This window comes from Atractosteus spatula, chromosome 13 (assembly GCF_055471065.1).
Source record: "Atractosteus spatula isolate fAtrSpa1 chromosome 13, fAtrSpa1.hap1, whole genome shotgun sequence".
Classification (NCBI taxonomy): domain Eukaryota; kingdom Metazoa; phylum Chordata; class Actinopteri; order Semionotiformes; family Lepisosteidae; genus Atractosteus; species Atractosteus spatula.
The window spans coordinates 43,549,837-43,838,194 of NC_142718.1; the positions used below are offsets into that span (position 1 = coordinate 43,549,837).

The following is a 288,358-nucleotide window of genomic DNA, read 5'->3' on the forward strand; positions in this document are numbered from 1 at the left end:
GTACAGTTATTTTCTGGATGAATGACAAATTACAGGAAGTACACTCACAGAGTGATTAAGTAAAGGTGCTGTGCTGAATTTTGTGCGATGAAGCAGTGTTTTTATTGAGTTGAGCTGCTCATGTTAGAGAATAGCGTACATTAACAGTTCTGTAGTGTATTCCACAAGCTGCTCCAGGCTTTATTATCTCAATGACAAATGCTCTGTCAGTGCTTAATAGGATATTCCCCAGCAAGGACCTTTTGTTATGCAGCTGAGGTTCTGTAAGCCGTGTGACATGATAGGAAAAAAAAAGTCGACAAGAATTTCTAATGAACTTCAATTACTGATAGATTATGTCTAATGGGAAATATGTGCGACTCTGATATCAGTTGTTCTGCTTTCCTTGGAAATCTCACAAGGCATTGATTTATATCACACTGAGTACAATGGGCTTCTCAAGCAGAAAGTTAGCAGTGGAACAAAGTACTATGTATGTATATACATCAACCGATGCACAAAAGAGACAATGCTCAGGTCAAATTGATTTAATCAAGTATTTTAAACATTGAAATTAAACAATCACAAAAAATGTGAACACAAATAATAATATTTCAATATGAAATGCAGCAGTATAGAAGTATATTTCTAACACAGGCCTAGCAGTGTTGATACACAGTCCTGATCAGCCTCTGCACAGACTGCTGTGGTATGTTTCACCATTCTGTCTGTGCAGCTACAGCCAGTTTGCAAAGCATGGCGGTTCACAGTTGTCTCCTGTGATGGCACTGGTGAGTTGGTCTCATTTTAGACTCGTATCAGGAAAAAGATCTGGTCAGGGCAAATCATGACACACAACATCAAGAAATATGTCTGTAGTGTGTGGTCCTGCATTGACCTGCTGGAAAATTCACACTATCAAGATGGGCTGGAATAGGAAAACTGTTGGATCAATGTCTTGACAGTGTATTGCTGAGTAATAAGGTTGCGTTCCGTCTGCTAAAATCTGCATTTTTGAGTAAAATCACATCACCTTTTTGTGTCAATTCCACATCACCCTTCCACTTCCCAAGTGGAAGATGTTTAAATAACCAGTACTCAGCATGATGCTCACCACTATGTCGCCACACTTTTAGTTTGCAGGTGTCATACTGTAGAATGGTCTCCGAGCATGTAAATATCTGTAAAATTTACTGTGTGGGTATTTCTTCCTTCAATTTCTCATGCTGTAGCCGTTACAGTCTTCAATGATTACACAGATGAATGAGATGTGTTTGTCCTGGAGTAGCATGATGATCATCTGCCTTCTGTGACATCTTGTACTTTAGAGAGTGGGTTTCCTGGTACAAGTCTTTTTCTATCATACCGATAATAATCAAAAGAGCTTACATTTCTCAGGAAAGACATAGTCATTTGATTTACAGTTCTTTTTAAAACTGTGTAAATACAAATTCTTATTTAAGACAAATCAAAACAAATCAAATGCCAAGCAATATGATCCTTAAGTTTTTATGAAACCACTTTTTTTAATTCAGACTTTTGTCACCCCAGGGATCAGGTCTTCTCAAATACTCAAGGAAATCCATCTTCTTTAAAATGTAAATGTCATTATGTGCCTGATGAGCTATTAAAACTTGCTTTTTCATTGTGAATCAGTATGTGTGCACTGCAATTATAGGCAAGACAAGATATATCAAATATTTTTGCTGTAGCAGATGATATACAATGTATGTTGTGATATTGTACCATTTAGATCAAGATTTGTTTTTATTTGGGTTTGTAATATTCTATCTAGGCGTGTGATACAGGAGATGACATCATTATAAATATATTTACTTTTTTTGATCATTATCAGCATTACAGCTTTCATTCTAGCAATGTCAGGGGAACTTCATGATCAAACATACAATAATAGTGGACAGGTTAAAAATCCTCATAAGTGAAGAATGCAATCAAGACATTTTTAAAGATGTTGCCAAAGGTCTGCTTCAGCGCTATGAACCACTTGTTTAAAAACACCTGCATGTGTGTGAGAGAGGTGGGGCTTCACAAACCAGTACAATGGAATAATTAAGCTCCTTTAGTGTGGTTGCTGATGCTGCAGGCTGCTTGCCTGGGACAGTAAGCGATTTATTTTGTTTTCCTCTCAGCGTTTTCTTATTGTCACATCATGCTTCCCCATGTGAGGTCACCATATTGAGTGTTGTGGGAGAAACTGGCACCTTACACACTCCTTCACACCTGGCACCTGTTGTCCTGCTTCCTCTGTCTTTATAAGTAGCACCACTTGTCAGAAAGGCATTTCCTTGTTTGTCACATCATTTGTTTGCTTGTGTTCTTTGTTTCCCGTTTAACTTTCAGAGGCATAATCAGGTTTAATTAACAACAACCTTGAAGAGACTTGGAGTTACAGGACAAATTCCACAAGACTTTTAAATTACCTGACATGACGTGATTTCCTCAGATCTGGTTCTGGGTCTTTGCTGTTTTCTAGTGCTCCTTGCACTAGCCTCTCTGCAGCGTTGGATAATGGATGCTGCCTTGCAAATATGAGGTTTGTATTTCACACTGTAATGCAGCAGGGGTGAATTGCAGCCTGTTATCTAAAACTACGTTCTCTTTTAGCCCATGATCAGCAAATCCGTGTTCTTCTACAGTTTTAACAGTGGCTTTGCTGGGCAGCAGCACCATTGCAGGGCAATAAGAGCAAACATCGGAGTACCATAAGCTGGCATTTTCAACAGACAGCCACAGGGTCTAGCAGGCCTCTCCCAGTGGCGCAATGGCTAGGCTTGTTGTTGTAACTCAGAAGGTGTTTTAACTTCCTATCAGATATGTTTAAGGTCTCCAGTGAATGTGAGCAGTGTTTACCAGCAATGCATCACTCTGAGGCCCCCTTGTGGAACTAAATTAAAGGATTCCCAGCACTTCCTGGTGCTTTGAGACCTAGAAAACTGGCCTACAAGCCAACCCTCAAGGACCAGGATTGGACAGTCCTGTTTCAACAATCTCAAGAAACAAATAATCATCTTCTCGTTTACCAATGTGGCTTATTTAGAAAAAAAACAAACAAATGGATATTCTAGAGCAGGGATTTATTTATCCTGGTCCTGGGGTGATGGTGTGTCTATAGGTTTTCAGACCAGCGGAGCATGTAATCAGATGAATTAAGACATTATCAACTGAATTGGATGAGTTTAACAGCATCTCTCCCAGTTCCTCATGTGCTGATGCTTTAAAGAGAAGTGGAAAAACCTGCCCTTTAGGATTAGGATTGGGGGTTCCTGCTTTAGGAAGAATACAAACAAGAAATGTCTATTTGGAACATCTAGCCCTTTAGTAGTTAATTGATCCAATGATCTCATCCAGCTGTTTCCTGAAAGAAGCCAGTGGATCAGCTTCAATCACATGGCAGGGTATCTTGTTCAATACTCCCACCCCTTGGCATAAAGACGTTTCTCCTATCCATATGATTTGTTTTTCACTGTTCATGCTGAAGAAATTGGCAAGGTTGACTTTCTCAATGTGTGTGAGGTACAGTATTTTGAATAGTTGTATCAGCTCTCCCCGTAGTCTTTCCTGTTCAACATTAAAAAGGTTCAGGGACTGAATACAGACCATAATATATTTTCTATATAACATAGTGACCAAAATTGTACACAAAATTCTACCATTCAACTTTACACCCTAGCATTTTGTGTCTTTTTAATTCCTCTCAAACATTGTGCAGATGACAGTATAAAAGCCTGCAGTTTGTTGATAAGTAACCTTCTGTTTTGTATTTATAGCTTGTTTTCCTTACCTGCATACAAATCCTTGTACTTGCCTACACTAAATGTCATCTGCCTGCTGTTTGCCCAGTCGTAAATTTTAGCTCAATCTTTTTGAATGTCATTTTCTGCTTTTACAATATTTGCTAATCCTCTTAATTTGGTATCATCTGCAAACCCGACTACTTTATTAACTATATCAGAGTCTAGGTCATTTATACAGTATAAATTAAGAGCAGCTGTGGTCCTAGTACAGATCCTTGTAGCACTCCACTATTTACATTATCCCAATCTGAGTACTTACCCCCTTACTGTATTGTTTTCTATCTCATAACTGATTCTCAGTCAAAAGTCATATTTCTCAGAGTACAGTACTTACCATCTGCAATTTGAGAATTAATCATTTATGAGGAATTTAATCAAAAGCTTTCTGAAAATATGTTAATTATCCTGTTATGTGCCTATATAGGTGAGCCAGTATTTTAGTTCTAATTTTTTTTCCTTACATGTAATTTGAGTCAGACACGTTGGTTTTCCACACCCTAAGAAGGCTCCACAGCTGAAACGTTGTGCTTGTTTTCATCTCTTTTCAGCATGGAATTCACGTTTACTTGTTCCTTTGCAGCCTACGCATGCTAACGCAGCTCCCTACTTGAACATATTGGTCTATACTGTATCTACCCGATTAATTGCTCACCCTTTCTGTAGAAGGGTGCTGCATCAGTAATTCTCCAGTCCCTGGGTACTATCCTTGTCTTGAGGGATTGGTGCTAGGGTTGTTAATGGGTTTTAAATAACATCTCTCGTTTTCTTAAGTACATTTCATAAAATGGGCTGTGGGAATTTATTGCTCCCGAGTTGTTCTAGTACCTCTTCTACACTAGCACTGTCCAGTACAGAACTTTGTCCTTCTGCTGCCCGAGGAGTTTGGCTGACTTCTTCGGTGAACACTGGAGTGAACTTGTGTAGTACATCAGCCATTTCCCTTTTGTTGTCTAGGCATCTACCATATTTGTCCCAGATATATTTCACTTCAAACTTGATATTCTTTAGTGTTGTAGTACAGAAGGAAGTTTTATTTATTTACGCCTACATTGCAATATTGTGCTTGCGATTCATTGAATTAGAAAACTGCATTATTTTCCCTAATTTGTTGAACCATTTGGTATACAATTGTTTTAACTTTTAATTTTTTCGCTTTTATGATAATCTTTAGTGAAATTAAAGTCCATCTGAGTTTTGTAGTGGCTATGTTAGCAATCTTGGGACCTAAGATCTTTGATTCATTGTGTTACATATTCTGTCTACAAGATACCACATAAATGGAATTACTCAATATTATACACAAATCTTTTTTTTTTGTTTTGTTTCTGCAGTTTTAGCATAACTGTGTTGTCAAAGTTAAAGCCCTGGCTTCTTTCATGAGACTGCTGGATGAGATGCTGAGGTCATTTAGCTACTACAGTACTAACCATGTGAGTTAGACTAGGATGAATAGTCTCTTCTGTTTGTAACCTTTATGGTTAGAAATCAAGAATAAACAGTGGAAATGCAAGGATCACCAGGGATTACAGAACACACCCCAGTGTTATTTTGAACTCATCTTTGTAGTACATTGATATTATCATACAGTAGCTCTTTGTAGTAGCATCAATAATAGTAATATACTGTATAAGTAGTTTTAAGATAAAACCCTTGGTTTTTGATTAAAAAGTGCACAAGCCTTTTCTGAGCATGCAAGATGAAGGCACTTAACTAGGAATTGACTCTCAGATTATTCAGTGTATAACCTGAATGGATTCATGGTGTCTGCCTATGCCTGTAGAAAACAACAATAGAGCAACTGGCAAAACTAAAAAATTAGTGATGTGGAGTTTTTAGTAATTACTTTGCTCTCAATCATACTGGCTACACTACATTAAAATACAATTTATACCGAGTGAACCAATTTGGTTGAGGCAACCCTGATAGGCTTCACTGATTACTATATTTGCTAATATTACAACTGAGAATAGAGTTTTATTCCAAAATGTAAACTGCATTATTATCATCACACATTTTGATGTACAGTACCATTTATTTTATTTAGTTTATCTGCCTAGAGAAATTGCCTGCAGAGTCATCAGAGAAGCTCAGTGAGATTTTATCTCTACCCATTAACTGTACTATAGTACAGCCTAGTGGATTTATTTTGAAATTTCAGTTTCAGTTTTTCTTTTATATGCTTAAAGGTAGTAATACTGCAATTAGGTTTTACTGTGAGAATTTGTCTCCAATGTGGAGACCCATAAATGCATTAACAAATGTGTATCTACAGTATATATCATAAAGATGATCCAGCCTTTTCTGAGTGAACAAATCTCGTGAAGAACCTCCAATTTAAAAATGACAAAATAATGTTAATATTAATTATGAGAAAAATTTAAAGCCCAACTAGATCCTCCGTGAGAACTGTCAGATCAGACACACAGCCCAGCCTCTATAATAAAAACTAAATGTTCAAAGTACATATACACACACTATAAAATATGATTAGGGGATTAAATCTTGATATTATACAGGACATTCGCATACTAAAAATGATTATCCTGTAGAAACCCCTTTTGCTCCAGATGTCAAAAATCAGCATTAAAGATAATTATAATTAGCACTTCCAATTCAAAGTTATACTGAAGAATTAAGAAGACATTTAATTTTATATGGATTATTTTTCCTAATCTGGAAATGTAGGGCTGGTTTCACTTTACAGCTGAATAAGCAGGGCACTCAGATTGCTGTTGAAAATAATTCTTCCATCCTTCTCCTTGCTGCACTTATTGCGGAGTAACTCCAGAATCCCCTCTCTGAGGTCCGGAGGTGTTGTTTTATAGAAATGTTTTTTCTCTGTCATGAAGTCCAGGAGCAGTTCTCCTGTTTCATTCCCTTTCATGAAGCACTCCGTTATATCCAGGGTGTTGGGAATCTCATGCTCTTCATACTTCAGACCCAGGTTCTCCAGGTGTATTTTAATGTCGCCTGCTGAAAGGTACTGGGAGATTTTGTTTGTACAAAGTGCTTCCTTGTAGGTTTTCCAAAGGAGTTCCCAGCCGCTGCCCGCTACAAAGAGAATCGTAACAAAAGAAATGCCCTATTAGTTTCAGGTTTGGCTTTGGTCCTGATTGGTACATAGAAGCCTCAGTAACAGAGACACCTTCCCTCCCTTAAGCACATTTAATAATTTTGTTTGATGCAAAAGATCTTCATGTGAGTTAACTTGTCATTACATTTATCATAAATACTGTGAACCCAACATTGGATGAAAAGGCTAACATATCTACAGTATGTAGTTTATTATATATACTTCTAATACATCATTACAACATTTCTTGCTTCATCTCCTCTCTGAACCTCACAATGCCCTGCTTGGGGGGTGAAACACCAGACCTCAAGACCTGCAGATGTGCCAAACTGATGTGTAATTTGGTTAAGTGTTAAGGCTCCAGAAGATGATTCTTTTCTGAACTTAGGTATCCTATGAATTGTTACGGATCTAGGCAGCTGGCTGCCTGGGTCTCGGTCAAGGTATAAAATCAGCACTGAAGAAGGCAGAAGATGAGCCACACCTTCAGGCTGTCAGCAGAAGGTTGCATCACATAGCATATGTGTGCTATCAACATGACCGATAAAACATGAGCAATAAAACTATTAACAAATACACTGTTAAGCACTGATTGCTTCTTAATTCCTCAGACCCTGAAGTTGAAAGAAGCATTGTAAAGCAGCCTGGAAACATTCAACGACATGCCCTGTATACAATTAATGGCAAGCAGCCCTGTTGGGATTCAAAACAGCTATTATTTCAACTGAAGGCTGGAGGAGTACTATGCCTGGAGGAGAATATATATTTATTAATATACTGTGCAGAGAGTGCGATCTGGCCTTCTGAACATGAAATTCCATGAGAGAATACGAAGTCATAAGAGACAACTAAGGCTCTTTTAGAAACAGTTTGAAAGCACACACACACACAAGCATTCATTCTTACGAAATACAGTACGCATATTGTTTTAACATGTTATCAAAGCATCATGGTATACTACCACAAGCACTGACAATAAAATACGGTATAATACCTGCTTCGTGGATGATAAGAAGCTTTCCTTTCTCTCTAAGAAGGCTGTGAAAAAACTTGATTGTTGCAGCATAGTCAGACACATAATACAGCATCTAGGGAAACAACAGTAAAAACTAAACATGGAAATAAAAAAAACATGGAAGAGTTCTGCAAAATAATATATTGTGCCATTTTCTTCAGTAAATCAAATGTAACCTTTTTAAGCTGAAAAATTTTCAACTTAATGAAAAACATTGTACGTTCTCTGAAATGTTAGATAAGTTCTAAACTTTTCAGCTCTGCACATGGTAAAGATGTACTGTACTTGATGCTGAACACTGGAAATTAAGAGCTTATCTCATTGATAATAGAACATTTTCACTAGAAGGATGATCATCAAAAGTCAGCTTTTCAAAGCATTGTTTTGATTTGTTATGTATTGACATCAAGAGATCTTAAAAAAAAAATCGGGGAGCGGGGATGTCAGGGCTATGAAAGTAAAGCCTTCACAGTAACCCCTTCACCCGCTGAGGCACCCAGGAAAGAGCACCAGTTCCTCCCGGGCCTCTCAGGAAAAACACTTACAAAACTAGGAGGGACAAATTGGAGACACCAGAACAAATTGTGTTTTTTCATGTTAAACATTTGACAAATTAATTGTTACAAATAAGAATTTAATAGGGTTAATATTTTTGAAGTTCTAGTATATTATGTATACATTAAGGGTTTAGCGATAAAAATAAAAACAACACCAAGTTGTGGATATCAATTAACAAGCCAATTGGTGACATTCTACATAGAAACTAGCATATTCTGAATTTATTCTCCTAGCTTCTTCACACATCAATAATGTTCTTTTACAATTGTAATCAGACTAGTACCTCTGTCAACTAAATGTCCCTTGGCAAAAATCAGGTTAAACAATAAATCTAAAAAATATTAAATGTCATTTTATGTGATTGAATTTTTTCCCTCTTCAGTTATTTGCCATGTGCAACGCTGTGAAATGGCAGTAATCATTCTTTAATGCCAATCCTCCAATCCTACCTGACATCATGGAACATAAGATTATATATTTTGTTTTTATGTTATTATGATTGTAGCAGCCACATTACAGTACCAAACACGGAGAAATGGATACCAATCAGATTGCTTTAACACTCATTGCTGGAAAGGAGATAAGAATTAGCAATTAATGAGATACCGTTAAAGACAAATTAACTAAACTGTGCTGAGAAATACATCCAACAATGTCCTTGATTTGTTCGCAACTACATGAGACATACAATATTTGAAAGCATTCCATGAAAGGAAACATTGTGAAAATTATCAGTTGATAATTTTACAGTATAACTAATGTTGAATTTAGCTAAGTTTGTCAATTTAAAGAATCTACTTCTTTTACAATTTGTGAAAGGTGTAGAAAAACAGGAATTGTTGGGGAAAACATTTTAAATAAAAGTTACTAATATAATTAATGTACAGTATGTATATTAAATATATACCTTAATTGAGCATCCCATTTGCAAGATCATAAGAAATATTTTCACAATCAGAGGCACTTTTTTGAGATTTTGTTTGTAGTATAAAACTTAAAATGTTTATTCTCAACACCATTCAGCTAAGTAATATTTTCTGCCATACTGCACATCACCGACTAGTCTAGAATTACAAAATACATTAAACCATGAGGACAATTTGTTAAATATATTTGAACAAAATTATTAAAAAAACAATTCTGTTTGATTTCATTACCTGAATCATGTGAATGAAGTCAAATCGTTTGTCATCTTTTGTCTCTTTTACTCGTTGTTCATACTCAGCACAAGTCATAGTATCCCAGGTGAATCTGATGTTCTTAAGGTTTGGAGTCTTTGCCACCAGCGCTAGAAGGTTAATCAGTAATTAATAAGTCAGAGCTGAAGAGCACCTGTAATAGACCAAAGCGAATTGAATAAATTTGCATAGCACTGGACCTGCAGCGTGGTGCCCACAGTGGCCCAATGGTTAGCATTGCTGGGGTGCTGTCTGCATGGAGTGTGTACAGTACATTCTCCCCATGTTCACATCGGTTTCCCCTCGGTGCTTCGGGTTCCACAGTCCAAAGACATACTGGTAGGTTAACTGTGTTCTGGAAAAACTGGCCCTGGTTGGAGCGTGTGGTTCTTTGTCTGTGTGTGCCTGTTTTTGTCTGTGTGTGGCTGTTTGTGTCTGTGTGTGCTTGTTTGTGTCTATGTGTGCTGTGCAATGGAATGGTATCTTGTTCAGGTTGTAACCTACTTTTCACCTGCTTGTTGCTGGTATAGGTTCCTGCTGCCCTGCGACCCTGAACTGGATAACATGGTTAGAAGATGGATGGATCTGCAGGTTGTGATCAGTGGGAAAGAAGATTTTTTTGCAGAAATATATCCAATGAAACAGAGATATGTCCAAGTTAACACACAACTGATACAGTATATCAAACTTTCCATTTGCTGTGATAAGTAAATATGTACAGTATCACTTTTAGATACCAGCAGGGCTTTAGAAGGAGTTGTGTCTATCACAGGTCACTCCTTTAAAAGGCCATTTCCTGAAGAGATACATGCCAGAGGAGGGATGAGCACACTGTTCTGATTTTCAGTGTGGCAGATGGAGTAGAATGCATGTGGGCTCTTTTCATGGCTCACATGCTGTTTAAACTACCAGTCTGTTGGTGTCATTGCAATACTTTTAATTAGCATGCAAACGGATGTGTTTGCACATTCAAGAACACAAAGTCTGCAAACGTGGGGATGCCGTTTCTAGCTTGTGTAGCTGCTAGTAGCTAACCGATCCAAAATTCTCATCCAGCCATTCCTCAAAACATTCCAGTGCTGTGGCTTAAACACCATGGGAAGCTTGTTTGAAAATGTGCCTGCTATTTCCAAACTTTGAATATGCTCCCCTTTAGTTTTAGTTTTAATTATGTCATAAATATTCCCATTATAGAAGAACCGTGTCCACAACACAGAGGAGTGATGGGGAAGAGGCTCCTGATGGGGGAGTACCCCCATCAGTGATTTAAACTTTTAAGGGAAGGGGGAAGTCACCTTCACTACAAGACAACTCTGGCAGCAGGGTGAACTTTAAACACTCACATATAAAAAGACTGACAATCGGAGGGAAGCTAACAAGTTGTGGAGGTTACAAGAACAAGTATAAATCATTGAACATGTTGCCAGCTGTGGTCAATCTTGTCCCTCCCTCAACCATGCAAGCCCAGGAAATGGGGTGGGAAGAAAAAACACAGAAAAGCTGTTACTGTCACTGACCTGGTTGCTTTGTAATGTGTTGAGCACAGATAACCACTTCTTCTCTGCACATGCATGCAGACAAAGATTCTTAAGGTACTCATTACATAAAGGTTTAGTGATTTTTTTTGTATACTGAGAGGTATTAAAATGCATCAAATGTGTACTCCTTTTGACATTTTCTTTCATATTAATTTTGTCTTTAACCCATTGCTTTAATTTTGAAGTACCATCCTAAAGTGTAACCAAATTTAGTTAGGCCAAACTTTCCAGTAGCTTCTACAGAATCACCAAATCACGGATGAGCCGTGGCGCAGAGTAAATCTTTCATTGAGGTTTCTGTACCTTTGAAGGTCTGAGTCAGTTCCTTACTGGGTTCCACAATATCGGCTGTGATGGTCTTTTCTGGGTGGACAGACTGCAGTTTAGTGAGTAGATGGACATCCACTTCCCCTGAGAAGACAAATCTGCCATCAATATCAGCTCTACAACTGTACTAACAAGTAGTCATATTTTGAAATTAGACATTTTTTTAAAAAGTTTAAAAAAGTTATTATATGTGATTTTAACCAAATTTCTCTATACCACGAAAGTAATTCAAGTGTACACGTTCCTTGCTCACAAATTTGCATGCTAGAAATGAATAATAGATCATACCCAGAATTCACTCATCACCGTATGTGCTTGTATATTTTTTTCTCAAGAGGGGAAAAAAGTTTCTATTAAATACAAAGGAAAAAAGTTCCAAAATGTGGGAACACAAAAATGCAGTGTATAACAAAAAATATTTTTTTGCTGTATGGGTCAAATTTTCTGAAATGCAGTTTATTTCCTTGTATCTTTTTCAAGAATTGACACTGTTGTAACTTTAATAAGAATATGAGTTTACTGTACCTCCCCCACTTCCAAGACCTAAAACATTAAGTGTAGATTTTCCATCTCCAATGCTGTAGAGAAGAAAAAACATATTTTAATAAGTATATGCTACAAAAGAGACTGCAGTTAATATTTAGAAAGAATTGTCTTTGGGACAGAGAAAATATGTTGTCCTGTTATTCTTCTCTTAAAGCATTACAGCCCGCTCACTCTTAATTCCCAAAGATACAAGGTAAAGCATGTCTGCACACTTTTTACCCACATTACTGTATGAACTTCTCAGAGGCCGAGTAGAAAACACACACAAACCGAAGTGTGTTAAATACAGCAGTTGATTGAAAGCAACATAGCATGTTTAATTTGCTGCTTTTGTTTGAAACTGTTGAACAGAGACAAGCCATACCTCTGGAAACAAGGTTTTCATAGCTTGAAGAGGGGACATAGTCCCGAAGATCAGACCTTTGTAATTGAGTGCCTTAGCACACACATCTCATCATCAAACCTCTAATTGACAATTAACTCTGAGTTACAGTAAAACACAAACCTCCAAAAGTATTGCCGCAAGAAAGTCAGAACTTAAAGTATGTTTGCTTTACAAACAATCTGTATTTACAAAAAAAATACTCTTGAAGGGTACTGTAATTCTCAATAAAAACAGGCGACACTGTTTTGTGTTAAGCCCACATTACAGGTACATCCAGTACACCATACTGTCTGTCCCCCTGTGTGATGGAACAGCATTGCACAATCTGTCTTTCTGGTGCAGCTCACTGGCTGCTGTGTGTTGACACTGCACAGAACAAAATGGGCCAGAACCAGGACTTGAGAAGAACTTGGTTGAGTTTGACTGAAACAAACTCTGACAGGGACAGACTTCTTTTGGAGCTCACACATTACTCAGGATAAATTAACAGCACTAAATTAAAAACCCATCTCAAACGAGCTGAGTGTTAACACACCATGAGTGTGAATGTCAGGCATGCCTAGCTCTAACGCCTGACTTTCCCACAACTGAAGCACAGCTGTCAGAAGAATGTACTTCTGTTATATACTGTAGTCCACAGGACAGACCCAAAGAATAATTTGTGAAAAGAAAAGTGATGCACGTACCAGGAAATTGACCTTATTTTCACATTTCAAAATTGTGGAAGAAAATATTTGTATTACAATATGTTACATATGCTAACTAATTTACCAGATTAAACCAGAGAGTGTGGATGCTGATGGGACTGTTACTCAGAGGTGTGAAACACTCTACAGAACTCCCACACACCTGAAGAAGGCACCTCAGCAGAAACTTGTTTTTTATACTATGTTTTTCATACTTTTCTTTGTGACTTTAAGCTCTGATTCTTCCGTTTTCAAGTTCACATTCCACTTACCACTTTTACAGAATTGTTCAATTATTTCAAGAACCTCCTCGGGCAAAGTAAATTTCCAAAACTAACACTTGGGTATCTCGTGATATTACAAATTATTGTATTGCTATTTAATATATCTGTATTGCTATTTACCTTAGATCTGACATTACAGAGTATTTTATATTTTACTAAACTATCTTATCAACTGTATAACCATTTTCAGCTTGTTTTTAGTTTGAAGTTAGAGATACTTTTTCTATCATGCACACGAATCTATGAACTGACTGGAGACTGTTGTACATAGAAAGGGCTCACTTTATTTCTCTGAAACACGTGATATTGTTAATAATATGATTAATAAATCAGACCCTCAAGCAGCATTTCCTCAACAATGGCTTTAAGGCGAATGAGGAAAACCGATAGCGTATGGGCAGACGAAACTAATCAATTGCAAACTGCTTTATCAGTAGGGATTCGAGAAGTAGATTGCAGATCTACTTCTGAAAGAAAAATCATCCTTAATGGCCAGTGTCCAGAACTTTTAAACCATTTTATGCTTTTAACCTTTTTAAACTTTTCAACTCTTCTTACACAACACTCGAGTTTCAACTGAAATATTGCATCAATTTTTCCTTTTAAACTCAAAACAATGCATTAATTGTTTTTAACTCTTAATGAGCAAATGTATGTTTAATGCTTTAGACTATTTCAATCTGTCACAGTGTTACCTTGTGAACTCCCCCAGGAGAGTTCTGTCGATGAAATCAAATATGCTGCTGTGCTCAGTGGAGCGCTGCAAGAACAGCTTAAAAGCTTGTGCATATCGACCCTCATATCCTGAAGAATCTGTCGCTGCAGAAGTCATTTCTGAAAACTGAAAGCAAATTAAAGAAAGGCAAGCCAAAAAAATAATATTTGCAATAATTAATAAATCTGCATATCATATATTAACATAGTTAATATAATCTATTTAGTGCTGTACATTCAAATGAAGATGATATTATTTTTGAAAAAAACACCATCGGTTTACCTTGCTGTTCTGCCGTGTGCTCCTCTCCCTGCTCACAGTGAGGGGCTGTGCGCTCTCACGCTGTGTTTGAAGAGCTGTTTACAGCACGTCGCGGTCTTGCCTCACACGGACTTGGCTGTGTGTCAGGTTTTACAGCAGTCTTGTCTTTGACTGCCAACATCATCAACACCCCATTTCCAGGGTGAGCTGGAAGTCTGTTTCCATTTGCAGATTCTAAAAAGAATGGAATGATCAAATCTCTATAGCACTGTAAATGTCTAAAAAAGAGAAACTTGAAGATTAGTGGGGCTTGTTCAGGACAGAAGTGACGTTTGCTCCAGTGAATTCCTATAGTTAGTTTTTGGCCTGTACTGTGACAGACAGATATAAAGTAACAACTACAGTAGCAAAAAATATAAGGTCTCATGATAAAAAAGGATGAATTAGCTACAATGACTGGAACAATGTTTTTCTGAATTTAAAGTCACCAAAGGGGAAATGAAAAAAACAGGTGGTAAAAATCCAGGGGTGTCCCAGTAAAGACCATAACAGACCCTGAAGGAATAATGTGCACAGGACCAGATAAGTAAAAAAGTAAAACCATTGATCTGTTTGTCACCTAAAAAAAAGGCTGAAAAGATTTTCACTTCTCTTCCCAGTTTATTGCTCATCCATCCAGTCCAAGTTAAGGAAGAACAGGAAGCCATTACAGTGCAGTATGTGTGAACAGTGCAGTGAGCTGGAGAGACCCCAGAAACGATCAATGGACAGTTTTATCAGTGTCCTTTCTTCTAGCCAATGAAGGGCTCACAGTGTCCTTGATTCTGCGGGGTACAAGGTAACCAGCTTCCAGGAGGTAAACAATAATCTCAGGCTCCTTGCATCTCCCATTTCCCAGTGGCTCAGGAATGATCCCCTGGGGCAGCACCTAAGCTGTGCTCCTGGTGCTCAACCACCCCTTATTTGTCTGTGTCATACTGTTTTACAAAAAAATAAAATAGCTCTACATGCTACCTTGAAAAAGGAAGAACTGGAGAAAACAAAACAGCATCAAGAAAAAAAACCAACTATAATCCAAGCACAGCAGTTAAGGTTTATTCAAGAACAGCAAGATTAACACAAAATGGTTTCAAAGGGATACAGATGTTTCATCGTGTTTGATCTCTTGTCTTGCAGTGGTGCACTCACTCAAACAGCTGTGCAGGTCCACACCCATTGCAACTATTACGTGCTAATGTGCAGCTCGCCTTTCTCATCTCTCCAGATTGAAAACCTGTACAAGCAAGAAGGTTCTTCACAAGATTACTATTAGACTGTTGCCTCTCATACAGAGAATTGAAATTAATTTTTAATATTTTTAGCCTTTTCTATACTGCTTCTATTGTCAATAATACCAGTTTCAGAGTCTTATACACAGCACTGGGTGAAGCCTGAAATTGGGCTATGGTGCCAACAAGAGCAGCCTTCATTACCTTCATTGAGATACTGTTAGTAAGCTTTTGTCATATGAGATTACCTTCCTAGAAGCCACACTGATTTCCACATATTTCAAACACTACAGTCACATTCACATTTTCTATTAAAATTGACAACCACTGATATTGCAGCATATTAGAAGATTACTTTATTGGGTATCATTTCATCTTTACATGACACCTATGAACCAAAAACAGAATTTGCATAATATGTCCACTTTGTCCTACCTTTTCACCATTTTTTACAACACTGTCTGTGTGAAAAATAAACATTAATCATGTTAAAATCACTTTTTATGACTATTTCAACCCTGCCTGTTTAAGTGCCTCAAAAAGTGCCTTCTGGTTAGTTACTGATGAAACATTGATAACATAGTTCAAGGAAAGGATATTTTGAAGTTAAGCATAAACACAATTGCCCCATTTGTGGTCATGGTTCAACCACTATTGCACCCAGGTTATTGTTGAAAATAATCCTTCCGTCTATCTCCATGCTGCACACAGGGTCACGGAGTAATGCCATCACTCCAGCTTTAAGATCCGGTGGGGCTGTTTTACTGAAGTTGCGCACTTCTGTGAGAAAATCAAGCAAGAGCTCTCCTTTCTCATCTCCCTCAGTAAAGCACTCTGTTATGTCCATGCTGGAGGCAAGTTCATAACTTTGGTATTTTATACCCTCTGCATCCAGATAGTCCTCGATGTCCCCAGTGGAGATGTACTGGCTTATTTCAGACTTGCACAGCTCCTTCCTGTATCTCTTCCAGAGCTCACTCCATCCACTTGCACCTTCAGTGGATAAAAGCATATTCTCTATAAAAAATCTGTGGGCAGACCAGGGTAAGCAGGGCAATGCACTGTGCGCCCACTCTGAGGCCCTGCGTCCCTACACTCAGCACTGCAAAGAACAGGGGACATTCACACCACCATCAAGTAAGTGGCAAAAATAAAGACACCAGCAGTATTAGAGAAACGGAGAATGAGTGACGCTAGATTTCAGAAAACAGAGACAGTGTTCTGAAGAGAACACGTTATAAAGCTTTAGCTGTTCTATATTACCACACAGAAAATTGAAGACAAATGAAATATGAATATTTTTTAACCAATTATTTATCAGCTTTAAATATAAATGTTTTTGAGGGTGTTTTGGGGGCAGTTCGGTGGCTCTGTGGCTAAGTATCTGTGCCTGTGGCTGGAAGGTTGCTGGTTCAAATCCTGTGGCTGGCAGAGGAATCCTATTCCATTGGGCCCCTGAGCAAGGCCCTTAACCCCAGCTGCTCCAGGGGTGCCGTATAAATGGCTGACCCTGCACTCTGATCTCAAGCTTCTCTCTCCCTGTCTGTGTGTCTCATGGAGAGCAAGCTGGGGTATGCGAAAAGATAAATTCCTAATGCAAGAAATTGTATATGGCCAATAAAGTGATCTCTTTTGTTAAAGTACTGAAACACAAAGAAGTACAAAGCTTTTCAACAAGATGATAAATAGGTAGCAATGGCTCCTTGTCCATTGTGCAATAAATTGTCCCTGGCAGAGAGCTGGCTGCCAACACCCCCATCAAGCTCTTTAAATCTCCCACTGCAAGGTGAGGAGGAGGAGAGCCGCATCTTCACGCTGACAACAGAAGGACATCTTCGATAACATATGTATCCCTTCCGCACAGCACAGTGAAAACTAGGTATAAATTAACATCTGGGGAACAGCATCTCTGTAACTCTTTACATGACATGTTACCACCCTCTTCCTTTTGAAATGTGATGCAAAAAAATTGTAAAAAATGTAATGAAAAAGTCATTAAAGAACAGTTTTAAAAAGCAGCAATTATAGCCAATTTCAATTATATCCAACCAGCCATTTGCTGCAGTAATGGCTAGGGGAATGTTCCTACACTGGGTTATGTCAATAATAAAACATATGTCTGAGGATACTGTACCAGACACTAGGATGATAAGGAGTTTTCCATTCGGCTTCAGGAGACTTCGGAAAAACTTGACCGTTGCGCCAGGATCAGACACATAATACAGCATCTACACACAAAAAACAACAAAAATGCAGATTCCTTTAATTTTTTTTTCAATTTATTATAAGTAACGTACTGGCCAAGTCTAAGAAAGAGAAATAAAAGATTGAAGTAGATTTGGTACTGAACCAGACAACACATATGTGCTCAATATATGAATTGCGCGAACATACAGTACTTAATATAAATGTTATTAAAAAATTGAAAAGATTTTACAATATATCTTAGCTAGTACAAAGCATTGTTCAACACTATAATTAAAAAAAATTAAAAACGAATATAGCCTTTTCCCCATTTATATAAACCTAAGTGTACTGTTAATACTGGTATTTAAAGACACAGTAGCTGTAGATACAGTGTCTGTTCCTACTCAGGCAGAATGCAGTTGCTACCCCTAGAGGAAGTGCCACATCAGTGCCCCTCCAATCAATATGTGCGCCACAGTAAAATTACAAAATGCTGCACACACATTTTTATACTTAATATTTTATTCAAAACCTGAATGCTCAAACGTCCAAGGGTAACATAAGTCAGATCAACAAATACTAAAGAAAAAAAGTGAAATAGGTTGATGTTTGGTGCAAGCAACTTTAGCAGTAATTACAGTCACAAGCCTTTTTTTGGCAACTACTGTACCAACACAGGCTTGGTGCAATTGTTGCCAATCCTTACGGGCGAGTTTGCTCAAGCTTTCTCTGGTGGGTAGGGGATCACTTATGGTCAGCAGTTTTCAGGTCTTCCAAGAGATTCTAAACAGGATTCAAGCCATGTTATCCATGGACATGCACTTTCTTATTCCTAAGCCACTTCAGTGCAGCTTTGGCCTTGTGCTTCGGATCATTTTCCCGTTGAAAAGTGATTTTTTGTCTAGACCATCTATCAAGACCGCAGGGTTCCCATTTTGTCATCTGCCACCTTTGTGCAAGATCACCGAGGCACTCTGTTGTGAAAGGGCAGGCCGAGTGCGGCTGCAGTGTCGGCCTGGGTGACTGGAGCACACACTCAGGGTAGGAGCAGCAGTGAACTTCCCATGAAACAGCACCTGCACTCCTTTCCAGAAAACCAGGGCTGTGACAACCACCAGACCTGTGTTCTAGATCTGAAACAAGCGTGTTGTGCGTCTCCCGCAAGCACAGACTGCAGTCAATGAAAAATATCTTGCAGGGTTAGGTGGAGGGCGAGATACTGCTGAATACTGTAGGTTCCATTAGTTTGCAGAAGCAAAAAATATTTTGCTAGTGCCAAACTGTGACTATAGTTTTCAATCAAAGTTCTTAAATTTATTATACTTATAAAACAGAGTAAAACTTCCTACATGTTTAGGAATGGAACACAATTAAGAGTTCAAATTAAACCATTAAGTGAATTACGGGCCAACAGGTGTTTGCGCCTCCAGAACCGGGACTGGGAGCCTGGAACGAGAGCTGAACCTCTTCCAGATGCCAGCCCAGGGGGGAGACACAAGGACCGACCCGCAGACACCGTGAAGTTCTTTTGCCCCACATTTAGAGTGGTTTAATTTTGATACTGGTCCACATCTTAGCTGCCCTGCTGTATTACTGCCAGGGATGTTACTAAGAGAAGAGGTTAGCTGAGAAGAGCTAAGGTGTTGTTTTGGTTGGGTCAGTTCCTTGAGACCCACTTACTGAACAGCTCGGGGTGTCCAAGCAGTATAGGACACCCCCCACAAAAACACACTGAGCAGTGCAAGGGTGGCCGCCGGAACCTGAATCATGTGAATGAAGTCCATCTTTGTGTCGACATTGTTCTCTTCCCGGTGATCTTCATATTCAGATGACGTCATCTTCCTCCAGGTAAAGCTGATGTTCTCGAGGTTAGGAGTCTTGGACACTAACACTAGGATAAGATAATGCAAAGAAATGGTAATAAGTACAGTATGTAACATATGTAGCTAAATCCCATAATAAGTTTATATGCATTTAAGTCATTTGTAAGAAGTAATTAAAAAAAAACAATGTATTTGGCTGGATAACCAGTTAATCAAAAGTTAATCAAACCAATTATGTAAAAAGGAGTACTTCATTTTTTCACACAAGTAAACAGAGAAGTTTATGGAACAATATAGAGGAACTGAAACTCTTGGATGACATTGTCTGCGACAGAGGGATTAACATGCTTTTTGCAGTTTTCTTGGCCCTTTTTCATTCCTAGAACTTATTTTAAGGATTGGAAATTACTACTATAAACCCCCAACCACTTCCGGCTTGCAATGTGAAATCAGTGTTAAAGACAGTACAGCAAAGCTGAATGTAAGGTCATGCAGGTGCAAGGTAAAGTTCATTGCAAAAGCAATGCTCCACTGTCACACATAGGCTATATCACACATCCTAATTTCTCACATCCCTTTTGTGGTGTCAGGATTTCTGTTTTTCAATGAGTGGAAAATTCATATATGCATGATCATGTTACAGGTTACAAAGACCTGGATATGAACTAGCCTAAAGGAGGTACCTTTGTAGTTGTGGATCATGCCGCCACTGGGTTCCACTACCTCGTTATTAATCAAAACTCCAGGGTGTTTCAGACGCATCTGGGAGAGTATCTGCAGATCAATTTCACCTGGACAGGAGCAGAATAAATAATACTTAAACTGTGCTGGTCACAGTAGCAAGGACAGTAGAGGAATTAAGAATCAAGGCAATGCAAATATATTCTTAAAGGAGCACTGCAGAAGAGTCTCAGAGTTCTCAGGACATTTCTCTCACAGTCATCACTCTGGGGAACAACTGCAAACTGCAAAGGCCAGAAATCAGATTTTTTCTTTTAAACTATTTTTGTGCCGCACAATAGAATGGCTTCTATTTTCAGGAAGTGAGTACTTCCAGTTTTTATTCCAGCAGGTGCTCATAGTTTCTAAGGTGATCTAAAGATTTAATTAGAATTAGGGGAAAAAAGTTTAACACTTCTATTCAGGGCTTCAAAATATCTTCAAGATACTGCACTTTGAGTCAAGCACATTTTACACCATCACATGTGAAATATATTTCTAAATCTTCAATATCATTAGGGAATTAACCAATTAACCACGAATCTTAGTCGTGAATGAAAATTTTAAGAATGTATTGATTGCCAAGCATGTGAGTACAAAATTGCATTAATAGGTATTGCTTTTCCAGCAGCCAGCCCACCTAAAAATGAATAATCCTCAGTAGCTTATGGGCCATAGGCTCCAAGAATTATAAGGAAGTGTTATTTTACAGCTACAGTAGGTACTAGGGTTATATTGAAAATGTAGAATACATTTGAAACTAAAACAGAACACTTGATTGATTTTAACTTCCACCAAACCACTTCCAAAAGGGGTAAATATTTTAGCACATAGAAGCAATCCAGTCCAGCTTACCAGCTACAGCCTAGTCCCAAACAAGATCAGACCATGAACTCCACAGCACAATCACAGAACTTTTCCTAACTAATTCTGGTTGTTCATGGAAGCCAGAGAAAGCATTCTTGGCTTTAATTAAAGAAAATATCAAGTGGACAAAAATTGTTGTGGATCTGGAAAGCAGAGCTTGGTTTTATTGACTCCAGACTAATAAATAGAAAGTCCAGTGTCCAAGGACAGTAACATTTCAAGATAGGTTTTTATCAGCCCAAGCAAAGGTCACCAAATACAGTACAACAGTTGGTACAACAGGCTGATTAAAAAACTTTTACTGATACTTAAACATTATTTGTACAGTTCCCAGTGTTATCAAGAGAAGTGTTTACTATACGTATGAAAGACACAGAATTTGTGCAATAAATATTCTGTCATTTACTACACACAAATATCCAGACTTACCTCCTCCACTGCCAATGCCCATGACATCCAGGCTGGACTTTCCATCTCCAACTCTGCACACAAAATGTGTTACTGGCGTTACATGTGTACCTTACTAAACAATACACAACACATGTCAATTTCAACAGGAGTCAGACAGAAGAAAATGTATTTAATGACTACTGTACATACAAAACTCCTCATTAGTTAAAAATACAGAAATGTCTACAATGCCAGTAGGATCGCCAGGACAGGGCACACCTTTTACAGTGCTGACATTTAATATTGTTAACCACAGGAAAAACAACCACACTCATTTTGTAAAAGTTAAGCTCCTTTCATAATTCTCAGAGCTCAGCTTAATCTTTCCATCAAAGGCTAGTTGAAAATGGCCTTAGCAATTTTGCAATCATTTTATTTTGAAACGGATATCTGTAACATTTAGCCTCTGTGTAACAAGCACAAGTTTAGGAAAAAACAGAATGACCAACTAGGTGCTGAAAGCATTCTTCCTTGTCTTTACTACCTTGTGGCTATAGTGTGCTGCAGGGCAATGTTCAGAATGAATGCTGCTGCTAATTCAGTGCTTCATAACTGAGTACTAACATCAGGCCACCAATTAGTTTGCATTACACAACGTTTTGTACTTTACACCGGTGAACTTCAGTTCATGTCAAGACCTTCTGTAAATGAATGAAATGCTGATAAAAGTGGCTTTTGTACTGCATTCCAACATTTTTTTAATGTTTAATTTTACTTTACCTTTTAATAAGGTCGGTCCTTGCTATGGTATAAAGGGATTGCTAAATTCTTTAAAGTGTTGCACAGTATGAGATTACAAGTACTGTATATTACTTTTTTGTTTTTACTAATCACTAATTTACATTAAAGTTTTGTAATTAAAAAGTCAAGTAGAAATCTGCAGCATCATTTACAGGTAACATGAAATCTGTACCATCTTAGGAGCTGAAGACCAATTCATTGGGTAGACTGTGTTTAAGAGTGCAATGCTGAGGACCAGACCCAGCAGGCACTTTTGAAAATTTTCTCAGACAGGTTTGAGATCCTCTGATCGACTACTGACAGCTCCTGATCAATCCTGTTAAACTGGACAGGCAGTGCTCCGCTGCTTTTACATTCCTAGATGACTGGCCAGCTCTCCAGTCACACAGGCCTTATTACAGCAGTGCTGGATCAAAAGAACACAACAGTTACAATCGAGAGAAGGCCATTCAAACAATCTAAGCCATTTAGTCATCAGTAGCTAATTAATCTGTGACTCTCAGCCATTTTTGGAAAGGCTTCAACAATATGGCTGATTAGCTTGTTCTTCCAGAAGCTCTTCCAGAAGACTTGTCTCCACTTGATGACTCAAACCATGACCAATGAGCCAATGCTCACACCTAGGAACTACTCAGCAGCACCTGCAGCTTGGTGAGAGAATCTACAGTGACTGTTCAGCTATTATGAAGCAGAGAATGAACTAACTCAACATCCTAGTAAACCAGTGGAGCAACGAGAACTGGGAGCAGGTTAGACATTTGTTACTTTAGCAGGTACACACAGTAAACAGCTAGATAGAGACAATGACCCAAATATTACACAGTAACAGGTGGGCAGCTGTGACTTGATGTACAGGAGAGGGCTGAAATGACATTTTGCTGTGGAAATACATCATCCCCTAAGCAGAGGAGTGCAGAGTGAGCTCTGGGATTTGCATTAATAATCCCTTTAAGCATTTTAAGAAAGGGGGAAGGTAAAGAAGGAGCACAACACTTCCACATCCATGAAACATCACTGCTGCAACAGTCCTTATACAAGCTGAAGGTCTTTTTAAAAAAGAAATGGGGGCTGGTTTTAATGTTCAGCGAATATCTGGTTTAAACTAGAACATTTCTTGTTTTGGAAAAAGCTGGGCTATATGTTTATGAAAGCTTCAATAAATGAGACTTCATACCCACATGGTATGCCAGATTAAAAATATTTTGCTCACTCACTGCTCAGTGACGTTAAAACACTAGTCTGCTTTATATTTATTAACTGTATAAACATCCATAACAATTAGTACTTAATTAAATAATGGTATTATTGTATCAATGGGTACTGGTACCATCCAATTAGAAAATGGGAACTGCTAACAATGCACCCTCCCTAGTGTAGTGTGTATTACCTTGCGAGTATATTGGGGAGAGTCCCATCAATGAAGTTCTGCATGCACTGGTGTTCAGACGAGCGATCCAAGAACAGCTGGAATGATTTGAGGTATTGGGTTTCATCGCTCACCAGACTCTCCATAGATGATGCCATTGCAGTGTTTCTGTGGGATTAAACAAAAAGAGTCCTTGAGACTTCTGCATCTTGGGAGTCTAAATCCTTCTATTTATAGTTTTCAGGTACCTCCCTGAAGCAGGATCCCATTATCTGTGAAAAACAGATCGGCTTAAGTAGCGCTTGTTTCATTTGGAGCGGCACTGGATCTTAAAGCTCTGAAAATAAATAAATATTAAGATCAAATAAGAAGAGAGCCCCCAGATGACGGAGACCTTGTTTTTCACTGCACGTTCTGCTTCAGTGTAAAGCTCTTTGGGAACTATTAATCCCTGTGCAAGCTGTTACTTACAATGAAGCCCCTTGAAATGTCATTGGATATTAAAAACAAGAGTAAGGTATCTGCTTTTGGGAGGGGGGGGGGGGGATTTTTGTTTAATTAATAACCATTTGCAGGCACTATACTGTAGTTCTAGGTAAATTCCAGCTAGGGATTATGATCAAAAGGAAACAGAATTCTCCATCTAGTTTATCGGAATAAAAGAGGAAGTGAAAAGCAAGGAGAGCCAGATGCAAAACGATCGGTCAAGCAACGTCACAGCTGGACAGGCTGGTGTCAGAATTTGGGAACAAACACGCTGCTCAATCCCCTGAGGAGAGGCCTCTTGCAAATGAGCCGGCTCGGTCTCCACAACTGAGTCCTTTTGTGAAGAAATAAAAGTGAATACTGTATTATGGCCAGAAAAGAAGCAATTATGACAGAGCAGAGGTATTTTGAGTTGTAATATCTAATAGTGCCTCTCTAGGAATTTATATGTTTTTGACAAGGACTTTAATTCAATTTATATAAGATAAACGGAAGATAACCTTCTCATTTTGTCACAAAATAACGGAAGGCATTACGTTAAACAAGTTTCACCTATAGAAACTTACTTTTGTTTGGACTATTTTTACATAATTGTGTACTAAAACGCGAACACTGATGTGGTTAAGTAGGCTCCAAAAGGACTTTGAACGTTTTCCTATTAAGGCATGTTAATCATATACAGTAATAAGGTCTGGATGGGTCAGAACAACAAGAAGAGCAAATAACAGCAAATGTTTTCAGATCTATTTTATTATCCGATCACAAAGCAAAACTAAAAAGTAAGATTAACCCATAACGTGTGAGCACGTTTGACGGTTTTACAGTACGGTGTAATTCTACGAGACGCCTTTGAACTCCCTCTGCTATTGCGATTTCTGCACAGCGACTCACCACTGTTCTTGAAGCAGAGAGAAGCAGTCTCGTAGCGGCCGCGACATGCACGAACAGCCACAGCGCACAGTTTCTCAGCTCCCCTGACGGTCCTGACCAGCTGCGCGCCGCGCACACCTTCATCCACACCTCGAGTTCATCCTGTCGCTTTTGAATGCAACTTTAAACGCACGAGCTTGGAAAACGCTGAGGTGTCGGGTGTCAAAATAGTAGATAAAAAGTTAAGAGGCTGTTCATATCTGGAGACGTAAGAAACTTATAACCCCTCCCATGCTCTGAGCAAATCGAAGTCTTGTTAAAGACGCAGGGTCACTTTTTTATCTAGGAGATCTTTTCGGCGGCATTACCTTTTTACCGATTCACATGAAATGTGTTTTTCATACGGCTATTATTTTGAAATAGTCCATATATTTTGGGAAAATAGATTATTTTATATCCTCAACACTGAACCTTAGGAAACTGACAAACTAAATGTGTTATAACTATATCACCTACAGTATAATAATAATAATAATAATAATAATAATAATAATAATAATTGCTTACACTTATATGTAAGTATAGAAAGTCAGAAAGTCACCCCGTGTATCTACTAATCTAGATTGAAAAAAAAACACTCGATGAACAGTTTCACATTTGTCTACGCATGAATACATACTGTAGTTCTTTAAATAAACAATCCGGTCTTTCTAGAGTAATTTTCAGATCTGCAGTGCGGAATGGCTGCCGTGCGTCATCCAGGTGAGGCTACATTCAGTGACGGGTGGAGTGGACTCTTACATATAAAGTGCTTTGCGTGCCTTTGGTGTGATCGGCGATATTACAGTACATACTGTACGCCCATCCATTTCTAAACACTTCTTCCAACTCAGGGTCGCGGGGAACCGGAGTCTATCCCTGCAAGCAGCAGGCGCAAGGCAGGATACACCATGGCCGGGACACCAGTCCACTGCAGGAGGAATCCCACGTAAAAAGCGGGAGAAGACGTACGCAGATAACACCCCAAGAACTAAACCCAGGGACACAGTTCCACAGAGCACCAATGCTAACCACCACCCCCCATTTACATTAATCACATTTGCAATATATTATTTGGATACCTTTATCTCTCGTCTATTGTATTTTTACATTAAATACAAACAATATCTACATGTAAGTGAAAGACTGCAAAGTATCAAATGATGCTTCTGTGATAAATTTATGGAAATCTGTGCCAAAACTGTTTTCCTTCACTGGATAATCCCACTATAAGGAATTTAATTTATATGCTAATTACAAATCCCATTGATCTCAAAGGTAATTAATTAGACTTCAAAGGATAAAAATACTGGAGTGAATGGCACTTAGCAACCATAACAACAAAACTGAGAAGTACCCTTTAAGCTCACCTGTTGGTCACTGACTCACCTTTGTCTGTCTGCTCAAATTAGAGCTTGTCTTACTCCTTTTCTTTAGAAATAAGTGCTCTCAAACTCTCATTAATATCCACCAATATTGTAAAATGAACTTTCTACCTTCTAAAATATTTCTTCTATGATGGCAGCATAACTACCTTGAAACCTGATCACCTCAGCTCACAAGAGCTACTGGTGAAATCTGGGATGGAAAACCATCAAAGAAAACCAAGATGGTGCTGCAAGTGCTGTTGGTAGAACAGTAGGTGGCGTTCTTCCCTCTGGGACAGAATTCCTGAGCCAATATCCCAGAATGGTTATTGGAGACACCGCTGTCAGAGGTACCATCTACTTGGTCATCATCCTGGGACCATGAAAGTTCCCATAGCACTGTTTGAAAGAGCAGGGAGCTTGCACAGTCTGGCCTCCACAGACTTCTAACTCAATTCCAGTAGTGGAAACATTTCTCACTTCTCCACCTGGCCTGAGCTGTGCAGTGGGGCTGCTGGTGCTACACGTCAGTGCTTCCCCTCCTTTGCTGTGTGTAAAGAGCTTTGGAACCTGGGGCTAAGGTGCTCTATAAATGCTAGGAATTTGTTATTATAATGTTCAACACACAGACATGGTAAATCGCAATTTGAAATGATACCCTTGTGTTTTTAATCAACTCTGATATTTATTTATTTGCTCTTAACAAAAGCGGCATCCAGAGTGTTTTTTATTTAGTATTACATTATGCATTATAAAAAATCATAAAAACCTTTATGGTAATTTTACATGTGCTGCTCACTGTTGCAGAGGCTCTGTTTTGTCTCTACTCAGCCCTGACACAGCACACAGGCCCAGTCTAGCCTTGCGGCTCCCTTCTTACCCTCCGCTCTCAGACTGCGGGTCCACATACTGCACCTCTTCAGGCAGCGCTGCACTCATTGCAAACTCATGTCAACAAGAAGAGCGCTGTGGCAAGGCTTTAACAAGACATTTACTTAGAAACCTCTTCTTAGTTTACATTGTTTTAAAGTAAGCCCATGATGCCACCTTATGGTCACATAACTATATTTTATACATCTTTATGGAAAGAGAGACTTACTCATGGAGTGGCTAGGATCTTGCAGAATCCTGATGAATAGGAAACTAAGATAGTGTCAACAATGTTTCTAAAATCAAAACAACAGCCTGGACCAAATAGCCTGAACCACACAGTTTCATCTACTGTATGTGTGTTTTGCCTTTTTAATTCCCACAACTATGTTAATTAAAATAAATCTCCTTCTTAAATTAACAAGTAATAAGTTTATTCCATGCTGAAAAGAGAAGAAAGAAAACACAATGTACAGTAAGCACCTTACACCCGAAGGAGGCCCCACAGCCGAAACGTTTCATTTTCTTTTTTCTCTTTTCAGCTTGGAATAAACCTATTACTTGTTCCTTTGCAGCCTATGCATACTGACGCAGCTACCTACCTGAACTTCTTAAATTAACTTCCACTATATAATATGAGAGATAAAGAGGCAATCCAAAACAATGGCTAATTGGAATTCTCAGAGGAATTATGTAAGACAAGGTCTTTGTGGTGCCAAAAGATTTAGTAAAGCAAAACATTGTTTGATTATTTTCAAATTCCCCAGTAAAAAAAATCTTTGTAACTATTGAGTACAACATTCCTCTATTAGCAGTTGATTCTCTAGAAATGTGCCCTTAAATCCCATTGCAGTGTTGAAACATGATTGAACACAATACACCTTTAGGTAGAAATTAACAGGACACTGTCTGCTCAGTCTATTTTTCCACATCATTCCCTACCAAAATAAGTGAACCTGTCAGGTCCAGGACTTTCATTTTCTCTTTACTTATAAGCATGCTTAATATTCATCAGCTTATTGTCTCTTGCCTCTTCCAAGTCAGTCAAGCCACATTTAACTTTAATAGAATCGCTCAGTGCTAATAAATGATAAAGTCTGATTAAAATGAAGATAAGTGTTTTTCAAGCTGTAGAAAGTTATGAAGCCATGTGCAGGACACAGGATTTCTCTCTGCGGGGCTCATGTGGATGAATTAATGGTGACAGGGTGGCAATATGAGCTAGCCCTTTGCTGAGGTGGCAGTGACATTCCTATTTTAATTCAGTCCTGGTTTAAATGAAATTGACATGGTTAACCACATAAATTAAATAAGAATAATGGAATCAAATGTATCTGTATCCCAAAGACCAGGTTTTATAAGAGATTGTCTCTGTAGCTCCTTGCCTGTCTTGGTAAAGCATGTCAGAATATATTTCAGCACACCAGGGGAAAATGCTTAAATCTGTGCTTAAAATTTTGCCCATGAAGCACAGAAAAGAAGTGCCAAACCTGAGCACGCCAGGTTGATATCAGACAAACAGGAGAGGTCATCTCTGTACCCTTACAACCTGCAGCAGGACAAGTTGAAGATAACAATCTGTCAAAACATTTGTATCTGCTTAGACTTTTTTTAAAATACAACTTGTTCACATGAATGCTTAACAATCATGGGGAGAGAGAAAAGTCTAATTTGTATATACAGTATGTGCAATATATGATTTCCTCATAACATATTTTGGGAGCAGTGATGATAATTTTGTTACATACAGTATATATTGCCTTTACAGTAAGGTATTACTTCTGTTATGCTTGTACTATACAATTTCTAGTTGGTGAATCACATAAATTGAAACAAAATGTTTATTTATCTTTTCAAAACATTTTAAGAAACACTATAATAGCTCTTAACCATTTTATGGTGTTGATTTTTGCAATAAGATTGAGCTGCAATTACACTATTTTGCAATAATTTGATAATACCAAAGTTCTGAACCTCAGTCAGTTTCAGTTAAACTCTGTCAGGTTTGAAAGAGAAAAGTCTGAGTGAGAGCTAACTACAGTCAAAAAGGGCCCGGGCTAGCTGTTCAAGAGAGGGTGGAGGACTGGTTAGGGTTCTGACCTGGATGGCTGTGGGACAAATCTTGGGAAACAGGCTTCTGTACTGCATTTGGACAGGTACTTCATCTCTTCTTTAGATCATTATCGTCAATAAGAACTCATCCTCAACTGACCAGCCTGGTAGAACACCCAGGCATATGAAAAATATCAAGGCCTTAACTACAAGGGTAGGCTTGCAGAGCCATCTAGTGAAAGAAATATGAATTGCATTAAGTGTTACAACCTGCAGATGTGTTTTGGTCTGATATAAATTCTATGTCTTGTAGACTTGTGAACAACTTGGGTCAGAGTTAGTGGCTCATCTGTGTAATCCTACTGACATGTAGTTAATAATGGGGGTATCAGTATAATTGTTTTAATACATGAAGATGTAAGGATCTTCTTAAAGAAAACAGATGAACACAGTTTGTAAGATTATCTGAACCCATTGTACAATTGTCTGAATACTGCCTAATGGGTTAATAGCAGAAGATCCATCCCCTCCATCCTACCACCCTCCTCCTGCTGAAGATAATTATTAAAGATCTTTCCTCAATGTGGACTAGCATTCCTATCCACCAAAATAGTGCTTTTAATTTCATTTAAATTATTCCGTTATTTGTGTTGAATAATGTTATAGGGGACTTTGTTCTGATACTCTACATTGAACAGTGCAAGAATATTAACAAAAAGCATGAAAGTTAAAATAGAGCACATTTAAGGTGAAGCAGGCTATCATGTACAGTATATATATGCTACTGTATGTCATAGCAGCAATACTATTCTGGGTGAAATGGAGAGTTACTTAATGTACATAGTAAGTATTGCAACGATTTAGCCCTGCCCTTGTTCTTCTGTCAGTATAACTGGACTAAGCCCAGATTTGTCAGTGTGTCATTGGCCTTCCTCCTGTTGTCATCAAACCTATTTCAGGCAGACCCTGAAGTCCAGAGTCTCAAGGTGATATTGTAACATTTTTTGAAATTGACCAACAGGGTAAGAAGGTTTCACTGGGTCCTTCAATATATCACCTTGCAGAAGATGTACCCCCTTACTGCAGTTCCAAACAGCCAGTTCTCCAACTAGCATCTACAAAATGTCCCTGAATTCACACAGTTTGGATATGAAGACAGATGTGTGATCTTCTTCTCCATCTGCATGTTGACTCCCTAGGAGGCCCCATCTTCCAGCATACTGACACCGTTGGTGATGTCATCTCGAAGTCACTGGCATATGATGGGTCTCTTGCGCTGTTATCCATCAGGCTATGACAGATTTTAACCCAGCAATATCACACATAAACAAGTTTTGTGGGTATGTCAAGACATTCAAAAGGCCAAATGCAGGATGACGCTATTTGTACCCCATACATGTACAAATAGTGAATGGGTCTAAATGGGTCAGGCACAGCTGCAGCAGGTGCAAAGAATCGCTTGGCATTGTTATGAGGCACAAACAGGAATCCAGATGGAACTGCATGGGTATGGAACCCAAAATGCAGCTTCTTAGCACAATATGAGTAGGAAATGAGCAGTTAACTGACTGTACTCTGAACACATTAGAGAGATAGATGGAAAAAATGCACAGGCAAAAATGATAGTGTATGTCAGTTGTCATTCCCCAGTAACATGGTTTGCAACTTTACTGTATATTCCATTAAAACAGGGAGAAATTCTCCCAGCTGCCAAACAAGAAAGGGGATCAGATCGCTTTTATTTCACAGAGTATCACAATTTATTTGCATTTTTTTTCTATAATGCATTCATTTAAGTACACACAGTTGTAACATAAATTTTACAGTAACAAAAGAAATCACCCATAAAATTTCCAGGCTACTCAGTGTCCAGAGAGACTTAACAAACCTTTTTGGAAGATGCACTGTAAACCTAATGAACTCAGGTTGTGAGGACAAAATTACAATGAAGTTCAAAAGCTTCAGAATTGCTTTCACAATTTCCCTAAGAGTGTATACACTGAAACATTCAGTAAAACAAATGTTTAAAAACAGAAGAAAATGTTCTAAAGAAAACATACAGTACAACTGCAAGGCCACATTTGGATATAGTTGGAATTAATGATGATCTTTAGAATTATTACACACAGGGAACTGATAACTGATTACCTTGGGTTACTAGTAAAGCAAAATTGTTTATTGTAGCTTAACAGAGAATAACAATAATAAACCTATAAATGATGAATATACTGTAAATGCATTCTAATTTAAAGATGTACTTATGCATGTGATACAGTATGTATCACAAAATGACTTGAAAAAGCAAATTGACTGTCATAGAAAAAAAGAAAAAAATATTACTGTAACAATCCTTATAACATGGGGACTTCTGAAACATTCATTGATTTTTTTAGTTTTTCATATTTCAACAGACCAATCAAAATTAGCCTATATATTGGAAATGGATTGGTATAAACTGGATGTCAAAACATAGCTAAAAGAGGAATAGTCAACAAAAGCTATTAATATATACAAATCATTCTCAACTTTCTCAAGAAAATATGACTCTACTCCTCCCTGGTCTCCGAACTCTTCTCAGTACCATCCAGCCCATTAGCCCACATCTGTATGTACTCTGGACTTTCTCAAGAGCAAAGGTTTGAGTGGAAATGATCCCCATAATACCAGCTTCTCAGAAAAATCACTTTACTGAATAAGTGTTTTCTTTTGAAATGGAGAATGATGTTTTGTATATTTTGTATATTTTATCTGTGGCTGGCAGGTTTTCAGTAACTTTGGTAGGTGACTTCATATAGTATAACAGCATCTGTAGAATTATATAATGTAAAAGCTGTAAGTTAATCAAATGTACAAACTCTTTTCACTGATTATAACCACAGAAGCATAAGGTTCAATTGTAGATGGACTGACTTTTGTGTTGGTAAATATCGTAAAGCCTAAAGGACAGCAGTTCATATGTATTTAAATGTTATGTTACTGTATATGATGTATGTTTATTGATTGCAAAAATATATCTCCCACACTACAATAGTACATGCTCTGTTGCTAAACCAAAGGAGTCAGTAAACTCAGCAGTATTATGCATGTGTACACATTTAGTAGGTGCCATGGTCGGAAATCAATAACATTCTGTATTTTGGGAATCAAGTAACCACTTGCAAAGCCTTGAATGTCTTCTTGTGCATTTTTGAAGAACATGCAAATAGTCTGTTTGGTAAATCTACAGGTTTGTGCAAGCAAAGATTCTTACAGAAAATAGGAGCTGACTGAACAGTAAATTACCTCATGGCGGACACTGTGGTTTCAGGAACAATTTTCTACTCCACTAGACAGAAAATATTCCAGGTAATAGCCTTCTCTAGAAAGCAGAAAACTTCAGCCTGGAAGATTGAAGTTACAGGCCCTGTTACACAAACTGATGAAAATCTTTCAACGACGATGATCTCCTCATATTCAGGTTGGGAAAAAAGGAATTGCACTGATATCTCATCTGTATTCAGGATTCAGGATTCAGAATTTGTATTTGTCACTTTGGAGAGCAAGATCTTTAAAACAGATTATTTTAAAGCAAAGGTATTTTGATAGGCAGCAGTTACTTGTGGTATCAAACATTTTTTAAGATTTTCTCATTTTGTCTCTCTCCTATGCATAATTATAATTGAATTCAATACTGTAAAGATGAAACTGACATTTATCATGTAAAATTAACAATCCATCTCTACTTCAGACACAAAAGTGGCTGAAACATTCTATGAAGGGAATCTAACATACAGTATGTTGAATACAGTATGTTTTACAATCCTAGGTCTATTGCTAGTTTTTGTTTACCAAAAACAGCTTATCTGCAAATGCAGCATCTGCTTTTCATTTACAGTGGCCTAGATACTAGATACATTATTATACATTTGCACTCAGGACTGAATTATGTGTGTGCAGATTTTTTGTGTGTTGTGGCTTATTGTAAAAACTCACTGCCTTTATTGGTCCTCAAAACATATCTCAATTCAGTTAAATTTAAGGCAAAACTGAAAAAGAAAAAAATAAAATCTAAAATATCAGTTAATTCTAGTTGGGACTTTGCCTAAAAATCAGCTTAGGATTTCGAAATCAAAAGTACTCTTTAATGGCAAAATGAACCTTTTCTATCACAGTAATGCATTTTAGGTAGTTGACTCATTACATATAAGAAAAGGGATGATAATGAGAGATATGGATATATTTGTGCTTCAGAGATTTACACACAGAAGCTGGTATATTGTGGATTTTACTTCAGAAGAAAGTAGTTGTACTTAGATCTGACAAACGGCAAGCTATCTTTACTTCCTGTTCTGCTCCTGGATCTACTGTAAGAGGAGACTTAGGCTACAAAACATCCTAGGATCATTCTTATTTGTGATAGATGGGATTGCCCACTGTCCTTCCTTTCACCTGTACAGTATTTAGCACATTAGTAACACATTTCATGAGAAGACACCAGCAGGCCTGGTTTTGGCATTTTGGGATTAGGAACCAGAAGTACAGACACAACCTAAAAAGTTATCATTGAAAACACAGTTTCACAGCAAATTTCCTTGCATTACAATGTAAACACTAGAAAACCGGTAGTTTGATCTGAAAAGAAAAAATGAACAAGCACTAATATAGTGCATAATGACACACTTCAGCTCGGCTTGTTGTTTAAACTTTCCTAGCTTGTGTATATTTTTGTTTGTTTCTTGTTATACACATTAATGCCACAGTGACACAGTGCCTTTGACAGCCTTATTTTCCCTCTTCTAAATTCATCTAAGGCAAATGTTAGACGACTCCGCCTGTATAGGAACAAGGACTGACAAGTCCTGTTAACACCTGTGAATGCCAGTATAATGTCTGTGGTTGCTGATTCAAAAACTTGTCCTCATGATTTGGTATACAAAGTTTTACTTACCATAAAATGAAACTTTAAAAAACAACTGTTTTGTACACTGGTTGAAAATATAATAATGTCTTTTAATGGACACAGCTCAACTGCAAAGAAAGAGTATCCCTTCAATTTTAGTAAAAATCCTTTGTACATTGAAAAATGTTGCATAATTTTTTTAAAATGTCTGCTTGTTTTCTTGGGATTTTGTGCATTTACTCAACTAGTTAGAACTGTTCTTGAGGTCGTGATGTTCAGGCTTCTGTGTGGAACCAATCAATTACATATCCAGGTCTCCATCATAGGCTAGGGTCAGAGGCTTCTGCTGTGGGGTTGCACTTGTGTTCTGTTTAGGCTTTTTGCTGTAAAAATAAGATAGTAGGTCATTATACATGTCATGTATATATGATATCTTTGAACATTAAGTTTCCATTGACTCTTAACTCATTTAGTTATTCATTCATTAAGTGATCCATTATACTGAAATTATCTTAAAATATTTTATGAGTTCTCTGGGACTGGCTCGTTCATTCATTTATTGATGAAGTAACCAATGGTGGCAGCAGCAGTACGAATTCTGAATTTTGCAGAAACATTTTGTCTGCTTACGTAGAAGAAAATGTTTCCATATTTATTAGGCAGGCTTCACCATGCAAACATGAAAATGACACGAAATGTATGGTAGAGTAAATGCAACCAAAGCTTATCAGGAAAATCTTATACTGGCCAAGTCAATCTACAGATTTAAATACAACTGATAACCCATTCCACATGCTCAAGAAAAATACTGAAGTTGGAACACACAAAGAATTGGCAAACTACCTCAGGTGATTGCACAGAGTTTGGTAAGCTCAGTACCTCAGGCAGTATTGTCTCAAAGAAAATTAAATGTGTAAATGGCATTACACAAAAAGAAAACAAACATCATCTGATACTTATCTAATAATCTCATGATCACAAATACAAATTGCTTGCTTGACTGTAAAGCAAATGTAACAAGAAAGCTGTCCCAATACCTTTGAAGTGTTCTGAACCAGAGAAGCAATTGCACTATACAGTGTAATTTCATTTTTTAAAACCAATAAAAAATACAATTTGTGAATTTAATAAAATTTCCAGTACCAATCTGTGAAATGAAGAGCTACACAAATGCCACACTTTACATCATCAGTCTTCATCATAACACACTGGCCACTGAGAGTATGTCTCACAGGGAAAATACTCACCACACCAGAAAAGACATGGCAATAATGAACATAATAAGCACAAATCCAACTGCCGTCACTCCATAGACCCAGATCTTTATTCGTCCATCTGTGCAGCAGAAAAAACACATCAGGCCTTAGTGCAGTATGACAGGTCTATTTCCTCTCTTCTTTATAAGTTGCAGCTGCTGTTTAAAACACCACTGAGAACCTGCTAATAATGATCACTCTAGGCCCTGTTGTTTGCACTGGGAATGAGCTGCGTTTTAAAGTGACTGTATTTTCTCGAGGTTGTAAACCCCAGGATGACCATGGATAGATCATCCATCTTGGTAAATCCATAACCCTGGAGAACACAGTGATGCCTGGAGCAAGGTGTATTACACAGTAGCTGCTGTATCTGCATTACCCAATCTGTGGACTCTGAGACAGAAGTCAGGATTCTCAGGAAATGCAGCTCACTTGTGCCTTATGTTTTATTTGTGGCTGTGTGTAAATAGTGAATTCACAAAACAGGAGGAAAGCATTAGCACATTACTGCATATACTGTATATACAGCACATGGGCAAGAAAAAAAAACATTACATAACAGTTCATGAAAAAAACATCTTGAAAGAAAGTTAAAAATGAACAGCCGAAAGCCCAGCCCCTTATGAGTGGTTAATGGGTTTGAGTCTTATTGTTATTAATTATTTGTTATTATCTATTATTTTAAATGTGCTTGGAATACTGGGGTGAAAGTATGCTTAATACAGTGCAATAGATGTGTTCATATGGAAGGTCTTCGAAAACCAAAGGAATAAAAATAACTTTCCGCTGTCCCCAGGTATGACATTACCATACATCTGTCTTAGCTTCATTACAAAAGCTGAAAAGGATGCTGCTGGGAATTGATTTCTCACAGTGCTGGTGCATTGCTGTAAGGCTTCATGCTAGATAACTGTCAACAGTGGGATACAGTGATGTATAAACACCATGAACCCTTTGTTTTCTTTGTTCTCTTGCAATACTACCACAAAAATAAAAGAACAATGAACAATGAAGGTTGTGTACTAATATTAATTCTCTTCATTTGGTTCTGTTTTGCAAGAAAAACAAAGTTAATCTAAAATTATTGTGTATTTTCTCTCTGTCCACACAATTTGATACAATGTTGACACAGTTAACGAAACCTGAATAAACTATAGATGCAGATCATATGCAGAATATGATCAACTTTTTCCTCTGTTCTCATAGTCTCAGGTGGTGCACTAAAGCAACAGACACCAACAGACAACTTACTGTATCTTGCTCAGAGCTCACCATTTTAAAAACATCATAGTGAGAATGATTAAACAGTCCTACAAACAATGCAAATCATTAATTTACATTTTATGGGGTTTATACTGTACATCAACAAGATCTTGCCTAAGTTTATAAGAGCATTTCATTACATAGTAACTAGGTTGGTAGAGATTAAATATAACATACATACAGTATATATATATAACATATGGCCAGCAGCCATATCATTCTACAACTCAAAACTGGCAACCCACTGAAGCTCAGCAGGTGTGAGCCTGGCCAGTACCTGGATGGGAGACTTCCTGGGAAAGCTAAGGTTGCTGCTAGAAGAGGTGTTAGTGGGGCTAGTAGGGGGTGCTCACCCTGTGGTCTGTGTGGGTCCTAATGCCCCAGTATAGTGACGGGGACACTAAACTGTAAAAAGGCGTCGTCCTTTGGATGAGACATAAAACCGAGGGTCAGAAATCCCAGGGCATTTCTTGAAAAGAGTAGGGGTATTGTCCTGGCCAAATTTCCCATTGGCCTTTACCAATCATGGTCCCTAATAATCCCCATCTCTGAATTGGCTCCATCACTCTGTTCTCCTCCTCACTGAGAGCTGGTGTGTGGGGAGTGTGTTGGTGCACTATGGCTGCCGTCACATCATCCAGGATGATGCTGCCCATTGGTGGTGGTGGAAGGGAGTCCCCATTACCTGTAAAGCACTTTGAGTGGAGTGCTATATAAGTGTTAGCAATTATTATTAACATATTACATTCAAATGTACCTGGTCCAAAAGGCTGAATAGACCATTCCTTGAAGAAGTCCTGAATGTTTGAAGTCCCAGGTTTGAACTTCCCAGCACTTGTTTTGACATCTGCTTTTTTGTTATCTGCTCCTGGAGTTTTGGTGCAATAATCAAGGAAGCCATATGCTGTCATGACTTCTGTGTAGCCCTTCTCACACCCACAGACACCACTCTGAAAGGAAAAGGAAAAACTGCTTTACGGTGAAAACTCCAGAATTCACTGCGCCATAATAAGACTGTAGATGCTGCCTGTTCCAGTCAGGACATTGAGACACAAATCTTCCCAAACTGATCTTCTGCATGACACCCAGCTTGGTAATAAAGTTTGTCAAAGCAAGAAAGAAAAATCCAGCAACACGTGAAGTAAGATGGAATCAATTTGCTGTTTTGTTTCCTTGTACTGTAGTAACGCAGACTTTACTCTGAGTGGCAGTAAACACACTGTTATATGAAATACTGTATCTTTCACCAGTCAAGGACATTTGCAAACAAAAATACTTGTCATAAAGTGCATTTCATTTCTGTTGTCTCTCTTTGAAATAACATGCATTCAGTGCAGATTTATTCAATCTGTAGAACAACAAAATTCATTTTCTATTTGAAATTGATTAAAATTGCACTGGCACATTTTTTTATAATTTGAATACTATGGCATCTGCTAAATCTCTTTGATCGCCAATATATGAATTTAAGTTTAATTTATTTGCAGTTTTTACAGTACTGTTTAATTTGGTGTAAAATGGGTATGAATTAGGCAGTAGAATGTATGTGATAATTTCTTTATGTGCTTGGTGGTCTGCAGTAAACAGATGTCTGCTGGTAGTTTAAAATCCACACAGCCCAAGTAATGAAGATCAATGAGAGCAGAGACAGGCATCTAACACACACACACAAAAATGAATGCACACAATCACAAGCTTACGGTCTCAAATATTGTGTATGTATTTTTTTAACAGAGAACTGACTGCATTTACAGTAGGTTAACGTGCAATATGTTTAGGAGAAAAAACATTAATCTCACTGAACTGGCTTTTATTCTCATTTGACAAAAGCCTTTCAAAGAGAGGAATGCAAGATGAAGTGGGAAATTGCATGCAACACAGGCAAAAGACAGCAGCCTGATGAGATCACCACAGTAAAGGTACTCATGCATGGCATAAGGCCACATATTTCAATTAATATTCAAATGACAATACTCCGCACAGTTTTAGTGGACTATATTTTCAAGGCAAGGAAATTTAATTTCTGTTCCATTCGGGCAGAAGGCAGTATTTACCTGAGTGCAGTGGGAGAAGGGCTTGGTGCAGGGAGGGTGGCAGTGCCTGATAGTCGCTGGACGGGTCTGAAGGAAACACCCTCCTAGGTAGGAAATACGGGTGATACTACTGTGCCTTATTGATAACTAAATTCATGTAGTGTCATACAGAATAATAGCTCATGAAGCTTATCTGAACTTCTGATCAATCCCTGAACACTGTAATTTTCAAATGGAAAATTACATGTCAAAACATCCCAAAAAAATGCCCTGAGTTCAAGCCTTGTAGGCAATGAGAGATTACACTTGCTATGCTTATGTTTAGGAGAGACAATTTTTTAAAAGATAGCATCACTTTTAACTGTTACGTGAAGCATATCTACTTCCTCATAGCCTTTATTATATTTCAGCCATTCTGCTTTCCCCTGCAGCAGCCACTTATTGTCTAGATTAGTCAGAAAAATTGGTGTTTTGATAGATAAAGTTATCTTTAAATGGATATTACTTCCTGTACATTAGTCTTTTCTATGGGGAGAAATAAAGACTTACTATAAATGTAAAGGTAAACATCCGACCAGTTTTGTTTTAAACATCCGCCCTACAGAGTAAGCAAGACGCACCTGTCACGTTAACACCATCCGAGCGTTGACACCAGACTGAGCGAACGTTGTCTCTCCAGGGACTGGTCCTCCACTCATAGCTGTGGCATTTTCCTCCTCCAATAAAACACACTCTGAGGTCATTACAATTCAGGCATGACAACGGGCTTGCTTGAACAGTAAGCGTGGAAGCTGTCTTGTCTGAAGACATTCATCAATGGGATGTTCTTCGCAGGATAGGACAATGTGGATTTTCCAATTTATGTGATACATGAAATACACACTGAACTACCTTTAAAAGCACAGTTAAATCTATACATTAGCATATCTAACACACTACAGAGTGGTAAGTAGATTTTTTAGTAGTAATAAAACTCATAAATGTAGCATATTTTCAATGATTATGATAACCTAGGGTCTGCATTGCATGAAATGTGTTTGCACTTTGTAGGAATACAATCCTTTTTTAAACCAAAGGATCATTCAAGAGGTGTTAAAGCAGACAACAGTCCCCCCCTCCACCCCAAAAAAAACCGAAAGTTGCACACTCAGTGTTTTGTTATTAGGCACAAACCTTTACAAGGTCTTGTTTCAAAGACCTGGTGTGGGCAACTGTCCTGGTTCTCCACAGCCTGAATGATCACGGCTCTTGAGCGAGCCTGGCGGCCAGTCGTCTCAAAACTCCTCCCATCCAGGCAGGTCAGCTGGCAGGAGCTCCACAGCGACCACTCTGTCAAGTGGCAATCACCTTCAAAGACAAGATAAAGAGCTCTGATCAAGACTATTCATTTTTAGGGGGGTGCAGTAATGAATAGCAGGCATTGCAGCTCAAGAAATTTTATTTTGTACAGTACAAAATAGTACACATCTCTGAAGATGTCCAAAACACCTTGGGTCCATCAATAGCAGACACCTGTTCTGCAGGAATCTTCTTCAGCAAGTGTAACTGTTCCTTCCAGTTCATTAGCTAATGTTCATGCTGTCCTTTACCCCCTATTTCCATTTACTTCAGCACCAAAACTCTTAGCCCATATTGGGCATTAATGCAAGTTCTGTGCATTGTAATGGCTTAGTAACTGTCTTCTTCATCTAGGCTTTTGTTTCTAGTCTGGATAGAAAACTGCCAGGGAAAATACATTTACTGTTGCCTGAAGTGTATATACAGTATATCTAAATTGTTTTATGAATGAGATTATGATGGTGTAAGGACTAATGAGTGTAGGTGATGCCAAACACAAGTTACAGGTTCTGATGATGCAAAGCAGTGAGATATTTAATTTAAATGAGGACTTATCCAAAAGTGACAGATTAACTGAAAACGTGGATACCCCAAAATGGATGCGACTTCACATTGAAAAGGAATCGTAAAAAAAGAGATCTGTTTCTACAAGATATTTCCCACTGCTGCAGTAGGTGTCTTTTCTAACTAATGAAGGTATAGGTAGGTAAAAAGTCAGAATGCTTTAATCACAGATCAGATTTCCAAGACAACCAAAACCCATCTACAGTATATCTCTATATCTGACTATATCTGTCAGCTACAGCCAACTTTAGTTATGGGTTTGATTTCAAAGAATAAAAAAGCATCAATCTATTGCTCAGTGCCAGTGAACAAGAAGAGCTTTGAATGTTCTCCTGTCAGTGACAGGAGTGACTAAATTCTGACATATGGTATGTTATGTAGAAAGAAAAGTCCTGGTTTGTGTGAAACCTTGCTGTTTAAATGTGCTATCTGTCTAATAAACCAGAACATAGAGCCCTCAAAGAAACTGAGGGATGAAAGGATCTGCTTAATAAATGGTACAATTGGCATTTTATGTGAGATTATGTGTAGGCTGCTCTGAAATGTTTATATTATTCATTCCTTCAAAAGAACACATTCTATTTTCTGTTGATAGCAAGCCTGACCTCAGGCAAACCACAACCAGTCATGACACAGTATCAAGTCTGGATATTCTCAAGTTGAGCAAATAGAACAGATGAGGAAAAAGCCAGGAATGTGGGATGAAACTGAAATTTGAAAAGAATGTCAATGGCAATTGAAACAGTTACCACTGGATTCCTTTGGTTAATTCTATCAGTTTACAAACTGAATAAAGACCTACCTGGACAGGGGACAGAGCAAGGCACTTGAAGTCCCTGTCCGCTCACCGTCACAGGCCTGCCCTCACACTTCTCCTCTTCCACATGTTCAGCAGAAGACAAGTCAGACAGGGAGCCTCTATGAACCACACAGGTCAGGTTCCTTCCACGAACTCCTTCGCCGCAGTCTGCACCCTATTCACAGAGCACAGACACAGTGAAGACTATTGAAGTGAATGGGGAAGGAGAACAGTATTGCATTACACTCTGAGAAACACACAGACATTTACACGTTGAGTGATTATTTATTTATACAATGCAAACGCTTCATTTTAGGTACATTTTTGAAAGCCAGGTGTAGCATTAATTGAAGTGTAGAAGAAGTAAAGATTGGAGTTCATCATGCATAAAATACTTTTAGATCAGTAGTACATTATTCAGAAACATTTCCTATGCAAAATATTATATTGCGCAGAATATTTTGAAAGAAATCAAGTTTGGATATTTTTCAAGTTGAATTAAGAACTGTAGATTTACACAATTGCAAATGTGATTGGAAAAAATGGTAATAATGAAATGATCAGATTTAATCTGATCTTCATGACTTTATATTATTGCTACAGCAACTATTGTATATTTATCAAACAATCCATGTACTGTAGTTTATGGTCAAGCATAGTGTCATAGTTTTAAACAAATATTTCATATTCTGAAATGAGTAACTAAGACAATGGAAAAAAAACACCAGGGAGAAACAAAAGACCCAGAATCATTTAATTAAAATCCAGTTCACACAGAAAAGGTCTGAAATTAGATGAAAATCTGAGCACTGTCATTTCTTTTTTTTAATGATCACACAAAATCCAAAATGATGTTTCATTAACAGTTGTATCACGTTTCAAAGACACTGAGCTCCTGCGACAGATAGCGAATGCTTATGTGCATTTATTTTAGAAATTTAATTAAAGTCTTCCTTTTTCTTTTATAAAGCATAATTCATGCAGACTGCTTGACATTTTTCCTCTCTTCTTGAAGTCATCTTAACTCAATTAACTGAAATTTGCATTACATGCTATAGTTTGTTAATAGATTTAATATTTTGAGAGCGAGTTTCTATGAAATTCTCAGGTATCTAAAATATCTTACTTATTAAGGGTAGCAACTAGAGTGCAGTAGACTTCTGTCACCACTCATGAACTTGTCTGAACTTCTGTACAGCTCCTCACTCTCTAGAACACTGCTCATTGCTGGAGAGGAAGGCTGTCAAAAACATTGCTTTTCATTGCTGAAGCAGTCAAAAAGTGACATGGAAAAACCCATAAGGGACTGACTAGATTTGTATTTACTTTCTCTAACAGAGATGTAAAATCAAGTTTTAGTCTACATTAATTTTAAGCAATATCACACTTGAAAAGGTATACTGCTGTATATGATGGCAGTGTACAGTAACAGCTCTGAACTAGTAATTCTAGTCTCTACTCTCTCCCAAGATGGATCTCCAAGATGATAGATACCCCATTACCATTAACTAGGGCTGTTCTGCTTAAGAAGTTAATCAAAATTAATCTTTCATTTTGTAAATTATCTCCAGATATTACCGGGTAAGGTTAAAAGTCAGGCTTTTGAATGGAAATCTCATCTGCAGCTTTTGATACAGATTAGACAGTCAGCAGAACAATACGCTATAGAATTACAGGATTTCATCTCAGAGTGCTATCTTGCAGGCAAAATCAGAGCGGTATTCACTGACAAAGCACAACATATTGCTTTGGGCATCAGTAAAACCACTTCGGAAGTGTTATCCCTGCAGCACATACTGAACAGCACCTTGCAGCTTAGCAGCAGGTCAACGGCTTTGATTGACAACCTTCTCACAAGGGTCACTGCACAGCTGGCACCACAGAAGTATGCATGGCTGGTTATTTTCTCTAGAATTACTGTACAACACACACTTAATAATGCTTAATAAAATATTTTTACATTTATTGGATTTATAAGCTGAATATCAATTTGAGATTGTCTTGTCTTCTCATAACAATAACAATAAGTTGTACTCCTGTAAGGCACTACCAGTGACAAGACTGGTTGTGTGCTGAAGGCAGACTGTACCTCCACTCGGCACTTGGACCATTCTCCCTTCAGCCAGGAGAAGCACGGCCTAATGGGACAGGGTTTGACCTGAGTTAGCTGAGCAGGACAGGGCCTCCCCTCGTCGTGAGCCTGCTGTATTACACTGCGAGTCCGCGCCATCAGGCCTGCAAACAGCAACACCATGCAACAGATACACCGTCAAGATGTTTTCACATTTCTGGGCACAACCCCTTCATGATTTTATATACTGTAAAATAAGTTGTGATACCTTTGTTTTCTCATCTGGTCTTGCCTGGCCTTTGCCTTAAAAATAATGTATTTAGATCTGGTGCTATTTAACAGACAGAAAATAGTGTTCTTGTCATAATCCATTCATTTTTTGGCATATATACTGTTTCTAAAAGCATAACTATTTACAAATTAAATATTTACCTACAGGAAGTTTAAAAAACACAAAATGGCCTAAATTAACTAAAGAGTTACTTATAAATGACTAAGAAATGTATGTTTGAACAGAGCTCTTGAATAATGAGATGAATCAATCCAATTTATTTTATTGATAAATTTGCTTCTTTACTGTAAGCATCACTACAGTACCATACACCCCAGAAAATAAGCAGAAACAAGAATTTATAATCATCTGGGACATACATGTATTTATTTGAGGAAAAATCTAACAAGAGCAAAATGAAACAGCAATTCCCATCAGGCAGGAAGACTCTGAAACAGTATAAACTCAAACAGACAGGATATTCTACAGCTGTAAAGTACTTCCAGGCTGCAGTCTATAGCTGCCAGAAAATGTGTTTGTACTGATAGATGTTTGAGGACATATCACATGCTTGCATATGACAACGGCTTGCAAATAAAATAATCTAGAATAATCTAACAGCCTTTCACATATCTGTCTTGTGTTTCAAGTAGTTCCCAAAGTTAGAACAACCCAATGGTAAAAATAGCATTTTATGCTAAATTCTAGCTCTTCATTAGCTGACTCAATTATTTGAAATATTATTTCACGGATTCAGCTCGGTGTAACTTCAGTTTTGATGGGTATTGCTAAAAAAAAAATAGCAGGGCTTAATTAAGACAGATGAAGACTGATGAATGTTTTAATTAGTTGACTAACATGCAGATTTCCTTTAGAGAAAAACCTCTGGACTGTAAAAGCAGCACAAGCTCTAAAGAGTGTGGTTTAGTCATTTATTATTTGTTATAATGAAGGAAAAGTAACTTTGGGGAAAAGAAGATTTTATATCATTGCAATTATGTTCACAATAAGAGGCAGATTTGATTTACCCTTGATATACAGTACCATTAATAATTATGTGAACAATAACCAGAAAGAAGAAACTGTAAACATTGCAACTTCCTGCTACAGAATACTGTATGAATTAAGCAATATATAACTTAGTGCACACAGTCCCATGAATATACTGTAACATAGTGCACACAGTGCTGTAACTGACATCTTTTAATACCTTGGTCACCACAAGTGTGAGAGCACTCTGCCCAAGATGACCAGTCTGACAGAAGGCAGTTAAGTGGACAGTCCACCAGGCAGTGAGTGGTCAGTCTCCATTTATTCACCAATCCTAGCTACAAAGAGCAGGAGACAAGACAATGAGAACACAGTTACAAGGTCACTGATTGTGTGCAGATTGTGATTTTTATCACTCAGTCCTTGTCATAAATGGACTCCACCTGAGAACATGATAATTGGAAAGAAAGCAACTGAAGTATTTTTTGCAGGGATGCTAAATAAGTCTTACTATTTTTGCACTAGAACACATGACAACTGTTTTTTTCACACCATAACATAGTTTAACTAAATAAAAATCTATTTTAACAAAATTAGAACAGCTTCAAAGATATGCAAAAAGTTAGAAGTGGCATAAAACAGGATACATGTACAAGAAGGCTCCACAGCCGAAAAGTTGTATCTTCTTTTCAGCATGAAATAAACTTTTGTCTTTTCCTTTGCGCCTACGCATGCTGATGCAGCTACTGTACCTGCTCGAACTTAATAAATCAAATATCAGGATATTTATTTAAGTTACTAAACAAGATTTAAGTACTTCATACTTTTATTTTGTATCATTTTGTATTTTCTATTTAAAAAAATAGTCAAATCTATGTTCTGAGTATTTCTAGTTGGTTTTGCTTTCTAAGCCAAAATGTGCAGCATTATCCATAAACGATACAAATCAATACCCACTACATTATTTGTTAATTAGACATAACCATAAAATGAAGTATTTGTAACCTCAATAAGGGCCAGAGTAATAGCAAGCGTTAAGTTAATAGGTAATGGTTAAGTGCTCTATATCAAACACTCATTAAGGAATGTGGGGAGTGAGTAGAAAATGTGCTCCTTTAATTAACTGCTACAGATCAGCAGGAAACATTGGCATTGAGCAAACCTTTCTGATTCAGAGCCTTGCAGATTCATGTTTCCCTTGTCTCCACTAACACAAAACACACACATTACGCAATTGTTGCCTTTGCTGGTATGACTCTTTACGTTGGCAGAACTAAACATAAAGCATAGCTTGCGTTCTCTACTTTCTTATTCACGTCATGCCTTACATATTTACCGATTTTTTAAAATAGCAATTTCATCTTTCATCTTCCATTCAAATGGCACATTCTAGGACATGCAGAGGGGTGAAACACTTCTCGGAGCCCTGTGTGTAGCAGGGTGCCTAAAGGCCACTATGCAAACCGCTGTGCCGCTCTCTCCCTCTCTACAGCCCTGCGCTGTCACACTCTGTGTCTGAAGGACATTTTGCAGTTTTTGCTAGAGCATTCAGTAGGCATCAAGCACAGAAGCCCTTGCTATGACATGAAAAAATGAATTAATTCTGTAAGAGCTCATGGGCAATCAGATAAAGACACCTTTACAAGGTTTCTCTGGTTTGCATGGGAATGGAGAAGGACACTACCTGCTCACAATTTCTTAATTCCACCACCTTCCCATCACTCCGTACACAATCCAGCAGGCGGAATTGGACTCCTTCCCCACAGACGGCATTCTCACTCAGCTGACAAGTGCTCCATTCTTTCGAGAGAGAGAGTATGGAGAGAGAGTAAAGGGGAATATGAATGACTTTCCAACCCTGAAATGTGCAGCATTTTAAAATAATTTTTTCTCTGACCAATAATGAAAGAGAAAATGGTGTTTTGTAGATTTCTTGTAGCTGAATATTAAAAAAAAAAATGGATGTCCATATTGAAATTGATCAGGATTTGATTTTCCCTTTGTAATTCAATGAAGAGAATCTGCAGAGAGCTGGCACTGTACTGTACCTGAGACATTGTACTGGTAGGTGAAGCAGTTTGTGTTGAGAAGGCAGGGCTCTGTCTCTGTGTCCTTAGGGCAGGATCTTCCAGCCTGTGGAGGTCTCAACACTCTCCTGGTCTTTCGTCTGATCATTTTCTGGTCACAGGGCTGCATCAGACAATGTTGTCAAGAGACAGCATTATTCTCAGGTGAATAATTAGTGAAGGAAAAAATGTACCATTTTCCAAGATTTTAACAAAATTTTGTATTTGAAGTAAGCAATAAATGGCATCTTCGTCAACTAAATTTGTTTTGTGTTTGTTCAGAAGAGTTTAAACACACCTGCGTTCTTTTAGTTTAATGTTTTAAAGTAGCTGTTATTGATTCTTCTCAATAGAAAACACAGAAGAACCCAAGGAAACAGTAGCTTATTATTAGGAGAAATGTAAAATTATATTTAAGTTCTAATAATATTAAATGATTAAAGAACATTTTTGAGACAGAGGGAAAAATAATCTAGCTACTATGAAGATGAATATTTATTTTTATAGTTATTTATTGAGTTAACAATAAAATACAGCAAGACAAACCTATTCAATATACTGTATGTACATTTGACCTTCAATATCAACCTCTTAAGATATAATAAGTGCATAATATTCTAAATAATCTTTTAAACCTATTTTCTAAATATTCACAAAAGATTTAAAATAACATTACATTTTAAACTTGATATTGAAGTCTTTTCAATTCTTCTTTAAAATAAATGTGTCTTTTGAGCAAAATTCAGAAATGTTTAATCTGAGGAATTTCCTAACATCTTTCAATGCTATTTCTAATTTCAGAATATGTGAAAAATACAACATTCTGTCTGAGAAGTGCTAAAAGGCTAAAAGATAAATTACCTGGAGAATCAAGACAGGTTTATATGTGCCATGTGGTGAGCTGTTATTAATTTTGAGGCCCATAAATTCACAGAAATCATTATGGTAAAATGATGTTTATCTCCATCACTGTCACTCCTTAATGGGAAACTGTTAAATGCACAACTGGCCTGATACATGGCTTAAACAACCGACAGTAATAATTATTAGTGAGAGAAGGTTTTAATCGGGTGGTACATTAAAAGCTATGCAGCACATTTGAAAGCAATTTTTCCTTTCACTGCACGCAGTAGTGAAAACGTTGTTTTTTATTTTAACTTAATCATAATTCCTGATACAAGTAATTGTGATATTGTTAAAAATATGTGCATGAAGGTAGCAGCTATACCTGATATGGCTGTAAAAAAATATAATGAACAAGGTCTAATGACAACTTGCAAGGTAGTGATGTATTAATTGACTCTGTTGGTGAGTTTGTCTGAGGCTTTTCTGTGTGCATTGTAGCAGGTCTGCATAGAAACACTGATGCACAGGATAACTGGTACTATATATTTCATCTCTACCTCCTGACATTGGGCTTTTTCTGAGCCAGATAAGTACACTCTATCGGTAGAGAGGAGAGGTCTCTGGGCTCTTACGGATGGACATGTGCTCCACTGTCCCCAAGTAGACATCACACAGTCTTCCGGACATGGCAGAAAGCAGGTCTGAGCCCTGACAGGCATTTCCTCCTGGTCACATAGAACATCGTCCACAGCCTCTCCTGGGCCTTCACCCACTGTCTTCACACACCTGAAGGAGGTAAGACAGACAGAACAACAGCATAACCGGCCTGAGGCACCACACTTTCTGCTCTCAGTTACTAACTGTTCTACTATCAAGAAGCTCAGAGCGGTTCAATAAAATGATTGCTTTTTGTATCGTCAGCTTAACAACAACACTCTTTTGTATTTCCAGTTGTTACTCTTGAACAGATGTGTATAACGTCAACATCACTTATTGTACCATTATAGAATGGGAACATACTGCATCTCGGCTAATATCTTTTTGCTTATAAGAATACAATTTTGTAAATAACATCTTTTCATCAACACAGGAATGTGAGATGTGTCATTATGCAATCATATCGTTAAGCAAATATAATGTTTTTCCAAATGATCTAAAAACATAAGAACTGTTTCTTATTTGCCGTCACATACTGTAAATTGCATCTGTGAATAACAAAAAACTCTCTTCAATATACTGTACATCATAGAACTGAACCTTAAAGGCAACTTGTCTACATAGTTTGCTTATTTATTGACTGTCATGCTGTCGTTGACATGCTACAACTCTGCAGGTGTTCTACAACATGTTCCAAGAATGTTCCAAGGAAAATGTAACACTTAGCGAAAGCTGCCCATGAAAGATCCTACAGATGGACTGCTGTAACAATTGGTTATGAGGAGATTTCAAGATTACACAGTTCATTTTAAAAATCAAGAGCATAATGTTTTTAAATAACAGTAACAATAAAAACAATAATACTCACCTGATTTTTCTGCTTTGTACACCTTCTCCACAATCTGGAGCCTTGTCCACAGTGTTAATTGTACATACTGACCAAGCCTCAGCTTTCCAGACATACTGACTGCAGTGGTTATAACACGGGACTGCCTCATACACCTGAAACATGAAGTCATAAAACAGGCCTGTTACTAGACTATCGTTTCCTAAGACATCTAGAAGAATGTAAGAACATAACAAAGGTTTCAAATTAAAGGAGGCCATTCAGGCTAGTTAAATGGTGTATAAAATGTAAAGTGTTTCTTTATCGCAAGAGTATGGAGGTCTGCTTTTTGTGTTGTGGTGATGAGAAGAAAATTCATGTTCATTTCGCTATCACCTGTCACAGAATTTTCACAATTCCTGAGCTCTGTGCAGCTCACCATGTTCTGCTCATGATTCCTGAACTGCAACTCCAAAAATATATCTGGTATATCCATCTCTACCATTTCTTTTTCTGTCTGCCTGTAGTGGGATTCTGCAAATATGCATCTCAAATCTAATGAGACGTTTTGGAACAGTATTGGCACCCCTCCTACACTGCCGAAACACTGACACATGACACAGCTGAGCTGCTGGAGTCCTGGTCTGGCACTAGATTCACAGTCAGGTCACTTTGATATTTCCTTTGAAAGCAGAACTCTAAAGACAATACAAAAACAACATTGGCCATTTTATTCTGACAGTATGTTGTCCAACTCAGAGAATTAAAAATCTGAATTTCGTACTGACAACTGGGCAGTAATTGGTCAACATGTTTCCACACAGCAGCACCATGTGATCCTTAACAACAGCTTGAGTTATTACATTCCTCATTACCGATCGTGATCAGTGATCAGTGATCTCCACGACTCTTGAACCAGTAACCATAGGTTTTAAAAAATAATCCATTAAAAAAAGGTCATACACAGATTTTGTGTTGTTACAGTTGACTTTAAGAAAGTATGGCTTTTGCTTTTAACTATTTCATAGTAAGAAGCAGTAGACAATACAGGATCTTTATGAGAGAGAAAACTACATTGTCTGAAGGTTCCAAAGACTTTCGGAGACAATACCAAGATTACATTTATGTCTGCTTCCAACTTTTAATTTAAAATAATTTCATAAGTTCAACTAATCCTGCTTGACACCAGGACAATTTATTTTCTAGGCAAACATCAAAGCATTATCTGCCACTACACCAGTGTTCTAAAATATGAAACATTAGGTTTTACAGTATCTGATATATGCTTGGCATTGAATACCCAGTGACATATTTATGTTATGGTTCATTGTCAACTGCCATTTTAAATATATATTCCCTCCTAGGCAATAGTTATCTGAAACAACAGCCAGCATATGCAACACAAATTCATGGCGGGAGCAACACGAGAGCATAACAACAATTTTTCTTGGAAAAAAAAGGACACATACATACACACACACACACCTCAATTCTATCCTCCTTCTTCCATTAAAAGTAAAAAAAAGATTTAAAAAGCAAAATAAAAAATATGGCCGCCTCCTGAGAGATTTATCTTCTAAAGTTTACTTTTTGTTCACAATATAATGACGTCCCATGAATCTTAAGAAATGCCAGAATAATTCCAGGGATGGGATGACGATGGAATTTAAGTGAGTGCTCTCTGTCATTTTTCTTACAGTTTGTGCTGCACACAGTTTGATAAAATAAACTATTGTGCTCATATAAAGGCAAGTCTAGTAGGAGATATTCATCTCCTCACACCTGACTTTGCATGCATTGACTTCATTAAATATGGTACAGTATAAATACAGAATAAGTGTCACTAACCTGAGCCTTTGTAGACATCCATATTAGCAGTGCGTGACAGGCAGAAGGGGAGAAAAAGTTATATATCCATTAGTTTGTGTATTTTGCTTTCATTTTGTTGTTCTAAAATTTGATTCTGTTGTGTTGATCTACATTATGTGTAGGATGTGTAGGAAATCTGAATAAATGCTTAAAGTCTGTACAATGTAATCTTTGATTAAATGATTAATGGTGATGGGACAAAATACTGTGGATGAATTGATTTGTTCAGTATAGTTCAATTTTGCTTAGTTAAAGCTTTATTATTTATGTGATATTAAAGAGAAATATTGTTTTTGTCACTGAATACAAAGAAAAGCTTCCCTTAAGGGTTCCCCAGGCTTGAGAAAAAACTTGTCTACAAAAACACAAAGTTGCATAATTTAGAAAAATTCCTTATCTGTTATCTCTTGACATACTGAATTATTGCAGATATTCCTCACAAAACTCTTTGCATACCCAAAGAATGTGCTTGGAAATTCTTGTTTTAGTGTTTAAGTTCCTGGCAGGCACAGCTAGGAATGGATTAGTAACAACAGTGAAAGAGGTTAATTAATCTGTCTAATCAGACACTGACCATCTCCTGAGCACACCACCAATGGTGGCACAATTTGAGTTAGATTTATGTTGCTAAAGAAAAGCCACGATAGTACTGTTCAGTTTCTCACAAGGCCATTTCACTAGCTGCACTGCATGCAAGTAATTAAAATGATAAAATGTGTAAGTCTCACATCCCAATACACTTAATCAAATGCATTGTGTTGTTTTAGTAATTAAAATAATTATAACATTTTCCTCATCTTTTATGCATCACTTTAATAAGTACATTGAGGGTTGTTACAACTACAACAAAACAGAAAGAATAAGCACTATGCATATACAGTATATATATATATTTACATATACTTAACTAGACACAATGCTTTTGAAGTCCTTAAAATAAGATGCAAAAAATTGTGTAATGCTTTAAAAATATTTCATGGATATGCAGTACTACAGAAGCCATACATTGCTGAGCTCTATTCATATCTGGACATTAATAGCCTACAACCACATTTGTCTATAGGGATTGTTTACTTCTGCTGCCTGAGGTGGTGAATGAAAGATTTACAGCCACAGCAAGGGACATCCAGTGAGCTCAGGATGTGTTCCATAAATCTCTCTAACTGTCACCGTCTGACTCAAACCTCAAACAGATTGTGCCATTACTGTCGCCATGGCCATCAACGTGATAGAAAACAATTGTCCAGTGGAACAACTTACAGAGATAAATGTCTGTTTCATGATGTACTCTAATACACTTACAACTGCTAGAAGGATGTCTAAGAGCCCTACAACAAAAACCGCTTAACAAAATAAAACATGAGCATGAGATGTCAGTGACCTGTGCAAGTATCACTGAATACGTCCTGTTTTTACTTTTGCTAAGACTGATATTTGTTTTTCTGGAAGTCCTAATGTATGCATTTGAACCACAACGTCACATCAATATTAGTATTAATTAAACACACACTCCACACACTCCTCTGAGGACAGGACTTAAACTGCACGCTAATGGATAATATAGACCTCACTGAGTTTTATAAAAGAAGAACAGTTTCATGAAATCAATCTTTTACCCCAGCATTATTCTGTATACCTACAAAATGTGAGCTGCCAAATATGGTTTGATGCTTTAGAGAGGATTATATATGTTTTTGAACTGAAAAAGTAGATCTTTTTGAAGGTAATTGTAACAGTTTTATTTTTAATTATGTGCAAGCTTAAAGTGATACAAACACTCATGTCCATGCAACCTTTAATTTACATAGAGTTTCTGTATTGATTATACAGAATCTGGATAAAAGAGCACAGTCATCTAGGAACAGAACAGATAAGAAACTATATACAGTACTATATCTTATATGTAATACAGTACTCAGAAAACTTAGAAGACTTCATTTTCCTAACTATTTCAGATATTATTCCACCACATGTGTAAAAAGAAATAGATTATATATTATGATTTGTGATGTAAATACCAGCCCTGGTGCTGCTCTGCTACAAATATTCCAGCTCTGGGATAATACAGAATCTGGATAAAAGAGCACAGTCATCTAGGAACAGAACAGATAAGAAACTATATACAGTACTATATCTTATATGTAATACAGTACTCAGAAAACTTAGAAGACTTCATTTTCCTAACTATTTCAGATATTATTCCACCACATGTGTAAAAAGAAATAGATTATATATTATGATTTGTGATGTAAATACCAGCCCTGGTGCTGCTCTGCTACAAATATTCCAGCTCTGGGACAACAGCTACCCAGCTGTATAAATAGGTACAAATTAATGTTATTTCAGAAAAAAACATCAGCCCAATGAAATTAATATTATCCATCCATTTTCTTACCACTCTCTTCGATAGAGTCATGTGGGAGCCAGAGCCTGTCCTGGCAAGCAATGGGCATGAGGAGAGATACACCCTGGACAGGATGCCAGTCCATCACAGGGCACACACTCACACCAGCTCCAGTTTCCCAGAAGCCAGTTAACCTCCCAGTATGTCTCTGGACTGTGGGAGGAAACCAGAGCACCCAGAGGAAACCCATATGAACCAGGAGAGAATAATTGTAATTTGGTTTTCAACTTTAGAAGCCCATCGTGCTATTTTTCTCTGTTAAAATCTTTACTTCAGTTGAGTAATAACAACAAACACCTTTTGAAGTACCAAAATTACTGCTGTTAGTACTGTACTGTAAGATGTTTTTAGAACCCTCAACTTATTACCTGGCTTAATAAGAAGGATGAAGGATGATGTAACATTTCTGTGGATACAAGATTTTCTCTGCGCAAGAGATAAATACTTGAGCTGGATTTTTGTTCGCTTAGTTCACAGCCGCAAAGTTCAATGGGCCGCACAGGAAGAACAGTAGGTTATATACCTTAGAATATAAATACCATAAAATACTGTACTGAGAACATTTGATGACATAATTTGATAGTATTCTTCAACCTAACCTATTAGTATAAATAATTCTTGAGGAATAATCTTGCAGTGTTTTCTCAAAAATTATTTCACAGCTACTTTCATCTTTATTAAGTATTCTAATAAAAGCTTTTAAATTTTATTTTGGATTTTATAAAGAAGTTTAACTTCCAGCTACAGATGGTGTTTTTTAAGAAGATGCCATGAAATTCCTTTACTGTCAGATGCTGAGAGGACATTCGTTATTCCAGAATGTTCATTCCTCGTGTTTTGTTATTCTAATTAGCTGCTACAGACTTCACTAACTTTTGTAACATCATTGAACTCTCCAGGCCATCTGGCAGAAGCATTTCTGTGACTGGAATACTTCCAAGTGCACATCAGCCTTTGCCACTTGGGAATGTCTGAACAATATGCAGATTCATCTGTGATTTGTAATTCAAAAAGGGCATATTACCTTCAATGGATTAGTACCATAAGATAACATTCACATTTGTCCTATTCTACAGAGGCGATATGTGAAACAGATAAATCTTTGCTGGATATCATAGATCAGTGCTTTACAAGCTGTACATTACAGTTAATGAAAACACTGACCAACTGTGTCCACAGCCTTTTGCTACATTTTAGATAAGCCACAATCTATAATTGAAAGTCATCAAGGAGAACAGACTGCCATTTACAGTCAAGATCCTTTCAGTTCACAATCACATCCACTTTGCAGATATAAGATTTGAAGGTAAAATTGCAGTTTTACATCAGATACATCCCTATTATATTAACTATTGAAATATTTAAATACTGTAAGTCCTAGATAAGTCTAATGAAGGATTTTATTAAGGCATTTTTGAGTACGTCACAGCTAAATACGATATTTCTGCTTAATTGTGGAAAGGAAGTACCAGTCTGATAGGATTCCAATTTTCAGGCTGAACATAATCTACATGATTGCTAAGGATGAGATTCATAGAACTATCAGCACTGATGTATTACAGAATTCCTGTATTACACTTATCTGCTCAGCAAGCAGTAAATCCAGAAAATACCATATTGACATGCTTACACAAGCTCTGAGGTTCAGACAGAGTGTTTTAAACCTACTGAATAGACTCTTACAGGGACCTGCTAATAGTTTTTAGGTCCCTTCTCTAGAAAGGATGGTCTCTGATTACAGATACAACTAATCACTTTTGAAAATCTAAATCATGTTCAGAAGATGAATGACAAATTTGTCTCATTAAACCTCTTTTTCAGTTTATGAAAGCGCTGACAAGCTTCTGAATGGCTTATTAATGTAAATAAGCTTTAAACAAAATCAAAACATCAATCTTCCTATCTTGCACTGTCACTGTTCTAAAATAAATGATTTTCCTTAAATTGATGGGGAGCTTAAAAAAAAATTTTTTTCTCACTCATCTAATCAGCTAAGCGTAATTTAACTTGTTTCACAATGGAAATAAAAGTTCAAAAACTTCATTAGAAATGCACCAGCTATCACTAAATAGACTGCTGTGGAATGAAATGAATATGTATCGATTCCTTCCGTTAAAAAGCTTTGTGTCGAGAAAAAATAAATTTTATTTTTTAAATAAATATTATTTATTATTATAATTACAAAGTTTATTATTTAAAGGGAAATAATAGCATGTTCTTAAAAGAACAAAAGCGTTCGTTACTGTCGTTACCCTGTCACTATAACCAAGAGAAATGCATTTGCTTTAAAGACCCCTGTACTTGGAACGCAGGGAAGTCATGACACATCATGGGAGATGATCGGGTTAAGTGGGAGAGGTGAGGACGCATAGAACCATGCATTCATGCAATACTGCCTGAAGCATTATAACACCTTCAGTCACAGGGGGCACATAGACGTTAAGGGTTTTAAACGTTCATCCAAGTTCAGGAACTGTTTCTGCTTCATCCTTAGATCTTCACATTGCACTATAGTTTAACCCAGCAGACACAGAGCACAAGCAGACACACACAGGGCGCAGTTCACACACACTAGCTCATTTGGACCATATGTCTCTGGTCTGTGGGAGGAAGCCAGAAAGCCTGGAGAAAACATATGTGAAAACAGGGGAAAAGCTACTAACTTGGCCCAGAAAAAACACAGTTTCAAACCAATGATCCTGGAGCTGTGAAACAACAATGATATCCACTCTGCCGTTGTGCCGCCTGTAAGGCGGTTTATTCTTTATTGATTTTACAAGACTTTTATGCTTGTGGAGCATTAAAATGTAATACAAATAAAAGGACTACATTACCCACAACATAACTAAACTAAATTGCTCATGATGTCGTCGAGTATTGTTTCATAGAAGCAGTCCTTTAATGGTCGGCAGTGTTATCACAACTTCATTCAAACACTTCATAGAAACACATTAAAGAGCTGTTGGCTAAAAATCTGATGTTACCAGAATTGCCTCTGAGAGCAGGGAACATGAATTTTATAAAGAGTCAAGATGAATCAGACAGCTGTTCTCTGTTATGTGTTTTAACTGTTTTGAAGTATAACAATTATACTGAAGGATAATACAAGAAAAGCTATTAACAGTGTATTAGCCTTCCCTGAATGAACGAGTGTATGAATCTAGCTGACCAGGTAAACAGCCCACCTCAAGACAGTGTGATAGGGGCCAGGGCTTTCTTCCCAGTTACTATTAATTTGACGGACAATTTTTATTGGGCCATTTTCCAGTGTGTTATTTGAGAGCAGGTTTTATCCATTCCCCTGAAGAGTCGAGGGACACCTGATAATCACAAAAGCAAATTCTAAACCAAAGAAAACAACCAATCGTACAGCTTCCAGATTCCTGGAAAAACTCCTCAGTTGATTACTTCTAATGCAATTTCCTTAACATGTCAACACTTGCTTGGGTCTCATTCAAAGGAAAAGAGAACACAAATGGTCTTCTTGTACCTGTGAAGGAACAGGTAAAGGTTTATTACCTAACAGACACACCGTTTCAGCTGTGGAGCCTTCTTCAGGTGTCAAGAGAAATGTTGCGTCTCTTTTCTTTTCCTTTGAATAATAATTAACCTTTACCTATTCCTATGCATGCTGACACAGCTACCTGCCTGAATGTCTCGTACTTGTGACGGGTGTGGCACTAAACCAGAAGATTTGTCTTTTGCAAATATGCTAGAACTTAAAAATCGAGTTTAAAAATACCTTTTGATTGCTAAAATCCATATTTAAACATCTATGTATTAATTGGCAATTCGACCATGCAAACAATAATGCAACATTGTTAAGAATGCCATATTGTATAGTGGGAGAATAGCCTGCAAGTGTAAGTGACAACAAGAGTAATGCCTTTGTCTTTATTCTCTTAACATCCTTCAGCTAGTAACATGCTTTGTGTTGAAATCATGTGTCTCAAGGCAGTCAGTGATAACGGTTTCACAGGCCAGGACACCGGTATAGCAATTCTCCTGGAAAGTGCTGTGGGGTATGACATTGACCTGAGGAACATTGCAGTATCCTGGAAACACGGACCATGGAAAATGACAACATCAGTCATTCATCTGGCACACTAACCTCAAAGAAGGGATCATTAGCATTTTGCTATCCCCAAGCAAGAAGCTTGGCAATACAAACATTTCAAAAGATGGACATAATTCTATCGTCTTTCACAATAAAGAAGTGTTATTAAATGATCCTGCTCCAATGGCAATGTTTCCCGGTGAACTGAAAGAAGGGCCAAAGAGCACTGAAAGCAAACATGCACAAGTACATAGCTGAGTCTGTAACTACTGACTGAGATACACTAGACTGAACAAGAATCACAGCAGTTTGTTGACCAGTTGCAGAAACACTGAAATTTGACTGCAGAGAGATTTTCTTTTTTGCATTAGGAGCAGATATGGGCACAGCTGGTACCTTACTTTGGCAAGGATGTTGTAAAAATCCAAACTCATTCCAAATACAATACAAGAGCCACAGCATGAAAACTTTGAAGGTATTTTCCTTGAACAGTTTTCTGACCCTTTGTACAAACAACCTGTAAATATAACACAATCCTGATTACATATTTGATTTTCTCCTTAAACATATGGTTACGGATAGTTCCCCTTCAAAATCTGGATGTGAACTACAGTACTACATCATGAGCTTGGTAAGCCTTGACTTGGGAATTTTCTTCTCTTTTCTTCCTTATACATACAGAATAGCTGTTTTGTGACACAGAGCTCTTGAAAACACACATTTTATAGTGTAGGGAATAATATGAGGTGTCAGTACAAAATAATTTTTACTGAGCTGCTTTCAGATGTGTTTCTGGGATTCAGCAGCCCACGCAATAGTTGAGTGGTAGCAACTTCCTGAAAATATTCCACCCTGACTACCCACCAGCACTGAAGTCTAAAATACAGAATGTGCATTGAAGATTTTACTCAGGCACATCTACAGAATTCAGATATGGCCAATCATTTCAACAGAGGAAAGCAAAACCAATACTGTACATGATTTTCTGATTTTTATATATTTAATATAATAGAAAATCTGATTTACAAAATGACTTATATGAGACAACATGTTTGCATGTGTTACTGTACTGTAGATTACAAATTTAAATTGAATCCTAAACAGAAAATTACAGGAATCTAAGGTATCAAAGGATAGCCACCCCTGCAGGGAAGCATACAGCTGGCTGGAAGATGACTTACAGACTCAGGCTTCGTGAGTCTATATTCTTATAGAGTTATATCCTTATCCTCATTATCTGTGAAATGGTTTTAGTAGACAGAATCTCAAAGATATTCCTCAGATACCAGAACTGATTGAGAGAATGTATAAAGGGCCAATGAACAGCAGTATTTAACAGGTAATTTGTTAGTAACTGTTGCTGTCTCATTTCATGTACATATCAGTGCACAGTGCCTTCTAATGGGCTGTGATATTTCTATTTTCATGTCCTGAATCACACCTGGTATACAAAATTGAGTGCGTCTTGTGTAAATTGGAGTACAAATTGCCACATTACATCAGTACTTCTGTGTATTGAGCATTTACTTTAATGTTTGTTTTTTCTCACTCCCTTCTTGCTATACTCCAAAATATCTAGTTCATTTAGCATTGATGTTTTTCTCTGATATTCTTCCGTTTCTGTGCACCTGTTGGTAAAAATATTTCTGTTTCCCATTAAAATGCAGATTAGTTGGAACAAATGTTTTTAATTTATGTACCTATTTTAGGTCAATCATTAAAAATAAAATAAATACCATTCCAGCTCTTCTTCAGAGGGTGACTGTATGGCTCAATTTTAAGCAGGGCCCTTTGAGGAAACATCCTTGAAATGAAAGACTTTAATGTGTAAATTCAGCATTTTCCTTTTGCTGAGATGACTGTTGGTTCTTAATGCCTGCGCAAAGTAAACATGCAGTACTGATTATCAGCTTTAGGAACTGCTGCAGAGGAATTCGAATCCTCAGAATAATTTTATTAGAAATATTCCATTCATGTGAGTTTTTAGCTCTTGTTAGTTAGACCACACTCAAAATAACTGCTCAAAATGAGCCCTCGATGATGGAGTTGAGATAGTGAAATTCATGTTTAGAGTATGAAAGTTTTACCAAAAACATAGCATCACTGGAGGAGAAAAAGTTTCTCTCACTCTTGCTTTTGTGTGTAATCTTAAAGTAAACACACTGCTTGTGTTTTTAAGGTTTACAGGCTCATCGCTGCCTCTAAGTTTTCCAGGTGGGGAAAATATTGACTCATCACATTCATTCATTTATTGAAATTTATGGCCCATCAGCTGGTTTTTAAATGGCATTTTTTGAACATAGACAATTATGCGAGCGGAATTGAATAATAATTATTCATTTGTGTATTTTAATATCTGAGCATAAATATGAAACAAGTATCATTAAAGTCTGTATGGAGTCTTATCTGTAATAAAATAATTTCCCTACATAATTATTATTGTTTAGATAGACAGCCTTAATCATAGGAACAGTCAATTTTCACCAAATATTTAATGTACGTGTGATTTGAAGCATTATGCTAATGTATTAGCATAAGAACAACTATTATAAAGACATTAGAAATACAAGCCAACTCCCACTGGCCCTTCAGTGTATAATTTGCGACATGACACATTCATCTGTCAGTTGCTCTGTGTAGATTTCAATCAGATGGTGCACTTACTGGGACTGGAGAAAGAAAAACAAGCTCAGTTTCTGGCAAAACGTACTTTAAATGCAGCATATAAATCTTATCTCTGTCGCATCTATAGAACTGTTTTAGGCAGCTGTGACAAAGGCTTCAGAAACATCTGGCAGAGGGATTTAGAAGAAGCAGTATAAGCGCAGGCGATCTGCTTGCAGATAGACCAGGTTACACTATGAGGGAGTGGACATGACTGGCAAACAGGCACAGATATTAATTGAAGTAAAGCTGGATGCATTTACACATGTAATGTTAAGGGACCCTTTCATCCTTCTAACCAGGGTTTTAATTCCCTGAGCAGAAATAAGTTAAATGCAAATTTTGCATCATGTCAAAATGCATCCTGATGGGCACAAGTGAATATAGTATGTGATGGGCACTTCTTTGGCAGAAATAATGCTGAAGCATTGTCTTAGGAATTGCTTGGTAAACTAAAGTTATTAAATCTGGCAATCCATATCCTTTACCTGTACAATGCAATGGTATGATAAGTGTCTGAGCTGATACTTAGAAAATATTAGGTAAAGCTCAACCCATCTGCTTTAAGTCAAATAATATTGCCTTCCAGCATGCCACTACCAGCAATACTGTTGGAAAACAAAAGTGGGCATAATATTGCCAGAATGAAGACTCCTGTGCCTATTTTGGAGAAACACAGAATTAATGACTATATTTATGTTTTTCAGGAAGATTAATTGATTCATATATGATTGAGCATACTATAAGGCAGAGGCTAGCACACTTTTTTACATCTGTGCATTTAACAAATAACTAAACAATAGCTGTTCATTATCATGTTTATTAGTGTTTGCTTTCAACTATTACCATGTTTATTACCACCATCTGTGATTTTCACAACCTTTATTATCTAACTGCTGATGCCAAAGACAATAACAGCATGCAAATCAAACAGTTCACTTCTGGCAAAATGTCTCATTCTGTGGAAACTCAAGTCTTTGAGTTTCCACAGTCAAGTCTTGAAACTCCAGGATTCCAATAATCCTCTTACTTCAAAGCAAAGACAAAAAAGTGGAAGAAAGCAAGTCGATAGACTGATTAGATACTGTAGATGATAATTGGACTAAACAACCTTCAACATTTGGGTGGGAGTTAAGAGAAGCAGTTGCTATTATTTTGGGTATATATATCACTTAGTTCTTCATCCAATTACAATGCTATAGGAAACAGACCTGGCTTATGAGATGCTGTGGTTTAAATCAGGGGTATCAAACTCAATTCCTGAATGGACGAGCGTATTGTCTGGTGTTTTTCTCATTGTTCCACCTGAGCTCTCACTTACATTGTGGGTCTTATTATTTAACTAACTGCACAAATGTAATATTTCTAACCCCAAAGTAATATTTCTGGCACCAAAGCCATATCATACATATCCTACAGTATATGTGTCTAAGGAAAATTGTTTAATTGACATCTCAGGTTGCAAACATCAGTATACCTTAGAATTCAGTTTGACACACCTGGGTTAAATATTTGCAAAAACCTGTAATGAAGAAGAGTGTGCTCCTCTCTTACTTTAAATACTACTCTAAAGCCCGCATGATCATCATGGTCCCTATCAGGCTACAGAAGACTAAACATCATAACAAGCAAATATAACGGCACACTCTGGCATGACATTGACATTTTCTGTCTCAGTGAGTCCATGTGAAAGATAACAGTACATGCAGTACATTCTCATCATGTGGAACTGAAGGATTACTAAAAATAATGCTACAATCAGGAACAAAATAATTGATCTACTTCATCAGTTTAAAAGTAGGGCTGAGCAATGTATAAATTCACAATCACAACCTGCTGAGGTGCTCATCCTTTTGATGTGACAGGCTATGAAATATCAGTTAAGCAGGGGCTTAACAGAGGCAAATGAAGATAGCTAGCAGGCATTGAACCATCTGTACACATAATGAAATAAGAATACATTTAAATATTTTCACAGTCTGTCACAACATCTACAGATTGACCTCTTAAAGGGATACATCCTTTACAACCTATTCAAGCATATGTAAGGCACTGAAATTAACAACCCCCAAAAAATTGCTGCCAAATAAATCAAAATTTTAATGCAGTTTTAGAGGCTTTAAAGCAAATTCCTACGCACTATAAAAATAATTCTAGACACTGGTGGAATTTATAGGACAGGTATACATTTGCATTTCTAACTATATAACTTGGAGTTAATTAACCATGAAGTTTAAATGGAAGCAATTTGGGTGAGGAGATACATTTTTCAACACAGCTTATGTCCCATTGCAGGTATATACCATAATACCAGATTTTTTTTTTCAGGTGGGATTTTGAACATTCTTTGGGTATTGATTCATTCGTTTACTTTTTTCAATTCAATTGGTCCGGCAGCTAATTAGATGGTTTTGAAAAGGTGCACAGATCAATTAGCCTACCATCTTGGTTAACAGGACCTCAGTTTTGTCACATGTTTAATAGCTTATCTGTCCCAGTGTACCTGTCTGGCATTAAGGTGCTCATTCTTCCAATTTGAGCAGCTTCCCAAGAAAAAGAAATCTTTCAATCACTACAGGCTCCCACTACTTGGAATCCCAATCCAGTAGATTAAACGAATAGTCCCTCTGCTGGGATCCAAACCTTTGATCTCCAACATTGCCTTCTACTACAGAACTCTGTAAGAATCTAAGACGAAGCTGTCGGTTTTTCTGAGTGCATAAATTCAGCTTGTTATTTGTGCCCATATACTGTACTCACATTTTAAATAAAAACAAAAAAGTAAGTCTACAGAACAATAAAGAGGAAACAGAAATACCACTGAAGAAGGGACATAGTGCTGAACACATGACCCACACAGCAATCCTGCACACAAGTACCACTAGCTATCCATAGTCATCACTCATGCCACGCTCTTCAACAGAAGCCACTATATCACCTCCATATACATATCCACCAACAGACATATACATGGCCCCTCTGGCCAGTTCAAGACCACGCAAAGGGCAGCATCTTTGTCCAGCCATCTCATTTACTGCATCTGTTGCAGGTAATGCCCAGCCATTTAAACTGGCTAAACAGGCAGAAGACTGTTTCTGAAATCATATCAGAGCGGTAAGGATCATAGATCTCATGTAGCTGATATGATACTTCCCCATTTACCTCTACTAAGTAAGATTACAATGCCTCTCTAACTGTCTCTTAGAAGGATTCAAAGACACCTACATTAGAAAGACATCAGAAGCCAAAATGATCATTAAATGTGTCAACAAGTTACTCATTAATTAAATAATTTCTACTCTTTTAATTTTGTCTTCTCTACTCTTTACCTCCTATTCCTGCTGTCTCCTCCACACACCTAAAGGCTCTACAGCTGAAACTTACATTTATTCTTTGCTATAACCTTTCAGTGTGGAATTAACCTCCTCTCTTTCATTTGACAAGTATTAATGTCAAGTAGGGATTTGCAAGTACAAGAAAAATGTGCGACTGAAATGCTTTATGCTTTGCTAATGTTGTCTTTTTTCCAGTGTCCTGATTTAAATCAGATTTGTAACAAGATTAAATCAAGACACGTAAGGAGAACTAATAGATTTAATGCTATTTTTTGTTTTTTCCAGATCAAAGTAGAGAGCAGACTCTTGGAGAGCTACTGAAAATGTCTCAGACCTGGTATTTCTTCACAATCTCTGGATTAGACTATGGCAAAGTTGGGTTGCCATGAGCTCTAATTTCTCAGGTTTGCATTGGTTCCCTGGCACACCTCACCTGATTCTTGAGATCCAGTTTTGGACAGGGCCGGCCACCACTGAAGGGCTTCTCTCTGAGCCATCTGGACCGCATCTTGATCCCACTCCCACACTGAGAGCTGCAGACTGACCAGCTTGACCAGTCACTCAGCTTGCAGTCAAAGGGGCAGGGGATGTGACAGGACTCCTCAATGTACCCTGTAATTGTACATGTGCAGTACATTCTGTTTGTGTAGCTTGTTCCTCGCACTAACAGCACATTGTGAACAAGTGCCTCCTATTTGCACTCCTAAATCTCCTGCTCACAATTCATGTCTGCGTTTTATGGTCCTTGTTTAACTGCAGAGCAGAAACAAATACACGGGGCTTATGTTGTTAATGCTATTCAGGAGCAGATTGATGATGTCCCCTCATAATCTTCTCTGTTCAAGATCTGAAGAGGTACAGGCACTACACCAGCTAACTGTGCGAGTCTTGACAAACCTGGTCTTTTTATTGTGCGCTTCTAGACTACATTCCTTAACATATAACTTGAATCTTCAATGCGACATGTGGTATAACAGACACACGAGGATGGCCTTACCTGAAGGGCTGCACAGAAAGGGGTCCACGAGCCTGTCCTCCTGGTCCGTGCAGACAATGGCTCTGTAGCGAAACCCCTGGCCACACTCTTTAACCTCTCTGTGGATGCTCCATCCCAGGAAAGACTCTGTCTTGCTGTCAGCAAGGATGCAGTCAGACCAGTTCCCAAAAGGCCGAGACTGAAACTCATCACAAGGGCAAGGCTCCACTTCAACCAGAGGATATAGTTCAGTTTTCTGGCACTTTTCCTTTTTTTTACTTCGGCCTGGACACCAAAAATGAGAGAGTAAAAAAATAGACGTGGCTCAAGCAGTGACACTGCATTATCACTTGCCTTTGAAAACCTTTAAATTGGTCAATTTAAGCTACTGATCATCTCAATTAGGTTAAGAGCAGAGGTAGAATGAATAATTGGAGACATCCCTATTCTCTAGGACAGGAACTGTACATCACCAGCCTAACCTCAAGAAACCGAGGCTTGTAATCAGAGGCAACTGTCCTGTCCTGTTTCTAAATGTGGGATGGGGTAAATAGCCTAAAAATGTAAGGAATACTGAGCTATGAGTTGTATATATGCTCTCATTATCTCAATGACCTCACTGATTGAATGTTCTCACCTTCAGCTCTTAATCAACATGATTATGGTACTGGTACAGCATTCTATTTTCTTTTTATATGTAGTTTGGTAATCATAGTGAAACTTCTACAGGTTCTATTTTTTTATCATTTTTTAATGTAATTATTTGTAACAATTAGCAATTAAAGAAGACAAATGCTAAGGCACTCTCATATTATCAAAGCAATTTCAAAATAGCTGGGATGGAATTATCTGTCAGGATCTTAAATGAGTTCAAGCTATTTGCATCTTCTTACTTCTTCCTTTAGTTCAAAACTTTCCATGCAAATTATTTTAATAGGTAAAAAGTCTGTGATCCACTCCATGCTAATTAGATGGTTACTAGAGGTATGTATTATAAATAGCAAGCAAATACAGTAGCTTTATACAGGGGGTTGAAAAAATAATGCAAACACTTCACAAACAAGAGCTCATATTTTGAAGTAACTAAATCACAATTAAAAATGATTCTACACATCTGTTTCATATTAATTACAAATATGTTTCTTCTATAAAAGTTTACTTCAAAATCAGTATTTTAATAAGTGAGTTTCTAAAGCAGCACAAGAGATCTAACAGGTTTTGAAAGAGGTCAAATAGTTGGTGCTCAAACTGCATGTGTATCAGTCACAAAAACATAAATATTTCATGTGTCATGGTGATCAGTGTCAAAAATCAAGATAGCACCTGACAAGCAAGGGAAAGCAGTATCAGGAAAGAGGAATGGTGATCGAAAGTCAAAGCTCACCAACAGGGAGAAACTGACACTTAACATGATAGTTGCTAGTAACCACAAAACAACGGCCACAAAAATCAACACAGAAATAATCTACACCTCTGTGCCCTAGTCTCAATAAAAACTATACGTTGCGAGCTTCACAAAGCTAATATTTATGGTAAGGTTGCCATTCAGAAACCACTTGTAACCAAGGCCAGTCCTCAGCAATGCATAACCTGGTTTCAAGAACAGTGGAAGAAAATAATAGTCTGATTAATCCTTTTTTGCTCTTTTTTTTCCACATCCAGACGGGTTTATGTTTGGAGAAAGCCAACGGAAGCTTTCAATCTTGTGGGAGTCATTGGATCTGATTATTATTCTGCAAGACAGTATGTGCTTCCTACAGTGCAAACATTGTTATCTCAAGACATGCCCATATCCCATGACAGTAATGCCTCATATACACTGCTGAGAGTAAGAGTAAAGTGTAGACTAAGAGAAAGTTAAAATGTTGTCCTAATGGAGAGGATTATAAGGAAGACTCTACCTAGACTAGAAGAATGAAGATAAATAGATACGAGAAAAAAAGAAATATGGAGAAAGCAAGAATGTACTAAGTCTAAACACAGTCAGGTGGGGTTTCATGAACACCAGGATGAAGTCAAATGCCTCCCACTGTCCCCCCCCAAATCACTGGATCTGAACATCATTGGACCTTTATGCGAAATTCTGGAATGTAGGGTGGAGAGGAGTTTTCTACCTCCTTCATCTTTCAAAGAACGAGGGGTTTATTTTCTTGAAGAATGGTAAATATATCCCATTACAAAACTTGTATGAGAGTATTGCAAGAAGGATTGAAGCTTTTTTGAAGGCTAAGGGCAGGCCAGGCATTTCCACCAAAATTACTACATATACACTGTTTTGCAACAAGTCTTTGACACTGAACTAAAAAAAACAACAAAATGTTTTCTTTCTTTATACAAAAATGATTCTACGGTGTTCTTTTACTGAAATTTTAGCCATTTTATTCTAAGGTTTTAGTTGATAGTTCAAGATCGGTATTTGAGCTATTTTGTTACTTATGCAGAACACTGAAATTACATTTTTAGTTTTATAAATGTGTACAGAAGAACACGTTATTTTAAAGATGAGTCATTTAGACTTGATTGACAAATGTGATGGAATAGTTATTACAAGACTTTATATACAGCTTGTCTTGAGCTGTTTTGAAGATTCTGAATGAAAGACTGTTAAATTACAAGCTTGGTTTCTTCTTACCCACAGTACTCTACTGCATATAAATGTTAATAGCAAAGTTGCAAATGAATATTAGCACATAGCAAAGTTAAACACCACTCTAATGCATAGCACAGTGAAACACTAAAACAATAATGTGGCTTTCAGTAAATTGCTGATGCTTATTAACATAATTATATGTTGACGTCACACAACTTTTGATTGTGTGAAACAACTTCTGATTTTGTCTGAAAATAAAGCCTTTTGCACAGTTTGCTTGCTCAAGGTCAATTATTTTGTTCTGTTTATCTTACTTCAAGGCTGTAAAAACATCTTTAAAGGAGCCATAGTTAACGCACATTTTTGTAGGGTGACCTTATGAAGTCAGTATACTTGCAAGAATGCAGTTTCAACTATAAAAACATTCAAACATACCCTTGAAGAGGTTTGAGGAGAGTGCTTTAGTTCACATACACAGCAATCACCTTTAAACCCAAAATCAAAACCATAAAAAATGATACCAATCACTCAATTTCCATTCTTAATTCTTTAGTTTTGCCTTGTTTCAACAGCTTGCTCCTGTCATTCCAAAGGAATAAGAGTATCAGTTATGGTAGCAATGCTTTTTAATAAACCAAGTGTTGCTGTGGAGGCTATTGATTAGTGAGGCTATTGATTCCTGTGTGCTGGGATTCAGGAGAGAAGAGCCTTTGTAATAAGCGTTACATCCCAACAACCAGTGCTTCCTGATGGATGTCCACTCATGACACCTGGACATCTGGAAGAGAGCCATATCTGGATGGTGGAACTAAAGTTACAGGTAACAGTCATTACCCAAAAGGTGACCAACCAATCAATAACCTGTAGGGTGTGGAGAATCACGACCAATCAATAGCATATTTTCTCTGATTACAATGCACTTACCTTCCCTCTTCTCTCTACTCAAAACTTAGCCAGCTGACAATAATACCATATGGCTTCCACTACTGTTATCCTGGGACGAAAGCTTTTGCCTGAAGTGGACACAATTCTGCTTCCAGCCAGACCTTGTGAACAGGTATTTAACAACCATTCATTCATTTGATCACTGGAACAACATGATTGGGATTTCATCAACACACCTAAATATACCAATATTCATAAGTATAGGGCAGAGCGGTGGCTCTGTGGCTAAGAATCTGCGCCTGTGGCTGGAAGGTTATCGGTTTGCATCCCGTGGCCAGCAGAGGAATCCTATTCCATTGGGCCCCTGAGCAAGGCCCTTAACCCCAACTGTTCCAGGGGCACTGTATAAATGGCTGACCCAGCGCTCTGACCCCAGGCTTCTCTCCCTGTCTGTGTAAGTTGGTGTATGTGAAAAGACAAATTCCTAATGCAAGAAATTGTATATGGCCAATAAAGTGATCTTATCTTAAAAGCACCTTCTATAATGGGAGCAAACCAAGCTTCTCCCCACCAGTGACTCTCTAGGACAAGGCAGTCCAATTTGTTTTATCCCAGTTCTGTTCAACAAGCACAACAAGGTTTGGACATTACTTTGACGAACACTGTCAGCTGTTTCTCTATCCTTCTGCGCTGGAGTTGTACTGACACTGAATACACACTACTGCTGGAGTAGAATTCAAGGTGGACCCGTTCAATGACGACGTCTCTTGTGTACAGTAGCTCTCGAACGCGGGCCTCCGGCATCAATCAACACGGACCCAGCCAGCTGAGCTAAAGGGAAATCTCCCTTCAGCCCGACGGCTGAGGTCCCTGCTATTCACAGGGAAGGGATGTGACATCACCGCGCTGGTAAGCTGGCTAGCACAACCTGCAATGTTGGCCGTACTTTCAACACGTCTCCATTCCCACTAGAGGCAATAACACACTGGATCACTGCTATACCACCAATAAATTAGCATTCCGCTCCATCTCACAACCACATTTCAGGAAATCCATGCCTCCGTACTCCTTCTACCTGTTTACAAGCAGAAGCTAAAGAGCGCCACCTGCAGTAGAGATCTTGTAGTGCTGGTCAGACGCTGCTGAGCAAAAACTTGTTTTGAAATGACTGATTGGTGTGTATTCAAAGATTCTTACACTGATCTAAATGAGTATACAGAAGTGATCACATCCTACATCATCTGCTGCGTGGACAGATGTGTTCCTACCAGGAAGATCCTGTTATTTCCCAATCGGAAATGAACAAAGACAAATTTAACGAGTGGTCTGCTGCCTTTCCGATCAGGTGACGGAGAACTGTATAAAAAGTCAAGGTACGACCTGGAGAAAGATACTAAACTGGCAAAACAGGAATACAAGGACAAATTAGAAAAACAACTTGGGGGTGACTCAAGGCACATGCAACAAGGCTTGCGGACTATCACGAAGTGTAAAGGCAACAACAGTGGTATCTGCTATGCTGAGACATCTCTACCAGATGAGCTGAACACCTTTTACTCCTGCTTTAAGGCTCAGAACACTGAGCTGCTATCAAGGCTCCCAGTGAACCAGGGAACTTTGTGTTACAGTTCTCTGAACATGACGTGTGTGGAGCCTTTAAGAGAGTGAAAACCTGTAAAGCAGCCGGCCCAGATGGTGTCTCCCCTCATGTCCTTAAAACCTGTGCAGGTCAGCTATCACCTGTATATACAAACATTTTTAACCTCCCTCTGTCCCTGTCAGTTGTACCAGAGTGCTTCAATAAAAGCACAAGTGTGCCACTGCTTAAGAAGACCAAGGTAACTTGTTTGAACAATTACCGCCCAGTGTCATTCACTTCAGTGGTCATGAAGTGCCAGGAAAGCCTTATCTTGTCCTTTATAAATTGCACTATTATTAGGATTGCAGATGACACAACAATTAGCAGGTTCATGAGCAACAATTAGACCGGATGCAGGAGTGAGGTGGAGCATCTTACAAGATCGTGCCTTGACAACAATCTGGCCCTGTCAACAAGACAAAAGAGCTCTTTGTGGACTTCAGGAGAACCAGAGGGAGTCACACCCCAATCAGCATCGATGGCACAGCAGTGTAAACTGTCAGCTGCTTCAGGTTTCTCAGCCTGCAGATCTCCACCGTCTTGGATTGGTCTCACAACACTGCAAAAGGCACAACTGCACCTGCACTTTGTGCAGTGCTTAAAGAAATGCAGTATGGGGAAGCAGTTCCTCATGAACTTTTACTGCAGCACCACAAAAAGTGTTCATGACAGAGATGCATTACAAAGTGTTGTGGCAATGACACAGAGGATTATAAGATGTGACTGACCATCAATCGGTGAGATCCACACCATCTGCTGTCGCAATAAATCCCAATCCATCATTCAGCATCCAACCATCCCGGCCACAAACTGTTCTCCCCACTGCGCTCTGGCAAGCGGCACAGCACTATTAAAGCATGAACCACTAGACTCAAGAACAGCTTCCACCCTGCTGCAGTGTGCATCCTCAACAGCTAACTGCAATGCCTCAGACTCAATGCATGTCTGCACTATACACATTTTGCATTGTCTACCATGTTTTTTTCCCACTACTACCAATTATTGTACTCCACAACATATTTAGTTTTCCGGTTGTTATTATTTATTATATGTGTGATGTACTGTATACATTGTGTGGTGTTGTCTGTTGTACTGTGTTGTCTGCTATACTGTGTACTGTATGTCCCGAGAGAACAACGCAAATAAGCATTCCATAAAGCAATAAACTCCTCTATTCTAGTACGCAACACAATTGACTTTGAGAATTCAATTGTTATCCTAATCTCATTTTGATGCCAATTTAATTCATAAACTGTATTTGTCTGAGTATCTGAATGTTGAGTATTAACATGTGACTGATATATAACTCTATATATAGAGCTATAACCAATGTTATATTGGATGATTAATACTGTTATTTTTGTACAGTATCTCTTCCTAATCCAGATGTTGTATTTTAGTAACACTCAGGAAAACAAACTACCTTTTTGTATCCAGGCAGATTGATTAAAGTATTTGTTCTGATGTTTTATGCGCACTATCTGTGTTAATAAATGAATGTTGTGTATTTTGAATCCCTGTGCAGACTGCTTAGTATTCTGTTATTTGATTTCTTATAGGCAAGAAAAAGCTCATGCAATTTACTGTTACTATTAATAAATTGTGTCAGTAAATGTACACAACACTACAGCAGGCACCAAGTCAACCTAATAGTTAAAGGGTGAGCTTCATCTCTGAAGCAGAACACACCTTTAAATAGTGCCAGTGGTCAAAAGCACTCATGTCTGAGCTGAAAAAGTCAATGGTGTAATATAATTGTTGAGGCACAAAGTTAAAAGAGTCCTCAAGGCACATTATTGTTTTGGTTTTGGTAACTCAGACTGGGCAAACTAGTTCAGAGTATTTATGTGAGTTATGGATCCAAAGATGGGCAGCAGGCTGGTGTGCTCCTCCTTTAGTATTAAGTATATTTTGTATCTATCACACATGTGAAATCCACAGTAACTGGCACTGAGACATTATTCCTAAATTCCTGCAGTTTTTCATCTCTTTTATTCAGTTTGGCACATGCTCGAGAGGCCAACCAAATCCAATTACACTAATGATCTGAAAAATGAATATATTTCACACCATAAAGATTTCTGTTTGAGAGGTAATTACCCTCCTCCTTCCAACCCCCAGTTAATGAGACATTAACAATTAGCTAGCTCCATTATGTTTGATCAATTTTATTAAGATATGTGGGAAGTTCCCCACTTACATAAAACAAATATTCCCAAATCACACTTTAAAAAACTGACTAAAGAAATGTAAAAGCAAGGCAGAAAAAAGACGTTTGATTTAATTCAGCTATTGAAAAGTTTTGAAGGGAAGCATCAATGCAAAAAATTGCAATCCCATAAAAGCAATTAAAACCACTGGGAAACAGGGTAGAACCGAAGTCTGTTAGAACAGATTTCTGTTTTGCAGAACATAGACATTGCCGCACAATGAAACTCCCACTCTTACAGACAAGAAGTGTTCTAATCTGTTTTCCAGATTGTTCACAGCAGGTAACCTGTAAATATGGAAATTACCATCAAATTGCTCTGAAAAACAAGACACCAAAGTTACATTACAGGATAAAAAAAAACACAGCCAAGGATAATAATAGTCAAGTAAAGTCTTTACAACCATTTCAAATCCCACCCTGTCTATTTAGATGCCAGGTAGATATTTAAAGAAAAAACACTAGTGTAAGAGAATGTCCATATGGCTTCCTCTCACTTAAGAAAGCAGATAAGAATTCTGCAAGGAAGGGGGGGCTGCAGGTCAAAACTGTGGAGACAAAGAGATGTGTTATCAGCCCCTCTCCCTGCCTTGCCACCAGGTGCCTCACTGATAGAAATTTAACTAACGGGGTCTTGGTGGTGTGTCAAGAGAAGAAAGAATGACACACTGGGCACCGTGTCTGTGCAATACAAAGCAAATGCATGAAGAATAAAGAGACTTTATCTTCCCTTTCTGCTTTGTGTCTACCTGAATCTTCTCTAATAATTTATTAATAATAAAGTTTTCTGTGTGATTCCCTGCTGTTGGTTGTGCAATACTTGAAAGATATTCACTATGCAAGATAATACAATTAAACAAGTAAAAAAATACCCCTTTAACTTGATGTGTGATGCTTGTCTCAGAATAATAAATATACACTGTACATAATATTTGTAGAGCTAAATTGATAAAAAAAAAACAAATAAAAGAGGTATGCTATTTTAAAAATATAAAAAATAATGAAATAACGATATTTTACTGAATACTGCATTTCAAAATTGGAATTAGGATAAGCTAATCTAATTACTTGACGGCATGATCTAAGCTATCAATACATTACATGCATGCAGTTACAGTTATGTTCTTATAAAATAAGTAACAGAAAAGAACTGGTCAACATACGTCTTTCATAATTCAATAGACAGGTACTAAGCACAGAGATGTACAGTGACAGACTGTGCCATTACAATCACTTCACCCCTTGTAAGAACAGACAAGTTCCTAAGTCCTTCCCAGCACCTTTCCTTAATCCTCCTAATTCTCCCTTTGCTATGCCTGCTTCTGTCCAATCTATTCTCTTTCTTTTATCAACCTGATGCTCTGGTTTCATGGTTGATTCTGAAGAAGAAGCTAACTTTGTCAGTGCCTTTGAGGATTTTGAATACTTGATCAGATTCCCTCACAGTCTTCTCTATTCAGTTACACACTAAAAGGTTCAGTTCCTTCAGTCTGACAGTGTAAAATATCCGTTTAAGACCCAGAATGTATCAGGCTGTGCTTCCAGAGCATATCCTTAGTATCCTTTAGTATCCTAACATGGTGTTTGCCTTTGTTCTTGATTCTCCACACTGTCTAGAAAATGTACAGTAAATAATGTCCCATCATAATGTAAATATATATAGTCTTGTTCATAAGTAGCTTTTTCTAGCCCAGTTTCCTATTTTGAAGGAAGAGCTTGTGTTTTTTATTACCTCTATGCAAACTTTAAATTTACCTAAATGTTTTTTAATTGAATTTTTTGCTTTGACAGTGTTTGCTATTCTGCCAGCTGTTGCTGTTGCTGTCTACGTTACTAACTATACCAGAATCTAAATCATTGATACATGAGGAGCAACAGTGGTCCTAATACAGATCCTGGTGGTACACCACTAATTACATCACAATTTTAACAATTTACCACTGTACTCTCTGTTTTCGATTAAGCAATTCTCAATCCAAACACATAAACTTCTTCTTCTGCCTGTAGTTTGTAGTTTTCTCAGAATTTTTTAATGAAACTTTATTCTGAAAGCCTAAATAGACCATATTGCATGCTCGTGTGTATCTGTTAATGTCGGTGTATTCTGAACTTCCTTCGTCAATACCTGCCTTTTCTAAAGCCATGTTGACTGTCCTCTAGGATCCTATTTCAATAGAGCTGATCCTCTAGTTTGTTTTTTATACTACTTTCCATAATTTTACATGTAATAGAGTTCAGATTTTTTTTATCAAGATGTATTACTTAAACTTTATTACTTAGTTCAGTTATGTCACCTTTCTTGTGGACAAGCACTGCCTTAGCAATTCTCCAGTCACTGGGCCCTGCTCCTGTCTTGAAACAATACTTGGAAGAGCATCAATGGTGTCTTAATGACACCTTTTGTTTCCTTGAGTGCAACTGATGTGATACCATTGGGCCCAGGGCATTGATCAATCTTGAGTGCTTCCAGTACCTGAACCAAATCTGCCTCTTCGATTTAATCCACACCTTTGGCCTTTGTGTTGTCTGAGGCATGTTGTTGACTTGCGAAAATATAGTGAAATATTCAGGTCGTTCATCAGCCATTTCTCTTTTACTCTCCAGAGGTTTGATGTTGTAATACTGAAAGAACCTTTGTTTCTTTATTTTAGCCCCCATAATCTGCCTGCTGCTGCCTCTTCTGCCTACAGCAGTTGCCCTGGGTCCCAGCTTCTGTCCAGCTGCCCCGATTAGCTTTGCCTTGCAATTCTGTCTCTGCCCTCAACACCGACAACCCACTCCAAAGGCTCAGACAACAGGAGCCCTTTCTGGTCTTTTCTAGCCGAGCTGTGGCAGCCCCAGCAACCAACTCCCATCTCAATATCTATGTAGAACAGTCTTGGGATCGAGTCTCCAGTGTAGGCATTGATGTTTTGGCCTTAAAATGTGCTTTTCTCTCACTGCTTCCTGCAGCCCAGCTGTATAAAGTCTGTAAAATCAGGGAGGTCTGTAAAAGTGTCTTTACTGTTGTTCTTATTTTGTGTTCCAGTTGTGATGATCAGTGCTGTTCTCTGAAGCGGGGGATAAATATACAACTGTGACCTCGGGGAATACCCACATTAAACTTCCATGAATCACTTAACATGATGGATACATTTTTACATCCACATCTGATAAATATTCAAAATCAGAGTTATTCCTAGTATTATTTTTGTTAGAAAAAAGAACAAATACACATTTAAGACAAAATTTAAGGCAAAAATGATTCAATTTAATTCTCTGTATGTAATGAAGGATATATAATTCTGCTTTATAATTTCAGTTTTTTATGGTATGATTAACGTTATACATAAACTGTAAAGTGAAAGTTTGGACTATGTGCTCTCAGATATAAAAAAGACTGATATCACTGGACATAACAAAATTGAAATAAAGATCTGATGTAGTACTTTAATATGGTAAAAGACTGTAGTTGTGGCTACATGGAAATATAGTCTAAATTTAAACTTTCTATATACAATAAGGTCCAAATATTTCCTACATTCAAATTTAGAAAACCTAAAGTTTAGCAGCTGTGAGGAATCTCGAATGATCACACTTGGTGAAAACCTTTTGATTATCTGTGAAACATTAAACACGTTTATTAATCAGTCAAAACATTGTGACTCTGTCACAGCGGTTATGCCAGTTGATCACATTAGGTCCTTTACACACTCCTTATTATAGAGCTTTTGCATTAATGAAGTCTCAGGCACTCGAGTTTGATGTTTGCTATAAATTAATTAAATGCTTTGAATATTTTGTAGCCTTGGTTTATTCTGCAACCTCTGCTCCCTGTTGTTACAGTACCTGCTGTAGAGGGACCAATGGCAACCACACAGGTGTGTGCTTTTGCCTGGGCTTCTCTTTCCACACATTGGCAGCCCTGGCAGTACCCCTCTGGGCCTGCTCTTTTCACACAAATGCGATTGGCAGGGTCACCCTCTCCATGCTTCCTCTGGTCTGCTTCATTACCAAACACACAGGGAGCAGACGGCTACAGCTGCAACCTCCTAAACACTTTGCTGGTTCAAGACTTAGTGAGGCACACTAGGGGAACAGAATGTGGAATTTGTGGGAAATTAGCAGAAATCCCAATTTACCTGATTGCATAATAGAAACACACAGCATAGCCTGGGCTGGCAGCATTGCATTACACCTTTTTATTAGAACATGTAAACAGAAATCACATCTCTCCTTGGAGATCCTATATTCAGAGATAATACAGACTGGACTGAACTGTTTTGGTTATATTTTGCTAGAAAGAAAACAACTATCAAAACCGGGTTTTGTGGATATTTACCAGCAAGAGCTCGCTTGCGGCTGCGGGTGGCTCCACAGCCTGTGCAGGGAGTGAATTTTGACCAGCTGGTGAAGGTGCAGTCATCTCTGCAGGGTACTCTACACTCCCTAACCTGCAGGGGCATGGTGCCAGCCCACCGCAAGCATTCGGTCACATCACCATCTTCTCCGTCATCTCTCACACACGTCACACCTGAAATGGCCAAAGGAATATGATTTTTGTTAGAGACTTTTAAAACTTCAGCGCTGGCAGAAAATGCATGTACCTCCATAGAGACCTGTCAAGCCGTCATGCAATTCAGAGACATGAGTGTATCTGGAAGTAATAGTATATCGTATTTATTTAGGACAGATTATCTGACACGAACAAAAGTAATCTTTAACACAGTAACCTGTGCATCCAAGTGCAAAGGAGTACAGAGGGGTATGGAGGACAAACGTATTACTGAGATTCCATCATTTATTTTTAAGACATTTTAAAAAGCACAAAACAAAGAAGCATATGAAATAATCTTCCTTGTCTCTGAGTGTTGACTGTTGAATGCCAGAAGTGTGTTCTTCTCTAAGCAGCTTGTAGCCACGATCTTCATTACTGTCCGGTGCTTAATGGACCATAAGTCCTTACACCTGTAACTTTATTAATGGATTCATTCTATTTCATTGGGAACAGAAATTAATTTAAAATACTAAAACATCATTATTGTTTCATTGGCAATATTTTTCATTGTTACTAAAAATAAAAAGCTGATAATTTGTTAACTACATAATGACCACTGCAACATATTACAATTTTAACAGTGTCTTCAATGCCTTTAAAGCAAAGTGTTGCAGGATCAAGGCCAGTACTGTGTATGTCTCCACAGTTAGTCTGTTTAATTTAGAATCCTTAAGGGTGTCAGAAATGTCTTTAGCTTTCAGTATGCCCTGCAAGGGCTGTGGTTTCTTGAAAATAAATTACAGGCTTTATGATTGCCAGAGCCAACCGTTAGCTTTTCAGGAAAAGGATGCAATCATCCCTCCCACAGGCAACAGCATGGTTTCAGACTGCAGTGGAATGGAGGAGGATAATTCTAATTGCAACCTTAATTTGCCACTCTGCTGCTAGTGGATGAGATGTTTTGAAATAAAACATTTCCTCTGCTTAGGAATATTTTGAAGTAGAAGTAGAGCCTAATCATTGGTGAACATCAGACTACACTTTTTATGAACTTTTTTCCAGCCTGATATATCACTTCTGCTATATTACTAAAAGATGAGACTGATAACACTCAACTGCTGTCAAGATCTCTTTAGCATAATGCCTGCATATGCACAGCACTACTGCAGTGTCTGATCCCTGGTACAGTAGGTCCCCCAATTACATTTACACCAAAACCACAATTCTTTGGTCTGACATCAATGCATTTCATTAGTCAGAGAATTTAAAATCCAATGTACTGTATACAGTAAAGTCATTCTAATGATACATTTATCTCTAAAAATAACACTAAATAGAAACTTTCATAAGATCTGCAAAGTTGAGACCACTTCTTTTCAAATACAAGTGATTTATTCTTGTTTTTTCTTGTACAGCATTAACAAACAGAATGCAAAACAGATGTCTGATACAATCACAGGAGATAACACATCATGTTAATGGCAAAGCATCTCCTATTACAAGATGTCAAATATCCCTTGGATAATCTCAAGATGTGGTGATCATATTTACAGAGCATTAGTGGGTTGTTATACCAACTGCTGTCCTGCATTTTAACTAATAAGCTAACATTCTGTTTAATCAAGGATACCCATATTAAAGCCTGTAAACAGTGAATAAATATGTCAAGCACTTCTACTGTCAGGATAAGACTTTTGGGGAATCCTGGACCAGAATGTCTGCAGCTTTTCATTCCAATTCAGCTCTTGACCTAAATCAGCTCATTATTGACCATTATTGAGAGGAGCTGCTGCTGTAAAGAGACATGGAAATCCTGGAGACACACTTCATCTCCAGGACAAGGTCTGCCCATGCCATACTTACACCCCTAGATGAGGGAAGGCAGCTGTATTCACAGAAGCCAGTTACTGCAAGGTAACTGCAGTATTTCAAGGTGTTTTACAGTAGGACAAATTACTGTAAAAGCAAAAGATTAAAAGAACTGTGTGTACACAAAAATACATTTAACAAGTTAAACAGAATTAAAAGCTAGTGTAATAAAGTGAGTATTAAGACAGGATTTAATTCATGTTAGATCTAATAGGGGCTGGCAGATAATGCCAGTCTTAGAGCAACAGAATAGAGAGCACATCTGCTGCGGTTCAGAACTTAGTTTTGGGAACTGAAAGAAGGGCAGAGTCAGAAAAGTACAAACGTGGTGGAGATGTACAGTATAGTGAGTTAAAGGGGAACTGCAGAGCTGTTTTTGTATTTCGGGTTTAGAATGAATCAGCATTGATGAGTGCATTTGAAACCACAATAAAAGTAAAATGTACACAGCAAACTGTAAAACCTCGAATTAACATCACAAAATAGATGACATTTCCATGTACAGTGTCATGTTCTGTGATTCAGACTGACACAACAAAACTTTCAGTGCTCTATGACATTGTAAATAAGCAGGCTTGTGAATACATCTCTTTTAATCCATAGAACTATTGCTTTAGATTTTGATACAACTACTACGTACCTGTAAATTCTGCATGCAGAACATGTTGGAACATTTCTGCGGTGAAATGTCCACCGCACAACCTGTACTTATTTGCTCGTACATCACCGTACATCTGTCATTACAGTGACTAGTGAGCAGGAAGGGCTGCATCATGTCACAATTCATGGGAGCTCAATTGTGCATTTACAACAACATGGCGACTTACTACACTATCACATAGTTTATGATTTTGTGTTTAATTTGAAATTTAAGAAAATTAAATAAAATAATTAAATTTAAATTGTATCTATAAGGTCAATGGATTTATTTTGTTACCGAGATTTAAGAACCAGTCTGGAAAATTGGGACTGCAATATAGTGCAATATATGGACTGATATAGTCAGGTGTCAAACCCTTCAAGCACTTAAAGGTAATAATAATAATAATTAATAATTGCTTCTGGACACTCCACTCAAAGCGCTTTACAGGTAATGGGGATACCCTCCACCACCACCAATGTGCAGCATCCACCTGGATGATGCGACGGCAGCCATAATGCGCCAGAATGCTCACCACACACCAGCTATCAGTGGGGAGGACAGCAGAGTAATGAAGCCAATACATAGATGGGGATAATTAGGAGGCCATGATTGGTAAGGGCCAATGGGAAATTTGGCCAGGACGCCGGGGTTACACCTCTACTCTTTTCGAGAAACACCCTGGGATTTTTAATGACCACAGAGAGTCAGGACCTCGGTTTTACGTCTCATCTGAAGGACAGCGCCTGTTTACAGTATAGTGTCCCTGTCACTATACTGGGGCATTAGGACCTACGTGGACTGCAGGGTGAGCGCCCCCTGCTGGCCCCACTAACACCTCTTTCAGCAGCAACCTTAGTTTATCCTAGGAGGTCTCCCATCCAGGTACTGACCAGGCTCACACCTGCTTAGCTTCAGCGAGTTGCCAGTTGTGAGTTGCAGGGTGATATGGCTGCTGGCTATAAAGAAGCAGGTAAGAAGCAGTAGTTTGAACTGTATCCTGTTATCTACAGGGAGCCACTGCCTGTAAGCTAAAACAAATGACATATGCTCAAACATCTTATTTTAGTTAAGATCCAAGCATCTGAGTTCTGAACATATTGTAATGCATTAAGAACATATGTAATTATCAAAAGCAAGCACTGTTCTACAATGATCAAGCCTGGAAAGACAAATGCAAACATTAGTTTCAATGCATCAGTCTGGTATAAACATGAATGGATATAAACAATAGTATTAACATGAAAAAGAGAATATTGCAGACAGGTCCAGTCAAAACAACACCAAATTTCCTCACCTGTGTATATGGACTGGTTGCAACATCACCAATAGTAAATAAGTTCATAAGGCTGATAAAAAAATAACAATCAACATACCTTTTGTCAGAGTTCAAATGTAAAAGTTTGTGTTTGAACCATTTTTAAAGTCATGTGAGCAGTGTGACAAGACAGTTCTTGATGAATGTCAAGTTTCATTTCAACATATTTCTGAGAATCATTAGTATAGAAATAAAATCTGATACCATACCTACATTGTTAACATATACTATATGACCAAAAAGAATGGGACCAAGAACACAGCCATGTGAGACTCCAAATGTGAGTGACTTTGAGAAGACAATTGAATAAATTAAATAATATTTACTGTAAATCACAACAAATCAATTTCAGTAGTATCAACAGCCCACTCTAATCATTTCAGCAAGATAGCATAATCAAGTTTCAAAAGTAATTCCAGCAGCAAAATAACGAATGAAAAAAACATTGGTAGCAGTCATCAGTAAATCTTTAATAACCTTAACAAGAGCTGTTTCTGTACTAAGCATTACTCTGAAACATAGTAAAATGACTCATAAAGCTTATTCACAGATTCATGAGCGTGTAACTGAAAAGCAACAGCCTGTTCCAGAACTGCAACAAAAAAAAACGTAGGTCAGGTATTATCTAATAATTACTAAAAAGGGTGAAGTCTTACCTTTTAAACAGAGTTATATATTTTTAACAGAGAGATAATACCCACAAATTAAAGGGCTGGGGAAAAGTTCCAGACCTTAAAGATTCGTTGATGATACAGTGTGCGTGACAGTGAGACAGAGAACAGTAGAATTTAGTTTTGTGTCTAGCAGAAAATACACTAGAGTAAAGACAAATTCACTCACAACAGAGATATGAAATTCCCTTAGCTACCCATTCATTCAGAACTCTTCAGGTTCGTGCTGTCCTAAATATTATAGCAGAAGATACATAGGTGGACATTCGTATATTTTGCTACTGGAATGTACAAATCAAGAACAAAGTATTTCACAAAAGCAAAGGAAATGAAGGTGGAAAATACAAAAAATAATTAATTTTGGAAAAAGCATAACATGATGTACAATGGAGGAGGCAAAAAACAGGAAAAAAGCACAAGAATTTTGTAAAGAAATGATTTGGGTATGAAGGTATGAAAGAAAAAGTATTTCCTTATACAGTAATTGCTTCTCTTCTCTTTTAAAGTCTCCTGACATAAAGCCTGCCTTGTTGGAATGCATGGCACATTGGCACTGTGTGTTCAAAGCCACCTTCCTTTTGCAGTCATTAAACTTTCTGTCATCCAATTAAACAGTCCTGAATGTGTTCCAGGTTGAGGTTAAGCTGTGAGAGAGACTTGAAATAAGGAAGAATGAAAGTAGCTCTGTATGGGGAAGCTGAAATACTGCTTTTTTAAGCACTGGCACATGAATGTAGAATTTAATAAAGTGGGAACTGAAAGGTAAATGTAGTTGCCTTTTTTTGTTATATTAATTGTTTTTCATAAAGAGAGCAATTTCAAAGCACAAAAGGAAAATGAAATGATTGCTTCCATAGTGTATAAGGTGCCCTAAGGTAATATCCCTGTCTTAGAATACAATTCAGTCTGTGTGTGATGAAGAACTGATAAAAAACATGCTTTTTACCTGTCTTATTGATTCCTATCAGGTGTTTAAATTTCATCGCAAAACAGAATATACTGAATACTATGATCTGTACCCTAGGAGGTGAGGAGTTACAGTGACATTAAGGCAGCCCAGGAAAACTTCACCCAGCCTTGTCACTGCTGTGGAAGAAGGCCTTAGCTATTAATGGAGTTTTTAATGAAAGTTCGGGAGGAATGAAGGCAGCCGCGCTCATTCGACACAGCTGCCCCAATTCTCACTAATCCTGACGTAAGCAACCGGTCTCCATAAATATCAAACGTCACTCTCTCCTCTTCCTCGTTCGTTTTCTGCATGGTTTGTTTTCGCCTAGCTCGAATCCGTGCTCCCTTCTCATGGATCTACAAATCCGCCGCTCCGATGAAGACCTTTTTGCAGCGCAGGAGACTCTCCTACCCTTCTCGTCCAGTCCACCCCCCACTGCTCCCCTCACCTCCCTCTCATCGCCTCCTTCAGCCGCCGTGCCACATCAGCGCCGCTCATCTCCCAGCCAGTCCTCACAAGATCCAACTCCTCGCCGAAGACTGCGTTCCGCCGTCGTAGTCCCTCTCCCATTACAAACCCAGCCTCCCCGTTCCTCCACGGGAAAATCTCCAAATAACCCCCGCTTCTCTCGAGGATGTCCCTGCCGCCGCGCTTCATGCACATCGGCTCCCCCTTCTCCTGGATCATCCCTCGCGACTTCCAACCGGACCGTAGCAAGCCTCCAGAGGATACTTCGAAAACATGGCGTCCATTTTTAAAAGAAACGCTTCCAAAAAAAAAAATCTTGTTTTCCCTGTACTTAACCGCAGTCTACACAAGGAAACATCAACTCCCCAGCCTCCCCTGGCGCCCTCTGATGACATCACCCGTGCTGCCGCCACTCATCCCAACGTGAGGACCCCGAGGCCGCCCGCGCCTCTGCCTGTCGCATCTTCTGTCTTGTCTCGTCCTGATATGTCCGTGTCTGTCTCTTCCCCCAAGCAATCCATCCCTCTGCTGAACAAATGCACCTAGCCTCTTCCACCCAGCCTCCTGCCCTAATCTCCTTGCTGCCGAGTCTAAGGCCCCAGGCTCACGCCCCTCCCCCCCCCCTTCTCCGCTTAATCTAATTTCTGCACTCTCCTCTATCTCTACCTCCGGCGTCCAACACGGCTCAAGCTCCGCCAGCTTGGTGCCTTCGGCCCCGGTTTCTTTTCTTTCGGCCCCCGCTGCTGTCTCCACGGCCCGAAGGCCAGCTAGTAAACGACCCCCAGCTCAGCCAGCAGGCGGCCCTTACCCTCCCCCACCCCCTGGCGTCCAAGACGACTCGGCAGCCTCCTCAGTCCTTAACGCAGCCTTTGCCCCTGCTTCATTTCCTCAACAGTCTTCGGCTTCCATATCCCAAGCCACCGAGCTTCAGGCCCCAGATCCGTCAAACCCCTCCTACCACAATCTGCTTTCCGCTCTTCTTCCCTCCTCATCTTCTCCCTTCCCCGGTGTCCAACACGGCATCCGTCATCCCATGCCTTCGGCCCTGGATTCCAATCTCCCCTTTACTTAGGACTTTCCTCTCCGAACAGCCGTTCCTCTCCCAGCTCCTCCTAACGCACTAAAGTTTAGTCCTCCTCCCATTCCCTTTTCACTCCGGCAGCAAATTGTGAGGCGGACGTCAATCTAGCTCACCTTCTCTCTTCCTCCACTTACAACTCCGATTCTAGAACAGTTGACCGCGGCTCGATTTCCGTTACTCTCAAATCTTCTGACCCTCACTCTGCTTCAGTCCTTCGAATTTTCGACTTCTGCTTGGCTTTCAGCATTTTCCGCGACATCACGTGCTCCGCCTTTCCCCAACGTCGTCAGGAACTCGACGATTACACGCAAGCATCCCCGATCTATCTGTCCTTTTCGAGGGCTCCCTGTTCTATGATTACCATAAGCAGTTCTTGGCCGAGGCCGCTGCCCGCCTACTCCAACGGAACCAGCGCACCTACTGGGGAGCCCTCGACATTGAACTTTACTGCCGCACTTTCACCGGTGTCCAAGCTCTTTCCTGCGACTTCTGTTCCTCTTGGACACATTCATCAAATCTTTGCCCAGATACCGTCCGCAAGCCCAACCCCGACTCCGCCCCTTCTCCCCCACAGCATCTATTCTCCCGCCAGGTCTTCTTCAAACCTTTCCGGTCCAAAGACGTTCGCGGTCGCCCCATCGTGACGATCAGAGGCCAACAAATTTCCAACATCTTCAATTCCTCTACACGTACCTCTCCCCTTCGTCGCTTCCTTCACATTTGCAGCTTCCGTGGCGAAGCTCATGCTCACTCTGCCTGCCCCTGCCGGCCCTTCCATGCTCGCTCCACCTTCAGCATTCCCAAAAGACTACTGGCTTTTCCGTCTACCCCAATCGACATCCCCACTCTTGCTTTCGGCCTGCTCCGTCACCCAGACCCCTCTTCCACCCACATCTTACGCGACGGCCTTTCCTTCGGATTCTCACCAGGCCCGTGCACACTTCCTTCTTCCTTCGTCTTTTGCAAAAATTTGCAATCTGCCACCGCCGATCCCCAGTCCATTGATTCCTTGCTAGCATCCGAAGTCGAGAATGGTTTCATGATCGGCCCACTTGATTCTTCCCCATTCCCTGCATACCACATCAATCGCATTGGTATAGCGGTCCGTCTGGGCGCCTGGCTCGCTAAGGCCAACATCTCCAGTGCCGTTAAAGTTATGCCTCCCGACCCAGACCTCTGGCACCTCTTCGGAGTTCATTGGCGGAACAAGTTCTTCGCAGTCCGCCTTACCTTCGGACGTAGGAGTAGCCCAAAACATTTTCGGTACCTTAGCCGACGCTCTCGGCTTGATCCCATCGAATAACTATAAGCTTCCTTTTCTCGTCCACCTCCTCGACGATTTCCTTACCATAGACTTTCCTCACACCCCACCTGCAAGAGCCTCCTCCACACTTATTTCCGTTTTTTAGGAAACTAGGGGTACCCCTTGCCATGGACAAAACAACTGGCTCCTCTCATATAATCCAATTCCTCAGGATCACCCTCAATTCCATCAATTTCTCCGCTTCCCTGCCTCGCGACAAATCGACAAGATCCAGATGTATATCTCCATCTATTCTTCCGCCAAATTTCGCACAAAGAGGTAACTTCTCTCTCCGCTCGGCCACCTCAATTACGCCATGCACATCATTCCTCAAGGACGGTCTACCTTCTCGACCTCGCCTCTTCCGTGCCCTTTCTTTACCACCACATAAGCCCTTCAGCCAACTGTAAATCTGAGCTCAGGCTTTGGCAGCTTCTCTTGGCCAACTGGAATGGCATATCTCTCTTTGACCTCTCTGACACCGAGGATATCCAGCTTTTCACAGACGCAGCCCCCTCAGTCGGTTTCGGAGGCTATTACAAAGGCCAATGGTTTCCAATCCCTCTCGCCAACCAGTTATCGGCCTCGCTAGAAATATTTCCAATTGTCGTCACTGCTTCTCTTTGGGGCCACAATTGGAAACAAAAACCGTCTCCATCCATTCGGCCATCCATGCAGTAGTTCATATAATCAACAAAGGAAGGTCTTCATCCCAATCCATCATGAAATTTCTCTGCCGCCTTAAATGGATTTCTCTCGCACATCAATTCATCCGCGCAGCTGCTCCCATTCCAGGCCTCCTTAATGAGATAGCTAACTCTCCCTCTTGCTTCCAATTCAGGAACTTGGCACCAGATGCAAGACCGAACCCGTGCACAGTACCTCCCTATTCGGAACTCGCGTTCCTCTGAATCATCCTTTCCATCGCAATCTCCAGCTGGCCCAGCAAACTATCCCCTTAGGGATCGCCCCTCGAACTCTCAATTCTTACTGCACTGCCTGGAAGGGCTTCCAATCCTTCCACCTCTCCGCAAACATAAAATTCCGTTCTTTCGACATTTCATAGAAACTTACTCAAGAAACGAGCATCCACCACCAAAGTATACCTGTGCGGCATCCACTCCTTTTCGGCACAATCTGTCCATCCCTTATCCACCCTCAAATTACTCTCCTTAAAGGCTTTCACTGGCTTGAAAAAAACACTTCCGAACCTATGCACACCACTTACCTCAGACATCCTTGAATCCTGCATCTACGTTGTCAGGTCAGGTTACCACTCACCCTGGGTCGACCGCCCTCTCGAATCTTTATTCTTGTTAGCCTTCTTTATCTTCCTAAGGTGCTCCGAAATTACCGTTAATTCCACATCCATCGATCCTTCTTCTCAACCCTGCTTATCCAACATCTCCATCTTATCTTCCGAGACACTGAACTTCTATCTCAAGAAAAGCAAAACCAACCAACTCAGATCCGCCACTCTCATCTATTATTTCAAACTCTGTTCCTACATGAGCCCTTACGAGCCTCTATCCCATTACGCACATCTTCGCACCTCCGCCGGAGTTTCGCCTACTGTCCCTCTGTTCGCAAACGAGACGGGCCGTATCATGATACCCTCCTAAACAATTCTCCGGATCAGGGGCCGCATCCTCCGCCGCTCGCTAAGGCATACCCGAGTATCTCATCAAGCAACTCAGCCGTCGATCCTCTGAGGCTTACCATGCATACATTAAAACTAACCCCGGTATCCTCAAGCAGGCACTTTCTCTCCTCAGCTGAATTGGCCCAATAATCTTTTGTTTTTGTTTTTCTGCACTGGTGACTGGGGGTCCCGCTTGGTTCTTTTGGGGGGGTCCTATCCTCCCCGTCCAACGGCCGGGAGGTTGGCCCTCAGCCAAGCGGGTTACGCCAAATCTCCACATCACAATAAACGATTCTAATTTCTCCCAAGCTTTTGGCTGCTGTCATTCCTCGTGAAATGGAGTTTTTAATGAAAGTTTGGGAGGAATGAAGGCAGCCGCGCTCATTCGACACAGCTGCCGCAATTCTCACTAATCCTGACGTAAGCAACCGGTCTTCATAAATATCAAACGTCACTCTCTCCTCTTCCTCGTTCGTTTTCTGCATCCCTCCTCTACCCCCTCTCCACCTTTGCAGTTACCCCATTGGTCGCATGGGGGTCCTATCCTCCCCGTCCAACGGCCGGGAGGTTGGCCCTCAGCCAAGCGGGTTACACCAAATCTCCACATCACAATAAACGATTCTAATTTCTCCCAAGCTTTTGGCTGCTGTCATTCCTCGTGAACTGAGTTTTCTGTGTAAGAAAAACAGAGCCTAGCTCTTTTGTTTATTTTATACAGATAATGAGGGCAAAAAGTCAGGTGTGCTTATGTCCAGAAAACATTAGAAAAAAGAATATTGTATTTTTAAGTCAGAGTTTAATGAACACATGAATCATTTATAAAAATACAAAATGCCTGTTATTTCAATGATCTACCTGTACACATAGTATATTCCAAAGCAAAGAAACAAAAAACTCTGCTGCTCATTAAATAGGAAAAGAATATTAAAAGTGTCGTTTAGTACAAGCTATGAACTAATGTGATATTATTTTATAAGGTCACACAACAACACGTTAGGTATTTAAAAAATATACATATTTGGGAAAAATAATTAATTACATGTAATTTCTACTTGATTATTTCCTTCTGCTTGCTAAACAACACTAAAACTTTCTCACATGCTTGCCATGATTCTCAATTCATATTATAGTCTGCCTGCACGAAAGAATAATGCTTTGAAATAAAAAACGCTAAATGGTGGTGCTAAAAACAGAAATGTGTCATAATGTAAATAGAGGCTTAAACTCAGTTAATGTTAATAAGCAGAAAAAATCCTTCTTTGAGTTACTTTTTTATAAAGGAAGATTAATGTCTTTAATTGTGACCTTTTAACACACTACCAAAATGTGTTATTAAGAAAGAAACAAAATGTAGAAAAATGTCACAGATATTAATGTTTTAATATAATTGTTTCTTGGATGTTCACAGTGTTAAAAAGGATACTACTTACACTTCAAAAGTGTATGTTTAAGAAGTACTGAATGAACAGTAGCTGAATGTTGAAACCATTGAGGTGAAGAATTTGTTCAGATTCAAATATGTTTCTAGAATTAATTATAAGTTGTATTTGGTCTGATACTGTACAACCACACCCTTTCCTATTATCTAGAAAGTCCTACAAGTTTGAAGGGACTTATTATTATCATAGTTCAAGGAGGTGACTGCGTCAGCATGTATAGGCTGCAAAGGAACAAGTAAAGGTTTATTCCTGTTGAAAAGAGAAGAAAAGAAACACAATGTCTCAGCTTCTTCTGGTGTGTCACCCACATTTGAATGATCACGTCTGCATGAGTTGTTTCATTTTACTTAATATTTTTATATTCTAATTATACTTTAATTTATTAATTTTAGTATTATGGTACAGTATTCTCCAAAATAATCTGTATTAAAAAATTCAAAGTCATGTACAGGAACAACATCAGTATGTGAGAGGAACAAGGAGAGGTTCCTTCTGTACTGAAAATTAATTGATTTAATTTTTGATTTAATGATATGTTTTCCCTTTCAGCATGTAATTAACCCCTACTTGTTTCTATTTATCTACTGTATCTTTAAATTGCTTCTGCACATAAGTGCTGATGAACAGGTGAGAATTCTCAAATTCTCAAATCTGCTGAACCCCTTAATACTGTACATACAGCAAAACTTTGGATATTGTGAATTACAGTGTTTATCTTTGTTTTCGCAAAATGCAATATGCAGTTTATTTCAATGTGCATTATCCCATGTCATGACAGTTGCCTAACACAATAGCATTTCTCACTTGATGTACAGTAAAACCCATCTTTGTATTTTCAGGGCTGTGATTGTGCACGTATTGCACACCTGTTGCTTATTGTAGGAACATTTAGCAAGTGCTCATTCCAATTAAATAATCTGAAACTGATTTCTGTAGTCAAATATGCAAAAACCATGAAACCTCCATCAGCAGTTTGAGGAGCAGCTGTGAATGAACAGCAGCACTAGTCTTGATAGTGTCTGTCCAGACTCGCTGGTTAATAACATGCATTCGCATTCCAGCACGGTTCCTAATGAGCCAATTAACCTCAGCCTATTTAATGCAGCTTCACACACTTCTCCCCGCTCTATATTAGGTTTATCCTGGCTAGAGCTACTATTTCTATTGCTGTGACCTTCTATTTGGTTATTGGCTTCCTGACCCTGGTTTGTTCCCCGGCTATGTCTCCTGGTTTTGGTTTTGGCTTTATACTGATTGTACTGGTTTCGACTCTTGGCTTCCTCACGGCTTACAGCTCCGCTTCAGGTTTTGTACTTTTGCTTGATTACCTACGGCTTACGGACCTTGGATTGCTCACTCGACTATGCCTCTGGATATCGTTCTGGTTTCTGCATAGGGTCTTCACTACTACTTTGTAACATACTGTAACATGGGTGTGTCAATCAGTAAAGGGTCATTAATTATGGTGTCTGCCTTTGTTGAAAATTCAAATTAGTTGGGAAAGAAAGGCTTTTATTACTTCAGTACAAAGAACAAAAATGTTCCCTTTATTGTATTTGTGAGGAATAAGAACTATAATGTTAAGACAATGCAGGTGGAGCCACCTCATCACCTAACCCAAAAACAGTTCAGATCTGTTACCTTTATTCTAGTTCAGCAGAGCAAAGCAACAAGGTGAACTCATGATGATTTTAAGACTTCTCAGAAATAAACACTGACTGACTTGCTTAAAAAAACAAGTTCTATGTATTCTATATACAGTATGATATCAACTATCACTGGTGTGTGACTGAAGATGAAAGTGCATCACTAAAAGCTTGTAATCTCCAACCATGTAAAAGATGCAAAAGGCAAGATGATATCACGTGTCTGGGCAAAACAGAAACTGTTTAACAAAATCTGTTTTTGAATGAAACATCAATCTGAGTATTATTGGCATATATACTGTATGAATGAAAATTCACAGAGTGCTGTTAAATATCTTGACCTAAATGTTAAAGAGTGAGGGAGCCCTAAAAGGCACACCAGAAAACAAACATGGCAAGAAGAACAATCGGAGGAAGAAAATGAGCTACATCTACTAAACAAATATGATTTAAACCAGTGCAAGATAATGTCTGAAGAACCCAACATTTTCCCCAAACGAAGGAATGAAAAGGCACCTACAGTAGTATCAGGAGACACCAATAGGTCATTCATTACCCTACCGAGAGCTGCTTCTGTACTGTGCTGCAACAAAAGACTGAAATGGCTCCAGTACATTATGTCAATGTAAACATTCCTGTAACTGAGAAGGTCATGGTTAGAAAAAGACTACATAGTGAAATAGATTAAAAAGCAAATTACAATGCTCCATTTTGTCTCTTGAACTGCTAAAAAGCCAGAAAGTCAAAATGGAAATGATTAATAAAAATACATTTAAAATAATGATTTAAAGATATACATTGAATGGATAACACAAATGATATATTGCTTCTTGATTCCATCTTTAACCAATAAAGAATAATAAGCTGAAGCTCAATATTACTAAATTTAGACAGTGTAACAGTAAGATGGAAATAACGTGTGATGCCATGGCAAGGTGTCTGCAAAGACTGTTATGTATTGTATTCTATTTTAAATTAGTATTAATTATTCACAAGCTGAAAAATGATACTTCTTTTTCCCCAGACTTTAAGTATAAAGCTTATTGACTGCTAATACTTTGTAAATATCCACACAGCCAGGGCTGTGCGAAACCTCATGCTCTTTATTACAGGCCACAACTCAAAGTCGCTGATTATCTTACTACAGTCCTAATAACATTTCATGCCCCTCAGTCAGCTACTCTTTGTACAGTAGGAGGTGGGCAGGTGGCATAAACTATAATTGGCACATACAATAGTCAATGGACAGCATAGTCGCTGGGGGACACGGTCAGTGGAGGGCACAGCCAGTGGACAGTATAGTCGCTGGGGGACACGGTCAGTGGAGGGCACAGTCAGTGGACAGTATAGTCGCTGGGGGACATGGTCAGTGGAGGACACAGTCAGCGGACAGCATGGTCGCTGGGGGACACAGTCAGTGGAGGACACAGTCAGTGGACAGCATAGTCGCTGGGGGACACGGTCAGTGGACAGTATAATCGGTGGAAGGAATAGTGGAGACACTGAGTGCCACTGCATTTGTATTTCAGGGAATTGTGGTAACTCAGCATGCTTAGTTTGTATGGTGGCAGGAAGTATAGAATAAAAGCTGTAGAGTAAACTTGAAAGTTTAAAGACAAATTAAAGACAAACAGGTGCATATAGAAGCTACTGACTGTTACTTATTTTTATTGTCAGGAATTTGAAAGGCCATTTCCATACATTTGGGAGCAACATGAAAATCACTTGTTCTGTGTCAAGAACCTTTGTGAAGCAATTTACTGTATGTAAATATATCCCTATAAATGAGTAAAATCAAATTAAAACTTTATTTTAAATAAATATATTTTTAAGCTTCTACAGCATCCTATCGTTCTGCATTTAGTTCACCAAGAAAAATAAGCAGCTTCTGGTAAACATAATAAAAGTAAAGTTAGGTTGCCGATGTGCACTATAGATCAGTAGGCTATAGTATAATGTAGAAATATGTTGGGTCCCAGCAAAGACAGTAATTAGTTATTCTGAAACTATAAATTTAAAGAGGTAATGTTAGGTTTCTACTTGCTATTTTAGCTGTAATAATGAAGCAATGAATATTGATTTTGAACTTTTAATTTATTTTTTACGCTAAATCACATACCAATTAAGATAATAATGGCTGTTCTTTTTTTATAGGTTTCACCCAGACCTCTGGGAAGGTTGTCAGCAGTGACATTTTGATTTGAATAGGCTGTAATCCCTTTTTAGTGCAATTATATTTTTTCTTCCCATTGCCACAGCAACATTTTCCTTTATATTATCTACTTTCAGAATCATTAACATTTTATTCTTATGGAGAAATGTGACAGGGATCATCTTTAATAATGCAGTTACTTAGAAAGGTGATAGTGTTTGCTGACTGCACAAAAGGACGCTGCAGGGAACGTTGTCTTGGAGAAGCTAATGAAACACTTTTTTTATAAGTGATATTCAATGCTCATTAATTCTATTGAAAAACTTTATACAAGATTCAGAGACTTTTCTTTTCACTACTTCTTGGTTGCTAAGTAAGATTAAAGTACAATAAACTGTTAACCATCAATCTTACTTTCTGCTGAGTCTTTCCTTCATTGCCATTGGTTGGCTCCATAGATCTACACTATAATATATATATAGTATATTTCACTCCACAGCCACATATAAACTCCAAGTGCTACTTTCTAACTGCAGCTGTCTTCATTATTGCTAATGTTTAGAGACTTGGATAGTCCTAGATGATGGTGCACAGATGTTTTAGGAAGATTAATCCAAATAAAGTCGTAAGAGCAAAAAAGAGCACAGGATAGAGGGTAGGTAGTTTTTTTTTTGTAGCTAAGTGTCTACAGTTTTGACCAGCTGTCTCACGATAGTGACCAGAATTTGAATTTAATCCACTTGACCACAGCCTCAACAAGACAGCCATGTCATTGTTTCACTCCTAAGTGTGAAATGATATCCTGGGTTCAACCCTTCCCTGCTGTGGTGACCACAACTGAACAGAACATTCTAAATGAGACCATTCTAGAGTGCTGTGAACTTGCAAATAGCTTTTCTAGATTTAAATTAAAGTTTTTTACTATATAACCAAAGCATATCCATTCATGAAGATATTTAAGAATTCACACAAACACCCAGATCCCTTTAATACAGTTTGTAACTTCAGAATCACCCATATGATTGATAAAGTTTTAAATGCACTCCCTATATTTCCCACAAAGATTAACAAAAATATCCACTTTATATCTGGTACAAGATTCTTTTCTGTGTCTTTCTGGCAATTTGAATGTATTGTTTGTGGCACCTGTAGCTAACTTTACTCTGTATGATTGAATCCACCTTTTTATGCAGTTTCTGCAAAAGTAGTGCACTTTTCCTTCTGACCTCTTTATTAATTTTGCATTAAAAAATCTAGAGCATCGTTTTCCAGCCTTAGACTTGTTTTAGGGATGATTTTGTTCTGAGCCTTTAACATTACTAGTTTGAAGTACACCCATCCTACATCTCATCTATTGACTGTGTATCCACGTGTTCCCATTTTGCCCCTCACTTATTGCTTTACAATATTCCTTATTAAAATTTATAAACCCAAATTCTAAACTCAGGCTTTAGAGATTTTAAATCTTCCACATATGATCACAAAATTATATCCTTTCTGTTGAAAAGCCTGTGTTGGTAAGACTGGCTTCCCTCATATAATTCTTTACAAATGTTAAAAAGCAATAATTAACAATAATTAACCATTTTCTGCATTCACCGTCACAATATCCCTGCCCTGTCCTCCTCTCATCTCATCATACAATGAGCTACACATTTACATACAGTAAATCTACAATTAAACCCTTATCATTTATATTTTTCAACTTTAATATATATACAGTAGATTCTTAACTGCCTGTAATCTTGCTTCATTTGTGTAGGTTGCAGTGCTTTTTCCACATCATAGTTCCAACTCACAGTCCTTTCTATCTAAAACATCTACCTTTAAATTTTATATTTTCCCCCATCATCCTCAACTACCATGTTTTCGGGGTTTTTTCTATAATTTCATAGTCATCATAGTTACCTGCAAATACAGTTGCCTTGAGGTCTCACCTTTTCTTCTTTATCATTATATACAGTATGAGCATTTAAGAAAAAGGCTTTGTTATTTGATTAGTTCTTATTGATGCCCAGAGCTTTCCTGAACCCACCCTAATTGGCCTGCTGGGAGCACCCTGACCCCAGTTTGCCATATAATAAACTTCTGGACATCACTTTATTGTGAGAATTATAATTGAAGATTTAACAGACATTCAATTAACATATAATTCAAGATTCTGTCAAATGTAACATTAACCAGTTCTATATGAACTGGCGCTGGAGGGAGCGGTTACATAGATCACATTTCTGCCTTTTATGTGCGTTACTGATCAGATTCATCACTCTGTGATCATTTCCATAAATTCCGCCACATTATTGTCTTAATTTATGTTTCTATTATTGTTAGTGAAATTAATCAATCAAAGTCAGTTTGCACAGCATCAGCCATGCTTTTGAGTTTAGAATTTTGCATCTTTGGCGTTACTGCCTTGCCAATCAATATCTTTGACAAGCATGTCCGTTCATGCTGGGAAATGATAGACCATTTCTACAGCTCTCTAATTAATCACTAATGACATGCGCTTCCTGAACACGAAATAGGCTCCATTTCACTCATTATCATTTCAAGCATTTATTGCAAATTGCTTCAGTTATAGCTTTGCCTTTTCAACCAAAAATCTCATAGGGATCCTGAGTCCCAGCAAGCATTATTATAAATTTTCATTGTGAAAAGTTTGCTAAAGATGCATGCAAATGTCCAGTCCCAAGATGACTTTCCATAATGTTTTTCTTGGAAAAATATTATTTTATGTTCATTCTGTTTTCTCTTCTTCCATCCACTTTGAATGATTAGATACAGAGAGCTCTGTAAGTGAACACAGACCAGCAATGTAATACAATTACCAGTCAGATAAACTGAAAATATAATACATTTTATAATTTGTTTTTGGAATTTGTTGCAGGTGAAAGTTTCTTTTGATGCACAGTATAGATGTTGATATTTACATTCAGGCACAAGAAATCAAAGATTTTACAAAGCTTTTTCTGTTTAGAGGAGCCTAACAGATTTAATGCTAAAATGGAGAAAGTTCGACCCAGCAAACTGTTTTCATGTGCTGCACTAAACTGGTTACTAATTAAAACATGATAGCCGGTGTTAACAAAAACACTAAACAATCAATTTTACTTTAAAGAATTAGTGCTAAACAATTGAAACCTAATTGTGCTCACTAATATATTGCGCACAGCATTTTCACATCTTGCACATTAGTTATACGCTTTGTCATCAGGCACATTATGGAACCTATTTTCTGCAATTGTGCGTTTTTGTTAAACCATTCTTGATAACTTCCATTTTGAGGCAGTGTATGATCCTTGAACACAGTGTTGTAAGGGAATTTTTTTCACCTTTCTCTCATTTTGAAGCTCAGCTGCACTTGTTGGCTCATTTACCACAATTTATTGTCCTCTGTCCCACCCTGGTCTGTGTTCACTCACTCGCTGACGCAGCACAAGCTTCCTGGAGCCACGGGAATCATTTGCATTTCAATGCAGAGTAACACAGTCAGACTTCAGCAACAGTTTTCACTGCATTCACATGGACACCAGAGCATCTGAGGTACACTTTACACTTACATACATTACCTTAAACGTGCTTTGGCCTGCACAGAGCTGATTAATGCTCATTCGAATTGTTGAAGAAAATCGAGAAAAACAAATCAGAAATGACGATCTTATTGTAAACGACATCTTTATTGCTAAGACACCATGCATGAATTTCTAACCCCTGTTGTTATACATAATGTAATAATAGAATTTAGTGAAAAATAATGCAGCACAAGTATCAGTTATTCACAGAGCTGATTTTTATGAGACATATTGCTCAGGGTTACGTTCATTTGAAAAGTCAGAATACTGAATCACTTGGGCTAACAGTCTCTACACACCTGGAGGTCAAAGTTGTCAATCATAATTTACAGACATTCAGATCACAAACCTAGTGTTTGAAAATTGCAAGAAACAAATGACTCAAATGAGAAAGCTTTGCTCTTGTGTGGGTTATAGTGTCACCTCATTTGGAACAGTGTGGGGAAGATTGAGAGGGGTTTGCTAGAATAACTTCTTTATTATTACTATTTAGCAGGTACTGTATAGGGCTGACTTTAATACCTCACAACAAGGAAGACTGTGATGGCATTTAGTTAACAGAAATTTTAAATGTCTCACACAACTGGCAGGCAATTTGGTATAATCCAATGGAACCAATAATACCCATTGCAATACATCTGAAGAGAGCACTGATGTGGTTTGACTGATCAAAAACTAGCATTGGCCACAGAAACTGGAAAAGACAGACCCGGCTGTCCAGAGAGGACAGGCTCAATGACCACAGCATGGCCACAGAAACTGGACACAGGCAGACCTGGCTGCCCACAGAGGGCTGCACTGTGAAAAATACTCAGGGATTAGACATTCTTCTCTAAAATAACAAATCTTGTCTCCTGCCAGAATAAGAACAGCTCCCAGTGCCACTGGGAAAGGGGGAGGTTAGGAAATGCAATAGAGCTGCAGACCAGTATGTGATCTCCTGTCCCAGCCTGAGGAACAGACAGCGAGCCTGTCTCTCAATAATGCTTTATGGGATGTATTTAAATGTCCATTAATATATTTGTATACTGTATGTTGTGTTAAGTGCTTCTCTTTTGGCAACACTGTAATTAATCATTCATGCCAATAAAGCCCTTTGAATTTGAATTTGAATTTGGATTTGAATTTGAATGAATTAGGCCAGCCTTCATGGGGTTGGGACACAGGACAAAGCAGACCTCAAGTCAGGATAAAAAGAATCACAATAAAAATAGAGAGGAGGATCACCTCAGAGGAGGAAAAAAACACTATAGAAGTAACTGGGCTGCAAGACAGAAATATCTTGCTATGGAGTATTAAATCAACTTTAGTGCAGGTGAGCACTGGAACAGGAAAGATTTCTACACTTTCTAGGTTTCAAGGATATAGGATAGCGGGTAATCACACAGATTCTGAAACCCTACTGACAGCAGGTCCAGCGGGATGGAAATGATTGAAAAATACAATAGTCTTTAAACAAAGGGTTCTGGGAGTCTGGAACAAGCTATCCAGACACAGTGTTGAAGATAATACCCTGTCTTCTTTCAAGAAACATCTGGATCAGAACATTGGATCAGATCCAATGGCCTCCTCTCTTTTCTAACCTTTCTTGTGTTCTTATGCAGCACATCTGCATAAAATGTATCATTCACTCTGTCTGTCAACATTCTTAATAAGTTTTAAAAATCTATGAGGCTAAACAAATTATTTCAGACAACAGACATTCTTGTTTTTACTTTCCTATGTGTTATCTCACAAATATTTTAAAATTAATAAATATTTAAAAACCACGGCAAGACAGGATAGTAAATACTGTATAGTGTACTAAACTGCAAAACCTAGAGATAAAATCCAAAATAATTTGAAATGCAGTCCTGTCTAAGAGGTGCCATCGCAGATGATGTGTGTGCGTTAATGAAACCAACACTACTGTGACTAAATCACGTTCTCGTGCTCTGTGTTTCATTACATGACAGTTTCCCACTGACCAGATCCATTTGAAGCTGACAAAACTGTAGGTTCCTTATGTTGTTGACACTATCTGTTGTCAAATTAAGGGCTCTGTCAAAGAGCTAGTCACTAAGGGTTTGTAAACTTGACACAAAACAACAGAGCTGCCAGTAATGTTGTACTGAGTAGAAAATATGGTAATCTGACAGCACGGTACATATTGAAAGCCAGGATTAAACAGAAGATGCAACACTTTACCTAACAAAGACAAAGTCTAGGTACAACTGCACAACAGCTTGCACAATTGCAAACCAAGGATAAAAGCCACATGCACATTTTCCTTTATGTAAAACAAAGTAAAATGGAATAATGTAAATTATAAAAGTATAGAACTGTCATGATCGCAAACCCCTCCTCTTAAGGGCACTCTAGCCCTTCCTTGTTTGTTACTTATCTCCCGCACCTGATCCCTGTTCCAGCCCCTTTTCAGTTCCCCCTTAAAAGCCAGACGCTGACGCTAATCCAGGCTCTGCATTGGTTCCCGCATCATGCGAGCCCAGGACCTGGATGCTCCAGGCTCCGTTATGGTTTTAAGTTTCTGTTCCTGTTCTTGTTCCCCCTTCCAGTCCCGACTTGGTTCTTGTTTTTAATTGTCTGTCTGGGATGGATTGCCTGGCCTTGGACTTTTGCCCTGTTTTTGGATCTCTCTTTGGACTAATCCCTGGTTTGTTTACCTCGGTCTCACCTCCCCCGACCACCAGCACTCCATGGACATTCCCCATGTTTTCTTCACTTTCCCTGGATTGTGTCATCTGCATAGTGTCCGGAAAGAACGCTTTCCAGACAACAACAGGTGCTGTTTCTATTAAGCACATGAATCCAGTGACTAAAAGGAAATTACAAACTCTGGACTTTATGTCAGTATTTTATTTTCCATATTATTGCTTCTATTCAACAGAAACCTGCCACCAAGGTCTTTCTTTTTAAAATTGAGATGAGCACATTTTAGTTTGATCTGTGCTTGTGAAAAAAATAACTCATGAATTACCTTCCTTTAAGACCTTGTAATCATTCATTTTCTGTGCTTTCATGTGTCAACTAAAATATATGTATACAGTAATTTTGTTTTGTCCAACAGAGAGAATCTAGACTCATGTATCTTAGCCTGAACCTTACCTCTCATCTCTAGACCTCGCCCACATGACTCCCCAACTCCAGTTATTCCTTGTCGGACAGAGTCTGGCACAATTGTGCACTGTTGCCACTTGTGGGTAATCCACCTATAAAGGAAACCAAAATATGCTTCACGACCTACACCAGCTATACTAACAACCATGTATTAGTTACACAGAAGCAAAAACAATAAATTGGTTACAAACTGAAAGACTGAAAAATAAACATTGCTACTTACTGCAACCACTGTGTGGTGCATATCATTGAAACACCATGCGCAAACTCATTATTTAATATAAATCACATGTATATTCTATGCAGAAAAAAACTAAAACTATTCCAATAAGAACAATAACACGTCCTGTTATGCTAAACAAAAACTGAAAATTCCTTTAGGAATATGCATCATAAAACACATCTCTTACTGTTACTCTTTACTGTCACATTAATTCTTGTGAATTATGTGAAATAATGTGAATACAAATATACAAATGATAAAATGGGTGTGGAGAAAATATTTTAGGAATACATGGAGCACAGTGGACAGCAACAATAAGCATTGTGCATGCTGTCCAAATCACAGGAAGCTCTATACTCCTGTAAGGCTCTGTAAAAATTACAGTAAATACAACAATTGCAGAAAAAAAATGTTGAAAATAGTATGAACCTTGTTTTAGATCAGATGGTCTCCATTGTAGTTTTTTTTTTCCAATTTTAGCTTACGCAGAGGTGTTTCAAACTCAATTTCTGGAGGATCTAGTATCCTCACTAGATCTAACCTGAATCAATCAACCTACATATTTCATTTCAGACAAGTATAGGATTTGTTTTATGGACATTTACTGTTGGTTAGAAGGATAACAGTTATTCAGTTAAATAATTAAACTGAAATCTGAGCTCAGGTTGAACAAAAACTAGAAGTCATTAAATCTTGCAGAAATTGCAGGAATTGAGTCTGAGACCCCTGCTTAGTGCATCAAACTATTTCAGTTTTTGCTCTGTCTGCTAAAAAATACTTACTTGTAGGTCGGACAAAGAGGAAGAGGCTCACACTCCCTTTCCTCGTGTAGAGTATCAGGACATTCCTGCCCCCCATTGGCTGATTTCTGGATAACAATCCTGTAGCGGGACTGTTTAGGTGCAGTTGCATTGGCTAGGAAATAAAATATGCACACAGCATAAACATGTCCATATGCTACGCCAACGTACATACAAAGCACAAATATATAAAGATAAATCGACAAAAGTCGAAAGTTGGAACAGAATTTTTAATATAGTCTCATAAAAGAAAGGCAGACTTCATTTACATTGGCCCTACCTAAGTTACATAAAAAAGGTTTCAAATGAGAAACGAGAAGAGGTCACTCAGCCCATCTAGCTCCATGGAAGAACCCATAGTATTGACAGATTATATCACACTCCCACCACCCTTTACATAACGAAGTGTCTCTTGACTCCATTCAGCTTTAAATTTTAATTACATAGATTTTGTTTGTCTCCTTTAGTTCTTGTTCTTGTTTTAGTTCTAAAGCTGCATCGACTTTGTAAATGCCTTCAAAGCTTTTGAGTATTTCAACGAGGTCCACACTCGTAGTCTTCTCTGTTCAAAACTAAAAAGATTCAGTTCCTCCAGCCTTTTGGTTAAAGACCTATCCTTAAGTCCCATGATTTTAAATGAAGTTTTAGTATGACTTTGCCCAATATTAACACCCATCAGTGATTCGTTTCACCATATATCCTATTTTTTAAAAACTTTGTTATTGCTTTCCTCATTTTAGAATGTATAGCACTTATACATGTATAACACTTAATATACAGTAAGTAGTTTTAACATAGTCAACCAAGTCCTTTTCATTAGACTGGAGTGAGGCCATCAAGACAAGATAATATAAGATAATGACTTTATTGGCCATATACAATTTCTTGTATTAGGAATTTGTCTTTTCGCATACCCCAACTTGGGTCATAAAGGCAATAATCCTAATTGACATTAATGATCTCTTGTATAGTGATCAAAATTCACAGATGATACAAAAATAGGTGGAGATGCAAATTATATAGCAGCAGTGCAAAGCAATACAAGAAAATGTAGACACAACAGAGAACCAAATGACACCTGTTAAAATGAATTTAATGTTGTTCACTATAAAGTATTACATGCAGAGAGCTAGAACGTGAATTTCAGATGTGAAATGGGTGATATTAGCTGGAGGAAGCAAGACATGGGAGTTTTATGTTGACATCACTCTCCAAATAGATAATGCAGACCAGTGATGAAAAAGGCCAGGAAAATACTTGGACACTTTGTTCAGGACATAAAAGCAAGGGAAGTCATTTTAAAATGATGCAACACATTAGTTAGACGTTACTTGGAATTTTGTGTTGACTTATGTTCACTGTGCTACAAGAAAGGTCTTACTGGTTTAAAGTACAGTACAAATGAGAGCATCCAGACTTGTTCTGGTCCAAAAATTAGAGTTAAGAAATAATTAGTCAAAATGTTATTCAAAGAGGAAGCCTCTTTATCTTTTAGAGTTAAACTTCTAATACATTACTGAAATTGCTTTATAGTAAGACCCAATACACAATGATATTTTACAATAACTGTGCAAAATATGGCATTCAACATCAAATCATTTGGAGATCAACTCAAAGCCAGGCCTCAGTAGCACTCTTCATTTCTCTGTAGTTCTTTTATTTTTATTTTTATTTTTATTTTTTTGAGACAGCTTCCCTTGCCGTACTGTATTTCAAACTTTTATAGAAGCAATCATCAAATGAAGGAACGTAAAGAACAGCCCAAGGATGTAACAAGAGTTTTGCTATGCAATAGCCCTTGGAGACCCACACACCAAAAGCTGTCTGTTCTTAAATTACAGAACCATGTTGCAAGAATACACTGTATATCTGTCTGTTTAAAGTTTCAGGGAGAGTGCAGGCTGTCACCACTGTGAAAGATGCTGCAACAGACTTACTCCCAAGAGAGGAGAATTGAGAATTGAAAAACAAGGGATTGTTTTTCCCAGGTTATTTCGAGAATACCAGGAAATCACTGTGTTGTGTGCCAAAATAAGCTTTTGCTTCCTGCAAATTTGATAATGTCTATACTTGTCTGATCCTGAATTTATCTTTTGCACTATACAGATGTTTGCTATACCACCACACTAATACAGTACCTCTGTGAGGTCTTTCTGTGCCTTTTAACTGAATTTAAGCTAAGAGAATGACTTTTGTCTTACTGGCTGTAAGACCCAGCCCAGGAATCAAACCTTTACCCCGTTAAGGATCTTCAGTTACAGCTGAACTTCACAGCTGTGTAATGTGATGCAATAACAAATAATAATAAATTCAGGTTTTGGTTTCTCAGTGTATACTTCAGGATTATCGAGGCAAACACAATTAAATACAATTCAAGGTGGTTTGTAAAGCTTCCTTAATATGAATAAACAGATAAATGATTGTTGATGTATTAGTTGAAACAATACCTGGTTGGCACGCAGTAGGGCATGGGGTCCATTCGCTGAAAGGTGTCACAGTGCAATCCTTCCTGCAGGGTAACAAACATGGGCGAATTGCGTCTGGCTGCGTTGAATCTGGACACCTACATTTCACATAAAAGATAAAAAGCTCATGTTACAAACAAAATAACGAATCAAAGCAAAGACAAATACAATTTATTCTTCTGTCAGTTCATAAACTGAATTACTTCTCGCCTTTTGGAATCAATTGCTGATGGATTTCAGAAGTGGCAATGTAATGACAGGGAACGCTTTGGAGTGCTATCTGTCAGACTTACACACTTTTGAGTCTTTTCAGACTTTGCATAACACAGCTTGAACAGTATTTCTCAGCACCTGTGTTATGAGTGCCCTTGTGCATCACAACAGAAGGACACTCAGTGCTGAGTCTCAAATATTGCAGTGTCCCCTAGCACCAATTAATTTTTTTCTTACCTTCTTTTTAAAAGCACAGTCATTCCTGTTTCTAGATATACATTTCAATAAATGGTAAAACAATAAAGACAAATGCAGAAATGAAGTGATGTTTGTAAACACAATCAAGCAGAAACCGGATAAAATAAAAAAATTGTGACCTTTTAGTGTTGCATATTCATTTACAAATCCTCTCAGAATGCAGAGGTGCAGAAAAGACAACACAAATAAAAAGGGGTTCATGCTGCTGTGCTTTGAGGTATCCAATATACCTTAGAACAGATTACGATCCAAATAAAAGGAGAACAAGATCAAATAGCTGGAGTCAAAAACAATGGGTACAAGCCAACCCCCAAGATAGGCCCATAGCTTTGTGCAAAGTTACAGAATTATTATTATTTGCATAATTATTTTGCATGCATTAACATAAGAAATAATATTCAAATTAAAGTCATGGCGTAAATCGGTAGAGAACAGTAACGAAATCCATATTCAATAAGAGTATTTGCTAGTATTGTTGTACCAGAAAGAATGAAACTCAATAGACAGGGACAAAAGGTCTTCAGGGACACAGCAAGTGCTGTGAAATCATGATTTAGAAAACCGTCATTATGTTTGAGTGGCTCAGTGAATGTAAATACTGCCTGCAGCCAACACCTCTTACTGCCACATGGACAATTTCTTTTAATCTTTCTATTAAAAATCCATACAGAAGAAAAGACTTAATTTCTGAACAGAACATTGGCAGGAATGAAAAAGGAGCAAAGTGTTCTGAGTGAGTAATTCCGTGATCTGCATCCACTCAAAAGCAGGAAAGGAAAAGACAAGACGTTAGCCCCTGCCACTAAAGTTCATTTGCACCTGGGAAGACGATTTCATCACTGGTTTGTGGCACAGCCAGTCCAGTAAAGCCAGGATGTTTTACTCAACATTTCATCATCAGATGGTTTACCTTAAAAATTGATGCAGAACAGTCAAGTACTATGTGCTCATCTGCAAAAGCTTAAAAAGGAACTGGAGACTTTCAACTCAGCTTCTTTTTCTACTATACATCCTTTGATTTTAAAAATCTTTATTGCTTTGTTTTGGCTTGCTTCAGTGCTACAGACCTCCCAGGAAAGAGATTTCAAACAAAACAATCCACATTAAACTGCTTAATATGTGATTATAGTAAACGATTAAATGTTCAGTACAATTTTCATTTCCACTGTGTATTTCAGCCTGTAGTTTGAAAAGGGCAAGTGTCTATTTGGACCATATTTAATCTAAACGGATTAAATTCCAAAATCGTATCATTTGACAAACTGATGCTGATGATAGTATTCTTACATCCTTAATAATCATGCTCCCATCAATAAGCAGGAAAAATAGATTGCCTGTTAAAATGTTAGTGGCCCATATTTTTTTCACAAAATCAATTACATTTGAAAGACATACCATGTGATAAATGCTTTATCTAATGGTTTTACAGCATCAATTTAAATTTGTTATTACAGGAGTTTTGATTTAATAGTCTAAACAAAAACATAGTCTTAACTGGAACTTTCAATGCCCCCATACTAGAAAATAAGAGGAAGAAGAAGACGGAGGTCTCCAATGGAAATTATAATTTACATTTTGTTTTATTATTAAAATGGAGAAGGTAGGGCCATCTGGATATTGTTCTAAGGAACAGAATCTGTCAGAATGAGAGCCAAGATTTATTCACACATGGAGCTCTTCCTTTTATACATTCTGTATTTTTATTCTTGTAGATATTATCTAGAGATCCAAAAAACTGCATGAAGTTCTAAAGCTTTACAAGCAAGTCCCTTCCCACAAAGTGTTACAAGACACCAGGAGTATAAACAAATCTAGATGCTGGCAGAGCTTGTAAGACCAAAGTTTCCATTTGGGCAGGTTTTCCAAACATGCGATAACCTTGTGTGAGTATAGGGAACCGCTGTGATGTATGAGGTGCAAATCTTTATCAGGTTTGAGTTTTGATGAAACCTGACAGAGACAGTAAAAACACTGGTGGTGGGACAGGTGTCTTGAATTATGCAGCCACCCCACATTGCAATATTTAAATCACACTGCCCCAGAAAGAACAAGTATCAAGTTATCAGTCAGTTTCTGCTGAACAAATTTTGGCAAGGGAAAATTTTAGTGGTACAGGTTGTATGTCGACAAGGGGACAAACTGATTTGAGCAGGAGCCCTATGTCACTGTGTTGTAAATACTTTGACAGTAATATACTACCAACTATGTTTATTGGAATTTATTGGCTAAAGTAGTTTTGAAAACAAATAGCTAGTGGTGTAGAGCATATTTTCCCAAGCAGGTGAAGTCTTGGTATACAGTATGAAGTATTACCAGAATCTACAGATTACAGGACTGCAACAAGTCTGTGTATGATGAAATCTGTTTAGTTTCAAGTCAATTTGCGCAGCAATTCCCCCAGCAACAGCTTGAATTTTGCACAAAAAAAGGTAGTCACACAGATATCATTTATTTAGGAACCCTATATTGTACCATTACTTGAATGCTACCTACCATATTTGGAGTGAATATACTGTATGTAGTGGCTAGATAATCTCTGAATAAAAGCAGGTTGCATAAGAAAATATATTTATTTTCATTATCATGTTTAGAATTTGTCAAAGAAATTGTTTTAAACCTGCTTTTAAAAAATCTACTATGTTTCATTTTAGTTCACATACAGTACTGTGTAATTTCAAGTAAAGAAGATTTTGAAAGGTGTAACAAACCAGAAGTCCTGAAAGTCATCTTGGTTCACACAAGATTCCAGTTTTTGTCATATATAAAATCCTAAGAGGTGTAGACAGGGACTACTGTATTTCACATTCAGTAGCATAATATGGACACAGGGTCACAAATGGAAATTTAAAGGGAATCAATCGGCTATGGACAACAAACTGTTACGCATTTCGCACGCGCCTCTGACCCATCTCGCATTTCCACCCGCAGTGTGTTTAACAAACGCTCACGCCGTAAGCCATGTACTGTACCTACAGTATCACACGTTCACTCCCGTCACTATTTCACTTCCCTGCTCACTATTGCGGATTCTCCTCAAGCTCCCAGGTGCGCGTTATTCGTTACTAGTTTATATCCGGTATGTGAACTTCTAGCTTGCCCCTCGTTTAAGATTTAGTCTTCCGTTTCGGGTTGTTGCCCTCTAGTTGTCCCTCTCGTTTTCTGACCTCCTTGCTTGTTTCCTGGAATACGTTTTGTTTAGCGATTTGGATTGGTGTTCTCTCTCTCCTGAGTCCTGCACAGGATCCCTACCTCCTACAGTACCTACCCATTCTTACACAGTGCTTCTTTACACAAAGAGTTGTAAGCATCTGGAATAAGCAAATCCCCCAAGAATTAGCTGTACAAAACTTTCGGATTATTTAGCTACTAAATAACAAAATGAGCAAGACTATGTGAATGATCTTTTGTTTGCCTTCGTTCTAATGATCTCACACATCAGTCAATATTGGCTAGATTGTTAGCAAACTAATTGATCAAAAGTGTGGTGGGGATGTAAGGAGCAGAGTTCAAAAAGCAGAACCTTCTAGAAGTGCTCAGGACCTATGACTGTGTGTTTGTGGACCCATATAAGGCTGCTACCCCCCAAGTGCTGAGCACACACCTGTCAAGGACAGTGGGTTTTTGAGCACACAGATCCTGTGTCCTGAGAAATATACTTCTCCTTTGATTTCAGTAAATATATACAGGCCACAAACAGTACATTCCTGTAGTTTCAAAATGAATGTACCGCACTATAGTGATAGAAAAGTGGTTTCTTAGCTATTTATTTTTTGCCTTTTATATGTATTTATGTTAAACTCACAATTTAAACCCAGAGTTAATTCTTCGAGAAATATCAAAGACTGATCTTATCATCCACTTGATAATCACAGTTTAAGAGGAGCTGTCTCCGGCAATCTCAGAAGCTGCCTCCTGCTGTTTCTTTGTAACTGTACCAAACCTGTAATAAAGTTTTAATGGTCAGCTTCAAAGAACCTGCCTTGGTTTAGTGTCTCTAGAAGAAACCTGTGAACTGGGCGTGTAAAGGGAGGCCCTGTAGAACAGCAGATAGCAGGGGAATGAGTCCCTGAGTGGGGAATAAGGTGCAGCTCTTATCAGCAAGACTAGAGACAGATGGTGATGCACCTGGGTCTGAGCCTCCAGAAGAGATGGGAGATGATAGCTGGCACTGCCCACACTTGGCTCTTTAGAGGACAAAGGAAATGACCTACTGTTACCTTTCAAAGGTCCACTCAGGTCCTATTACTTCATTTCTGCAGATGTCAATGAGACTGTTTAAGTATGATGGACCACATCCATCTTTGGTGTTAATATCCAGGGAATACATTCAAGAACCTGACATCTCTCTCAGACCATTCTGGGTTCTTTCTAAGCGGGTGAGTCCTACATCACCTCATACAATGACCGTCTCCCAAAAATACAAACACCGGTCCATCTAGCTATAGACACCTTTTTGAAATGACAGATTTGTGGGCTGTGCAGACAAGGTCCTAGGAGGATCCTGCTGAGGTCTGATGTTGCACACAATCTCGTTACAGTACATACTGTACATAATTTATTTTTGTACACCTGCCAGTTAGACCATAAGGCTAGGTTAATAAACCACTGCAGTGTGAACTCCCAACCACTCTCCTGCAGAAAAACATGATCAAGAGGCCCATTTTATCTCGCACAATTAATCTCAATTAATCTTTACAATTTTAATTAACTTTCCGAAGTTCTGACAAGGTCTGTTAATGTTTAACAGGGTGATCGTTTCGCTTAGAAGAATGACACATGCGGGCTGATCTGAACTCTCTGGTCTCATTAGTGCTGTACTTTGTAATTAGTACCATCTCCCTTGTTTGGGATACTAACAAAACGATACTGGTGAGATGAAAAGGGAATCTCTGAGTTGTGCTTGCTACTAGAGGAATGTCAGACTACAGAGATTCTCAGCTTACCTTATGGTTAAAGCACATTAGTCTCCACTAGAGTATATACCAACAGTGGTTATAAGGGGATGAGGTTCATTAAGAAGCTCATCAAATGGTCTTTTCTAAACCAAAGGTCAGTGAAACATAACAGCCCATTAGTCCTTTACCCTGTGAATGTTTACAGTTTGGAGACTTTATTCTCCACAGCAATAGTTATCCAGACTACACTTTAATACTATGAAAAATAAATAAATAAATAAATAAATAAATAAATAAATAAATAAATAAATAAATAAATGAATGAATGAATGAATGAATGAATGAATGAATGAGAAACGGAAACAAGAACTATTTATATATATGTTAATGCTGCATGACACTAATATGGTACCTTTAATTTGCAGAGCACATACAGTACTAAACCCAGTATATGCACTTTCGTCTTTAGTGAAGTAGCATTGAATCACCCATGGGAAACACATTTTTAGGATAATTCCCTTCAAGGACATATTCATACAAATATGATATTATTTTAACCCTTAAGAAGGTCAAACATCTGATTATCTATGGGTACATTTTTAAATAAGCTTTCCTGGTAGAGCAAATAAAAATGATTTTCTAGGATACTGCAAATAATTTTAAAGCTATGCCATATTACAAAAATGCCATCATTCTAATAATTCAAAATCACTTCTAGCATTTTGGCACTGTCTGTGTTAATTATCAAATGTTTTGTAGTGAAAGAGTATCTCATTACTGCCTTATTACAGTGTCATACAGATCAATGATGTGATATGGGGCAGCTTTGAAACCATTTCACTTGCAGGCTCCTGTGTAGCACAACAAAGCTGGCCCATGGAAGAACGCAGTGCTTTGATCTCAAACTGAAATGCCATCTCAGGCTCTAAAAATAATCCTTCACAGCCCAGATGAACACTGCTTCAGGACTGAGAGAATATTAAGCACTGAAATTAACGGTTTCTCCCACACCTATGTGTATATTTCTATAAGTACTGAATATAATTCAGTTTTATGATCCATTAATATAGTTATTATTTAGGAACCGGTGATGGTTTATTCCATGTTGAAAGGAAAAGAAAAAGAAACACAACATCACAAGCCTTTACCTGAAGCACACCTGGAGAAGACTGCACAGCCGAAACGTTCTGTCTCTTATTTTTCCTTTCGGCATGGAATAAACTATTACCTGTTCCTTTGCAGCCTACACATGCTGATGCAACTGCCTACTTGCACTAGTTATTATTCAGTTTTGTTATTATTGACCAATAAAGACTCAATAAAGAATAGCACTTGCTTGGGGTGCTATTCATGCTCTATTCACTTGACCAGGAAGTGTAAAGTAAAAACACTACTGAAGAATATATAAGAATATTATAAATATAGATGAATATTATATAATCTATTTGTGTCTAAATTGTGGATACTGTATATCCAATATAATTTCTATTTATGAAACATTGAAAATACTGGCAACTTATCTTGACTTCTAGTTCATCTAAGTGTAATAGAGAGAAGTATGAATTCTGTTACATTAGGAAAAATGTAACTTCCATGAAAAAAAGTCCACAAGTACACCTTACAGAAACTAATACAAATTAACAAGCTCATCAAATAAACGTTTATGAGCAGCAGTAAATGAAGGCAGTACTGGGAATGTTAGTTGTAAGCAATAAAAAGATAATTGAAGATTCTGCTAAAAAGGACTAACTGCTGCAGTTAACACTGAGTAAGTTTTCTGCCCTGTGTAGTGTTGTAGAGTGACTGGTTAACAACAGGCACAGTGAGTGATATGTGACCACAGGGAGGGAAAGTATAAGGAAACACCAACCATCTGATGTCTGAGATGCTGAGCTAATGCAACCACCACAGAGAAAAATTGACAATTTACTTTACAGTTCTTATTTCCGTATCTGAGAAGTGTTTTCTTATTTTTTTTCAGATGCAGCACCTCCCATGTATGAGAACACAAAATTGAAGAAAAAGTACCTGACAGACACTATTCTTTAACTAGCGCAGTCCCACGGTTCAGCAAAACAAAAACACACGACAGTCAATGGAATTAAGATATTGCAGATTTTACAGGTTTTAACATAAAAAGAAAAGCACTTCCTAACCACCACTAGCACAGAGCATGCCCTTTATGTACTAGACAAAACTAATTATACCCATGTGAGAACGTGCATTTTCAGAACTTACACTATAAATTCAATAATTAAAACCCATTGTGGCTATTCGGAATAATAAGTGGTCATTTGGTGGTAAAAGCAGCCCCCTTTTAAAAACCCTGCCACACATCCCCCCTAAGCTCTCACCAATGGGGAGAGCATCAACCTGCCACAAACAAGGACAGGTTGAATTTGAGAAGGTATCCTTCAGGGTAAAATGCCCTCCACTATGAACCATCCATCCAAGGTCAGCTGAAGACTCATCACTCATCAGAACTATCAGTTCCTGGCCAGGTGCTCCAGCTTTCCTCTTGGAGGCTGGTTGCCACACAGATGACAATCTTTCCGTTAGACTGACACTTCAGAGAGAACTGTCCATGTTATAAACTGCAAGGATAGCAGCACTGTTCTCCAGGGGATGCTGTCTCCCACAGACAGGACAGGGCCTGCAGCAAGAGTTTTTTCGTTGTCCAGGAAACATCATCACCTACCTCAGGTTTGAAGGAGAAGGTTGTGGACTCACTGGGCTCTTACTCTTTCAGTGGCTTTTGGGCCAGACATTCTACCTACACCTTCTCTCTCCATCTCTACACCTCTACAAGGTCTTTCATACAGGATGGATAACTGCAGTATATCTCCACCTTCCCTGGGCTCAGCCCAGGGCAGTAACTGTAGATCATCTCCTTTGTCCTCTAAAGAGCCAAGTGTGGGCAGTGCCAGCTATCATCTCCCATCTCTTCTGGAGGCTCAGACCCAGGTGCATCACCATCTGTCTCTAGTCTTGCTGATAAGAGCTGCACCTTATTCCCCACTCAGGGACTCATTCCCCTGCTATCTGCTGTTCTGCAGGGCCTCCCTTTACACCCCCAGTTCACTGGACAGTTGTGTGCATTGCTGATGCAGTTTATCCAGGGGCTGCACCTTGCAGTCTGTGTGTCTGTTTGGTGGTCTGCTGGACAGAGTCTCACAGGGAGGCACTCTCCCATTACAGGAGGTTCAACAGAGTACCATGGCCAACTTCCAGCAGCTGCTCTTGGCTATGACCCAAAAACCAGCTGTGAGACGGCAGACTTTTGGATGTTGACTGTTGCAGTCGTGGCACCCTGGTAATGGACGCTCAATCCACACCCTTCATCAACAATCTAACAATTAGATAATGGATACCCAGCGTGGCTTTATACAAAAAAGAGACCATATAGCAACCTCTGTTGGCTGATTTGCTGCAACTGCATCCCCTTCTTAAGCCAACCTGACTATTTTCTTAATAGGTTGCTTATATTTGCTGTGGATAGCAAGCTGATATTGCTGGTAATAGAACTGCATTGATGTAAAATATAGTGATCTATATCTTTTATTACAAAGACAAACAAAGACAGGGGCTCTGTATTAAAGAGTTGATGACCTGTAGTCAACTAACTGAACTGCAGAATTCAAATACAACATGGCATTCCCCCTAAGTTCAGAATGTAAAATATGAAATACTGGAATATAAAATAGTGTAGCATTTGCTGTTTCCACCGAGTGTTAAGCAGGAAGGACCCCTGGGATTGGAAGTTTCTGTGAGCACTGGGGTCAAGATGAGGGTAACTAATCCATGTTTCCCTGGTACCTCAGGGCATCGCCCTCCCTTGGGGGTCCTTAAGTGTTTGTGTAGGGCAGTCTGGGGGGCATGGAGAAGTGCAATAGTACTAGACAGTTTTGTTCTCCTCCTTTAATCTACCTTACAGAAAACTACAGAAACTAATGTAGTACTAATGTACTAAACTAATGTAAACTGCAACACTGATACAAAAAATCAAATGAAGCATTTCCTTGTGCAGAACAGAAAAAACACAAAACAAAGAAAACACTCATTACCTTCACTGTAAAATTGCATATCATGCTTGGCCAGTCTAAACTACATTCTAATAATCAATGTTTGGTGCATCTATCATATCCATTCCAGTTCAATATGAATTCTTTTTAAATTTGAAATTGCATCCAAAAGCCTGTGGATTACCTTTTGGGTGTAACTTGCCCAACATTGACTTTCATGCAGGTGACCTTGCGAGTCTGAACACCAATCGCACAGGCTGGTTTGCCATTCCAGTTATTGGTAGCATTTAGGTTAGTCACAGAGGAGTCTTCAATGCAGTCTCCCCAGGATGAAACTTCCCAGTAAAAAGCAGAGCATGGGTGGTCATTACACAGCCTCCACTCTTCCAGGGCCACAGCCGCTGGGCATGGTTCTCCCTCTGAGTAAAACAAAAAGGAGGAAATCAAAGGTTACACAGCACTGACATAAATCATTGATCAATTCAATTGCAACAAAGGTAAGGAGAAATAAATAACCTTATAAAATAATTAAAAAAGAAAAGGATCCAATTAAAAAAAAATAATTCCATGACCTGCAAGATTAACTATAGAAGAATGATAGAAAGCAGATTGAGAAAAGTAAATTGTAATGGAGGTGTAATAGGGCAACTGTCGCTGTTTAGGAAAGCATGTGGGGTTAATGGGCTATATTATGTAATGAGAGGGTAAAGTGCGCAATTTGCACATTTGAGTTAATTATCTGTCTCTTTATGTATAGCTGAGGCAGAGAAAATTACAAAGAAAAGACCACACACTGTGAGGACACCAACAAACTCTCCATCATGAAAGTGACCATATTACATCACTCTCTGGTTAGATCCCGCTGGTAGCTGGCTAAGAGCTGACTCTTGCAGTAGGTAGACATGCTAAAGTGCAGGCAAACCCCAGAGAGCCTTCTCCAAGGATGCTGATATGGAAGGGAAGACTGGGAAGGGAAAGGTTAAACCCAAAAGTTATTTCTTCCCATTGGGCTAGCTCTAAAAATGTAAAGAGCTCCATGTTACCCTCTTGTTACTGTACCTCAATGACAAGTAGTAATATTAACAGTTTAGATACAATACAGTATATTGATCAATATATAGTCCAGACATGTATAAGCTACAATGCAACTCACAGTACATGACAAATTAATTCAAATGACTACTCAAGTCAGATTAAACAGATTAAATGAAGCTACCATTTTACTAACATCTAACATGTAACAGAACACAGGTGCCACCTATAGATTTTCGCTGAGTTGTGAAGCATTAAACTCAGTATTCCCTACTGCTGACACAAGTTTTGATGTGCATTCTAGATGGCCAAACCTGTAGATATGGTTACAGGGTTACAGGTAAAGGATATTACTCATGGTTTTGGGTGGTGGATCTCTCTATCTCTCTTTCTGCTCATAAAGCTGATCCTCAACTACTGTGGAGTTTATGTTCTCCAGAGACAGCTTCCTCTACCCTTCTCTGTCTCCCTACTTGACTGGCAGCCCAGTGTGTGACTTCCAGTTACAGCCAGAGGAACATAGACTGAACCTCTCAAATAATAATAATAGTTTTTACTGTGATTGTGCTTAAATGTTTTGTTAATTGCAATTGCCTTGACAAGTTTGTAATTCATTAGTCATGCTAATACACCTCTTTAAATCTGAACCTGATTTTTCTGATGGTAATGTTATTGTTGTAAACTGTCACGGTATTAATATGTTTCTAATTCTATAGGAAACAACATGCTTATTGCTAAAATATTTTTAATGTAAGTCACAACTGTTGACCACAGACTGAGTGAATATTAATGAGCAAACACCAGGTTAACAATATTTCAGCTGTGTTGTCAGAATGTATGACTAGGAAACATATTCCCAAGGTGGAATTGGGTGACAATTAAGTGGAAAGTGACTTTGTGTGGGAGCTGAATGTCCCAAGGCTCAGGTGTATTTTCGTCTTAATTAGACTTGTGCTTGTGCAATTTGAAACAAGGCATGCATGATTTATGTCATATAGTCAGAGTCAACTGCAGAGTAATTTACTGCCTCAGGACTCCATTTGACAGCACAGCTCTCCCTAAATCCAGATAACCAGTTGCTATAAATGTAACATTACATTGTTAAGCCCAAAGTCGCCACCTAACTTATCAATAATATTTTACTCAAAACTACAATGATTACTCTACAGCCTTACTCCTTTTTGTTTCTACAGAATCAGGTTACCAAGTTCCTACAGTAGTTTCAGTACCTAAAAAGCTTCTGTTCATGCTGTGCCATGTTTTTGACTAATGCTTTAAACCAAGACAAACTGTCATTCGCAGGAAAACGTTACCTCAAAAAAATGATTAATGTTTTTTTTTTAACTTTTCTGCTTTCTCCACTACGTTTCCATCAGCCCACTTTTGCATTTCTCCAGCCTAAACAGTATCTGGTCAGCTTTTACTGTTGACTGTTAAACGACACAGCTCTATGGAAACACTGAATTTTCATGTCAGTTTCACAAGGCAGAATGGTATTCTTCTGGACTGCCTTGTATATATTCTTTGTATTTTGTGTAATTTCACATTTAGGATTTCCATTGGCACTGAACATCCTGCTGCTCTTCTGTGACTAGAAGATGACATTTGCAGACTGCACAAGAGTGGTGAGTGAGCGTGGAGATTACTGACATTGAACATAGTCCTGGGAGTCACAGGTTATAGTGACCCAAAAACTCCCAGACATTTGCCAGGCAACATCCCCTCTCCTGTTTGAGAATGCATCCCAAACACACTCTGAGATTGCCAAAAATAAATTATTACTATTACTACTCATTTGAAACTTCTTTCCAATATTTACGGGCATTTCACTATGATCAAAGCAATTGCAGTTGTCATTAAAATCACTGAAAATCAAATTAACTACAGTATGGCTTCCACATTATCACCAAAAAGAGCCTGTACCTGGCCCTGGCAGTGCTAGCACCGTTCTCGTTCTGCTCTGCCTGCCTTCTGTGCTTTTACTGGAGCAGGAATGGGAGCAGGCTGACCACGCTGACCAGGAGCTCAGAACGCAGTCCGAGGGACAGGGCACTTCGCAGGGCAGCTGAGAAGGTGGAGGGACGTCCAAACACTGCTCGCTGGGAACAGCCTCACCTGGACAACACAGAAGACTTCTGTACTTATTTCTGACATTTAATATAACAATTGAGTTTGAAAAACTCCATTTCCTACCAAAGAATTATTATGAAAATACATAGAGATTTAACAAAGTACAATTAGAAAAAATACAAACAGGAGGAGGCTGTTCTGCCAAATTGCTCGCTTGATAACCTTCTGAGAATCTGAGAATCTTGTGCAGGGGTTTCTTAAATAATGTGGTTGAACCACAGGGTTGGGCAGCTTATTCCAGACACCCAGTACTCAATGTGTAAAGAGGTTTCTCCTATTTTCAATCTTAGATGCACTTAATCGTATTGTTGTTTTGTTTGAAAATTGAAAGGTTACAGTACATTAATTATTGTTATTGGTCACAAGCATTTGTCTCTTTTTTGGGAAGTAATATATCCTACAACTTTAAATGAGAAAAACATATAATTACAAAGAAAATTGAACTGTTTTAGGTTTTATAAAAAATTAATGTTCTTAATAATGCAAATATTATCTTGAAAATGAACACTTTGCTGAAGAAATTGGTATGTGTGAAACAGAAGAACGTTTCTAAGATTTTAATCAGAAACTAAGAAAAATCTTCAGATTTGACTCATTACTTTTGTTATTTAGATCTTAAAAATGAAAAATGCCTTGACAGACAAAATTTGAATTTGATTACGTATAATAAACATAATTGAGTGGATTGCATTAATATTCTGACTTGACTTCTAAACAGAGTTATGGGGTTTCCATTTCAATATTAAATTAAATTCAAGGTAATGAAGCTGTAGTTATTAGTTAGTATCAAACTTCAGTGAAAATCCCTGCGCTGGTAGCATTTAAAATGTGAACTAATGTGTTGGTAAATTAAATGAAAGGCTGATTGAAAATGGCAGGCTGATTGTTTCTTCCCTGCTATGTCTCACAGTTTTGCCGTTAGGCTGTTACAAAGTAGTGCATTTTAATTATCTGCTGAACGAAAATACATTTTTTCTAAGTGCATACTGATTTTCTTAAGCTTTAAATGTACAATCCAGTCTCAGGCATGGTACACTAAATGTGCATATCTTACTATTTAAGCATCATACCTTATATTTAATCGTGACAAATACACGTTTGTATAGAGTCCGAAATATAATGAATAGTTTTATGAGACCTACTCCTTTTTTTCTGTTACTAGGAGTGAGCAATATCAGCTGCAGATTCTCCTAAAGATTGGAAATGCATACAGTAGGAAAGCTACAGAAAGCAATGCAATCAAAAGTAAACACCTGGTGTCTCAGAGCCCCCTGTTCCCAAAACCAAGGTGCACACCTGGGCCATGTCATTGGCTGACTGTGACCAGCAAACATGAGGGGTTAGTTGGATTTAGTGGGTTTAAGTCAGGCAGAGCCTCCTTAGCTTGTAAGCTAACAGCCACTACTGGAATCTACCAGGCGTCTACAAGCTTGCAGGGACATCAGAGAGGGATGCACTGGTCCACCAGTTCGCGCTAACTCTCCTGTGTGTCACTGTGGAGCTTGCAGCATGCAATGTGAAGATACTTTACATGTACAGGTCCTTTTTCATTCGGCACAATGAAGGTGCTGTAGTGGAGACACAAGCTCATGAGCATTGGGTGATTTTAAAAAGGATAAAATAATTGTCAATTCCATTTTTTAAACTGCACTTCTGTTGATTTTATGCAGGTAAAAAGGTGTGGCTTTTATAGTTTCTGTATAATATAACATCACATTTTATGTGTTTCTGTATAATTGTCAATTCCTGCAAGATTTAACAGACAATTTGTAAGAAGCCGTTTTCTTCAGTGCAGTACAGAGGAATATTCTGTCATCAGCTGTTCCTACAGTAGAACACATAATACTCAAAAACAAGAATGTTCAGGTTAGAACAGTGTTCTAAGTGTCAGGAATACTAATCAAGCAGGGAATCTAAGACTGAAATCGTCCTGTCCACTATTTTCCTGAATTTTTACTATATCAGTCGAAAACCACATCGCTATCAACCCACCATATACATGTATTTAGTTTAACATTTCCATTAAATGAAACATCTAATATAACAGTGAGCCCAAACTCTGAACCTTGTCCCGAAAGTAGGACTCGCTCTAAACACAGGCTGAAAAAATTGTGACACCTTATCCTGATGCAACAGAAGCAAAGCATCACATTAATAAATGCATCTGGTGTAAAACCTGTGAGATTATTCTTTTACACTCATCAAAGAAGACAGAGCTATTTACTGATTTGGATAACGTTCAACACATTTGGCCATGAATATTCTAATGAAAAGATACAACCTTATTCAAAATAATAACTCTAACAACTATAATTACTGTGTATATATAGTGTAGGTAGGTATCACGCTCGTAAACCCCTCCTCTTAAGGACACTCCAGCCCTTCATAGTTATCTACTGATCCCCTGCACCTCCCTCCTTTTCCTGCCCACTGTCCTGTAAAAACCAGACGTCCCTGCAATCTGGGCTCAGCTTTGGAAGAAGCCCGGAAGCCCGCCTACCCGCGAGTCCAGGAGCGACTCGACAGCACAGGCTTCATCACGGTTTCCTGACCTTCTGAGTCCAGGATTAGGAAGCGTCTGGTCCTGTGACCCCCCTGACCCTCCGTAGGATCCCGCTCCGGCTTTTAACTTTGTTTGTCTGTCAGGATGGATTTCCAGGTTTTGGACATTGGAACATGCATGGATTTGCCTCGGACTCCCTTAGACTGTTTGCCTCGGACACACCTCCCTTGTACACCAGGGCACCTTGGACACGCCCCCTGTTTTTCTTCCAGCCCCTTTGCATGCTTTTTTCCTCGTATCTTCCACACTTCTCCCCGGTTTGTGCTGTCTGCACAGGGTCCTGAAAGAATGCTTTGTGACAGTAGGTAGGTCCCTTATCAGGCCATAAAGGGCCACCATTTGTCTTGACCATCCGACACTGGAGGTAGAGGTGATGTGGTCAGCATCACACTCCAGCCGGCCTATTACACCAGGAAGGATTAACCCCCGGTACTCATTTGGAAAGTGTGTATGTATACATACCTATAAATTGTGTCTTTCTATACATACAGTACTAATAAGTATTTAATTAAAACATCTACTTTTCTGTGGCATAAATTATGTTACTGTTAATAAATGGTGTTACTACTGGTTGGTCTGAAAGTTTGAGAATTATTTTGACTTTAAAAAAAAATTATACAGAAGCATTCTTCTGTGCCTTAACCCACATCTGGCTATCCAGACATTCCAACAAACCTGTTTTTCAATAAATGCTGCTTGAATGGAGCCGTCAGCTCGTGAAAACTTGGGAAAACATAATTCAACAATGTACAGTTTCCCCTTTTCACAGGAACCCACAGCAGGCGAAGGCAGGAGTTCCTAAGAGTGTAAATCTGTTTGCATGTTGTTATGTGATAGAAAGGGTCTCTAATTGGCTTCACTTGGCTGCGCACTCAATAGCATTTCTGGAGACGAGCCTGTGATGCCACCTTAAACTCACAGCACTAAACACCCTTTTAATCTTTTCAAAGCACTTTGCCTCTGAAATTGGCAACAACAGATTACCAAAAATTAAATTAAACAGATATGTTACAGTTGCTAATTTTCTCATTTAAAGGGCATTTTATGCATTTGTGCTTGAAACATAAAGATATCATATCTTTTTAGAACTTTATTCCCTCCTTTACTGCAGAAGTCACTAAAGGTAAAATAGTTATGAAATATTTTAAATGTAACAACTAAGTGAATTATGCAACTGTCATTTCACTTCTCTATTATTAGTGTTAACTTAGAGATTCCCATTTCTGAATATTACTGACTGCTGAAATTGCATTTCGGAATGTAAAATTTACTTTATGAGCTCTTTGACATACATGCTTTGAAACTAAATCATGCTTTGAAACAGATCATCCATTAGAGCAAATTGTAATTATATATACATACACTTCTCAAAATGAACAGATACAATGTATTATCAAAAAGTCTCAGTGATTTTAAATATAAGTCATGACCCATACAAAACATCATTAAAATGTGCATTAATTTAGTATATGCTGTATTAGCCTGTCTCCTCCACTAGATAATGCTTCATGTTGGAGGTTGGGCATAAGGCTACCAACCCTGTCCTGTAAAAACCTAATGTTACGGTAACAGCAACAGGATGTTGCTGCCCTTACGTGTCGGAAGGCATAACAGGCAAACATCCATCCATTTATCTACTAGAAAAGAAAAGTCACACCCTAAAGCAGACATTTTGCAAGATATAGGACTTTGCAAGTAATAGGATTTCATCCTTTTGAATGACAACACAGAAACAGAGCCTAACCCAGCAAGCAACAGGCGCTAGGCAGGATACACCCTGGATGGGACACCAGTCCATCACAGGACACAATAAACTCTATGCTGAGTAAAAAACCATATCAGTGTACCAAACTACATTAGAATTTTTTCTAGAAAAAAAACAACAGTATAAGATACACTCACAGTGTTTTTCAATGCACAATACAGAGAATACTCACAGTTCATAACAAGCAGATTTTGTATTTGATATGGGATTTGGAAAAAGCATGGTTTCCTAAATTTTAATGAAGTATTAATTAACCAATCCATGTACTAACATAATGACCTGTAACACATTCCTTCTCATTCATGATTTGGTGTGAGTAAATTGTACAAAACACTCCAGTAACTATATTTAAAAGGAATGAATTTGTTTTCATTAATACAGTATGTAATAAGTGTCCCTTTGGACACTTTGTTCAATACAGTGAAGCTGAAGAAAGTGAGCTGGAATGTACAATATGTATTACATCATGTTTTGTCATGCAGACAAGTTCTGCTATGTCAAAATAAAATCAATTTCCTGATAGGACATGATAATTCCAAGTGTGCTGTGGTGCAACATTCATCCAAAGTGCTTTTTCTTTCATTCAATTCATTCTATTGGGATTAACCCTGACATTAAATATTAAGATCCTAGCTCTCTGAGGCTTCTAATAATTCATATGTTTAAGGAACAACACAGAATATAAAGTCATATCCTACAGTGAAGGAGCTATACTCAAATTAAAAACCAATAGTCTTCCAACTTGTACGGACCACTCATAATGTGCTCACATTGTTATTAGAATCTAGAAAAAACATTGTTTTAATAATTGTTTCTGAGACCTATAAAATATTCTTCTCTTCTGAGCAGAGGAAATAAATATGCAAATGAGGACAATTTTAAATGCTTTCAGTGCTAATATCTATTCCAAGAGGGAAGCTTTCAAATGTACATTTTTATAACTTCATAAAACATATATAAGGCAGTGATGACATTAGTTTTTAATTTATTTTCTGCTCTTATGAATTTTGATCAAAATTCACCTGTGCATTTTTATTCATTTTTATTCAAATGGTAGCGAGGAAGCAAATTCTTAATGCCTTATGCTGAAAAATATTGACAGATCTGCACATTTTCACACGGTTTATAAATCATGAATGGAGAAGGGGCATGATTATCTGTGAACTCATAAAAAACAGTACTTGAACAACAAGTTCTAGTTTTAAATGAAATATTTCTTAATTTAACGGAAGAGTGCCTTCCCTAAAGCATCTATTTGATTTCTTTCACCAAGATATAATACAATCATTCACTATTCACACCACGCACATCAGATGCAAAAAATACAAAATATACTATATACAGTATAGTAGAAAACTATACTGGCCAAGCATTTACGTAAGTAACCCGATGTGGTATGTGTCTCGATTGTAGTCCCTCCCCCTTAAGGGCATTCCCTTTTTTAGTTCATTTTGTGCACCTGCTCCCTGTTCCTGTCCACCTCTCAAAGCCAGACGCTCACTCTGTTCTGGGCTCTGCGCTGGAACACGGATGCCTGGTGGCCTGCCTACCACCAAGTCGCCCTATGTCCACGGCTCGGGTGGCATTCGCCTCCTAGGTGTCCTGAACCAGCCGAGTCCGGGACCTGGAGCGCCTGGTTCCGTTCCCCCTTTCTTCCCCCTGACTCTTTGCCGGATCCCGCTCCGGTTTTTAACTTTGTCTTGTCTGTCTACGACCCCTCGCCGGATTCCACTCCGGATTTTAAGTTTGTTTTGTTCGTCTTGGATTTATCACCCTGCTCTGGACCTTCGCCTGCACTGGACTTCCCCTTGGACTCCCTTTTGGACTGTTCACATGGACCACGCCCCCCGGAGCACCTTCGTCACCCCCCCCACCCCCCGGTTCCTCTACCAGCCCAGTTCCTCGTCTCCCCCCTGTGTGTGTTCACTCCCTTCCAGATTGTATCATCTGCATAGGGTCCTGAAAGATGGTTCGTAACAGTATGTCTGAAAAGATAGTAGTAAGTTACCTTTCCTTTGTGTGTGAACCTGTTTTTTATTAGTTTTACATTTAAAAAAACAGAACACAGCAGTGAAGTACAATCTTCTCCCTCACACACCTCAGTGGTGCCTCCCTGAGCAGTAGAGAGCTCCATGTGAATGATTTCAGGATAGAGCAGGATATAGCAAAGAGAATAACATAAGATCACTTCATTAGCTATATACAATTTCTTGCATTAGGAATTTGTCTTTTTGCATACCCCAGCTTGCTTTCCATTAGACACAGACAGGGAGGGAAGCTTGGGGTCAGAGTGCAGGGTCAGCCATTGTACAGCACCCCTGTACAATTGCTCAGGGGCCAAATGGAGTAGGATTCTTCTCCTGGCCATGGGATTTGAACCAGCAACCTTCCAGCCACAGGTGCAGATCCTTAGCAACTGTGCCACCGCTCCGCCCCGAGGAGGCTCCCAAAACAATGCTGACATCTTTTTAGCTGCAGTGTGACCGGTCTACCAGATCAGTTTCTGCCACTGCACGATACTAGTCATCCTTTAGTATAATTTAGCAATATCCTGTCTGTAATAATGGGTGAAGGAGCCTGTTTCCAAACCTCTATCCACATTGGACAAAGCAAAATATGATAGCGTCTATGAGGGGTCAAGCACACTTTGTAAAGGAAATGCAAATTAATAATTTGGTGTTTTCTGGAAGACAGATTTATATTGTCTCTGAACACTTCTGTTTCCTGTGAAAGCATGTGAAGAAGAGTACAGTAAATTTCAATGCTATGATATCCAAAGTGTTTGACCCTGGCTCAGTTAAAGGTAGGCAAATGTTCTCCATTACAAGTTGTACTGACTTGGACCAATTAAACTAATATCCTGATACAGAACTGACATTATCAAAAATAGTTGATAGATGAGGCAGGGATTGGGGTACATTGTTTACATATAACAAATGTTCATAAGAATACAATGAAATACAGTGCTGAGCTCTGTTGGGAAAAGAATCAGGCTTAAAGTAACAGCATGACAAGCAGCTTGAGCTAGTCTCTCCAAACAAGGCAAATGACAGAGAGGACAAAGAAAGAGGGCATCTAGCAGGCCCCTGACATAGCAAACGAGAAAGACCACATGCTGCCTGTTAATACCATTGATGAAGGGCTATAGTTGGGATCTTTATATTTTTTCAATAATAGTGATATAAGAGCAGTATTAACATCACTCTGGAATTCTCAATGCTCTTTCTAAATGGCAAATGTCTCATTTCAAGTAGTAAGGGACTTAACAGAGGTCAGAAACACTCATAAAAGTCAGAATAATTGCTCTTAGCACCAGGAGATGAACCCTTTGTCAAGTTCTTCAGCTTAGACAGGGACACAGGCATCTCCAGTACAGCTGTCTCTTTGGGAGAGGCTATGTAAATGAACAGGTTGGAGAAACTTCATACACTTACCCTGATGATTCTGAATGTCCAAACAGAATAGGCTAGAATTGAAAAGGCCAAATATAAAATTTAAGTGCTAACAGTAATACCCTCCTGCTAATCTTACGGCAGGAATATCTTCTTAGAGTCTTAGGTATAGCTAATGACTGATTCAAATACCATTAAAAAATATATTTTTACCTAGATACACATATAAGGAATTTACATTGTGAAAGAAAGTATTTATTTTCTAACAAGTTCAAGTTCTAAAGCTGTAGCATTAGGAAACATGAGTTTCTGAACATATTATAACAATCCAACTTATTATCCGAATCTGTCATTTTACTAAGATGACTTTTATGCAGGCATGAGGGAAATACAGTAAAATTATCTTAAATGAAGCCTTTAACCATGTTCCATAGAAAGTGGGGGTCATTGAGTAGGCCACAGTTAAAATCAAGAAACTGCTAATTTAGGCTGATGTCTCACTTTTTATGGTGCTAAATTGGCAATGGGTGGCAGCTGAGTATTCATCAGTCAGAACAAGTCTGCAGAAATTGCCACAATTCATGGGTGTGATCATGGAGCCAATTTGAGTTCCTTAAGGGACATAGAATATAGAGTTTGGGAAGCAAGAATATAGTCACAATTTTAACCTGCAAACAGTAAATACTTTGGCTGAAGTGTGAAACACACCCTATATCTACCATGTCCAGTTCAGACAATTTCTCTATGTTGTAGATAACAGAGACTGGACATTAGTCTATTTCAGTATAGATCTTTCAAGTACAGTTTGTGACAGTATTATGCCGTATTCATATCCAAACCTAGAATGACATTAACCGCAATTAGTTCCAACAGGTTTTTGGTCAGGAGATCAAGAAAATCTAGTTCAAACAGTAGGAGGGGCATACAGAGAAATAAAAATATTTTATTACCTGGAATACTATAGTTGAAACTATTAGTTGAAATACTATAGTCAAATGTTTCCTCACAGCATGTTATGGCTCCTTAATCCCAAATCTGAAATGTTGCCCTTAATTCATTAGTCCCCTTTGGCTCTCTGGAGAAGATATTTGTAAATAGTAATATTTATTAGCAAATCTGCAAATATCACGTTGTTTCAAATTAGATTTCTGTGTAACGACATAGCATATTTTCTCTTTCATAACAAATATGAACAGCTAGCTTGTTTGGTAGAAGAATTTATCACATATAACTGCCAGGAACAACAGAACCATTAGTCATGGGATCAGAGAGCAAATCGAATGTCCAAGTGAAATAAATTATGTCTAGCACAGATGATAAATCTGGAGAGCTGAGAGGAAGCACTTCTAACCTCCCAGCCACACTGCTGACTAGAATGTATTTTATTTTAAATAAAAAAACCTTGTTGGATCTAGCAGAAATCTCGATTAACTCTGCTTCGGTCAGCTCATTCTATTCAGCTCTACTTATGTTAAAGAGCTTTCACAGATCTTATTAATGTCTGAGTTGCCTTTTGTGGATCTTGGAACGCAATGACTAATGCAATGATTTTTTAATTTCTCTTTCATTTTCTGAGTTTTTAGGGGCCACTATCTCCATCAAAACTTGAGTAAACACAGATCACCATTTCACAACCAATTTGATATTTTAAAAAAATAAAATTAATTAAAAGATGATTCTGGATAACAAGATCAATAAAGTACATTTTTTAACAAAAAGTGATATTCTCTCTGAAAAATCTGCAGTATCCTCTGAGTCTGTAATTCATTTCAATAAACACATCCATAATAGACTGCAATGCAGAAAAATGCCTCCTTGTATTATAGCTGCTTCTTCTGTCAGTGAAGTCAACTTCATGTTGACAAATTGCACATCCACCATTACAGGTACCTATGTTCTCACAGTGTCCACAATTGGGAATTAAAGCAATTGTAATACATAGTCTGAGGTTTTTATAGTCTTGTCATCACAAAAAAAACAAAGAATTTAGCTATTATGAAGTTGTTTTTAATAGATATATAACATAAAATTTTAGTTCAGGTGGGTAGCTGCGTCAGCATGCGTAGTCAGCAAAGGAACAAGTAATAGGTTTATTCTATGCTGAAAATAGAAGAAAAGAGAAAACACAGTGTTTTGGCTGTGAAGCCTTCTTCAGGTGTGAGGCCTACTTCAGTGTGCTTCACAGCTGAAACGTTGTGTTTTCTCTCTTCTCTTTTCAGCATGGAATAAACCTATTACTTGTTCCTTTGCAAATAAAATATCAGTTAATATTGTGAAGGTTAATACTGAGATTTTGATTATATGAATGTCTGAATATATATCCAATAAGATGAAAAGTTGATGATTTTTTGTATCAATTTAAAACTGTGAATGGCAAAGGGGACTTCATATTGAAATATATTCCTCATTCAAAGTTGTGGGAGTATACCCTCGCTTCTTTCAACAAACGCATGGTTAAATCCTTGGGATCAATTAGCTACAAAGCGCTGAATGGCCTCCTCTCGTTTGTAACCTTTCATTTGTTTTTATTTTTAATGTTTTCCATTTCATTTCACAGCTCTTTCTGTGGATTTGCTGCATGTGAATCTGAGTATCACAACAGGAGCTCTTTATCTTGCTCAATTATTTGAACACAGAAAGTGAAGGCTAGCTCACAGGATGAGGCTAATGAACTGAACTGCACCGAAGTCCTGACTTCAGAGTGCTGTTTTCTATTATGAGAAAAAGAACAAATGCACTGAAAATTGAAATATTGAAATTATTTCTCTTGGTTGCTCAACCCCTCACTTTTCTGTACTTAAGAAAATTAAATGCAATTTTTATAGTACAGTTGACATGCAAAAAGCTCATCATATGCAGTAGTATTATGTGCAAAGTGAAAAGCTACTAGGGGAAATACAAACACATTGCTTTTATTTGTCTTGCAGTTTTTATGCCAGAAGAAAGGTTGATCTCCATAAGGTAGACTATCTTATTGTGCTCAAATCCAAGAGTCAGCATGAAAAGTGGTTGATACCAATAACTCACTTTAATGTCACTAACAGCTTGATTTTAAATGTTATTCAGAATTATCCAGCAGCAGATATAATATTGGCAGTCCTGCCAAACAACCAGAAAGGTCATTTGCCAGACTACTGTCAGTTTCATTGATTAGACACTGAGATAACTGACATTTTGATAGTCCTGAGAGTGGCTTACGAAACAGAGAATTTTGCAGCTCTCTGTGCTGAAAGTTATAAATCACGTCTTAAAGGTTGTTTGTGCTGAGCTCAGCAGCATTATAGCATGTGCTTTCAAATGTACAGTAATGAACGTTGTACATAAACCAGCTTCTGTCCTGCATTATAACCTGAAGTTAAGGAACCATTGTAAAAGAGCAATGTTATAATACAATATTTACTGGAACTCACTTTTAACTATCTGGAAAAATGCAATGAACTTTTAACAACCATGATCAATGTGGTTTGAAACCTGTGGGATGACATTATTCCTGCTATAGAACTGTCAGCACTTACTAACACATATTGGTGACACAAAGTAGGTGTTTCATGTCTGTAGATACTTTTTTTAAATTAACAATGCCTTGCAGAATTTGGAATATATTTTATCAATCAAGTTCCTTCTGTTCACAACTGAAAAAGTTCAGTTTGTTTAAAGCTTTTAACCTTTTTCCTCTTTGCACTGGTTCTAAAGCATCGGTTGCATTTGACACAACATTGTACTAAATATTCAAACTAATTGTATATACTGGGTATACATTGTAGAATCTGAAATATTTTTTGTGTGCTGCTCCCAGATAGTAAGTAGTCCAGGTAGACTAATCATATAATAGAAACTGAATAAATTGTTAAAGTAAACAAGCCTTATAAAAAATCATTAAATGTACTGTATGTACATATACACGTTAATAGAAAATATTACAAGTAGCAAGATTAACAATACAGGAAGCCTAAGGCTACCTTCACAGCAAAAGCTCAGTCTTCATCATCTTCCTCTTCCATTGATTTAGACATGTAATAAAGTGAATTTCATGGCACATATTTGCCCTATTCACTTCTTAAATGACAATAGTAGGCAACAGGCAATAAATCTTTCCTAGAAAGTGAATTTCTTTCACCACCTCCTCTAAGGAATTATAACAATAGAAATATCTACAATCGCCCAATCTATAAAAAAAGCTCAAGTTTTTGACATCCAGTTTTTTTCTTGTTTTTGGAGGTTTTTGTCTGCTTGCAAAGCCTTACAGTACCATTTTAAATTGACAGCCACTACAAAAACAAAATATTTTACACATCACAGTCTTGTTAAGTCAAAATAATATTCTTCATCATTTCACTACGATACGCTATTGTGTCATCTTTTTGGCAGTGTTTGCCTGCCTTGTTTTATTGTTGCATTGGACTGTGCTGTAAAACAAATTTTCCCCAGAGGGTAATAAAGCTTAAATTGAATTCACTATTAGAATAAAAATATGTAAAGCATAGATCGCCACTCTTGGAAATGTAGTCAAAATTCACTTCTATGATTCACCAGCAGCCATATCACTCTGTAACTCACAACTGGCAGCCCCCTGAAGCTCAGCAGGTGTGAGCCTGCTCAGTACCTGCATGGGAGACCTCCTGGGAAAAACTAAGGTTGCTGCTGGAAGAGGTGTTACTGGAGCCAGCAGGGGGCGCTCACCCTGCGGTCCATGTGGGTCCTAATGCCCCAGTATAGTGATGGGGACACTATACTGTTAAAAGGCGCTGTCCTTCAATGAGATGTAAAACTGAGGTCCTGACTCTCTCTGTGGTCATTAAAAATCCCAGGGTGTCTCTCGAAAAGAATAGGGGTGTTACCCCGGTGTCCTGGCCAAATTTCCCATTGGCCCTTACCAATCATGGCCTCCTAATAATCCCCATCTTGAATTGGCTACATCACTCTGCTCTCCTCCCCACTGATAGCTGATGTGTGGTGAGTGTTCTTGTGCACTATGGCTGCCGTGTGGATGCTGCACACTGCTGGTGGTGGAGAGGAGTCCCCATTACCAGTAAAGCGCTTTGAGTGGAGTGTGCAGAAAAGCGCTATATAAGGATAAGCAATTATTATAATTATAGCTTTATATAGATCAGCTTTTTCACGCAAGATGAAACCTAGCCTGATGACACTAGTCACTGCCTGGCAGGTGAAAACCGCTGCACTGGAATGGGTTTTGAATTGGTCAAATTCCCTCTCCCCTGTGTTCCCACGGGCCTTTTCTGGGTGTCCTGTTTCCTCCCACTTCCCAGAGACAAGCTGGCTGGTGCTGCTCCATTGTCCCTGTGATGGACTGCCGTCCCATCTGGGCTGCAGCTCCATACTGCACCCAGTGCTTCCAGGACCCAGGTTCCCCCTGCTCCTACAGGGATAGGGGGCTTTTCTGACAATGAATGGATAACACAGTGTTAAAACAATTCACAATTCCAGTTATATTTCAGCTCACACTCCGCACTGGAGATTCAATTCCCTATCGCAAACACATGTTGCATTTTAAAACATTCTCCACAGAACAACCACAGAATCTGTTTGTAAATCACTCCACAGTCTCTCATGTATCAGAGTTGTTCCTTAATTGTATGAAACTTTATTACGAGCTAGTGAATAATTATATATGAACAAAGAACATTCGCTTTATATAAACGCAGTGTCCTCGCATGAATGTGGAGGAGATGAGCACTGGAGTTAGGAACAGATGTTGCTAAAGCTTCCAGGAAATTCACTGATTGATTAGAGACCTCTAGAAATTACATATGCCAAATGTATCAGGTTAAGAAAAAAGTGTTAATAAACTCTGGGATGAAGTAACGTATAGGAAAGTCTCAAAATTCTGGGTGATGAAAACAAAAATAATTCAGCCTAAACTTACTTATACTATAAAACCTTATAAAACCTGTTGACAGCACACATTTTCTATTTAGTGAGCTGGGCATGTTATTGTACAAGAGAGTCTATTAGAAAAAAATAACTTTTATAAGAAATGGAAAACACACTCTCATACAACTTTTGATTATTTTACAGTATTTTTTCTTCCAATTGGTTGTGCTGTCACTGTAATGTACTGACTCAACTTTCAACAGGTTTCATCGGAGTATGTTTATTACTGAAAAAGAGAAACTAAGCCCAGCTTACCAATACTTAGGTGAAAAGATTTGTTGTTAATTTTTCTGATAATTGTTTTATTGCAGATGTTGATGGCACATAGTAACTCATCAGTTGGATTTAGGATCCACATCAAACCTCATCAGTAAAATTATTTTAAAACATTACATTTTTAGTTAAGGATATAAAAATGAATTAATGTAAAATGTTTTTAAAAAACAGTCTAAAATAAATGTGAAGGAATTGAGGGTAGTTATGACAGAAAACAGGCTACTCTGAGCCATTTTGGGACAGCTAAAAGAAAAGAGTAAAAAAAGTTTTAAAAGAACATGGTGTGATCCAATACAGGGAGTGTCTGGTGTGGGGGGCGGAGCCCCGGATTAAGGAAGACGCGTTGCTGTGGAAACCACACCTGACGTGATTAAGTGAATGAACGGCAGGTGTAGAAGTGGTTTAAAGGGGGAAAGACGCAGCAGGACCTCGGCCTTGCTGTGGCTGCAGTGCTGAGGGAACAAATGCGGAGACTCTCCTGTGAGGGAGCCGGGCTGATGCGCTACTAGTCGGGGCGATGATTAGATTTGATTAGCCTCTGTAGAAACCCCGTGAGGGGCTGGAGAAGAACGACAATCCCGGAGGGGATTGTGAGAGGAATAGCCTGCAAGGAAAAGAGTGAAAACGTCAGTCTGTGAGGAGACTGACGGAAGAAACGGGGTTTTATGAGATCGTTGAAAGATTTAAAGGGACAGTATCCTGCTAGGGTGTGAGAGCAGGGCTATCGTGTCCGCTGTATGAGTGAGTTAGTGTGGGTGGACCAGAGTGGGTTGTGTGGTCAAGGGATCCTCCCCCTGGCAATACATTGGTATCGTGGAAGTGAGTGGGGTCTATCCAGCTGCACCCTCTGGTGGCTGGGCACAGTGAGGTGAGCTGGCAGCTATGAGTTCACAACCTAAGGGTGTGAGTGTGTGTTAGAGAGGGACAGTGTGTTGGGTCTTGGCACTGTGTGTAGTGCAGAAGAGACTCGGTGATGTAGGTAGTGTGTATTTGTGTAACCCAACCTGGTGGCGTTGGGAGAGGATGTTGGGGGCTGGAGGCGGACCTGGGAGTCTGAGGCACTGGTTGTATGTGAAACAGTGACCTAATGGAGTAGGAGCAGGAGGTTCCTAGCAGTGAGGACAACAGGATGAATAGGGTGAACTTGAGACTCTGAAGTTAAAGGGCCCAGAAGTAACAGAATGTGGAGTCGTGTATCCTGTTACCCTGATGAGGGGGTTAGTGTGATCACCACTCTTGGAGAAGAATGTGTAAGAAAGTAAAGGAACCTCAAAGAGAGTATAAAGGGGTGTGATGGGGAGATTGAGAGCGTGTCCATGCCCGATGCGGTGCCAACTACCCCCATGACACCACAATGGATAGAAAGTTTAAAATTCCAAAATGATCTAAAAAAGTATTTTCTGACTTTATCAATGTGATATGGAATATCTCAGCATGGTGTGTAGTGCGGAAGACACAATGGAGGACATCATGTACTGTTGTTTATCATTAGAAAATACATGAATCCTACTGTGCTATGGTCAGTCTCAAAGGGTAAAAAAAAAAGTTACTTTTTCATTGACTAATTGTATTCTTTTATATAATAAATCAAGGGTTGCTTCATTTCCTCTTATTAAAGCAGACTAGACACGAGTATGAGTGAGATATTCTCTCCATATTACCATATTTACATCTAGTTCATGCAAATTGGTATTTTACTAAGCCACAAAGCATAGTAAGCATTTTTGTATCTTCAACATTACAACATCAATATTGAAAGTGAAACACAGGACACAAATAAAAGCCATGGGTGAATGTTTTTTACAGAATAGGATTTACTTCTTTTTCACAATGGGTAGTGTGAGCCTAGAACAAGCTACCTATTTGTGTTGTTGAACCTATTATTTTCTTCAGGAAATAGTGGGATGAGATCCCTGTATTATAATAACTAAAACCCCATAAAATTGATGGGCTAAATGGTTTACACTTATTTGCAAATATCCTTATGTTCCTAACTTGAAAATCCTGGTTAGAATCAATAAGAAGGTTTCATTTAACAGGTGGAAGTCAGAAGAAAACAGTTCTGTCAGAGATACATTCATTTCTTTTCTTCATTACTTTGTCTGTCAACAGCAAATGAACGCGATGTTTATTTGTTGCCTTAAAATATGAAAAGGTTAAATCCCCTACACAAGAACAACTCCTCACTGTTCCTCTGCTGTGATTATGCAAATTGGTTGTGCTGGCATATTGTAGTTGCATTTGGAAAAAAGAAAATGTATACATTGAAGCACAGTTCTAAGAACTCATAATGCTATTGCTTTCATAGCTTCACAATCACAGTCTTTTAAGAAACCTTCCTTTTCTAAGTCCTGCTTTGACATTTGAGCTGGGTTGTAATTATAGAATGGCAACTATTGCTATTCTGACAGCTGAATAACTGTTGGTCTCAAATTAAATATCTTTAATGAGAATAAACATTTACTGAGATGCTTGTTTTCAGAATATTAAGGGATTTCTGAGGTGTGAATATATTAGAGAAAAATGACAGATAGCTCTCCTAAAAAGTATTTTAATGCATTAAGGACCTTCAAATTGATTTGGAATTGAAGATTGATGATTGCTAAAGAAATGTGATCATTGTCAATCTGGGAATCCAATCCCCACTGTGCAAATCCTTGCTAAAGGCTCTGAGCTCAAGGCCTGTACACCATTAACGGGAGGTTCCAGAGCTGTAGCTCCTGGCCTTGTAGATGCAATCCCTGACGTGTCATTTTTTCTATTATTCTTCTCTTCCTATTAAATGTTTCCACTATGTTCATTGCCAGTAGGTTGCTGACATCCCACATGCAGTGTTCTCTCATCAGAAGTGTGTAAGTCTTTTGAGATATAGTATGGATTCATATTGAAAAGAACACCCACCTTGTCACCACTTGGAAATTACAGGAGAAGCCCCTTGGAAAACAAAGAGCCTCTGTCGAGAAAGGACTGGGAATTCTGGGTTGGCTGGCTTGGTGGAAGTTTTGTGAAACCCTACTTCTCTGACCACGTTCTCTTAACTTTGTTTTAAATACAAATACGAATATAAATTGTGATTTCTATTGCGTTTTTTTTCACATAATATCTCCTGAAAGATAGTCTTTTTTGTTAAATACAGGGGTTACTGACCAGACGTTACATTTATTTCATTTCAGTGATGACTGTTTTAAGACAAGGAAAACAGAAAAGGTAGAACTTAACTATGTTTTAGGCATTTATGGAAAAAAAATACGACTTTAGTTTTTTTCATTTTTCTGTTTTAAGATTATTGTTTTTAGGAGTAGTAGTACCAACAATCCTAGAAGCGTTAATACAGTATATCCACTAATTTATAAATAATAGTATGGATTAAAATCACAGATTGCTTCTTCATGCTGGTTGCTTCTTGTTGAATAAACAATGCAAGAAAATGTCCAAATGGGTTTGTGCAGCATTTCGATGGCTTTCTTACTGTCCATTTTTACAATTTTCCAAGAACACTGAAACGTAACTTTGCATGCAAAGATGTGTGTGTTATGCAAAGGTCACAGGGAAAACACATTGTACACATTGTACAAATCTGTACATTAACACAAAATCCTGATGTCTTGTAACTTCGTAATGTTTTAATGCATGCCATAGTCAGTTGCCTCTGTCTAGAAAGGTTCATAAATACATAAACAGATTCAGCACACATTTATTAATCTGTTATTGAAGGATATGCAACTTGTGGCACCAGCAATCCAGTTCCATAATTTGGCTACAAGCCATTTCTTCACTAATTAATAATTAGAAGGATCAATGTAGCAATAAAAGCTGGTTACATCACATTACAGCAGTGGAGCTGACTGGAGGGACCACAAGTTGAGTAGCCCTTTACTTCTGAAACTTGGCTACACAAACCACTGAGGTAACAAATCAAATTATAAATTGTATTGCCTGCTGAAGCCTACAACACAGGGATCAAATAAAAAAATCACTGAGAATAACAAGAATCAAAAAGCAAAGCTTTTTATTGTTGTTTATTGTGCTATATGTTTAAGGTAACCTTGCTGGGAGTTTCTTGTTTCCAATTGTAAAACATTGTGAAAGTGATAAAGAGTTTAATCAGCAACAACTACAGCTATGATAAAAAAAAATGGCAACACTGATTCATTTTTCACATGTGAAAATTGATTTTCCAGCACATTTCTGCCTGTTGCTTGTTCGGGCTCCTATCCATCAATGCCAGGGGTCTCCGTTTTGACATTAGCTGTAATTACTGCAAGATTCTGTGTTTGATAACTCCCCAGGCTCCAGCTATTACTGAATTAGCTTCCAGCCAATGGTGACTTCATTCTTAGTACAGGGATGGGCAGTCCTGGTCCTGGAGGGCTGGTGAGTCTGCAAGGCTTCATTCCACCTCGGCTCTTAATGACCTAAAACAGCTCGTATTTGGCTTAACGCTGGGCTTTGAAAAGACCTAAAACACCTGCAGATACACTGGTCTTTTGGGACTAGGACTGCACTTCCCTGCACTAGCAGGTTTGCAAAAATAACCAGACAAATGGCAGAGAGAGGATACATACAGATAAGAGCTCTCCCTTTCTTGAAAGCTAAGGGAGTTTAAGAGATGGATATATAGTCAAATCTATGTGTAAATACAATACTGCAAGGGGGAACTGCCAGACTATGCACATCCACAGTGTTTAAAAAGGCAGTTAGATAGTTCCATTCCAGGACAATGTTGAAGTTGGACACCATCACTTGCCTTGGTATGAAAGATTTCAAGTGATGGAAGCCTTAGGGAATCCTCACTAATTCCCATTGCTCTGGAATCATTCCAATTTTAAGATAGTGAATTTATATTCAATCTATGCAAATTGGAATTTAAATATAGCAGGAGAGTTTGGATTCAGAGCAAGTTAATACATTCAGTTTTCAATCTGGCGGAGTGCACAAGGTCTGATGAGTTTAGAAAATACTGTGTGTGACAGATCCACCATGTAATCAAGGCTGATCACTACTGAAAGTAAGGAACTCACACCAACACAAATCTACAGGGTCAACGCTCAGAGATGCAACTTGTCTATTCTTTCACAAGCATTACAAACACACAAACTAATTTAGCAAGACAACAGAGAATGAAAGAAACTTTAAGGAATACTTGAGAGACATTTTATGAACAAGTAAAATGTATTAAATTAAGAAACAGATTCAGTGCTGCTGAAAAGCTGAGCACTTTTGAACAGAAAAAAGATGAGGTTGTAGAGTATTTTCAGCTGTCAACTGAAACTCTTTAGTTTTTTATGTCATTTGCTCTAACTTATTACATGGATGTCTTCATGTTTACATTCAGGTTTTGAATATGTCTAAAAAATGAATATGCAGCATTTTGTAATTTCACAAAATGGGACACCATGTTAAGGGTCTGAATATTTTTGCAAGCTACTGTTTATCACTTTTGTGTGGATTCTTTAAAATAAATAAAAATTATGTTATTGGCCAGAGTGATTTTGATAGTTAACTATTATCTCATTATATGATCTAAAATATGAAAGTCCAATTTTAACAATAACATTATTGAGTGCAGAGCCATCACATCTGGCCACAGAATAACAATCGACAGTTTTTGACATAAACAGAAGCAGCTACTGAAATACTGTAAATACCCCACCAGTGTATTCACTGCATGTGCTGTGTCCCACTGAACTGAGCTATGAAAGTCATGTTAGTTGCATCAGTCTTCCACTGCCTGCAGAAACCATTATAATCTGATTAATTTTATTTCAGACTAATTTTAGTTAAGAAAACCACCATTTTTTTCTCATACATAAAATGAAGAAAATATGGGCCTCCATCTATTACATTTACATTATTAAAAAAATGATTAATATACTTTGTTTAAAAAATAACATCTTAAGAAATGCAACAAAATTAATTTAAGGCAATGCCTGGAAAACATCTAACTAATCACTATTTGTGCAATATATTTTTATTCCAAAACATTCTGAAATGTTGATTTTTTTTTGCATTAATCTAAAAAAGTGAAGCCATGAGAAAACTAAATATTCATAGATCTGTAGATGTAGTAGAATTATGGAATCGATTGCACAATACATCCCTCCTTTTTTAAGGATACGTATGAGTGTCCTCACGGTTATGATTGTGTTCACATAAGGTACAATTGGAAAATTTGTCACATTCTGCTGTTATGTACACTATCACAAACACTTAAACCAAAGTTTTAGCTGAGCTATCTGTAGCTTCTAAGTGCTGTAGTTGCACAATGTAATAAGCTGTTTATACACTCATATGATTATTGCTATCTCATAATTACAAGATAATGCACTATCTCGAAATAAAGAGATAATTTTCTCATAATTGAAACAATACAATAGCATTTTACAGTGCCACTCCTACCTGAGCATCCGTGCCCCACATACAGAACCAAGAAAGGATGGGCGTCCTTTGTATTAGGATATATTAAGAAGAGCTACACTACTGTGTTTTTAGTAACAGCCTGTTTGAGAAAAATAAGTAATGTATTTTAAAACAAATTGTGAGGATTGTCTTTAGAGATAACTTTGTAGCCCAAACCAGAGATCACAGTTTTCTAAGCCATGTTTGCTTGGGTGAGGTATAAGACAAATTCAACAACTTAGATACAAAATACTCTGTGAGGTTTTTAGTTACATTGTGTATAAGACTCTTTTGTTAAAGTTCCCATATTACAAAACGTGCGGGCTTAGCCTTTTTAGGCCTGTCAGTAGGAAACACTTCTTACAGCATATTGTTCAGTTTGTTAGGGTATTTAAGAATCTCTTACAGCATTTTACAGTAGTGTTGGAAAAATAAGATTCCTGAGCAAATCGTGAAGTTGAGAATGTAATTACAGATCCTTTCATTCTCAGGTACAGCAGCAGCTTGCGAATCTCCTGAAGTTGAACACAGCTCTCCAGAGCTCAATTATATGTCTAAATGTTTTCCATGAGTCTTACAGAGAGCACAGATTTCACACTGGAGCAGGTGTGAATTTCATATAAAGTGTAACAGTATACTAACTATTATGGCATAAGGGTAGTGTGGTTGCCTTTAAATGATCAATAACCATACAATTTTATCTTCTACTAAATAGCTATATACTGTGCTGAAAGTATAGATATTATTATGTACAGTATGCCCCAGATTCTGTTTCTATATGGCCAGTCACTTGAACATGTCTTATACTGTAAAGATATGTTTAAATAGTTTTATAAATATGTAGGTCAGGAAGATCTTTGATATTGACAACAAGAATTTATGTACAAGTGAGACAGAATATGACATGAGTTCTGATGCTCAATACAATATAGTATTTAATTTCTGAATACTTCTCAAGAAACAGCAGCATGTAATCCACAGAACAGACTAAAAAAGTAAAAACCAAAAGACAAAATAAAACAATGGATTCAAGCTGTGAGCTTCACAAACATAGTGATACTTTATCATCCATTGTGTAGAAACTGGACTTTGGCAGAATAAGGTGGCCTGAGTCAGCAGAAGATAGATAAGGTCTTAGGCTGGACTCATACAATAATACCTTAAGATAACCTGGTGCCATTCCATTCAGTGATTAGAATAACCTTAAAATTCATCCTAGATTTCATAGGGAAACAATGCATTTACAGAGGATGCAAGTTACAAGGGTGTGTTCAGTTTGTACAATTGCTGCTGAATTCTGGACATACTGAAGTTTATTTTCTACCATAGAAGATCCTTCAGTACGTAAAAATAACAGTGATGTAATCCTGAGGAAAAAAAGCCAATTCTGTAGCTAACAGGCAGAGTAATGTTCTCAGCTGAGCAATGCTGTGCAGGTGGAAGAAAGATGCCCTTGTGAAGTTTATAACATGTAGGGGCTTTAGGGAGCTTAAGAGAACTTTTAGGTTGTTATGGCTAATTAACCAGTTCAGGAAGCAGAGCTAGGGGGCTGTTCCATCACTCCTCCGGGACCTTAGTTAGCTGGAGTCTGGCACACATCTTAAAGGCATCACAACTCAAGTCTTAATTAAAGGAAAATCTTTTTCTACATTTGTTTTTAAAAGCACCTTCCTTGACACACCACCTGCTTTACACAACTGAAGTCATTCCAGAACCTTTTTGTAACACATTGGTTAATAGGTAATTGATGGTTTTTTTCATGTCACAAACTTAAAGTAGGTATTGACTTGAATTTCTTTTAAATGTGTCATACTGCATCAAGCACAGTTTAAAGATAATTAATTTGGATATGTAACTGTCTCTTCAACAAATATATTAAATCTATTGTGACAGTATAATAAAATATGCAAAACAATGATGTAATTAGGTATATAAGTCACACAGACCAACAATTAGTACATTTTATTGAAACCCTTGTACTGGCTTTTAAACAGCAAACACAAAGCACTTTTCAAACACTATGCATTGGCACAGTGAGTAATGGATTTGAAACAGGATAATAGGAACACACTAGGGGCTCATTAACGTATCTGTGAAATATTGAAATGTGATACGTTTGCTTAGGCAGGCTGGAAATTTTACTACACCTTCCTGCTTTCCAGTGGTAATTTACCATATATCAAGTTACTGACAGAATTAACTGCTTACCTTGAGAGTCCTGACACAATAGTTTCTGTGCCCGTATCCCCGGACCACAAGTTCCTTCACTGGGAACGCAGAGCCCTTTCTCGACCACATGCCACCGGAAACAGGCAGGGTCCTCACACAGGATGGACTCCACTAAGTGCAGACAACTACCAAATGTACCGGAGGGGTCTCGGAGCACCCGGCGCCATCTCTGCCTGAAACCTGCAAACGAACAAACAATTCTGACGGACAAGTACATTCAGAGATCAAAATGAATCTGAAGACCCAAAAAAAACATTCCATTTTTTCCTGTCTGAGAATGATCTTATCTGAGGACTCTGTCAAGGTTGACTATCCTCACGTAAAGGAAAGCAATGATGGCAGCATCTTCCATGCACACAATGAGGGGGTTATATAATTTCTGGTACAGAAATCTCCAGAAAGAAATTCTAGTAAATGATAAGGTTTTTTTTCGATGATTCACTAACAGAAGGTGTACAGGTATCTGTTTTGCACAGTCTTTGTTGAAGTTCTTGTCTTTGTTCTCCCTGAATGAGTGGGGTTCTCTTAAGCATTGTGAAATAAGTCAACTGCTGGATTTCCATTCCAGATGTGACACGATCATTACAATGGGATGAATATAATCGTGGGTGGATGTGCCATACCGTACTGTGAGAAAGGTAAAAGACAGAGGCAGTATTTTACCATTGTCCAAAAGTAAGCTCTAAAAATACTATGTGGAGGAGAACTTGAGATCCATATTTACATCGGTAGAAAGACACATTAAAAAAGAAAATAGTTACTTTCAATACAGACATACTGTAGGCTGATACAGGTATCTGCAATATTTTGTCCTGGTATTGCTTGTGTCTAGGTAATGCAGGACCACAAATCTAAACCCATGACTGAATTTAGTAAGATCTTTATGCAATACTCCTTGTAACACTTTATCATTTGGTCTTTATATACAGTACATAACATTTCAGTTATGTATATAAATTGATTAATTTCATTGTTTTATAAACACAACTACTAATTACTTGTTAAATGAATCGAATTCTGTAATTTTAGTTCCCAATACATTTTTAGACTGCACTATACTAATTAAATTGCTTGGAAATTACATCATTTGTATACCACATTAGAACTAATTAATCATAGCTATTTTATTTCAAATCTAAGCTTAAATTGTTTTCTGAAGCAGAAAAAGAAAACAAGTAAAATGTATTTTGAAAGAATCTATTTTCCAACTGTTAATTTACTTAATCTGAATTCTTTGATTAATGCCAAAATATTTTTCTGTTTTATCCTTGAATACTAAAATTTCCAGCAAGTTCTTTTTATCTCATAAAAGTATATTTTAGTCATTTAGGCTTGTAAAACAACAATTACTACAGGTTTAGCTTAATACTATACATTTCTTTTGTAAATGTAACCTTATAAAATAAAGGATCTCCATAATTAATTAATGTTGTAAACCATAAGCATTTGAAAATGCAACAGCACCACCTTAGTCTTTTTTTAGAATTATTCCTGTGTTACTTTTCACATTGCTAGAAACAAAATAAAATACATATTTGTCCCTTTTAATCTGAAAGAGTAATCTTTCTTAGCCTGGGTGTATGAAAATATTCTTTAAATTGTTATAGTATTAAGAGTGTAAAGCATTGATTCAAAAATAGTTTAATGAACAAAATGTTTGATCAAGCAACAATACCTCTCCTGAAAAGCGATGGTAACCACTGTGTCACCATGCCTACCATCGCTTGATAAAATTTCTATTTATACAGTTTATCGGAATTTCTCAATTTAGCATGAAAAACTGCAAGATAGAAATTATGTTTCACTACTAGCTGTGTAATTTGGGGTGGCTGAAGCACCACCTTGAAAGTGTGATGTACGGGGATTGCACTGTAGTAGACTGTAACCAGAGATAGGGTTCAGTCACCGGGGGTCACCCCATTCAGGGAAACACATTCTTCACACTCCTATAACAAAATAACTGAACTTGGAATTGCCACCTACTGTATATAAAACTAATGCCTGCAACAGTCAGAGGTTGTCTCTCACACGACACTCATGGTTGTTAGGAACGATGAGAACGAAGGAGAATGCCGTGAAAAGCTGAAGTGTTCGGAGAAAACCTCTTTCTCTCAGGAAAACCCAGGTCGTTTTCTGGGTCAGAACACCGATAAATAAGAAGATAGTTACTGAGTGCACTCGGCCAACCGGACTCGACCGAGTGGGGTCCAAAAATGAATTTTGATTTTTGGCATCAGGTTTTATGGGCAAGACCCTCTGTCAGGCTATCCCAAAGGTAGGGATCCTTCACAGCAATGTGAGAGTCAGGAACATGCTACCCAGCCCCATACCCTAATGGCTTTCAAGGAATGACTGAATGAAATTCTACTAACCAGCTGAATTCCTCCCTCTTGTTTGTAACCATTCTAATGTTATTTAAAAAAAAGTGAAAGTTCAGTGAGAAAAATGTCCTCTGCACCAGATCCCAGGAAATGAATAATTGAAGAGTGCCACAACCATCTCCAAACTTTTATTTTTTATTTTTTAACTTTTATTTTTATTACTTTTTATTTTTGTCTCAGTTCACATACTCTTTTCCTTCTTTTCTACAGGTTATTTAGTTATTCTTACATTCATGTAATTCAATTTAAAATTAAGATCAATTCAAACTGTATTATCTCTTAGGGGAAATTTGTTTTGCTGCAGAGTAAATCCCAACAATGCAACATACAGTAACAACCATTAAAAACAAAGTGATCAAGGCAAAGAATATGTTAGGAAATAAAAGACTATTTTACATTCTTCAAAAGTGAAACTGCAAAAGGGACACACAATTTCTAAAACCTACTCTTACACCTTGGGGCACAAAGACATCAGCCAAATCAGAGTAGTGCAGATTCACAGAGGAAGAGGAACTCCTTTCAAAGCTTAATCTGAGTTTTTCTCAGTGCATAGTCGCCTTATCCTGGCAGGAATCGATGACAGTGACGCAGAGCTCTTCTCAGCTGCTCTGTCATTCTCTGTTTTTGTTTTCCATGTCTGTCAGTTGAGAACACATTCAATTCCTACATGAACAATCTTAGAATGTAGCTTCTGTCTCGTGAATTCACTGAGCATGCAACACACTTTGGATACTCCAAAAAATGAATGTACTGTACATAATAAAACTATATACAGTATAAAGGAACTTAATTCTCATAAGTGACTTTACCGGAATTTCTGTACCACCACTGTGCCTTGGCACACCACTTTAGAAAAACTGAATTAGACAGACTGTTTTTTTAGGAAATTCACCATATATTCACTAGTGGCTGTATCACCAGCCGGGTGTGGGCAGGAAAGATGGTGTGTAGTTGTAATACCTCTTCTCCCAAGTGGTGGTTCCAGGCAGTTCTCGTACATGCACAAGCCCCAGGGACTCCAGGCAGAGACCAAACACTCCTCTGCACAGGGAACAGAGCACTGCTGGACGGCGGGAGGCACTGGCCCCAGACACAGGTTCCCATTCACAGGCCTAGATACTGAGAGACAGCAATGGACACAAGCAGGAATAAATAACTGCAATTTCTATTTAGAACTGAAAATGAAGTGAAAGCCTACACAAAAATAAATTTTATTGAGGGTTTGTTCTTGTTATCCTCTGGATATTTCTGTGCAGCTCCACAGAGTTCAACTTTAAATACAGCAGACTTCAACTTCAACTTATTTACTGTAGCACGAATTAATAATAATAAACTGTATTTATATAGCGCCTTTAAAGGTGGCTTCCCAAAGCACTTTACAGAATGACAACAACAATAAAAATACACAATGCACAGTGAGAATAAACAATGAGAGGAGACAGTATATGGGGTACTGAATACAGTAGGAGCAGAGAGGTAAAGAACAGAGCCAGTTAAGTAAAGATTCTTCTAAAGAAGAAGGTTTTGAGTCTGGATTTAAAGGAGTTAAGAGAAGGTGACTCTCTGATATCCTTGGGGAAAGAGTTCAGAGTTCCAGATATTTTGGGGCATCACAGGAAAAGAACCTGTCACTTATAGAGTGTATAAGGGTTTGGGTGACAGATAGGAGACCAGAATTAGAAGAGTAAAGTTTGTGAGGTTGGGAGCAGGACGATAGTAGTTCAGACAGGCACTGAGGAGCCAAGCCATTCAGAGCCTTATAGCTGAGCAGGAGGATTTTGAAGTCAACACGAAACTTGACAGGAAGCTGGTGCAAGGACTCCAGTATAGGAGTAATGTGATCACTTGCACTAGACTTGGTCAGGATTGTGGCTGCCGAATTTTAGACATACTGGAGTTTCTTCAATGTGAATTTAGAAAACACAGTGAGCAGAGCATTGCACAGTACTCAATTTGGGAGAAGACAATTGTGTTGATCAGCTTTTCAGCAACAGTTAGCAATGACATAGTCTGACTATATTTCTGAGGTGAAAGAATGATGTTTTGATAATATGTTATACATTTGGGTTGAATGTCAAGCCTGAATCAAATATCACCCTGAAGTTTTTCAATTTAGACTGAAGCTCAACTACAGTACCATCCACAGATAGGGTTACCACATTGGCTTTACGAAGTTGATGGGGGGTGCCAATAAGCATGACTACAGTCTTGACACAGTTTAGATGGAGGAAATTTCGAGTCATCCATGTTTTTATGTCGGAGATGCAATTTGACGTACCTGTGAACACTTGACAAATTAATATTTTAACATATGCAGTAGAACCCTTTCACTATTTAAGACAGCCTAAAATACTCATATTCCTGCACTTGTTTTTCTTAAGGCCTAGTGATACTGTATGTGCAGTACTAGAACCTCACATTGTTCTGGAAAAACCTTTTTAAAGACCAATTTTGTTAATCTCTTTAACTGAACAAAGTGAATTTTTTCACTTGAATTACTTACTCATTAAATTTCCTTTTTGGAGATCTCCATTACAAAACAACCATCTGCAATCAATTTGCATTAGCTGCAGAAGATTAGGTCATGGTAAGATTAGGTAAAGTAAACATCTGCGGTGACTCTTATTGATTGGCTCCTGGACCGCCATTGATTGCATCTCCATGCAAGACCAGGTATCTCCTTTTTTATTTTTTTAAGAAATGAGAGATCAAAAGCAAGCCATCACAAACAACACCTCTCACAGACAATTGCATTTCAGATATTTCACTTAGGAATGTATTTACCGCAGACAGCTACCACTGTTAAGACAGATCATATAATTTCCTGGGGAATATAAAGGGGTTTATAAATTGTAAATTATGCAAATTATGAAACTGTATTATGTCATTTGGACTGAATATACATATGATTAGTGATGTGTTGAGGCTGTGGGAACATATTGGGCTTTGTTAAGTTAAAAGAAATTAAGGCTCTTATGAAGTGCTTTCACCTACTCGAAACAAAATCACATTTATCACTTGCACATAACAAATTTTTAGTACAGTACTAACAAACGTAAATAGGATATCTACTATCCTTTATGTGCAGTACCATATGCACTGTATTAAGATCACATGAAGTGGCTTACAAACCTCAAGACTTCCAGCTCATTGACTGAGCCGAAATACACTTGAAAGCCAGTCGAGTGTATGCCAATGTACTCTCAGTTCATTGCACAGGAACATCTTTTTTGATCTTTCTATTACTGTAAATCAGAATGGTCTTCCATACAGTTACACAGCTAATAGTTCAGATTATGGCACATCTTGTAACTTGAAATCTTGTGCAGCTGGCAAGAAAAATAAAACATCCGTGCCCAGACTTTATTCAGTGTGCTTGATTTCACCATTTTAACCACCAGACACATGGTGAAGAGCTTTCTGCTCGGAGTCATAAGAGAGATTCAGATTCACCTGCAGAATAAAATATACTTTCCTCTATCATTTTAACAATGTTTGTCATTCACTGCCTTCAGCAGTCATTCTTTTAAGATGCATCATGTACTGAAGCTGAAGAAAGCTTCTTGAAGCTTGATACAGTATGAACATTCATATGGTCTATTACTAATCAGTGGCTTCCAGAATTTTAGGAATATGATGAGATTCAGTGGGACTGAGCACTAGCCCAGATAATCCCTCCGTGCTGCAGTAATATCATTAACTACTGTCAGCAGTGTTTGGGAAATAAATGTTCCCATCTTGCACACAGCTCATCTGTGCAGTGATAAAAAATGTATAATGGTTTCATTTATGTAAATGGAATTGCAGAAACAGAAAAGAATCAGAAGAAATTAAAAACCAGAGACTGGTTTTTCTTTTCTCGTGTATGGTGACATTTGTTACACCGCTTCTGGTCTCCCTAGATACCTCACAGAAAGGATCAGTCCCCTTCAAGGAACAAGCAGTGCTGACAGTTCCATGCTGCAGTGGGGAGCAGCCAGTGAGAAAATGTGGTTCTGCACAGGATTCTGACAAATTAGTGGAACAGTTTCTACCTTCTTTCACTTTATGTGAAGCTGTGTCATCTGGGATCTGTACACAGTAGGTTTCTCTCATCTGAATCCCTCCCCCACAGAGTGCAGTCAGATTGCTGAGGCGCTGGTCCTGCTGGCTGAGAAGGGGGGTCACCTGACATTCACCCCACTCAGTGATCTTCCACATATACCTAGGAAAATGAATATGTTTAATCCCATATTAATATGTTTTTTCTAGTGAATACAGTACTAAAGAACACAGTGCCTGGGACATATATAAACTGAAAAAATAGCATAAAATATTCAAGCGACATCAGGGGGTCCATTAATTTTACATTTAGAGATATTGTACATTCCTCATATTTAAAAAATATTGTAGAGATTTTTTAATGAAGACCATGGTCTGTTGTAATCTACCAATTACTTAATCTCATTCTTTAGTTCTCTCAATCACTTTCGTGGATGTTAATTATTTTAACCTTGTATTTTCACATTAGAAGTTTATTTCTAAGTTAAATTAATTTCCTTTTAATGTGCTCATCTGCAGAAGTGCCCAAGCGCCATTGTTCCCACACCTCTTTTAATTACAGATCCATTGATAGGGTTCAGTGAGGCTTAACTACCACCTGATTTCTTCCTCCCTCTGGTAGATATTTAATTGGAGTCAGTCCAGGCAGTCCGTCTCACGGGGGGCATACCTGGGGCACTTCGGCAAGAAGTCTGCAATGATGTTACAGGCCTCCCTTTCTTCAAGAGCTGGGCACTCCCTTCCTCCGCCAACGGGGATGCGCTTCAGGCTGCGAGTCCTTGTCCTGTAGCCCGGAGACAAGTCCACCGATCGACACGTCTTGGAACAGGGGCTCCACGAAGACCAGTCCGAGGTTTCGCAGGGTCTGGGCATAACGCACGACTGAAAGGTCACGGGGGAACTGTCCTGAATGCAAAGACTGGAACAAGAGTGGTCATGGGCAGTCAGTGATGTCTTCAAAGTACAATATATACCAATATACAGAACAGTTTGCCCTAATTGTGTAAACACATGCTTTATAGCCTGTAATTTTAATTGGCCTCCACTATTCTGTTGGTGTTTGCTTTTGGTTGTACCATATCTCTCGGGGCTGCCTGTTCAGGGATAATCAAAATCAAATGGTAGGAGCTGCTATCTAGCACCAATAATGCCCCTGTTGGAAATGAGCACTCAGAGCCCAGAGAGTGGGAACGTGCTCTCATGCAGTGTAATGTGCAATGCACGAAAGTGCGGCCTGTGTCGCCTCCCTTGAATTCAGCAGACTGGAAATCTGAAGGTATTGTGCCCCTGCAAGAAGTCCTCTCTTCAGCTCTGCTGAGTCCCAGAGGAAACTCTGCCCCATCTGGAGCCCTCTCTCACAAGATACAAAAAGGGGTTCTTCACACCCAGCAGGTCATTTATTCTGCACCCCCAATCCTGCCAACATGTCCAATAACAAAGCAATTCTTCAGATGGCTGCAGAGCACTGTACAGACTGACAGCCTGAGAAATGAAACTAAATATCTCACTGGTCTCTTGGCAACAAGAGATCAAATCTGTTTATCAATTAAGCTGCTCATCAGTAAAAATGCAATGTAACTGTTTAACTGAGGTTAAGGTAACTTTTATGTGTAAACAGCCTTTTCTACACTAAATTGGGAAGTCAGCCTGGTTTTCAAACAATTAACCTTCATTTTATATCTTTTCAATTTCTTCTTTCTATTTTCATTTATTATTTATGACTAAATTGCTTTTATATTATCACTTAAGAAATATCAGTGACTTTTAACCTTTGACATTTTTTATGCCAAGCTATTCAAACACCTAACTCTCATTTTCTTATGTTCAATATGTGTTTCTGATTTAAGAGAACAGTCAAACACTATTAATTCTGTATTTAATATTTGGATTTTGTGAACATCAACAATGTAACTACTTCATCAAAAACAATTCTCACTTCCAGTCTGAAATCTGGTTGTCACAATGCTTAATGCTAATGTGAGAAAGTGACAGTATCTTTCTAACAGTGAGAAGCAAAAAACTTCTAGAAGATGAGTCACTGAACTGTAACATGCAGGACAACAGGTCCAGCAGCAAAATAGTTTAACTGTTGCAAAGTGAACTAGACTTGAGTACTTGAGTAGGTAATTATGAGGAAAACAAGGAAGCATATAAAGAACAATTTCAATGACACATGAATTTTAATCAACAGCAAAAAAACATATGTTTATATGACGTCAAACTCTCTGATGAAAATATTGAGCTCATACACGTGGCCTTGGGGTCACTCTTCATAATTTGCTGTAGTACCTTATGCAAAAGCATTACAAAAACTCTGCGTTACAAATGGTAAATCTGTGGTGAACCTTAAAAGGATATTACGCAGTCAGACAATTCTTCTACAATAATTAACAAGATTTTGTAAAATAATTACTTGCTTACTAACAGAAACAGGACCTTGCTACTGTATATTAAAATAATCAGCCTTCCAAACTGAAAGTCTGTGTTTGAATGAGAACTCTTTTGTGCCTGTGAAAGAAAGCCTTCTACATCAATATCAACATCAAGCCCTGCATCACACACTTGGCCAGGCGATCAGACACTTCTGTGCTTATGTATGCTTTGGCAGATACAGTACCATTTCCATTGGTGAGACAGGAAGAAAACTGGCAGACCGTTTCAGGGAGTATGTCAGAGCTGAGAGGATCAAAGATCTCTCAAATCAATAGTTCCCCATTTCACCTCTAACGGCCATGATTGCTAAGATGTCTCTGTCTGCATCCTCACGCAGGGATTTTGGAAGCAATATTGCAGAAAGACACCTGAAACCCAAATTATCCTTAAACTTGGATCACACCTTCCCCGCTCTCTCAATGACATCTCCTTCTTCTCCTTCAAAATCCTCTCTATTCATTGCAGATTATGGCTTTCCACACTTCTCCTCCTGTTCTCCCTGAGTTTGGACACTTATTCTCTCCTGCTTTGTGCCCATTTCCTCACTGCTCCCTGCCCCTTCTCACCCACTTAGTCTTTTGTTCTCCAATGCCCTGTCATTTACGGCATTTACTCCTTTCCCCCTCAGAGCTGAAGGCTACGGAAGCGCATTGCTGCCACCAAAGAAAAACAATCCTTGCCCTTATCTCATAATTACGACAAAGTTATCTCATAATTCCGAGAAAATTATCTCGTATGAGATAAGGAATATCGATGAGGAATACGCAAAGTAAGTCTCACATATTTTATGTGATCACACGATAGTACAATTGTCATACAGTACCTACTGTATATCGCTACGTACAGACTTACTGTACAGTTTTGAGCAGTGGAACTGGTGGCACGTATAATTGTTCATAACGGAACCATCATTGCTTTGATCTCTAAATCGGACAAAACTGGTCCTCATGCTTAGAATGATTCTGTTCATATTTGCTAAATGCAAGATTTCATTATGACTGAACTCCAGTCGAAAGTAAATCCGTACAAATTCTGCAGCGCTGGACATTGACACGTTCAGTGCACAACGTAACAGGTAGTACACACACTGAAACAATCATTGCCACCTCGTAATTATGAGATAAGGGGGTGAATGTTTTTTTCCCTTGGTGGAAGCGATGCTCTTCCATAGAAGAATGCTGAAACCTTGTGTTTTTTTATCTTTCAGCATGGATTGAACCTCAACCTATTTAACCGTGATGCTATTCTGTCTGTAATGTAAAAGAATTGCTTTTGAATTAATTGCTATTGAAAATAGTATTGTTAAACTCACAAGAACTTAACTTATAGAGATCGAAATGAAACTTTCTGCTGTTTCTGAAACCCGAAGACTGAGTCACAAGGGCTTTGACAAATATTCTTCCAAACTGCCACATACTGCTTTACCTGCCTACTGTGCGCAAAGTCAGTCATTTACTCTTAGGACCTGTGCAGACCTGTCTGCTTTTTTTGCATATGTGAGAAAACACTTTCATTTTGCAGTATAATGTGTTATGAGGAGGTGGTTTATTATCTGGTTGCTGAAGTATCTTTCCAATAACTCCATATATCACAAAAATACAAATAAATGTACTACATCACAAGGTACATAATTATAATTTTATCTGTTTAATTCCTACTGTTTAATTAATTATGTATAGTATAATGACTGTGATGTTCACTCCTGTGTGATTTTACTTGGTAATTAGACTGTAATTAAAGAAACTGAATAAAATGCAGCTCAGGTGGGAAATATATATTCAACACCAATACATAATATTAACTTGCCATTTGCCATTTTAAATGAGAATGCTAATTAGATATTGTAAATTATCTTTTTTCACTGGGAATTACAGCCGTGGCACACCTGCAAGGGCCCAGTGCTGCTCACTTCTCTCTCTCTTTTCCTGAAAGGTGCAATAACAGAAAGTTCTTCTGCAAAAGCGGCTTTGTATTTAACACAAGAATCGACAGTAATACCGTTGTCTAGCAACTAGCAAAAAGCATTTTTCTAAAATGACTAGAACATGAAAAAAACATGACTAATTCATTGGCCCTTGTTGATGTTCAAATACAATCTATATACGTATCTCTGTTCTTAAAAAAAGACTGAAATTAGAAATTATTAGTCAACAGTATAATTGCTTGAGATGGAATACACAAGTTCACAAATCCAAAGGGACTTCAACAGACTTCATAGCCGTTTAGTTGCAAATACTGTATGTAGCCAGAAGCTATTTTCATGAAATGAACAGCACTGTGCAGATAGAGGTTATGTGGGTTTCTGCACATCTCAGCCTTTCATTCCTGAATGAATGAGAGCCACATTACAGCCATGATTCATTTAAGATGAATCTTGGATAGTATCCCATACAAATGAAAAATGCCACATGTTATTTTTTAATGTGTAAACAATATACATAGGAGGGATATTTAATTTGTTGTACATTGTGTGGAGGACAGTCATTTATAGTGATTCCTGAAATACATTTATGTTTTTTTTATTATGCTAAAAGAATAAAAAAATACTTTAATTCAGGAAGTGCATGAGCAAGAATCACAGGAGACTGACTTTTGCCTTCAGAGTAATAGTCGGTTGTAAGAAAATTCTGTACGACCAGTAAGAAAATTAAAGAAGTTTCTAAATTTTAAAGAAAACCACAGAATACAATAAAGGGTGTGTCATGGTCAACATTCCACCCCTAGAGGGCGCTCCATTTACTCCTGTCAATAGTTCCATGTGATCATTATGTATTCCAGGTGTGCTTTGTTGTGTCTCCCCCTATTTATTCTTAGCTCCTCCAGGGCTCAGGGCTCAACATTAGGGTACGGATGTCGCGAGGCCCGCCTAACACCTGTATACCCTACGTCCATCTCCTGAGGGCATAGGCTTCATCCCTGACACCTTCCATTTCCTGAGCCCGGGGTCTGGAGGAACTCGCCCGTTCATCCCAGGACCTCCATGTTTTTCATGTGTTTGTGTTTTCCAACGTTCCTGGGGATTTTATCCTTGTCGCGTCAGAGGATGGATCTATTGTTGATTACTCATGGACTGTGCCCTGACCTGCCTTTGGACCTGCTCAGATTCAGATGCTTCTTTGTCTCCCCCTTCACCATCTTATAGACTATCACTGTTACTTTACTGCACCATTAAACCCCTATGTGTCTTCCCATACTCCGCCTCATGTCTCCTTCAGCTCTTACCGCTTCGCATAGGGTCTAACATAGCATCCGACATGGACTGCAGAGCACAGGACAGTATGAGGTGATATTAGTCCCAAAATAAAATTAAAAATAATTTTTTATCCTGGAGAGCAATATATAATTTTACATCAAAACAAAAAACAATGAAAGCAATGTTGAAAATAAAGATATATAAAGAATTGTTTGAACACAGAATTAAAGAGGACATTTACACCAGTTGAAAGGCTGGGATGTGGATTGCTGCACAGCCATTCAAAGGATGCTGGGAGGAGTGAGCATGGGAAATGCTCTACACAGCCAGGTGTGATGAAGCTGCTGTTCCTCTATCTGTATCTCTAATCAGATGTATTGGCATGGGCTAAAAAGCGATACTTTCCCTGACATACCATGATACTGTTTATGGTGAAAATGAACATTACCATTTACAATATGCATATCATAATGTATAGAACAATGCTCATTCTGTAGCTTAAATCAGCATGTGGCATGTAGCTCCCAGTGGTGTTGCACGTTGACTTCAAGAGATACAAAGAGTACCGTAGTGTAGTGTAGCAGGTTTAACTGAGGATTTTCTTGTGAATATTGAAAATAATATTTCAGACGTTCCATATAGTGAATTCACTTCACAATGCAGATCCTCACGCTGAACTCAGGTAATCTCAAAATTGCCTTGAATCAATTATATGCAAATTCCAGCAGTATCCTTTCATAAACATGGATGTCTCTGTAGACTGATATTAAACTATTCAGCTATGCTGAACCCCTACTGCATTAAAAGCATGACAATTTTCTTCCTGCAGTAACCATGCTGATAACATAAATGGTGCTCAGATCAACTAGAGCAGATCAAGATGTAGTGTTGTAATGCACTCCATCTAAACCTCATGATTGTTTTTTTTTAAAAATAAAGATTCATAATAACATCAAATTACAGGATGTGCCATGCTAACCATACCAGCAGCCTCATTTCAGAGCCTCCTGCTTTGCAATTACAATGTAATACGATAAAAAAACAGCATTCTCATTTTACACTCAATATCTGACACTTACTATCTATTTAGTATAATTACTTGAAAGAAGATCTTTTAACAAAGAAGTTGCGCTGTGTTTAGGCAAAAAGAGCCAAAAACAAATGCTTCTGTAATTGGCAACATATTAACTAAATTCCTAAACATAGTCATCAACCTGAATTGACTTTAATGAAACTGACGTTAGAAATTATTCATTCTCAAGAAAAGATTGTTCTCACATACAAATACCCTGTCAATCTAGAAATACTGTATGTTTTAAAAGCTACGTTTCAATGTATTTATAACATAATGACTGCTGTATTTATAACATTATGACTAACTTTTAAAATGTTGGGTTTGTGTGGAGGGTCAACTTCTTACACTTAGGTTGGGTGATTGTCATGGCTTCAAGAGCCATCCTTAAAAATATTAAGCTGAAATAATGAAGTACATTGGAATAATAAAGATAATAAATTAACATATTATCCAGATAGTGGTATAGATTGGATTCTCCAGGAATTCAATCATCTTGAAAAAGCCACTTTATACCACAACCACTGACAGTGACACAAACACTCTTTGAGAAAACCCTTGCACACTGCCTTACATGACAATTCCTTTGTGACCCCACAAATTGGTCACTGCACAGCAGGATTCTAATGTAACCACAGTACTGTAACATGTTGTTCCTGTAGAAAGTACCATCCTACAGTGCCATGTTAGATTCTTTTTATAGCAGTGTCAGACGGTGCTCAGCGTAAAAAGGTTTTCCATCTATTGTCAGAAAACCACTTGTTCCAGGTAATGGGTATGCCAAAGCCTGTCCTGGAACCACAGGACACAAGGCTGCACACACACTATGCAAGTGGAAATTGGAACCATTAATTAACCAGCCCAGCAGGTCTTAGGAGATGGGAGGAAGCCAGAGAATGGACACAAGAGGCACCCCAATTCAGAATCAAACCCGGGACCTTAGAGCTCGGAAGCAGCAGTACTGCCACGCCACCAAGCTGCATAAGAAACCTTTATAAAATACAAAAAATATTGAAAATTGATTCTCTGAGGCTTTTGTAGAAGTCTCAAAAGTTTGCAGATACCCAAAATCATAACTGCTATCTAATAAACTGTATTCTAAAAAGACTAGGACTCATTTCTACAGGCACCTCAAATAAAATTACTGAGCATGCCTCAATGTGCGGCTTGTGCACCAAAGCAACAGAGAGATTCATGGAAGACTAACATATGTAGCTCATAGGTGAGTGCCTGGCAGAAATAAACTGAACAAATCTTTCTATCCTGCCGGTAAGCAAGAACTACACATACTGTATTTAGAAATGAATACTCTTCATTTCCTCAATGCAGATGAAAGTATTCTTTTTTTGTGTGCGTATGTTAGAGGACATCATACCTCAGCATTGCGTTCTTGCCATCACTTCTTGTGCACCTGACCTGTCTGGTCTGGTATCCTATCTCTATGTCCCAGGACTTTGAGTGGTGATGATGATGATGGTGAGTGCTCTGCACTTGCAGTTTCACAGAGCTCTTCTCTGCAGATTCAGTGCTGAAATCCAGCATGGTCCTTCCACTCAATCTGGCCTCCTTCTGACGAGGGAGTCTGCATTCACTCCATGGCCCAACCTTGAGGCTGTATCGGAACTCATCCTCTCCAACAGAGCAAGAGAGCTGATTGCTGCAGGTCCTTGTCTCCGTCAAGTTAGGACAGTTTGCACCCCCGTACACAGGCGTAGCCAGCACAGCCCGCGTGCGGTGCTGTAACCCCGTTCCACACGTCTTGCTGCAGTCAGACCAGGGAGAAAACTCCGACACCACACAATCGTGTGGGCAGGGAATGAGGCAAGCCTGCTCAACAGCTGGCCTCTGTGAAAAAAACTCACAGATTCTCTCAGTTACCACTGTCCTGTTGGACTTCCGAATGCAGTGAGCCTTCCTTTGCTGTATTCCGTGCTGTGCCGTGACACACTCTGAGGTCCTTACTTTTAGTTCATTAGAAAAATAAGGAACCAAGACACATGGGCCCCACTCGGTCACTTCCCACTCAAAGAGTTCTTGGTGCCATTCACAGACTTTGAAACATTCCCTCTGGCTTTCCGGCTTCTCCGTGTGTCTGCAGTTGGAGTGGTGCGTTGTCCAGCCCTCTGAGTGCACACACCACACAGTTCTTGTCTGCACTCCTCCAGGCCCGCAGTCTTCGCCCATGCATCTGCCCCACTGACCTGCCAAAAGGAAACACACAATACCTTCCTTAGATCTGAGCCTGGCCCACACTTTACATTTTATAGGAATAAGAACATGAAAGAACAGTGGCATAACTACTGTAAATCTTTAACTGCCCCTCAATTGTGTCACCTTGTTAACCTGGGTAATTGACTTACCTGGTGGTAAGAGACTGTATTTTGTGGAAGGAAAACATTCCTGGGATTGCTCGGATTGTCTGATCAATTGTTCTGAGAAGACCTCTTTCATGTGCTTAATTATGAACAATATTACTGATGGGCATAATTGTCTAGGAAAGCCAAAGACTAAGTAACATACATTGTAATAGCATTTGCTATGCTGACATACTGACAACATACTGTGAGCAAAGTATATTTCTGAACACAGGAAGCTTTGAGCTGTAGGAATTTCTTGCTCAACAAATTGGAATATATGTTTCTAAATGAAAAGTGTATTTAAGCTTTAAACATGCTTCTCCCAAGAAAATTAAAAATGTTCCAGGCACTGAAAAAAATGGGCACATACTGCACAGTTCAGAACAAAATGATCTCACAATGTACATTACTGAAATCAGACCCTAATACTTTGCTGTGCATGACCAAGACAGAGAGATTGCAATATTACTTCACTACATTGTATTGCAGTCAGGCTGATAGTTATACAGCTGACATCTGTTTGAGCTGACATTATTGAGATGTGCAGTAGAAACAAGATTTTCCAATGCCTTGTAATTATTTTTCCATGTGAAAAAGTCAGGGGCAAATCATTTTATCTGACAGACAATATAATATAAAGTAAAAGAGAAACACACAGACTATATCCAAAATAAGTCTCATCTTTCTTGCAAAATCACTTTTAATTTAACATACAGAGGATTTTCATGGAGAACTGAAATGAAATTATGAGCTATATCTCTCACTTGATATATACTTAAATGAAACTAAACAGATCACTAATAATAAAGAGAACCACACCCACATAAAAGACCAGAGAGTGTGGTTAAAAATAATGTTGAGGATAAGGATTTTATGAAAAAGTTATTGTTTTTAATTCCAAGTCGAAAGTCTGGTCGCTGTATTGCTGGTATTAAATATTTTTCAATGGGATTAGTTGGGTTTTCCACTGATCACACAAATCAGATCTGATCTGTTCTATTTAAGCCACTGGGCTATTTTTTAAAAGCACTAAGAAATATTACATATTCACTGATTTCTCTGTATCAATGATAATCGTCTTCTTTAATTCCCTTCCATGACGTCCCTGAGTAATTGGAATGAGAATCGGAAATATTTCATAGTGCTGACTGGCAACAGAAACTTGGAAAAAGTAACCCCAGCAAGTGAATGTGAAGAATCCTTAAAATAATTTTGTAATTGGGAGGATCTCTATCTATTGAGCCTATTTCCTCTTCCATTTTCAGCATGTAACTAATTTATGTACATGATTAAAAACATGATGTGCATTTTATTGCAGTTCACTTTAAATTATCCTTTTTAAAATAATACACATACAGTATGAACTTTAAGCCCTGGAAAGTGTTTTCTAATAACATCAAACAGAAAGTATTCTATTTTGTGTATGTTTTGGTTATTAAGTCACTTTTGTTTAAAAAAATGGGTGTTCTTGGTAATTATGCATAGGAATATACCTATCTAAAATGCTGAATTCTGTTGTCTAGTGATTGATTAACATGTTGAACTAGAATGGTAAATTGTATCAATTTCTGTTTTCACAAAACACACAGATCATCTGCTAATACTGTATATATACACTATATATACAATATATATACACTGTATATATTTTCAATTTATATATATAGGTATATATAATTTTATCCAACATAGAATATACTTTTGACAGTAGAGGACCTGTGTGTTTCAGACATAAATATTTTGTTTTCCAGATGGTGAAGTGGAAAAATGTTCAGCAAATTACAATTTGAATTTGGTTATTGTGTTGTAGATACTGTGTTGCAAAGTGTTTTAGTAAATACTTCACTTCACAAGGGTGAATATGCACTATTTGTGATTTCATTATGATTTTAATATTTTTAGAAAGATAAGTCACAAAAGAACAGGGTTAGTTTTTTTAAAGCATTTTTTCATATTCTTCTAATATGGGGATGAGTGTGTACACTATTAATATCACAAGGGCATAATATTTTCTGCCTTGGGAACCTGCCAGAGATGAGCCCTCTCTGAAAATAACAATTTAAAAATTAAAAGTGTACTTGTCACAAGGGCTTGTGAAACTTTACTGGGGAAGTCAGTGAAGGGTTAGCAAGAAATTGTCAGAAGGCAGTCAGGTGTTGCTCAGCAACATGTGCAGCAACATGTGTAGTGAACAGCAAACCATGAAAAAGTGGGATAATCGCTGCAAAGAAGCCAGGTCCCTTAGTGAGGTCAGTGAGAGGACAATTGCATTATAACTCAGTGATAACCTTTCTGCTCTTCACATATGATAGAACTCAAAATCCATTGCACAATAACTACAGTACAAACAAGCAGACTCATTGGCCATGAGAAGTGATATATCACAGTCATAACTCCAGGTGTCCAGAAAGTCTTTGCTCCTTAGTTAAAACATTAATCTTGACGTACAGTGCCAGAAATTCCCTTTCCTATTCTAACACATTTCCAAGCATCACTTTAATAGAAGATATTTAACTATAACCATCAACATACTGATTACGATATTCTTTGAATTATCCAATACAGTATACTGTATGTTTCTGGATGCAACATGTGGCACGTGATGTGAATGCAACAGCATAGGAAGAAAGTATACTGTACATGCAACAGTTCAATAAGATTCTTAAAGATGAGAGAGAGACTAGATATGCAGAGTTTATCTGATGTACAGTAGCTCTCCTGGCTAAGGCCAGTTTGTCAGCCTCGCCTAGATTTACTTTAGGATTCTAACCTACCTCCCAGATTTTTGTTACAACTTTGTTATAATTCCATTAAAGGGAACCTGAGTTTGGTATTTTGGTGGATAGCAGGTGCAATATCTACAGTACCACTGAAAGACACCTGTGTCTCATAAAAATAAAATACACAGCAAAGTGCACTACAAAAATCTTATAATTTGTTTTCTAATGGTCATTGTGGTCCATCATCTGAACATCAGAATATATCCATTGCATATAAGCACTTCATTACACTTGATTTAAGACTGTGCATGTAACTGCACAGTTTACAGATTTTTAAACTACTTTGTCCGACAAACAGCAAAAAGACCTTTTGATCATTTAAAATAGTAGGTTGTCATGGAAATCATACTGTATACAATGACTTCCGGGCTAAATTATTAAACAGCATTTGCAAAAAAACTCAATTCTATATTTGGAAAAATAAAAATAATAAAAAGTGGACAAATCATTTTAATATTGTTTTCTGTCAGGTTTCAGAGTACAATGTCAGTACATTAATATATTATATTGTTGCAACACTTCAATTATTTTAATCCTACACTTGGTGTTTTGGGGAATTGCAGCTCTGTGAGTCTGACTGATTAAGCTCTGAAAGGCCTGGTAAACACTCTTCAGGAGCAGTTCACTGGTACTCTGATGCGGAATAATCACACTGGCTGTCACTATCTTGCTCCACAGAGGAAGAAAACAAATAGCCTCAGGTTTATTAATTTATGGAGCACTTACTACATCAAAGCACTACCACAAAACTCCTCAAGTCATTGAAAACAGATATATGAAGGACTCATAATTACAGTGGAGATGAACCATCCTCCTATAAGTGTGCTGTTGTGTGTGTGTATCTATAAACTAACCACACCATGACCAACAATTACCATATGCAATAAAAACTGTTTAAATATTCCTTCAATGTCACCAACAGTGAGTAATATGACTTTTCAACTAAAAGTATGAAATAAAATGTTATTCAAAAATAATTAATAATATAATATAAACTGTTTTTAATTCCATTATTTTCACATTCTTTTGAGTGAATTGTAATGATTACTGACGTAGTTTTGCATGAATATCAGTTTGAGGTCAGTGGCTCTGGTTGCAGTTTATTTAAGAATAAGAATAAGAGCTCTAACTGCATAATTAGTTCAATCTTGTCCTATCAGCATCCATATCCATCCGAGGGCCAGGATATGACGAGGCTGTCTGCAAGATCTTCCCAGAAATGCAGGATTTGCTGTCTCAGAATATAACCTCTGTGGTGCAGATCTCTGATAGATTCTGTCTCTTTAATACAATAGCAAGGCTTTGATTTGCAGTGGGTTCGTTACAAATCAGAAAGTGGAGTTCATCTGGCTGAAACATGGCACTTACTGAATGAGTATTTGCTGTTAAATGAGGTTACATTCACTGGATTGGTTTTGTTGAAAGATCTCTCAACTTTGGCCAGCATGGCGGCTTAGCAGCCATTCATCACTTACAGTAAGCGCTGGTCTAAACACCTGTGCAGAATGTTACATCCTTTGATTGCTTATTTTTCAACACAAAAGGATCTCGCCCTCTGCTTGGTTCTGGTGTGCTATCCCCTCAGGATCCCAGCTGAATTTTCAGCACTGTTATTTGTGCTTTGCCCAAAGAAACGATGCCCGAAGAAGGCCCGCAGCCAAAATGTTGTTTCTTTTCTTCTCTTTTCAGCATTGAATAAACCTTTACTTGTGCTTTGTCCAAATTATACAATAAAAACTATACATTGAATCCCTCTTTTGGGATTTTAATATACAGGTCAATTTACATAACTGCAGAACTACTGCTTTGTTGATATACAGATTCCTCTGTAACAATGACACTTTAGCACAAACTATTAGCAGCTCCTGTGAACATTCATTTAGTTTCTTTTGCTCTTTCATTTGCCCGGTAAACAAATAAACTCTTGTCTGCAAAGGCAACAGGGGGAAGCCTTGATCACTCGTGAATGAAGGCAGAGCTGATTGTTAAACTCTGTGTATACGAATAATATCAGCAGACCTGTAGATCCTCCTTTTCTTCTGCTTTTAATGAGAAGCATGGTAGTAATCCCACAGCCCTCCCTACAAGACTCCCTGTTAATACTACTCACAAGCTGCAGACTTCTGAGGTTAATTTTCTTAAGATGTGAAAAATGACTGTGCTTCCTAATAAGAATTACTACTAGTGGCTTGAAACAACTATACAGACTGTCACCTGTAGGAAATATTAACTTATGCTTCATTTTTCAAATATTTTGTAAATTATTTGATTGGGTGTGCCATTTTTATACAGTGCCCTCCAGATATTATTTATTAATCATTCATGATACAATTCTTCAGATTTATTCAGGTATATACTCCCAAAATTGAACAAAAGTTGAAGAAAGATCATATAAAGGAAAGAGTTATTCATGGATTAATATGTCTGGCTTAACAAATTCTAAAAGTGTTATATATGTAATCATAATAGAAGTGCATAGAGCAAAGTCATAACTGTCAGAAATAAATAATTGAAATCCAGACATAATTACAGAAATCATGAGAATAACATTTATTCACCCCCTTTCAAATTAAATTCAACAGAAACAAAGTTCAGAGTTATAGACTGCTTTTTGCAAAGGAGGCCTCCAGAACTATATAGTGGGTGCCCCGTTACCCTGGGGTGTAAAAAAAGTTAATATTTGGAAAAGTAGTAGCAGCATCATCATGATTAAAGTCAGAGACATCTTTAAAGACTGAAGGCAAATGGTCACGGTGCTCCACAGCTATACTGTATGTTTGAAGGTCTATTATGTTGTGGATCCTGGAGCCTTTGATAAGATTATGAGTCATGAACAAGCTGGTTCCTGCTACCAAGACACTGAAGTGTGGCTGAAAATGAACATTCCAGAGTGCCAATGGTCCAAAGCCTACATTTACAGTAAACTGACAAAGATGTGGTCAATAAGGGCTCCAGATTGCCATCCACTTGACATTTTCTATTCAAAGAAAGCCATTCACAAATGGAAGCCAAAGACCCTGGAGTACCAAGTGCAATCCTGCCTGGAGGTCTGAAAGCCCCCCAGAAGTGCCAGAAGCTCAGCACACAGCAAGAGGAATCTTTATAATATTCCAGCCTGGGAGGATTTACAAAATCTTAACTAGAGTGTAAAGTCTCAATAAATATGACCTTCATGTTTTCTGTGCTGACTGTATCTATGACAAATATGACTTCACTTTTCAAAGCAAATTCATAGTTAAGGCTTTAATAAGAAAGACGTTATTTAATCTTTATATCTTTCGGTTATATGAAGTTTTGCTCATGCTTCCTGCGCGTGTGAATAAATCTGGGATTGACCAAAAAGAAGCCTGACTTTTTTTTTAATGAGCTACCTGAAGTTGCACTTGCAAGATTCTATTATTTCTTTTAGTCTGGTGCATCCTTAATTACTAAGTTTATAGAGCAAATCATAGTCTTATGTGTTTTCATCACACAATCCATCTTTCATCGTTTCCTGAATCAGCTAATTCTATGCAGGTGTCTGCATAATCTCCTTCAAACCCATGAAACTTATTAATGGCTAACATTTAATTACCAAATAATCACCTTGGTTCAGTTACTTGCAAGACAGCTATTCAAGTAAAATCACCGTATCTTCTATTTTGTGGAGTATTCCTTTCTTAATTAAAAGAACTTCTAAATCTCCTTTTGGCACAGATTTATTATGGGAGATGTTACATAATAAAAAAAATTGCACTGGCAAAGTATGGAAACAGCTGGAAGGGAACTAAACAATATTTGTTTCCTCTATGGCAAATCATGAAGTACAGTATATGTAAGCCAGCCTCATTATTAAATTCCTCATACATGTATTGTATCAAAGTAAGAGATAACAATCTAAAATATTATGATGAAATATTCTGGTTGTCTTTCTACATTTATAGGGTATAAGCAATCACAGACACCAAAATGTCCCATAAGAACAGCCCTTCACAGTTAGCTGAAATGCTTTGTTAATGAGTTTCCTTCAGGGTACAATAATATTAAAGACACTACAATCTCATTTATAAACCTCAGTCAGCCTGCATCCTTAAACCAGGAATATGCTGCCTTAATCTGCTTAATTCTTACATTCATTGATGTCTGCCAAGTAATTTCATATGCACTTCAGAGACAGTTTATTATTAACAATAACCATGCTATTTTGCTTTGATAATTTATGTTCCTCCAACAGTCTCCATGTTATACTTTATTTCCCCCAAGTGTTATTTTTAATAAGTCTATATAGATTGATATTGTCTTTGTGAGGCAGAACAGTGGCAGGGATTTAAGAACTGGTTCCATTGTCATGCTGAGGAGGTTCAGTGTGTTTCACTTGGGTACCCCCTCTTAATTCAAACTCAGACAGACAGGGGACATTTCATGGTTGTGCTATTAACAAGACATGGCTTTGCCTGCTTCCAGAGAACATGTAGTCAGCAGAACTCCATGTACAGTAATACTTATACTTTAAATTATGTTGTGGTGCTTGGGTTGCCTTTGTGCTTTATCGTATGTAGGAGGGACCTGATGTTGCACCTGTAGCTGGGACTATTACATGAGCAGCACCAGACTCCAGTACTTCTGTCTGAATTTGGCTCAGGACTATTTGAACTGCCCTCACAGGCAAAAACATTGTTTGCATTTTCAGTTGTGTTTGCATAACTGGCCAAGTTTTTTTTAATTCCAAAACAAAGGATTTGATCATTATTTTGCATTAATTTATTCAAGTTAATTAATATTGCTTTCAGTCAGATGACATATTACTGCATTCTCCAACAGTCTGTGGACCATAATTAAATTTCCTTAACGTTTCGCCATCTTTGCAGATGGTTGGCCTACAGCTCACTAATTTTAAGATAAGTTTTATTTTTGTCTGAACAGAGCAACTCGTTCTGGAAGAAAAGATGAGAGTGAACATATGGAGACCTTTATTTTTCAGAAAAAAACATTAGAAGACTTCAAACTACTTTCAATAATGAATATTAATGACTAGTGCACTACTACAGAGATTAAAACTAGAGTCTGGTGTTTCTATTTAACATGCGAACTAGTGACAGCAGCAATTCAACTTCCCAGTCTCACTCATATCACACTGCTTCACAACCCTCTCTTCCAGCAGCATTAATTAGTGAAATGCTAACAAGCTATCCTATGATAGTCAGAGCTTTCTGTTTTTTGTTGGCTGTACTTTGAAAACCAATATTAACAGCTTTTGTTACAGATTCTGCTTTTGTAAAAGGTCTTAGAATAATTTCTGTGGTACGATTTAAATGTAATGTCTATGGCTAATTAAATTGCATCAGATTATTAAATCTTGTCCATTTAGTGTAAAAGAAAATTAAGACAAATTTCTTAAGAAGCCTTAAACTAAAATCTATTCAATATGATAACTAACAATAGGGATATTTTCATCCATCAACAAGGTTCAGGCCCACTGTATGGAACAAAAATAACAAAAACATATTGTTTTCAGAGCTCAGAACCTGCTATCTTCAATTCTCAGTGAAACAAGATAAATCATCACATTTAAAATGCAAAACCATATGAGCAGGATGGGAGGACAAAAGCACAGAAGGCCTCTGTTTTTCCTCTTATAATAGATTTGCATTGAATGTGTTTTATAGCAAGTGCAGAAGCTCTGCTGTTATCAAAGGATTATTTCAATGTCATCAACAGTGCCAAGGAAAAGTTTGTGAACCCTCAATATAATTATGGAATTAGAATTTCCTACCATGATACCCTTGTTTTATCAAAAGCAGTCCTTTATTAAATCGCCAAAAGGATTTATATTTACTAATTCAGCGTTGTTTGAGATGCAATTTTGTATGATGTAGAATAAATACTATAAATGAATAATTAAGAATCATTGTATGCAAAATAATAAGTGAGCCCATAATTTAGCACAATTAATTGGGTAATTAGAATCAGGTGGACAAATAAGTAGGTAATAGGTGAACAAGGACAGAATTTAGGCAACACTGTCCTATATAATGGACAGAAATTGTGCACATCACAATCACATCATGTCACTATCACAGGAGATTTCGGAGGAACTCAGAAAAAATAACTGATGCTCATCATTATGTAGAGGATTACAAAACCATTTCTAAACATCTGGGGCTCCATCATCCATCTACTCTTAGACTGATAATGTCCAGTTAAAAAATATTCAAGACTGCAATGATTCTGTCTAGCACTGGTTGTCCTGCCAAGATCTGGAAAATCATCCAAGAATTCACAAAGTGCCCCAGACTATTATCTAAGTATCTGCAGACTGCTGTCTTACATCTCTTAAAAGTGTTATAAGGATACTTTTTTATGATTACTAGATTGATAAACTGTAATAAAATGTGATACTAGGATGACTCTCGCTGTGAGTATGACATAATTGTGGGTGCATACTGTAGCTGTAGGAGATAATAAGAACCTGTTGTGGGGGGAAAAAGGTATCTTAGCACCCTAAAAATTTCTAGATGGAGTAGTCAGCTATAAAGCTTACTTTTAAAAGCTGTTCCTGCATTTATGGGTCACCATCCATGACAGTAGCCTTTTTAATAATAATAATGATGATTTATACTTACATAGCACTTTTCTGGACGCTCCACTCAAAAAGCTTTTTAAGCTTTTCAGGGTAATGGGGACTCCCCTCCACCAACACCAATGTGCAGCATCCACCTGGATGATGCGACGGCAGCCATAGTGCGCCAGAATGCTCCCCACCCATCAGCTATCAGTGGGGAGGAGAGCAGAGTAATGAAGCCAATTCATAGATGGTGATTATTAGGAGGCCGTGATTGGTAAAGGCCAATGGGAAATTTGGCCAGGATGCCGGGGTTACACCCCTGCTCTTTTCAAGAAACGCCCTGGGATTTTTAATGACCATAGAGTCAGGACCTCAGTTTTTAATGTTTTGTTTTGTATTTTTTACTTTTCTAGTGCACTACTAGAGGATTATTGCTGGAATTATTTTTGTTCTTCTTTGACAAAAACTGACAAAAGGTAATCCCATGTGTCCTAAATTGGATTTGTAGTTATTAAGTACTTTTATCTTAGAAGCTACCATCTTGTTATCCTTTAATATGGCAGTACTGTATATTCTGGATAGATATGATAACTTTCTTTTTAAAAAATGTTTTCTGATTTGTAACATTTGGGTACATTCCGGCACATCAATTATGCAACAGAAGAATAATTAAAACAAGCACGCACATTTGCTATTATTTATCTATGTATATCAGAAAACACTTTTATAGACTAAGTTGTTTTACAGCAGCAGTGTTGGTGTACAGATGGACAGAAAGAAAAACACGACAGGGACAACATATTTGCATAGAAGGTCAAGTGTTAAGTAATTATATGGCTACAGGTATGAATGAGAACTTCAATCTGTTGGTTTTGGAGTTGGGGAGTCGGTATCTGCGTTCTGATGGGAGTAGCTGGAAGACCTTGTATTTAAATACATGTTAAAAGCTCCAATACAGTGACATGTGAACAGTGTACAATCATAATGATCAATTCAACTCATCAGTTCTGTCCATCATTCTCTAATCCCAGAGCCTAATTCCAACATGGCACTCAGGTCATCACAACCTCAGTGTGTGGTGTTCTTTTGTGTGACTGGGCATTATACTCCAAGTATTATCCACTCTGTGTGTAAAATGATCTGTTGCTTCTGTTCAAAGTCTTCATTTAATAACTTTCTATGTAGGTTCTTTTCTGTTTGATGCTCCAGAGTTGACATGACCACCAAAGTATACCATTTTTATTTCTCCAAAAGATTTTGATAACCTCAAAAGCTCTCTTCTGAATGGTGTGTGGAAACTAAACAGATTTGCCTCTTTCCAACTGTCAGTAGAGCTTGTTTCGTTTCTTTCCAATAAAGATAATTTTTACTGGATTCACAGTCGCAGTTATAGGGATGGGAATGTGCTCTATTGAAATGGCAGCATCTTTTCTTAATTCTGCATGTAAAGATACATTTAAAAGCCAAACCAAAAGAAAAGAGGGCACTAATTACAGCAGCGGTGTTAGGTATAATTACAGTGATAGTGATATTCTATTCAGATACAATCTTGCTGCAGTAATTATATTTAGAATGGAAAATGTGGAATAACCACAGACAATGAAGTTTCCACTTATTTACATTAAATAATAAAACACTAATTACAGGTATCAGAATAAAAAAACTGAATAGCTTTAATGTGTTATAATTAAAAACAGACTTTGATTAATCATTTTCATTAAGAAATATTGTCTGTATATGTTGCTTTTCTGTATATGTTCAAAGAAGTTGGAGGATGCAGATACTCATTTACTGCAGTACAATGTTTGCCTTTTACCTTAAGGCTACCTTAATCATAACCCTATCCTTGATTCTGAAATGTATTTTAACTGAAATGAGCTCTGTTGCTAATATTACATGTAGCTGAAATCATAAACCTTCAGGGCTGTAAATTTAAGTCAGTAAATTTATCTTGAGGTGTGGTGGATCATTACTCAATTGTTATAATATAAACACGGCAACATAGACATGAGTGAGCTGTGACAGATCTGCTATCTGAATTACACGATTTAATTACAAATATCCTTGTTCCAAGATTCAATTATAATCAAGAGCACAGTTATATTTTAAGTATAACTAATTAAGAATTTCAACTTGCAAATGACTCCAGAGCTGACAGGAAGAATGTGCTCACTCTGCAACCGAGAGACATCATAATACAATCATCAACCAGCACTGCAAGGGTGGCAGCTGACTGAAAACAGTTTAATTAGGAACAATTAAAAGGTAAGATCAGATACAAAAAATATTGGAATGAACTACTTTCTGTTTACAATTAATTTCCAATAATGTAGTCATTATCTGATATTAATAGGCAGTTAATGGTTTTAATTAGACATGTTGATTATAGCTTCATCATCTGAAGCCTAATTTACTTATCCCTTCAGGAATCTACGAGATCACAAAGTCAATTCTCGTTGTTTTTTTCTTTACTGAGAGTTTTCTCTCACTTGTGTTTTCATTATCTTGCTGATGGTGAAAGTCTGATTGCACCTCTGAATACATCAGGCCACAGCACTGTTAGTACTGCACTTGTCATGGTTAAAACTCAGAAGAAGACATGGGTGCTCACACAGTGCCCTGCTTAACCCAGCAAGCAACCTGGCTCCTGTCTTTGTTTAATACCAACAAAGTATTAACTTTAAAAGATTGAGAGGAAAGCAGCCTGGACTTTATTTTTTATAGTTCCTGTCAGTTTTCTGTTTTGATTTTCGAATATCAATTTGTGTAGCACTTCTACACTGTTAAATTCAGTACCTTAACAAAAGAATATAAAAGAGAAATGTTAAAGGCTTCTAGAAACAAATCGATGAGCAGGGTAAGAGGCTTTCAAAGACCAACCCCTGTGATGCTGAAGTCCATCAGGGTTGTGTAGGGCCACTTGGAGCAGCACCTAGACTATGTTTAGCCTCTACGATATGAAATCAGCTTCTCTGCAATGTCAGTATGTACTCAATGGGACTGCTGTGTACAATAATCAACCTACAGCAACGTAGAACAGCAAGGCAAGAAAACTCATGTTCAGCTTTCACTGGTAAAAAACAGGGTCTTTCAGAGACTCCACAGATGTGTTTTAAATACCCTGGTGGGTTGGTTTAAGAGAAGCCACAAAGTTTGTTTGTATTGTGTTAGAAAAACAAGAAGTTCAGCTTTAACTATCAAGTATTTATATTTTTACATTTCTAGGGAAAAAAAACAATGTTGACCAGGTTTTCTGCCATTGGTTTGGGAAGGAAGGAAAAATCCCAAACAAAGCAAGAAAACAAGCAAGACACAGAAATGCGCAGCAGGAGATCCATCTTTACCTTTGTGCTTTCAGTCTAATAAAACATCTGCAATTTTCAGAAAAAGGAAACCACAGAGCAATAACACCAATATGTAATAGTGATGAGGGTAATTTAAAATGTGTATGTAATTTTAATTCACTACATTGGCAGAATCCATCTTTTATTTTTATGTACATGTACTTGTCTTTTCATAGATTTGAGCTGATGTGGCTATTCAAAATAGGAGAATGTCATTAAACCTTGTCAAATTTAATTGTAGTGACTCAGCAGGACGAGTCTTTATACTGATGATGCACAGAAATGAAAGAATGCAGACAGCATAGACAAATTCAAGCCTGCCATTTAAACATTGGTTTCTCAACTCTGAACTTTAAAAGACAGGTTCTGATGTACTGCAAAATCTCATTTTTTAGTCTCCTGTAGTCTGACATAACCATAACACCATCTTAAAAGACTTCTGTCTGAAATGTGAATTATAAAACACTATGTTAATCATGGTTACTACAAAGGATTTACTTTCACTTACTAGATATAGTATGTAAGAATCATAACTCAAATAATCCTCAAAGGCAAAGTCAAACCAGTAGACAACATCAGAAGAAATAATGAAACATGAACCAGATGACACAAGCAGAAACAGTCATGGTCCCTCTGGAAAGCTGCAGAGTGAGCTAGTGTTTGCCATGGCAGCTGGCCACATCTCCACCCATCTTTCGGTCTGAGCCAGTTGCCATTGAAACGTTCTCTGACAGGAAACCTGAATCACCTGTGGGCAATGTGCAACCATGCCCATCTCAGGTGGTTCAGAATATTTAAGGTCTACTCAGAAAATATTCAGAGCTCTGGTATAGAGTTCACTCTGACCTTACCTTCGCTCTTTATTTCTGTTCCTGAGTTCCCTTGTGCTTCTCTTTGTTTCTTCCTGAGTACTTGACCCTAGCTTTGATCCGATTACATCGCTGGCTTTGCTTACTTGTGCATTAGAACAATGTTTTTCTCATGCTACAAACCTCGCCTGCTTGTCTCAGCTGCGATTCTGGTTTTGTCACTTTGTGTGTTCAGGGTGTCTCTCTGTGTTCAAATCATGCTTGCATCAGACCTCTAATCCTGGACTCTGCTTGCCTGCACCATGCAGGTGCAGGACCTGTGCAGATTTTGTTTGTAATATTTGACTGTAAGACAATTGCTTGCTGAAACAATATTTAAAAATATGTTTAGTATCTAATTTCGGGGGATCATTTTAAATTGTGCTTTTGTGATGAATATACAGTAGTTGTGCCCCCCACTGGGAATCCATCACAGCTGATCCCAGACAGCTTCTGAGCCACACAGCACCACTCCCCAGACAGCACAAAATTCATCTTCACCACACGGCTGGGCATCGTGCCACAGGAAAACGCGATACTCTCTAGGTTTCATGGGAGTATCACTGACCTTCTGCCACAGAGTCAGTGGCACAGAGTCCTGTTGCACTCTACTTTACAGTGTATACTGCAGATTCCTCAGGTCAGGATCTGATGAGCTTGCAGCCCGTTAATAGTCGTGCTGCTGGGAATATACAGTATCTAGAACAAGAAGGCAGGATATATCAAACCTACACTAGACTTTTCGTAATAGTTTCCAGTACAGTTTAACATTAATTAAAAACACCTACTTAAACTTATAAAGTTTATTAATACACAGGTACATGATTATAAGAAATTAGTCCTGTCCTCCTACCTTACACAATTATGTTTTAAAGCCATCTGTTACACACTTGCTGACAGCTCTGAGGTCATATATAAAAAGCAAACTGTAGAATACCTTACCAACTTCATAAGTAAAATCTGCAGACAGTTTGAGGTTAAGTATGGATTTATATTAACATATCTTTTATTAAACCCTACTCACATTTTAAGTTTAAGAAATTTAATTATTTGTTGCCATTTAAAGAAGTGATTTTTTACATGCTACTGTACATTTGAAAGGTTTAGATTTCTCCCAGTGTATTGTGCTACATTACCTTTCATAATCTTCATGCATTCTTTTGCCCAATGATGTGTGAAACATTCCACATCTCCAACACCAGCCCTGGGAAAACCCCAGTGTTATAGGTCAGAATTAAAAGGTGAGCACGTGATTTGCTACATTATTTAGGAGATCATTTTGTACTCGAATCTCAGAATCCTTCAGCCCTCAAGTACCAGAGTCCTCTTGATTGAAAATTTGCTTTCTTAATTCATCCATAGCTTACAAGCTTATAGGTGTTTCCAATATTTATAAACAAGTGACTTATATGATTAACTGGCGTGTGACCTTATCAAGACTAGATTTCAAAGTAACCCACTCTCTAATAGTAAAAATAATATAGTTTTGTAACTTAAAATAAATTAAATTAAAATAAATTGATCTAGGAATTTTAAGATTCATCTGTCAGTGAGGAAAATTCTGAAAAGTCATGAAGTGCAAAACTTCATGGTTTTACTAGACTTGAATGTTACTAGATGTAAAATGATTGAAACCTGCCCTTTTCTCTTTGCTAATTGAACACTGAAAAGTTTAATCTCTTTAAAAGCAAGCCTAACAAACACCATTATGAAATGTTACATCAATATGAATGTTTAACATTTCCTAAATGCTTATGTTTTCATTGATCCTGACTTTGTGTTTTCTTCCTCGTGGACTTGCTGGGGGCTGAAGTACTACTGCTAGGTACCTTGGGACATCTGAATAAACTAAATGCTCCAATAATAATACTTACTCACTCAAAGTATGCAAACACATGTGGTACATGTGGTACTGTGAAATAATCTGTGTACTGAACGTCTAAACAATCGTAACAAAATTGCAGGAAAAAGAAAATATAAATACTAAAAAGTGTTTGATTGTCCAGTTTTGTATTTATCAGTCATACTATCTTTATTCTATGCAGTTTACCAGCATTAACATAAATGTCTTAATATCTCAGTCATTTCTTTTCAATTATGCCAAAAGAGGTAAATTTAAGACAATGTGGTACGATCTGTCAACTAAATACTTAAAGGAGCACAAATATGATCTCTGTGTCAATGGGTATTAAAGTGACATGCTTGAGAGAGACAGTGCTCATCCTGGCTTTTTTTTCATTTGTGTTATAGAGAGGCTAAAATAAAGCACTACAAATGGGACTGGAGCTGTTTATTGTCCACAAGGTTTATTAATCTACAGCTGCACTTTATAGAGACTGCTGTTGAAAAACAAGTTTAAAAACAATACCATTCTGTTTTAATGCACATTAATGGTGGTGGTTTAGTTTTCATTGACTGATGCAAAAATGTCCTTTCATTACCAGAAAGCTGCTTGTCCTTGCAAGGGACTTGACTGCCCCAAACCCATGGCTGCATGGACAGGACAACAGCACATATTCCTAAAAACATAATATTTTTCCTGACTAATAAAGGACAATCTAACCTTGTGAGAATGAAGAGGAAAAAATCGAGGTCAAAGTTAAACATACAGTAAGTGAAGAATTTTGCCATAGAGCATAGCTATTATTGCTATTATTGCCTTTGTTAGGATACCAAAGATGGCTCTTTTGCCTAGCCAAATAAAGTCATCGGTTGTTCCAGAGAGGGATGTTATCTTCAGTCCCATTAGACCTACTTGGGCGACTGGAATCCATTCCTTTTCTTGACTTATTGGAAATGTGAGAAGATGAATGGTGAGGCAGTGAGCTGAATGGATCAGATTGCCTCTTCACGTTTATCTCACTCCAAATGAGATCTACCATATTGTCAGCCACAGAGTAGAGAGAGAGCAATGGGTTTCCGAGGACAGGAAACACAAAACTATTTATGAAATTATTTATTATTTATGAAAACTAGAAAGATTTTCCTGGCTTAGCCTTACACTCAGATAGTTTCTTCAACTAATGTTTTCCATTTTCAAGTAGTGCCAGGGTAACATATTTAATCAGGAATTCTCTTAATTAGCTAAATTTTTCTTTGAGATGGCTTTGTTCGAGAAACATGCTATTCTGTTTCTGTATTTCATTGCAGAATTTTTATTCCATAAACACTTTTTTGTCATAGAATGATGGACATTTAGCTCTTTAAATGAAGCAGTTACTATAAAAATGTTAATATTTTGATTAGCTTTCATTAGTAGAAGCTAAATTACTAAAGCTTTATGTTATGGAATAAGAAGGGCAGTCTCGTATTTAAACTATTAGAATGACAAAAAACAACCTGAATGTGAGTACAGATGCCAGACATTGCTCTTTTGTCCTTTCAATAATAATGAGCTATAGTACAGTAATTAGTTCATTAATGCTTTAAGAAGCAAGTACTGTCTTTGTAGCTTAGAAATACTTTATATTTTGTAAAGACTAGCTTTAATGCCAACAAGCCTTATTATACATTTATAACATTGATCCCAGCATCTTGGTAAATTACTGATGGAACTGAATTTACAGTACAAGATATATTCAGATTGCTTTGACTTTTCTCAATATACACCTATTTTAAGAGTTTTCAAATATAAACATATGTTTACAGACATAGCTATATCCTTAATGTTTAATATACTGTACCTGTAAATCTCACATTCAAATCCATTGCCAAAAATACTGAGAATTGAAAGTATGTTTTGAGTCCTTTAGGGTTGAATTTGTATCTTGTTGTATATCTATAGTTAGAGGGCCATAATCCATAATCCCCTTGTTCATTGCCAAAGTAAATTTGTGTTTTACAGATGAAAATATAAACCTCTGCAGTAAGACCTACAATCTCTGCAAACACCAACCTTTTATCAGATAACAGAAGCATCCAGCAGTAGTAGACTACAACACACTGTAATCATCTTACAAACACTGTAAGAAGCCTACAATACTGTATGTGGGAGGTAGATATCAATTCACATACAAAAACTTGAAGGTGGCACTTCAATCAAAAGTGCTTTACTGTAATACAGCAATTTGAAATATGAGAACATCAAATAATGATAGATGAAATGTCTGTGAAGAAATGAAAATATGAAGAAATATGGATTTCATTAAGTTCATCTTACTTAAAAATACATTTTATCTCAAAACGCATACCCTTAAATATATAATTAAAGACCAAAAGACAGAAAACTATGATGACTATAAACAGACGACTATAAAAGTCCTCAGAGATTCATGAAGTCCTCTTTTTACAGCACTCCAAGGTTGGGGTCCTTCAGGCCTCACATGGGATATAATGAATTCCTGAGAGTGACAAAAAAGAAGCAGGGGCCTAAAAAATACCCACTCTAAGCTTTCTGTACATCTGCCATGCCCACACATACTGTAGTACTCTGTTAATCTGTTACATACTGTTAATCACTGCACGTGACATATTGTAGTGACAGTAAATCAAATACAATGGTAGATTCAATATTGAAGTCTATTTTTATATAGACTTCAGATGAAAATGATTGTACTAGCTTGCTGAGTGAGGCTGCTTTTTTCCCCTTTAAACACTGAACCTTAGTTGGATTTCAAGTCATTCTGGAAGCACTGGCTTGATTGCAAACAGATCACATCCTTGCCTGCCTGGATGTGAGGCTGTGCCAGACTTGTTGCAAGCTGACAGAAATAGGAGTTCACATGATTTACAGATTTTGTACATTTAAATATGCATTAGGTTGGGAAGACAAAAAACTGCACCGGGAACAGCCTCAGACAAAGCAGTCAATGAAAACTAGCTAGCTTTGTTTTTTGTTCTAAATAGTTACTAAACCCAAACTGTTAGTGTTAAAAATAAATTAAAATTAAAAAATCAAACATTAGGCAGCTCATCCAACAATACAAGTCAGTTTAGTGCTTAGGGTTTGTTACATTTTCATGTCAGACAAAGCAGTGAATGGATTAATTTCCCTGTGGTTTGGGGGAAGAAGGAATTCTACAGCATATCTAAAAAAATTCCTTATAAGATGCTTTGAATCATTAACTGTACAAATTAAAAAAAAAGAAGGAAAGAACTCTTGTCATTAACAGAAACATTCTGAGGATGTAGATGGCCAGCACTTTCAATATTTTTGAGTCAATCTTGTTAAAATTCATATTGCAAATTAAATGTACAGTATGTATTTCCTCACAGGAAAAAAAAATCAGAGCATACTCACGAGACAGGAATGCTATTTAAAAAGAGCTGAAAGTGGATTTCATAAACATTTTGGATTGATGTGTACAGCTCACTGCAAGAGACATGGGGTGAACAGGCATAATTAGAAATGAACAAAGGTTACAGGGATTGCTTGTGTAACACAAAGCTCAAAACAGTACAAGTAAAAGAAAAGTTTTTGCAGTTGTCTGTATTATTCCCTGACTTGTAACACTCACGGTCCAGCCAAATCATGTCATTTTCTCAACATGCAGGAAATATTGTTTTGAAATAAAACTACTGCATATATAGTACATCTGTATATAATGTAAAGAAACAAAATCAAAGATATGTTAATTTCTAACATATGGAACCTTTGACATTTACTGTTATTTTCTGGAGAAAGAATCCAGAAGCTCCGTAATGAATTATTTAGCGTGAAAGATAAGAGTAGGTGGATGTAACAAGATATTGATTGCTGCAAATAATCTGTTCATCTTGACAGGCAGAACCAGAGACAGCAATCTAATTACATTTTTTTTTCTTTCCATCAAATGCATCGAGTTCAGCAAGGTAAAACAAGTAATTATAATTTGAAGAAAATCTTATTGACTAAAGAATTAGAATAAGAGTCACATGTTGTGAACAAGGATAATCTCTCTGTAGGCTATGGTGTTCTGTAAGCTATGACGAAGAGTACAGTAATGTAAAGTTACATCAAACATCATAAACAATCCTGTGAATGCTGAAAACAAAAAATATTACTAAAAATGTATTAATAGGTGCAATGTTGTTGATATTTGAATCCAATTAAAATTTAAAGGAATGGCAGCTTCTGGAAAATTAAATAGTGTATACACTAAAGACAAGTGTCTTTCATTAAAATGCATACTTCACTGTGGGGCTTATAATTCAGTTTTCCACTTTTTTTGCACTAGTTTCTGCAGCCTGGGGCAGTGTGACAGAGCCTAGCAGTGGTCTTTTGTCTACTGCAGAGTAGTGATTCTGTACGTATGCTGTGTTGAAACACCTGGCATCTGTTTATTAAGGACTGAAAGGCAGTGTTCCATCATCCTAAACAGCATATCAAAGAGACACAAAAAAAATCTGAATATTTTTCAGACAAACTTTTGTTGAAGCATGATGCATTGTTGATATACAGTAAAACACAATGATTATAACCAAAAAAAAACAGAAAACATTTTTCAATTTAAAACACAATGCTTCTGTTTCATCACTTAAAAGATTTGTGACCAAAGGTTGAAACCTAGCTCAGGGATCTTAAAAACATCCAAATGATTTATCAAATCACAAATAAAACTCAAACAAATGTTCATGACAAAATGAGTGCTTCCAAAAAAACTCTCTGGGGGCAGCAAATGACAAGAGTACATAAGGATAATGATGAGCTCATACTAGATCATATTAACTGTTAGAACGTAAGCTGTCAGTTCTTAATTGGCATGTTCCCAAAAGTGAAGGAACCACAGTAAAAAAAAGTTTTTAAATCTATTTGATAATTACAGAATTTGTTTTGTTTTTTTCCGTCTATAAATTTAAAATAATTCTTAAACATATATATCTGAAAAATACTTTTTGAAATGTTGATAATCTTTATCTCTACCAAAGATTATGATAGCTTTTGCAATATGTGATTGAGACACTTGGTAACTTGGTCCAAAGAGGTTGTGAGAAACTTAGATTCAATCTAGCTACCATACAACCTGTGTAAAAGCAAGATGAGACCTTTTAGCTGGAAGATATAAATGAGAAAACTATGGATGATTTCCACTTTCACTTTGAACACTTATGCGGAGGTTTACTGTGTCGTTGTTAGTGGAGGTGGAAGCCTGTTTGGCTCCTGGAGTTAGCTAATTATATAGCCACACTGTTATTATGTTACACCACGGTCAATTAAAAACATACAAAACAGTCTGTGGCGTGCCAGCCTTTTCAGAACACTCATAGCCATCTGAATTCTTTACCTCAGACTCACAAACGGCAAAATCACCTTATTATTCTGCTCTTGTTTAAGGTGCAAATGATTACTTTTTTTATCCTGCCAGGATAATTAATTAAAGCTAAAGAAAGCTTAATTGCACAACAGGATTTTCTGCCTTCACGAGGTGATCATTTTCAATCCACTAATTTTCTGAGTGGATTGTCCCAGGAGTTATCCCAAATGCAATCAATGCAAAAAGGGGGCAGTGAAAAAGTCAGGTCTTCTCGCCATAAGGATGAAAGTCACGTCTAGTATTACCTTATTCTTAACTGCAGGGGAGCCAAGCGATCAACAGCCACAATGCACACTCGGCAGACTTGGAGTGAAAGTTGCAACACTGAAATTCTAGAAACTTTACAACAGCACACTAAAGAAAAAAAAATCTTAGTCTTTGTAGCACAGCTTTCTGGCCACAGAAACGTGGTACTACAGACTGTGACTGCTGTGTAGCTACTGTTAATGTCTCCAACATGTAAGAAGAAAATAAAGACTTTGAGATTTCACAGCAGTCTGGGCTTTATGTATCAATATTTGGCAAATGTGAGGTTTCCACAGACCACTCTCAGTGACACCCCTGTGTTTAATAATCAATAAGAATATATAATCAGGTCCTTCCTGAATTTGCATACTGAAATTACAAACATTTCTGAAAGGGAATCCAGTTTTCATTGCTTAATGATTCAAATATCCAGTTTTCTGCTTCTCCAAGAGAAGATATAGATTTATGATTACTGTATATTAAGAGATTTTTAAGATTATATTAAGATTATTAAGAGATTATAGTGCATTTACTATAATAGAACCATGTGGCAAATGTAAGGTATTTCACCTTTTCATTCAGTAACTAGAGTCAGAATGAGAAATGAGCAGGTGTTTCATGATGCATTCAGAATCTCTTGAATCTCAGTCATAAAACCTTGTCCAGAGATTACTGATTTAAACTGATTACTGTATATCAGTTTAAATACTCTTAAATCAATCTGAGAGAAAAGGAGAGGAAAGTACATTTGTTGATGAACTAATTGACATCACACTTGTCCTTATCTTCACAGAGTCTTTTAGTTCCACCTGATTATGAATTCTTCTATGGCTTCCATAACCACCAAGTGAAACTCACAATTATAGGTCTGCTAGTCACACCTCATTATTGTCAGTGAAGCTGACATACTGTGAATAAATGGGAAACCCAGTACATCCAATTTAAGCCCTGAAAGTGTCTATCATGTTAGATGTACTAATTAAAGACAAAGGACTCAAGGGCGACCAATTTGGAAAGTGCAGTGTGAGAAAAACTTGCTTTCTTCATCTTTCTACAAGTTTAATGATCTTCTGGTTTTGGGCAATGAAACTTTTTTCATCCAGTTCGTCTAACACAGAAGATGATGCTCCAGAACTGGTAAGCAACACTATTTTACATGTTTACATCCAGTAGCCCAACCACAGAGTTTTTACTCACTTTGGAGGCCATGATCTATACAGATGATTTCTTTAACCACTGGATCTGGAGTGGGCAGGGGCAGTTAAACCCAGTTTATTTTTTCTGTTATTTTTAGCTTTTCATTTTACAAATAACAATTGTATTGTTTAAATAGAATTAGTTCCACAAACTCCCTCAATATATATTTCTATATTTACAATTTGTAATTTGTAATTTGTTAAATTCCCTCAATTAACTTTTTCAGCTGTGGGAAAAAATAAATAGAAAGGCAGTTTTATATTTTAGCGTATACATCTTCTTACTGTTGTTAACTTGTCTTGCCTGAGAAGGTTTTTCTTTCTTCCAGGTGATGTGTTTATGATTTAGTGGAGTGACAGTCTGCCATTTTCACTGCAAAATTATAGTGCTATATTCCAATTACCCATCTGGGCACTTTTCTTTCAATTCAATGCTTTAATTACAATAGAGAAATATTATCAATCTGCTGGGTATGTCATATAATTATTTTATTATTCTTCGAACACACTAGCAGATGACAGCCACAGAAAAAAATCAACAACATGTGGCACTGATGTGCTTTACACACAGCTTTATAGTACTTCATTGCGATGCAATCAACGAGATATATAATAAATTCCAGCTGAGACAAATTGGTAACCTTATTTAATGTCTTTTTTCATTTCTAAAGGACTATTATTTTATGGTTTCTAAGATACATGCAGAAGAGAATGTGACACAGCTTTTATTTCCTGTGTTAACTTTATCAGAAAACAGAAAATATTCCTGTATCTAGTTACTATGGTATTTTTATGGATGAGATTTCTCTCAAGTAGGCTCATTGAAATGCACCCTCTCAAATATCTCATTTAGATATTTACTGCCTACCATCTGTGATCTGACATCCCTGATCACCTCTGTTGTTTCAAGTACTCCAATAAGCTAGCGTATTTAGTAAGTATATAAAAATTACGGCCCTCTTCTTAAGAGAGAGACAGAGTGAGAGAATTCATTTCAAATGTTAATGTGCATTTGAAACATTAAATCCTTTGTGGCACACCTGCTTTCCAAAGGTGAACTGAATTTGCACAGCCTTACGAAAACCATGGGTTACAAGTGTTATCAGTGGGTAAAAATCTGTTCATTAACTGTTACCATTACGAAGTGTTTTTCATTAATTAGAACTTCAATTTCTGACCTCTAACAAACACAGCCATGTACAGCCTGTAATTTTGTAAAGACCCTTGGCCCTGAAGAGACCCTGCTCTTGGCTATTTTTGTTTTGAGCCAATTGCTGCGCTCTTATCAATTAGATTTGCTGGATATTGTCAGTGATGAGAGAGAAGTTAAGCCTTGAAAGCATTATCCCAATGGATTACAAGAATGTGGATCTCTTCTGTCCACGTTCAAGAACTGCCCTTTCCTTGTCCTTTTAATGGTTGGTTAGTGTCAAAAGGAGAATGTGCATTCATAAAGCATGATAGTATTTTTTAATTTGAAAATACAGTACCAAATGCCAAATCCTAGCCTGCATGTTGAGTGTTATACAGCATTTAACTGTTAAAAGAGTTAAGTAAATTTATCTTTAAAGCACATTCTGCTAGCTCCTTGCTTTACTGTACATAGCTAAACATCTCTCTAGCTTTGATGTCTCTTACCCGATCTCTGCTCAGCTATGGAATAATATAACTATTCTTTGTTTTTCACATACTGTAACAGGCCTGTGGCAGGAAGAGGACAGCCTCCCATCACACTGTCAGCAATTCCCATGTGTGCTCCACAGAAACACCCAAGGCTGTGTAATCCAACACTAATTGCCTGGAATGGCACAAAGTGCGTAGTGTGAACCAGAGACTACAATACATGCAGCAAAACATCTTGGAAATGTTTGCATTTTAGACATTGACTAGGAGAGAATCAAAATCTCAAACAGGGAGCAATTTAGGCCAACATTATGGAGAAGGCAAACCGCCTTTGTTTGATTAGGCAATGAAAATCCTTTAATTTGTTACCATTGATTTTAGGCCTCAAGGCTTTTGTTTTCCTTCTGACATTTTTCCCCATCTGGCTGATTGTTAACCTCATTTTCTAAGACCTGCAGACACATTCAGAGACCTGTGTAATCTAATTTCCTGATATTTCCCCAATTAACACAGTCTAGGTCAAAAGGGTAACAAATCACTCAGAAAAAAAAACATTACATCAAAACTTGGAAGAGTTATGAATGTCACAAGTTAATGATAGTGTAGATAATAATAATGATACTGTAGAAGAATGTTGAAATGACTAAAAGAAGTAATGGGTTAGTCTGGAGATTTAATGTAAAGCAGCACACAGGAGAACAATTTGCATTGTGATCCAGGAACACACATAATAGTACTCAAAATTAATGCAAAGACAAATTTCAATAATGTGCTGAAGTCCTAAAGTCTAAAATGGCTTTCCATTTATTCTTTCCAAAGATTAAGCAGCATTTTTGCAAAGTAAATGACTTCACCAAATAAATGCCAAATTGAAACACTAATTTCAATTTATCAAAAGTATATTAATTACCTTCAACATAAATGGGGGAAACTAACTGAGGGGGAAGTTTGGGACTAACCTTGACAGAATAAGAGATTCAGCCTTATAGATAGTTGAGAGGAATGCAGATTGGGTCGGGTGGCAGCATGTGGAAGAAGGATAATAGTGAGCTGGCTGCTGCTCAAGTTGTCTTGACTCTGTGGAAGTCACTGCTTTCCTTTCTCATGTGCTCCACTCTGTGTACAATGATTAACTGTTATAACTCTTTGAATCTCTTTGAATTTGGTGTTCTATAAGAAAATGTGAACAAAATTTATTTGTCCTAACAACTACTTAATGTTTTCTATATATCTGTTTCCTGTTAAAACACACAGATAAGTGACCTATCTGAAGGATGGAGAAAGGAAATTGCTTAAGTTTCACTTATGAGCAGTAATTGTAATTTACAACAAAGTTGCAAATATCAACTGTTGTGTAGAATATATGGAGTGGAAGGAAATTAAAATGGATTGGTAAAGGAAGAGAAAGAGGTGTATTAAGGAATAGAAAAACATTAAAAATAAAGATGTCCTCTGATGTTGGACATTAAAGATGAAAACCCACCCGAAGAAGATGCAATACATTAAAATTGAATGATATGGGAACTAGGATGACATGACAGCACAGTGGTTAGCATTACTGTCTCACAGCACTGGGACCCTGGGTTTGATTCCCTGGAGTTTACATGTTCTCCTAGTGTTCCCGTGGGTACCCTCTGGAAAAAACTCTGGAAAAAAACTCTGCAAACTCCACTTTGCTCCCCACAGTCCAGAGGCATACAGTACTGGTAGGTTGACTGGCTTCTGGAAATTGGCCCTGGTGTGCGTGTGTGTGTGTTTGTGCCTGTGTGCCCAGCGACGGACTGGAGACCTTTCCAGGGTGTAACCTGCCTTGCACCCCTGCATCCTGGGATGCCTCCAGGGCCACCGTGACCCTGAATTGGATAAGCAGTTGTTGAGAGTAATGTGATATGGGAAAGACATGATCTTAAACATAGGCATACTATCCAGCATTAAAAGTGACGTAAGGACCTGTGGATAGTGTAACTTAATATGGCAACATATTGCTTTTATAGCTAGACAAAGAGGGGAGATAACAGGTTCTCTGAATAAAGCTCAGTTTACAGCCAACACCCTGCATGAGTAATTGACGTACTGTAATGCAATTGAACTTCAGCCATATAACAAGCTGCAGCAGAAACATAATATACTTGAATCTGCTTCAGGAGAAGCTCTTTGAATACAAGCTCTTAGAATACAAGATTTGACCGTGAGAAGTCGCTAAAATCCTGGCTGACAAGGCCTGACTTCACATGTGCTGTAGATGCTGGCTCCTGCAAAAATGGCACTTGGCACAATTCATGTCTATAATATCACACTCCTTTGACTCCACAAAACCTGTACAAAGATAACCCTATGCAAATTAGGCCTCATGTGACAGTTAATAAGCTTCTTTGCACCTGCAGCATCTGAAATTAACTTTAACGCCCTAGTTTCCTTAGTGGGGTGACATCTCTTAAAGATGGTGTAACACCATTGCAAGCACAGGCTAGCTACAATACCTCAGTTCACTATGGCAACTGACTGCCTTTCCACACATACTCTAACACCCATCAGTGCCATTCAAACATGACCTGAAAATGTACCTGTGCCACCTGCCTCCAAATCCTGTGTATTTAATATTTCACTCTCAACTACTCAATGCTCAGTTATTGAGTTCCTTCCTCTAGTCTAGGTGGTGTTCCTCAGTGTTTTGTCTGGATTCTCCAGTTTCTGAATCCCCTTTTGTCTGACTTCGGCTCTGTCTGACTAGTTCCTCTGTGTTACTCCTGGTTCTCTCTTCTGTCTATGACCATGTCTTGGATTTCATCATGGACTTCTCTTGTGATTTAGAACTTTGTCTGTTTTTCAAACTTTCTTTGGATTTCGGCAACCTTGTTAAATTCCAGTCTGCACTGGCCTGTCTGAAGGGGCCCCTAAATTAAATTGGTGAAACTCCTCAACCTGATCCTCTGTGTTATGCTGCTGGTGCACAGAATTCTACACTTCAGAGTTGGCTCATACAATTTCTCCATGTCAATAAAGAAACTGCTTTTCTCTTGTTTTGGCTTGACTATAAAGTTCACTGGTTAGTTCAGAGCTCTAGTATCTTAGAATATGGACTCTGTGAGGAAAGAACTCCTGATAGCCCTGATCTGGGAAAAATAATATTTTTCATGGTTTGTTGCCACATTTTAACATTTTGTGTGTCATTCCCTTTATTGATCAGCAGCCTGGCTTTGGGCAAGTGCAGATGTAATATGCTTCATTTGTGTGATCGTTGATGAGTGTGATCTGACAGTTATTCAGTACACATTCATGGATTTGAATTTCCTTGGAAATATTCCCACAAGAGCCTTGAACTGCCCATAACAAGTTACTGTAGCTTCCATTGCGTCAGAAAATGTCATTTTCAGCAACCTGAAACTCTGTGCAGTAAAGAGAGTTGTGTAGTTGGCTGACAAAAGCTGTATGACAATACAAAAATGGGCCCCAGAACTCAGACAGGCCACCAGCAAAAATTAATTTCTCAATGTAAACATTCCAATATCTGCTTTTCTTCTTTAGAAAAAAAACTAAATATATAATATACTGTATGTGGCTTGTAATCAGCCATGAGAATGTGGGAAAGTTAATTACAATTTCCCAGGCATATTTTTAGTTTCAAATCAATTGGTTTCATTGAATTTCTTCCACTTACCCCCCAGCAATAGCAATTAGGAAGGCTACTTGTAAGCATTCCTCTGAGAGGCCAGCAAAATTTATTTTCCCACTGTATAGTCTTGGTGTTTCTGAGTCTTACTTTGTTCGAATCAGAAAACAGCCTAATCTGTTTTCACCGTGACTGTCTCTTGCTTTGTGTATTTTTTTTATTTGAACATAGCACATCATACACATATACAGATAACAGAAAGAAAAATATTTTTCCCCACAACTCACCGCATCACCAGTAACCCCCTCCTAGCCTGCCTCCAGAATAGTGTAGTAACTAAATTTATACAGACCTAACTGCAGCCCCATGCCTCCATTATCCTACCCCAGTACCAGGAACCCAGGTTCCACATAAAGAGTGCATAGAACATCCAGAACCCAGTGAAGCCAGAGAGATTAATATAGAGGTTCCTACTATCCAAATTATCAGACACAGACCAGCATTCAACTGGGTAGTTAGGTGTGCATATGGATTAGTCAAGAAAAAGTCAGCTGGCTCCAAAACTTATCCATATCTGGACGCTCCCAAAAAGTGTATAAAATCATAACAACAAAATAAAGCTCAAGGACAAGAGGGGGCTATGTATCCCATCCGATAGTTAGTATCTCATAATCTCATTGCTAAAAGCAAAGTATTTGGCCTCCACACCGTGGCTGGATAGCTTAAACATGTTAAATAGTTAAACCTAACATACCCATAGCAACCCATGGACAAACAATAGGCAAGGGGATTGGGACAGGTTTCCCATGATAACATTTACTGTACATACTGTATACATTTTAGTGAATCATTCATTTAAGTGACAAAAATAGTTCCTGACAGCTCGTATTGTAGCAGAGACTATCCTCATTAAAAATATGTACTAGCATGTGAATCCCTTTATTCCTGTAAAGTTGAAGAAAGAAATGGAACATATGAAATGTATTTTTCTGGAAAACAGGAGAATGAGAATGCCATGTTTTACTATTGTAATTATGGGCCCAAAGTGCAAATTTTTTACAGACACTGTAAAGAATCTCGAATTCTATGTGGAAAGATCAGATTTTACTCTAGTGGGTGCTGAGATTCAAACAGTCTCAAACAAACAGTGATCACAGAACAAAGGAATACAAATCGAATGTAAAGTCTGGCAGATAGTTCTCTATTTATGGACAAGTTAGCACTAAGAATGATGCTATTAACATACAGTACTTTTCACTCACAAGAGTATCTATGAACATGTGAATTATGACATACAGTACTCAATAGGTATCCATGTGGTGGAAATTAAAACTCTTTGAATGATTTTTCAGTGAAACCTGAAATAACAAGTAGAAATTTCAGCCATATACTGTACTGTATATTACATAAGAGTTTTGTTTAACAGACCTGCAACTAGCCTGGTAGCTGAACGATAGTGGAAGAAAGGGTTTAGCCTTCCTTCCTTAATGAAACTCTTATTGATTTCTCATCCACAGGAATCACTGCCTCGAAGCTAGTTCTTTCTGCTGGAAGTTCTCACATTTCATTTGTATGTACAGTAGTCTGTAGGGAACCGTTATCAAATTATTCTGAAGAAAATCTTGAAGGAATGTATTAGACCAGCACTAAAATCTAAGTTCTCCAATTATATTTTATTGTAGAAATCAGAGGGAAATACTTGTCACTTAATAAATATTTGTTTGTTTCCTTTTCTAAGCAGTTAAAATTAAATGTCCCATCTTAAGGGCAACAAAGGCTGCCTAAAATGAGCATGTCACAAAGTACTGTATCTGGCCAGCAGCCATGTCATCCTGCAATTCACATCTAGCAACCCACTGAAGCTCAGCAAGTGTGAGCCTGGCCAGTACCTGGAAGGGAGATCTCCTGGGAAGAACTAAGGTTGCTGCTGCAAGAGGTGTTTTGTGGGGCCAGCAGGGGGCGCTCACCCTGTGGTCTATGTGGTTCCTAATGCCCCAGTATAGTGATGGGGACACTATACTGTAAAAAGGAACCGTCCTTTGGATGGGGTGTAAAACTGAGGTCCTTACTCTTTGTGGTCATTAAAAATCCCAGGGTGTCTCTCGAAAAGAGTAGGGGTGTAACCTCAGAGTCCTGGCCAAATTTCCCATTGGCCCCAATATAGGCCTCCTAATAATCCCCATCTATGAACTGGCTTCTTCACTCTGCTCTCCTCCCCACTGAGAGCTGGTGTGTGGAGAGAGTACTGGTGCACTATGGCTGCTGTTGCCGTCCCTATTACCTGTAAAGTGCTTTGAGTGTAGTGTCCAGAAAAGCACTATATAGGTGTGCACAATGATCATTATCTGTAGGGAATTGTTAGCTTTCTCAATTATTGTTTTAGGATCTAAAAAAGTGAAGCTGACAAAGTATCAGATATGGTTAACTTTTTAGTTTGAATTTGAAATAGTAACTCAACAGTATTGCTTAAATCCTAATTATTATTATTATTATTTTAAACAGAAGTCATTAACATGGACTGTAGAGAAAGGAAGTACTGTGCATTTTGATTTAGAATAAAACAAAACAGTGAAAAAGTATCTACCTTTCAAACGTTAAAGGAGTGTCCATACGGCTCATAATATATTTTAAGTGATCATGTTCCATTCAAAGTTAAACTGTGACTGCAAGTCTTGAGATGTGGATTTACAACCTCTTAATGGAGTAGGTTATACATCACTCTGCAGTAACATCAAGCAACATCTGAATTTTTTCAAGTTTCATAAAATAAAAATCTTTTTTGATGTATAGTACAGAAGTCATCCAATTTAAGGCCGCTGAATCATCTCAAGGGTAAGCTACTACCTCACTCTGACATTATAAACATGACCATAAATTGAAGTCTTATAATCTTAATATAAACCACACAGCTAGTAATAGTGCTGCAATGCTAGAAAATACAAATATAGGAAAATTAAGGTCTTTGCTGACTGAACTCCTAACAAAATGTTTTGAGTATCTTATTTTTGTGAACTAAACACAATTTAAAGAAACTGATGTCCAATAAGAGTAAGCATAAAATATTCAGATCTAATAATGAAATGGGTATTCAAAATCACAGGGACAAACACACACCAGCTGTAGACAATGTGTTTGGTGTTAAGTTAATGTAGATAACAGCTTTGATGTGTCATGAATATCACACTCAAAGAGTGCAGCAAGTATTTGAAATAATTATCCTTTAGATCATTCATTGTATTGTAAAGCGCATTGTTTAAAAGAAAATCTATTGTGTAGCCAGGACCTGTTTACATCACCAGTTTGCAATTCATCTCAGTCAAAAGCACTACCAGACAAAGGAGGCAGGCCTGTGTGTACAGTATATGGTGAATAACCCATACTGATGTGAAATAATTTTTCAGATTAGAATTAATATCCAACATGTCTTATGGGTCCTGAAGTCATTTACCATTTTTCCATAAGAGAGGCTGCTTTCACAAGCCAGCATTTTACATCATGTTTCAGAATCACCACATATTTTGCATCTGTTCACAACTCTGTTGGGTTTAGGAGCATCAATATACTTCTAATCTGATTTGGGGCCATGTGCGCTATAATAATTAAATCATTCTCAGTGCAGAGAAAGCTTGCTCGTCTAACATCGAGTCGATCAAGGGCAAACCAAATGGTGAGCACAATGAACCTGAACAACTGTTGCCACATGTTCCATTATGATGCACTTAGAATTGCAGGACTGCAACAATCTGCAGGTTAACATTCTGATCACTAATCTGGATTTACAAAGCAGGTGCACTCTGCCATAGTAGAAGAGAATGTTCAGTGAGTGCATGAATGGAATACTCTTAGTTTAGATTTTTATCTGCAGTTAAAAATTAAACATTTGAAGAATGTGAATCGGTTTCCTTCTCATATATCACTCAATAGAATTGTGTGCTCAAGTGAATGTTTGTCCTCATATAATAATATTCACTTGTGAGTCAACTGAAGGACCAGAAACAATGTATTGGAGTTCCATGCCTAGCTTTCCACACAGGGTCAAGAGTACCAGCTACACATCCATTCCATTTATACTGATGGAAAATAGAAATATAACACTGATTCTTTTTAGACTTGAACAAAGAGAATAAGGGGACTTAATACAAGTATCTAAAACCCTCAAAGTCAACCCAGAGCACTTCCTCGGAATAAACAGGATAACGACCTCTCAAGCACCTCAGATGTTCTGTGGCCCTCAGACGATGAAAAGTTTCTTTTCTCAGCTGTTGGCATGTCACCCCTAAATAACCTCTGAACATGCCGATCATTCTCATAATAATTATTACATTCTGTTGCTTTCCAGAGTTTCCCGTGTTGTAATCACTGCTTTCTGAAAGGGATTTATGCAGATGGACATTCTGGGCCCGTATGGGGCCTCTTCTTCACAGAGTCAATTTACTGGTTTGATGTGATCAGTCTGTTGATAGTTAGATCTCACCTTTTCATTCTCAAGGCAGCTTCCTCACAAGCAGATCATGTTTATTATTGATATTAGTGGTGGGGATTTCAATAAATGTCCATAATCGTCTCATTTTGAAAATCTACTCAAAGGAAAACTGAAAATTGATAATGAAAAATGTGGTGATATTTATTTTTTATTGTAAAGAACACTTCAATTCAAAATCAACAAATCTATCTCCTCACTATTTAACATGTAAATAACATAATGTACCCAGTGAGCTGTTGAAGTAAAAGTGAGCCACTTGCCTTTTCATCTTTCATTAATCCATAAACACCTTGTTTTTGCTGCAGCTGGTGGAAGCAAAACATGATTTTCAATAACTGATCCTTTCTTTAGAACCAGTGAAATTCAGCACCCTTACATGCCTTTTTATCTTCCTCAATATCTGTTTTCATTTACTTACTGTACAGACTAGGAAACTACCCCAGGGGTTTGACTTATTGAGTTAGCCTAACTGAGCACGTATTTTAGACTGTTTTAGCCAGGCATGCAGGTTATAGACATCTGACACACCACTTTACTTAGACATCAAAAAAATATTTCCAATAGATCTAACAGTACAGATAATATAGAAAAATACAAAAATAGATTTGGCAACTCTGTGGGATTGATATGGGTTTAATTCACCAGTGAAATTAAATCCGTAGAACAGAAATTTATTGAAGTGCCAATAATTTAGCTGAGTCACTTGGTACAGGTCCAAGCCAAAGCAGAAGGGGTCACGAGAGAAGATCAACACCGCAGCCAAGAGAAAGGCTCTCCAACAGCATTGTTTGGAACTGAGCCTGATGGCAACCCCTGGCATTGTTATACATATATATTATGTAGATATGAAGAAGGACACACATGGAATGAAGAGTAGAATAATACAAAACATCTGAAACTTTTGCCCAACAGTGTACATACTTGCAAATAAAATGCTGAGAATAGCCAGAGTACTGTATGTACCCAGGGTGTGTAATCCCTCCCCCTTAAGGGCGCTCCGGCTCTTTCACATTTTAGTTGATTTTGTGCACCTGCTCCCTGTTCCAGCCTCCCTACAAAAGCCAGACCCTCACTCTGTTCTGGGCTCTGCTTTGGAAGACGGACACCCGAAGGCCCGCCTACCACCGAGTTGCCCTAAGTCCGCGGCTCAAGGGCATTGGCCTCCTATCGGCGTCCTGGACCAGCTGAGTCCGGGACCTGGAGTGCCTGGTCCCGTTACCCTTTTTTATCTCCCCACACCTTCGCCAGATCCCGCTCCGGTTTTTAACTTTGTCATGTCTCTTGGATTGGATCACCCGGCTCTGGACTTTTGCCTGCTCTGGATTTCCCTTCAGACTCCCCTTGGACTGTTTGCCTGGACACGCCCCCCTGAGCACCTTTGCACCTTCGTCACGCCCCCCTGTTCATCTACCAGCCCAGTTCCTCGTCTCCTCCCCGTGTCTGTTCACTCCCTTCCGGATACTGCTGTCTGCATAGGGTCCTGAAAAAACACTTCGTAACACAAGTAGTATCAGACTCTTTTACTCCACTTACGTGCCTCTGTTCCAGAAACCCTAGAAATATTTTGTTTTCTATTTAATATATTCACAGAAATACCTGGCATATTCTGTAATATAATTCAGTTTTATCTTACATTTGCTACAACTTGCATTAATGTGTGTTGTTTTTAATAGTCTTAGAAGAGACAAGCATTATGGAAATGAAAGTCGGAGCAATATATTAGCTTACAGTCTAGTGCAGCATTTCTCTTTCTGATTTGTGTTATTTTCTTGTGTATTACATTCACAATAAAGTTAAATAAACAAGTCTGTGAGTTTAGACTTTGGAAGTCTAACTAGTGACTTTCTGTGCATGAAGGAAACACTGCTAAAAAAATCTCTGATTACTTTTTAGCATTCTATCACCTTGTTATAGTTCTGGCTCTTTTTTTTAATGAGCACTGTAGATACACATAGTAAACTTCCATCAGATTGTATAAAGTGAGAGATATGACATGTTTCAACTTCCACTTACCCATGTGTTTTTAGGATGTACTGTACAATAAACTTCAAATTTTGTTAATAAATTTTTCAATGTCAAGTTCTTTTAAAGAAAATAATTCATTAGAAGCAATGCACTTTTATACTCTTGCTTTTGAAAGTGAAATGAAACTGAAAGTGAATACTGGACTGCTGAGTAAATATAATGTCACACTAAGTATTTCAGAAACTGATGGCCTCTTTAAGAACATTTCTACTGCAGGTTAGTGCATTGCAGTTTTTGACTTTTACAAGTGTTTCAAACACAAGAAACAGTTCTTTATTGAAATCTCCTACAATGCATTACTTGCTTGCCCATAATTTATCATTCTACATGCAGCTCAAGTGATACAGCATTTTTCTCTTCAGATGAGTGCTTCGGTTTTGTTTGTTTATTTCTATCAGGCTTTGACAGAATGTTTTGTTTGCATTACTTTTGTTCAGAGGCATTATGCCATTATGATATTTCTTTTTTGAAGGCAATGTTTGATGTAAAATACTTTGGAAATCTATTACAATTTTCACAGCAATTTGCAACAACAATGGCTTTATAGGCATTTTAGATAGGGGACATACAGTATACAGTAGATATTCGTAGAATTAACGACAAACTTGTTGGATTCAGTTTCGTAAGTGGTTGGGCATAAACTCACATAAGCCTTCTTTGCACCGTAAGGATGTCAGACCCTCACTCCTGGTGTTCTGATTAGATTCCCTTTGAACATATGCCCTTTCAAGTGAAATTAATCAATCTCTTTATCAATCCCGCGGCATCTGGAGCTACAATCATTACCCGACTGCTGAGAAAGAAATGAAAGTGCTAATCGCACAGGGAGTGGGGCTTCAGTGAAAGAAGGAAAAGTTTTTATTAAGTGCTAATCTGGGAAACAATTATTTGGGGTAAGGCACACATGCTAGTGAAAGAAATAGGGTCTGTGAAGAAATCTTAAGAGTCCACCAAGAACATATTTTGGGAATATTTGACACACATTATCAGATATCTGCTCCCCTCCTAAAACCCCACCAGTAAAACTTGCTTATTCTTGCTACAGCTCTCCATTTCCCATCTGTTGAGGCAGTGGAAATTGTTCCTAAAAAAATATTGTTAATAAAATAATGCCCTTCATGACAAGACACACCCAAAAGGCTTGCACAAGAAGTGTAGAGTGGCTGATCCACCAAGAGTTAATCTAAATGAACACCAAAGATTGAAAGTAGCTTTCTGAAAAGCACAGCTTCTGTAAATATAATAATAACTTGATCCTGATGTAGGGAAAATTATAGACTGTAGCTGTATGTTGTTTATAACTTCTAAAGGTCTCTTGACATATACCAGAAAAAAATGAGTCAGGAAAATAAAATTATAAACAAACTCTTTATGTTCATTAAATGAAGACAACATTTCTCAGTAATTTAAATAAATTCAGAGCAGCTCTGAATAAGTCTGTTGGTTTGATAATGAAGGTAAAATCACACACCATAACAACATACAGTAGCAGAAAGCCCACCAGATACATCACAGATATGTCTGACAACTGTCCAATTTATAACTAGAATGCGCTATGTAAAAAAAAAGGCTGCCGATGTTTTTTCAGCATTTTATATCATTTTTCATAATTATATTTAACACTCTTTTGTAAATAAAATGGAAATGCATATGCAGATAAATGTAATTCATACATTCAATATATATTTATCCAATATAGTAATATAGAAATATAGTATCTTTCAAATCCAAACCTATAGTTTGTTGGCTCACAATGCTGGCAGGTAGTTAGCCATAATCATAATTTTAATTATTAAGTATTAATTTCTTAACTAATACATTTTCTTAAAAAAACATTTTTATGACTCTTACTTTAGTTTTTAAAGTATGATCATGATCTCTGCCACTGCTGTCTGGCATATATAATATCAGTGAACGTTTGGCCAAAAAAATGGTAGATAAGAAAGATAGAGTCAAATTAAGACTGATTAAGACAAAGCCTCTACTTTCCTAAGGTTAGAAACAGTTGGTAAAGGCCCATCATCATAATTTTGTAAAGAGAAAGGAAATTGCTTTTTAAATACTGTGATTCAACTGTCTTCTGCTGGTTATCATTCCAGTTCATGATGCCTCCCCATAATTTAGTTTGTCCTTTGGAACAGGTCCAGGACAAAGCAGAGATCATTGCTGAAGATCAGCTCAGGGTCAAGGGAAAAGGTCTCCAACAGTATTGTTTGGAAACGGCATTGTAATATATTCTGTGACTGTAGTTTACTGCCTCTCATGCTAAGGACAGCTTTGCTTTCTGAATTCATCATATTCTCCGCATTTAGAAATGTAAGCTTTTCTCTCACAATCTCTATGTTCAAAATTAGAGCAAAATTAAAATCGGATATGTCACTCAATAGGGTGGAAAGGTGGCTCAATGGTTAGGATTGCTGCCTTGCACAGCTGGGACCCTGGTTTCAATTCCTGTGGTGCTGTCTGCGTGGAGTTTGTATGTTCTCCCTGTGTTTGCCTCCGGGTACTCCGGTTTCCTCCCACAGCTCCAAGACACAATAGTAGGTCACTGGCTTCTGGGCTTCTGGTTGTGGTGTGTGTGCATATCTGTGTCAGTGTGCCCTGTGACTGACTAACATCCCATCTAGGCTGTATCTGCCTTGTGCCCACTGCTTGCCTGGATAGACTCCAGCTGCCCTGCAACCCTGTCTAGCTATTGCTTATCTTTCCAGTTCATAATGCATGCAACCCTTGGATAAAGCAGCTCGAAAAATGGATGGATGGATGTTAAAAGAACAGATTCAGTATGTGGAGCCTTGAGGTGGAATACAAATTTATATTATACTACAGTATATTTAACATATAGGCAAAATTAAATAGCAGTATGAGGCTATTGCAATGTGTAGTTTACGGAATTATTAGCTTTCAGGACAGAGACATCCAGGGAGACTTCGGAGAATGCAGTCAGCTCGTTGAGCACCTTGAGCTGCAGGAAGCTGGTGGACGCCCCATACAGAGATTGTGTTCCCCCCACAAGCAGAGGGCCAGGAGGCACAGAAGCTGCTGAGGGGATCTGCTACCACTGAGGTCTCACAGCAGAGAGGGAAACAAGACTGGGTGGCTGAGCACAGGCAGCAGCGACATGGCAGGGCCTGTGCAGCATACAAAAGAGGCTTCCCCAGAGCTTGCAATGTCCAACCAATTCCAGGCCTTATTCGAGACGGATCAAGGCACTGACAGCCTCGAGGAAAGTAGGAGGAGTGATGGGCCCTAGGAGACCTGAGAGCCTACCCTCACAAATAGAAAGGAGGTAGGGATAGTGGAAAGTTATTAGAGTTATAGACAGTGTAGTGTACACAAACGAAGGAAAGCCTCAGGTGTGGAGTTGCCTGCCTTTCTGCGCAATCCAGTATTACCCAATTGATTGGTACACATACTGTAGACTGTGATAGTATGGAAAGAGCTCTGATACCCTGGTTTCTTTCAAGAAATGGCTGAGGATGAGTTCCTTGGAATGATTTACTACAGTACAAATGGAATAGAAATAGTAAAGGGGCTCTTCCCGTTTTTGGCCGAAGCAAGAAGCTATCAGCAGTTCAGAATCTGTATGGGTTAAGACAGAAAAACAAATTCAAAAGGCTTAATAGGTATTTTCTGAAGACCACCAAATGTGATCATGAGATTACTATGTATGAAAACAGGAAGATATGTACAATATGTAGCAAAGGTGATATAACAGGAAAATTCCAACTTTAAACAATTTGATTGGGATAAAGTGATGAGGAAAATGATACAGAACAAATGGGTAATGACAACTTATTAAACCAGCTTTTAAAAGCACCAACTAAGGAAGTTCCTGTTATCCTAATCTATTAATCTATTCAAAATATAAAAATTGAATACAATCTATTCAAAATCACTACTGAAACAACTGTACAGGGTCACTTTTTTGCACAAAAGATTGAGTGTATCTGCATCTTGCTTCCAGTAAAGAGAATGATGCCCAAACTTTGGCCTTTTTCAAGAGCTGGCTGCACAAAATTTAAAATTTCAATTTTTCAAACTACCACATCAGAAAAATGGGCCTAGAGGCCACCTTGTTCGCAACCTTTCTTATGTTCTTATGTTAAGATCTTTGCCTTAAACATTATTTGAATTCACCAGGTTGATCATTTAGTCTGTAATGTAGGTACTGTAGCAGTTTAGATGCAGCCCAATGCCAAGTTATTGCTAAAAGTCATTCATAAATAGTCATTTATGTCTACTGCTCTTGAAATTGTATGAGGTCTCTTCTGATCAATTTATGTCTGCTTTATTTACAACCATGGCTTGAAGCCATTAGCCATATGTTGTCAGTGTCGCCTGCTCATATTTTAAATATGACAGCAGAAGTGCCAATACACTCAAACACACACCTACACACAAATAGTGTTTCACTGTTTTCTAAAACATTTTCGTTTGGCCAGTTTTTTATTTATTTAAAGAAAACACCTAAACCATGTCAATGTCAGACTGCTGACCATACATATACTACTAACACTCTTACTACTTTTGGCATTACTTTAGTCATGATTACTAATAATATAATTTTATGGTTGTAGTAATAACAGCAGTAGAAGGAAAAGTAATACCTGCTATTCTAGTACAATTAAATAATAAAGTGTGATTATTTTTTAAAAACAGACCTAACACGAATTTAGAGATAGATGGGCCCTTTCTGGTTACAGAAAATAAAATGTGAGAAAATCTTTTTTTATAATACCCCCACCATGCTAATAAACCCACCAGAAAGCATAACAGTAAGCCATTACTTAGTCTTTGAAGACTGTAGGCGGATTACTCCATAAATCATTATATGTGATTTCAGTTTCTGCTGCAATTCTGTCACCACTGTGTTGCCGATGAAAAATCTACAATCTGCATATATACCTACAGTATGTTAACAACCTTGAGCAGAAGCCATGCAGTTGCAGTGATGATGACACGTACACTGTACTACCCTAGTACCACACAGGGTCTCAGGAACACTTCATTGAGACTTAGGAAAGCTATACACTGAAACTTCATTTTATAAAAAAGTGAAAGTGCATTTCTCTTTTAAAAAGTATTATGTACAAATACCAAAAATGGATATTATAAATATGTATATATGTATAAATATGACCTTAGACTCCATGTATGAAGTACCTATGAAAACAAATTAAGGTGTCAATGTTGTTAAATTATGATGTACCTCTAAACACCGTGTTACAGTGATCATTAATATTAATTGTGGTCTAGACAATGTTGGTAAGAAAAAAAAAAGATTAGCAAACCAAATGTTATAAATATATAGTTAAAACAGAAAATTGTAATCAAAGAAAATTGTTAAAATTGTAAAATGCACTAATCAGACCTGGTGTGGTAATTGTGCACAGTAAATGGTGCACAATTTTGGTTGTCACTTAACAAGAAAGGCATCGCTGCTCTGGAGTCCGTCCAGAGGAGAGAAGCTGGACATCTGCCTGGGCTTGAAGTAATTTCCCTCACAGGGTCAAAAGAGAAGTTTTTAGTCTTGTGGAAAGAAGAGTATGAGGGGACTTTAATAATTAAGCCTTTACTGTGCCATGGTGGTAACACACCAAATCTGTTAAAATATATGGCAATTTAAATGGGTTTTGTATACACATAAAACAAAATTTGATTACATTGTTTATTACACTACTAACAATAGTGTAGTTGAAGTAGGGAGCTGCCTCAGCATGCGTAGGCTACAAAGGAACAAGTAAAGATTTATTCCTGCTGAAAAGAGAAGAAAGGAAACACAACGTTTCATCCGAAGAAGGCACCACAGCCGAAACATTGTGTTTCCTTTCTTCTCTTTTCAGCACGGAATAAACCTTTACTTGTTCCTTTGCAGCCTTCTTGTCTTTTCAGTATGCAAGACATTGTGATTTACAAGAACACAGGAAAGTTTATAAAGTAGGAGAGGCCATTGGGCTCTCCCGTGCACGTGGGTGTTATTGCCAACTGCTTGAAGGGCCGGCTATTTACCCAGGACCCAAAGCATCAGCTTCACCCACAGCACACGGCCACATACTGCAGCTGGTTGAGACTCTAAAATCCTTTTCCTACTTGTGTCCACTAGTCCAGGCGTTACTGCTGATCCTGGAGAAGCCCATGGAGTTGTGTGTACTGCTTCAATGAGCAATCTCAATGCAGAAGCACTGTGATGACACACCACGAGATGTCTTAGCCCAGGGTACTGAATGTCTAAGGCTAAGATAAAGGTCTGAAATCACAGCTCTCTGCAGCGTGACAGGTAAACACCCTGGATCTGTCCTACCTGTTTTCCATGTGTAGTATTTATCCTTTGGATCTTCTAGGTCTGCCTTGGTCAGTGTTGCCACAAGGAACATGGAGAGGAGAAGATACTTCCAAACCAGCCATTTACAGGCACCTGCTCCCGAGTCATCATTTAGAAGCATAGTCCAGACCATTGACTTCCGTCCCTTTCTTACTCCTGCAAAAGCAAAGCACAGACGTTAAAGGAGCATTGGGCACGTATAAGCATTCCCATAATAATATGCAGCATTATTCAAAAAGAAAATCTTTAATGGCCTCAATTTAATATCTCATCTGGAGGAGAGCCCCTGCTGCAGCACAGTGTCCCCAGTCTCCATACTGAAGCATTCGAAAATGGTCTAGAGAACAATTCCACCTACTGGTTCACCAACATTGCTAACAACAGCAACCTGGGCACTTACCACATCCACTCTTCTACTGTATTCTACTTTTTATGTTTCATGTATCAAATATGGTATTTGTGATATGTGAAATGTTGAACATTTTGTATTCTGTATTAATGTGTGGGGTGCTCACTCTGTTATTTCTGACTTGTCCCCCAGGCAGGATGTCAATTTTCAAAATTCACTGTCATTTTATCAATACTTTACCACTGAAGCTTATCTGTTTCTACTGAGTTTTAACATACAGTTTACGTGCATCTTCTACTGGCCATGATTTTGAGGATGCTAGCAGCTGAAAATCACATTTGAAGGTGAATTTTTCTGTCATTCCTCTGATCAATGATATTGACACACTGCAGCCTGAAATGTGCCCTTTTTCTGGAACTGTGTGTATATAAATTGAAAGAAAAATTGGTCAGAAATGAGAGATTTAGAGCTATAAAAGCCAATAATAACATTTAAACGTTGTGTGCGCAGCAGAAAAATATTTTTTTCAGTCTCCCTCTATATACCGTATACATGATTAAAATATTTCAACATGATTCCTAAAGAAAGCCAGCTGTTCCTAACAATTTCCAAAGGCTGAGTTCATTCCAGTAAATGAGATTCTTATCCCTTTCCATTCAGTGAATGTCACCGCTGGCTGAATCTGGTTTAGAAAACACTTCTATCCCTGAATGCAAACAGGGCAGAAACAATTCCTCAGAGCCTGGTCTGAAGTAAATTAAAGTACCTATGCTAAACTGCTGATAGGTTCGAAACCCATTCCCTACTGGTTCACATAGACCAGGCATTTATGTACACAAACATATGCCAATTACATACTTATGCTTCTTCAATGCCAGAGAGCACATCAGGCATATTTCCTAAAGGATGTGAAACTGGCAAGTGTACAGTTTCCCATTTTTACCTTATTATACCTACATAGCTATTTCTTGATTGTTTCTTACACAATGTAAAATTTCACTATATAATGGTGTTTGATAACTAATAACATCAATAAGATCATTTGAAACAAAAGGATAGCATTGTTATTTCACTGGCATCATTTGTCATTTGGTTTTATTTTGTTCTGTGTACTGTTCCTTTAACATTAATGGTGTTCTAATTCAAAAGGATGATTAAACATGATTAACCATGGAGAACAAGACAGTTGTTCAATAAAGCTCAAAATGAGTGAGAAACCTAAGATTAGTCATTCATATCGGTTTTCTTCTAAGGCCCATGGCAAAGAGGAGGGATGCTGCTCTGTCTTTTCAATATGTCTGAGCAAAAAGAACTGAGAACTCTTTAATTTGCTTATTTCTATCTAACTACAACAAATCAAACTTGTTACTATTCCACCAAGAAACAGATATTATAAGAGAACCAGCACAGCTTTATGAATTCTGCAAAGCATATTGCGAAAGCTGCATTTAGTCACAAGATCACACATTGCAGTTTGTCAAAATCTGATAAAATTCAGCATGCTCACCTCATAATAGTATGCGAAACATTCACTCAGGGATGGTTTCTCCGTGTCTGCCCCTCGGTGAACAGGTGGTCACAATAATTAATGTTTGATTATGGTGATGAAACAACCACTAAAGTACTGTTGGTGGCAGCTTTCCATTTGTCTCCCCACATCAAGAGGGACCTTCCTCTCCACGCCACAGGCCTGTGCCAGATTGCTGCAGCAGCTATGATGGCATCCATTTCTGATCCTGTTAACCCAAGAGCTTCTACTTTTTTATTCTTCTGCCTAGTTATTTGTTCAATCAGCCCATTTTCTGTGTGGATGGAATATCTGGGATTCTCATTACAGTACCTTTCTGCGTTTTACCCCCTTTTTTTCTTCCTACTTCATTTGTGAATTTGGGTTTCCATAGAAACCATAGAATCCAGGAGGACATGGAGGCCGAAAAACACTAAAAAATGAAGGATCAGTTTCAAGAATTTTTCAACTTTAAAAATTTTTTTGAAGAGTTAATTGATTACATTATTTAACACAATACTTTTCTTTTAAAGAAGTACAGTAGGTGGTTTTACAGAAGGCTGCTCTACCTAAAAAAAAGATCTCACTGTATATTAACAATAAAAATAAATATGAATAAATCTTAAAATGTAATGTTGTATTACATTTGATGTCTTTAATATTTCAAATGTGTGTATTTAGCAGGAATTCAGAAAGTTCTATTAATAAGAACAGCTCTAGTTGTATTGGGAAGAAAATGAAGTTCATATATTTTCTTCAGAAAGGTAATACATACCAGGGTTCAGAAGTCAGAAGTCAGGGTCAGAAGCCCACTGGATTATAGGAGAGGATTTAGACATTATGCACCACTACATCTGAGGCGGTTAAGATACCGATAGCCATGGTACATTTGTATCATTTGTTATTTGTATATCTGTAGACACAAGGGTTTTTCAATAACATTTTGGTTATTTACCTATTCCCATGTCACAGTGTCGGAAAGGCTGATATTTAAAATAATTCCCCATATTTGGAGAAAAGTAGAAAGATTACATTTCGCCCTTGTTATGGCTCCAGAACAAAAGAAAGACTTTGGTGTAATAAAGCCATGCAGGAGTGATATGATGCAGTGACCATATTTGGCACATATAGGCTATATCTTCTTTCAATTGCACACTGGATCACAAAATTTTTAGATGTTTTAAAAATGAAAAAAATGAAAAACACTGGGATTCCACTGAAAAGCCCATCTGGCATGGCAGGTTTCTTGCACATGTTTATCAGCAGAAACTGATTCTGGTCTCATGGCAGTGTGGGTTTCAGCTTATGGTGCTATAAAAATGAGCTTCTGTTTTTCTTCCTCTTCTTTGTCATCTAGTATTATCTTTTTCTTTTCCCATTATTTCTATTTGGTTGACTGTTCTATTGACTGTTCTTCACTACATTTCATGGTAGTTAATGTATAAAAATGAAAAAGATATATTTGGTTCATGTATTTACAGATTAATGGTATCCTACTTTTGCATGGGTTTATAAACAATATTTTCTCCTACTTGAAAAAAAGAAATCAGCCTGAAATCATCCTGACACCCACGCACAGTCTTTCCATGAAACACATGCAATTTTATTGTAATTTTAATAATTTTATTGCTTGCACTTGCATATTTTCTTTGTATTTACAAAAAATGAGTAATATGGAGACTTTGAGACTTTAGCACTCAAAATGTGGTTAGAAAACAGCTGAGAAAGTGGTTCTTTTATCCAGAGTAGACAGCAAAGCTGTTGCACCTGTTATACTGTAGGTTGTGAAACAGAGTGCATACAAACTACACAGTGCAATAATCCTTGCAAGAATAGTACAAGTATATATATGTATTCACACACTCGTGTACTTAAAACATTAAAATTGAATGTTTAACCCCAGACTGTGGAACTGGAACCAACATGTTCTGAACGCAGTCAGGCAGTCAGTGCAGCATCTCCTTACAGTGTAGACGAAGAAGGCCCATGTCTCCAAACCCTATTGAAACCTATTGTATACAAAAGTAAACTAGAATCTCAAAATAAAGGAGAAAATATGTCTTTAACTTCAGTTGGGGATTTTAGTTTATAGGGGTATTTCAGAATGTATAATGACATTCAGATCCAGAGCAGTGCATCGTTAAGTTAAAATGAATTAGGGTAATTTTATTACCTGAATTGGAAGGCAGACAGTCATCCCTTGTACTGACTGCAAAATGTGCAGATTCCCACTTCCTTATGGCAGCCTTTCTGATAAGATAACTGACACTCTTTGCAGATAAACACAGACTTGTCTTTCTCCAGATGCCTCATCCAGCAGCTAATCCTCTGTGACTCCCCTCTGGAAGATCATCACTTGAAAGATGTGCCGGTCAAATCATCCCGACAGCAGCCAGAGATAACCCAGTGGCAATTGTTAGGTCAAGTAGTCACTGAATGAAATTCCTCCAGGGACGATTCCAAAACTACTGAAGCTGAGAAAATAGAGAGAAAGGATTCAGTGAGGTTAAAGAACAAATTTAATTCTCCCCACAATAGTTTTCTACCTTATTTCGGCAATATGAAATGGAAAAATACAGTTAAGTTTCCTGAAAGATGTGTCTTGCATGACAGTTCTGAGAGTGGTAAAGGGCTTCAGTCCCAAATCTATTGGCATCCATTTCTCTTTCTAAATTCCTTACATTAAGCACTTTCATAAACTAAAGTGCATTTTAAAATTATGGAATAAAAAGGCCTTTATTAATCTTTTCTTTAAAATAATACTTTTGTATTCTTAATTTATATATAGGGTAAAAATCACTAATTTTTTCAACAAATGACCTCGAGAACAAGAAAAGTTTTAAAACGTTTTCATTTTATCTGTTATTTCAATTTTAAATGACTTGTTATTGTTCACAAATAACATAGGTTATACAACCCTTTAATCAAGAATTGCTAATCAGAGCTGGTAATCGACGTGGTTCATTAGCAAAAGTCTGATGCTAGAACAGTGGAGGTACAGTATCCACCAAACTGAGCACCAGGCCATTCTCTCCCCTTCACTCGGGCAGCCCCTGCACCGGCAGCAGGGACGGTAGGCAGTTCTCACTGACAGCAGTACAAGTCCACTATGGTCATTCTTTCAGAGGAAGGCAAGGATATTCTGGCTGACCTAAACCCCCCAGCTCAAGCAGCACTGGGCCAGTGGCCTGGTGGAGTCCTGGTCACAGCTGTTTAAAACATAATATTAAGACTAAATGTCCCACCCGGTGTTCTCAACAGGTACTTTAAATGGTAAAGTCCTTCGAAATATTATTATTTTAAAAATTCCAAATACTATTGACATGTCTGCTTATAAAACTAAATTATTTGTATACGGCAAACTGTAATATATTGTAATACATGTGAGACGGTGCACATATAAATGTTTTAGGACACTGACCCTGTGTGGCAGATTTAAATGTGCACGCTAATTAATAATAATAATAATAATTGCTTACATTATATAGCGCTTTTCTGGACACTCCACTCAAAGCGCTTTACAGGTAATGGAGACTCTCCTCCACCACCACCTGTATGATGCAACTGCAGCCATAGTGCACCAGTACTCTCACCACACATCAGCTATCAGTGGGGAGGAGAACAAAGTGATGTAGCCAGCTCAGTGATTATTAGGGGATTATTAGGAGGTGATAGTTGGTAAGGGCCAATGGGAAATTTGGCCAGGACACCGAGGATTTACATAAAATTAAAATAATATGTTGCAGATGTATAAAATGTGTTTTAACAGTTGACATTTTAGGTTTCCATTTTCATATTCACCACACCCACGACTAGAATATTTAAAGCAGGTAAACAGCAGTACTATGTCATGCCATTTACAAATATGTACAACATTGAAAAAAAGTAAATAAAGTAAACTTAAAAATATATATATTTGAGACCTCAACATCTAGGGAATTTATATAGTTTTAAAAGTAGTCTACTATAAAAAGATGAAGACAAATGTAATTTTTTCTGTCCTCAGTTTTCCCACTGTTAAGGAGATTTGCTTTGTAGCATCTGCCCATGTGTGCCAAGTGGTCAACAAGCCCAGTTGTGTGTAAATAAGCTCTGAAACACAAAGCCAGGCCGTAGGGATTGTGCGTACTGCATGGAAACCACCCATACATGGCTCCTCAGCGCTGGGAGGGTTTAGGGCCAAATAACAAAAGGACCATTTAGGGATTAGTTTACCAATTTATCTTTATCAAGTCTGTCTTATCAATGTTTTTCGAACTGGTATACATCTATGTCAAACACTTGTACTGGTTATTCTTCCCGGCTGACATGCAATTACTACTTGTCTACGTTAGGGCAAACCCGCCCTGGGAATACAGCCCTTACACTCCCTGTTTCTATTAGCCCTCACTTGGCCTGTGACCGCTGCCTTCCAGAGTCACTACCCTTCAAGTCTTTTCGAACTGGCGCTGTTTCCCAGGGAGTTATCTCTTTTCCATTAATGCCTTGTTTCATTTTTTCCTGCTTTGTGTTTTTTCACCACTTTAAAGGATCTCTGGAATAAGGTTTATTGACTTAAGGGGAACATTTCAGCGTCACACACTTTAACACTGGTTCTGATGGGCAGTTCCACCAAATTTGCATAAGATCTTTAAAATGTTTTTCTGTTCCAAAAATCAGAACTAGTGTTAAACACGGGTTAAACATGCTATGCGAGTTGTAATACATCATAATTACTGGTCTAAGCTTGCAAAGGCGATAGTACTATTTTTACCACATATTATTCTGCCACTAAATGACAGTTATTTCAGTGTCCTTTAACACACAATTCTAGATATAATGTTTGCTTAAATCTGTGCTTAAATGAATCAAAGAAACTGTTGCTGAAAGCATCACAACCAAACACTGAACTGAGTTAATCTTTCTACTATTGACTTTTTAAAGACCTTGACGCAAACAGATTTTATGTGTTCTGTAGCAACTGTCAAACTATTACAGTATGTAGCCTTATGGATATTAAATTGGCTTTTCAGGATGTCCAGATGTAAAATATATAGTATATACTGTATATAGTTCCCCATGCTTAAATTCAATTTTGAAATGACCTAATATTAGGTTTCACTTTTGACAGTTTAATTTGTTCTTAAATTAACATAAGGGACACCTTCTATGAGCATGATACAGAAAACAAATGCTTTATGAACACACACCAGAACCAGTGGAGAAATTCATAAGCAAAACGTAATTAAATAAGCAATAGTATTTGTTGTGAATATCAAAATAATTATCTCCTTGTTGTCCCTTTTTGAGTTCTTCATTTTAAAATATATTTAATAGCTTGAACAAGGTAAAAACCATAAGTTAAAATTACAAAAAAAATAAATAAGACTTCCTACAAACATGAAGCTTGAAGTTCAATTTTTTTACATTTCTATGCTAATTTTCTTGTTTAGAACCCTTCCTTCCATTTGTTTAAAAAGGTAGTAGGTAGGATTGTATAACTCATTTATTTGTCTTATAGAGCTATAGTGATAGCATACACTGTGGTGCAGCCTTCCAGTAAGGACACATTTATCTTTTATGAAGTAAAATAAATCAAAAACTAGAGAGCTGCAGAACTGAATTTCAGAACAGGACAATACTTTGTTTAGATATCCCTCTGTAAGTACAGTTTTAAAAGATATCATTGCCTGTGGGAATATATCCAATTTATCTCCTGTCACTCCAAAAGCACACTTTATCCAATATCTGTGAGCCATACATTGCCGTGTTTGCTTATCATTGCTGCCCACTTGGGCCAGTATTGGGCTGGTAATACTGCTAAATAAATCGAAATAATAATCGGGTGTCAAAATAATAAATCAATAAAACATTATACATATTAAAGTTACAGTCTCATTGCTTTACTTGGACTAGCCTACCATCAATGAACACTGCTTAATTCAGCAACCAGTTGCTGAATTACCATATTACTCAGTTTACTAATCAATCCATTATAAGCAAGGTTAATGTGTTCATATTTCTGTTGTCCAAATTATGTTAAACTACAGTACTCTTATCTTTAGTGTTGTACCAGTCTATCTGGGCTAAATAACACATATGATAAATAAATTAAATGAACTTGCCTATCTGTATTCTTTTAATGCTATCTCAATAACAAACATTTAATGGCAGTGCGTATAGTTTACAGATCTGCCTCATGGATATTTTTGGTAAAATGTACTTATTTGCATGTGTTGTTAACTTTAAGCATTTAAGAAATTAAGCATTTTAGTATAACTTAACACAGCAATTTATATTCCTCTCATCACAGGATTTTACCTCTTTTAGGGGTCTTTTTGAATGATCTCAATACAATTTCGCACATTTACCCAAAAACTGTAGCTTTTAAGGCCTTGGTTAAACTGCCACCTCTTGTGAAATAAGATTGTTGCTTTTTTTACATTTCTTTTGCAAAAGCATCACTGAGTCCAAGTGAAGTGTAACAATAAAGTCTTGGGTTTCAATACTACAATTTGAAATCCCAAAAGGAAGGATGAGACTAAAAGGAAGGATGAGATGAGTGCTAATACAAAAGACCTTAAAAATAAATTTTATGGGATATCTGCTTATCTAAAAACATTTATGTGTTGTTTTTCTTTTCCATGTGTAGATATAGGCAAATTGGAAACAAAGTGAAATAATGAGTTTCCTTACAGTTTGTTTGCTCTGAAATGACATTCATGTTTGCATCTCAGTGGAATACCAAAAAAAAATACTCCTAAGTAACACAGAAGAAATGGAATCTGTCATGAATCTGCTTTAAAGGTTTAAAAAGAGAAAACAAACAAGATAGTATTGCCCAACAAGGTCAGAGGATAAAACTCCTGTCAGGCCTGCAAAGGAAAAACTTCTTGTCATCTCTGAATTTAATTGGATGCTCTTCACTTCCTGTGTGCATGTATCCAGGCTAGAACAGCCACACACAAGAGCAAAGAATACTGTATTTTGGAAAAGGAATTGAAGAAAAAATATTTTATCCAGTATTCTAATTAAAAAGATACCTATACATGAATTAATTTCCAGTCCACAAGAAAGAAGACACAGTACAGACCTAATTAAACTCAGCCTCCGAGTGAGGAAAGAAACTACAAATTGTGCAAGATGTTCCATCTCAGTGCCTACCCTAGTTAAACAGTTTATAATTAACAAAATACCTTGAACTGGCACTAATACAGCAGTCTCAGCTGCAAAGTGATAAGAAAGCATGGAGAATGCAAATACTCAGAAGTGCTTCCTGGTGGCAATATGGAGAGGAGGGGTTATTTTTAATCAGGTTATGGTGGCTGAGGTTCATTGATAAGGCAGACCATCAGTCTGTCCTCCACCTGTCTCGGACAATCTGAACAGCTGTCCCAGCGGCTTAGTGGATTTAAACTAGGAGCCTTAGTATAATACATCTAGCAGTGGCATATGAAGTGAAGCTTATTAAAGTTAGTTCTACATGTAAACAGTCCAAAGGGTGTGGAACCAGGGATGAAATTGAAGGTTGGAATGGCTAAACAGTTTCGTTCCAGATGTATTTCAATCACATTTTCTCTGAAAGGAATTTACACCATGTTTTATTTACCATTTTTACATCATTAGTGTTACTCCATCGTACCGCAAGTATTCTGAAAGAGCCTATTAGTTTAATTTTTTACAATGTGCTATTCATTTTAAAGTTACAGATTTACCTGTACTGTGTGTTTTTCTTTTCATGCTGAGTTTTCAAAAGCCTGGCTATTTGTCTCAGCTGTTGTGCATGTTTCATTACAGGAATATGCATTGCTATACTTCGCAAACTTTCATATGTCCTTGTCAATAATAGATCAGTCTGCTGTAGGAAGACAAAACATTGCCAGTTTTGAAGCCAGCAAGCATACCAACTGCTGTGTAAGTGCTTTGACATAGTATATAACACAGTGTTACGTCCCAGTGTGGTCCATGCGTTTGTTATGTTATTGTAGCATCACACGGGGCGCTTTAGCCATGTGCACGCAAGGCGGGCTGAGAACAGCGCCTGGGGGCGGGACTATGGGACTGTATATAGTGGGGCGGAGGCTGGGAGACAGCCTCTTCCCTTAGTGTCTGTGTGTTAGTGAAGGTGCAGCTCTGTAACCCCTGTCCTTGTGTGTGTACCTTTCCCGGTTCAAGTTAATAAATGCCTTATTCAATCCCATTCCCTGAGTCCCATGTCTGCTCCATTCCGTACCGAAACCCATGGTTGTTACACTGGTGTCAGAAGCAGGAGGATGGACAATGAACGGCCATTGATGTCGGATTTGGAGAAGAGCCGGTTCCCCCAAGTGACCCCCTAAAGCACCTGCTGGGGGCGAGCAGCAGCTCAGTTTATTTGGTGGCCCACTCAGCAGTGGAAGGATCCTTTCTTATGTTGCCTCAGGCCATGTGGTAGGAAGGAGACGCCAGACCAGTAGGGTCCAGCCCGCCACCCCCGCACCAGCCGGCGTCGGTGCAACCGAGCCGATATAATGGGGAGGTCCCATGGCAACTGTTTGAGGCCCAGTTCCAGATGGTGGCCTGGGCAAACGGCTGGTCTCAGGTGGAGATTGCGGGCCACCTCGCCGCTGTCCTGGAGGGGAAGGCCTGCCAGGCGCTGCTGGATGTACCCGGGCACCACCAATACAACTAAGCGGCAGCGGCGAGGGCGCATACCCACGTGAACCCGAGAGCGCTACATTATGTTCCACACTTCCTGACTTTGTTTGTTCTCCCTTCCAATTGGTTCATTAATTCACCTTTGGAGTTGTGACGTCATCGTCAATCAACTCTCGACCAATCAGAACTCGGCTTATTCAGTATTTAACTTGGAGGTTTTCAGAATGAAGGGGCCTTTCGCTTGACTTCGCTTCTGCTCGGCTCGGCTCAGCTTCGTTTCGCTTTCGTTTTGCTACGACTTCGTTTCTCTCCATTTTCATTCATTTCCTTTTGTGTGTGTTTTCATATAGCTTTGGCTTTGTTGCTTTGTGTTCGTCTTCTTGTACTTTCGTTTGTTTATGTTTATCCTGTATTTCACCGTTAACTTGCCCAGACGTATTGTATCAACCTCTGTGTTCTTTTGTACCCTGTTCATTCTGTCTACTCTCGTTTTCCCATATTTGTATTCGTAGTTCACTTGTGTATTTGTGTGAACTCTTGTGTTTAGGGTTAGTTAAGGTTGTTACATTCTACACACATAGTTGGTCTTTGTATTAGTAACACTAGTTTAGGATGGGTGAGTGCCTTTTGTCTTGTATGGTTTTGGGGAGTCAGTGAAGGTTAGCCAGGGCGTTAGAAGACGCTGAAGACCAAGTGTTTCGGGTTTTGTTTTGTAGTTAGGTCAGCTTTCCCTAACTTTATTAGCCAGCTCCATTTTGTTTGTGATTTTCTTTTCTTTGGTGCCGCCCTAGTTCCCTTTCCCTGTGTGTTATTGTGTCCTATTTATGTACCAGTCACTTTATTCACTTATCCATCCTAAATATTACACCCCTTTACCTCTAGACACTTGGGGTCGTAACACACAGGGTGATATATTCGTGAATATCGGTAGACTTCCACTATAGAACCAGTTTATTCTGTATTGAAACCCGCAATACATTTGGTGAAATTCCCTTTTTTACTTAATACACAAATACTGTATTTGAAAACAAGCCTGTTTATAAGTATTACATGTGTGTACTGTATGTAATTACTTGTGGGCTCTTATTAATTTAAATATACAGTATATGAGTCTAATCATGTGCTTACTACATAACCTACTGCTGTTTTATGGATAACTTAAATATCTAGAACAAGTAAAGAGTAGATTGGGGTGTCTTTCCAGAAATGCCCTGCAATACAACAGATAACAAAGATAAATATTTATTTTTTTGGAGGACTAATTGGTTAAATAAGGAAAACCTACAGTACATGACAAACAGATGTAACAGCTATGGCAGAGGACAACACAAAACCCTATTTTGTGCTTGTTTTGAGGTTGCTCTTTAGTTACAGTAAGGCTGAGGTTATTTGGAGGCAGATCTGTGAGAAGCCCAGGGTGTGGTCCTGCCTCCCACCAGCACCAGGAACAAATGGATTTCTGATGATGAATGGATGGTGCTTTTGGAGATTAATGAACATCACACAGAAATCTCTATATCAATTTACATTTACATTAATACATTTATTTTTTAGACCTTATTTTCTTAGACCAGAACACTGCTTTGATTTCAGTGGTATTTTATATCTTTTTATTCTGTTTATTGTACAGATACAGATCACGGTTTCTATGGTAACTATGCCAAACATGGCCTGTGGGCCAGGATCTGGGATTGAAAAGGGTGAGCTGGTTCAAAACGTTCCGGGCAAATCCAGTCTTAAAGCTGTAGATGAACAAACAATTTACTGTACTGCAAGGGCCACTTCCTCACTGCAGAGGTCTGGTCGGGTAGTTATAAAATTATCCCATTTATTCAGAGTGGTGCTTGACTGTAAATTGAATCATTTTATCACAGAATATTTATAGTGTCAAGAACAAAGATGAAAATAAAATACACAGAATGTATTTTTACTGAAAGTATTGTATACTTCGCAGTGACTGAAATGCAAAGACAGACCATGAGGAAAAAACAGACACGTAGACTAAGTATGTCTGGAACTTTGTAAATGAGATTTCATGAACAGAGTGTATCTTTCTACATCAAATGGACTTGGCCTGATGGTGCCACATCCTTGTGAGAGTAACTTATTCATTTAACTCACACTTAATAAAATAGAGAGCATGCATGAAGTGCCTGTGTGTATTGCCCTTTGCCTGCCCAGAGCAATCTTTGCATAATAAAAGTGTAAATCTGAACCTTCAGAAATGGAATTGCATGTCATCTTTTAAAGGTTATCTTATTTATTAGTGAGGGTTTGTTTAGAAACCACTATCCTTCACAAACAGACAGAAGAAGATGGAGTGCATGCAATAGCAGACACTCTAGACAGATCTGTATATCACAAACAAGCTTGAGATGCAACAACATCCTAGGCCTAATATACTTTTATATACATCCCTATATATTTACTTTCCTATGCATAAATAATTTGTTTCCTGTACCAAAATAAGCATTTCAGCCTAAAACCTAATGCTAAACACTGTGAGTTATACAGTTCGCCTTGATCTAAGGCCAGCAGCATGGAGCCTCACTGTCCTGTCACTGTTATGCCCTCTACAGCTTCTCTGTCCCGTTCCTAGTTTCCCTCTGCTTTGCTTTTCTTTCCGGTGTGTCTTTATGTGGGTCACCGTGGGTCACCTGGATGTCTTGAGACCCCCCTAGCACCAGGTCTTCTCCTCTGCGGCCTGAGGGCACAGGTTTCTACCCGACATCGTCTGACTTCCTGAGCCTGAGTTAACCCCTGTTTTGCCGCTACGGATAGGGTCTTTATTGCTCTCCTGCCATTCCACGCCATATCTTTTCTGTGACAGTCACTGAGGCAGGCATTGTGTCTGCCGACAGTTTCAGCAGCAGTACAGGAGGCAGATCTGAAACGATCTCTCAGACGGACCAGTCTGATGTGTTGGTTCTGCTCTGGTGTGGTCACTCGAGGGCAACTGGATCTTGGATGGTCATCTATCTTGCCAGTCTGCTGAAACCTTCTCTGCAGTCGGGACACAGTGGAGTGGCTTACTCCACAGTGTCTGGCAACGCTGGCACATGACATGCCTGCCTGTAGCATGCCAATGGCCCTCTTCCTTGCTGGTGACATTCAAAGTATTATGGAATGCACAGAAAACTGACTGTGGTCAGTCTGGCCTTTTTGTTGCTGTGACCTTAACATTGAATTAATGCCTTTTTAAAGGTGACCTGATCAGGCATTGTTCCACCTGGACCTCGTTGGGTAAAAGTGCACTTAAGAGCTTTCGTGTGATTGTCAAGTTGCAATGCCTCACTGCACAAGCTGTATTGCTGGTCAGAGGGCTTAAAACAAATTGACAACTTTTTGGAAAAGTACATAAACTATAACTATAGTATTCTCATTCCAGAAAATGTTGCATTTCTTTTTTCCATCAGTATATATTGTAAATTGTTTTGCAGTGGATTTTAGTGTATGCTTTGTTTTGAAATTTACCAGTGAATCAATATTATATCTGAATACAAGTGCAAAATCCTTTTGACCTTCTAAGACAGTAATTGGTTTTAATGATGTTATTAGCCTTCTTCCACTCACATTAATTTCAACAGTATATTTTCTACTTTTCCTTTCCAGGGATTACAAAACCTTAGCTGTTTTTCTGCATCTGGTATGGAGATTCAATTGACACATTGGTTTGAAACTCTTGGATTAATAACTGTTATGCCTAAGTGTTGAGTTGTAATTTTCATTGGACTAAATGTTTTCAGCAGGCAGTTGTGCTGTATATCTTAATGGGAAATTCTGTAATTTTGGTAGTGGAGAGTACAGGCCTTAACCTAGAGAAGAGCCACACTATTTAAAATGTATGAAGTCAACTGAAAGTTATGGTATTAAGTCATTGCAGGTTTACTGATATGTCTGTCTCATCCCACAGGGGCATCTATGTTGGCCTTTATCTTTCTGAACCTGGAAAGAGAAGTTCTTTGGGTGTTATTTCATCCTCTACAAAAAGTAAGGACCTCTGGACACTGATGGAAACTTTCAAAGTATAGTCAAGCAGAGCAGTAGAATAACTGTGATGAGAGGGGCAGCTGTACTCAGGGCATATACTTTATGTGTATATTCAATGGTGTTTTTCTGTGCATGACAGATGCAGTTGTTAATATTACCCTCTCCTGTTTACTATTTTACTGTTCTTCACTTTTTTCATTGCTTGGTCATCTGTGCTGCAATGGCATAAGACTCAGTTCATCATTTTGAATGAGAATTTGCTCTCAACTGAATTATCTGGTTAAATAAAGGATAGTTATGTCCTCTGAGTTATTCTTGTAAGACAGCAATTACTGTACCACACTGCAGCAGAAAGGTCAGCTGAAAGGAAATGTAAAGCAAATATTGGCATTTTAAAATTTTAATTAGCTACTCTAACACAACAACCAACTAGAGTCATCACAATAAACAAGCAGGAGCTTAAATAATTTTTATCACTAAAACAAAATGTATGCATTTTAAACATTTGCTTGGAAACACATTTTCTTGGAAACACCTTAATTTCTTTCAGTACTTCACAATATTGAAAAAGAATCTTTAGGTCTTTAAAACAGGTCATAACAACTTGGCAATGAATGACTGCCAAACCTGATGACTTTAAGTAAGTGCACAACACTAGACTATCATCAAGGTTAAATGTGTCAAATATAATGCCAAAGAGACAGCCTTTTAATAAAGGCCATTATGAAGCTGAAAATGGAACAACTGCAGTTTCTCTGCCCAGAGGTTCACTTGGTTAGAGAAAAACAGCTTTTTTTTCACTCTGAAGTTGTATTAGAAATTTTCAGACCCTTGTGCAACATTAATTACTAAAGGAGGCAGAATGAGCAGAGGCTTATTCAGTTGCTCCATCCAAAGCTATTAATCCTATTCAGTACTCTAATGCAAAAACTCAGGAAAAAAATGAAAGCTTAACTTCTAAGGATCTTGGAGTTCAAAATTAACCTGTTTTAAATTTCTGGCAATCATGCTTGTTGTGAAATCACTGTGTTCTTTAATTCTTAGTCAAGCAGTCAAGTAGGAATGATACAATTGTGAAGTAACACAGTTTATCAACTCAGTCAAACTGAATTTAAAGGACACACTGGTTTTCACATTAGTTTTAACCATAACGCAACAAGTGCTAGGATCACTGTAGACCCCCGAAGAAAGGATGAAAGGTATAACAATTAAGCAAAAAGGTCAAATTTACTTCTTTGCCAAAGCAATGTCACTGTATACATACAGAAGGGGTGAAAATTATTTGGCACTAAATTCCTATAGACAGTATATGAAACCCATGTCATCACACTCTCTTAGATTTTTCATATTGTGTGAAGTGATTCTTTCAAAATTTGGAAACTTGAGAGAAAGCCAAAGATTTCGCACGAGATCCAGAGTTCAAAGGATTGGATGGTGAATTTAGCAGCAAGTCCAGAAGTTAAATCTCTTTCTTCCTGATTTCTGCCTCCTGAGATTTTTTATTTCAAAACATTGAAAAATGACAAGTAGGCAGTATGCCATCTAAAGCAAACCATGGAAATGTGTTCTTTCTTCTTATTGTTGTTTCAATTTAGTCTCAGAGTCATCTGCCTCTCGGAACTGAGATAGTAAATCAGTGTTAACTCCTTTCACTTCATATTGACACTCCTGACCTCCCCTGCCTGCTGCGATACAAAATGTGTTGAACATTTTGAAAATGTTGAAAATGTGTTAATCCAGAAATAGATGGATTAAATCAAACTGTTTGTCCACTGACATACAGTAAAAATATTTCTAATTTTTAGGAAGTATCAGGTTTTTTTGTATTTGTTTTGTATCTTGGGTTTCTAAAAATAGAAGAGGCTTTATTTATAATGCCCCCCAAACGAGCACATAGCAAGTGCAAGGAAGGAAATGCTGATTCTTTTGTGCTTCAAAATGTTTCTTTTAAAAGAAATTTCAAGTCCCTTAGAATTTGCTCTTTTGTACCTGACAGCAATTGCTGTTTAATACAACTTGCTGGAGCTTTTCCTGTACTCTCGCTTGGAATAATGGAACTCTCAAGTGTCGTCTGTAATATCTCCAATCTTCTTCTCATGCTGAGATTGTGAAGCAACTACAGCACAGTTTTTGCGTCAGTAATTTCAAGACGTAAACTATTAGAATGACCAGCACATTGTGGCTACCCTCTTCTGTCCCTTTCCATTGTCTGTTAAACACATACAGGAGAGGAGAAAAGTTCCGATCCAAACATGCAGTCTCCAAAATAAATTAACATCATTTAAATATTTTAATTCTTCCAGAAAATTAGCCATTTGTTCTTTTGTTCTCCTTGCTTGCTTTAATACTAAGCCCAAACAGCATACTTTTCTCCCAGATGCTCATTTGTGTACACAATTAGAAACAAAGGGTTCCTTTATAATGTATTCATGAAAACAAATATCAAAGTCTTAAGTCAGTTGAGTAACCATACAGAGAAAAAGAATGTTTGCACAGTCCATACATCTCAAACATTTCAGTTACTTTCATTTTGCTTAAGTGCATTATTTATGTTTGCAAATTCTTTGACTAGTTTAATTGTTTTTATCTTTTTTAGAAAGATCAAAGCAGTTTGGAAATAAATCCAACTCAGAGAAAAGTTAGCTTCCTTATCCTTTTTTTTTCCAAAACAATCACACAAAGTGGGAAAATTAATTTTAAGATGGCTGGGTTATATAAATTACAAATACAGGGATCATGTATCAAAGAAGACAGTTGTGCTGCATCATTGAACCCTGTCGTTCTGACCTTCCCTGCTGTCATGCCCATTACAGTTCAATTAATGACAGAGGCCTGCTGTGGCCAGACGGAGCATCTGCTGTGCCCGCCTGGCAATAATTCAATAAAAGCACACAACAGGAAGATATAACGTTGAGTCTTCCTATCTCATCCACCTTCCACAGGGAATACAGATTGGTTCACTTAAAGGAGGGTGAGCGTGACCTGGAGAAATCATGGATATGCAGGACAACACAAGATCTTTCTCAACAGACCCAGATGGTTAATTGGATTTCCTTTACAAGCTCGAAAAAACTGTTGCTGAATTCTAAGCCAGATTCAAATTATATCTGTACCTGTCGCCACCTAATGTAGAGAGATTATTTTTTTAAATAATACTAGAAACCTGGTAACCTTGTCAGTGTCCACTGGCAGCATCTCACACCAGAGGAGATAGTCACCCTTTCCCACTGTTTATTGAGAAAACAACAGAGAGAGAAGCAGAAAACTATCCCCCACACAGTGCAGCATTTTATGAGAAAAAAATATTTTTACAGAACTGCTGACAAAAGATTTAAGGATCAGACAGAGTTTGCTCCCCACTGGGGCCCTCTGTTGATTACTGACGAAGCACAGTGTTCTTCACTGCCAGTCATGTGGCCCAATAGAGCTGCAGATTTGACAACAATCATCTTTGTGCTGGCAGGTGATTTTGCTGGATTGCTTTGGGTCCAGCACCTACTGTACTTTAGGATCATAAGAATATAAAAACATTTACAAACTTGAGGAGGTCATTTGACCTACTTCACTGGAGTTTTAGTCAAATTAGTTTATTGATCAGAGGTTTTCATCAAGCTGCTGTATTTCATAAAAGAAGTTGGCTGGGTAACTTGTTCAAGGCTCTCTCAAACCTTTGTGTAAAGAAGTGCCTCATGTTCCCAGTTTCAAATGCACTTCCCTTTATGCCTCCGTCACACTACATGACTTTTCCTAGGATTTTCAGTCGTAGTCTCATTTACAAAATAAGAAAATCACAGAACGTTGTAGAGAGTCTCAGTGCACGCCCGTTGCCGTCAGCTGTGTAGTGTGACTCAGTCATAGTGCTCTTAACAGCCCCTACGACTCTCTGCGACTGAAAACTGGTTTGATTTTCTCATAGCGAGTTGTGTTCTTGTGAGATAATGAACCCATTATATTACACTTTATAGCGTAATACAAATTTGCTTACAATATTTGTTTTTAAAGTGTTTTATATTTTTAACTGTGTTTTATTTTTGTAAATTTGTTCTATATAAAGAAGAATTATATTTCATTATATTTCGTTCATTGGCGGCCAAAATGAGGCGACCTCGCGGTACTTTTGTGGCGCAAAACAAGATTTTGAACCGTAATGAAGAGTCGTTAGGGAATCATATAATTAGTCACCCCCTGCCATTCCTAGTCATATAATCTGACACCCTCTAGGACAGAAAAGGCAGCGAGATTCAGCAACTGCAATCATTAAATTTGACATGCTCTCTAACTAGAAGTTGTGTCGAGTCCTGTAGTGTGACGCCAGTTTTACCTTTCCCTGGTTTGTGTCTTACTGTTGGTTCTGACGAAGTCATTGGGTTGATTTTGTCAATACCTTTGAGGTTTTTGAATATTTGAATCAAGTTCCCTCTCTGAAAGGCAGCCAAGTGTTTTTGGGTATGATCTATTTAACATACTGATAGAAAACCACTACACCACAGCTCTGCGCAATGAGTTTGCATCTAGATAAGATCAAATTGAAGGTGGTCTTCTTAACAGAAGGCAAACAAAAAGGCCTGCTGCAGGCCTGAATGTACAACACTTACACGTTGTGTGAGAACATTTGAAATCATTATAGAGACACTTATCTGGATAACACACTCTATATGCGGGCATCTGAAATAGAAGGAAAGTCAGTAATCCTTAGGTTTTCAGGCGCTAGCTATCATCCTCTATTTAAATGCAGCCGCTGAAATCCATGAAGTAGAACAGAAAGAACTTTAAGAACCATAGCACGATTCCAGGCAGAGTGTTGGTGACAGGATTGCTGTACTATATCTTTCCAAAGAGTTTTCCAGGCTTGAGCGGAGGACCTGACATTGCAGCTGGCTTAGTGAGGCAGTCTGGCCATTATCCTCTCACCTACAGTATGTGAAAAGAAACTAAATTCAGAGTTCCAAAACAACCGAATAATATATTAAATTACATATATTATTGCATCACTCTTCTTGAATAGTCATACAAATTAAGTTCCATTTGATATATTTCTGGACACTTTAACATAACACATAATGTCCTAATTCAATATAAGTATTTTAAATGTCTAAAAAAGCATGTAAAGAGGACAGAGTATAACAGGAAGAAAATCTATCAGCTTTCTAAAAATGAAATATCTTTTTCTACAAGAAGTAATTGATGTAGGGGGATTTAAAGACCCAGGGATAGTTATTCAAAGCAAATGCTTTCTCTCTTGCAGTCGATGTGGTTAAGATGTCTGCAAGCTATTATGTTGCTATCTCTGTAAAATAAAAGTCATTTAAAACCATCAAAGTCAGAATCAATGCTGAAAAAGGAAAAGCAGTGACATATCTACAATAAATTCAGGTTATTGTGGGAAACTACAATGTAGATCCAATGCACAGAGACCCAAAATGATTTCTCAAAGCCATGTTTCACTTTTGAAACAAGCATTTAAAGGTGGCAAACTTTGAAAGGCAGATCCTATCAACTGAGTATCTTTGTTTATGTCCTGATTTTTTTCTACTTCCACATCTGGAAAAGCATGCTAGATGCAATTACACATCATTCTGCAAGTGAGATTGATTATATCTAACTTTGATGTGGCCTTTCAAATGAGAGGTGGCTCAAATTGTCTCTATCTGAAAAGGGGAACAATACATTTCTCAATCAACTGATAATACACAGATAAGACACAATCCAAAATCCATTAAAGTCTGTTATAAACCTTTTTGCAATTTCACTTGGTTGGAAACTTCTGAGTTCAGCATCAGTTACCCTCCAGAGAAGAACAATAGTAATTTTAATGAGTTTCACTCTGAAGTAATTGTAATGTACCCTCACCGAGCTTAGTCAGCACTGAAACACCACAAGTTACGGAAAAACATTGGAGGCATTACAGGTAAATTAAAGCAATGACATTCGAGGAGATTCTTTTCTTTACCTTTCAACATGAAATAAACCTTTACCTGTTCCTTTGCAAATTAAATGAATATTGCTCAGAATTTATTAGCCTTAGCATTTAAATAGTAGAGAGAATTGATTTATTAGCTATTGTTGTATCATTTGTCATCTTAATAGAGCATGCTGTATTCAACAAAGAAATGTTTTTTGGCCTAAGGTTGTATTTAGTTTAATCTGCTTCCAGCATTTAAGTTTCTTCTTCAAAGTAACAGTACATTGTAACAGTTAAGAATAAGAGAAACCGGTAAAGCGTGTATCACTACCTTTTATCTACTATCAGGCAGGAGTCCCAATTACCTCAATCCAATTACCTCAAGTACTTACTGTAAGTATGTTTCCTAAGTTAAGAAACACTGCTTCTAAAGCTTTGGTAAAAGATGTAACGGTGATGTTCTCAAGAGTTGATACTGTTACAAATGGGGAGTTACGAAAAATCTGAATATCAGGAAATGACCAAGCAGATAAATCAATAAGTAAAATAAATCTTAACCCCTGGCTTGTAAAAGATTTTTGCCAAGAATATAGCTGAATAGCTGGTATAATTAAAAATATATAAAAGTATAGTTTTTTGTTCTCTGGCACAGCTTTGGTAAAAAAATAGTAATAATTCAGACACACTAGGTTAAATAAATATTTATTAACAATGAGAATACACACACTAAACTACACACAACATAAACATTCTGTATAACATACAAGTTATGCCTTGTTACAACCTCCTAACCACTCAGAAAAATCCCAGACTGTAACCAAGTATTCAGCTTTTAAATAGTACCTATAAAGGCCAAAATAAGAGATAAGCAACCTTCTAAACTAAATAGAATACAACCTGAGGGTTAAAACTCTCTGTAAACCCAGATTTTTTTACGAAATGAATGGGAATCTATCTCCCGATTCTAAAATGTACCCACAAAACAGGAGAGGACGTTTTTAACCAAGGGATTCTTTACACAGGAAATCAAAGTTCCCCAAAAAATCCAGAATAAAAGCTCTCTTAACTAGGTTCAAACAAGGAGCTCTCACATCTGATCTTTCTTGGGGTCTTGGCTGTTGTCTCTACACCCTGTCATTTACTATCCTCTTATATCATGTCTTTTTGGACTGTTAGTTGACACTTAATCATTTACCAAGACCTTAATTAACTAAGGAACAAGTACAAGGTTTATTCCATGCTGAAAAGGTGAAAAGAAAGCTGAAGCTGAAAAGAAAGGAAACACAATGTTTCGGCTGTGGACCCTTCTTCGGGTCTTCACACTCAAAGAAGGCTCCACAGCCGAAACATTGTGTTTCCTTTCTTTCCTTTTCAGCATGGAATAAACCTTGTACTTGTTCCTTTGCAGCCTATGCATGCTGACACAGCCACCTACTTTAATTAACTAAAGTATACTGTCCTAAGCTTTATTACTTGATCACTAAATCTAGATCTCCTACACCTTCACCCAAACATCCTTTTGAGGCTGGAGGTGAGGATACTAGTCAGGTGTGACCTATTATATCTAGATTCTAGTACTCTAGTAGATTCTGTACTCACCTATAGCTGTAACAATACAAGAAATTACCTCTGATCAAAACACTTAGTAAATATCCCGTTTCATGACATATTATTACAGATAAGAGTTTTACACACCCCTCTGTATCTGCCCCAGGCAAGGGGACCGGAAAAAAAGTGATCGAACATTAAAGCATATTCTCACAAAGGGAGTGAGTCTAGAGGGACAAGATTGAGTATCCTGAGACTGGGATCAAATGATGCCTTTTCACTTACTAACCATTTGGAGTTCTAGATATCTTCACACGGGAGCCTGGGGGATTCTCCCTGTTTGAAAGGCTATATGGCCGAGTACCATTTTTATATGAGCTGCATCAGTGGAAAGACCATATGGGCAAAACCATCATATCACTTCCTAAACACAGCCAAGGAGCCGTAGTACAGAGCAGTGATGGGCATTACCACATATATAGTCATGATGACAGAACAGATAGCTAAAGTAACACCATTAGCTGTTAGAAATACATTATATGTTACCAGCAAAACCAAGGAATATTTATAACCAACAAGACAGCACACATTACTTTAAACCAGAGGATAGGGTATTGCTTTTGTTTCCTATCCCAAAGGGTCAGTTGTTTGTATAACTGTAGTACCCATAAAAAGTCTTAGAAAAAGTGAATCCCATGAAGCATAAAATCTGTCAGAAACAGATTTATCATGGTGATTTGCTAAAATCTTGACTAAACCCTGACCTCAGGTCCCTCAACCAATTTCATGTGTGCTGTGTTAGTAACAGAGTCAATAAAATAAGTCCTGACTTCAGTGAAGATCAGAGAACCACAGCAGATGTGTTTATTGAAAAAACAGAGATTTACAGTATTTAGTCTTTTTCCTGGGAGAATGCATACCATACACCATTGCATAATTACTGCCTTACTGAGTGTCTGTAGTAGAATGAGTAAATACTAACTCTTTAGGTGTTGGAGAAGAACAATTGCCCATGTTCTAGGTCCATTATTACTGTACCAAAATCTGATGATTTTGTAATGATATTTGTTACCTCAGTGAGGTTTCCAAGTTCGATAACTAACTGATGCCCAGGGTGGATGAGCTCTTTGACCATATGGGTGCTGTACAAAGGCTACTGTGAGGTAAGAGAAAAAAAAAGAAAAAGCCCACACTGCTTTATACAGCGCTGTCTTTGATTTCTACAGTGCTCTGGCAACCTTTCAGAGGAACCTGGATAAACTGTTCTATCCACATGTCCAATATACCTCAGCCTCAGCGTATTCAGAGCTGACTGGGAATTCCATTCTCAGCATCTTCAAGGTGTTGTTAAACAGTATCTGGGAGGCAGGATTAACCATCAGTCCTCAAAAAGTGTGAAATTGATTTCGGGCCAACCAAATAGCTACTATACATTGTAGGAAGAATTTAAAGGTAATCACTTCTTGATGCTGTAATGAGTTGGCTCCAACACCCACACTATTATTGCTAATAATAATATGAATTATTTGAATTTGTACAGCATTTTTCACCATAAAGAATCCTAAAGTTTTTAGACTTGTTTCTATGTTTAGAATCAATGTTGTCTCTTCACAGTACAGGCAGAGAAAAGTTCAGCTCCAGGACACCGCTTAGACACTTAGACACTAAGTGTCACTAAGACAGAAAGTATGAGCACAGATTCAGGCATGATGAAACCAACTCTTCATTTCGGTTTTATTCCTGTATATAAAAAATGTAATATATAATGCATATGAATATATATGAAAATATTTTATCTGTATTACCTTTCTTCACTTTTCACTTTTTTCACTATTCACCTTTCTTTAATTGGTTTGGTATGTGAAGTAAGTAATGTAATTTATTACATGACCAGATTTTCATGACCCCTGTTTCATAATTAAACATCAACTCATGTTGTTGTTTTGTTCATGCAAAAGTCTGCAAGTGCCAGTTACTGCTCCCCAGATGAGCCCTGCACCCTTGACACTGGCCCTGAGACTTGTGTGCTGTCAAACCATCCAGTCATTTTTCACACAGCAAAGGGTATGGTGACGCACAGGTGGTCCAACACCAACAGACAGCACCACCGATCCACTGGCATGCGTCTGGCCTCCAGGCTCTCCAGTCTGCAACACAAGCCAAGGATCCCCCAGCAAACGTCAATCCAAGCAGCCTCCGTGCTCAGTGCTCAGCCCACTGGAGTCCCCTTCCCACAGTCAAGAGCCCCGAGGCAACATCTGACAGCCCAGCCTGAATCCCGGGATTTCAAGCTATGGGCACATCCTGCCCTGCATTCCCTCTGGATCATTCCTTTTCCAGAAGAGACTCGTACAGGCTCCATAGGTTTCCTTGTTTGCGTGTCATTTTCAGGAAGATTACACAAACCCATTCAAGAGGGATGTGGGATTGTAAGACAGTTTGTTTCCGAGGCATGAATATAAACAAGAAACTCCCAGACGCTACTGTAATTCTACATGAATAATTAAGTTAACATAACAACAGCCTTTACAAAGTAAATTCTAAACTGATGACTCCTTGAAAGAAAAAGAGTTCACTTTTCAGGAGCTAATATCTAAATGACAGAACTGAAGCATAAATATGCATAAATGAGTTTTTAAATAATGTATTAAATAAAGATTATTTTAATAATATCAAATATATTATGATAGTGAAATTATTTACCACATATTGTTATATGACTTCATTAAATTTTAGAATTATGTTATTTTTACAGTATACTTATATAATTCTAATACACTCATTTTGCCTGCATGTAGAATACTGGTATTTAAAAATGTTTAAGATGTTTAACAATGGGTTTCAGAACTCCCATTGTATTTATGTTTTTTGACAGAAACTAGTAACAGGCTGCTATTCACAAGGCAAACCAGATGCTGCTCAGAAACAGAAACTATAAGGCAATGATTCAGCCACAGGCCCTCCACATGATAAATCTTATCCATCCATTTTCAATTACCCCTGAGTCTAGTACAGGCCCACAGTGAGCCAGAGCCTAACCTGGCAGACAATGGCAGCAAAGCTGGAGACACACAGGCATAATGGGAAGCAAATAGAGACAGAGACACCAGTTAACACAGACACATATTAAAAAATTAACATAGACATAGCTTTTGGACTTTCAGGGAGGGGCCAGGAGTACCCAGCAAAACAGCTTACAGCCCTGTGGAGAATATGAGCCCCACACTTAGGGCCTCCCAGCCTGGAAACAAACACAGGACCTATGAGCTGTGAGCTGCCATGCTGCCTACATGATAAATCACCCAGACCAATTCTATAGCATGGTCTCGCGCACAAGAACTATACTGAATTCTATGGACTATTCCCCATGTAACCACAGAAACAAAGCAGGGCCATTGATTGCACATACAGAGGAAGTGAACTGCAACACCAGTCCTGTCTGGCTGGTGACACCCTCCTTAGCTTGCCCTGAGCTTGAACACTTTTAGTGTGCAAGATGTAGAAAAAAAGATGAAAATACAGGAAAGACAAACAACAGAAAATCAACATTTCAAGACATAATAATAAGCAATGTTTTAAAAGTTTCTTTTTCATTTTTTTTACATTCTACAAAATTGTGCAACTCTTATTAAAGTAAAAATGAGGATTATTAAGACATTTACTTTCCTTTTATAATATTAAATTTATCAGTAACACTGATTTATGAAGTTGTGATTTCTTTCTGAAGAAAGAATATTCAAGAATGCTTTTGCAAAATTGACTTTTTTTAGAATTTTTTCTGAAGTAATGTGAACCTTGACTGACAATAATAATTTACTCTCAGGTTTATTTCAGGCCATACAAGGCAGAATTATGCCTGAAATGTTTTATGGAAAAATGTTTTCCCCTTATCCTGAAAAGAAGAATCTACCATCAAAATTATATCCAGTTTTTCCTAGCACACTGGTTAACCAACAAATGTATATTTTATTAAAATTTGCTGTCCAGACATCATAAACTGCTTTGCATATTTCATATTTTTTAAAACAGACATGTTTATACAATCCATGTAGATCACCTGGGCCTGTTTTACCTTTTGAAAAGCAGCAGTGAAGACATGGAGCAGAGAGGTGCTGTCATTCATCTATTGAGCTCTCAAATTTCCTTCTATTTTATCTTTCATAATAGATCATGTTCTTGAATGAAGAAATCTATATTTGAAACTAAATCTATTTCACCCTATACATAACATGTTTGTGTTCCTTTCTCCTGTCATTTATAGTACAAGTTTTGCTTGTTATGCTTGGTATGATTCACATTCTTGTTGCCAAAGACTGCCTTTGTAAACAATCAAAAAGCTGCAAAACTACCCAGAGTACTATTAACAAGAAGAGGCTATTGTAATTTCATTGTCATTTAGGCAATAACATTGCATTGTACAATATTCATCAACAAATTGCATCCCAGAAATCCTTAATTAAACCCTACAATTTCTGTTATAAGAATATTCTCACGCACAAAGCAAAAATAATCCAAGACCTTTTAAGAACTGTAAATTTTCACTGGCTCCTGTCACAACAAAAACGTTGGCCTGGATTGAGTGAATACACACAATTTCATCTGCTTTGATAAAGCCAAAGGAAGACACAGTGTGCCTACTAGCCCCTTGCCAGCATCTCTCCTGCTATCTCCCCTCACTATCTGATCTTGTGTTAAAAGGGAGCTTTCTTCAAAAAGGCAAACTGACATTTTTGCATGCTCTTTGACTTCAGATCTGCATCCAGCAGCACGGAAAAGCAACACCGAATTAGAGTTAGGCAAATCCACCAAAATGGTTGTGGGTGACACGGTCAATCAGTCATCTCCCGACTGTATTTGTTGCCTTTTGCAGATTGAGGTCTGGAGGGAGGCTGAGCTTTATCAGTTCTAAGAAAGGGACAAGGCAGAAATTATTCATTCCTCAAGCTCTGCCATGAAATCTTCCTAAACATACTCAGAAATACAATTACAGTATGCATGACTGGTACTGGTTTTTGTATCAAGAAGCAGGCAAAAATTGATTAATTTTAATAAGTTTCTCAAGCATTATCCATCATTGATGATTTTCCAATAATATGACAGTCAACGTGCAGCTTGGATTCACACCCTGACTTCCGCTTTGATCTGTCAGTTTTAATTTACCTTTTCAAATGGATGGAGCCCAGAACGGCAATCACACACCACCAGCACAGAAATTCATTCATTTTTTTCTTTATTTTCATTACATCACGGTATGGAAAAGAAACAAGTCTTACACTTGATTGGTTATGAAGAAAAATACATAATTAACTGCCACCAGAATGACCTCATGCATTTTTCTAGGAATACAATAGGAACTTATTCCAAGTATTAGGAAATAATCTATATTTTTTAAATTTACCAGAATTCTGAGATCTCCTTTTTATAACTTCCGCTTCAACCCCTCAATATCAGTTTAATCACTGTTTTTCTCTTGATGTGTATTTTAATTTCTCCACCAAAAAATGGTAGTGTAAAATGTTTGATGAATGGGGCTGGTAGACCAAGGGCAGGATTCTAAAAAATGACTGTGCATCAAGACAGAAAGAATGGGATGAGTGAATTTTCACACTAAGAAGGTGAATGTCTTCAGTTTTATTTTAACTGATTTAACTGATTATGCACATCTGTCATCACCTATTGTGAAATATATTAATATAAAAGGAAATGTGTTGTCAATGATATCCACATAAATTATATGAAATATGTAAAAAATACTAAGATTGCATCTTAAATTTTAAATATAACCAATTGTAATATTTATTTCGGATCTCAGTAGAGTCATGGGTTTTCAGTGACTTAAACTAGGAATTTCGAGAATCCAATAACATAATAAAGTTTGATTAAAGTCATAAAAATACACTGAGGTATTTATCCATCACTGGATTATGCTTTAATGTCTAAAAATGAAATACCATCTTAGAACTCGTAAGTCATCTCAATATATTTTATGCTGTCAAAGGTCAAAGTAAAACACACCAATTCTCACTGCACAGATATAGATGGAAAAAATCCTTTTTTATGGATAGTTTGGGTTTAAATATATAATGTTTCAACTTGTTGAAGTTATAAGTAAATTTCTAAATGCACAGGTCACAGGTCACGCAGGTCAATCTGGTCTCTCCTGCAGTTTAAAACACAAATTTATACTGTAAATATGATCCTTATTGAGAGAAGGTAGATGCTGAAATCTAACTACACTACATAGCCCAGTGGAGTCTTTCTCCTATAATTGTGGTTTCTACAGGAAAAAAAATAGAAATTACAAAAAAATTAAAGGAGGAATTTCAAAACTATCACAAGGCCAAAAATTGCTTCTAATTCTTCTCCAGAAAAAATACACTTAACATTCCAATTCCCTGTTTTCATGGAGGCTAATGAAAGAAAGCTCAAGTCGATCGTAACTTTCCACCAACTTGATCCAACTAGACAAAAGTCATAAGTTCAAAAAGATATCTTGCTTCAAGCTGAAAAATTCCCTTGCCTCGAATCTTCCAAATTCAATGTTAATCCACACCACTCTTGCTAGTCTCAATCATTAGTTTCACTCAGTCAAACTGAGGTGTGCCAGTTCTGTGTTAATGGCTACATTCATTCATAAAGCTGGGACTCTGTTATTCAAAAACCTCAGCGAAAAAGACAACGTCTCTTCAAGTGGTTGTTTGATAATTTGAGCCTTGCTGACAGAATTATACATCGTTCTGTTTAACCTCTGCATCTACAGTCAGATAATGTCATACTTATGAATTCTTGACTGCTTAATGTTGCATCCTGCTGATTGCAAAATCAATTATAATAATCCTTTTATCCAGTGCTTGTGCTTATGTGGAGTAGTGTCTTCTCCTACTTGTGAAAGAATGACAAGACCAGCAAGTAAGTGAAATTGAAGTTTCCTCTTAAGTGTAAAAACTGAGATCGGCAAAACTGCTAAAGTTTATAAAACACTGAAATACAAAGTGTCAGCTGTTCTTGTTTATCTCTTGATCACAAAATCCAACACCAAGCAATGCAGAGGATTGGTTATCTCTCCGTGACAAAAGATGTCCACTCTGGAGAGAGACCAGAATGCTACAAAGGATGGTAGTGATGCTCAGGGTGCCTGCAGGGTCCTTAGCAAATGTTTCTTTCATAAAACTCTGATTTCCATTCAAATAACCTTAATTGAAATTCACAATACGAAAAAACAAATGAGGAAAGAGATATCCATAATGGCTTTTCAGCTGTTCATTACACATTTATTTAAATCTCAGCAGCCTGGAGACAGGTATTGGCACTGTCCAATCCGCAATCACAATCAAACACTACAAGAGCAGAATGATGGAATTTTGAAACTGAAGGAACTGGTCTCAGATCTTACCTGAACTGCAATCAGAACTCTGGCTAAAGCCAAGTATTTAAAAAGTCAGTCATTTTAAGCCTGCACACCAGTTGCCATTAATCTGGGTACCACACCAACTAAACACTTATTGTGCTCCTTATTTATCCTTCTGATTGCATTTTCTACATTTAAACACCAAATGTTATTCGGAAGGACATGCTTGCAGGATACAAAACAAATCGCTCAATATCAGCACATTTTCACCTGCAGACAATAGGATGAAAGTGTGCTGCACGTTATGGATGTCTGGAGTGAGATGTGTTTCCAGCAATCCCACATGTGCTGAGTTTACTGAAAATGTTCCATCATCTTGTTAATCTGCGTGTGAAATTTCCATATGGAGAAAAGGCAGTGGTATTATGATCATTAATGTATTCTTGTTATATATGCTTGTTGTAGTTATCAACTCTAAGTTGTTAATACTGTAAATAACATGTTCTCGTAAAAAGATTTTAAAAAGTATATTACAGGGGTCCATTTTTAATACCATTTAGACATTGAAGAAGATACTCAACATGTCAGGCTGCAGGATACTTGAGGGTCCAGCAGAATTCAAATCCAGCCCTATGAAGGGAAGCTCATCATATTGCTCAGAAACGGCCTGTCTGTTTTAATAAGATGATAAACAAAAGCACCTAAACTGCATGTCATGGCACGGTTAATATTACAGAGGAAAGTGAGGACCATGACACAGGCTGCTTCTGATGAAATAATGAACTTCCTGGGGAATGGCTGGAGCATGGAAGACTCTGCTGTATTTTAATCAGGAAGCTTGTGAATTAGTCCACACAGAGCAGATCAGGTTGGTACTAACCTAGTCTGGGCGTCAGGAGGTCTAGTGCAATCACCACAAATAAATGTTAATCACAGCAGTGGATCTTTGGCGATCATCATAACAGCACATAAGGTGGAACTCAAAAACACTTTCATAAGAAAGCATAAGACACTGCTATTAAAAAAAATACAATTAAAAAAAATTTTAGATTTTTAAATATATTTTTGTTTTACATTTAAAATGCTGCTTTTGTCATTTTGTCACTCTCCCTCGCAAAACGCCATTACGTTTCCAAACCCACTGTTTCACAATCTCATTCCTAATTGAACCCATCACATTCCCACATGCACCAGATTCCACAGATTCTCACTATTTAAAGTTCCCTCACGCACCAACCCATGCTCCCTATTGAGAAGCTTCCTTTAGAGTTCTCTAGTGCGTGTTTTTGTCTTGTTGAATTTCCCGGATTTTGGACTTAACTTTTCCCTTTTCGATCTCGTCTCATGGATTTCGCCTTTCTGGTTAACTGATCTCTAGCTTCTCCTATCTACCTTGCTTCTGGATTACGATTTTGGATTGTTTGCCTCTGCATCCCGCTGAATTCACAGCTACGCACAGGATCCTCGGAAGACTACCTGCTGGTTCCCTGACAGATTTGAAGATGCAGTATGCTATTCAGTCTGCAACTAAACCGTGATCTGTCACTGAACTAAAGGTATGTCATTTTAAGACAAATTCTCACTAGACTTAAGAGAGAAATTTTAAATTTTGATTAAAATTCTGACTACAGAAGATTAACATGCTGATGTTCTGCCTTATAATAGATACTTAAAAGTTTAATTAGTTTACTTAAATGATTACAAATGGAAAATAAAAGTTTCGAAGATAGAAAACTGGAGGAGATTTACAGCCCTTTCTGGTCTCTGTTTCCCTATTGGGAAGCCTGCCAGCTGAAGAAGGCACATCAAGTGTCTTCTTGAATCACCTGGCCAGCTGTGAGTTTAGTCACAAATATTGGGTCTGTTATACTGGCACTTCGTGGATATCAATATTACCAGTCTTCTCTCAGGTACACTTTGAGTCTCCTGAGGTCACGCTGGGGGACCCATAGCTCTGAAAACAACTCAGCACTTGTCAGGTGGGAAATTTAAAAGGACCCTTTAAGACTGTTGTGATAAAAATTATTCTGTTTTCTTTTTCCTTGATCTGATAAAAATATGAAACTTTACATAATCTGGAAATATAGAAGCAATAAAAAGAATAGAAATATATACTATTGTTTGCTCAAACTCAGACTGCCTTTAATCCCACCACTCTTTATTGTCAGCATTTCTTTCTATAAAATGTGGTTTGTGGTATTCTGTATTATCACTTTATATTGTTAATGCCAACAACTTAATCTAAGGCACATTGCATAAAATGATCACAACTATTACAGTAAGGTATAACATTTGACAATAAATGGCAAGAAGTCACAAAAAACAACAAGAAGAGTATAATTAACTCAAAGCTAAAAGATTTTTAAGAAACATAGTTCAATCTGAAGTAGGAATGGCTATTTTTATTCCAAAAATAATCGGATACAGCCCTGAGGTCTGGGATGAGTCTCAATGGGATGAGAAACCTACTCTCAATCCCAAACGAATCTTTCTATGTTCTTAAACTGGGCACATCTTAGTGACTTGAGGTTCTCGTGGGAAAGGAGAAAAAGCACTGCAAAACCTAGAGAAGGGACAGTACCATGGAGGTCAAGAACCCTTCAAACACAGAACTAATTTGTATTAGAAAAAGAAACAGCATCGAAAAAACGTATTCACTTAAGAGTATTTCAGACAAATAATTGAGAAGTCATAGTGGAACACATTTGTAAAGATATTACATAACAGATAACTTGTAAATGTGTATTTATTAAAGAGCAATTAAATCATGAATCACATACACAGCATCTGTAGGTACACCTTTCAACAGTCCTGATCTGGAAAGTGATTTGGTAGATCCACGTGGGACCATAAATCATTGCTTTGTAGTATTCAAAGTCTTCATCTACTCTTATGATTACACAAGGGCAAAACCATCATTCAGGCGGAGTTTCACTTAATGTTGTATGGATGTTAGCAATTAGCTGTGAGGATGACACAATGCATAGGAGCATTTTGAACTGAATGGTTGAATAAGTGAATTGAACATTTCAAGTTAATTTTTATCCTAACATTGTTCTTTTGTGCAAGTTTCATCACTCTGCTATTGTTCATTAGAAAGTTTTAAAAATTATTAATATTTTAATCATTAAACAACATGCTTCAATAGTCTAGTTCATTCATAATTCAAAAGCAAAGTGAAAAATAACAACTGCAAACTCATTATGTATTTCTGGGAGAGAATTAAATTGGTTATGCATGGTGGAGATGTGAACTGAACATTGTGTATCCAGGTTTTAAGTGAAACATGCTATTATTTGTATTTTAAATACCATTGCCACCTTAATAAAATGAGATAGTAATGCCCTCTAATTTGACTTGTCTGTGTAATCTTCAACTGTTCACTTAGAGATAATAATTCTGCTCTCTAAGCCCAGTGTTACAATAAACATGTTTATATGTAAGACAAAGACTTTACACATAGACCCAGTATGCAGAATATTCAGTATATCTTAACGCCATTAAGTCGCCTGAAAGAACACAATCTCTCTGTGCTAAATCCTGCTATATGATGTAGAGCTTGACTGAATGTCTTTTGTGATCCAGAAGTAATGGAGTAGGTGGTAACATGACCTCAGGGCTGTAATTGGCAACCCACTCAAAGACTGGCATATGGTGCTCAGCTAACCAGCCAGACTCTGACCACTTGTACCTGCACTCCCCCACTTCCATCTGAGACAGCTGAAACAGGGAGGTCAGCTCGATATCCATCCCCACGGCCTGGCAGACACTCCAGACGTGCTGAGGGATTACACTGCCATGATCACCAAACAATTAACACCCGCATGTGTGTCTGTTGTAAAGGTATAGTAGCTAGACTTGGTGGGGTTTTTGTTTGTGACGCAAATGAGGATAAGGACTCCTGTATTGATGCTGTATTGTGTGAGTCCTGACCTTGAAATTATCTGCATTTGAAGCTCTCCAGCACTATTGTCTTACACAGTAATGAGATCAGGGAATCACCAACTAAGTCTGCAATGCAAATAGATTTCTCATAAAACACCCAAGAATATGCAGCAACTGCCGTACCTGTCCTGGGAGAACCTAGATTCTTATGAATTAATACGCAAAGCATACACTCTGGTCCCAAGCTATCCTGAGCTTAATTATTAAAGCGATGTGACAGCAGAAAAGACAGCTCTGAAAGCTGATGCTGTTGTTATGGACACAGAATGTTCTCAGCAGTGGTCAATAACGCAGGAGACCAGATCGTTTACTCAACATCTGTGCCCTTTCCTTGGGCTGGATGTCAGTTAACAATTATCAATAAGTACTAAAGCTCCCTGAACACTGCACACATATGTTGTGAATAGGTACCTGATCGGTACCAGGTACCGGGTCTAGTAACATTGACTAGAACTAACAAGCACAAAAGGATTTTGTATCACTTTCTTTTGTCTATCTTTTGTCTTTTGTCTCTTTCAGTCTTAGCAGCAGTGCAGGTCTTCTTCCAGCTGGAGTTCAAAAATGGTCGATCAGGAACCTCCAAGCTCTAAACCATACCAGCTCTGCAGAGCTGTAGTGAGGTCCACTATGCTAAAAGGTCAGGCCTCTGGCTGAGCCAGAGTTCAGCTCTACCACTGTTCACGGGGATCACATCACCTTGCAACATGCTTAATGAGCCCCTACATCCATCATCAAAGTAGATTCTTTCATTTATGAACTGAGCATTTTCGGCTGCACAGAACCAAGGCTATTCAGAGTTGATCTGACTACAAGCATTTATTCTCTCACTTGCTGTTTTTTTCATTGAAAATGCACAAACATCACATACTCACTGGAGACTGAAAGCATTCTAAAAAAGGACAGAAACATATTAAATTCCAAACAACGTTAAAACAACAGTAAGGATTGAATATTAAACCTACTGTGCCTGTGATACATGTTTATTTCCCAATGCATATGGACCAGCTAGATTTCAATCTCAAATAGTGTATCAAGGAGTCATATGGGGGATCTCTCAAGGATCGTGTGACTTATTGCTCTAGAGATCCCCAATCATTTAGAAAAAAGGGATGTGGCTACATCAGCAGTTATTTTAAACTGTTGCATTTGAAAAACATTTTCTGAAATCACACAGATGTGTTGTAAGATGTCATGAGATTAATAAGATCTTTAACAAATATTACATTATTTTTGGAGGCGGGTATCCTGCATGATTATACGGTAGAAAAAAAGTTTCATTTGTTTCATTTCAATTATTCATTTAAATGTCCAAACCGCAACTCCTTAAGAGCTAAAGTAGCTCAGAAATGCTGCCTTGGAGTGGCAGGGATGTGTGGATCTGCATAGTTTACGGCTCAGGCGAATTTCATGAGACTGAAGCTACAAGGCTTTTTTTACTTAGGGATAATTATTCTGAAAATACATATATAGTTGTGAAAAGGCATTCAGGGTTTAAATCTTCAGCTGGGAAAAATTCTAGAGAGAAATCTCCAAAACTCTGCAGGTTTGCAGAGAGTGGGAGGGAATCAGAAGTGACCAGGAGAACACAGCAGTGAGATTACATAAATCCCCTTCGTCACAGACAAAAGACCCAGATGGGGTGTATCTGCCAATTCGCTGAGATTCACTGATACATTATCAAAGTGGTACCATGTGGCAGCAGTCATGACTGTCTTCATTTGAAAATAAAGACGCTAGTGGGGAAAATGAAAATTACCTCTCTTAAAACTAACAAATGTTCCTCTAATCCCCATGAAACTCTGAGATAGAGGAAATAGTGGGAATTCAAAATGCAAACTGTGAGCACTGGAACGTAAGAAAGGCTACAAACCTTTGCTAGAGTGATGCCTATGCTTATTTCACATAAGGGTGTGTAACAACAAAATAATCTCCCTATTTCCAAATATAACATAATAATATAGGTATTTGTTTCAGTGTTGGAGGTGTCAGTATTTGAAGTTACTTTCATCATAATAAAACATCACTAAATTATTCACTGATAATTCTTCTCCAATATTTATCTTCTGTACACTGTACACTAGTCCCTTATCCTATAGAACAGCTGGTCAGTATTTCCCCATTTGTAAAGTCAGCGTCTCATGGTGGCTTTTGTGTTGTATGGCAATGAGGTCCTTTTAACCTCTTCAATACGTAAGCCACTGCCGGTTTGATTCAGTCCCATGCATTCTCACACGCACATACAGCTGCATATGTACAAAACTGCTCTACTTGGCACCAGTTGCAAAGATTAAAGCAGAACATTTGAGCTCATTTGTAATTAAAATAGCAATTCAGTGACTGAGTAATGCAATACGTACTCTGTGATTAGTGTCCCCAAGATACAGATTTACTGAAGAGCTTCCACGGCAGCAGGGAAAAACACCTCTGCCTGTATGCAGGTGTAGTAACATGACTGTCTCAAGACCAAACTGTATCGATCTTCTCAAGAGCATAATATATTCATAGCATTACTCTGAAATATCACCCTGCAGTATTTAGAGGAGGCTGCAAGATGACTTTGACATCTTAAACCAAGAGTGTGAAGCACATTCACATAAACACTTTGCCGTAGCTTGAAGAGAATTAGAGCACTTCATCCTATATATAAAGAGAGAGAGAAATAGTTCTACTAAAGGCTAGAAGCAGGCATCAGAGAAAGCTAATTAACATAGACTACTGGCTTGCACTGCAGGTGTGGCTGAAACTGGGTTGAAAAATCTTTTCATAAAACTATACTGCAGAAATCTGTCAAAATGCCAGAGTACTAGTATATTTTAATGTTTTATTTTTGTAATTAATCTGTAACATTATATATTATGAAAATATCATTGGGTAAAAGGATATTGGTACAGGAGCTGCTCTTACTTTAGAGAGTATTTCCTTTATGCTACAGACACAGCAACACTATTAAAACACAGCAGATGTGTAATGGCATTCAAAACCAGCTCTGCTGGTAGGTATTCATGTGACAACTTTCAATGTCTGACTGCGAACATAAGCCTTAAAATATTTTCACACTAAGAAAAATGATGCTGTTGTAGACAGAAGTCAGGAAACTGTTTTATCAAAGAGCTGCCTATTCACAGCATATAACAGACTTAATAAATACCTCTGTTAATAATGTTACTGTTCTGGAAAAGTTTCAGTCCCAGCAGATAATAAAAATGCTGAAGAGCCAGGGCTCTGCATAATGTACAGTAGGTACTTTTAGTACCTTCAATGGTTCAGATTAAAATGAATTCATGCATGTTTAATTCCTCAGTATTTCCCTAACATCATATCCCTTTGTTGTATAGCCTAATATAGTGATCATTAAAACATTTCCTCCTACATAGAATATTACTCCCTTGGATTTTACATCATGACCTATTAACTACAGTATAAATAAAACATTGCTATTCAGTTAGATATGACACGCAATTTAACTGGAAAACATTTAGAGCTATTTTTGTTTTGCATTAGCTTTTTGTGCACAAAAAAAACTACAGGGCTCACCTCACTGTACTGTATCTTACAAGCAAGCTAAGAACAAGAAGGTATTTCCCAAAAGACACACTGCCTTCTAGTTACCTAAGAAAGAGGTACCATCCTGACACCGTCCTGACGCTCAGATTAATCATCTTGACACCTAGTCTGTGTTAAACAAAGAGAATCTGTAAAATGAAACAACAAAAAACCTTTTACAGCACATCTGGTACAACTGGCTAGGGACTGCGAGCTCCAAGTATAAACGCACTCAAGTCAACCTTCGCAGAAAATTAAATTCAAGTTTTTGTAAAAAATAATGCCATACTGTATGTTTCTTTTTTCTTTCTTCCAGTTCAAGTTTTAATAAAGAGTTGAAATGCCAGGCTGATAGATATATCTAATGGCAATATCTCAGATTCATGAATTACCAGTCAATTCTTTGTCTAGAGTGGTACAGTGGTATACGGTCAGCACTGCTTCCCTTACAAATCTTGAATCGGTTTTTGGACTGGGGCACCTTTTGTGAGCTGTTTGAATGTTCTGCCTGTGTTGTCTCGGATTTTCTTCCAAAGACAGACTGCCTAGGTTCATTGGTGTTTCTACATTCTACCCTGTGTGTGCTCTGCCATAGACTGGTATCCTGTCCAGAGTGAAGTCTGGGCTAGCTTGGCACCCTACAGCTCCTCGTTGTCACAACAGACACTTAACACATATTTCTGTATCTCAAGGAGCCTTGATAACTATTGCAGCATATAATATAAGTCAATATGCTGTTTTGCAAATAAGTCTTTTTTATCACTTTAACTTTCTGTCATTTTCTACAAATATGTATCATCATATCATTTTAACAACACTGCAAACAAGTATTTTCTTAATTTTGGAGGGTGTTTGTATTAAAAGGGGTTTTCAAACATTAAAAAACACAACAATAATAATAACAACAGTTAAACTGCAAAAGAAAGATTTTCAGCATTTTTTATGAATGAAATAAAACAGCAACAAAAAGAGCAATACTGATGTGAATGTTTCTATAGTGTTTCAACTAATAACAGCCAAAGACTCAGCAGAAAAAAAATGTTTTACAAACCTCTTACATTTAATTGTCAGATGTAACCATTGCAATGGCATTTAGAACTTTCACCATTAGCCTACTTACCTGGATTGCCAGAAACATGTCTGTCAGGGGCTTAGACACTTCAAACTAAAACAACTGCACTGTCAGTGTGTGTAACGGCTTTTTAATAGCTTCTACTTCTGAATGTGCATCGTCTGATGAGTAGCATGCAGTTTTACTCACTAGACAATCACCAAAACACCTAAAACACCAGGGTCCTCTGTTACTGTAACCATCTACCTGTTCACATTGATACACATTAGCTGTGCCATCCATTCCAAAATCTGAAAGTACACTGATGAAATCAAACCACAATAAAACATTCACACATTCCACAGCATCCCTTTTCTCTCCCGCTGTTCATCACAGATCCTGGATCTTGAAGTTACGGTAATCTCAGTTTCAGTTTCCAGCAACAACAGCACTTACATAAGCATTCAGATCAGAGGTCTGTGGGAGCTTTTCGCAAGTGCACTGTTTCCTTGGGTCGTCCACAACTTAGCTCTCCTCAGTCTCAGCTGCTGAATGTCTTTCTGCTACTCTGCTTTCACTCCCATTAATACACACAAATGAGGAACAACATCACCAGATAAAAATCTTGCTCACTATAGAATGTGTCAGTCTGTCACTGTAAGCAAGCGAAAGAGAGGGACTGAAACCCCTGCGGACTTACCGGTTCAATGTCAGTCTGTTGTCGTGACCATGAAGAAGTACTCGGTGAGTATAAGCCAGCTGCCGATGTGAAGGCACAGCTCTCATTGCACTCTTCTCTGAAGGGATGCTGGAGCTCCTGGAGGTGGTACTTCTCAGTCTAATGACATCTGCTTCACTCTTTAAACTCATTGGCTAACAGGGATGATTCCCATTTATCCAGCCCTGCTGTCTCTGAATGAGACTCTTCTCTTTCTTCACATCACTCCCTTTCTCTTTCCTTGAACTGCTTTGCTTCTCTTTTCTCCTCTCCTTTATTTCTGTATTTCTTTCTCTCTGCCCCCCACTCTGCCACCTTCCCTTTGTTTGTCTCTCCGCCTCTCTCAGCCTGTGTTCATCACTGTGCTCTTGTTCAGTCCCACACTGTCTCCTCTCCCTTGTCATGACATACTGTGCTCTTTTTTAACATCTTTTTGCTTCCTGCTTGCTTATTTCAGTCTTTTCAAAATAGCTCCTAGTCTCAGGGAACAGCAGTGTTTAAATGCATCTGCCTTATTTATTCTCTGGGGACCGTTTTTCTAATTGTTTCTCCCCTAAGTGGTTTTTGCTTTCCAAATTTTTGTCTTTTACGAGCTGTATGATACACAGCCCCGGAGCTATACTGTGGAAGCATTATGCCTCACTTATGCCAGCTCATTTTGTCATCAGTTCTCCGAGGACCGTTCTGCAACATTGTTGCAGTTTAACGACAGTAAGAATCTGGGCTCATTATAACTACTATTCTCTCACTTACACCTCTCAGAGCACATTAAAAACACTGGATGTGCTATCATAAAAAAATTCAGTTCTTGTTTACCTTTGCACCTCTTTGAAAACTTGCAATGTAGATGTCAGCTTAAATCAGATTTAATGAGTTTAAATTAGTTTAATTATTTTAATTTAGCAAATTTCAAAATGATAAGTGTTAACTATTAAATTGACAAATCTGTAATGAAAAAGCTCTGCAGGAACACTGGTCTGACAAATTAAAATACAGGTTCAGAACATGAAAATAAGACATATTTCATCACTCATGTTAAAACTACAGATGCACAATGGTTAGCTGCAGGACACAACAGGGACTCCTTAATAACTTTTTGTAATACAGGTATGTGCACTTTCATCCTTATTTTTGTTTTGCTTCTTTCATTGCTCAGGGGAAAAACTGAAGTAGACTGCTGATGCTAATCTTTCACTTTTATGCTCCATAGATTCCCCAGGCCACTTCTATAAACCACCCAGTGATGAAGGCTTATATTGTACATTATTCTTTATTCCCTGAGTTATCCCATTTGGCAGACAAAACAACATTAAAATCAATTATATCATAAAAGCTTTGGCTCTTGGCAAATGGTCTCCTGATATGGTTTCCTGTACGATGCACAGGAAAGTTGGTGTGTAGCACATTGACTGATCAGAGATATGACTTGTCAGGTTAATATTCATATTCAGGTTAATGTGCCAGCACATAAAAATGGCTTCAAACAAGAGGGGATCATTTGGCCCATCTCATTCATGTTGGTTGCAAAGAGTGAATTGATTCAAGGGGCTCATCCAGTCATTATGTGAAAGAAGCCAGGGTATCAGATTTGAGAACAAAGAGAGATGGAACGACGACTATAGGCTCTAGATGCAGTAGGTTGGACGCTCAATCACAACTGCAACAAAGAAAGAGGGAGAAAGAGGGAGAGAGCAGAGCAAGTGCAGAGGAAAAGAGGGAAGAAATGGAAGAGGAAGTGTTCTAGCTCTCCAGAGAGGGATGGCAACATCAGGAAGAATAGTGATGTGATAGGATTGGATTTCCTTTACCACCTTTACCACCTGCAATTTTCACTAGTTTTCCAGCTGATCCAGAATCTAGGTGATTGTTATGGATTAGAAAAAGCGGTGGTTCTAGTAAAGATCCCTGTGGTACTCCACTAATTACATCACAACAATGAGAGCATTCTAATTTTATCTGTACTCTCTGTTTATGCATTCCTGGTGTTAATATCTCTTCTGTTGTAGGAATATCAGGAAATACCTTAGACTTTTTCTCCTTTTTATTCTTCATTTTTCTTTTAAGAATTTAAATTTAAAACCTGTAAATAATTTAATGTGGTTTATTTTTAACCTATTGCTTTGTCCGCATTGTAGTTTTGTATTAAACACCAGAAATGTTCAATATATTTTTTTTATTTATATTCTTATTTTATATTCATTATAAAAAGAAGATTAATAAGCCTTCTCTACAGATGTTACTAGTAAATTGATTAAAATTCTCTAAGTGTACCGCATGACCTACTATGAAGATCAGAGGACATGAGTGTCCACCTTCTCTCCTTGCATAACAGTACATGCTCTTGTGATGTTTGTTTAACTAATAAAATGAAAAGAACAGAATTCACAATACAATTTGTTGCAGACAATTTAAGTCACAAACAATGAATAGATTTCAAATAAAAAGTATTGCAATTGTGTAGCTTTTATCATAAAACTTATTTATTTGTATGCTATTTATAAGCACTACCTCTATCCTTAATAAACCTGACCGCTTTAAGAAGCACAAGTGCCTTCATTGTCCTCTAAGTTCAGCAATATCAGAGATGGCACTTTCAATTTAAAGGACTCTTTTTATAAAGCTGAACACAGTATACAATTTTAGTGTGATTGCTATTGCTTCTTCAGCTTTGACAGGCGCATATTCACATTCAGATTGCAACAACCTGGTATTCCTGCTGACTGCAACTTCATGCAGGGTAATGTATCTCCACAGTGGACATGATGTCCAAATGTGTTCCAAATCTTGTTTTCAACCACCAATTTCTGACTTGGTAGCCTATGATATCACCTTATGATTTAACTCTGTCACGATCATCATCCCACCTCGTAAGGGCACTCTGACCCTTTTGTATTTTAGTTCATTACGTGTACCTGCCCCCTGTTTAGTCAGCCACTATTTAAGCCTGGCGCTCCCGCTATTCCTCTCTCAGCATTGGAAGATGGACGCCCAGAAGCCCGTCTACCAGCGGGTCCAGGAGACACCCGACGGCATAGGTTCCTCATGGCATGCTGACCATCTGAGTCCAGGGCTCGGAGTGCCTGGCCTCATTAACCTGGTTTTACTCTTTTTTCCTGTTCCGGATCCTGTTCCGGATTTTAACTTTGTCTGTCTCGGATGGATCCCCCGGTTCCTGGACTCTGGACTGCATCCCGGATTCCCACTTTGGACTGCCTGGATTGTTTGCCTTCGCCACGCCCTCCCCTAGCACCAGGTCACCACCATCATGGCCCCCTGTCTGTCAACCCGTCCTGATCCTCAACGTCTTTTCCCTGTTGTCCTTCTCCACTTCCAGGTTATACCGTCTGCATGGGGTCCTGAACTACGCTTCATATACGTACCAATTATATCTAGTCCAGACCCTGGTAATCTCCCACCTGGGCAATCGGGTGTCTCCTTCATGGTTGGCCTCACTGCTAACACTATCTGCTTTCAGAATTCTACAGCTCGCAAATGTATTTCTTCTGCATTTTTCACATGCAGTGAAAACATGCATGTAATTATAATGTAACTAACGCATACTGCTCTAATGTTTTTTTGATTCTCAGACTGGTAATGCAGCTTGCTAACTACACTTACTGTAAACACGGTATACATAAAACATTGGCTCAACTTGTTTGTGCTAACCTTATTATTTTATTAATTTACTTTTCCCTGCACAATTGTTCTATTTACTTACACTTAATGCAAACTGTCTGTGTCTATACCCCTGGATATGGTCATCTGTTAATCCAATAATTTAATAATAATGACAACAGCGCCATAGCTGCTTTATCTCACCCACCTGTTTTGTGAAAGAAGCCAGGACATCAGCATCAACAATATGGATGGGTAGTTTACTCCACTCATTTAAATTAATATCTTTAAATTATTTAAATGACAAATTATTCAAATTAATAACTTTGACAAATGCCTTTGAGGAATTTAAATTCTTAAATCAGGTCTCCTCATAAAGCATCTAGCTGCAGTTTCTTATGTGGCACATGCAGTCATAAAAGTAATATACTTTTTTTCATGTCTGTTATGTCTTTTGTCTGGTTTGTGCATTATTTGCGTGTCGTCTTTTCCTTTGTGTTGGATTATGGTTAGCCTTTAAAAGGTAAACCCATTGTCTATATACCTTTTTGCATTTTTAAACCATTTTTTTGACAAATTGTAATCAAATGGTATCAGTTTTTCTTCCATAATTTTTTCTCATGTAATTTTTGAAAATGTTAAAAATATGTATTCTTCCCATGGTTAATGGGGTACAAATCCTGTGTTGAAACAGGGGTAATTTCCCACAAGACTGTTCCTCTCAACCACTGTTGGGGGCACAGCACCCTCACGCAATGGAAAAAGAGTCTGACTCCTCTGACTCCTGACTGACACTTCTTTCATAATCTTGGAAAGTCAAGGGATATACAGTGACAGTAAGAACATGACTTATCACCCCCTTTGAAAAGAGGTGGAATAGGGGTGGTGTTGCTGTCAGCTGGGATTTCAGCAGTTTTAAAAAAGAGATTAAAAAAGTAGGTCAGCAAAGCAGATGAGCAGCAAGTTTTATAACAAAAAATAGTTCAATACTATTGGTGCTTAGCCAATTTACTAGTCTGAGTCTCACAAAGCAGGGATCAATGCAGTGCAGGTCACACACACTTGCCTTCTGGCACCTCATCAGGTCATGTGAGAGTTGTGATGCTCCGACTCTTTGGCATATTGTGCAGTTTAGACTAGTGCACAATTAGAGATGGTATCCCAGCCTTTACTAAATACATCATGATCATGCAAGAAGGACTGCTGTCAATCTGTGCCAGTGGTCATTCTTTCATGCCCCTTGTGCAACAACAAATGTAGAAACAGTGAGCCCTGAGCTCAGCAATGTGGGCATCATTTCATACCAATGACTTTACCCTGAATTCTCAACCAATTCCCATACCCCCTTCCCCAATTAAACTCACTTCCTAGGACTCTTGAATTTAATTCTGGAAAGGGCATAGTTATGTATTAAATAACCTTGTGAAATGTACTTTTTGTAAAACAACTATTTGTCAATGTACTAAATGTTTTGCTTATCTTGTATTTGCCTACTGTTTGCATAGTTTTTATTTTAACACTTTGCTTCAAATTTTAATTTAAGGTAGCTTTTCTTGTTGGAGTTCAAGATTTTTTCGGCCATTTATTTCCCACAGTAATTGTTCACAAGGAAATCCATTGATCTTTCATTGTTTTCTCTTGCTCAGACTCTAGTAATTGGTATTTACAATGATCACCTCCTGAACCTCTGCCACTTCAAGGTGTTCTCATATAATTGGAACTTTTCTTTCACCTAAGGATCCTGCACAATTAGAGATTTTACAAACTTTTTTGGGGGGGAAATTGCCATAGGAGGTATACAGCAGGTAATTGAAATTCTCATTTTAAATCTGTCTGTTAAGAGTGACACAAAACAAAATAATACAAATAATAATTTTAATCATTTTAAGACTGAGATCATGAAAAACTTATTTTCCAAATATTTCCCTTATTTCTCTTGGGTTCAGCTTGAAAGTTTGTCACCTTTAGACACATTGTGCTATTTATTGGACAAGAATATATGCTAAGTATATGCTAAGTATATTTTGGATTTAATTCCTATTAATTACAGGATTCCATTCTTCTCAGGGGAATTTGCTTTGATTTTGTTTTCTGAGTAGACATCTTTTAGCAATACACTTAACACATTTTCACAAACATCAATCGACTTTTCTAATCCTTAAATTGACTCGAGGGAACCTACAGCACCAGGCACAAGCACAATGCAAAGATATCTCTTCTAATAGAAGTGTAAATGCAACATTATAAATATGCATTAAAAACATTGGCAAAAAATTAAAACAATGTTTTCTTGTTCTTTCTGATAAAATGTAACTTCTGTAAATTAAGAACATCAAAGCTCTCGTTTTTTTTAAGCCAGAGGTTCTGTTGGCACAGCAAAATAAACTGTTTTGTATTCATAGAATACTATCTGTTCCACATTTACATTAAAACTGCACCCATTTCAAATTCCAAAAATAAAATAACCAAAGGGGGTGATGTAACTAGTGGTGTACCACAGGGATCTGTACTAGAACCACTGCTCTTCCCAATTTCTATCAAAATTCCAGTATAGTTTGTAAAATAGTAATATAAATACCTAAATAAAAGGATGAGCAAACACTGTAGCAGCTGCAGATGAAATAACATGATTTTAGAGAGAATTCAACACTGGGCAGACACTTCCAAGATTTCATTTAATCCAGATATTAGCAGTTTTACATGCAGGGGTGAAAATACTGTACCCCACTCAAGACAGAAAATACATTCAATGTTACTCTGACCTAAACATGCTTTATATTGCAAACATAAAAATCACTTAAAGTATGTAGTACATTGCTTTTTATGTTTTAAATGTTAATGATTGCCCTCCATTGCAACATAATGAACAGAAAAAACCTATTCAAAGCTTAATGATACAGAGGCGTTAAACTGCTTTTCTGCACAGGACAGTTTCGTTTCTGTTCTCTGGCACATAAATCAGAAACTGCATCTCCATTTAAATCAGTTGTTCTTCATTAAGGAAACCAAACACATTCTCAATCTGTCTCTTTGAACAGAACCATCACTTCTAAACCAACAAGGCACCATTCATGGCCTTGAACCTGTCTGCCTGCTGTCACTCCAAGAGCTAAGTGCTATAAGGCTTCAGACACATCAAGCACCCAACAGTATCAGCAAAGGAGCACATTGCCAAAATCCATTAGCACAGAAAACACACTTAGTCAGAAAAAGAACTATAGTCATGCAAAATATGTTGGTAGTTCAGGCTAGTTATAACTCTATCTTATGTGCTAAAAAGGTCAGTAATTGCCTAATTATTGAGGTACAATATAGAGATAAACAAATGTAGATCATTAAAAGTATTCAAGTTCTTGTTTTTGGGCAGCCTTATATAGAAATATACATTCAACACATTAGTCAGCATCAGACCAGTTTCACCCTCATTGACAAGATGCAGTGTAGACATGTCTTTGCCGAGGTCTTTTTGATTTTCTGGTTTTAGTCATTGCTTAAGACAAGCGCTGTTAAAGGATAGTAACTGCGCATCAAGAAAGGCTATATTTAAAATTGCTATGCCCATGTAGCAGACCTCATCCAGTCAAGAAAAGCCAAAAATGCAATGAAGAACAACACAGGAACAAGATCCACTGCAGCATACAGCTGCGGTGCACTGATGAGCCTCCAGCAGTTTGTACTGTAGCTGCTAAATCATTTGCATGCTTAATTATTAATAAAGGCAGCCAAAACAAGATAATGGAATCACACTCTATGATCTCATTTTTTCTCGCACAAATTGGTTTATTGATATACTGTACATTGACATACACACAGATACAGTATGTCCACATGCATATATAAAATAATATTCTGTGTGTTTACATCCTATTGGTTTTTAACATACTGTAAAAGCCGTGTTTGTGGGGTCACAGCCACGTCCCCCTGTCCCATCCCAGCCTTCGTGGCACCTGGTTTATTCTTTGAGCTGAGAACATTGCACAGACCTTAGAGATTATCTCACTTTGTCCTACCTCCAGTCTTCAAAGCAGCGAGAAAAACTGCTTGAGGACAAAGCTTAGCATAATTTATAATAAGGCCATAGTTACTCATCTACAGAAGTCCTGTAGATCACCATTCAACAAATCTAAATTGCTCAAAAATTACTTGGTGCAAAACATTCCAAAGGCACTTTAAATTTAATTAAAAAGAGCTAGATCCCTTATCTTCACTACACATTGCAAGGGAAGGTGTCAGATATGATAACAGAATAATAAAAGTCTGTGACTGACTCATTCTTGTTAAAAGGATAATCAAACTAGATCACTGATAAACATACTAAGTGGCCAAGACTGCAGGCACTTCATTTAGCCTTTAACTGGATAAATCTTGTTAATCTCTATTATTGTTTCTCTGTTCTAGAGAGAGGAGAAAAAAGAAACAAAATAATGGCATTACACAGTGGTTCTTTTTGATATTACTATAAAGTTCACATTTTTGGTGGTAATAAGCAAATTTGCTAAAGTCCTGCCATCTCCTGTTTAAATGAAAACTGAACATTCTGTGCCTATTGATGCTCTTACATTAATACATTTTACACTTCTTTTTGAGAAATTATGTACAGTATCTGTTTATCACAGCAAATTTATTTTAAATTTGATTTTTCTTTGCTATTTAAAAGAAATTGGATATATTTAGGCAATTGTCAATTACAATTACTCCTCAGTTTTGTCCTGTTAACTTCTCAAAATGTAATAATTCCTTAATTTCTTACTAAAATACATTTTTGCAGATCTTATGGAAACCAATGTGACTGACCTCAAATTTCTTACAAGGAGTGAAAGGGGCAACTCAACTCAGCTTAGTTCAAAAGAAGCTCAATTGTTTTGTAAACTCAAACTTTTCCACTCACTTTATAAATTACTACAAAATCTACAAAAATAATTATGAATTAATTGTAATAAAAGCTCATAAATAGAGAAGGGTAATGATATTGAGAGATACAGTATTTATGCTAAAGCATTATGGTGTTATACCTATCAACAAAAGTTGAAGCAAGATGTTCTCTTCTGAATAAAGAATTGAAGAAAAATGACATAATACAAAAGAGAAAGGTGCATATTATACCATCGCGTTGACCATGAATTACTGCTCAGTGTATTGTTGTGCAAAACATCTCTGAACTGGGAAAAAGATTTCAGCCTCTCTGAGCACATTTTATGTGTCATATGTTGTCCCCTTCAACATGAAATGCTCTTGAAATAATTTTGCTAAGGAAACCCAATTTTGACACCTGAAGTAAAATGGACCAATAATCTAACTAAGCTGTGCAGGATTTATTACTTATTGATATTTATCTATTTATCCAGACAGTGTTCTAAACCAGAATTTTGTTTCACCTTAATTCAGGGGAGCCTAAGAGAATAATGTACATTATATGTACTTAAGACAGAAATCTAAAAAGTCTAGAGAACTCATCTCAATGCATCAATGTCAAAAACAAGTCTACAATCTACTGGAATATCTTCTATTATGGTTAGTATTACTAAATATTTAACTGTCTTTGACTTTATAGCTTAATTTCCATACAGTCTATTACATTCATAATAATCCCCTGTCGGAGCTGATGGTAGGACCACAAGAGAGAAAAGTATGAAGTAAAATTTTAGAAATGAGAAAGGGGAAAATAGGAAATTCTAGAAGACAGAAAATGATCAGGAAGATACTTACCAGATAATTAAATGAAACCCTAAGAATCTGTAATAACTATGTGATGGAGTACTCTCCACTAGAATAAGAGTGATTTTCATGGAGAAATTATGTCTCATAATTTCCTGCACATTATTTAAATGAATGTGAAATTTAAGACAGCTGTTCATGTAGTGTCATCAGTAACATTGTGAACCAGAAGCTGTTTCCAAATCGTAACAACCATAACAACCGTAACAACCTGCCATAATTTTTTTTTTAAACAGAGTGATGTGGAGAAGAGCTTAACATCTTGCTCTCACTGTAAGAATTATAACACAGATCAGTAGGAGGAACACAAGTTAAATCTCTACTGCTAGAAAGATGAGACAACCTTATGATTCTTGGAATGCTTGAAATTCATGGCATCATGTTCCTGACAAACAGTGATCATCTTTTATTTTCCCATGTTGGCCTTCCTGTGATTAGCTAGTAAAGCTGAGGTAGAACAAATACTCTTGAAATTCCACATATCCTCTCATTATCTGTTTCATTTCTGAGGAAGCAAGTACAATGACTGAATTCTGCTGGTAGAATAGTAGTTTTGAACTTTAATCAGAGAAAGAAACTCTTGGATAATATACATCACTTAGGTAATAGACATTTGAGGCTGATGTACCCTTAGGTATATACGAGTCACATTGTCTTTGTTACACAATGCTTAACTGTAGTTTTCTATCTAGTTGCTTTCATTTAGATAGAACTAATGTTTCTGTAGGCACTCTCCAGAATCACTAATGGCCAGAGTTTATTTACCTGGAGTAAGTAGAGACAGCACTGAAGTGCAGGCATTATTAAAGATGACTCCAGTCATGATTCAATAAAAATCACTAAAACTGACCTTTAACACTGCCAAAGAAAGAAGTTTATAAGGTTCTGTAAAAGGACAGTTTTGTTGTTCACTGACCTCAAAAGTGATTAAGTGGACACTAATGTTAACACCAAAGATGATTAACAATATGATACATTTCGATTTTCCATTAAGTGTGTCTTCTTGAGCCATTTTATTGTGTAACTGTATTGTAATTCTGTTACTACAACTGGCTCTGCCGTTTGACAGAACAGTCAACTGTACATTCAAAGAAAATGCAACTTTGGATTTCATGAAGAAAACATGTTTTTGATAATTATGTGTAATATTTCTTATATTAATACAATTCTACATAGATCAATAAATTCAATAAAAAGATAAAACTTTAAATGAATTGATTGCTTTGACAGTGAATTTTCATCTGACGTTGTTAGTGTGTGCTTTGCTTTCTTCCATCAGAAATGGTCAGTATTGTCAAGACATTAAATAAACACAAACTGTAGCATTAGACATAGACAAAAAAATAGAGGAAGCAACATCAACAAACCATTATCTCGTAAGTTAGTACGATATGCTTAAAATTCACATGTGAAGTTTAGCTCCAGTACCATTACTGGGCCTCTATTGGTAGTCAAGATCATTGCTAAAGAAAATTTCAGTGTTGCTTTTAAAAAGGAATCCTTTGTATGGCCTGTATGATAAATGATCTATCAACAGATTCAAAAGGAAGAGATCTGTTCTTCATTATTATGGTATTAAATACCATATTGACCATTTGTTGCTCTTTGCTGCTCATAACATGTTTGTTTTTAAACATAAGATACAAAATGATGGTCAAAGGGGAGAATTGCCTTACGTAGTTCTAAACTCAGTGAGAACATCTGAGTCCATTTGCTTTCATATAGTGCAAAGTGAGGAATAAGTAGTGTTATAATTGTTAGTTACCAATTGACATATTCTTGGATATATTTACAAGCCAAGTCAATACTGTGAAAAGTATGTTAACAGTTTTTTTTCAATGAGAAAGTCTGCTCAGAAAGGGAAACATAATTGTATAAATTATACAAATAAAATAGAAAGCAGACAAAGTATGAAAGTACCACTTATTATGGAAAACACACAGCTGATACAGCTGATAAGTTCCCAGTCAGGACCTTCAAGAGCCAAATGAAGCAGCTGTAAAAGCAGCAAAGTCCAAACTAGAAAACATGAAGCAGGTCTCATATTGTGTGACAAGGCACTGCTACAGTAGCATCACTTCCCAGGATTTTCCACTCTGCAGAAGACATCCAAGCTGACTGGCTGGACTTTGGTGTAGAAGATGTCTTTGCACACGAGATGTGTGTGTGAGGCTCAGGCCTGAGGGACTTCTGTCTAGTTCCAGCTGGGGATGTACTTTCCATAAAGGTCTATACAATATTCCTGGCTAAGTAACTGCAGGGTAATTGAACAGGTTGTGAAACATCCGATGACTCAAGAACAGTGCAGTGATCCCTGGACAAGAAGGGATTCAGGGGACAGAGGTTGAGGTTGAAAAGAGCCTTTTCTCCAGACAATATGCCTAAATAAAGGTATCAATATAATCAAAATTGACATAAAAATAACAGATAAGTTGTATGACCACATCCTGTTGTTTAATCAGTGAAAAAGTGAATTGTTTGCAAAGCAGGTAACAAAACCTTTACAGGTAGCAACTCACACTGGTGATCATTAATATTGTAATTGTTTATTTATATTTATGCTTACATAACAAAAAGAAAAACTGCAAATCGTGTAATAATAGCTGGAAGTCACTAACAAAGGATGAAACAAGCAGGTCCGGCTCTGGCATAGTCTCATGTCATCCCGGTACTCCATCGTGCTTTCTCTGTATCTCTGCTGCTTTGAAACACACAGACCAGGGTATGTTAGTTTGGGGTCCTCGTGGCTTGTAATGTATATTGATAAGTTGTGCAGCTACACCAGCCCTGTGATTAATGGCCACACCATGAAATTAAAGTGCAAGTACAAGAACCATTTTCTTCCTGAACTAGACTCCTGACCTCTTACGCAGTGAGTAGTTATTGATTAATAATGTCAGTGGCGTAATAGCTGCGGTAATTTGGCAGACCGCTTGTAAGGTTTGGGAGGTGTAATGGCTGTGCCTAATAACAGTTATTCCTTGCATGAAGCCGACAGTCGTCTACTGAAAATTAATAGATACTTAATCTTGTCCATCTGTAGGAAAGTAGAGAAGGGCTGTCTAAATGTAAATAAGCACAGAAACCCAGTGCATGCTCTTCGTATTGGAGCATAACAGATAACTGATACAAATCAAAATCACCTCTATTTCCACTCCCTGCTGGTTGCTTCCTGTGAGATCAGTCAATTCCACATGTGTGGTACCTTTGGGCTTCCCCTTCACATAAGCAATAAGAACTGGGCTGATCTGGAAACAGTACACCAGCTAGCTCTTATTTATACACCAAGAACACTTAAATGCCTTCCAGCAATTATGATAATCCAGACTCAAGAGAGACGGTGTTTGCTGAAATCTGACAGGACATCTGAGAATTCTTTCAATATACCAGTGTAGATCTAAATGAATTCTGTCTGCTTGGAACCAACTTGGGTTTTATGTGCCTCTAAAATTGCTTAAATTTACCACTGGTTTTCATTGGCTGGATGCATTTTGCTTTAAAATGCCATTGAGATTATTGTGTTAAAACCACAATATTCATAACTAGGTTATTTCAAAAAGAAATACAGCATCTTATCAATGCATTTTTCTAATAGGTAATGACAGAGCTGTGCTTTTTATTGTGTATTTTTATTAAATCTAAATGTGTGTGTGGCTGCACACAAACTGGAAAGATTGTGACACATCAGCTGTTAAGAAAAAATGCAATATCACTGATAAATACTGCCTACCTAATTGTGTCAGGCTAATATTCTGGGTGAAAAAGACAGTTATTAGTTAATTAAGGAAATTTGAAAAAATACTACATTATATAAAATATTTTTAAATAATCTACAGTGCCACAGTAACACATTGACCAATTATGACTTTGTAAATCTAGATTCAGATTCCTGCAAACTGATGATAACTGTTTTTCCTTCCTAACCAATACTATATAACAATTGTGACGCATATACGTCTCTGGCCTCATATGTCTGTGGTCTCTGCTGAAGACTCTGAGCACTGTTGTACCCAGCTCTTGTTCCCTGCATTAGGTACTTTACCCCAGTTGCTCCAGTCTGCCCAGCTGTAAGAATAGGGACCGCAGGTTGATGGGTGGGCTGCGTGACAGACTGGTGTCCCTCACAGGGAGGAGTCACACGCCCTTGGTCATTTGTCTTCGCCATGGACACCAGTATGAGCTCTGGCCTGAGAAGCTGTTGTGGCTCAAATGTGGGCATCACCCACATTTTTAGTTAAAACATTTTAATAATAATTGTAAATCTAAAGAGAATGTCGTGTTAAATGTTCGTGTGTACTATGCTCTTAATAATAATACCATAGATCAAGTGCAGTGTCAAACATACGGTTGGACAAAAGATACCCTTATTTCACTGACTATACTTTTTATGTCACTCCATCTTGAAATGAATCCAATGACTATGTGTTATGGTGTTTTGATTTGATAAATAATGTCACAGGGAAGAAAATAAAGGGCCAATTTCTTCATTTGTTTAGACGACACAGTTATGGCACATCAGGCAATAGAAATCATCTGCTTACAGATGCTTCCAGTTTGTCCCTGTGGGTATTCATGTGTCTCAGTCTGCATCACTTCATACATGATTGCCTTTATTTAACCAAGTTCACTGCTGTTGTTCCACCATAAAAAGTACAATATAGTTACTGTCTGACTTGACAGCAGAGAAAGAAATATGACAAGGTAGAAATATATGTTGTCAAAGCATCATCAGAGTTGGCTTTTAAACTGAAAATTTTTTTCTTTCATTTTCAGAAACTCTGGGTTGCATCTTTAAATTCAAATGATAAAATGAATGGCTAGGCCCTATATATTTTAAGCAAACAATGTTTGTGTGACATTGTAGAACAGCTGGAAACATATACCTGTATATGATGATGAGTGATGTATTTTAATATAACACAGTGCATTTTTTAAACAAATCCTCTCTTTTATAGTTCTCTGTACTTTGACCTCAGGAAAGCTGAGGGCTTTACCTTTGGCATTTTACATTTTATGAAAAACGATTTAGTGTGTAATCAAAGGCACAAGTAGGGAGCTTGCACTGACGCATATATTCCAGTTACCACTAGTTCCTTTCATGAAAGCAGGAGAGACAATTATATTGCATTATTAAAGTGTTCTGGGGCTGCAGCAGAAGTAAAGCAGTATGGAGGCTTGTTGAAGCCCTCAGTGCTCTCAGCTTAGTTTATTGCTTTTATCGATGACACAACATTACAGGCACAATGACACTTTCTTCTTCTACACTGATTGGTATAAGTTCTAAGCTAAGAGCCATCACTCTCCAAACCCTTCTGAATTTTTAATCTATTTATTGTCAGCTGAATTATGAGTCATAGGTTGCACAGAGGGTCAGAGTTCTTTGTAGTATGATATGTAGCTTTGACCTCTATTTCGGGGTTATTTGAGAGTCCCATATTTGCGCTTTACTTATATCACATTAGTTACCTACTTTTCTGTAAGGCATAAATTCATTTTACTATAATACATTATGAACAGAAGAAAGGTTACAAATTAGAGGAGGTCATTTAGCTAATACAGCCTGTTTGGTAGTGAGTAGTTCATTGACCTAGGGATCTCATTGAGCTGTTTTCTTAAAAGGATCAAGGATCAATCATTTCTACAAATTTCAAGGATTGAGCTTCAAAAACATGGCTGATTAACTTATTCCATGTCTAACCTTCTTGTTTTCAGTTTTAAATGCACTAAGAATAATTTCACAACTATTTGTGCCATCTAGTTTCACTGTTCATTCTAAATAAATCTGCTGAGATGACTTTCTCAATAAATATTTTTAGTACTTGTATCAAATCCTCTTTGATCTTCACTAGTCAAAACTGAAAAGGTTCTGTTAGCCTGTCAGTGTAGGACATCTGTTTGCTCTTCTTTGGATTGAAAGCAAAGAAGCAATATATTTTGGACCTAAATTATACATCATGTCCTATCTAACTAAACCAGAACCTAGATTATTGATATAATTGAAGAAGAGTATTGATCCTAATATAGATCCCTGTTATGGTCCACTAATTACATTACCTTAATTTACCCCTTATCTGTACTTTTTGATTTATGTCTACTAACCAATTCTTAAATTCTCAACATGCATTTCTGCCAATACATACTACCTTGAATTTGGGCATTAGTTTGAAAATTATTTTTTATAAGGGAAATTTATCAAGAGCCTTCTGAAAGTCTACATACATTATATCACATTATGTGGGTGTCCATTGTATTGTTTGTTTCAGTCATTTTGTTAAAAATAAACATTAAATAGCATGTTCTCACCATATTTGATGTACTGTATTTGGAGACCAGCTAATCTGTTTGCCCAGACTTCTCATCCTTTTACACTTGGTTCTATATTGCCTGAATAAAAGATGCTTGTGAGACAACAAGAATCAGCATGGAGCAAGGAAATAATGACGAATAACATTTTTTCAAAACCAATTCAAAGTGCCTTCTTGTTTATACAAATCCTATTTTTATCATTATCTTTCCAATAGTGGATTAGTCTGCAATTTCACACAATGGTGTTAAAAGAATAGAAGTACTTCTGTTCCTCAATTCTAGGCCTAATTGGCTATACTTTGCAGTAAGTGCCCTATCATGTAATTCAAGGTCAGTAATAAAGTATGGGTCATGATTAAATGAGTGACTGTAGGATGAAAAATTAATTAATAATTACTTCTTTCGAATCCAAGAGGAAGCAAATTAGGACTTACATTATTCAAATAACTATTCTATTGCAAAATATCATTTGTACCTCTTAATGAGCTTAACTATTGTTGAAAAAGACTAACAAATGGGTCAATGTTTAATTTCTTCCCTCAAGAACTCAAGATGTAAGCTTTCTGCAGCTCCAGATGTCATTTGATAAATGAAAGCATTACTAAATGAATTAAATGATTTAAGTATGTAAAATGGTCATTGTAGAACTCGCCTTACAACAGCTCATTTTTATCCATAACAGCTTCCTTTACAATAGAAACTAAAAGACAACCTGCTCTGTTTTTCAATGCTTGTTGCTTGTGGCAATCAGTGAGCCTAACAATATCAGCACAAAACTAAACTAGTGGGTTCAGATACTCAACTTTAGCCTAGAAACTTTCAGTAGAGAATAAATGTGCAGTTGTTATTGGAAATAAAAGGCAAAGGGCTTCCAGTAAGCAATGTTCCATAGGTTCATAAGATCACAATTATTCCACAGCAACTGAATATCATTCAGAGATTTCAGTTTCTTTATTTAGTCACTTATATTTTAAGACAACCTACTGTATCGTGGTCCACAGATTTTTAACTTACAGTATTTGTTTTACTTAAAATAAGGTTTAAATCATGTATAAAGAGTCGTTTAAAATAAATACAGAAAAATCATTAAGAGACATAATATAAAGGGCTTGGTGAGCTCAGTGGGTCACAGACTTCATGCAGCTCTTGCCTCAAACAGAAAAGGAAATGGATACTGACTTTTACACTCTGAATGTTACGTCCCAGTGTGTGTTCTGTGTGTGTTTTTTCTGTTATGTCCACACTGCTGACCCTTGATTGTTCTCCCTTCCCCATTGGCCAACCATCACACCACTGTTTCAATCTGATGTCATCATCAATCAGCCCTCAGCCAATCAGAACTCATTTTATTCACTATATAACATGGAGGCTTTCAGGCAGAAGAGGCCTTTTGTTTGACTTCGGTCCTGTTTGGTTTTGGTTATTGCTTCGCTTTGCTTCGCTTCTGGTTATTGCTTTGGCTTCGTTTGTTGGTTTGTTTTGCTTTGTGTGTGTATTTTCGTATAGCTTTGGCTTTGTTGTTTTGTTGGTTTTTTTTGTTACTTTCTTTGTACTTTCGTTTGTTTGTGTGTTCATCTTTGTTTTGTCATTACCTTGCCCCAGTGTTACATGTTCAACTTTTGTGTTCTTTTGTACCCTGCTCCTGTTGATTACTCTTGTTTTCCCTTATTTGTATTCCTGGTTCACTTGTGTTTTTGTGTGAACTTTTGTATATAAGGTTACTTTAGGTTGTTGGGTACACTTACACACTTAGTTGAATTTGTATTAGTACACTAGTTTAGTACGGGTGAGTGCCGTTTACCTTGTATGGTTTTGGGTAGTCAGTGCAGGTTAGCTAGGGTGTTGAAGACACCGAAGACCGTGTGTTTCGGGTTTTCTTTTGTAGTCAGATTAGCTTTCCCTCACTGTCCTAGCCAGCTCCATTTTGTTTATTTTCTTTCCTTTGGCACCACTCTAGTTCCTTACCCTTGTTATCACACTTCCTAGTCCCTCACCAAAACCCCTCTGCTTCCAAAAGAATTATCCTAAATGTTACACCCCTTTACCCCTAGACACTTGGGGTCGTAACACTGACATTTATAGCGAATGTGTCCCAGTGCTTATGTTCAGTTGAAAACAGTTGGACACAAAGTATGATCTTGTTCTAATATGTTAAAATATATACTGATATTACCCCTGAATAAAACATATATTATATTGTACTTGCCCTTCATATTGCCCTTTTATGAATATTGACTTCATAAAAGCCAGCAGCCATATCACTCTGCAACTCACAGCTGGCAGCCCACTGAAGCTCAGCAGGTGTGGGCCCGGTCAGTACCTTGATGGGAGGCCTCCTGGGAAATACGAAGGTTGCTGCTGGAAGAGGTGTTAGAGGGGCCAGTAGGGGGAGCTCACCCTGTGGTTCATGTGTGTCCTAATTCCCCTAGTATAGTGACGGGGACACTATACTGTAAACAGGTGCTGTCCTTTGGATGAGATGTAAAACCAAGGTCCTGACTCTCTGTGGTCATTAAAAATCACTGGATTTTTCATTTCTCGAAAAGAGTAGAGGTGTAACCCTGGCGTCCTGACCAAATTGCCCATTGGCAATTGGCAGTTAAGTCACTTTGCACAAATGAAACAGACCAATTTCATTGTCCTGTATGTCCATTACATATGTATTGTGTTTATCAAGTTCACCTCACGTCATCATTCTGATAGAAGCTCAGTGAATCCAATCTTTCATTTCCTTTTTGAAGACCTGTGCAATTAGATACATTAAAAACAGTCTCCCTGTTGGAGAATATGCACCCCAGCCATTCTACCTTTCAGGACCTTTATTCTTTAACACCACATGAATAAATCCACATAAAATCATTCTTCTTTCAGGAAACACATTGATTTCAAGTCAACACTTTTTAAATCTTCCACCAGGGCTCTTGGGGTTTTGATTTATTATTGCTTCTAGGCCAGATGTGAATTAGCACCTCTGTAATAAGGTGCAGCTGTTGGAGCAAGTGAGATACCTCTGCAAGTAAATCAATTAGGAAGCACAGAGGTCAAATAATTACCTAGTTTTAGACTACAACTAAAAGGTGTTTAAGCAGAGTAACAGGTTTCTATGTCCTTTTATATTAATTCTAAACTAGCATTATAAATTAGCCTTTAAAAAAGTCTGTGCTATATAATGCTAAATTGAAACACATTAATAGTGAGGAAGTCAGTTTTTTTCCTGTCATTTTATTTTAATAAGTAGAGAATGCCAATCAATATTTTCTATTCTCTGGTAATCTAAACACTCAAAATACTATATGTTATGTATTTCCCATTAATTTTTAACAAAAACAAAGAATAAAAAAATGTATCAGGGTGCCATATCAATCATGAAGCTGTAACTGAAAAGTGTTAAAAAAAGGAGCTAACTCTTTATCAACTGTGTTATTTTGTCAGGCTGAGAGTATCCTCACTGTTAATGATTTTCTCAATATGTAGTTTTTACTTTGTTATCTATATGCATGTAATTCAATATAAAGTAAGTATATATGTATCATGTAATCTTAACAATATAATTATTAATATTCTGGTGAGTGGCCTTTATTGTGTATTGACAAGTGCATTGGTATAATATGAGTTAGGTCAGCAATATTATCATTTATTCAAGTCTCACTGTAAAAGGGTTTGAAATAGGCTTGTTTTCTTTATAGTTTAGTAGTGGACCGATTCTAAGCATAACACCAACTATTAAAACATTTATGTTTTATTTAAATTCTTCACTTTCTGCTTTTTGTGCTTTTTCCCATTCATTGATCCCATCATTCCCAAACTGTTTAATTGGAAATACATCATAGGGATTTATACTTTAAAAGAAATCTCAATCAGAAATTTCAGAATGATATGACATATAGATTTGCTTTTTTCAGCAAGAAAAAAACTACCTCTAGTAAAAAAAATGTATTCTTTTGATGTCAGTTTCCCTGAGGAAGACAAAATTGATCCGATAATAACACACTAATTGACAGGTCCAAGCTGGGCTCGTAGCAGGAGTGAAATGGATGTCGACATCTCCTGTGTCCTCTTCCATTCCCTGACCCCAACCATCATGAACCACTGGGGGATACTTTGGAAGATAACTCCAGGCAAGCCAGCCATCATGCTGCTCATTAGACCAACTGCAAACTTTTCTGAAGAAGCAGTTTGCAATACTGTGTGAGTGCTGCAACCTCACTGCTGGTTAAATGCAAATACAGTATATATTGCTGCAGATATTGAAAGAAGCTGACTAAAATGCTTTGCAGCTGAATATGTTGGATATGCCTGAAATAAGAGCTGTTATAAACTGCTGTGCCTAATAACTTAGAAATCTGTCCATCGGTTTTCAATAATCCATTAGCCAAAGTCAGGGTTGTAATGAGCCAGAGCCTAACCCAACAAACAAGGCTCTTAAGACATGTTATATTTTTATATAGAAGTGATACATGAAAAAAACTGAAATTAAATGTAAAAGTACCTTATTGGGGGGTCTTGGGTGGAATAATTATATACTTATCAGCATTATTATCAGATTTATCTTCTAAAAGGGTCCTCCAATGGTCCTCCATTCTGCAATTTCCCTCACGGGATCAATAAAGTATCTATCTATCTATCTATCATTAAGCTGAGAGTAGCCTGACCTATAATGAAACCTCAGATTGAACAGTGGTCATCCTAATTTCTTTTATGTCAATGTCCTACTTTATTTTTCATCAGATGAAAGTATCCTAATCTGTGCCTCCAGCATGCCCACATTTCTATTCAAGGGTTCTGGGCATCATAACTTTTCGCTACATAACATACAATGTAATTCCAAAAGGAACAATTGCCATTCTGAAAGGACGCAAAGGAACAAGTAATAGGTTTATTCCTTGCTGAAAAGAGAAGAAAGAAAACACAACGTTTCAGCCGTGGATCCTTCTTCAGGTGTCAGAATGCCTCCTATAGGGTGTAGATCCGGTCCTGTCGGTGTTTGCAGTCTGCTTGTTGTCCCATGTTCACATTGCATTTCTGTTCTTCTTCTGTTCTGTTTTTTGACCTCTCCTCTCACAATAAAAGATGTACCATGAGGAGCAACTCCTGTAACTCCGTCCCAGCTGCTGATCAATATTCCTCTAGCATCCCCTCCCACTTTCCACTGCAGCTCTGCATCAGGGAGCAGATCCTCTCGAGCACATTTTAGCTGCACAATTGAATAGCCTTAAATTTCTTCCAAAAAATAGCAAAGATTTATAAATGCATCCGTTGTACATAGTATATTCCATAGTAAAGGAAGGAAGTCATGGTAAACACATAGTAAAATACAGAATTTCATTGAAAAGCATGACCCAAACTGTGGGCAACTGTGAAATAGTCCATTCATGTTTGAAATATGTTGATAAAATGAAATTGAAATGAAAATTCCAAAAATAATAGGCATTTATTCTCTGGTGATATTATTTATTGTTGTGTAGTGTCATAATGAAAGCCATTCAATTTAAAATCCTTTTCATTTTTTTGAATAAGACATCATGGTTTCCCTGCTGGATTTGCTGGGGTCAGTCACAATGGTTAAGGAAGAATTTCTGCAGCATTCAGCAGCTCCTGTTTTGTCTGTCAGCTGTGAGGTGTTTCATCTGACAGGTCTGTTTCTCCTGTATAGCAGCTCCACCAGGGTCACACATTTAGAACCGTTGGATGTAATCAATAATTAAACACTAAACCAATACTTAGCAATTCATTTTTGGAAAGAACACAACAAATCCCCAGCTATTACAATACAGCGGTTAGAGTATTAATCATTTAGCTTTGATAATTTTAAAGATATTACCAAGGATATTGCATTCATCAAGGGCAGGTCAGGTATTTAAGCAGTAGTAAAGTCAAATGTTTTTAACACTGTAATTGTTTTTTTCATAAATAATGCATGCTGGAAATATGATGACAGTGACTGTCAAAGCCCTAGTGGTTGAAAGGAAGATTGTATTCTTCACCATTGGGGGAAAAAATAACTTGCTGCATTAGTATGAAAAATCAATATGAATACGCCAAGCCGTGTATATGCTTCTGTGCTTCTTTTTCACCAGCATTCAGAACTAATGGAAAGGATTACTGAAACTCTAATCAGGAGCTAAAAATGTTTTAGCTGTTCTGGTCAATCAAACTGTTAGTCCTCTGCAAGATCCAGGAACAAGTATTACTTAAATACAAGCACACAAAGAGATGCTTAAAAAAAAACAAGAAATCACCCTGCCTCAGAAACGCAAAGCTCTAAGTGGCTGTCGCAGGTGACTACGCAGCAAAACAAATTTGAATCCATATGCAAATGCAAACATGCTGTATCTGTTTTATAGTGGAGAGGTCACAGTGCATTGCTCTTCATTGCTTAATGCAATAGGCACTTCATAGACTGGGAAAGAAGGAAAGTCAAGGACAGGGTAAACGAAACACCTTTCAAAGACATATTTCCTAGGTTAATTGGCATATGTGAAATGCTCCCTCTGCATTGTCCGTGTGAGAAAATGTATACAGCATGTGTTCTGAACCAGCATTCTGCCCACAACGTGTGTCTTCCCAATGTGCTGTGCCTGAGGTCCAGGCTCTGGCTCACCACAACCCTGTAAGGATGAAAGCAGTTATTTAAAATGAATTAATCAATTGACTATTATACAAATACATTACAATTACAATTCAACTTTATTGTCATTAAACTTACACAGGTGCATAGTATAATGAAAAGTGTTTCTCATTAGTCACTCAGGTGCAGTATATAAATAGGACAGAAGATAAGACAATAGACAGTAACACAATAGCAATAACAGTAACATGTAATAACATAACCTAAATAACATGTAATCAAGTAATCAAACTGTGCAAAATTCCGTAAACAGAGAAAATATAACAGGACAAAAACAGTGCAAGGTAATTCTTGGAACAGTGCAAAAATAGTATGGTTAAAAATAGTATGGTTAATTAATAAATATTAAATATTATTACGACCGGTACAGTTTTACTGGGCTATCGAAGGGACAGTACAATTTCGGCTTACATGTGTGTGTAGTGGTGTAGGAGTACAGTCATTGTGGGTACAGGAAGACGTTAAGAGAGATCATAATATGGTGGGAGGGAGTGGGGGCGTCACCAACTTGACAGCTCTGGGGAGAAGCTATTTTGGAGTCTAGTTGTGTGCGACTGGAGTGACCGGAACCTTCTGCCAGATGGTAGGGGACCAAACAAGTTATGACTGGGGTGAGTGGGGTCAGACATAATTTTGGTGGCTTTTTTCAGACTCCTGGTGTTGTATATTTCCTGGATGGATGGTAAGGCACTGCCGATGATGTGTTGGGCAGTTTTGACCAACCGCTGTAGTGCCTTACGGTCAGATGCGGTGCAGTTGCCGTACCAGACTGTGGTGCAGCTGGTCAGTATGCTCTCCACCGTACATCTGTAGAAGTTGGTGAGGATCTGTGGATGTAGGTGTATTTTCTTCAGCCTTCTCAGGAAGTACAGCCGCTGTTGTGCCTTCTTGATGAGACTGGAGGTGTTCAGTGTCCATGTAAGGTCCTTAGAGATGTGAACACCTAGAAATTTGAAGTTATTCACCATCTCCACCGCAGACCCTTCTATGTGGATGGGGGAGTGAACTTTTCCTTGTCTTCTGAAGTCAACAGTCATCTCTTTGGTTTTGCTGATGTTGAGACATAGGTTGTTGATTCGGCACCAGTCTGCAAGTTGTTTTATCTCCTCCCTGTAGGCAGTCTCATCATTGTCAGTGATCAGGCCCACGACTGTGGTATCGTCAGCATACTTGATGATGGTGTTTGTGCTGAACTTAGTAGTACAGTCGTGGGTGAACAGGGAGTAAAGCAGTCGGCTGAGCACACAGCCTTGAGGGGCACCGGTGTTAAGGGTGAGTGTGTTGTAGGTGATTTTGCCAATCCTGACAGTCTGGGGTCTGCTGGTGAGGAAGTCTAGGATCCAGCTGCAGAGGGTTGTATCTAAACCTAGAGCCCTGAGTTTGGTAGAAAGTTTTATGGGTATGAGCATTTATGGGTGTTAAATGCTGAGCTAAAGTCAATGAACAGCATTCTTGTATAGGTGTTCCTTTTATCCAGGTGGGTTATCCAGGTGTGGTGTGTAAAGCTATAGAGATTGCATCCTCTGTGGAGCGGTTTGTGCGATAGGCAAACTGGAGAGGATCCAGTGTTTTTGGAATGCTGGCTTTAATGTGCGGAATAAGTAGTTTTTCAAAGCACTTCATTATGATGGGGGTGAGTGCAATAGGGCGGTAGTCGTTCAGGCATGTGGGGGCTGATTTTTTCGGTACTGGCACGATGGTGGTCGTCTTGAAGCAGCTAGGTACAGTGGCCTGGGCCAAGGACATGTTGAAGATGTCGGTACAGACATCAGCTATCTGCCAGGCACATGTTCTGAGTACCAGGCCAGGGATACCATCAGGTCCAGCAGCTTTATGTGTGTTCACTCTACTTAGTGATTTCCACACATCTAGCTTGGATAGTGTGGGGGGTGGGGTGGCAGGGGAGTCAGTGGTCCAGGTGGTTGGTTGAGGGTTTTGAGCTTCGAAGCGTGCGTAGAAGGTGTTAAGCTTGTTTGGAAGAGAGGGGTCAGTAGCGCTTACAGGGCTTGTTTTGCTCTTGTAGCTTGTGATTGTATTTATGTCTTGCCACATGCGTCGTGGGTTAGTGTTGGTGTTGTAGTGGTGTTCTATCTGGGATTTGTACTGTTTCTTGGCAGATTTTATGCCAGTTCTTAATTTTTTCCTAACCCCTCTCAGTTCTTCCTCATTACCAGATTTGAAGGCTGCATCACGGGCTTTGAGCAGGGAGCGGATCTCAGTGTTCATCCAAGGTTTTTGATTCGGGAGTTTGCGTATCTTTTTAACGCTCACCACATCATCAGCACATTTGCTGATGTAGCTAGTGACTGCTGATGCATACATATCAATATCGGTGTGGGATCATAATTAAACAAACTGAGCATTCATATGTTTTTCTGCTCTAGTGAGCCAAATAAAAATATTTTAGAATTGCCACAGAACTGCAGAAATGTTCATTGTTAAACATTTTCACTTACTTTGAGAATACTGGAGAATGTCTGAATGAAGCTTCTACCACACGTTTACCAAGACATCTCTGTGGTCTGAAGATCACAGAGGGAAAATCATTAACAGAGTCAACGTCTCTTTGAAAAGCCATACCTCCAAAAGGGTGAAATTAATTAACATCTTGCCCAGTGTGAAGTTAACAGGCTCCTTCAAAGAAATGGACATGAAAACTTCATCATCTCAATTGGAAAATTATGTTATGCTATAGTGTCAGATATTACAATCTCAATAAATTCCAGATGTTTGATAAAGTAGGTAAGCATCTAGGACTCTAAAACTCTTATGAACTTCTTATGAAAATCTTATATTTTTTAAATCTGAGTCTTTCCTTATGTCCAGGTCCACTTGCATTTATTATTTTCTCCCACTTCTCAATCGCCAAGAGAGAAATATTTCTATATTTAGTAATAACATTGCATGTCTCCCTTTATTTCCTTATTTCTTCTGATGATAAGCAGCTGTTTATCACAGCTTTTAGAAAGCCTTTAAGCAGAACCTGCATGTCTTTTTGGGACAGGATATCCCGTGGAAGGATTGTCATTTCCAAGGTCTGCCACCAGAGGGCGCCAAGTCGGTCCAGAGAGACATGAAGACCATTACCCTTGTGTGCAATTGGTTAACTAAATATACAAGTGGTGGTGATTTGGAGTGCACATTCTCACATGGGTTTAATTAGTGGGTTTGTTTTGAGTATATAAGTGTGTGTCACTGGAAAGTAGACAGGTGGCTATTATAAAGAGTGTGGTTTGTGGTGGTAAAGTGGGAACAGCAGCTTAGACTTGCATTTTGCAAAGGTTAAGTCTTGGTTATTAAGGAACTGATGAGTAAAAGTCTGGACCTTCATGTTGTATCTGTGCTGAAGTGAAGTTTTCTTTTGCAAAAGTATTTGAGCCAGGCTATCCAAGACATATCTTTGACAAAGTCCTAAATGATGTAAAATAAGCTTGACATGGGTGTTTTATGTTTGTTTGGATGAATTAATGAATGATAGGACATGAATTCACTAAAGTGAATATTTATGTATTGATTAACTATAAAATGTCTTCTAAATCTTGAAGAACTGACAAAAAGGTCACCTGGAAGCTGTGTAGCTGTCAATAACCAAGGCTGATCATCTCTGGCATATTGACAATGTAGGAAGTTGCAGATATTAAGAAGTATATTAATCCAATCATCAACTAAAACACTTATTCAACAAAACAAGCTGAAAGCAAGAAATACTGCAGCTTCTTATGTGGGTTATATGGAGAAAACATAGTTACCCATCAAGCTCTTATCCCTACAGTGCATCATAGACAAGCATTTATCAAAGATTTTTCATTTTTTACATCATTAATTAAAATTAAGTTCAATAAAATATTGTATATGTTGAAAATTTACATTAAAGCCTTTGTACATACTGTACATTTATGTACTCCTAATAACCAATTAACTGCCTAATTAAATAATTAAATAGATACTAATTAACTGCCAAATTTGCTTCATCTCCCTAAGACAGTACTCTGGAAACAAGAGCAAAGCTGACTTCCAGGTCTTTTAAATGAGGTGAATGGTCTGTTCTCACCCCCGTGCTCGTCGCTCTCCCCTGAGAAATAGAAAATTCACTGATTGTTCACAGGTAGGAAGCTAATATTCAGTGAAAAAGACTTCAATTTTATTGTTGTGATGTACAATGTCTTTTGGAAAACTGACAGTGAGCCTCAACAGGTTTAGGCATCCATCTTTATTTAATCTAATTTAGTGTATAACCCGTTTTCAAATGCTCTAAATCTGTAACTGTATTTAAGATGAAAATGCAGTATTGGCCTACCGGTAAGACATCAGTATGGGTGTGTATATAAAAAACTGAGGGATGTGTCTGTTTCTGCTTACTAAAACCTTGGCACCATTTTATTTAATATTTTGATTAAACATTTTTACATGAAGAAAGCAAGATTTCTCAGATCATTACACTATCAAATCAAATTTTTACATTTAAATTTTAAATACATTTAAACTACATATTCTTCTACTGGAAAATATTTTTTATTCAATTTACTTTTCCTGTGAAGTTGTTAGTATCCATTTACTCAGTCAAAACTTGGATTCCATATTAATGTATTTTCACAATGATACCTAAAAACCTTATTATTGTTCTGAAGGAAAGTAAACAGCTACATAACCTTTCTCTTGAAAAACATAACCTTTGTGTCCTACAAGAAGTCTTAAATACCTGTTCTTTAACAAAAGCAATATGCTTTCAGAATCTGCGGTTAAAATATAGATATATAATATAATAGACACTGTGTTGGGTGGGCAGTGCACAAGAACCACTGTTCAATGTTAAAAGGAATTCTCTCAGTGACTTTGTATAACAATTGAGATATGAACCTTCGTGCTATAAACTAACCATAGAAACTACGTGAAAAAATACAGGATCAAATGCAATTTGCACTCTTTTGGAGATTTTGACCCGAAATTAATTGTCAAGAAAATAGCATGAACCAACAGCAGAGGAGTGTCAGATTTATAGTTTATATAAAGTGTAACTGCACTGCATTTGTGTTATTGATTTTTTTTTAAGATTGATACTCACAAATCTGAGTATGATCAGACTGTGCTGTATCAACATGCAAGACACAGAAGACACAACGTTATACTGGCAGGGAACAGATCCAAAACTCTCAGCTGGCTTTAGACCATCCTAATTAATAAGAACATACAGTACTCCTTCTAATCCCCCTTTTCATAGAAAAGAGATAAATCCAGCTTTGTATTTTTAACTAATATTTCTCCCCTTCCCCCTCTCAGATAATATGTAAGACTAATAAACTATACCCTGTTATTAGTTAATTCCTTAAAAAATCCTGGAACATATCAAACATGTTCTAATTGACACTCAGAAATAGCATGACTAATTGCAGCTTGTAAAGCAATCTTATTGTATGAATATTTTGTCTGGCACATGCAATGGCCTCGTCTTTGTGAAGAGTGTCCTCCTTGTCGTCTTGTTCAGCACGTTGTGCTCCCTGTCCATTCAAACCTGGTGACTCACTTTGGCCCTGCAGTGGAAACAGTGGAGACTAGATAGAACAGCCGGCATTCACTCCAGTGCCACTATTGTTACTCAGATATTACTAAATGCTATACAAATAGTGGTTGATAACTACATTTAGAACTAGTCTAGGTGACATGGTGGCACAGTGGTAAGCATTGGTCCAATTCCTGGGGTGGTATCTGGATTGAATGTTCTCCCTGTGTTTGTAAGGGTTTCCTCCCAGGAGCTCGAAGACTTACTGGTTGCTTAATTGTCATTTGGGAAAACTGGCCCTGGTGTGTGCCTGTCTGTGTTTGTGTCGGAGTGTGGCTGCAATAGACTGGAGTCCTGTCCAGGGTGTGTCCTTCCTTGCACCTGTGGCTTGCCATGAAAGGCTGCCCAACACTCCTGTATAGGATAAAGAGGTTAGAAAATGGATGAATGGACAGTCTATTCTTAGTATATATACTTTGTATTCATTATCTATTAAGGGTTAATTAAGGATTAATGAAGGATTGATTATCGAATCCTATTATGAAGTTATTAATTTAACATGTCATGAGTCAGTTTAATTTTTCCTGATGTGTAAAAATTAAAGTGCTATGTTCCTGGATGGACATACTACAGACATGAGCTGGGAGAACTTTAAAATCTGAGCTTCGTAGTCAAAGGAAGATATGACAACAAAGCAATTGACAAATATCATTTTTGGTCAAAGTCTTAAAAAGGTGAGAGAAAAAATAATCTGATTATAGATTACAGGAAGAATTAATTCAAAGGTGCTCTACCTATAATTACCTAAACACTTAGGTGTTTTAAATAATACATGAAATGTGATGATTTTCTTATTCTGCTGAACTGACTCATTTTTCCTGCCCTTTACAGTTCTTTTTTTATCCTCTTCACTGACGGTACTGTGAATGAGTTGGCTTGAAATGTGCTGCTTCTTTAATTTTAAAAACCAAAGGTTTTTCAATGAATTCCATATGCAATGGAGAACCACAATTACTGTACTTACTCTTTAGGAATGCCTTTTTTCTCTGCTGTCCAAACACATTACTCCTTCATACTGGAACTAAAGAATAGCCTTGGCTTTTTGTAATGTAAACCACCATTAATATGTTCTTGATTCCCTTAATAACCCACTAAATGCTCTTTGAGGACAGGCAGGTTATCTCTCAATATTTTGTCCATACTATCTTCTGCACTACTTACAATATAGACCATATTTGCATTGTTGAATATCATTGTAAATACCAATGAGAACTGACCTTAAATACCTTTCTCCTGCAGCAATACTTCATATTTCCTCAGTCCTCTCTGTTAAGGTCATTTAGGCTTTCATAAAAGCAATCTCTATTTGAAGGCCAATTTACAGTTTCCAATAAGGCAGACACTTTAATAAACAACACAGGTACAGTAGATCAAAGGTTACTAACATCCTAAAGTCTTTTTTTGGGGTTTCTATGTCAGATGAGGTCAGGGAAATAATGAGAATTGCTAACTGAGTGCCATGCCTCTTTCCAGAGTGCTCAGGTCAGGACAATTTATGTTTATACAAACGGACAGAATATAAACAGGTTTTGTCTATACAGGCATTTTTCCAAGGATTTATGAGTTTGCAAGGGCACAAAATTACATTCGACAGTCAGTTTCCAATTACCAGACAGATTATTAGATAAATATAGATGCCTTCATTTCAATTAAGAAAACAACAAATCTTCTATTTTGCTATTTTGGAACATTAAAACAACTCTGTCACTTATGTTGGATTTTGATATGTTATTGAGTAAATAAGGTCATCTTCAAGCCAATGATGGAATACTTTTTACAGAGTTGTAGTCTGTTATTCCTTTGGTGAGTCCAGTGATCACTACAGAATAGTGCCTACAGTAAGTTCACTAACAGCACAGTACTGTAGCTCAGTTGCAAATTTGGGATCCACTGATCACTCATATAATAAGTATTCATATAACATATAACTAAATCAATAATTTATCAGACAAGAAGAACTGTACTTGAAGATCATTTGTATGAAAACAATATTCTAGGAGACAGTCAACAAGGATTTATAAAACTTTGAAAACTTTGAACAACAGCTGTAATGAACACCATCAAAACACATTATATGATATGTTTTAAATTTCTAGAGGAAGATTGAAAACTTTCAATATAACAGATTAATTCTCAAAATACAGGCAGAAGGGATTAAAGGGAATACATGTACAGTATTTGAATTAAGAACTTGCCAAAGGACAAGAAATAGTGAGTACAGATAAGGGGTGAGCTCTTGAATTGTTATGATATAACTAATGGAGTACCACGGGAATTTGCATTAGAACTGTTGCTCTTCCTGATTTGTTTCAATGATCTACTGTAGATTCTGCTACAGTTAATAAACTTGTCAAATTGTATATCATCCAAAATTAGAAGGTTTAGAAAACTTTGTTGAAGCAAGCAATTAAATTCAGGAGTTTTAATCAATTTGATGATCAATTTGATCAAAATTTAGATCAAATTCAAGAGTCGGAAAACACCCTGATGACATTTAATATAGACAGGCAACAGAGTGTTACATGTAGAATTTTTATTGAAAAATAAACTGCAGCTTAGGAGCTCTATAAAGCCAGCAGTTTATTTTCTCCTTAAAAAATATATATTGTGTACTTACAGACTACAATAAATTTTCTGAGTTAGTCCCTGCCACCCCATAAGGCTTTAAAACCATCCAAGGCACTGAGCAGAGACCTGACACTCCCACTGACAAGGACTGCTTCATCACAAAGCCCTTTTAACTCCACTAACACTTTATTGGACATAGATCTTTCAGAATTGGTATCTAAGGGCCCAAGAGCTGTTCTTAGTCTTGGAAGAAAGTTAACATACAGGTTCCACAAATGCAAAACTCTTTATAATGCAGCAACATTCAAATATTATTAATTCAGTTACACAAAAAGAACATCTGTATAAAGGAAAGCTGAAAAAATGTCCGTTGTGTGACAGCTTCCTGGAAAACAGCTCAGAGACCACAACAGTTCACAGTGGAGCTGATGAAGTAAACTGAACACAAGCCTTTGTGAGAACTGAATTAATTGTGGCAGCCTGCTCTCCTTTGTCAGGAGAAGGCAGATTAGAAAAATCTCATGTGCAAAAAGAACAAAAGGTGTCCTTAGATCCTTTATTTTTTAAATATTTAAATGTTTTAGTTATATATAAATATTTTTTATAGGTCTTGTTTTAAGTACAGACACCAGTAAGTCAGTCTGGTATTTGACCAGCCATGCAAGCCTGACTACATGAGAAATGAAGAGTGGAAAACTGGATGGGATAATAAAGTTAGTGTGAGGTTAAAGATCCATCAACAATCTTTTAACTGTAGATAAAGACTACACAAGCGTGCCAAGCGTGATTCATGAAAGAAATGTCAAGAAGTTGTTTTTCCTGCTGCCTTGGTGTTCACCCTCCCCAGTGCTGCAGCTCATGCTGTCTCAGAGTTGGACTCCAGGTTTAATTCCAGCCAAATTTCTTTCTATGCTCAGAACAAAGACTTCCCAGCTTCCTGCAAGTGTAAACCCACGCACTCTCACAATCTAAGCTGTGAAAACATCAGACTGTCACTATGTTACTAAATATTCTAGAGATCTCACCATAGTTTCCTTTGCAGAGTCAGTGGTGCACGAAGAGAGAGGCAGGAGAAGGTAACTGCAGCTCACTGACTTCATCACCCTTTTCAGTTACAAAGGTTTTTTTGGGGTTATTATGTCAGATGAGGTCAGGGAAATAATGAGAATTGCCAACTGAGTGCCATGCCTCTTTCCAGAATGCTCAGGTCAGGACAATTTATGTTTATACAAACAGACAGAATATAAACAGGTTTTGTCTATACAGGCATTTTTCCAAGTAACTGCAGCTCACTCACTTCATCACCCTTTTCAGTTACAAAGAGTGTGCTAGTCACAGACAGGAGGGCATGGGGAGCAGAGACAGCTACTACTGTGCAGCACACAGTGATGGGAAAGAGAGCAAGAGAAGGGAAGGGTTCCCTTATTACAGAGCGATTGGGGATAAGAGAATTGAGCTTGCTTATAAGGGGAAAAGGTCAGAGGTCAGAAGGCGGCCTTGGCAGACCACAGGGGCAGAACACTGCAATATAATGCATGCAAATGACACAAACAAAATCATGAGACAAAATGACTTTGATGCCTTTTTCCTACATTTAATACCAATTTTTGTTTTTTGTCTTTCAGAGCACTAAAAATAAGTATGTTAAAATGTTTTCTTCCTGATGGTGAAATAAAAAACGAGGCCTATTACCACTCATCCAAAACTAGTCTGTCAGCTGTTAAACTGTTGTTATGACAGAAAAAAAGTTTTCAAAACTGCTAAAATAATTTCTTCAGTTTTGCAAATAATGTACCATTGCAAAAGGCTATATTATATATAGTATAGCCCTTTAAAGAGCTTATTTTTATTTATCTTCACATTGGTGTTGTGTAATTGTTATTCTGACATGAAGAAGGGAATCTTCGCAGCATCTAAAGGTAGGAAGCACAATACAGGATTTATTGTGAGAGCTGTTTAGAAAGGACATGAGCTCTAACATGCCTTAGGTCTATCCAGTCATGCGTTTAAATACACAGCAACTGTATGATGGCATCTACAGGTGTCAGCTATTCCATTACTAAGAACAGGGCATAAAACTTTACTGCAGCAGTCACGCCCATTAATTACACCATAGTTTTTCCTAAAACCAAAAGAGAAAATCTTTTGTAGTTGACAAATTCACCTGGCTGTCTGGATGGAGAATGTAATTTATTTCTTAAGATCATATAGACACTGATTTTGTTTATTCTATGAATTTAGATTTAATATCATAAATCTGACTTTAATATCTTTAATATCCAAGTGGACACATGCAAGTGCTGATTAGTGGGGGCCCAGGTTTGAGCCTTAAGACCAGACATAACGAACCCAACTTCAGAAAAGAAATTCCCAAGAGAAACAAAGTGTCTGACATAAGCTTAAGAGTTTAACCATTTCAGAGCAATGTCAGAAACTCCAAATGGTCTCAAGAGGGGAGAGTAAAATGTAATGATTAACAATGCCAATAGATGCACTAAGGAAAATTAGGATAGACAGAGAAACAGAATCAGCTGTCATAAGAAGATCGTTAGTAACACTTACAAGGGCAGTTTCTGTGCTGTATAACTGTCTGAAACCAGATTGGAAGGGTTTGAACACGAACATGAAAACTGTTCGGGTTGACCAGAGCCATGTTTGGTTTTTTAGACACAGGCATAACTGAAGCCATTTTGAAGGCTGTAGATACCACTCCAGTGATCAATTACTCATCATGTCGAGGATGGTAGGAATGAAAACAGGACTGAATAAAACAGAAGGAATGGGATCTAGTAGACAGGTGGTGAGCTTCATATGCAATACCAGTTTACTAAGACTTGTTTTACTACATATTATTTTCACACTCCGTTAATGTTTATTTAGCAGTTCACTGCTGATGAGCCTGTGATTCACTGTCATTTTCTGACTTTAAAATGAAGATCAATGATATACTGTAGGGCAACAGCACTGCTACAGCATTATCCTAGGCCCGCAGAATTTTAAACTAAAATTCTTTATAACTAAAAATTAATCTCGAATTCTCAGTCAGTTTTTCCTCCAAAATATTTATGTCACTTTTTCCCTATTTATATTTATGTCACTATGTCACTAAAAGGAAGCTCACTCAACAACAATCATATAAAGGCAATAAGGTAAAGCAAAAGACAGCATAAGTGTTCATTATTCAAACTAAAATTAAAAGTGTTTTACTGTGCTTAAATCAGGGAAGTCATGCATTTATCTCTCCAGTTCAGTTCAATACTGTTATGTACAAGATATTCTTTAACAGTTACAAGCTTAAAGCACAATTAGCCAGCTATTTCTACAATGTGTCTTAATTTATTGTGAGAAAATTCTGTTGGACAACTTCCAAGAGGGAGCTGCCTTTCACCCATCAGAGGGGTGTGAGCTGGGTGTGATGTGGTGTAGCCAAGGATATGAGAATGACACAAAAGCAGTGCAGCCCCTGACATTACTCCTCTGGCTACACCACGTGAGTAAGTGCACTTTCTGGCAATGTTGTCAGAGCATGAGGCTTATTGCTATGTTATTGGCAGTTCCTATAGGCGGTAAATGCTTCAGAAATACAGCACGTGTTCTTTCATTCCCAGCAGTGTTAAAATCTGTCAGAGATAATAGCCAGCAGCCTTATCACTCTGCAACTCACAGCTGGCAGCCCACTGAAGCTACAGTAAGCAGGTGTGAGCCTGGTCAGTACCTGGATGGGAGACTCCTGGGAAAAACTAAGGTCGCCGCTGGAAAAGGTGTTAGTGGGGCCAGCAGGAGGCGCTCACCCTGCAGTCCATGTGTGTCCTAATGCCCCAGTATCGTGACAGGGACACAATACTGTAAACAGGCGCTGTCCTTCGGATGAGATGTAAACCAAGGTCCTGACTCTCTGTGGTCATTAAAAATCCCAGGGTGTTTCTTGAAAAGAGTACGGGTGTAACCCCTGTACTCTTTTCCCACCAAATTTGACCAAAATGACCAAATTTCCCACTGGCCCTTGCCAATCATGGCCCTTACCTAATAATCCCCATCTATGAATTGGCTTCATTACTCTGCTCTCCTCCCCACTGATAGCTAATGTGGGGTAAGCGTTCTGGTGCACTATGGCTGCCGTCACATCATCCAGGTGAATGCTGCCCATTGGTGGTGGTAGTGGAGGGGAGTCCCCATTACCTGTAAAGTGCTTTGAGTGGAGTGTCCAGAAAAGCACTATATAACTGTAAGCAATTATAATTATTATTAATTATAATAATTATCTTTAAAGGAAACCACATAGCGAATATGGTTGTGCCACCATATCAGCTCACAACAGGCAGGAAGTGAATACATTCTCTTGAAGGTGATGCTTGTAAATGAATTGGATTCTTTCAAGTTAACTCATATTGAGATATCTATGTGTAAGAAAGGTTGATGTGTCTGAGTACAAATCTGGAAGTAGTACTGTATATCAGAACAGATTTATCCACTGATAAAACTAAGAGTAATACAAATAATATTTGGGAAATTAGCAAAAATCCAATTGCAAGGGAAACCACACCAAAAAAAAGAAAAATCGGTCCAAAATAATCTAAAACATGAATTTTGTGTGTACCCACACGATCACTATGATGGGTATGTGCCACAAGTAAGAATGAACCTTTAACAAACCTGTACACCCCAATAATCTGGAACTGTACTGCTGGTGATGAACCCATTCTGCACATTGCACAGAATCCTGGGAACTCTGGGTGAGCTGATATAAAAACCATGGTTTGCCCCTATATATAAAATCCTGTTAAAGCTTCTAATATAATACATTTCTTTAAAATTTAGTGAAAAATAAACTAAACTTGCCACATTTTCTTCTGTCAAATAAGGATCTACTTATTTTTTAAAGTTGAATCTTTCTTCTTGTTAGAGACCTCAATCCTTAGAAGAGAGATAGGGTACAATGAGGTCTGCATGTATACACCCCTGATTTGAGAGCTAATGTATCTGCAAATTGATAGAGGAAACAGATTTCTTGCTCTCATTTCTCAGATTTAAGAGGTCTGTAGAGATGATATGCTTGGTAACTAAACAGCATATCTGAAAATAATTTCTTACATATATTAAAACAAACTTCTTTTGATTTATGAAGACACAGGAAAGGTTATGAACTGCCCTCAATATCTCTCATGGCTATAGACCTTCAAATATTAATATCCTTTAGGACCTTTATATTCTCCTATATACTAACATAACACCACTAATAATAAAATAATAAATATTATAATATTTTTCTTTCAGTACAATATTCAAAAATGAGAAAAGCAATATAATACATACACTGTGGCTATATGATAAAGAAAAACTATAAAACATTCAATTTCATGTTTCAAGGAAATTAATTTCTTTGTAGATTCAAAATTGTAAGCACATACTGGAATTGTTTTGTCATAATTTACTTCTGCTGTATCTTAAGGCATAACATCATTTAACAATGTCTTTACAAGCAGGTAATGTTCTGTCTGGAAATGTAAAACAGATGTATTTGAATATTTGCAATTTTCAGCATTTAGTATATGATTGTTTCATTAAGTGTAGTAAAAGAAGAAAGACTAATTGCAAGTACTTCAACATAAATTGATTGCATGCATTCATTTAAACAACTTGCATTGAAATATTGACAGCTCACTGTACTACATTATTAATACTTGACTGCATGAGTTTACTGAGGCTCACAGCAAAAAAAAACTTTATAGTATTTTATATGCTTGGGAGATTTTATTTCAATAACAGAACACATGACATAAATTACCCTGAATATTTATGATTTCACATTTCATATGCATGGGTAAAGGTTACAGATGAAGAAAATAATTCTATCAAGGTTACATTATTGAAGATGAAGGATGCCAGAGAAAAGCGTGTTAGACTAACATTTGGCCTCTATTACTGTACTATGGGACTCACAACTTTTTATTCAGTATTTTGGTCAGATTCTAATTACAATCAGACGAGAGAATGAATATAAAGGAATAACATATTTAATATTTTAGTGTTTGTCATTAACTTGCCTGGCTGAGTAAAATGACAGCCCTGGCTGTATGGTCAAGCCTGCAGAACCCTCTCACTTGCAAAGAATGAACCAGGGAGGCAGCAGCAAGGGTGAAGATGGGGTGGAGGGAGGTCACTAGAAAAGCTGTGTACAGAGTGAGCACGGCGGGTAAGTATTAGTCAAAGAAGTGCACAATTACAATTTGACCTTCTCCCGATCTTCTGTCTAACCATTCCAGTGCATATCTCTTTATTTACCTGTGTCATTTCAAACTATGTATTTACCTTCCAAACTGTCCATTCTTCTTAAGACATTGTACAGTGTGCTGTCCTTAGAGCCAGGAGACTCTCTTTCTGTCCTCCTCTACCCTCTGTCAAGCTGCCTGCAGCCTTCTGACTGAGAGTAAAATGGATACTCCAACAGAACGAATAGTAGGTTCAGTGCCTTGCTTAAGTATTCAGATCCTTCCTATGGTGTCCCACTTTGTGAACTTACACATTTTTAAAACCTAATACTTTATTAAAAGCCTGACTGCCAAAACTAAAGACTCTAAGGGTAAGATAAGTTACAGTAAATGTCAACAAAAACTAAAGAGAGGAAAATGAAATTTGTGGAGTGAGCTTTGAACTATATATTTGGTGGAAACACTTTTGGAACATTACAGCCATGAGGCTTTTTGGGTAAATCTGCCAACTTTGCACACTGGTTAGGGGCAGTTGTTGACCATTCCTCTTGGCAGATTTGCTTAAGACCTCTCTGGTTCCTTGGGGATAGTTTATGGACAGCAGTTTATACAGTAAGTCTTTCCACAAATTGTCAATAGCACTCAAGTCAGGACATTGATTGTGCCACCCAAGGTCTTTCATTTTCTTATTATTAAGCCACTCCAGTATAGCTTTGGCCTTGGGTTTTGGATCATGGTCCTTCTGAAAGGTGAATTTTTCTCAGTCCTTCCTGGCCAGCCTGATTTGTCTGGGTACCTTCCATTTCTGAATGATTGACTTCGCTATTCTTAGCTCATCCAAGAATAGCTTCAACTCTTAGTTTAAAGAAATTTGAAATGTTTTTACGCCCCTTTCCCATTCTGTGGCTTTGTGCAGATTTTGCTTGATCAAAGAGCTAGACTTTACTTTTAAACAAGACCTGCTTTTCCTTAACCCATGCTGACTATCCCCTAGAATTCTATAGCTATACAGATGACCCTCTAGTTTAGTTCTAAGTAACATTTCCATAAGCTAATCTGTAAAAGAAGTAAGACATATTGGTCTACACTCATCAGGTTCAGTTTCTTCACCCTTAACATGGGTGAATTAGTAATTAGTAATAATTTTCCAGTCATGAGTGACCCTTGTACAATTGGCAGAATACCATATTTCACAGGAGAGTTTATCTTAAGTGAGTCTAGGCCCTTTACAGTTATAGCTTTTCTTCAATAATCATGTTGAATTAACGTGTATAACTTTGTCAGTCCTCAGCCAGAGGCATGTTGTTGATTTCTTCCTTGGCAAATACCTGAGTAAAATATTCCTTTAATACAGGAGCTATTTTCTTGTCCTCATCTAAGGGTTTCACATTATTCACAGTTGTAATACTGAAAAAAGTTTAAAAAAACTGCATTGAAAGATTATTTTCTCTCTCCCTAAGTTTTTTAAATATCTTTTTACCCATGCCGACAATTAATTATACTTAATTTACTTAACAGGTTGCTGTTCTTTGTTACCTGAAAAATCCTCTTTATGTTTTTCTTAATTGTTGCATTAAACAAACATTTGGCCCACTGCTTTCTAGCCATTTACTTCTGGGATTAATCTGCTCTGTGCTTCAAGCAGAATATTTTTAAACTGTTGGTATTTGTGCTGATTCGTTATCTAACCTGGCCAATTCTGTCTGTTTCCTTGTTTACTTTCCTTAATAATCTGCTTTCCTTAAAAAGTGTAAACCTGTTTTTAACGTTCTACTTGTGCAGTGTTTAAATTATGCTTCTAATCATATTACAATCACAGCTCCTTAGTGGTTCGTTCACTGGATTTTTCTTGCTTTTTCTTATTTGTTTGAAAAGACTAAATCTCAAGGATGAGAATATAAATGAAAATACAGTCAGAAACAAGTGATTTTCAAAGGAATTTCAATTGATTGTATAATTTGGGACAACACAGTGAAGATGAGAAGTAGTCTGACAGATTTTGTAGCTGATGCAGTAGAAGACATCACTGGTACTTCCAGAACCCTCTGCACTGTATTCAAATTCTCTTTAATTAAAGTATTAACAGTTAATTTAGGGAAGAAATATAGATTAGCCTTAGTTTAGATTTTGGTACATTTTCATTATAAATTACATGAAAAGCTTAAATAAATGTGGATAAAAACAGACTTCCTATTCTGTCTTGAAATGTGTTTGAAAAGCTCTTTAACCACCAGGAATACTATCAGCAAACTGCACAAGGCTAGTATACAGGCAGGTGTGTCTGTCTTGAAAGGGAAATGGAAATGCATTTTCTTCCTAAGCATGTTGTGAATCAAACAGTATGTCATTTTAATAGGGAGAAGACAAGCAGTTAGGAGTGCTTTCCCTGCCATTCTCATCCACAGGCTATCAGGCTGTCATCCATTTTTTTTTTCATTTAAAGTACTTTTATGTGGATCAATAACATTAGAAGATTTTAAAAGACAGTTTATTCTATTTTAAATGTTTAAACTTGTTTACAGCATATATTTCAATTAATTACTAAAGTCTATAGGAATATTTTAGCTAAAACTGTTCTTTACACAGAATAAATCTGACAACTGTGTAATTCTCTCTGTACCGTCTTATAAATTTAAGCCTTTGCAGCAGCAGCTGGAACTATTGCAGCCCTTCTTCCAGTTACTAAATGAATTATTCATTAGTGATCTGGAGACATCAGTTAGAAAACCAGTCAATATTATCTCCAGCTTAGCCAACAAAAGCATGTATTGCCCTTTAGTACTTCGTTTTAAAGGTGGAATCCCCTGGTATAGAAAGCATTGTACTTTAAAAACTTCAAAGAGCAAACCTGTGTTAACAATGAAAAGTGCCAATAGCAGTTTCTTTTGGCTAAACCAGGAAATAGCTCTGTACTGTATGTGAAAAGTCTGTCAAAAAATCAATTTTTAATGCCAAATCTAAATGCAATGTACCTATAAACAGTTTTGATTATGTTTCTTATTTTAGTGAGTATGATACAACGTGCTGGTGTTTGTCTGAAAGGAAATGATTGGGAGGTTGTCATTCGGATGCCATAGATGTGACCAGGTGACCATCAGACTACAGTCACCTCATACCCTTGACCAGATCCACAAAAACCAGAAGAAATATGGGTACCTGATGCACAATGCTCATGTATGGCTGAAGCTTTGAATTCCAATGCACTGACACTGAAAGTGCAGACAATAAACTGGCAGAGAGCACTTTGAGTTTCATGGAATCATGTGATTTTGACTTCTTGACACATAAACCTGAACAACTCACCAGCTCATATATGAACCCAGTGAGTGGCTACATCGCTTAAAAATGATACATACACCAAAAACAAAGGAAACGGCCAAATTTGTGTTTATATCATACTGGTATGCAAGCTTATTCTGAGAAAAATATATTACTTGAAGAATCAAAATGAGTTGAATGCCTCCATCCCTTTCTTCTATTTGTATTAAACCTGCTTTAAGACTTTTAAAGACTTTATTGGTGATCATTGGAGCGTCAGTGAGACTTCTAAAGCTCAACAACAAAATATTTACCACAAGATCTTATGATGTTTCATGTCCAGTTTTGCAGAACTGTATGAGTATCGTTTTTTATTATTTCTTTTTTTGTCATTTTTTCTATTTCCTCTTAGGAGTTGTACTTCCTAATGCTAGGAAATGGATGTCCCAAGAACTTTGATATCCTTCAGAAAAATTGCATTGTTTGTCCAGACTTGAGAAGCACCCATCCATCAAACTTCCCCAATGTGCTCCAGTAATTGTCGCCTTTCAGAGTAAATTGCAGGTATTACCTATTTACATCCAGCCAAGGGAAGCTGCAAACCTCATTATGAAACACTTTCCAACCTGTTTGTTTAAAAAACTTGCAGATTAAGCTCCTAACATATAATACATAATGATAAACAGCCAATCTGTTAATCAGCCTCAAACAAGCTGTATTGACTCTTTTAAGTTAATCTCTTAATGTGGTCAGTGTTTCCATAAATACACTACATGAACTAAATATTTACTGAACAGTTTTGCTTTTCCTCTAGAGAAAAGAAAATGCAGATGCTACAGGCTAAACAAGAAACAGAGGATCTGTCACAAAAATTTGTTGAAAACAGCTGAAATCTGAGCAGCAGAGCTTTGCTATTCCAGAACTCCCATAAGCATTTCATGCAGAGAAGAAATTACAATGTCAGAAATTACTGTAATATTTACACTGATATTTAGAATTGATCAAAAAAAAAATTAAAATTAAAAAATAATCAACTATAACAGAGAAGAGTTGCAATATTCAGTAATATACATCTGTGGAAGTAAGAAGATCTTCCGTGGGAAAGCATGGTGAAACAATCCTGCAAGCAGAGAGAGCTGCTCTGTCATACAGTTAAAAAGCCAGGCCTGAGGAAATCAGTCATACAACAAGACATCATCATCAAAACATCAATCCATGTACTGCTAAATCTTCAAAGACAAGTGTGTCACACCTTAGTTTGGGGATTGCAAAATGATACTTTATAAATGGATAATTAAACAGCCGTTAATATAGTTCAAGCAGGGAGCTGCGTCAGCATGCACAGGATGCAAAGGAACAAGTAAAGATTTATTCCAGCTGAAAAGAATAGAAGCAGTAGTGTGACACCTGAAGAAGGCTCCACAGCTGAAACGTTGTGTTTTCTTCTCTTCTCAGCAAATAAACAAATAAACCTTTACTTGTTCCTTTGCAGCTGTTAATATGTTTATAAAGTATTATAAGTCAAATACTCAGACTTCCAAACTAATGCCAGGTTAGATTCAGGTTTAAGAGTATGGCTCAGGATAGGGTCAAGACTAAGATTGTATGAATAATATGCAATTAATCTATTACATAGGTTACTTATCATACTTATACCACACTATTAATACTTGTATTCCAGTGTATCCGATTTCAAACTGGCTTTTGTTGCACCAAATCTAAAGTGTTAGCTGAAGGTGTTAGGCTCACTGTTTTACATTACACTAATGAAACCTGACACTTTCACTCATTAACCTTCTTACTGCAGGCCTGTGGTGATTTCAGGAGCAACCAGCCTGCCGCACCCCTGCTGTACACAAAAATAACCAAATTCCAAATATTAGTCATGAGTCATAGTGATATAAAATAAGTTCTTACAAAACACACAGTTGATATATAGTCGTTCTGATGTTCTGGCAAATCCTTCATACATTATTCAATTTTAAAGGGTTTCTTTTTTTACATAGTTCTCCTCATGACAACAATGTCTATTCATATAGATTAATCTGGGTTTTACTTACATGTTTGCTATACTTTTGATTAAAGTGTAAGCAAGACAACTGAAAATGACTATTAATGTCGTCTATCTGCTTTCCAACTATTGAAAATACAGACAATAAAAAACAACACCTGGCAAAGAGCACTCTGAGTTTCACGGCATCACGACAGGTGCTTTCAGTACCCACTGACACAACAAAAAAAAACTGAAGCGGACAATCCTATTCTCTCTGATCAACTCATTGCTTCAACAGCTGTTGTTTCCAGAGGAAAGCTCTGTCCCTGCTTTGTGCTTTCTTAAGGGGAAAAGGTTAATGAAACTTGTCGCTCCATTATATATAATTCCCTGCAGTAAGAAGGAATAACTGATGTCTAAAATGTACTCGGTAACACAAGCCTTTTATTATTCAGGTTTAGTGCAAAACACTATCCATCCATCCTCTCACAGCACTGTTGAAAAGTTTGAAAGTGCTGCGCACGGGGTCTCTAGGGAAGAGACAAGTCTTGTTCATTCTTCATCCCTGTAATCTCTGTATTCACTAGTATATTTGCATCCTAATCCAGTAGCTGTAGACATTATTAAAAGATGGATATAAACCAGGGTTAACATGCACATGCAGAGTTTTTTCTATATTGACTAAACGTTCTGTTACATGTTTTACTGTCTTCCTTTTTTAAACAAAGAGAACTAACCAACAGCCCCAGAAACAGGGACTTTTCAATAAGGCACAGTAGTAGATCTGACAGTTTGGCTACAAAGTTGAATTTATGAACCTGGAACGAGCCTCCATTATCTCCTAATTACAAAAGATACAGCAGGCTTATTCAGAGCAAGGTGGAGATCACCTGCTGGCATGCATGCGCCTCAAGGCACAATGAGAAACAGCCTGAATGCTGACAGCAGGATTACTGTAAAACCTTATTTTCTCACACTGTGCAGCACCTTAAAAAAGACTGCAGTTCCCACTTCCACTGAACCTTAATATTACAAATAACTAGAACACAGAGTAGAATCAGAAGAAATTTACAAGTGGAAGTTAAAAAATAATCAAAGTACATATAGATAGAAATTGAAATATTTCTCATTGCTAACATTTTTTTTCTAATAATTGACTTTTTTTTTAAATTGCTAATATACATTGCAGCCTTAAACCTCTTGTCTCTTATTACAACCAATTTACCCAGAACACCAGTAATGCAGCGACCTGCCCCTTTGGCATTCAGTAATGATGAATATGAGCAACTCTGGTCAACGGGGCCAGACAGATAAGCACATGGCCATTAGCTGACCTACATATCCTGTGAGTTAAAATACAGGTACAGGCTAACTTAATACGACTGGCCTATTGTTTCCCGATGTATTAACTGTATTACAGGCAGGTTGTAGACCTGTATGAATCACTGTGTATGCCAACACCACCACATTAGTACGAACAATCCTTGCAATCTCTGTAGCATCTTTCCTTCCAGCAGAATGTGGGCAATGATGCTTTCCACAGACTCCTCGAGCCTGGGCGCACTGTTCATATAGCATATCCATACCCTGAAATAAGGCAGTATGTATTGATGGAAACAGCTGTAGGTTTATACATACCACAATTACAGGAGCACTGAATATTAATAAAGAACAAATATAAAGCAATAATATATTCATTTGCAGGGTTATTGACATTAATCAGAGATCCGGATTGCCACAGTTAAAAAGCCAAGCCTGAGAAAATTATTTTTTCAATCACAAACATATTTTTCACGTGTGACTTCCATAAGCAAGCACTGGTTTATGTGATTCAAGAAATTACATTTTACATATGACTGACCTTTGGATCTATACACTTTAGTAATGCTCTATATTTAGAAAATTGAAGAATTGTTGTAATGATATCCAAAAGTCGCTTTTTGAACCATGACTGGTTTACTTAATCGAATCTGTGACCATAAAGCTGTTCATACCAAAGGGTTTAGGCAACAAATATGATGTTTTCTTCAAACATTAGGCTGGATTTGCTGAAACTGCATTGGAATTAGATGAATCTCTGAAGGTTCATCTTCAGAAGGGCATAACACATGAGAGGCTAAGATCTCACTGCAAGACAATTCTATTGTCAGCAGCCAATCAGTGAATTCCTCCCTGTGTCCAGTTCAGAGACTAGAGGTGAGAGACAAGGTTCTCTCCTGGATGTTACAGAAAAAGTGCTTGGTTGCACAATAATCCCTTAGAGGAACAAGATTGATCCTGTTAATAGATAAACTTGAAAGTTATTTTCCAGTTGCCTGAATACCAACAGGACACAGATAGTCAGACAGTTCTTATCAGCGGTGTCAATCTCTCTTCCTGGAGGGTCTAGTGTTCTAGTTGTTGTTCTGCACAAACTCTCACTTGCATAGTTGTTCTATTTCATTAACTGAATAACTGTAATACTTATAGTACAATCAAAATCGGAGCTATTTTACACGTGACTGTGCCTTGAGGTGAATGTTATGACTAAATTAATTCTAAAAGTCTTTATGAAAAATCTAAGAAAATAATTTGTTTAATTTGGTTGATTCATTGACTATTCAGATTGGAACAAATTCCAGCAAACACAAGGCTCTCAGAGGACTTGAGTTTGAGAAATCTGGTTGGCAGTATAACACTGCTTAAATGAGTGCTATGTATTGTTGATACCATCTTAATTAAATCAATCAAACTTTGAATTTGTACCTATAAGAAATGCAGTCAATTACTAAGCCTTGGGAGTTTTTTTAATAACTCAGATTAATGATTTTAATACGTATTTATAGTTGTTCTCTACTCAGTATATACAATATTGGTTTTTTCAATTTCCTTCTGTGAAACCATGAGGTCTAACCTGCTGCATTTAAATTAATTGATTTAATCACATACATTACTCTTGACTTTGAGTATAAAATCTGCCATCTTGTGGTGACTTCAGGTAAAGCAAAAGCCCACAGAAGTTTTCTTCTGGCCCAATATAATTATAATAATAATAATAATTCCTTACACTTATATAGTGCTTTTCTGGACACTCCACTCAAAGTGCTTTACAGGTAATGGGAAATGACTTTCAGAAATGACTCTTGAAGAAGACATTAGTAGTTGAAGAACCTGCTCAAAGAGACATTTCAGGATAATGTGTGTTTATCTTAATACTACTACTACAACTAATAATAATTGCTTACACTTGAATAGTGCTTTTTCTGGACACTCCACTCAAAATGCTTTACAGGTAATGGGGACTCCCCTCCACCACCACAAACGTGCAGCCCCACCTGGATGATGTGATGGCAGCCATAGTGCGCCAGAACACTCACCCCACATCAGCTATCAGTGGGGAGGAGAGCAGAGTAATGAAGCCAATTCATAGATGGGGATTATTAGGAGGCCATGATTAGTAAGGACCAGGGGGAAATTTGGCCAGGACGCCGGGGTTACACCCCTACTCTTTTCGAGAAATGCCCTGGGATTTTTAATGACCACAGAGAGTCAGGACCTTGGTTTTATGTCTCATCCGAAGGACGGCGCCTGTTTACAGTTTAGTGTCCCCGTCACTATACTGGGGCATTAGGACCCACATAGACCACAGGGTGAGCGCCCCCTGCTGGCCCCACTAACACCTCTTCCAGAAGCAGCCTTAGTTTTTTTCCAGGTGGTCTCCCATCCGGGTACTGACCAGGCCCATACCTACTTAGCTTCAGTGGGTTACCAGTTGTGAGTTGCAGGGTGATATGGCTGCTGGTAATATAATATTATTTAATATAGACAAAAATATAAATAAATCAAGACAGCTTTGGTTGTGCCAATACCGAAAGCTGGTTTATTCCCTAAGAGCTTATTTATTCTTCCCAATAAAGAAGTGCTGTGAGACAGTGTGATTGCTTCTCTAAAATGATGAAGAGAAAAAGAGAAAAGCAAAGTTTCTCTGAAACAATTACATACTAAGGATGAGACAAGTTCCAGACATCAGTTTTCAACAACTAATGAATCCAAAACAGAACTTCTCTGAGCAGGAAGCTAACTTGACAGACATTGGGAGCAAGACAGGACACAGCCTGGATCATCACAAGGGCACACACACATATGGGAGACGTTTTACAGTCACAAATTAACTTGAACGGTTAACTTAAAAGTTTCAAAAAGAATCTGGAGCAATCTTAAATGAAGCATTGAATCCTAAAATTGTTGCTGCATTGGTCATTGTTATTATGAATATGTGCTATATGATCTGTATATTAAATTTGATGTGCAGTTTCCCGACAACAACTGGATCAGTCCAGAAAAAATGATGGAACTGGAGAATTTACTCCCTGCTAGAGCTGAAGCCCCCAATGTTTGTGGAGAAATAGAAGAAGTCGCTCTTCAGGATGATCTCTGAGTCGCACTGTGCATTTCTGATCTCCCGGTCCTGAATCCCATCCTTCTATTAATTCCATGGTTCTCAAAAACAAATTTATTTTTAGTAATAATAGTATTTAAAAACAATTTAGTTAATACCAGAACTCCTGTAACAAGGAACATGGCAGAGGTACTGTACAAAAACTTTTCTGGATCTGTTGTTTACAGGAAGAAGTTTGAAGCAGTCTGTTAATCTGTTACAACAGATTGATCTAATTTATTAGAATGAATTTGGTTGCAACGTAACTCAGCATCCAGGAACAGAACTATGAAAGAGCCTTGCGGTGATTTCCACGCGTCCATGTTCACTGGATGGATGGTCTTCAGGGAGTTATAGTGACCCAGAGCCTAAGGTATGAGTCCAGTAAGGGAGGGATGCCAGTCCACTGCAGGGAGCACAAACAGCCATTCGCCCAATTCAGCCAATTTATATTTAAGATCACAGAGTCGTCATAGAAAATAACAGATCTTTTAATTATGATGGTTTGGTAATCTTTATCTGAAACAATGTTGTTTTTGCTGATGTGGCAATATCAACCATGTCAGAGCTCTGAAGGGTTACTGGTGACCATCTTTGGTACCTCACAATACAAACAAAACCACAGGGAAACCCAGTGGTGGACGGCGGTAGAAATTTGTATGGGAAAAGCATTATTTCATACCTCATGTGTGTCTCATACACGGGTACAGATGATAAAAGATGGGATTAAAAAAAACAGTTTTCTGACCTCAGAATAACAAAAAACAGGCAGGCCACCCCGTTACACGTGTGAACCAAGCACATTGAAGAAGAGTGAGGCCAGGATCTAAAGGAGCAAAGGATCCCTCATGCAAAACAGGTGAACGTGCACCATGTTCTTGAACATTGCATATAGACATGACTGCAGCAGTTCAGTAATAATCACAGACACTAATCTGTACATATAGTGCATGGATTGATTCAGTGCTTCTCATTAACCTCTAGTGCTTGTACAAATCTTTTACACAGTGTCACTAAATCCTGTACTCCAGTGGGACAAATCTTTCTCAAAGGTTGAACACATTACAGTATAGATTAAACCGAATTCATTACATCTTTTTAATGGATTGCAGATTTTTTCTGTTTTTGGCAGATAGCTAGTACTATCCAGTTTTAACTTATTAGTCAAGCCCTTCGGGCACAAAAGAATTTTTAGTGTTTTTTTCATTCTTTTAGAAAGTTTTTTGGAGTTCAACATTTTAATGCTAATTCCATTTTAATAGCATCAATGAGCATCACGATGAACATTAAGCAGGGTATACATCTGCCATCACAGCTATAGGGCAGCACTTTCAACATCTGTTTACAACTCCTGGAGTCAATCCAAAACCTTGCTTTGCTGCAAGTGGTGTGTCTTGAGGATATTCTTCTGGAAAAAACCAAAAGGTGATTTCCAGATTTTCTTGAAAGACTCTACCTCTTTTTCACATAAAATACCTCTTTTTCTTCTTGTTCAAGTGTTTTCAACTGGCAAATTGAGGTTTTAGACCTATTATCACAGTTTCATAAGACTAGACTCCCTTACCTGCATCATGGATTGCTGACATTTTTTCACAAGTCCGGAGGGACAGACCAATGCTAAGCAGAAGATACAGCATATTTCAATGTTTCAAAGGCATGGATCTGTGTTGTACAAGAAAAGTTTCAAACAAGAGGAAGTTATGCAGCCCATCTAGTTAATTTGGCAGCCAAATGCCAAAGCATCCGGGAATCTAATGCAGCCTTTTCGTGAATGAAGCCAGGGTATCGCCTTCAACAACATCAGGCTTGATGGCTTGTTCCATGCTCCCAACTCTGTGATTGTAAAAAGGTGCCTTCTGTTCTCAATTTTTAATGCACTTCCATTAAGTTTCTACTTATGCTCTCTGGTTCATGTTTCACTGTTCATTCTAGAAGAAGTCCACTGCACTGACTTTGTCAAAGCATTTAAAGATTTTCAATATAATGTATCACACTGTCAGGATAAGAGAACTATGCACTTCAGGACAAACTCAGATTAAACATTGAAATAAATTTTGTTTATATTATTAATAATAACTGGTCAGTGATATGTACAATATATTTGTGTGTGTAAGGAAGGGGATGGTGTGCTGGAAAAAATCATATTTCTGTAAGTGTGCTATGTGACACAAGAGTCCTTGAAGTCATACAAATGCAAATGACTTTTAAAAGGTCTGTTGAATTCTTTTGAAGGACAAGTAATACCCCTACTGTATATCTTTGAGCAGATACCTGCAAAAAGCAGGCAGGCAATTTATAGTGGTAAAAGGGAAAATATTTTTTATAAGAGCCGGAGCTTATTCTGGTTTGTGTCGGGTCAAATGGACTAGAGAGCCTATGGTGACATGGGATGAACCCCCAGCAATGCTGGACACCCCTTAGACAGCTGGGTGGACAGGAGCTCCTCCCTCAAGGCAGAACAGCAGTGTCTGCAGCAGGAACTGTAACTCGCAACCTCACCGACTGTGCTATGCCAGCCCCAGGGGTTCCTGAAATACGTTTTAAATTTCCACCAGAAAATTTGCTGGAGCATTTTTACATCTTTCACAGATTTGTGCTTTCACTGTAATATCTGTAGTTGAGTATCTTTTGGTCATCATATGTATGCAAACAGGTCAAAACTAACTTTTTGACTGAACTCTTCACTCATAGACATGTCCAATGTTTGATGTCGGTCCTTTTCAGGTGCTGACAGAAAAGCAAAATTCACCAAACAAAAAATTAGGAAAGGTTTAATGAAGCAAAGGGTTTATATGAAAGCAAAATTAATAAATAACAGCAGTACACAGACTAAAAGTTAATTTCACACAGTTTTCACACAGTTCAAAACACACAGTATTCAGCTGAGAATTTGCTAATGATGTGAGGTTTGAAGGCTCTGCCTTCATTGGAGCCTCAGTGAAGCTTCATCTTAATGCCTTGGAGTGTCTGTTTTCACCTTGGGTGTGTTTGTGACACCATCACAGAGCAATACTGAATCAAATCAGGAAATTTGTGTTTATTACCTACAAACTTTTTATTGACTTCAACATTGTCAGAGAGGAATGGATAAATGGGAAAGGTAAACAAAGAAAGAAACTCTGTCTAACACTGGAGGGTTGTACATAATAATTTTTATATCACCAAAGAGACTTTAAGGATCAGGTAAGAAAATAGAAAAAATGAACATCATTGTGGCAAATAATGCATGACATATTGTGGTAAATAGGAGTGTACTAAAACATTTAAAGCACACACATTTAACATCTTTCCATTTTTCTAGACAGAAATAAGCTCTTCCCACTGAAGAATATCACCACGCAGTGCTGAATTTTGATGTGTTCATTAAATTAATACTTCATATCAAGATAGTGGATTTCTGCAATACAATTTATCTACTTGGGGACCAAGATAACTTAATTAAGGAAGCAGAACATCTGATCTAGGTAATTAAACAATGCTAATTACTGTTCCTAATTAAACTGCTAATTATAGAGCCTCTGTTTAAGGACAGCAAAGATGATATTGCGTCTTAAAGTACAAACATTCCATGGAACATTTATAATGTGGTTTTCAATATGTTTAGATAAATTTATTTCCAGATGACACAAAATACTGAACAGTTTATTTTTTCAGTTTTTTTGTCTTGTGAGTAGCAAAAGTACAGTGTGAAGAAACATCAGAAAAAAAACAGCATTAATGTGTATAATTCTTGTGATGCTTTGAATAGCAGCAACATATCACAAAAGATATCAATTTATTGTGCTTCAGCTTTACTTAAGGGCTCAAATAGAACATAGACCTACTTATGCACTGGAAAGGGATTACATTTAGGGTTCAGAGATGCTTGAAAGCAATTCACTGAGTAATTTGTTCTCAATTTCAGTTGTTTGGTCAAATCCTAACTAATGCTACAGACAGACAGACACAATGAATTGAAGTCTATCTGTTGTAGCTCACCTGGCAGGGGAGCTGCAGCTGTCACGAAGCATTTTTCAGGACCCTATGCAGACAGCAGAATCCAGAAGGGAGTGAACAGACATGGGGAGGAGACGACAAGGAACTGGGGTGGTAGACGAACAGGGGGGCGTGACGAGTGTGCATGGGGGCTCGGGGGGGGCGTGGTCCAGGCAAACAAATCCGAGGGAGTCCATGGGGGAAATCTAGGGTGAAATCCAAGAGTCCAAAACCAGGAAATCCAGACGAGATGAAAACAAGATGAGGTTAAAAACCGGAACAGGATCCAGTGCAGGGACGGGGAATAAAAACGGGGGTGACGAGGCCAGGCGCTCTGAACCCCAGACTCAGCAGGTTCAGGACACCGATAGGATGCCTAAGCCCTCCAGCCGTGGGCTTGGGGCGACTTGGTGGTAGGCAGGCCTCCGGGCGTCCGTCTTCCAATGCAGAGCCCGGAATAGAGAGCGTCTGGATTTTAAGGAGGGGCTGGATAGGACGCAGGTGCACAAAATCAAGTAAAATGCTAAAGAGCCGGAGCGCCCTTAAGGGGGAGGGATTACAATCGTCACAGCAGCCCTCCAGTGAGAATGAGATCGGCTGCACCTCCCTCTCGTCTCGAAGAACGAACCAGGGAGCTGCTGGAAGAGTGAAGATGGGTGGAGGGATGTGAGAAATAAGCTCAAAAGGGGGGCTTGGTGAATGGTGATATATTTACTGTATATTTACATTACAGTGTAGGAGAGTGTACAGTGTACATCTGGACAGAAACAATGTGAGATCGTCCACACAAGGAAATATAAGTTCTTTTTCAAAACCTGATAACATCTTCTTTAAAATTTCAAAGTGCCTATGGTATATTTTTTAGTTGTATTTTCACCATGTGATGTGTTTTATTTTGAATGGAGTTAAAAATAAAAATGAGACTCAAGGCAAGTTCCCAAACAGATAGGAATACATTTCTGTGTGTGAGGGAGAAATTTGCATGCTGTACCATATTCAAAAATACAAAATTTGTGGAATGATTTCTTTAATACTTTAAAATTTAAAGCTTGACTTGTACAGAGTACAAGGTAGAAATTCCCCAGTTCCCATATACTCCTGCAAGCGAAATCTGACACTCTACTTACTTTTTACTCATTTTATAATGTAAGCAACTGACCTACAAAAGCCTCCATCATATTGAAAATTTTGATATAATCCAACCTTGAGTAACTGCAATGAAAAATGGTTTAAAACATCCTCTTATGCAGACTCAGCCATTTGTTACATTCAAGGGAATTTGATTGTTTTTTACAATGGCAATAAAAATCAAACTTAATTACATAAAACAATAACATGACATAACTGCCATGGCAACATATTGTTTGTTTCGCAAGTCAAAAGTATTTAAATGGTAAGTTGAAAGGCATTTCTGTACCATTTCTAAAACATTAGTGTTTTTAGTAGCACTAAGTGTTTAGCTTTTTCTTGTTGGCAATCGGTTAAAGGATATTGCACACAAACAGTTCTGTAGTAAATATTTATAACGTAGCATTTGTTGGGGAAAAGATTACCCAATCTGAGCTTCATAAGAACATTTAAAACAAAAATATTTTATTTTTCTTTCACACTCATGGCATGATGATAAACACCTGAGTGGTAAATATAAATGATTGTGCATTGCTCTTGGTCTTTGTTTAGTTTCTACTTTCTCCTTTTTTAATGGCTTAGACTGATGAATGCATTTTCTCCACAATAAACTCAAAGCTGTCAGTTTACTTCCCTTGAGAATTTTTATTGCTTTTTAGAGAGACTTAATACGTGCTTCTAATTTTTTTAATGAATATTTCCAATTGACTTACTGGAGTTAATTTATTTTTCATAAAGACTCCTACCTTCTTTTTCTGTCTCCTGTCTGCAGAGAGAACATGGCCATTCTTGGTTGCCAGGCAACAATCATGTTAAACAAGGTAAGCTTAACCCTTCATGATTTAGATTTTAGAAATGTCTTACTCAAGAGCAATTGTGTAAGATTTAAAACATAATCTAATGAATCTTGTAGTAAATGTTTTGATTTAAAATTTAAAAACACACTAGTAAAGGAATTAGGCATAAGGTATTTTTTCACCTTTCCCCGACGAGTTCCCAGCTGTGAGTTCTGGTATCTTTTAACATTCATGTGTTCTCTAAAAATACATCAGTAGTTACAGAACCCCACACAATTACATTCATTCTGAATGAAAGCAGTTTTCTGTAACATCATTGTAGATGTCAAAACAAACAGGAAATTGTACTTCACTGACATGCTAACAGGAACCAAGTGTTAAGCCTGGTTGTTATTTCTGAAGGCATAATGACTGATGGGCTACATCAAATAAAATCTATACAACACTTTAGACATAACACAGAAAACACAAAACGGATTAAACCAACCCGAACCTGGGAATGCTGGAAAAAACCAGGGCAGGTAGAAAGATTGTACTTTCATTTGTGAGTCACCAAGGTGTTCCAGTAACGTCATCAATGTCCTCAACCAGAGCAAAACAAATCCCATAATTTTATCTGTTTTTAATTTTTTTTAACAGCACAAAAATTATATTACTGCTATGGACAAAACCTAGAAGAACAGATTAATTTTGGCTTGGAATAAAGGTGACATCAGGAGGAAATGTTTTCATTAAGACCTGAAAGTCTGAAAGGAGCATAAAGGCACGAACGTCCCGACTTCTTCCCACAAGCTGTCAGATTACTGAACTCAACCCCTACTTCTGGCTCACACTGATGGGTTTTTGGGGGGGAGGTTTCTCTAAGTTGTCTGTTATTTAACTTGTTGTTGTTGCTGTCTCTGTTGTGTGTTTTTGGTGATTCCTTAATGTCTTCTATAGGAGCATACATGCAAATAAGCATTATATAGCACTTGTTGCACTTGTGCATATGACAATAAACTGAATTCTGAACTCTGAAGTGATTGAGACAGTCAACAAAACTGCCAGATCCAGAAAAGAACAGTAGTATATTCAGTAAAGAGAAAGGGAGGCATATCTTTGTACATGAAGTTGGAAGTTATAGATGCTGATTCTCTAGGGTCATTCAGGAAATGCCTAGACAGAAGTTTTGTAATGATAAACTAAGAGATTAGAAAAATCTTCAGATTAAGGATGACCTCTCTTTGTTGTTTAAATTACCAAATAACAGGATGAATTAGGGGCAAAATACAAATACACAAATAGAAAAAAAAATCATCCTCCAATATACTGAAGGAAACGTGCAGAGTATCACTTTATCACAAGATTGATTTTCTCTTTTTTTAACAGTATTTCCAGCTCAGGGGAAAATTCACAGCATTAACAGTCTTTACTGAATCTTAATTTAGGATAGGAGCCAAATGTAATAATGAACTAAGTTAACCATGGGGAACAGACAGAACCTACCAATCATAATTAGATCGAAGGTAGGAAGTTACTAGACATATAGTGTAAAAATAAAAGCTCAAAAGAAAAATCTTCATGAAATGAAGTAATTCAGCAAACTGTTTAGACTAATACAGGACATGTTTATCTTATAACACATCCTTTGTGGTACAATTTCAGGAGTACAGTGTTCAATGACAGCTGAAAGTATTTAAAAATTTATTTTAGATTGCACAATCTCCTCCATAACTCATGTAAAAGGCTACTACTCATTCTGATAATTACCACTTAGGAAATGTGAAGATATAATGCTTGTACTTATGTTCTCATACTGTACATGATATATGATGACCTTGGCAGATACACTTAGATCTATTATATAATACATCTAAATATTTATCATCTGGATCTAACAGCAGACATCCAATACTGCCAGTGTGTTGCCTGCCACTTGCAAAAAACATCCCAGTTATCAAAGATGAAAACTCATTTCTAATGGTTGCAAGACTTCAGCACAGAAATGAGAGCACGCAGCGGGATAGCTCATAACATCTTTCAGAAATGGCACACTGTCCAAACAGACTCTAGGATCACATAGAAAAGTTGGCTCAGAATCTTCATCAGTGTCACTTTTCAGTGAGATCTGAGACTGGCGTCTCAACTAGTAAGAGATCCTTGATGTGCCTGACAGGGCAGGTAAACAGGACTTTAAATTAGAAATGAATAAGAATTTGTTCTTTGGAAAATAGCTATAAATGGGAGATGACAAAAACAATGTACAGTAAATCCATACAAATATCTATCCCTTAATAGAAAGCCACCTATTCCTGATAATGTTTGTGGCAACTTAGCGCTTATCTTAGAAGGGCAAAAGCTGACACCCTTACACAAACCTGTTGCAGGCAAACCAGAGACGATAATTAGCAGACATGTAAAAGCATGTTGTAATTTGTAGCCATACTAATTCAAGGCAATAATTTTATCATGTACAATACACAAGATAAAAACCTTTTTCCCCAAATGCTACAAAGACTGAAGGATACCTTCCTGGTTTTAGTTAATGGAAGATTACCCTACATATAATTAGTTGAAGTTTAGGTGAGGCCAATGGGCTGATTCAAAATTAAAAAAATATATTTCCTGTGATAGAAACTCAATATGTCTGTCTGTATGCTTAGATCTGTCAGTCTTGTCTGATTTTTCTATCTCTCCCAGGTGAAAGATTGGCCAGTATGGGACATTTGCAAATTGCAGGATACAATGTGAAATTTGTTCTAGAATATAAAAAAAAATGTAAATGCCTGTGGACTTTTTTTCTGACAGAACAACAATGGGTCTGAAAGATGAAAAGTAGATTTCAGATTTTAAACCTGAGAGCACAGGAAGATTTTGTTGCATGATTTATGGTACGGTTTTCCTACATGCACTTTTTGTAAACAACATTGACTAAATCCTTACGAATGTACAAATGGATGTTATTTTAAAAACTGACTTTTCATTTACACCAGTGAAGGTGCTTCTAATAGCTGTATTCATAAACTAAAAAAATCAAAGTTTAAAGCTTGGGCCAAACATGAATCAATTTGTGAGATTACAAAGTTAAAAATACCTCTAAAACATAACAAAGAAAAAAGGTTGTATACATGCTAATTCACTCTTCAGAACACAACATTAAATCAAATTCTCTACTATGAAAGTTCTTTTAACAACCACCAATAAAAATACACACCAAAATAAAGAATCATGCAAAATGACCTTCCAATTGATGATAATTTTAATACAGATTATATACATTTCCTTAAAATTTTTCACTATACAGTACCTTAAAACCACTTTTAAAGGAGACTACTTGAACAAAAGCATGGTCCTTCTAATTGGATTCACTTTTGAGTTTTTCACTAAATTGCCTTTTGTTGATTTTCTTTCAGGTTCTGTTGTAATAAAAGTATATTTTTCTTCCATTCTGAAATTAATGGGCTGGGAGTCCTTTGCTGAAGGGCTTTGATAAATGAGAGTGCACCTAGACTCAGCGCACCACTGTTCTTTGTAGTAACTGTGTCTAGAGCTTTCCAAAGATGATATCGTTGAAATCTCTACTTCAGAAAATTAAAACTGGTATTCTGTTTTATTACAATTTCTGAATACAAACTATAATTATATAATTATAATTTAAAAACATTTTATACTTATACTTATAATACTTTATATAGATGGGTCATTGGAGCATTTGTTTCTCTTATGAATTGAAATTAAGTGCTCTCAACCGAAAATTATCTGATTATTAGCTAAAGCTGGATTTAGCTCAGTGGAATTGTTGGCATTATTCCCTGTCTGTAGCAAATGTAAAAGTAGAGTAGGTGGCAGATTTAGATAATGTATTCTCTTGAACAAAGTAAAATGCAAGGTAAATTTACAAAAAGAGTCCCGGACAGAGGGCTGACACTGTAATAATAGATTCACTGTCTATTATTAGATAAGATATGCAGTAGCACATAGCAGACATGGTTATATTGAATCTGAATTACTTCTTACATATGAATATTTAAAAGCATTTTAAGGGAATGACCAATGCATTAATAAATACCATTGTAAAGTTTCTAGAAACTTTGATTTATTTGCATCTATTAAATATTTTGTGTTCTCCTGGCATCTTCTTTTTAGATCTGAACCTAATTTGAAACTCATGCATGAATTTTTATCAACATCAAAATAAATTCAATATCAAATCTAGTTATTGACATAATTCTGAGTATTTGAATCTTATATTTTTCTGATTTACATCAAATTCAGCCTCAGTAAAGTGCTCTGTGACTGTAACATTAGTACATGCAATGAAGTAAGCACACTTTGTTAGAAAACCTGAATAAAATGGAATGTGAGAATGATGGATAAATCTCAGAATGCTACAGGATATATCCAGTCTGATTGCAGAAGATGGCCTAGACATTAGAAAAGAACTTCACATTATAATGGCTGATGTGGGTGTAAATTGAAGAAAGGCTTGACAAGTGACAAACTCACTTTCTGAAACACAAGACTGGGCACTGTGATGGGATTGAAATGAGAAATACTTGTGTGGGATGTGGGACGTGTTTTTGATGGACAGATTCCAGAAGTATCATTGTCCCTCATTCAAATAGACCTCTGCATGGGGCTAAATTCCACACCTGAGAGTGACCCCAGAGAGGCCTTCTCGATCTCTGTGACACTGCACTTGAAAAAACACCCTCTTTCAACTTCAAAGCTCAAGGGATTCTTTCAATTGATTCTTTGCCAGCAGTCTTGTTTCGATATGAGAAACAGCATCTGGGATGAGATCCAGCAGGTTATGACAGAGGGCTAAAGCCTAGTCAAGTCCTGGGCATTTGAGAAAGCCTGGAAGTACATGTAAGAGATATACACCTCTCAGTGTCATTGTTCTTACTGTGAGCAAAATTGCAGATACCCAAAACTGTTAAATGTAACTCTTCCTTAAATTCTTTAAATGATGTGTTTTCCACCCCACTCCAACAGGGATTTGTCATACTGTCTGGAGACATCTGTTTTATTTGATCATATTTCAGTATAAATTTGAAACATAGTCACTCTTAGGAAATATGATGCTGGTGAGAGCTAAAAATGACCTGT

General features: G+C 37.6%; 3 protein-coding genes across 3 annotated transcripts; all 3 read right to left on the reverse strand.

Annotated features, from left to right (window-relative positions):
* Window positions 1-5,337: 5,337 nt before the first annotated feature.
* On the reverse strand, window positions 5,338-14,456 carry LOC148822462 (histamine N-methyltransferase-like). The gene is made up of 7 exons (XM_088931011.1): window positions 14,382-14,456; window positions 14,080-14,225; window positions 12,009-12,061; window positions 11,460-11,567; window positions 9,598-9,728; window positions 7,862-7,955; window positions 5,338-6,845 (listed from the first exon to the last, which is right to left on the reverse strand). Exons 2-7 carry the CDS (start codon window positions 14,214-14,216, stop codon window positions 6,493-6,495), a joined length of 876 nt encoding a protein of 291 aa, XP_088787137.1. The 5' UTR covers window positions 14,217-14,225; window positions 14,382-14,456; the 3' UTR covers window positions 5,338-6,492.
* A 977-nt stretch (window positions 14,457-15,433) lies between these two features.
* On the reverse strand, window positions 15,434-25,408 carry hnmt (histamine N-methyltransferase). Its single transcript, XM_088931010.1, has 7 exons — window positions 25,160-25,408; window positions 23,804-23,950; window positions 21,655-21,707; window positions 20,322-20,429; window positions 19,576-19,706; window positions 17,763-17,856; window positions 15,434-16,621 (listed from the first exon to the last, which is right to left on the reverse strand). Exons 2-7 carry the CDS (start codon window positions 23,938-23,940, stop codon window positions 16,266-16,268), a joined length of 879 nt encoding a protein of 292 aa, XP_088787136.1. The 5' UTR covers window positions 23,941-23,950; window positions 25,160-25,408; the 3' UTR covers window positions 15,434-16,265.
* Window positions 25,409-34,646: 9,238 nt separating this feature from the next.
* Window positions 34,647-196,657, reverse strand: thsd7ba (thrombospondin, type I, domain containing 7Ba). The gene is made up of 28 exons (XM_088930773.1): window positions 196,614-196,657; window positions 192,564-192,740; window positions 151,347-152,172; window positions 143,944-144,192; window positions 143,267-143,436; window positions 140,193-140,351; window positions 136,831-137,031; window positions 114,129-114,320; window positions 111,358-111,592; window positions 101,768-101,883; window positions 99,303-99,435; window positions 98,286-98,389; window positions 76,275-76,466; window positions 64,652-64,915; window positions 64,088-64,266; window positions 49,368-49,501; window positions 48,475-48,628; window positions 46,979-47,120; window positions 46,615-46,730; window positions 45,151-45,268; window positions 43,688-43,833; window positions 41,602-41,773; window positions 40,071-40,244; window positions 39,518-39,613; window positions 38,919-39,001; window positions 37,622-37,814; window positions 35,593-35,680; window positions 34,647-34,728 (listed from the first exon to the last, which is right to left on the reverse strand). The coding sequence occupies exons 2-28, from the start codon at window positions 192,715-192,717 to the stop codon at window positions 34,647-34,649; spliced, it is 4,872 nt and encodes a 1,623-aa protein (XP_088786899.1). The 5' UTR covers window positions 192,718-192,740; window positions 196,614-196,657.
* Between the last annotated feature and the right edge of the window lie 91,701 nt (window positions 196,658-288,358).

What these genes read in the sequence shown, in the direction of transcription:
- LOC148822462 (XM_088931011.1), bottom strand. Translation starts at nt 14,216, where the DNA reads ATGACTTCTGCAGCGACAGATTCTTCAGGATATGAGGGTCGATATGCA. An exon ending in CTCCTGGGGGAGTTCACAAG is followed by an intron (nt 12,062 to 14,079) that starts GTAACACTGTGA and finishes TCTTCTCTACAG; the next exon opens with CATTGGAGATGGAAAATCTA. An exon ending in ACTTCATTCACATGATTCAG is followed by an intron (nt 7,956 to 9,597) that starts GTAATGAAATCA and finishes TTGTTTCCCTAG; the next exon opens with ATGCTGTATTATGTGTCTGA.
- hnmt (XM_088931010.1), bottom strand. Translation starts at nt 23,940, where the DNA reads ATGGCATCATCTATGGAGAGTCTGGTGAGCGATGAAACCCAATACCTC. An exon ending in ACTTCATTCACATGATTCAG is followed by an intron (nt 17,857 to 19,575) that starts GTTCCGGCGGCC and finishes TTTTGTGTGTAG; the next exon opens with ATGCTGTATTATGTGTCTGA. An exon ending in CCTTATCATCCTAGTGTCTG is followed by an intron (nt 16,622 to 17,762) that starts GTACAGTATCCT and finishes TATCCACTGAAG; the next exon opens with GTGCAAGTGGATGGAGTGAG.
- thsd7ba (XM_088930773.1), bottom strand. Translation starts at nt 192,717, where the DNA reads ATGGTCTGGACTATGCTTCTAAATGATGACTCGGGAGCAGGTGCCTGT. An exon ending in TTCTTGCCGAAGTGCCCCAG is followed by an intron (nt 143,437 to 143,943) that starts GTATGCCCCCCG and finishes TCATTTTCCTAG; the next exon opens with GTATATGTGGAAGATCACTG. An exon ending in TCACACTTGTGGTGACCAAG is followed by an intron (nt 43,834 to 45,150) that starts GTATTAAAAGAT and finishes TGCTGTTTGCAG; the next exon opens with GCCTGATGGCGCGGACTCGC.